Source organism: Plasmodium relictum (genome assembly GCF_900005765.1).
Source record: "Plasmodium relictum strain SGS1 genome assembly, chromosome: 11".
Taxonomy (NCBI): domain Eukaryota; phylum Apicomplexa; class Aconoidasida; order Haemosporida; family Plasmodiidae; genus Plasmodium; species Plasmodium relictum.
In genome coordinates, this window is record NC_041689.1 from 289,903 (window position 1) to 534,289 (window position 244,387).

Sequence of the window (244,387 nt, forward strand, 5' to 3'; positions counted from 1 at the left end):
TATTATTTATATGAGATATATAATAATTGTGATATAAAATAGAATAGTAATTATAACTCTGAGTAGGAGAAACATATTTTTTTAAAATTTTACTCATTAAAGCTATTAAAGAATAAAATTTTTGAAAATGCAAGACCATAATATAATTATCTTTAAGTTCATTATCTCTCAATTCTTTTGGAAAATTTAATGAATCATTATACTGAATTAAATACATAATATAATTCATAGTTGAGTAGTAGTCAGTATTTATTACATTTTTGAAATCATTATTTTTAAATATAGAAATAAAATTAAATGTATCTAATATATTTTCCATTAAATTACTCCATTTACAAGGATAATCAATCAGAAAAACGTTAAAAAAAATATCAATAAAAAATAAACATATATTGAATTTCCTCATTTCAATTATGCTATTATATTTTTTAAAATTTTTATACATATTCTTATTAATTAAGTCAATGAAATCAACTGAATTATTAATTTTCTTATCATTTATTATACAAGAATTTTTAATTAATTTTAAAATTTTTTCTTTTATATATGCCCATTCTTCTTCTTTAATATTGTTTGAATTATTATTTAAGTTTTCTAATAACATGGAGTCTTCTATAATATTTTTACTTAAAAATGTAATAAATAGAAATTCATTTTGCTTACTTTCCAAGTTATTCATTTCTACCTCTTCATTGTTATTCCACATATAATCATTTATGTCTTCATCTTTTTTACTATATATTAAATTATTAAAATCGCTTGTTTCTTTTTTATATTTATTTTTTTCATAATTTTTTATAATGTTACTTAAGTATGTATTTACATATTGAGAGATATGATTCTTTAAAAATATTAACATCATCAATCGTAATGAATGAAATTCTTCATTCTTTATATAAAAGTTATTAATAGCTTGGAAAATTTTAATGATTTCAACATTATTATTTAAGTTCATAGGATTATTATACTTTATATTTTTATCTTTTAATAAATTAACAAAAATATCTACATATCTTTTTATTTCTATTTTTTGAGAAATCTTGTCATTGAAATTATTCGATACACCATTTTCATTAATCGTTTCAAAAATGTTTAAATCTTCTGTTTCGTCTATTTTATCATGATAATTATTTAAGTCAATTATCACTTTATCATTTACTTTAATTAGTCTATCCATCATTAATATAATAGTAAAATTTTAAAATAAAAATAAAAGAAAAAAAACTAGAAAAATATATACAGTTTGATCTATATTATAATTAATTTAGTATGTGTGCGTAAATAAAAAATTTTATAAAAATTTACAAACTATTGCTAGATATCTTTAGATAAAAAATTTAATTATTATTTTATTTTATTTATTTTTTATTTTTTTTTTTTCCATTCTATTTCTTCCTTTCTTTTATTACACAATCGAAAATGTTTATTGAATGTTTTTTAATATTTAAAAGAACTTGTTATAATTTCCATACAAAAAAATTAAAAAAAATTCAAATATACATTTAATATCATAATAAAATAGATATATATATTTTTCACATGATATCTTAAAGTTAATATTTAAAAAAATGGAATGATGTTAAATCTTTTTTATTTTATTTTATTTCTGCATAATTTTCACTCTTAAGTTTCTTATAAAGAGCAGAATCAGGAAAATATGACTTGAAATTTTTTTTTTATTGTGTATATTTTTTTTTAATATAAATGTTGATATTCAGAAAATTATAAGAATAAAATTATATTTTTAAATCTTTTTTTTTTTTTTATATTCATAACTTTTTAGATATCAAAATATATATTTATTTCTATTAATATAAATGTTTAAATACTCTTCAAATGAAAATATTTAGTTTAAAATTCTTTTTAGATAAAATCATATAGATTCATTGGAAATTTTATTTTTTAATATATTAGAATTTTTTTTTTTTTTTTTCACTTTTTGTTGATAGAATATATACAACATTTTATATGCAACCTGTAATATCTAAAAAACACTATATGAAAATTACTTTTATGATATTAATAATTTTTTACTTAATATTCTCTTTAAAATATTTTAATGTATATAAGACAATATTCATTTGGATGATTTTCTATTTTTTGAAAAAATAGTACAATTTACATGAAAATAATGATGTGTGCGTATATAGTTGTAAAGACAGCAATGTGCATAAATATGTAGAAAACATAAAAAAATTAAAGAAAAAAAAAAAAAAAAAAAAATAATGACAAAGACAAAAACAAAAAACAAAAACAAAAAAAGAAATAAAAAATAAAAATAAATAAATAAATAAAATAAATAAAAATAAATAAAAACAAATAAATAAAGTAAAATAAAATGATATGAATAAATGAACATAAATGTTAACAAAAAAAAAAAAAAGTTTATGTAAAAAAAAATGTAAATATGCTATATGATTTTATGTAGTTTTTAAGGTTTTTTTTCTTTTTAAATCAATTAAAAACATTAAAGTTAACAATAGATTTAAGAATTTTTTAATAATATTCTCATTTTTTTTTTTTTATAATATGAAATTTTCAGCAGTGTGAAATTAAATTTAACTATTCAATGTTATTAGTTCTTTTTATTTTTAAAAATATGTTAAATAATTTCATTAAAACACGCATAAAAATTTTTCTTCTTTTATATTTTCCTTGATATTTCCTTTATATTTCAGAGGATTTGGTTTTTTATTTTATATCATTTTTGAATTATTGCTTTGCTTCTATCATGCCTTTTTTCTTTTTGTTTTTTTTTCTTTCATTAATGTATTTAAAAAAATATTGAATCTATATTTTATTTATTAATGTATTTGTACTCATTGTGTTCCTATTTCATTATTATTAATTTTTTTCTTATTATAGTTTTTACTTTTTTCTAAGTTTCTCTTTTTTTTTATAACAAATTTATTCCTTTTATGCATTTTTATAGTTTCAGACAATGTTTTTCTAATACTTCTTCTTATTTTTTTTATATAAATGTAATATTTGAGTTAATAAAGGTAAATTATTTATATTCCCATTAAATAAAAAAATCAAGTATTTGTAATTACCAATATTGATAAATTAAATAAAATTATTTTTAAATATAACTTCTGTTTTAAAAATTCATGTCTTTATATATTTATATAATCATTCATACTGTCTCTTTTTATTAACTTCGTTTTGTGTGGATAAATATTCTGCGTTTATTTTTTTATTACTCATATTTTTATTTGAATTGTATACAAATGGAAATTCTGAATTATTTCTAAGTAAAGGATTATTAAGTATCTTATGTTTAGATGTGCAGAATTGATCGTTCAAATCATTCGAATTATTTCTTTTATTATATTGCTCATTTATTAATTTTGAAATTCGATTATCTGGTTGATTATTTAAATGGCATATTACATGCCTATTTGATTTATAAGCTACTTGATTGTTTGCTTCATTTTTTATGAAATCATTTCTTTGTTCTGAATTTTGATACTTTTTTTTAAAAAATGATTGATTATTCATTTGATATTTACTAAGTTTTTTATTTATTGAATGATTATTATCTAAGTGTTGATCTGTTGCATTTTTTTCGTAGTATAGTGTTTTTTTATTAAAATTATAGTCAATCATTTTTTCTGTATTTTGATTATTTTTATAACTATTATTAGTATTTTTAATAAAAGTATTTAAGTGAGTATTAGAATAATCTCCTTTCTTAGAATTATCAAATTTTTTATTTGATGAAAAATTTGTATATGTGCATTTGGAATTTGAACTATTTTTTTGGAATGAAGATGCTGAAGTGTTTTGATTATTTAAACGATAACTATTAGGATAATATTTTTCTTCTTCATTATATATATTATTATATGATAGTGTTGAATTTGCTGAACTTAATATATAATTATTGTTTGTATTGTTATAAGGGTCATTTATAATATCTGTATAGTTGTTTTTAATTATTAAATTAGAATATCTGTTTTTATTTTCATTATGTAATAAGTTCCCATTTGACGAAATTGAATTATTATGAAAATTTAAACTGCTTTCATTAAATATAATAGAACTATTATTATTTTTTTCTGAAATTTCACTTATTTCATTTACAATATTATTTTCTATAATGTTACTGTTATTGTATGGGTTTAATTTATACATTTTTATTTCATCTTCAAATATTTCGTTATTATTTTTTTTTCTATTTTCTTGATCTATATATGCTTCTAATAATTTGTTATATCTATTACCAATCCATTTCTTGAATTCTTTAAAACTAAGAGAACTGGAATTTTCATCGTCATTATTTTCATCCTTGCTTTCTCTTATATGGTTCTTTATATCTTCAGAATCATTTATAATATTATTATTAGTTGTTTTCGTTATGTTATTATCGTCATCGTTTTTTATTAAATTATCTTCATTCCTCTTTGTATAATAATATTCATCATTTTCCAGATTTCCATAATTTTTTGATAAATTATTTTCACAATTCTTAATTTTGTCATCACTTATTGTTTCTATATTTTCACATAAGTTATCTTTCTCTAAAAAAAAATTATTTATTTTATATTTTTCTTTTTCATATACATAGTTTTTTGTATTAATATTAACATATTTTTTTTCATGATCATTTAAATATTCTTCATTCTGATATTCTTTTTTTTTATTTTTTTTTTTTAAAAATTTCAAGTCAGAATTATTAATTCCATTATTATCATTAATGGCGTTATTATCATTGTTAATGCTATTATTATTATAGTCATTACTAACATTATTATTTATATCATCTTTATTATTAATATCATCTTTATTTTTATTATTATCATTAGTAACATTATTGTTAATGTCATCTTTACTAATATTATTATCATTATTAACATCATCATTAATAGTATTATTATTAATATCATTATTAATATTATTAATATCATTACTATTATCACTATCATTATTACTATTAAAATTATTATTATTATTATTATTATCTTTATTAATATTATCGTATTCATTATTACTAATATCATCTTTACTATTATTTTTATCATTATTATTATTAACATTATTATTATCATCTTTATTATTATAATCATTATTATTATTATTATTTTTATTGTCTTTATTATTGCTATATATTGTAGTAGATGCAGTAGTGGTATTATGCACTTTATCAAATATCTTCTCTAAACTATTTGTACTACTTTCATATATATTTTCTAGTGTTATATCATTTAAATCATTTTTTGTATAATTATTTTCTTTTTCATAATTATTTGGCTCTTTATTATTAATTATAATATTGATAATTCCATTTTTATAATTATTGTTACTTTTGTTCTTATATGTGTATAAATCTTTTTTATTAAAACTATTATTCATAGCATCACTTTTTTTAAAATAATTGGCATCATTATTATATTTTCTTACATAACTTTCTCCATTATTATATTTTACATCTATTTTTTTTATATTAGATAATTCATTTCTATTTTTAAAATTAGTATTTCTGTAACCTCCATTTTCATCGTATTGCTCATAATTATAATTATTTTTATAAAAGTAATTATCGTTGTTATTTTTTTTATAATAATTATCTCCATTATTGTTAGTATCATTATGATTATTATTTTTATAATAATGATTATCACCATTGTTATTATAATTAATTTTAAAATTATTATTTTTGTAATTATCACTATTTTTTGAGATATTGTTATTTTTATAAATGTCATTCTTATAATTATCAATATTTTGCATATTGTCATTATTTTTTGAAATATCACTACTTTTTGAATTGTCAACAGATTTATATACACTATTAATGCTATTTCTATAATTATTCATGTTATTATTTTTAAAATTTTCTTTGATTTTGTAACTATCATTACTTTTATAATTACCATTATTACCATTTTTATAATTATTTATACCATTCATTTTATAATTTTCAGTGTCTTTAAATTTTTCATTATTTTTATAATTATTTTTTAAATTATCACAATTTTTATATTCATTTATATTGTTATACTTATAATTGTCACTATTTTTATGAATATCATCATTTTTAAAACTCTCATTCTTTTTGAATTCATTTTTTTTATTGATATCGTTATTTCTGTAATTACTGTTAATTTTATGTAAGTTTGAATTCATTTTATTATTTCTATAATCTTTTTTATAAGATAAATTTCTATTATATGTAATAAAATTTTTATAATTACCATTTTTATTTAAGATCACATTTTTATTATTCAATTTTTCACTATTATATTTATCATTTATATCTTCATTTTTTCCAAATAAATTAGTCATCGTACTACTTGTACTAACTGTGCTAATAACAACATTCGCACTATTATTGTTACTTTCATCGTTTTCATCTTTTATTTTATTATTTACTCCACACAATTTATCACTTTCTTCTTCTTTTACTTCATATTTTTTGATATCTTCATCCCTTTTTTCTATATCGTTAGTTTTAATATTTTCCTCCTTTTTTTTATTTTTTTTATAACTTTTTACACTTTTGTTACTTATTCTTTCTATATCATAATTGTTGATATTTTCTTCTTTTTTTTCTGGATCATTAATTTTTGAATTTTTTATATTATCCTCATTTTTTCCAAAATTTTCTTTTAAAATATTCCTTTTTTTTAAATCATTTTCATCTTCAACAATCTCTGATCCATTTGTTGATAATTTAGAATTATTACAAAAATAAAAACTTTTGGGAATTTCAATTGAATTATTATTTTTTGAACATAAATTTTTTTTATCATTCATATTTACATTTTTGCTCATTTCCTTCTTATTGCTATTTATGTTTATGTTTTTTGTGTAACTCAAATCATTTTTTTTTTCTATTTTATTATATGCTAATTTCCTAAAGTTCTGGAAAAATTTGTTATTATTATCATTACTATTCCTATTTTCCTTGTAATTTATTAAATTTCTATTTAAGAAAGAATTGCTGTTCTTGTTTTTAAATTCATTTTGTGATAATTTGTTAAAATTTTCAACATTTTTACTATTCCAATTTATAGTATTTTCTTTTTGATTGTTGCTGTTACTACTTTTTTCATTGTTTTTTTTTATAATTTTATCACTATGAGCATTTTCATTGAATTTTTCAAAAGAATAGCCTCTCTCATTTTTATTTTTTTTGTATTTATTAATTTTATCATCTATAATTGCTTGATTTTTTGAGTTCATTGATTGAAAGGTATTTTTATTTTCTTTTTTAACATAATCACATTTTCCTATATTTCTATTTTTCATTGCTTTTGAATTGTTCATTTTAATTTAAAATTTTTTTTTTTTTCTTTTTTTACTTTTCCTACTTTTTTCTAGGATGTTTTTCTTTTTCTTTTTTTATTGCTTAATATGAATTTATCAAAATTAAAAGAATAAAAAAATGGTACATATATATATATTAACGTCAATTTTTATAGATTTATAAAAAAGATAAATACTTAGTTCATTATAAAAATATATTTATATTAAAAATCAATTTACCTTAACTGTTAATAATATATTTATAAAATATTAATTGATATGAAATTATAAAGACATTTAATGTATTAATTTATAAAAATAAATTTTAAAAGATTTCTCAATATAAGTTTACATGCATAAATATATCGTATAAAAAATGTGCATAATTCAAATATATACTATGTAATATCACTTTTTAATCAAAAGAAAATTTCAAAAATTGAATATTACATTTAAAGAAAAATCAAGTAAAAAAAAAAAAAATAAAATAAATAAGAGATTACATCTATTAGTTAATAGGAAATTGAGTCTATATATTTAACTTTTTTTTTTCATATTTTTCCATTATTTTTCATTTTTTTTTTTTTTACAAACTATTATTTTTGTATTTTTTAAATTTTTATATTTCAACCCCTTTTTATTTTATTTTTTTTTTTTTTGTTTATATTTTTGTTGCAATGTTATTATTTTTTTTAATTCTTATTAGCATAATATTTTTCTTTTCGTACGCATATATAGCACAAATTAGTTAAATTAAATTTTTTTTCTTTTTAATGTATATTATTTTTATAAAAAATAAAGAAATCTCTTTTATCTTAATATTTAATGATTCATATTTTTTATTAAAGAATTTTTTTCTTAAATTAAAAACTATTTAAAATTTATACTTCATATATTTACCTATTGTTATTTTATTTAAATATTTATTTATTTAATTTTTTTTTTAATTAAGAATTAATTTTAATAATAAAATACTACTTATATGAGAAAAACCGAAATATAAATAATACATTTTTTTCTTTTAAATTTACATGTATTCTTATTTTTATTCTTTTTAATTTATAATTTTTTTTTTTTTTTTTTATCTATATCAAAACTTAAAAAAAAATTATATATTCTTTTAAAAAAAAATAACATTCACATGATAGTTTCTTTTTTTATCTTGTTGATTTATTTATCTTTTTATCCTCCTTTTAATTCTCATGAAATTTAATTTTATGTTAAAAATATTATGCAATTTTATATTTAAAATATATTAGACAATTATAAAAATATTAAAAAAAAATGCATATACATATATATAATTCATAAATTATTAACAACATTAAGAATAACAAAATACAAAAATGTATAGATATGAGAATATTTGTCTTAATATAATTTAACTTTTTTTGTTAATTGTTTAATATAGAATATTACAATATTATTTTTTTTTCTTTTCTTTTTTTTATACTCATATATATAAATTTAATAAGAAAATTTTCATTCCTTTATTAGCATCTAGATTAATAAATAATACGAAAGTTCATTATTATATTAGAAGTTTATTAATTTTTTTTTTTTTTTTATATATTTAAAGGGGATTTATTAAATATATTTCTAATAAAGTAAAAATGTATTTAATGAATCAAACAAAATACTATATATTTTAATTTATATTAAAAACGTAAAATAAAATAAACAATTTTTTACAGTCTATATCAATTTTTTTATATTTATATCAACTTCAATATGATTTTTTAAAATGAATAATTAAAATTTTGCAATTACTTTTTTGTTTTCTTAATTAAAATTTTAAAAGAGAATAAATCAATATTATAATTTTTTTTTTTATGAAGAATAATTTTTTTAATTTATTTTTTTAATTATAAATTATTATTAAATGTATTCACATTAATTATAATTAGAAGAATTACTATTATAAAGAGATTTCTGAATTAAGATGCTTTAATTTTGTTTAGATATATTATTTCTTCTTTAATTTATAAATTTTTTTTTTTTCTATTAAATTTATTCCGTGTATATTGGAATAAAGTAAAAAAAAATAGCAATTTATAAATTTTGTGCCCTTAATATTTCCCATTAGTTATTATAAAATTGCATATTTTTTTTAAAAATTTCTTCATAATATTATAAAATAAAATAATAAATTTAGAAAATTTCAAAATTAAAAAGATTTTAATATCAAAAAAAAAAAAAAAAAGTGAATATATGTCTATTTTATTTTATGTTATTTTTCACTTAAAAAATATAACAAAATAACGATAAATAAAAAACATAAAAAAACAAATATTTCATTTTCATATTTCATAGAATAAAATTAAAATACCTAAACTATTTTGATACTTTTATAAAATTTGAAAAAATTTTTAAACTTTTGAAAAACAAAATTTTTATTATATAAATACATATATATTTATATATATATATATGATTTATTATTCCCATTAAATTCTAAAAGAAAAAACATAGTTTTTTTTTCTTATATAAAAACTTATTTTTTTTTGAGATACATTGTAATGTTAGAAGATAATTTAGAAAATAAAAAAAAATTATAAATTAAAATTTATAAAAAGTATAATTTCCTAAACGTAAAAAATTATGATTTACAATAGTGTCAATCAAGATAAAAAGTTAATTAAAAAAAATATTAGAATTTAAATGTTATAAAAAAAAAAAAAGAATAAAAAAAAAAAAAAGATAAAAAAAAAAAAGATCTGAATAAAAAAGAATTCTACTAAGCATACTACATAGTGTTTTGACAATTAAATATAAAAAAAAGAAAGTGTTCTAATTTTTGTTGAAAACATATTTTTCATTTATTTTATGATTTCTATTTAACTTTTTTTTTTTTGTTATAGGAATATTTGACATAATCTATATATATTTATTGGCTTCTTCATTTTAACCTTTTTCTTAATTATTTATTGGTTTTCTTTTTAAAATTCTGATCTATTATATATTATAATATTATAACTATATTGTTCTCTCTCGTTAATATTCATTTTCTTAATTTTTTTTTTCTATCTAATTATTTTAAGATTGCATTCTTTTAAATATTTCCTCATGACGACATTTTATATTCGAACATTTAAAAATTAATTTAGTGTTTTCAATAGCTTCCTCAAGATATTTATGCACTAAATCTGAACTCCATTGAGCTAAATGCTTTGTTGTTTTTATATCATCATCATCCTGATTTTCTTTCTTTACTTTTGATAAACTTTCATCTTCAATATGCGAAATACTTTCAAAACCAACCTCGGAGTCTGAATAAACAGGATATACATGCATGTTTCCTTTAAAACAAAAAAAAAAAAAATGTAAAAATAAATTAAATAGAAATTGTAATGCTATTTTATTTTCTATTATTATATTTTCTTATTGATACCCTCTTCTCCTTCTAAATACAAAAATCTATTTTTTTTACTTTTTTTATTTTCTAAATCCTTCTCCTTTTCAATATTATCTAGTTTTTTAACTTTGACATGTTTTGCTGCTGTTAAATATTTTACAGAAATTCATTCATTTATTATTTTTATTTTTTTAAATTTTAGAAAAGTATATACATATATACACGTTAATATATGTTCTAAATATATTATATATATTTTTACATTCTTATAAATTTATATATATTTAATGTATATTTTATTTTATTTCTTTAATAGAATAAAAGTATTTTTACCAATTAGCCACCTCTTTTCATTAATTTTAATAACTTTTTCATTTTTCCTTTTATTTCTTAAATTAAATTTTGATGAACTTTTATTTTCACATAATTTTATATCATTAGTTTTAATAATTTTATTAGAAGTATTTTTAGATATAGGAAAAATAGCATTCACTGTCTTATTATTTTTATTGTCTTTTAGAATATATGTATTATTATTTGTTTTATTTAAATTATTTTTTACTTCATAATTATTTATATTTATTAATTCTCTTCTTTTTGTATTATTATTCACTTTAGAAAAGTATAAATTCTTATTTTTTAAAGCATAAGCATTAATAGAATTTTTCTTGAACTCATTTATTTCATTTCGTAATTTATTTATTTTCAAATGAAAATTTTCAATTTTATCATTCCATCTATAATTTATCGTTTCCATTTTTATATACTTTTAAAGAAGTTATTAGAAGCTTAATAATTTAAAAAAAAAAAAAAGAGTTTAAATTTATAAAAACAAAACAAATAAGCAATGTAACAACAAAAAAAGAAAAAAGAGTTGACAAAAAATTATTTTTTTTTTTTATATTTAAAAAATATTATTTTTATAATATATATTTTAATGGAAAAAAAAAAAAAATAAATGAATTGATAAAAAAATTTTGTCAAAATACTATAATATTCATAAATATTTAATTAAATTTTCTAATTCTTTTTAATTCAACAAAAAAATAGCATATTTTTATATAAAAAAAATATAACTGTAACCTATTTTATTAATGTGTACATACATTTTTAATTTTTTAAGATTAAAATTTTTTTTTAAATATTGAATAAAATTTAAAAATTGTTATATTAACTTTAGTATATGATATACATATTTTCTTTAATAATAGACCTTTTATAATTTTATTATGATGTTCTTACATATTTTTTTTTAGTACGTATTTAGTATAATTTCATTACCATATACAATTTTTCATTTTATATTTTTGTATAAAAATGTCGATTAAATTATTACTATTTGACAAACATACAGAAGAATAATTATATTCTGTTAATTTTTCTTCTATTTCTATGAGATTATAAGAATCAATAGATGCATAATTTATTTGATCTTCTGTTAGGGGTCTTTTACTCCAATCAGATAATTGCAATTGTTTATCTAATTTTCTTTTTAAAAATTTTTGACATAAATCATTTAGACTTTTAAAATGAAGTTTACTGATTTTGTTATGGGAAACAATTGTATCGTCATATTTATTGAAACTATTTTTTATTTCATTATTAAGATCGTAATGGTTACTATTTATTACCTTTTTAAATAATGCAATATCATTTTTTTCAATAATATCTCTATTAAATAATTCGAAATGAAAAGCATTATTATCGCATATAATATCTTTATGATTTTTTATGTTCATATATAATGGATCCTTTAAGTCTATTACATTAACAAACGTGTTTAAATGAGAAATATTTTGAAAAAAAGAAGATATTTTTTGCATATCACAAGAAAAATTGTAAAATAATTTGTATATAAATGGATTTTCTAATAGCCACTTAAAAAAAGAATATATTAATAATTTAAAATTATAATCAATATTTAATAAATCAACTATATAAATTTCTTTACTTGTTGAAACTGAAATTATACTCACTTTTTGATCTTTACACCATTCTACATCTATAGCAACAAAATATCTTTTCTTTTTTTTTTTTAAATTATTATTAATATCTTCTATAGTAATGATATTATCATATACTTCTATTTTATACGTATCTTCAATATTATAAATGTTTTCTTCCCAATATTTTTGCTGTTCATTTTTTATACATATCATTAACTTTTTAAATTCGTCAGCATCTTTCAAAAGTAATATATTTTTCATATTATCAGGTAAATAATAATATTCAGTATTTATAATATTACTATTTTCTTGATTTTTTCTTTTTAACATATCATTATTTATTTCTATTTTCTTTATATCATCTTCTTTTCTAACACCTGAATTATCTAAAAGTATATATTCCTTTGTAGCTAAATACCCCCAATAACTCAACGAAAATTCTATTAAAAAAAAAGATAAATATAATGTCAAAAAAAAGAAGAAAAAAAATATGATATAAAAAATAATAAAAAAGATAAAAAGGAGGTAATAAAATATAAAAATTAATAAACAAAAAAAAAAAAAAAAAAAAATAAATAAATAAATAAATGACTTAGAGAGTAAGATAATTAAAAATAAGGAATAATCTTATATAAACATTTTAAAGGAAATAATTATACCTGTTAATGGGTCTACATATAACAGAAAAAGGAAAACTTCTTTTTTCAAATCATTACATTTTAATGAATTTAAAAATAAAAAGAGGAGATTTTTTGATTGAATTTTTAAAATATTTTTCAGTAAAATTAAGCAATTAAATGAAGAGTTTTCCTTAAAAGGTTTTGTAATATTCATACTTTCAGAATAAAATATAGATGCTAATTCAATAGCTTTCGAAAAAAAATTTTTATCATTTAAAAACTCATAAAATAAGTAGTCTAAATTTTTTACATCTAATTTTTCTTTTAGTTGATTTTTATCGTAATTTATATAATTTAGTACATAGAAGAATTTTTTATATTTAATAATTTCACACATTAAATTAATATCTAATGAATTCATATTATTTATGTTATTTTTAAAATAAAATTCCAAACTATTTAATACTATATCTTGTATAATATTTTTTTTACTATTTTTTAATGAGGGACTAGCAGATTTTATAGTATTATCGTTAAAAATACAAAAAATAAATTCTCCATTTTCATTTTTAAAAATCCTGTGATAACATTTAATCAAATCAAGATATATTCTTTTAATATTATCTTTATATTCGTTTGGTGTTGCAACGTTTTTGGTATCTAAAAACTTTAGAACAAAAAATATTACATTTGCGCAAATAGCCCTAACTTCCTTACTTTTACATAAAGGTTGCAATATATCATATATATTCTCTTTAACATAAACTTTATTGTTTGAGGAATCATTAAAATTTTTTAAATTGTCAAAATTGTAGAGTTCATTCTTTGTTGAGTAATTTTTTTTTATCCATGTATTTTTTAATTTTTCAAAAAAAAAATTTGCATATGATTTATTTATCTTGTATCCATTAAGATTCAATAATGAGTAATGTAACTTGCCTATTAATTTATTACTTTTATTGTTCCATGAATAGTAAGATTTCCTCCCATATTTGAAGATAGAAAAATAATTTTGTTTACTACATTTTAATTTACTGTAATACTTTTGCATATTTCTTCATTTAAAAAATTTTACATTTAAAGAAATATATAATAGTATACATAATTTTATTATAATAAATATTAAGCTTTATCATATCTAAAACTATTAGGATATATTACAATTTTTTTTATGAAATAATAATTTTCTTTTTTTTTATTTCTTTCTAAACTTTTATCAATATTTATATGAATTTTTTAAATAATAATTATACACATCACAAAAAAAAAAAAAAAAGATAAATATTTAAAAAAATAATATTTAATAAAAAATAATTTTTTAAATAAATACTTTTTAATATATTGTTAAAAAAAAAATTATAAAAATAGTATTATTTATAAAAAGTGTTTCTTTCTATATAATTTTGTACAATAATTATTTTGTAATTTTTTTTTTAAGAAAATTTTCTTATTTTTTAAAAAATATTTTGGAATTTTCTATAAATTTTCTTTATATATATATATATATGTTGTTTCATTTAGATAAATTTTTTTTAATATTTACAAAAATGAGAATACATATTAAAAACATTTATTAAAAAAAAAAAAAAATAATAATAATAATAACAAATATTTAAAAATTATGAAAATCAAAATGTGAGAATCAAAATTTCATATGATAAAACAATATTAAAATTGTTCATGAAAATAAGAAAATAAACAAAAACCATATAATCTATGATATTCCTAATGTTTATTCCATGAACATAAAAGTAATAAACGAATTAAAAAATGAAAGTGTATATGTATAATTTATTAATTCATTACATAAACGTAAAAAAATTTTTAAATATATAACAAAAAAATTTTAAATTATCAAAAACGTAAATGAAGTTTCATTAACAAATTTTATATAAATATACAAATTTAGAATAATATGGAAAAAAAAAAAGTATAAATTTCAAATGATGCAGATAAAAAAAAAAAAGGAAAATAAATATATAAGTATGTGCGATTTTTTGTTTAATATATATGTTATATTTTTCTTGCAAATTAAATTCCCTTTTTTTTTATTTTAATTTTAATAGTTTAAGTTCATTTTTTGTATTCATTTTTTTTTTTAAATGAATATCTCATATCATCTTATAATTGAATTCTTCTATCTAAAATATTTTATAATTCCTTTTTTGATTAGATTTTTATGGTTTAAATTTTTTTTTTGTAAATTTATGTTTTTTTATTTGTTATATATTTTAACTATTTTTATCTTTCGAAGTAGATTGAAAAAAAAGAAAATTCACTTGCATTAATGAATAGGATAACACTTATCTATAGTAATTGCTTTATCAGAAACAAAATGAACTTCATGATTACATAGAATGTCGTCTTTTATATTTGTTGTTATAAGTAATAAATATGATGTAAGGTTATTTTCTAACTCTACTAATGATATTAAGACAGAATTAAATTTTATGTAATAATCATAAGCACATGTAGAAAGAGGAAGAATATCATTACCTGAACTACCATGTATGTTACATTTTTCTATTAGTTTGTATATCGATCCATTATATGAAATAGTAGTGTTAAAATAATTATTTTTTATAATATTTCCATTTTCACAATCATTGGTAAAAAAATCCGTTGAACTTACTATTTTATAAATATTAACTAACGGTATTCCTTTAATATCCCTATTTTGAAGAAATGTGATTCTTAATGATAATAAAGTAACTGATGTAGTATGAAATAAAATTACTGAATAATTTTTTAAAGAATATAAAGGGACAACTACATATTTAAAGAAAGAAAAGGGAGGTAAAGTATATGCATAAGGAATAAAATACAAAATCGGTTTTTGCTTAAATTTTGGATAATGTATACATATTTGGTAATTTCCTGTAGTGTTTGCTCTATATAAAGAAGGGATAAGACAGTAAACTCCACTTTTTAAGGTGCATTCGATATAACAACAACCAGCCTTATATGCTCCACTTGATATGACTTCTCCTTTTTTTAATCCTCTTGGAGAAGATGTTAAACCTTTAAAAATTCTTAAATTAACAGAATGTTCTTGGGAGCACTCCAAAAATATACAAAAAGGAGACTCTTCAGGAACATAAAATCGTATATGTGGATTTCTAAAATAAGACCACAAATTATTTGAGCATCCACCTGCACTTTTATTTGTCCATTCTCCTTTAAAATAAAGAGATTCATAGTTTTCAGGCAATAATGGAGGCAACTCATATAATGACAAATGAGTATGACTAAATACTTTTAACGTAAAATTAAATTCTTCTTTCTGAGAATATTGAGATACAATTAATACAAAATCAACATTTCTCAAAAATTCTTGTTCACTATCTAGAGAAGAATTAAAATTATTTTCATTTGAAGTATTGTTTTTTTGTTTCTTTACATCATAGTTAAAATTATCTTCTACTCCGCCAATCACTAATTTCGTAAAAGTGCATTCCCCATTAGAATAAATTCCTTGTTTAATTGGAAATAATGGGCAAATTATTCTATCCTTTCCTGCATGAATATGTAAAGCTAAATATTTTTGAGAGACATCTGTTTTTCTTTCTCTAACATGCCTTGACAAAAGAACCCAAACTTCTATGGGTTTTTTTCCGATATAATATAAACCGTCTTCTGATAAATCTTGTTTTCGTACATTCACATGTAAAGCAAATTGTGGATTATAAGCTACTAAATGAGTATCATCTAATAGTATTGAGGAATTCAAAAAAGCACTATTTTCCCATTTAGTGTGAATTTCAAATTGATAAGGAAAAATAACGCTATTCCAACATATATATATATGAGAAAAATATTTCACTACATCTTTCCAAGGTATCCAGAAGCATCCATCATCTTTACTTTTTGCTTTTTCTAAAGAATAATTTAACTTTCTTTGCAATTCTTTTGTCCATGTTGTTACATCGTAATGTGAATACTTTCCTTTCCATCTAATACATCCCCAGGGATTTTTTATATATAATAATTTATCTTCATTATGTGTTTCAATATTTAAAATTGAATAAGCATGTCTAGTTACAATTCCAGTTGACATGGATACTCCTTCAGGGTAATCTAATCCTGATGGTGCTGCATCTTTTAATTCTAAAGTACCTAAACAAACTACGCATTTTCCTTTTTTTATTCCATCATAAATATTATTCCATATAATATCCCACCTTTTATCATATTCCTCATTCTCTACCTCAGGAGTTAAACTTTCTTCTTTTTTGTTCAAATCACTATAATTATCAATAGAACCACATACATATGATGATAAATCCATGTTGCTTATCTCTTCATTTATAAATTTATTTCTATAATTCTTATATATTTCATAATCTTTACTTTCTTTGAGTAATTTTTTTTTCCTTATATTTATATCAAATAAGTCATTGTTCCTCGACATATCTGTAATTACATTGGAGTGTATTAAGTTATTAAATGAATATGTAGTTATCAAAGTAGGATTCATTAGATTCATATTTTTTAAATTAATCTCTATTGAACTATGTTCCATTAAGGTATTATTTTCTAAATTATAGTTAACTGAATTATTTATTATATGATTGCCTTCTGTTGAGTTATTCTCCTCTAATTTATATTCTATTTGAGTATTCAAGGAATTTAAACATCCATTACTATATAAACTTCTTACACATTTTTTCCCATTTTGATTCTTCTTAAAAATTTTTTTTTTTCCTTTTTTTATTTTCTTCTCTTGAGATAAATACATTTCTTTAAAAGCCCAATAAATTTTCAATTTTTTGTATTTTATAAAATCTTCTCTTAAATAAGAATAATTAGAATTTCTATGTAAACGATGCAAATTTAAGTTAACACAATTTTTTAATGTATGATAATTCGATATAATTGAGTGATTAACATTACATATCTTGTTAGTACAGTTATTTTTCTTCATAAAAGGAAATGCTAATTGTCTTCTTTTGATTGATTTCTTTTTTTTGTGTTTCATTTTCTCTTCTTTTTCTATTGCTGGTACTTTTTTTATTTTTTCTCTTTTCTGTGTTTTCGATATAAGTTTATAATGACTATTTTGCTCATCTTTACTAATTCTTTTAATATAATATTTAGATTCATTAAATTCATTTTTCTTTATTTTTGAATTTTTTTTTTGTAGTGAATGCATAGTAGACTTATCAAAGGAAGGAGGAGAACTTCTTATCTTGGATTTAAAAGAAATTGTAACAGGAATCCAACCAGTCAAATAATATAAATCAGAACCTGGATTAGAACCAAACATAGAATAAGATCCTCCCATTAATTTAACAAAAGCTTTTTCTAATAAAGTAACCCATAATTCTTTCTGGTTATTTGAATAAGCTACTAACAACGCATTATTAATTTTAACAGGTACATAATCATCTATTATTATTTTTCTTTGAATTCCATTACAGTGTAATCTACATATATACATACCACTTGGATTAAAAATAGGCCAAGTTTTATTTACATATAAATAATGAGATGTACATGGAGATATAATACTTGATAAAACTGGTATTTTGTGTTTTTTTTCATATTCTATTAACACTGTTAATGAAGATAAAAAAGAACAATCAGCAACAAATCCTTGTCTTATACAATTATTATATAAATCTGTAGACATTACAATTGGATTATCGTATAAATCTGATAATCTTTTCCATGTATGAAACTTTTTTTTTTGCCTATTACTTAATTCTAAAAATCCATCAGGATCTGTCCACTTAAAATTTAACCATCCATATAATTTAAAATGATTTAAGTAATGAAATATGCATCTTTTTTTATTACATTTCCAGCATGACATATAATTTTTTTTTATACAGTTTTCATTTAATTTATACTTATGATCACATTCTTGCAACGCCTTTTTTTCAACTTCTAATTTATTCATTTTAGTAAAATCTCTTTGTTTTATTTCATCAATTTTATTATTATTGTTTTCTCTCTTATTATTTAAATAAAAATTACTATCGCTATAATTTTCACTTTTTAGTTCTTTATTTTTCTTGTATTTATTCTTTTTTTTTGTAGAAACTTCTTCGTAAGCCATTTTATGAGAATCAGTTATTTTAATTTTTGTATTAACTTTTTTTTTATTAGAAATATTAATTTCTTTATTTTTTGAATATTTATAATAATTTGTTTTATTATTTTTTTTACTAAAAAATTTTTTATTATGATTCTCTTCTTTTAATTTTTTTTTTTCTTTTTTGTCATTTATTCCACTGATTCTACTTACCATACCAACTACCTCTTTTTTTTTATTTTCTTGATCATGTTTCTTTTTAACTTCCCGTTCTTCTTCATATTTTAATTCTTTTTCCTTTTTCATTTCACTTCTTTTTACATTTTCTTTATCTTTTTCTATTTCTTCTTTTGTAATTTTTAAATCAGAACTTTTAAATTCCAAAGTTTTTTTAATCAGCGTTACCCTCATATTATCTTCAAAAGAATAAGAAGGCTTAACTACATTTTTTTTCTTCTTTATAATTTTTATATCACTTTTATTTTTGATATTTATATTGGTTCCTCTAATGTTTCTCTTTTTTGTATGTTCTATAGAAGTAATATAGTAATCATACTTATTATCATAATTATTATTTAAATTTTTTTTTTTTGAATTGTTATTTTTGCTTTTCTTTTTTCCATTTTCTATATATGAGTAATTACTTAAATCATAACCTAAATTTTCATTATCAATTTTTTCATTTAGCTCTTTTTTCTCATTATTGTCTTTTGATTTTATTTTTGTGATTTTTTCTTTTTCACTCACTCTTTTTTCGTTTTCATTTCTTCTTTTTTTTAAATTAGAATCTTCATGATATTCCGTTTTGTTTAATGAGTATATTATATTGCTTTTTTTTTTTTGTTGAATCAAAGATTGATTTATTTTTTTTACAGTTCTATTTTTATTAAAATTGTTTTCTCTAGTGTTTCCATCTTCTAAATCCGTTTGAATAGATTTATTTAATGTTTTCGCATTTTTTATGTTAATTTTTTTCTTTTTTTTTTTTTTACTACTTTGTAACTTACATAGAGAATTTTTTCTAAGATGCAACCTATATAAATTATCTATACTGAGATTTCTACTGCTTACATATTTATTATCTTTCTTTTTTGTATTTATTCCATTGCTGTTTATGCTACGTAACTTTCTTTTCAAATTATGTTCTGATTCAAATTTATGCAAATAATTTTTATTTACTGAAGAATATCTTAATAAGTTGTTTGTTCCTGTTTGTTCATTTTTACTCTGAAAAAAACCGCAATAACTAATTTCTCCATTTTCTTCGCAGCTATTTACATTCCCTATTTCTTTTTTTTTTTGAATATAATTTAAAACATATTTCAAATATAAATTATTTTTTATATCAGGATCATTTTCTATCCATGGTAATATTATATATTTCCCAATTAAGGAACTTTCAAATAATATTTTTGAAGCATATGTATTTTCAGCGATATGACTAGGCATTAATGAAAATAGATTAAATTTATTATCATTATATTTATAAAATTCATATATATATATGAAGTAATTTTTTTTCAATTTCATATTTCTGAAATCATGATAATAAAGTAAAACTTCTTTATTTTTTTTTATGTCACTAATTATTTTTTCCTCTTTTTTTTTATAACTCATCCGTGAATTATCATTATTTTCCTCATTCTTTCTTTTATTTTCTTCTGTAAAATTTTCCTTTTTATTTTTACATAATAATTTTTTTTTTTTTTCCAAAATTAATTTTTCTATTTTACATATAGAACTTTTTTTCTTATCTCTAGAAGAAAATTTTCTTTTTATTAAATTATTATTAATTGTATTTATTATTCCTGTAAAAGAATTATTTTCGAATTTGTTTTCTTTTTCCTTTTCTTTTATATTTTCTTCGTTATTTTTTTTATTCCCTTTTCTGTTATTTTGTTTTTCTATTTTTTTTATTTCCTTAAACTTTGTTTTACATATTATTTCTTCTTTTTTTTCATTTTCTTTCTTTTTCTCTTTATGCTTTATGACTTTCATTTGTTCTATTTCTTTTAATTTTTCTTTTTTTTTCTTTTCTTCTTCTATACACATTTTATTTTTACTTTTAAATGAAGACGATTTTCCATTTTTGTTTGCTTGTTCTCTTCCTTGTTTTTTATCATTTAACCGAGTAAAATGTTTGTTACTACTTTTTATGATTTCATTATTACTGTTCGTGTTACAATTTTTAATAAAATATTTATTAGATATTTCATTAAACTTATTTTTATATGATTTCCTTTTTATTTTATTAATGGTACTATTACTACCCTCTTTTAAGGAGTCTATTTTTAGTTCATTATAAGTATCATTGTTGATTTTTATTGAATTGTTTTCATCATTTTTTTTTTTTTCTCTCACTTTACTAAATGTACACCCCATATCATTATATGAAAATTTTTCATTTAGAAATTTGAATAAAATTCAGAAAAATAAAGAATAAATTTAATAAAAATACTTTTATTAAAATTAATACAAATATAAAAAAATTAAAATATTTAAAAAAAAATTGCAATTTTACAAAATACAATTCTTTAATATTCATATACGTATATATATTTTTTTTCAAAAGAAAAATTTTTCTATATCAATATGATTACATTTTTTGTTAAAATCTATTAAATGAAAAAATATATATATTTATCAATTTTTTTTTTGTTTTTCTTAGTTAAAAAAAAAACTTTGAAAAAAAAAAAAAAATATTTTGTCACTTTAATAACATTGATCAAATAAAAGTAAAAAATGATAAAAACAAATTTAAACAATTTTCTTCATAAAAAAAAAAAATAAAAATTTTAAATAAACTAATCATTTATTTTGTTAATACAAAATAAAATTCTATTAACATCAAAATAATCAAAAACAAAATTTTAAAATAGGTATTAAATAAGAATTTAAAAAAAAAAATAAAGTAAAATAAATAAAAAATAATAAAAAATTTACAGATGAAATAATTTCTTCAGATTAAAATATGTAATTATTATAATTATACATAATATAAAAAACTATATATTTACTGTAATTTATAAAAAGACAGAAATATACCAATAATTTTTTTTTTTAATCTACTATTAAAAAAAGAGAACAAATCAAAAAGATATATAAAAATGGGAGGGAAAAAAAGAAAAAAATGTAGACACTAATAATATTATATATATTAACTAACATAATTAAATAGTTGTAAGTAAATTTCTTTTTTATCAATAAAAGTTTTAAAAATATTATTAATGAAAAAGTACTACCTCCTTTTATTACATAAAATAAAAAAGAGTTTATTATTCTATACTAAGAAAAAAATAAAATAAAAAAAAGATATTTTATAAAGTCTTTTATAAAAGAATATTTTAGGAAAAAAAAAATGATAAAGTAAAATTAAATAATAAACTAATAAAAATAATATTATATAAGTACAATTAAATATTTTATATATATATTTATAGAAGAATAGTAAATCCTTACAAATATCATTTCAAAAAAAAAAAGAATTAATTGAAAATATCTTTGTTCTTCAAAATTATATCATTTCCCTTTTCTTGTAAAAAAAAATGTATAATTAAAAAGTTGAAACAAAAACTATAAGAAAAAATAAACAGAAAAATACACATAAAAAAAAAAAAAAAATAGATAAATATGAATACTATGCATAAAAATAATTATAAGTATATAGATAAATTTTAAATGTGTTTTCACAAAATTCAAAATTTTAAATAAATACTTTCTTATTAAAAAAAACTTCGTATAGAAGATACTATATATACACATATATATAATTAAAAAAAAAAAAGGTTTGATTTATGTAATATGTCTATTTAAGAAAAATTTTTTTTTCTTGCTTTTTTTTTATTTCCACATATCAGCATTCTCATCAGGCATTTTAAAATCTCCAAACATTCCAGATGGTGGAGCGTATCCAAAAAATTTTTGAATGTTTTGTCTAGTTAACATAAGGGTTAATGTATAAATAAAAGTTGTTGAACAGTGATATATATTTTTTTCCTGAACACCTGCATGAGTTATTAAGGTGAAAGGGAAGATAGGTTTAAAAGGTAAAATAGCAATTGTTAATCCTTCAAATAAACTAAATAATATAGGCATCATTGACATAAAAATTAAACCAGTTATTACATTTGATTTTGTTTTTAATGATGCCATCATTTTTGTTTTTTGTGTGTAAATTTCTTCGGTAGAAACTTTCTTTTTCCCCTTCTTTTGATCTAGTTTACTTATTAATCCATCTTCTTTCTCCTTTTGAACTTTTTCATATAACACTTTTATTTCTTCATTTAAAGATATAAATTCATTCTTTCTATATACAAATAACCAACTTAAAAATTCAGAAAAAATTCCACATCCAATTGCTATTCCTATTATAATAAAAATATCAATCTTTTTTATACTGTCATCCATATTCCCAAAAAAGAGAAAATTCACATATATATGTGTAATTTAAATAAATACTTAAATAAAGAATACTTTAAAGAAATAATAAAATTAATATTATTGTGCTTTTACTTTTTTTTTTTTTTTTTATTTCTTATTTACCTCTTTTAAATAAAATGATAAAAAAAAATTAATACTGCAAATTTAAAATATTAGAGATTATTTTGCAAAAATACAACCCATTCAAAAATGATAATAAAAAAAGAATCCAAGAAAATTTTTATATATTATAAAAAAAATAAAAAAAATAGTAAATGCTGTAGCTAGCTAAATATTGAGCAGAGTAATATATATAATACTCAATATTAATACCTTAATTTTAAATATATTCTTTCCTTTTTTTATTTTTCTTTAATTTCTATTTTTTAAAAATTTTTTTTATATATTCAATGATTTGATTATTTTTATATAATATGAAGATATAACTTGTCTTCTGTATTACGTATAAATAAAAACTATGGAATGTTTAAATTAAATGTGAATATATATATATACTTATATTTAAAAACAAAAAGGGGAAAATATTTTTATTTATAGTATTTTTTTATTTTTATTTTTGTTCTTATTTAATTTTAATTTAATTTTTTTTTTTTTTTTTTTGTTTATACATCTTAGTAATCAATCAAAGTATTATTTAAATGCATACATAGAATTTATATATTTATATTTAGTATATTTTGTGAACAATTTTTTTTAATTTCTAATTTTATGATAAATTGGCATTGTTATTTTATAAAAATAAAACAAAAATATCATAATATACTATAAATTGATAGACTCAACTCAAATTTTATGATATTCCTTGTAGTTAAATAAAATTTCTCACTTTCTTATATCTGAATCTTTTTTACATATTTTGTTTTATTCCACTAAAAGTTTTACAAATAAATTATTAATAAAAATATAAGAAGAAAAAAAAATAATAATTATATAATTAGGAACTACAATATAAAGAAATTTTTTGTTTATATCCTTAAAATATTCTACATTGTTTTTTTATTATATTTTTAAGAAAAAAAAAAATATATTAAATAATATTATAATTAAGAAGCAATAACATAATTTTGTAAACTATAAGCAATTTTTATTAATATAAAAGAATACGAAAAATAATCTAAAAATAATTGAATTATGAGATATATTAAAAAAATTATGGAATTAAAAATTATGTTAATAAAAGAAAATAATTTTTAAAAGTATAAAAAATATATAAAGGGAATAGAAGAATAGCATAACATAGAAAAAAATAAAATAAAATAAAAAATAAAAGGAGAAACATATAAATTTTTTTAGCAAAATTGCAAACATTTTTAAATAGAGAAAAAGGCTGAATAATTCCATAAATAGCAGAATAAGCCATTTAATTATAGCAAATGTAGAATACAAATATAAAAAAAAACTTGGTATTGAAGTATTATTGCTTTAAAAAAAGATATAGGAATCAAACAATAAATAACTACTTTAAATTATTATTTTTTGAAATATTTGTTTTAAAAACAAAATTTTATTACTTATTTTTTTTTTTTTTTGTTGTTTTTTCACATATTTATCTAATAAAATATATATTTTATATATTTTCCAATATATCTGTATACTTCATATTTTAACGCTTTATTAATAAAAAAAAAAAAATTGAAATTAATAAAAAATAAATTTTTACATAAAAATTTGAAAAAAAATAAGGAAAAGGAAAATCCATATATTTTCTTTATCTTTTAATTTAATTTAAGTATCATCATTACTACTGCTCATATCAATATGAAGTTAGAAGAAGTAAAAGACATACAAAAAATTGAAAGGATTGGAGCTCATTCCCATATTAGAGGTTTAGGATTAAATGATTGCCTGGATGCTCGATATTGTTCTGAAGGTATGATTGGACAAATGAGTGCACGTAAAGCTGCAGGTATTGTCTTAAGAATGATTAAAGAGGGAAGAATAAGTGGGAGAGCAATTTTATTAGCTGGACAACCTGGCACTGGAAAAACTGCCATTGCCATGGGTATAGCTAAAGCATTAGGAGAAGATACCCCATTCACACATATTTCGGGCTCAGAAGTTTATTCTCTAGAAATGAGCAAAACAGAAGCCTTAACCCAGGCTTTTAGAAGATCTATCGGAGTTAGGGTAAAAGAAGAATCAGAAGTAATTGAAGGGGAAGTAGTAGAAATTGAAATAGAAAAATATAATGAAAATGATATTAGTAATGGTAATAAAAAAGTAGGAAAAATGATTCTTAAAACCACAGAAATGGAAACTTTATATGACTTAGGAAATAAAATGATAGATGCTTTACAAAAAGAGAATATAACTGCAGGTGATGTTATTTCTATTGATAAAAGCACAGGAAAAATTACAAAAATTGGTAAGTCTTTTGCTAGGTCTAAAGATTATGATGCCATGGATCCTAATACAAATTTTGTTCAATGCCCAGAAGGAGAATTACAAAAAAGAAAAGAAGTCGTTCACACGGTTACACTACATGACATTGATGCTATAAATAGTAGAACCCAGGGATTTTTAGCATTATTTTCAGGTGATACAGGAGAAATTAAGAATGAAATTAGAGAACATATTGATATGAAGATTAGTGAATGGCAAGAAGATGAAAAAGCTGAAATTGTTCCAGGTGTTTTGTTTATTGATGAAGTACATATGTTGGATATAGAATGTTTTTCCTATTTAAATAGAGCCTTGGAAAGTGAGCAGTCTCCTATTGTTATTATGGCAACGAATAGAGGTATTACTCATATAAGGGGAACAGACTATAAAGCTCCTCATGGAATACCTTTAGATTTATTAGATAGGACTCTTATTATACCTACATATCCCTATAAGCAGGAAGATATTCTAAAGATACTAGAACAAAGAGCTGAAGAGGAAGATGTAGAAATTGATGAATATGCTAAAGAATTATTATGCAAAATTGCATCCGAGTCATCTTTAAGATATGCTTTGCATTTAATTACTTTAGCAAATTTAGTTGCAAAAAAAAGAAAAGCTACAGAAGTTACTGTACAAGACGTTAGAAGAGTTTATAATTTATTCATTGATGTTAAAAGAAGTACACAATATTTAATTGAATATCAAAACGAATTTATGTTTTCTGAATTACCTAAAGAGGATGAATGCGCTAAAGAGGAAGATTATGAAGAAAAGAGAGAAATTCAAGAAAAACAATCAGTAAATTCTATTATTAGCAACTAAAAATAAGTATAATAAATCATTTAAAAAAATAGATTAACTAAAAGTAAAATTTAATTTTGTAGCTTTGTCAAATATATTATTTAAAAAAAAAATATATATTCCTAATATTGATTAAACATATTATTGAATAATAAATTTTTGAGTATAACATAAATTTTAACACATAATTAATGCGTGTATAAGAAAATGAACAACAATTTATAGATTATATATTCGAAATATATATCTTTATATATAAAAAATGTAACTCCACTATTTTAATGCACAAATGAATTCTGCATTTGTAATACATAATAAAATTTGTAAAAAGTTTGCTTTAATTATTTAATTATAATCTTTGTTTTATATATATATATATATTTTTTTTTTTATGTTGTAAAGTTTTTTTTTTATAATTACCAGTATTATTGATAATAACATAAAATCTATATATTTATATATATGTCTTTTTTTTTTTTTCATTTTTCCTTTTGATATTATACATATAATATTTTTAAAAATTTATAACGGAAAAAAAATAGAATACTCTTCAATGTAATTTTCTATTTTTTTATATTTTAATTATTTTTTTTTTTTTTTTTTATTTCTCATTAATCAAAATGTAATTAATATTTTTTTATATATATTTTTATATATTTAGATAAATGTTGTCTTAATATTTCTTTTATTTATTTACTTGAAATATATCTTTAAACAATAAAAAGTAAAAATATATACTGAATTAATAAAATTATTATATGAAAAAATTAATACACTCCAAAATATATATATAATTTTTTACTCATAAATATATAGAAAAAAAAAATCGTTCCAACAAATAAAATTTCCTGAATACTACATTAGTAATTACACAAATAAATTTTTTAAGAATTCAGAATATATTTTAATATAATTATTATTGATCTTTATTTTCATAAAATTTGAAATGAACAAGTCTTTAATTTTTAAAATGGAATTTTCAGATATTTGTATGATTTGCAGTATGCATATAAAATCAAAAAAACAGTTTTAAAAATAACAAAAAAAATTAATTACACGCACATGAATTTTATACTCATATCTTTTAAGAAATTTTCATTCTATTTCTTTAATATATATATATTTATATATATATTTAAATCTCTATAAATCTATTTTTTTAAAAATATTTTACAGCTTTACTGAAAAATTGTAGGAGAAAAAAAAAAAAAATGATCAACTAGCTGCAAATAAAAATTTAAAAAAAAAACACTAAAAAAAATATTAATTAGATATAACAAAAAAATATTTCAGCAAGTTAAAACATAAATGTTAATAAATGTGTAAGCAAATAAATTTGTGAACAAGTATTTTACAACATTTTTTTTGTCATTTTCGTTCATGCATGTTTCAAATTGTATTTTTTGTCAAAATATTAATACAACTGAATTATTTTAAAAAAATAATATGAGATATATATATATATGAAAAGGCTATTTATAGAGATATCAATATATAAATTTTACTCTGAATATGTATCTATAAATATATATATATATATATATGCTTACTATATTTATAATACAAAGTAAAAAGTATTTGTATATTTTTGATATATTTTTTTAAAGTACCAGAAAATAAAACTAAATTAATGTGAAAAAAAATTTACTCTATCATATTTTATTATATATTCAATTTTTCCTTATTCTACTTGAATTTTGAATTTTTTTTTTTCATAATTTTTTTAAAAATTTTTATTGTTCGTGTTTTTTTTTTTATTTGAAAAATTGTTTCTAAGCATCTCCTATTAAGAATTGTTCTCTTTTATTTAACTTTTTTTCTGAACTTTTATGTTAGTAATATTTTTTTTTTTTTCTGGTGAAAATTTTTTATTAAATAAGACAAGTGAATAATATGTATAGAAATAATGAAAAATTACCAAAAAAAATTATCTAAAAAACATGCAAATAAATATTATTCCATCAGCAAACAAAATGCAGACAAATATTAAGGGTGTTTTATTACCTAACAAGGAAGAATTTATATATTGTTTAAAAATGCTAGATAATCTTGGATTCTATGATGGTTAGAATATATGAAATATATTTTATTTAATTTTTTTTATTTATAACAAAAAATATCATGATTAACCCATTTTTTTTTTTTTTTTCTAAAATATAGAAATGGTTTCATCTATTAAATCTTCTAATGTAGAAAATTATAATTTAAACTACAAAGAATCATTATTAATGGTGCTTAATTTTCATATATTTTATATATTCTTCCTAAATATATTCAATTTCTAAGAAGAAAACTGAAAAAAAAAAAATATATATATATATATGTATCATTTTATTATATTTATAATGCATTTTATATTTCTGAACTATATAAAACAAATGAGAAGTTATAAATAAATAATATTTATTAAAAAAGCATGTATACACACATTTATATATATATATATATATTTGTTTACTTATTTTTTTTCAATATTTATGATACAAAATAAAGTAATTAACAAATAAAAAACTTTTATTACGATTACATTTTTATTAATACTACTGTAATTTCTTTTTTGTAATTAAAAGTAAATTGATATAAATAATATTGAATAAAAAATTGTGTGTTATAGAGTTCAATAATGACTTAAAAACAAAATGTAAGACTAAATATATTTAAATGAAAATTTCTTCTTAGGGATCTTCTTTTAAGAATGCTTTGAATGTTAAAAGAAAGGAAAAGACAATAGTTGAAAATATAATATCAAATGAAAAATCTAGAGAGCAAGAAAAAGCTTGTGCAGAATTGCTAAAATCCAAACTAAATAAAGATATGAGAACCATTGAAAAAACTGCATACATTATCATTAAAATAAAATGTATCCCCAGAACAACTGATGATGTAAAAATTCTTTTTTTTTTTTTTCTACATAATAGAAAAAAATAAAAATTATCATAAAAATGAAAATAAATGATTTAAATTTACTTGATTACATTTTTGTAATAAATTTTTTATATTGTAAAAAGAAGAATTTATTTATGATATTATAAATTTATACTTCCCTCAAAATATTATATATTTCTGTTTTATTATTTTAATTTAGAAAATTCTATTGTTTTACTATCATTTATTGGGAGATATTATGAGATATTCTGCAGATACATTTCATAATATAGAGAAGAAAAAATTACATGAAAAAAGCTTGCAAGCATATTCTTTCGCCTTAAGAATTGCAAACAAAATAAAGATACCCCCTTCTAGTCCAACAATGTTAGAACTTTTAGTTAGTTTATCAGGTTAATATATATAATAGCGCATATTTAAAAAAAAAAAATTTAACATTTTTTTCTTTTGAAATTTTTTATAGTTCTTCATAAAGATATGGATAAAGATACAAATTTTGCTATAGAAATGGCAGCACAAGCATTTAGAGAAGCCATTCAAAATATGCATCTTCTAGAGTAATATATGAAATTACATATTTATATAAAGATGTTTTAAAAATAATTACATTTTCAAAGATTACAATAATTTATAATAAATATTTAAGTACATATAATTTATCAATATCTAAAATATTTTGTTTATAATTTCTTATTCTACTTCATATTTATTTTATTATTGAAATAAAAATAAGATTAATAAGTGTTATAAAAATTATATTAATGATTATTTTTTTTTTTTCAGAAATGACGATGAATGCTCCAAAACAATTGGTATATTAGGTCTATTAAGGGATAACATAAATAAGTGGTGTAAAAGTAAGTTTTTCTTTTTTTTTAGTAATACAAAAAAGTTGCTATACATAATAATATTATAATTTTTTTTTTTTTTTTTTTTGAAATCTAAAATATGATTTTTTCTAAATACATTTTTATTTTATATAGTTAGCGGAAGAAAAAATGTAAATGCTTTATTTGAAATAAAAGGAGAAAATTTTGATAAATATAAAAATATTATGAACAGCATTCATACATAAATGAAGAAAAAAATTTAACAAAACAAAAACTTTACACAACTACTTTTAGAAATATTTAGATTAATTTTACTTTTTTGTTCTTTCATTTTGTCCATATTTCCTATTAAATGTATCCCATTTTTTTATTTTGATATAATTCTTAATTTTATAAATAATTAATAAAATGAATTTATTTTAATTTTTTTCACTATATCTACAAAGAAGCTAATTATAATGTTTTTTATTTATTTCTTTAATATCCTATAAAATATCTTTCTTTAATCTTAATTTAACTTTTTTTTTGTAACAAATTTTTTCAATAACTAAAAATATGTGTACATTATAATATGAATAACTCTAAATAAAACTATTCAATTATTTTGTTTCCTTTTTTTTTTTCTGAATATACTTCTATACATTTTAAAATTAAAAAAAAAAATTATCTAATTTCTCCTCTAAATGCTTTAAAGAATTTGCCACAACTTATAAAATTATATAAAAAAATATATTTTACTTCAATATATACAATATAAATTATAATTTTTTAAAATGCAATTTCAATAAAAATATATGAAATGTAAAATATATTTTTTTTTTTTTTATGCAAATTTTGTATTTCTTATAAAAAATAAAAGCATTAAATAATAATAATAATAATAATAATAAAAAGGAATTATATTTTAAACTTTACAAAAAAAAAAGAAGGTATACATGTCTATTAGTATTATAAATGGTATTTACAAATATATATTTATAAAGTCAAAGAAATGTTCTATATGATATATTTCATTAAAGAGAATATATATTTTTAAAAAACAAAAAAAATAAGATAAAATACAATACAATTATATATATATATATAAATGAAACTAAGATAAAAAAGGAGAAAGAATTATAATTCTAATTTGCATATAATATTTCTATATTTTTCTCATAAATGTATTATTAATGTAAATATATGTTAAGTATACATAAACATATTATTCCTCTTCATTTCTATATTCTGGGGGTATCCAATCAATAGGATTTACATCAGCATTTCTATATCTAACTGCTCTTCTAGCTTCAAGATACTGAGAAAAAGCATGATGATCAATTTCTCCACCATAATAATGCCAATGAAAGTGCTTGTAATATTCATCAGGATCGATTGAAACTTCTAATGGTTCAAATTTTTGTATATACATCGTAAAAGCAAAAATTGGTAAAACAGTAGCTACTATTGAACCAACTAAAAGAAATAAAAATTGGAATTGGCCTAAAGTTGCCTTTAAAATTTGTTTATATGTAAAATGTTTTAAATAATCTTTATTGTTAAAAAAAGTAACTAATTCGTCAGGTGTCATTGAATGAATAGATGGGCCTGCCCAATTACCATATTGATAACCAGTTTCTTTTATTGTTCTTGTTTTAAAAATATCTACCCATGGATAACTATGAACTTTTCTTGGATCTAGACCATTATATAATCTTGGTGCATTCCCTGCCTTGGGAATCTTAAACATTTCAGAAGTGGGATAATAAGATTGTAATGTTGCATTTGCAAACAAATATTTTATTTTACTTCTTGATATTGCCATTATTCATAATATTCTTAAATAAACTTTTTAATATTATTGAAATAAGTCTATTTTTTCAATTATTCTTAATATTTTTACTCTTTCTTTAATATTCCCTATCACTATATTTATATTTCCTATTATTTGATATATAATTATTTATCTCTTTTTATCTATGTATCTTTAATGAGCACTTTTTTGAAAATTATTTTCTACTAAATTTATTTTTAATTTACTATATACGTTATAATAAAAACCTATTATTTTTGATAAATTTCATACAATTACCTGAAAAAATGTTCATACTATTTAAATAATTTCTTATTAATTTATATTTATTGTCAGATAATATCTTCTTTTCTGTAATTTCAATTAAGTAGGATCATAAAAAATGTTTTAGCCGGTAAAAAAAAAAAAAATAAATAAAATAGTGGAAAAAAATAATTCATAAAATAATAGTGTTTAAATATACTTTTTATTGTAATTTTCTAAAGTATATTTTAACATTTTTATTTTTATTTTTACTTTTATCTTTATTTTTTTATTTAATTTGTTCTCATTTTTATTTTTATTTTGTTTTCATTTTTATTTTTATTTTTATTTTGTTTTTATTTTATTTTTTTCAATGAATATATAAAACATGCACTACTTATATTGCATAAAAATTTAATTATTTATATATATTAATAAATATATATAATTTACACCATTTTATAGAAAATAAAAATTTAAGTTCTGCTTCATTCCAAATTTAATTATTTTAAATGGTCTTTAAAAAAATTAAAAAAATTATTATAAAATGAGTTTATTTTATTATTTTAAGAAATATTAAACAAATTTTTTTTATATATTTCATTTTAAAAATTATAATTTCTAAATTATGAAAAGAAAATTTATAAAATCGAACTCTTCATATAAAAAAAAAATTGATTTATATAAAAAATTCCTTCTTTTTTATATAGCATAAATTAATAAAGAGATAAAATAAAACAGTGAAGTAAATTCTTCTCAAATTAAATTATAACTTAATGAATTCTTTATATATATTTTACTCAAAAAATAAAGAAATATTATTATTTTTTTATTATTCTTTAAAATTATAAGTCAAATTATAAAAAAGTGTCATAACCTAAGTTTTAAGAGTTATATATAAAATAAAAATGGAAAAAAAAAATCAATAAAAACTAATTCTAATTAGAATATATATTTTAAAACATATTTTATTTTGTAAGTATTTTTGTTTAATACATGGGAAAAATATAATAAAAAAGAAAAAAGCGTTACATATTATATGTATTTTGCTTTAATTTAAAGAAAAGCGCCTATAAATTATTTATAAGATAAATGTAATTATCCTATGATTAATTGTATCTATATATGTACAGTTTTAAAATATTTCCAAATTAAAAATTCATTTGTGAAATAACACAAAATTTACATTAGTTATTTTAATAATAATTTATTTTATTTATTTCATTAGCATATAGAATAAATATTAAGGGCATTCCTATAAAAAAATATTAAAAAAATAAAGTTACTTTAAATTGTTTTTTTATAGGGTATGTATATTATTTTTTATTACCTAATAAAATATTAGACCAAAATATTACATTTCCTATTGGTTTATTTTTATAAAAGTTCTCCCCTAACCATGAAAGTGGGAATTGTAAAAACATCAAAAAAAATAAATAAAATTTACATGTATGAAAACAAGCTATCTATATATATATATATATATAAAAAAAAAAAAAAGAAATATGAGAAAAATTCACATTATTCAATTTGCTTGTTATATATATATATTTATTATTATAAGATAATTTAATTATATTATTAGTATATATTTTTATTCACCATTAATAATTCGTGAAAAATTGCTGAAACCAGATAAGTTAAGATACATGCTTTAAATTTATTTAGCTGCCAAAAAAAAAAAAGAAAAGTAGAAAATGGAATATCAATGAATTGAATTATAATATATACTGAATTTTTAGTAAATATTCTATTTATAATAAAAAATTGTTTGTAAATTGTATTGTTGAAATTTTTATATCTTGTTTTATTTATATAAAATTTATCGTAATCGTTTAGTAATAAAAGTATATAAAAATTTATATAACCTTATAATTATTTTTTGCCACTAAATAAACATGCTTAAACAACCAAGCTTGAACAACGTTATTCCATTTTCTTGAAAACTCGTACCATATTGTACTATTCCACCAATCCTTATAAAATAATAAATAGATATGTAATATATTTAAATTATATAATATGTATTTGAATAAATAATCATTTATATACTTGGTAAAATTCCCTTTCTCCAAATTTCGTTATTTCAGCAAATAAATTACAAATGCACTCAAATATTAAATAAAAGGATGAGAGAAAAATTACTAAACATGGGAATATTAATCTATAAAAAACAAAAATAAACTTTTGAATTAACAATAATTACATTTTTCTTTTAAATATATATATATATATATATGTTTTTCACCTTATTACTGCTTCAAAAAATGATATATTATTTATGCGATATACAGTTGGTGCAATGAAAACAGTGTATGTCGTATATTCTATAATCTAATATAAATAAGATGTCATATTTCAAAATAAAAGAAGAATTTTAATGTGTAAAAATAAAATAATAAATATATATATATATATATATACATACCACAGTCAATAACAAACATATAATCTTTTGAGTAAAATATTTAAGTCTAAATTTTTTAATTCTATTAAAAAAAAAAGAATTAAATCATAAAAAATTCTTCATTCTTAATTTTTTTTTTTCTATAATTATTTTAAAAAAATTGGAAACCTTTTGAAATTAAATTTATATATTAAAGAAGGGCATATCATAAAATTTATATAATTCTTTATATTTAGCTATAAATAGAAAAATAATAATAAATATTATATTACAGAACAAAAATAATAGGTAAAATAAAACATCATAATTTATAAATTATAAATAATTTTTTGAAGTTACATTTTTATAATTAACAAGATTATCATTTGGATTTCTTTTAGTATATTCTAAATTTGTAAATAAATAAGAGTGCATCTACAAAAAAATAAAAATATACACATAAAATAATCATATATTAAAAAAAAAAAAGAAAAAAAAGAAAAAGTTAATATAAATTATTTTTATAGTACAATATCTCCTAAATATTATTGAATCTAATATAAATAAATATTTCAAATATATATATTTTTAAATAATAAGAAATTAAAAATTTACTTTCATAAAAAATATGTAAGATATTGAAATGACAAATCCACATGGAATAACTGTAAACCTATATATATATATATATATAAAATTCTCTATTTCATTATATATAAATATATACATATATATTTATATTTATTTAATACTTAATATATATGCAACTAAGAAAAGTAAATATTATTATCCATATTTCTGAAAAACTTTGTAAAATTAGTAGTGTTGATATAGAAATTTTTTTATTTCTATATAAATAATATATAAAATATGTTCTAAAAAAAAAAAAAGAAAAAAATATTAATAAAACTAATTGAACAAATATAATAATTTTGATGTGCAGATTTGTAATATATTTTATATATATATGTTTATATTTTTTTTTCTTTTTTTTTTTTATCTACATGAAAGAAAATAGAAATATTTTAAGACATAGAAAAATCTAAAAAAAAAATAAGAATAAATAAATAAATAAAATAGGTGATTTTATTTATATTTCACAATTTTAATTTTTATTTATTACAAATAAAGGAAATTTTATAAACATTGATTTTAAAAACTAAAAAAAAAAAAAATAAGATAATAGAATAAAAAAATGAAAAAAAGAATTTCTTGAAAAATTATTTTGTATGCTACAAATTTTTATTATATTGAAAAAAAGAAGAAATAATTTTTTTTTATTTCTATTTTTATTTTTAAAATACTGAAGTATCTAGAAAGTATCCCTTTTCCAAAAAATTAACAACTGGAATAATCAAAGAGAAAAATAAACCTACATTAACTAAAGAAAAAATTTATTATATATTTTTTTTTTATCCAACTATTTTATTTAAAAATATAATTTTTATTAATTTTAATAAATATTATTTTTTTTTAATTTTATTCATTTTTTAATTACTTATTAAATTACTAAATCCATATAAGTTCGAAGACATAATAGGGGAGTTTTTATCGCATATATCTAGTTGAGAGGGAGTATATAAATTTCCCTGATTTTTCTCATTCTCTTTATTTACTTCATTTTTTTCTTGTTCATTTAATTTTTTATTGAACTTATTATCATTTTTTATTCTAACATATAATTTACTATTACAAAATTTTGGTACTATTTCACTTATAGTATTAGGTTGCACATTTATTTTCATTTTTTCAAAAATTATATATATAAACAAGTTACACAATGTGTTATTTATTTATTATAAAAATTGCATTTTTTTTTTTTATTTTTAAGAAAATGATGAAAACAGACTCTTTAGATTATATTTTATAAAAAAAAAAAAAAAAGCAAATTTAATAATTATTATATTAAAATATGGCAAAAAAAAAAAAAAAAAAATAAAATAATTCTCAAGATTCAAACTACCTAGAGTATTTTATTCACTTACTAGCAGTATGCTTACTTTATTACATGCTTTTAAATTTGTTCTTAAAAAAAAAATTAAATAAATAAATAGAACAAAAAGTTTGAAATGTAATAAAAAAAAAAAAAAAAAAAGCCAAAAAAAAGGAAAATATTACATAGTATATAAAATATGTAGTCTCACTTTGAAAAAAAAAAAAATCTCTTAGAAACTGTTAGGCATTTTTTTCTGTATTTTCTCATTTATATTTTAATTAAAATTGAGTGAAACCTAGAGAACTTACAACTTTTGGTAGTAAACTTAAAGATAATTGTTTATAATTTTTCTCATTTTTTAATTATTGTAAGAAACCAACGAGACATATAAAAACATTAAAACAGTAATAAAAAAAAATAGAGAATTAATCAAAATTAAATATTTAAAAAAAAAAGGACTATCGGGTACAAAGAATTACTAAAATGAAATAATAAATAAAAAATCAGAGAAACGTATTTATTAATTATTTATAACACTTACTAATATTTTAAATAAATAACGTTTTTTTTTTTTTTTAAATGAAACTTACAAGACTCTAGACCTATTTTAGAATAGAAAAAATATAGTATTTTTTATTAATTTAAAATTTTAATAATTTTCCTTTATAATATAAAAATAAATAAATACATATATTTTAATAATTCATAAAATAAAATCCAATGAATTACAATTTTAATAACATAAAAAAAATTAAAATGAAAGAAAAGTTAGGAAATATCTATGAAATAATGATTAAATTTTTTATATTAAATTAAAAAATACATTTGCTGTTATTTAATATTTCATGCACAATATTAAAAATTATTTTCTTAAACAATAATATTATAAAATTTTAAATATATTATATAATAAAAAAGAATAAGTAAAACTTTGAGAATTTTTTCTAAATTTATGTTATCCTTACAATTTAAAATTTAGAGAATTTTTAGATGAAAGAATAATATTAAATTTTAATGAGAAAAATATATTATTATATAAATCTATATTTATTTTTAATACTATTTTAAATAATAATTTTTAAAAATTCTTGAATAGGATGAAATAGAATGTGATGCCATATTTTCAAGTTATTTCTATTTATTATATATATATTTGTCTTAACTCTCCATATAGTATTTTCGTAATTTTATTCTTGCCTCTTTATTTTTTCTTATTTTTATATATAAACGCAAAATAGAAAATATGTATTGTTTTTTCGTCTTTTTATACATTAGTTTAAAAATGGATTACTTAAGAAAAGGGAGAATTGCTTAAATACAGTATAGTAATTTTTATAAATAATGTATTCTAAAAATATTATGTAAATAAAGATATCTCAAAACTAATTAAATTTTAATATGTATAAAAAATAAAAAAAAAACAAAGAAAGTTATATTTGGAAAGACAAAAAAGTATTAGATAAAGTTATTTTTTTTTCATCTTATTTTATTACTATTTTTTTTTTTTGTTCAAAAGTGCTGATTAAAAATATTAAGTAATTACAAAAAAGTTATATTGAAAAGAGAAAAAAAAAAAGAATTAGATAAATTATTTACGAAAAATAATAAAGATATAAACACTTATTAAATAAATAAAATTATTTTAAGCTCAAAAAAATCTATGTGAAAAACAAACTATTATAGTTAATATTTTTTAGTATATATATATATATAATTTTATAAAATAAAATCTTTGTATAAAAATATATATTTTATAATAAATATAATAATTTAAAAAAAACCAAAAATTAAAGGCTAAAAATATATTTTCTTTTTTTTTTTTTAAATATAGTAATAATATTATAATAATTCTGACTTCAAAAACACTTTAAATTATTCTCATTCTATATCAAATATTTATTTCAAGATAAAAAAAAAAAAAACCTGAATTTTATTCTTTAAATTTTTCTAAGAAAAAATAAACAATATAAAAAAAAAAATTCTTTACACTTTTTTTTTTATAAGTAAACACCCCTTTTTTATTTCATAATTTTTTCAGTAAAATAGGAAATATGTAAGAGTAAATAATTATTTAAAAGAATACATACAATAATTATACATTTAAAAAGTATTTAACAAAAATAATTAAAATAAATGAATATATATTTCTAAAAATAACTAAAATATATAATTTTAAAATATTAAACTAAAAAAAATAGGGAACAAAAAAAAAAAAAAAATCAAAATATTAAAATTAAGATATTAATAAAAAAAAAAAAAAAAATATATATATATATATATAACTTATAAAAAAAATATAAATTGATTCAAAGAAAAGGTATAAGTATTACAAAAAGATAAAAATGTTAGAAGCAAAGTTAAATAATGCATCTATTTTAAAAAAATTATTTGAATGTATCAAAGATTTAGTAAATGATGCAAATGTTGATGCTGATGAAACTGGGTTAAAATTACAAGCATTAGATGGAAATCATGTATCCTTAGTTAGTTTACATTTATTAGATTCTGGTTTTTCACATTATAGATGTGACCGTGAAAGAGTTTTAGGTGTTAATATTGCATCATTAAATAAAGTTTTTAAATTATGTTCCGCTAATGAATCTGTTGTTATATCTAGTAAAGATGATGAAGACAATCTTAATTTTGTATTTGAAAATAACAAGGAAGACAAAGTCACAAACTTTTCTTTAAAATTAATGTCAATTGAATTAGATTCATTAAATATACCTGACTGTGAAGAAGGCTTTGATGCAGAAGTAGAGTTAAGTAGTAAAGAATTAACTAATATTTTTAGAAATTTATCTGAATTCTCAGATACTGTCTTTATTGAAATAGATTCAAATAGCATTAAATTTACAACAAAAGGATTAGTAGGGGATGCTGAAGTTGCATTAAAACCAAGAGACTCAACAAGCGAAGATGACATAGGAGTTAATATAAAATCAAAAAAAAAAATTAAACAGTCATTTGCTATTAAATATTTAAATTTATTCTCAAAATCTAACATTTTGTCAGATGTTGTTACTCTGGGATTAAGTGATAGTAGACCAATTGAATTTAGGTATGAAATAAAAGATACTTCACCTGACGCAGATACTTTAAAAATAGGTTTTGTTAAATTTTTCTTAGCACCGAAAATGGATGACGATATGGATAATAAAGATTAAAGTATATTTTTTTACATTTTTTTTTTTTTAATAATACTTCTAATATATATATTTATTAAAAATATCTTTTTAATAATCATTTAAACATATATATAGATCAATAAATAATATTAACTTTTTTTTTTATTTATAATATTTTAAGCTTTAAAAATATTTTAACCACTTTTTTTATTACATTATTAATTGAAAATAGACTACAATAAAATAAACTTATGTGAACAATAAAAATAATTTTAAATAATAAAAAAAAAAAAAAAATAAATAAATAAATAAATAAAAAATAATAGAAATATATAAAATATATAAAATATGCAAATAAACTAGTAAATGTATAAAAAAATAAAATAAATAAAATTCAGTAGCATAAACAGTACATATATAATTCTGTAATATAATTAAAACTTCTATGTTGCAGTATACTTGAAATGTAAAAAAAGTTGAAAATTACAAAATAAAGTTTAAATAACTTCATATAAATCTTAAAGTTAAAATTATTTTTATATATATAAACTATTATTATTGATATTTTTCATGAGAAAATATATATTTTTAAAATTGTTTTAAGTCTTGTTCTTCTTTTTATTTTTGAAATACAAACAACATTTTAATAATATTTCAATTTTTTTTATAATTTTTTTTAATAAATAGTTCTTATAGGATGCTCACATTCTTTTACAAATTCCTATATATGTTTAAAGAGAATACATTTTTATATATTTAATTTTTTTTTTTTTTTTTTTTTATAAATGTTCAAGAATACAAGAAAAAAAAAATAAGTCTTAAAAAGAAAAAAAAAGACATAGAAAAAAAATAAATATAATATTACGATTTAAAGAACAGAATTATATTTTTTTATTTCCTGTATGTACAAGATAAAATAATTTTTTTTTTAAAACAATTTAATAATTATAACTAGCTGCATCACGCCACAATACAATTAAATCAACGAATGCATCTCTCTCTTTTTGTGTTTTTGTTTTAATAGGTAATTCTAATCCATTTGGGAATTCCTCAGTTGGTGGGCCAAAAACGCATAAAGTTACTTTTGTAGTAACTTTTCTAGGTTCCCTTTTATTACATGCTTTTAATGTTGGATGAGATAATCCTTTAGATATATTTTTTATACGGACAATAGATATTTTAAAGATATTTTCCAAGTTTTCTCCAACTGTCCATTCAAAAGTACTTAAATCTTGACTTGCTTTCCATTTAAATGCTTGTCTTTGATCACTGTTATAAAATATTTTGCAAGAACCACCTTTTCTTAAGGTATCTTTTATATTAGATGGTAAATCATGAACACCATTTACATAAGGATCTACGTCAAATTCTGATAAGCTAAAATCAAAAATTAATAGAGTATCCTTAAATGCATCTAATGGATCTTCTGCTGAATTCATTGCATTTAATGTGAGCTGAACTTTCTGGAATATTTGCTTATCCTCTTTTTTATTGTTCATTTTTGATAATCCATTCTTAAATCCTTTTATAATATCTCTAGTGATGGTTGTATCATATACTTCTGCTGAATACATTGCAATGTTATCTATACATATAGACAATAATTGCATTATTATTGCATCTCCCCCAAAATTATTTAAATTCTCCTTAGCCAAAGCATCAAAACCTGATGCTGTCATTGAAATAATCCCTAATCGATGATACGCAAAATATGCTAATAAACCGAGAGATACCTTTTGTAGTCTTAATTGCTTTTGGTGGTGTTCTTCATTTGCACAAGTTAATACAGCTTGTATTATTGAATCTATCATTTCTTTATCCATACTAATATTATACCAACCTCCTAGTTTTGCATTATGCAATTCTTCTTCTTCTTCAGGATATTCGTTTGTTACTCCTTCTACATTTTGTGTATAATATAATACACATAATAAAACACGCAATACTTCTAGCATTACAATTGATTGATTAATAGATTTGCATATAACATTTGCCACTGATGGAACACCTCCGCTATTGCAAAATTCATAAGCCAATTCTTCTGATTGAATCAAACGCCTAACACATCTTAACGAAGCAACAACTAATTCAGTCATTTCAAATTCTCCAGTATCTGCTTCCATACAGCTAATTAAAATTCCGAATGCATTTGCTTTCACTAATAAAGGCAAACTTGATTCAATTTTACATTGATTACTTAATAAATGAATTGCCAAGGCCAATAGATTAATATCATAATCATATAATTGTATAACATTAATCGTTGTTTCTATTCCACCATTATCAGCAAACATTTTAGCATTTTCATTTAATCTGCACAAGGAACATAAAATATCTAATAACAAAAATATTACTTTCGTATCTTCTCTATTTTGCTTTAACACATTTAATACAGGTATTAATGTAACTCCAAAATTTTTCATATTTCTTTGTTCATTTTCCATAACCAAATTGGATAAAGTACGTAAACCTGTCTCTAATTGTGCATCGGGAAATGATTCATTTAATTTATTTAACCAAGATTCATAAGATACTTCAATTTTTGCATCTAAGAAGTATTGAATATTTGCCGTATATAAAGATAAGTTGGAAATGGCTTTAAATAAACTTTCAATACACCTCACTGCATTTTTATCATCACTTCCGTCATAACTTTTTAAACATTGTACTAACTCCGCAGGAGAACCATTCTTACCATAATGCTTCTTCATTTCCTCATTTTTAAACAAAATATTACAAAGTAAAACAGATGCGCCATTGGTTACATCAAAGTTAGATCTATATTCTCTTAAAATTCTAACGTTTAAATCTGGTCCTTTTAAATTACAAAAAATGGAACTATTTGCTTTATGATCTATACACATATTTGCTAATGCTAAACAACAGTTTGTTATTGTTGGCTCCATTTTTTCTACATTTAATGATCTTAACAATAAGTTTACACACGCTTCTATTCCTTTTAGTTCTCCAATTTTAGTTTTTATTTCCTTTACTACAGATAAACTACCAATTAAAAATAAAACATCTGGAAATATAATTTTATCTGTTTGTGGATTATTTATAATGCTTATTAATCGAGCTAAAACACCAGCTTTTAATAATGTCTGAACATGTGCATCTGACACAATTTTTCTCATGGAACGGAAAACATGACGTAGGAGTAAAACAGTATAGTTACCTTTATCATAGTCATTCCATATTTCTATTAAATTATGAACAGCATTTGTCTTGTCATATACATTTCTATTGTAGGCTGTTCTGTCTATCAACAAAACACGACTTTTAAGAAACTCTTCTTTATTTTCTTTATCTAATGTCTTATCCATGTTTAAATCATTTACTGATTTACTTATAATATTTGGATAATCTTTTATTTCTTTCACTATTTCTAAACCTTTTGGATTTTTAGTAAAAGCGCACATAGCACGGCATGAGTAATGTTTTACATTTTCACTACTTTGTTTAACTATTACATGAAAAGCGCTAGTATGGAATCCTTTTTTTGCAAGTTCAGAAATATTCTCTCCATCTTCACAAAATAATTCTATTGCCATATTACCGTAAGAATGATCAATTCCTGCTTCCGTGGTAGGTTTTAAGTCATCCTTATTATATATCTTTAATCGATCTAACACAAAATCCATTTCTTTTTCTAATGAAGGATCTTGTAAAATATTAATAGGTGTCCCACTGGTTGTATATTGTGATAGAATATCATATACATCTTTACAAGTTTTCTCCCTTGGTTTATCATCATTTATTGCATTACGGATATTATTAATTCTAGTTTTCATATTATCAACGTAATCATCACCTAGTTCTCCTCTTCTCTTCTCAAGAGTATTTTCTAACTCTTCAAATAATTTATATAATTCTTTATTATTAGCAAGTTGGCGACCTATTCCTTCATTCAATAACAAATTTTCCAAAGCTTGTAAAAATGCTTCTGCTGCTCCTATATCACTTAATATATTATCTCGACTATTTTCTATTACAATTGGTAATGCAGAACTTAAGATTTTTGCAGCTATAGATGTATCATAAGAAGCTATTATTCCTAATGCTTCTAAGGCAGATGCAGTTACTTCTGGGTTTTGTGCATATTCTATTAATCTTGCTAAATTATTTACCGCATTAATCTTTTCTACTGGTAAAATATGTAAAAATATTCCAGTTTCGGCGCAATCTTTTATCAATGCAGCATATGCTTTCATAATTTCTACCCTATCCTGTTCTGAATATCTAGACAAATTTTCTTCAGTTACTAAATCGCCAATTTTTTTTAATGCGTCAGTGGCTACTTTTTCATCTAATAAATTAGCCAAGATCATTTTATCCACTAAATTAATAAATTCCAATGTTCTATCTTTATTTGAACTTGAATTTAACAACAACTCGCAGTTTTGTATTATACGTTCAGTATTCATATTATTTGCATATCCAGAAGAATTCGCTGTTTCTGAAATAGCTCCCAGTAATTTCATTCCAGGTATGCATACAGAGTCACTTGATCTATTTGAATCCATAATTACTAATGTTTGGTCTATAAGATTTCCCATTGAACCATTCCATTGTTTGTACAGCAATTTAGCACCTTCTTCATCTTTTGCTACTTGTTCTAAAAACTCGAATATTCCTTGTACAACTTCTGGTTTATTTTTATGTTGTTCCAATGCTTCATAGGTACTATCTAATAGCTGCGGCAATTTATCCATTACCAATTGTTTCGTATATGGATTCAAAATACATCCAGCTAAAACACTATAAACTGGGGATACAAATTTAGCATTTGATATTCCTATTTTATTGGAAATCATATCTGTATATTGATTTAAAGTTCCTGCTGAAGCTACTACCCATGAACCCAATTGATCTTCATAATCATATTTTACGCGATCTACTAATCTTTTAGTAACTAACGCTACATTAGCTTGTAATGAAACATTATCTACTTCGGAAGCTAAATATTCATTTAATACCTGTAATGTAACTTCAGTGTATTGCAAAGCATCTTGAGGATCTTCTAAAGGAGCTCTCAAAAAAATTTCTAATTTACCAGTCAAGTTATCTATTTTTTGCACTGAATCAGGATCATCATTTTTAACATTTAATATTAATTTCATCAATTTTTTTACTTGCTCATCAGCTCCCATATACGAAAACAATACACCTCCCAATTTCGAAATTTCTTCATTTTCGCTGTGGATCATAGTAACATCAGAAACTGTATCAATAGCACCTAACTCTTTTAATTGCATTTTGTCATTGGCATTACATAGTTTAACTAAAACTCTCAATATTTCTAATGCAGTTTCTTCATTATTCTTATTTTGACTTAAACTTCCTACCATTATTTTTATCGCAGAATGCTTATCTATTTTCATTTTTTCTTCTAGAGTAACATAATCTGCTATAATTGCTAAACATTTTGAACTTTCTTGAACAATAGGAAGATAATCTTGGTATTCTTCCATAATTTTAAATAAGTTATCGATAACAGGTGTTTTACTAGATATATGTACTATAATTTCTTCTTTATGAGTTCTTAATAGTTCGTGTAACGCTTTTATAGCGTTTGCTCTAGAATTTTTATTTTTTTCTGAGTTACCTAATAATTTTACAATTAAAGAAACGAGTTCTTCATATTCTGGATGACTAATTAATTGATTCACACGCTTTCCATCTGTACACATGCAAGCTAAACATCCACAAGTACTTTTTATAACAACGTCAGATTCTGCAAAATGATTTATTCCTGTACACAGTTTTTTAACCATTCCTGAATTAAATGCAGTATCAGCGTTTGTTATATCATGCTTCATTAGTAAACTCAAGGATTCCAATATATTAGAAACAGCCTCTTCTGTGTAATCATTCCCAGGAAACTGTAATAGATCATATGCTTCTATTAATGCAGAGGTCATCTTATGTTTAGTTAGATGAACTAATCCAATTCTTGTTTGTGATATATTGATGCAGGCGTGGGCAACTTCTGATATAGTAGCATCAAATAAGCTTCTTCCTAAAATATCATAATCTTTACTAGTTATTGAATCGGCAGCTTTAGGATTACCTTTTAGCCATTTTTCAATATTAAAAAGAGATTCTCCTATATTACAACGAGCAGATATTTTACTTGCTTCAGGTGTCAATAGCAATTCATTTAAGGAAACTAAACACTCGTGCAATTTTGCAATATTTTTTTCTTTCATAGCATTATCGCATAACTTTAATAATTCCTCAATCTCTTTTGATAATGAATCTAAAGGCATCAACAACGCCAAAAGAGGAGCACATGTTATTTTTAATTTAGTGTTCTTTACATGTGTTCTCATGGCGGTTTGGAGAGGGCTTAGAGCATTTGCTTTTCTTAAAACTTCAATTGATTCAGGATTAATTTTAACTAAATTTGCTAAAACAGTAAATCCAATTATCTGCACATCAACATACATAGGAACTTTTTGAAGATAATTAACAATTTGCTTTACATATCCTTTATTAACCAAAATATCTGCACCTATCCTGTCACTACTAAGAAGTATATTATTTATGGCTGCAAGTAAATTCGTTTGAGTTAAACGAGAATCTGAGTATTTTTTCATTAATTTAAATATACTATCTAAACTTGCTTCTACAAGAGTGTCACTGCTTATTTTGTTTACTTTTGTTAAATCATTAATGCATACTGCAGAAGTTATTAAAATGTTTTCATCTGGTTCTTCAGATTCTGCAATTCTTTTTACTTGTGTAATACACATTATATCAACTATCGTTGCTATTACCTCATGTATCATAGAAGATGAATTTAATTTTAGTATCTTTATTGTCTTTAATCCAGCTTTAATTAATCTAGTTTGATCGTTAAATCTAGGTGATTCTATCCATGCCCTAATAGCATTAAAAACGGAATAATCAGCTCTTTTTGATTCTAGTATGCTTTTTAAGGGTTGTATTCTTGATAATCCTGAAATAGCTGCTAAAGTTTTATATGCATCTTCAGGATTTGATTCAGCTGAGTTAATAACTGATTCTAAATTAGATATATGTCTTTGACAATCATTTTCAGTGGCCAATTTTTCCATAATTTTGGTTCCTTCTTGGATTATAACTTCTTCATTTTCATTTTCTAACATAATAGTTAACACAGCATCAACTACATGCTGATTGCTCATGTGACTTAAAGCATCAGAGGCAGTCAACATCTTACTTATTAATTTTAGTCCAATTTCTGCTATTTTTCTATCACTAGTTACTGTTGATAAGGCATCAGCAATTCCTGTCACACCTCCATATTGATTTATTGATTCAATTGACGTTATGTAGTCAGATAACCTAAAATATGCTGTAAGACAATTTAAAAGATAATCAGTTTCTGTTAAATGATATTGAATACATGTTGATAAAATTTCTATTGCTTGATTATTCACCATATGTTCATGGAATTCATTAATCATTGAAGCAGAAGCTATACATTCCATGCTAGCCTTTGCTAATTCAACTGACTCCAATGAACCATATAATATAGGAAGTAGAGAAGCAAACAATGTATAATTATTTATTTCAGAAACATAATTGGAGCGAGAAACAAACGGGGTTAAAGCGTAACATATAGCACTTGCACATTCGGGATCATTAGGAAAATATGACAAAGCGGTACAAAGCGAGGCAATACCTCCATATTCATATACAATTGCAGCATGAGGAGGATTAGCTGAAATTCTCCCTAGCATTCTAGATGCTCCTGCTACTAATCGAGAAATTTTTTCAGGATTACTTTCATATTGTTGTAAACCACTATTAATTAATTCTATAAGTACAGGTATTCCTCCAGATTGAACAACCTTATCCGTTATTGAAGAAATATAAGAAAGAGAACTCAGTAATTCTAATGCAGCATCTTGTTCCTTTGATCCTTGCTCAGACTTTTTTAGTACATTTAAACAATCTGTTAACTGTTCTGGACCTACAGCACATTTCATAGCATCACTTCCTTTTGAAACCACTCTAGGGTAAGACTTAAATTTATCTAGAATTAGTACAGATTTTTCAATTAAAGTTGGGTCTACATATCCATTTGCGGCCATATTTTTAATTGTATCAAAAGCTCCTTCAACTATAGCTGCAACATCATCATTTAAATTTTGAAATGACAAACACTGATCAATTAACTTGTGATGTGCTCCCTCATCATTTAAGGCCTTTGCGCCAGAAGAAGATTTAGCTGCAACTGACAAAGCACAAGCTATTCCCTTTCCCAATTTAGTGTTATATGTATTAGAAGTAAAAACATTTAATAAACCAATGCCTAGTTCTCCTCCTTCAATTTGAACATTTAATTCATTCATATTTTCAATAAATGACATGCAATTTTTTACTGTTTCTTGATCTGATGGGGAACTTTTAATTATTTCTACTATGGCATCTACACCACCATCCGTTATTAATTTTTGTAAAGCTTCTTGATCTTTTTCAGTACAACAGTAATCAGACATAGCACACAATATTTTACTTGAGCAAAAAAGAATGTCATCATCATCTTTATAATTAACTACTGCATTTTTTATAGACCCTACAGCACCTCTATCCAAAGCATCATATGCATTTTCTTTGTATATTTTTGATGTTGGACTACAAAAATCAGATAAAGATCTTAATCCAAACATCAACATACGTTTAAAGTTTTGATGCTGCATAATAGATGACACAGCAGTGCTAACTCCAGGATCACTTTCTCTTTTCACTGAAAAGAAAAAAAAATAAATAAATATAATATATATATATCATAACTAAAACAAAGTGTCCACATCTTAGAATTTTAGTTCCTTCTTATATTTACATATATAAAGCACATAAAAATATATTTAAAACGTTAAATAAGAAAAAAAGCAGGTACTTCATTATAATATAACATTAAATAAAAAGATATTTCCTTCATAATAAGTTAAAATTTTTATATAAATGATGTAATAATCCTTTTTTGTTTTTACCTTGTAATCTCGGCATTTTGTTTAATACAATGTATTAATAAAAAATATAAGTTTAAAAATGATAAAATTGTAAGATAAAGAATTAGATATATTCTTAATTGCTAATGAAAATACAGATTGCTGTAAAATTCTAATTTTTTTTTTTTTCTTATGAAATCAGAGTACAAAATAAAATACATTTAATTAAAAAATATTATTCTTAAAAAAAAAACATAATTGTAAATATAAAAATTATTTTATCATAAAAAATGTGCTAATATGTTAAAATACACTTAAAGACAAAATAAAGAAGAATCAAAATGAAAATATTTAAACATGAAATCACAATGTAAATTTGTTATCAGTACTTTAACTTGTATAAAATACTTATATTTTTTTAAAAGAATTGTGAATACACTGTTGTAAATACAATTGGAACATTTTTGGAAACTAAAAAAATAATGACAAAAAAAAAAAAAGAAAATATTATAAAATGAAAAAAATGAAAAAAAGGAGAAAGAAAAGAAAAGAAGAAAAAGAAGGAAAAAAAGGGAAAAAAGGAAAAAAAAGAAATAAAAGAGAGAATAAGAAAAAATGAAAGTAAGCCCACATATATATATTATATGAAAACAATTAGAAAAATAAAATGTTTTTTTGATTAAAATTTTAACGTTTTCAAATTAAATTGTTTATTTTATATAGTGTGCATTTGCATGTTCAATGAAATTATGTAACAATAGTCTTTTTTTTTTTTTCTATGATTAATTCATGAACTAGCTATAATATATATAGCATATATTTTAATATATATGGTACATGCATTAAAAAAAAAAATTTTGTATATGATTTTTTAAAATTAAAAAAAATAAAATCTATGATTACTACACACAAATAAAAAAAAGGAGAAAATATGTTTAAAATTTTCATTCATTTTTATAAAAAAAAAAAAACTTAATTTACAATATCATATTTTATAATATTTAAACAATTTTGTAAATAATAAATATATCATTTAAAAAGTTAATTTTTTACAACTCAGACAAATTTGCAACTAAGTTTGAGGAAATGTCCAGAATAGTTTTATCATTTGAATAAAATATTTTCTTGTGTATAATAATTAATTTGTTTTTTAAAATAAAAAAATATTTCTTTTTTAGATAATTTTAATATATTTTAATTTTATATATATATATAAAATGGTATTTTGATGCAAAAAAACTGACAAAAAAAAAAAAAAAAAAAAAAAAAAAAAAGAAATATATATATATATGTAAATATTTTTACACATATAAAACTGCTTTTAAATTGCTGTAAAATCATTTACTGAAAATTAAAATAAAAATTTTAAATTGTATATGATTATGTAAGTGGTGTGTGCTATAGTATAGTGAAAAAAAAAATATATATATATATATATCTGTTAATTATTCATCATCTTCTGGTGGAGACTCTACTTCATAAATCCAATACCTTAAAAAAAAAATATAAAAAAAAATTTATGATGAAAAAAAAAAATAAATGAGTACGTATATATAAGAGCATGTAAAAAGTATTTCAAATATATTATGCAACTTAATTTTTTTAACTATATTATTAAAAAAAAAAATAGAAATAAGTACATAATGTAATGTTAAATATATATTTATGTAATGTAAAAAATAATTTAAAAAATTACATTTATTTTAAATAATGATTTTATAAAAACGTTGAATAAATAAAAAACAGAGAAATAAATAAATCAATAACCATAAAAGACTCACATTTGACATACTTTAATGAAATATTCTCATTTTTTTATTTTAAATTAAAGTAGGTATGAAGTCAGTTAAGCATAGATAACATATATTTTTTTAACATGTTATTTAATTAACGATAATAATTTTTTTCTTTTTTTTTTAATTTTACCATTGTCGTCCTATAACTTTTACTGTCATTGTTGTGTGAACTATTTCATCTAACATATACAACATTGTGAAGCATGGAACAGCTATACTCATAATTATAAGAGTTGGAATCCAAAAAAATAAAAATTCTACTTTTAAAACCATATTATAATTTCCCCATACATTTAATCTTGTTCTGGACCAAAAAGGAATATTATGTTGACTAACATTAAATAAATATTCTAATGGTTTTGTTTCTTCTCCTTTTATCATTTTTTGTCCATTTACTATTACAATATTTTGTTTTGGTGTATTTGACCAATAATCATCCCAATGATAATTATCAAAATCGTATTCATGTTTTTTTGTACCATCTTCATTTAGGTGATCATGCGGATTACCATGATGATGATCTATATGATGATATAACCCTTTTGTATGTACTCCATGATCATGAACATTTTCAACATGCATATTTTCTTTATCTTTAACTGCGTTTACATTACTAGTCACTTTTTTATTTACTGTTGAAAATTTGTTACATCTTAATGGGATTTTTTCGACAAAATATGGTTTTAAGTAATGAATTTTATGATTATTTATTAAATAATTTATATTTCTTAAACCGAAATATAATTTGGAATTCAACTTAAACATTTTATTTTTAAAGGAACAGACATTAAATATATAGAAAATAATAAAATTAAAAAAAAAAAAAATAAACTATATGTTTACACTAAAAAAACTTTAAAATGCTTTGTATTTTATTAAAGCAAAATAATAATAAAAAAATTTTGAAAATAATTTTTATAAGTTAATATAAAAATAATATATATTAAAAAGTATTTTTTTTAAAAAAAAAATGCTTTCAATTACGATGCTTTTTTCATTTAAGTTCCTCTGAACAAATTTTTAATAAAATGAAATACTATTTTTTATAACAGAATAAAAACTAAAAAATTCATTAAAACATATGGTTCATTATTTTTCTTTTATTTTCTTAAAATCTTGTTTAAAATAACCGAGTGCATGTTTATAAATTATTTCTTTTTTCAAATAAATGAAATTCTATAATGAATGTTTTTAATTTAATTTAAAAAAAAAAATAGTTACTATTTACAAAAAAAAAATTATTATAAAAAGAACATAAATGCACTATTTTTGATTTAATATATAAATTTACATTATTATTAATATAAAATAAGAATAATTAATGATTAAGCGTTTTAAAGTAAAATAATGTCCCTTTAATATTTTTTAAAAAAAAAGGATGTACACAAAATGAAGAAAAATTTCATGTGATATAAAATTAAATTTTTTTTTCTTTTTAAAATACATATTTTTTTGTTTTTATTTAGATAGAGTTTATTTTCCTGGAACTTTTATCTTTTCTTATTATATTAATTTCTTTTTATTTTTATCTTAAAATATTATAAAAGTTTAATTGAAAAGGCTATTATATTATTAAAGTACTATTTCATATATTTATATATATCTCTAAATATATACTATAAATTCATTAATATAAAAATATAAATATAAATATTATTTGTTAGTGTAAAAGGGAAAAATATAAATATGCAAATTGGTTATAAACTATTATGTATAATAGCTGATTAAAAAAGTATTCATTATTATAACATATTTTACCAAATATAAAAAATGAAAATAACAAAATAAGTAGGTAAACTAGAAAAGTAATAATCATAAGAAAAAAAAAAAAAAAAGACATTTCTAAACAGCAAAAACACATTTTAAAGATAAAAAAAAAAAAAAATTCCTGTAAAATATGTGAATAAAATGTTATATTAAAATTATCACTGAAATAGTAGAAATAAAAAAGTAATTATTGGTAAATATTTTATTGTAATTTAATAAAAGTACTTTATGATAATTTCCCCTCTATTGATTTATTATTTAAACTCATATTATTGAACAGAAATTGATCTTTTTTTTTTTTTAATAAATATAATAAAAATGACGCATAATATAAAAAAATATGCTTGTTTAGTTTTAAATAACTTGAAAAAATATAGAAAAACTAGTTATATAAGTTGTAGGAACATTACATATTGTAATAATAATTTATATATATTATCATTTAATTCATTAAATTGTAGTTTTAAAAGATTTTTTAATAACAACAAAAATGATGTAACTTTAGATTGGGAAAATTCAGATGATATAGCAGACTTACTTTTTGAAGAATATAAAAATATTGATCCTTTAACATTGAGATTTGAAGAATTAGAAAATATGATAGTAGATACAGTTGTAAACAAAAACAAAAAAAAGTTAAACGGAAGTTGTAATGAAAGTGTTTTAGAAAATATTCAAATGAACTGGCTAGAAAAATACAATGAAGAGAATGATTAAATATATTTTTTGATTTTCTGTTTTTTTTTAATATATACATCATTAATTTGTTTTAATATATTTTAAGTTTTGAATTATCATAGTTTTTAAATTATGCATATATATTCATATATAAATAGAAAAAGAAGTTATCTTCGGTTATATATGAACATTAATAAAATACACTGAATATATATTTTTTAAATGTTTTTACTATTAAGAAAAAAAATTTCATTTTTTTTGTTTTAAATTATTTATTTTACTTTATAATTATTTTTTTTTATATTTCTTTTAAAATTTAATACTTAAAATTATAAAAGTGCACCAACAATTCATGCAATATTTTTGCATAAAAGAAAATAAAATTACAAAAAAAAAAAAAATAATAAATAAATAATATAAATTGTTTGATTTAAAGATTTTTCTTTTACTTTATTCTTAATTATAGACATTCTTCTGTTTTGATCTTATTAAGTAAAGATTCTTTGTAAGATTAGGAAATATATTAATTTTTCATTAACTTTAATGTACATTAATATATTAATATGATAGCAATACTAAGCGTTGTGATATTTTTACATTTTTATAATAAAAATTTCCCTGCACTTTATTAAATTTTTCCTTTTTAAAAAGCAAAAAATTAATTACAGGATATTATAGTAAATTAAAAAGTAATATATCAATTAGATGCATAATATAACAATGTACGAAAATAAAAAGATTCTAAAAATTGAAAAAAAATAAAAGTGTTCAAAATTTTTTTTATATTGTTTTTTAAGACATATAATGTATATATTATTACATACATTGTCTAAAATATATCAATATACCTTTATTTTTTTTTTATCACTATGTTTTTCCATTCAATAGATGATAAAAGCAATAAAAGAAAACTGTGTCAATAATATAGAAAGTGATATACAAGAAAAGGTTATTTTAATTATCTTTTAATTTTTATAGAAGTTTTTTTTTCCAAATATTAATATAAATTTTTTGAATTCAGCAATGGATAGATTTTTCGGATGATTTTACTTTTTATTCAAACTACAACAAAATTTCATCAGTATTATTTAAAAAAAAAAAAAAAAAAAAAATATTATTCTGTCTATTTTTCCTATTGGTTTTTTCAGTATCATAAAGAAGGATATTTAGAAAAGAAATGCTCTAATTCATGGTGTGGTTATAAAAAAAGATGGTTTATTTTGAAGAATAAAAAATTATATTATTTTAAAGATAAAGAAAGTTTAAGGCCTTCTGGTGTTTTAGATTTAGATTTAATTCACATGAATATTAATGTAACTATGAAATATATTAATAATTTTTTATATTGAAATATTAATATTTGTAATATAAATATTTAAATAAAAAAAAGAAAAAATATATATATACATTAAATATAAAAATAAATAACAAGAATTATATTGCCTTAATGTAATAATAAAATGTTTCCATTATTATAGTTTCAAATAATATTTATATTTTTATATCTTTTTTCTATTTTTTATTATAAATGACTTACACCCTTTTAAATATATTTAACTTGAATTGTTTAGTATGTAAATGGATTAAATAGGAAGAAAAAAATGGATGATTGTTTTTTATGTAATTTTAAAATACTGATATTAACTAATTATATTAAAATTTATATATTCAAGTAATTTTCACATATATATATATATATATATATATATATATATATATATATATATATATATATATATATATATATATATATATTTCTGTAGATTGTATCGAATCAATAAAATATAAAAATGAGAATAAAAATGAATCATTTTTGATATTAAACCCAAAAAATACAGATATAGATTTTTATTTAAAAGTAAGTATGCTTATCGCAAAGTAAATATGAATAATATTTTTAAAAAGAGTTTTTTAATAAATATTATATTTAATTATGAAAATACATTTCTTACTATTCTCTTGAAGGGAGACGATGAAGAAATATTAGAGTGGTATAATTTACTAAATAGTTCAATAGACAATAAAAAAATTTTAAATCAGCCTAAATTTATTTTCTCAGAAAATAATTTTTGGAAAATTGATAGAATATCTGTCGATGTTTTTGAAGCTATAGCAGATACAGGTGATATAGTACTATTTAGGTTAAAAATTTAAGAAAACAAAATTTTCTTTTCTTTTCCTTTTCTCTTTATCTTTTAATATATATCATAATTCATTTACACTTTTTTTTTTTTCAAAGGAAAAATAAATATTTTTTCTATTTACTATTTTTCAAAAATAAGTATTTTATTTTATTTTTTTAAATTTATTATAAAATTATCTTTTGTATTTCATTTTTAAAATAAGATCAAAGGTCACTTCCGCAAAACTGCAGAGAATAATAACAGGGGGAGAATACGACCATATTGGTATGATCTTAAGAAATGATAAAAATAATCTATTCCTTTTAGAAGCTATTTCAAACATGGTTTAAAAAAAAAATTATTATAAATATTCAAGTAAACAAAAAAATTATAAGAATATTTTTTTTAATTTTTTTTTTTTTTTTCTATAGGGCATTATTTTAACACCATGGATCCTTTTTATAAAAAACAAATGGAATGAAAGTTATTCAAGGTACTTTAACTTTTTTTTTTTTTCCATTAAAGAAAATGAAATGCTTGAATATAAAAAAAAAAAAAAAAAGGAAAATACTATTTATTAAATAAATATTCAATGATTTTAATTAGAATTGCTCTAAGGCGTTTAACATGGAATAACTCTGAAGAGAACCTTCAAAATTTATTAGAGTTTTTGAAAAATACTATAGGAAAAAAATATGACTTAAAAATAGTTAATTTTCTTACTTCAAAAAATGGTAATTCAAATTAGTTTCTACTATCTCAAAAAAATTTAATATGAACCTAAATCACTCTATATACACTGTTAATTCATTATAATAATAAAAAAAAAAAAAATTAAGCATACTGATATTTTACTGTATATATATAAGCACATTTACAAAAAAATTTCTTTTTTATTTTTCTTTATATGATTCCGTATATTTATTTTTTTTTTATTCAGATGAAGAAAGTGGATATTTTTGTTCAGAGCTAATAGGAGAATGCTGGAAGGCAAGTTTATTAAAAAAATCATACATAAACTAGAATGATAAAAAAAAAGGAAATTAATAATTTTAAGTATATACATTATTTTTTTAATTTTCATATTAATCATTAAAGATAATGGGAGTTATTCCTTTAAATACTTCCTGCTCTTATATTTTGCCAAGTATTTATATACATTTACAAAAAAAATTATATATATAATCTATTATTTTATTGCTTTTTTTCTTTATATTTTGGACAGCTTTTGATTTATTTTTAATTAATATTAAATAACTTCTGTTTTGAATTTTATTACAAAGAAAATTTTATGAATTCTATTTTTTATATATAAGAAAAGTAAATATGCATATTTTCTGTTTTGAATTTTTTAATTAGGCAATTTTTCTGAAAAATTTGAAGGAAAAATTAAGCTACAATCAGGGTGTCAACTAAATAATGAACTCTGTATAGATTTTTCTCTTTAAATATTTTACTTTTTTTTTTCTTTTTTAATTTTATTTTATAATTTCTATTTTTCATTTAATTAACCCTTATTGAATATTAAAATATTTTTCTTTTTTTAAACATAATATATACAGAGAGAAAAAAAAAAGAGAATAAATTAGTTTTAATTGTATCAAAAAAATATTTTTTTTCATTATTTTATAATAATTTTTTTGTATTTTAATAGTTTACATATGCATCTATATTTTTCTTTTTTTCGTATCTACAAATTTCCATGGTATGTGTGCATTAAAATATTTTTACTAAGCTAAATTAAAATCTTAAAATACAAAAAAAAAAAGAAAAAATTATTAGACATAAATGAAAATTTTGTTAGATTTATTTCAACAGATATATATTAATATTAGTGAAAATTCCTAATAAAAAATTTTAGTTATTATTATGAAATATAATATAATACGTAAAAAAATTGTCTAATTTTCTGAAATGATAAATAATTGGATATTAATTAAATTATAGGCAATTTTTAAAATTTAAGAAAAAAGAAATAAATTTATAGTTTAAACTAAAAAAAAAAAAAAAAAAGTAAGTAAATAAATAAAAATAGTAATAAAAAGCATCCATTAAAAAAGATAAAAAAGGAAAAAATATAAAAAATAAAAAACACTACTATAGAGTTGAACTACAAAAATGGTTTCAGGGGTTAAGGTATCTGATGAATGTGTTTATGAATTTAATAAACTGAAAATTAAGCATTTGCACAAATATATAATTTTCCGAATTGAAAATTGTGAAGAAGTTATTGTTGATTTATTAGAACAAGATGTTGAATTAAAATATTATAGTGATATTATAACTCATATTAAAAATAATTTAAAAACAACAGAATGTAGATATATTATTGCTGGTAAATATATAAATTAAACTTCATTTAAAATTTTTTTTCTCTTTCTCATGTTCATAATTAATTTAACTTATTTATTTATTATTAAATATTAGATATGCCAGTGCCTACTCCTGAAGGTGTATTAAGAAATAGGATTTATTTTATCTTTTGGTCTCCAGATTCAGCAAAGTCAAAGGAGAAAATGTTATATGCAGCATCAAAAGAATATCTAGTTAGAAAAATAAATGGAATTTTTAAGAGTTTAGAAATTACTTGTGATTTAGAAGAATTTGAAGATGAGTTAAAGGGAATAATTTTAAATACCTAACTTAATAGAAAGTTGTTTCTAATATATTTACATAAAAACATATATATATATATATATATATATATATATATATATATATATATATATATACCACAATAATAATAATCATATATTAACACAACAATAATATAATAGTAAAAAAAAAAAAAAATTTTGACTTCAAAAAAAAAAAAATTATTTCATATACTTCTTTTAACTATTCGTAATTATTTATTTGCAAATAAACCTAACAAAATTATTTATCTAAATACTTTTAACATTTTTAATAATATTCTCGTCCGTTTTATTTTAATTAATTAAAAATAAATTTTCTGTTTAAAAAGAAAAGAATAAAATAAAATTTATAAGATTTATTTTTTAAAATTTGTTTAAATTTTTTTTTATATACTGAAATTACCATCTTGATGTAAGTTGTGGTCTTTAATTTTTTGTTTATGTTTTTTTTTAGATTTTTTATCTAACAAACTTTCTGTTATTTTAGATTTTATTTTCATTTCAATAGATTCTAACATCTAAATAGAAATAATTTAATATATTAAATTATAATAGTAATAAATAAATTAGTTCAGTAAGATGTAATGAGACATTTATTATTATTATTTTTCTTTTTTATTACATAAGCAAAACCAGGGAGAAAAAGAGATAAATAGTAGTTGAATTCTAAGTTTTTAATTTGATATACTCTCAGAAATATATATAAAAATTGCAAAGCAACAAATATCCTAAGGAAATTATTAGAATTAAGCGAAATTGTTATTTAGAATTTATAAAATATATATTTTTTTTTTTTACAAATTCATTGATAAACTGAAAATAATTGAGGCAATCATAGGGGCATTTGTAAATTTAAACATATTCGTTATATATGAGAATATTCCTATTAAATAAGAAATAAAAAAATTAATATAATATTTAGATATATTAAATATGGAGTACATTAATTTTACTTTTTCTCTTTTTTTTTTAATGAAAAAAATTAATTTATGTATTAATATGTTTTTAACCATAAAAGGATAATATAGATATACAACTAAATGTTAATATATTAGCTGTAAGAAGTAAAAAAAAAAAGAAAGTAAATTTAAAATAAAATAAAAATAATTTATATATATATTTATATTTATATATTTTTCTTCGAAATTTATAATTATAAATGATAATTTATTTGTATATTCTATATAAATAATAATATATATATGTTAGTCTTTTTCTATTGTCTAATTTTGTACTTAAAAAAATCCCAGTATTAAATGGGTTCCATTTATCTAATTATAAAAAAATAATATCAATATACATATATATATATATGTAATACAAACTGTTAAAAACAATAAATTTAAACAAACCTTTATTCTTTTTTGAATAATTTAAAAGCAAATGAGTTGAATCTAAAAAAGAAAAAAAAGAATATATATCTAAAAAGGTGCATAATTTATATATAAAAAAAAAAAAATTACTTTCAAAAAAATTTGAAGAAAAAAAAAAAGTTAACATTTGGATCATAATTATAATTACCCACAAGCCTAACATTAATTTTTAAAATGTTTTAACATTTTGTATATATATATATAATGGTATTGATATAATATATATTTATTTAAATACGTGAGATATATTTAATAATGAAATTTACTAAAATATAATATGTAATTATAAATAAAAAAATATATATATATTTATATATAAATTATTATAGAAAAAATAAGAATAAGACAGATAACCAGATGTGATAAAAAATAATTTTAAGGATATTGAAAACTCTACTATTCTAATATAAAAAAAGTTCTTAAAAAAAAAAAAACTAGTTAAAATAATTGCATATCATTTACTATAGAAAATTTTATAAAAATATGAGTTTTTAGATTTAATTTTTATATACCATTAAGATGTTAAAGATAATCATAACAGAACCAAATAATATGAATGTAATAGACATATTTTCTATACAATTTTGTAAAGAATTTAACTTATCTTTTTTAACTTTTTGAATTTTATTTTCATAGGTTTTTAAATTAGAATTATGGAATATATAATTTAGTATCATTTTGCTTATTCTATTTTAAAAAAGTAAATGACAAAAATAAGAATAAAAAAATAAAATTTCAATTAAAACTAATTATTTGTTATTAATTCAAATTTTATTTACAAAAGTTATAATAGAACAATACAAAAAAAAAAAAAAAATAAATCATATATATATATAGAAGCAAAATAAGATATAAAATTTTTTTATAGCACTTTTTATAAGAATATATTATATGTGTATCTACATTTGTATTTTCTTTTATACAAATAAAGTTTTATTTACATTATAATATTTATATTTCTTATAAATGAAAAAAAGAAAAAAAAATTTTTACGTTTATGGTTCAAATATAGAAAATAAAAATCAGAATTTTTTTTTAAAGTGTTATTTACATAAAAAAATATAATATATTAACATTATAATAAGATACTATGAACATAAGATAAATAAAAGAATTTGATATATGGTATAAAGCATGTATAATATAAAAATATGAGAAATTAAAAAAAAAATATATATAACAATAAAAAATTAAAGAAAATAAAAATACTATAAATTTATGCACTCTCATAGTATACATATATACCTACACAAAAATAAAAAAAAGTAAAAAATGGACAAAGTAAAATTTATTACAAATTAAAAGTTAAAAAAAAAGGAAAAAATTGTAATAAAATAGTATTTTAATAAATAATACAAGTGAACAAATATAAATGTAATAATTTTAGTAAAATTATTACTAATAGCAAAACATATAGATTGATACATCTAATTTTTTAATGAAATTTTAGGAAAATAATAATAATTTTGTAAAAAACAATGTAATTCATAATTGTTAAAAATACATATCATGTAATTATATTTAATATATATAACGAAATAAGTTTATCATCAAAGTTTAACTTTTGTTATTAAAATTTTGTTCTTCCCATGTTAAGGTTTTCACTTGAAATATTCATAATTCCAAATTTATTATTTTATTTTTTTTAATATTCCTTTTTTATGTGAACATGTTTGGATTCATAAAATCTAAGGAAGCTTGAATTACAGTATCGGGGTTTCCTTTAATAATAGTTATATCTTCACTTGATTCTTTCTTACTTTTTTTTTTCCTTTCCCTTACCTTTCTCTCTTTTTTAATTTTATTATTACTTTTTTTAATCTCTATATTATCTCCTTGTTTTTCATTTCTTACTACATTTTCATCTATATCTCTATTTTTTTTTTGTTTTATTCTTTCATATTTCTTTCTAGGTTTTTTAATTGTAGGTTCTTTTTCGGAATTTTCATTGTTTTTTGGTATTCTTCTTTTCCTTGGAGTTTTTTTTTTCTCATCAGTTTTGTTATACACATTATTATCTTTTTTATTTTTTAATTTACTTGATTTCAACTTATCCCCTGATTTTAATATCAATTCATTTTTTTCATATCCCATGTATCTAATATAAACATTTTCGAAATGTTTTTTTATATCATCTGTATCAGGAACCATATCAAAGTGCAAATGATCAATAAGCGATGCTTGTTGCTTTCTTTGAAAGTTAAAAGAAAATAACATTAAAAAATATATATGCTTTATTTAAAAATATATACATATATATCAATTTAAATTTGAAAATTTTAGTTAAAAAAATAATAAAAAAATGTTTACACAAGAAATAATACTAATTTCATTTTTTTTTTTTTTTTTTTTTTGATACCTCCAATTTACTGTAAATAATTTTTTACAAAAATCAAAATTCAAAATAACTTTGTAATCGTATGGAGTAATTTGTGTTAAAAGTCTTTTTTGATTATAACCAACCTGTATATGTTTAAACAAAAAAAACAAGCAAAAATGGATATTAAAATCAAAAATGCAGAAGTTTTATTAAAATATATATATTTTTAATTTTTACACATTTTATTTTTTCTCAATTATTATTTAATATAATGTATATATATATATATATATTTCTTTTTTAATTACAAATGCAAATTCATTGGCTTTAGCTTTCACTGTTTCTAAATCAATTATACTCTCTGTGGTATTATTAAGTGATAAAGCAGTGTTCATTGTTTTTAGGTACTAACAAATAAAAAAAAAAGAAAATATGTTAAAATAAAAGAGAAACTTTTCTATTAATTTAATGTTATCATAATTACATCAAAAGTCTTATCCTCCACGAAATTTTCTTTATTTTTATTTTTCCTTCTCCTTCTTTTTGGTTTCATTTGATTTTTCAAATACTCAACCTTTAAAAAAAAAATAAAAAATTATTTATAGAGATTTATATATTAATAGATTTAAATATATATTTAAAATTTTTATGTATATACCCATTTATCATCAATAATTCTCTGATTAAAGTAAACTATTAGTGAGTTAATGTTCTACAAAGAAGAAAATCAGAAAATATATATATATATATATATATATATATATTAAATAAAGATACATTTGTATTGCTATATAACTTTATATATATGCTTACTTGATGAACAGCTAGCTTAGTATTTTTAAACTTCGAATGTGAATGGTTTTTATTTTTTCCCAATAAATGAAAATATTGATCCAACCTATATTTGTTAGAAAATTCTATTAAAGGCCAAATTAAATTTAATCTATCCTTAAATGCTTTTTTTAACATATATACTATTTTCTCAACATTATTTATTACACATGTTACTCCAAATGTATTTTTTATATTCTCTAGACATATATGAATTCTTTTTATAATTAGAAAATCTATTTTTTGGAGTTCCAGTTTTTCCATAAAAAAAGAGAAATTTTTTTTTTTTAAATTACGTATATCTTTTTTTTTAAATAAAGACAGTAAATCTTTGTTCTTATTCACATTCTCATTTAAAGTAATTATATCATTTATATTTTTTCTATTGAAAATTTTATTTATACAAAAACTGAACCTTTTATATTTTCTTCTTAATATATCAACTGTATTTATTTGATTGCTTGGAGGTTCACTAATTGGTACAGGAGTATTTTTTAAGTAAACTGAAAAATTATTATGTGGAAAACATAATTTTTTTGCACTTTTATTTTTTTTTAAATATATATTATTATTTTGATTATTATAAAAATCGTTAGGGTAAATATTTTTAAAATCGTAATTTCTCATCATTTCAGTAATTTCCATTTTTTTTGTTTTGGTTTTATTTTTTCGTATTCCTTTCTCTTTTTTCACCATTTCTTTATTTAAATTTTCTTTTCTTGAATCATTTAATATTTTTTTTTTATTCCCTTTTTCGTAATCGTCTACTGAAAAATTTAATAGATACTTTGTTGAAGAATCCTGATTATCCATATAAATATTACTATTATTATTAATATTATTAAAATAACTTTTATCATGTAAGTTTTCGCTCATTTTTTTATTATGAGAAAAACTATCCAAATTGTTCATTACAGCTTGATAACTAGATTCTTTAATATTTTCCATGTGGAAATTTGAACATTCTTTATTTATTATCTCTTTTTTATTTTCTACTTCATCCTTGTTTATATTCATAGAATCTGTTTTATTTCTTTTATTATCTATCTTATAACTGTTATTTAATTTATAATATAATAAATTTAAATTATTTTTATCAATTTCTTTATTTTTATTATTATAAACAATTTCGTCCTCTATTTTTTTTTTTTTACTTGTCATATTATTGTTAGTTATATTTTTCTCAAATAAGTTATTGGATGATAAATTATTTTCCATAATATTAGAAGAGTAGCTTCTTTTTTTTTCTATTTCATTCAACTCTTGAACAGAAATTTTATTGAAATTTTTTTCATTCATTTGATCTATCATATTATCATATGTAGATTGTGGATATTTTTTATCTAATGAATATAAATTATTATTTCCATTTTGTATATTTTCACCTAATATTTTATTGGAACTTATATCATTCACAATATTTTTTTCATTTAAATGTTTAAATAGGCTGTTTTCATCATTATTCATGCTTTTTAAATAAACTGTATTATTATATATATATTTTTTTGTACTATTTGTAAAATCCATATGCTTATCTAACTTATTTGTGATTGAATTATTTTTATCAAATTCATTAATACTTACATTACTATTTTCTAAATTATGTGTATTTAATACATTTCTGTTCAATACGTTAAAATTAGAAATATTATTAGAAAATGCAAATTTATTATTATTATTATTTATGGTTTTATTCGCGTCTAAATGATCTTTTAATGATTTTTTTCTAATGTTATTATAATCATCAGTTACATTATTATAATTACTTATTTGTATATCAGTGCTACTATTAATAGTATTTGTACTATGATCATTATTATTAACATTAAAGTTAACTTTACTATGTGTATTATTAATATTATTTTGATTATTTTTTAATAATGGATTATTATTGTATAAATTTTCATTACAAATATTTTTATATATACTATTATTACTTTTATTTGCTAAGTTATTTAAAGGGTTTATATTTGCATTGTTTGAAATAGAAGTACTCTCTATATTGATATTATTTAGGAGGTTGTTTAAATTATTATTTATATTATTAATTAAATTATTGTCAATCTTATTATCATTATAAACGATATTATTTAAAAAACTATTGCTATTATTATCTTTACTCTCAATATTGTAATTATTATCATTATTAATAATAATACTACTATTATTATTACTACTCAAATTAATGATATCATTATTATTATTACTACTCAAATTAATGATATCATTATTATTATTACTACTCAAATTAATGATATCATTATTATTATCATTACTTATATTAATACCATTATTATTATTATAATAATTATTATCATTATTATAATTACTATCATTTTTAATATCATTATTATGGTTACTATCATTTTTAATATCATTATTATTACTACTACTTATATTAATGCTATTATTATTATCACCATCAATATCATTAATATCGTTATTAATATTGTTATTACTCATATTAGCATTATCATTATTATTATTCATGTTCATGTTATCATTAGTATTATTATTATAATTATTAATACTATTATTATTTTTATTATTATCATTATTAATATTATTATTATTACTAATAATATTATCATTATAATAATTACTATTATTATTATTACTCATATTAACATTATCATTATTAATAATAATACTACTATTATTATTACTACTCAAATTAATGATATCATTATTATTATCATTACTTATATTAATACCATTATTATTATTATTATTATTATTATTATTATTATTATTATTATTATTATTATTATTATTATTATTATTGTTATTACTATTATTACTATTATTACTATCATTATTAATATCGTTATTATTACTAATAATATTACTACTAATCGAAGTACAATCAGCGGTAATATTATTACTCATATTTATATTATTTAAATTTGTTAAAGTCAAATCTTTTTTTTCTTTAATCTTCATTTGTAGTTCAAAAGAACATTTAATAATGTAATTGAAACTTAACATAGAATGCTTTTCTAATTGATGTATTAAATCATTTAATCTGTTAGGATAAAATTTTTTTAAGTATGGTATAAAAGCTACATATTTTTTTTTATTTTCATTAAATTCTTTATTTAAAAATAGCCATATAAAATTGGAATCAACTTTTATTTGATCACTTTTAAATTTATCCTCTTTTTCTAATAATTCACTATTTGCATTTTTATTTTCTACATTAACTGATTCATCACATATATTCTTAATAGTTTCACTTTTTATATAATTGTGAGAGTTTATTTGCATAATGCCTTTTGTATTATCTTGCATATTTGCATTTCCTTTTAATTTCATAATATATAAATCATTAACATTAATTTTATTATTTGATATGTTTTTATTATAATTTAAATGATTTATTTCATTCATATTATTTACCTTATTAATATTATTTGAATTATTAACACTGTTTAAATTACTTGTAATATTTAAGTTATTTATATTCTTTAAATTATTTTTACTTTTAAAATTTCCTATAGGAGATAAGGAATTTTTTTTCTCTTGATTTATTTTATTTAAGCTAAAATTTTCATTTAAAGAAGAATGTGAATATAAATTACCTAAATAATTATCATTATTTAAATTAACCAGACTATTTAAGTTATCATTATTGTTGCCTGTTATGATTTTTGAATTATTTAGTAATATGTTTTGATTTTGAGGTGACTGATCATTGGAATTGCATAAATTATTATCTTTTAATATTGATGAATAATTGCTTATTTTATTTTCATTTAATTTGTTATTTTTTTTTTCTACACTCTTTGAACAATCATTATAAAATTTTAATTTTTTATTTAGCATTTGATTATCTAATGAATCATTACAATTTCCTCTAGCCATTGAATGTGATATGGAATTATTCATATAATTATTTTTATTATTAACGGAAATATTTTCGTTGTTAGATATATCGATATGTTGATCATTTAATGCATCATTGCTTTTCCTATTGCCATTTGCTGCAAAATTTTCCTTTTCCTTTTCTTTTTCTTTTTCTTTCTTTTTTTTTTTTATTAAACATTCAGGTAACATAGGTTGACTATGGGTAACAGTGCTATTTAAATTAGTACTATCTAGCTTTTTCTTAACATCGCATTCCATATTATTTATATCAAAATTAATACTACTTTTTTCATTATTATTTGAGATATGTGAAGATAAATTTTGTTTTACTATAGGTGAAAGTAATTTTTGGCTGTTATCTTGAATGGATGAATTATTTATGTAATTAGAATTTTTTACTAAATTAAAATTATGTTCATTTATATACATGTTTTGATTCGAATAATGCTTATTATTTATATTATATAGAGATGTTATATTCTTATCGTTTATATTTATATTACTATTTAATATGTCATTTTCTAAATAACTACTTGTATCAGAATTATAACTCTTTTTTATTTCAGAATTTAAATTACTACTTAAATTTGATTTCGCTTTGTCCACCTTAAATTCATCTTTATTCATGTTATTTTTTAAATTCTCATTCATGAACACCTTATCATTTAATGATAAATTTAAATATATATCATTGTTCAAATTACTATTCATATTTTTCATTGAATTATTATTTAAAGTACTACTTTTATTTTTGTTATTATCCAAATCATTTAAATTGTTTATATTTTTATTATATATTTTTACATTAGGAATAGCAATGTTTATATTATTTACATTAGTATTTAATTTATTCAAACTATCATTCTTATCTTTCAAATTATTAATTTTAATATTCGTATTATTTAAATAGCTAATATTATTTATGTTAGAGTTTAAGTTAATATTACTCATATTATTACTATTGTTATTATTTAAGTTATTAATCTTATCATTTAAATTTTTCATATTATATTTTATATTATTTAGATTGCTCATTTTATTACCCAATATATTTATGTTATTCATATTATTATTTAAATTATTCATGTTATTAACGTTATTATTTAAATTACTTATATTCTTATTTAAGTTATTCATGTTATTAACGTTATTATTTAAATTACTTATATTATTATTTAAGTTATTCACATTATTATTAATAGAATTATTTAAATTATTTACGTTATTATTTGTATTTTTGTCGTTCAAATTACTATTTACATTGTTTCCATTATTCATATTTAAATTTTTAAGATTGCTATTGCTACAACTATCATTTATATTAATTATATTACTCAAGTTATTAGTTTTATTAATTCTATCAATAAAATCTTTTGTGTTAATTCTATTCAAATTATTTATATTATTTAAGTTATTATGCATACTATTAATATCAGAACTTTTTAAAGTATTATTTTTATTAAGAAAAAGATTTCTATAATTGATTTGAGGATTATTGATATTTTCATCAATTGATCCAGTCATGTTATTATTCACATTTTTATGAAAATTATTATAATTCACAATATTAACTGGCTTATTTAAATTTTCATTTGCATTTTTAATCGAATTTTCATTCATCTTTTGTATTGTGTTTCCTATTTTTAAATTATTTAGTAAATATTGATTATTAGCATAACTATTATTATTTAAATCATTATTACTATAAATTAAATTATTATTATGAAAGTTAAAATTTTCCATTGAATTATTGCCAGGAGTATTATTTGATATCTCATTGACGGAATCGATAAAATTACTATTTTCATTTAAAGTATTATTATGATGATCAATTTTTTTTTGCATGTTCATATTTAAAGTATTAGAATTATTGACATTATGGTAATTTGATATACTTTCTTTATTTCTATTATTATCAATTGCATTATTTCCATAAGAAGAATTACTTTGAATTGTGTAAAAATTGTTATTAGATTTCATATTGCAATTTTTTATAAAATTTAAATTGTTATTAATGCTTAGTGAATTATTTTTTTTTGAGCTATCATTTAATATATTATTTATATTATAGCTATTTAAATCGTTGTGGTTAATTACATGATCATTAGTAATATTTAATAAATTCAAATTTTCGTTTATATTACAATCCTCATTTAATGAATCATATAAAACTTTGTTATTTTGATATTTTATGAAATTTAATTCATTAATCTCATCATTATAATCATTACTACTATTATATATAAAAGAATTATTTTTATTTATAATATTTTTACTGTTCTCATTCATTATTTTTAATACCAAAAAAAATATTTTTTTATGAGGAGAAATTTTTATAACGCATGACAAATAACACGTAAAAAAATAAAATAAAATAAAATAAATAAAAAATTTTTGATTAACCTAATACTTCTAAATATTGAAAAATTAAAAAAAAATAACAAAAATGACAAAATGTAAAGATAAAAAAGAATGGAATATCAATTATGAAGAAGAAAGATATTTAAAAGGTTATTATCTTTTTTTTTTTTTATATAAAAATGATTCAAGAATAAAAAAAAAAAAAAAAAACTAAACATATAAAATGCTTAATGCAGTTTTTATGTCTTAAAATGAATCAAAGGATATAATAAAACAAATTTTCTTAAATTTTTTCAGTTTTAAAAAATAGATAAAAATAAGAATTTATTTTCGTTAGGAAATAAAAATTAATTTGGCCTTTATAAATATAAAAAAAAAGTATATGTATATATATATATATGATTGTTCGTATATATGAATAAATAAATGTATATAGAACTTATTATTTTCTTTAAACGATATTGTTACAAGTTTTAAAAAGATTGATTATATTAAATATATAAATATGCATATATAATGAATTAAATGATATAAAAAAAAATTTTTTTTAAAAATGTTCAATGAAGTAATTACTGTTTGAAATAAAAAAAAAACTTACAATTTTTAATGAAAACAATATACATTAAATTTTTTATCCTGTTTTACATATATATATTATTTGTACGTGTATATATATATATTAATTTATCTCATTAAAAAATTAAAAAAAAAAAAAATTAACGACCATGTGTTGTAGTATGTGGATTATTTAAAGCAGGGGCAAATTGAGGAAATTTTGGGCCTAAAAAAAAAAAAAAAAATTATATATATATACATATAAAAATGTTTGGAGATAAAATGAAAGTCAAATTAAAGTCTGCATATAAAGGAATAGAAGAAAATGGTATTAATAAATAATAAAAAAAAAAAATAATAAACAAATAAATTATAGAAATTATGAATAAAAAGCAAAAAGGGTATATATAAATATTTAAATTAAAAATTTAAAAAAAGAAAATTTCATCTAAGGAAAAATAAAAGATAAAATAATAATGTATATAAATACACAATACTATAACATCGCTACATCACATTACACATACTTTCTATTAATGAAAAAAAAAGTGTATAATAAAAAGACATTAATATATGATTTATTTAAAAGTTTAAAAATTGAAAAAAAAAAAAAAAATACATCTTAAAATATTGAAATGGACTTTATTTAAAATATAATTTCATATAAATATATTTAAAAATTAGTATTTATTTTTTTATTTTACAAATTTTTGCTAAGAATTCTTTTAGAGACATCATCATATGTTGAGACCTATCTTCAACTAAACTTGAAAAAAATCTGCAAAATTGTTTAAAAAAATAAAATGAAGCATAAAAATATAAAAAATAAAATATTCAAAAATAAAATGATATATATATATATACATTATATGTGTTTATTAATAATGTATTATTACTTATATTCTAATGGATCTCCTTGTTTTACAACTATTAATCTCATATATGGTGGAGTTCTAATTTTTCTTAAAGCATTAACTATATTTAAAATTTGTATTCCATAAGGATTACCTGTTGATCCTATTAAAAATTTATAATAAAAAAAAAAAGTATATACATATTTATCTTTAAGTATAACTCAATAATGAATATTTCTTCATTTTTAAATTACCTATATGATTTTCAGCATAATCTGAATTTAATTGATCTAGAGATTGAACCCCAAAAACTGCATAAACCCATTGTGGATTAATACCCCTAAAAAATATATATATATATATATTTAATAGAAATATAATATTATAAATTATCATATATATATATATATTTTGAGATAATACCTTCCTATCCACATGATAATAGTTTCTCCGTCTTCAATTATATAACAGCCATCTTGAGTCATGTTTTCACAAGTTAAATTCAAAGTATCAGGTAACATAATAGAGTTATTTTCATCATAATTTCCATGATGCTTTTCTAAGTTATGTAAACTAAACATTCTAGGATAAAAATATGCTTCTCTTGATTCGACTGGTATGTTTTCTATTCTTGACCAATGATATATTCTCAAGTCAGAGGGAACATCTCCACTGTCTCTAAAAGATACTGACTTTAACATACCTAAAATGTATATGGATAATAATTTGGCACTTTCTGATGGTAACAATTGAGAAGATAGCACTTGTGAGCAAAGTGTTTGAATTAAATTTCTTCCATCTGCTATTTTTCCTTTTTTACTTATATCAATTGCCTGATGAGATAATAATGATACGACTACTTGAGGGTTAATAGAATCTGTTATAGTTTTAATATTTTGAGTAACTGGTAAAGCATAAGTATGAAGACGAATTCTTCTTTCTCCATTAGAGTTGGTATATAGTAAAGCTGATTGAACATAGACGACAGAATCTTGAACTACATTTTCTTCTAAGTCAACAATAATAGAAAAGCTTTGACTAGAATGACAATTAGGTAAAGCTAATAAATCAACTCCTCTAAATTGAAAATTTCCATACCAGTTTGTAATTTTCCATCCTCTACTAATTCTTATTCTCATTACTGATTCCCATGCAGTTTCTGTTGTTAATGCAAATAATAATTCTTCTCTTAATTTTTCATTATATTGATGAACATTGAATTGCGGGTAATAGTATAAAGAACCTCCTGAATTTTTTATCAATGGATAAATTGTAGCTAAATCTAGATTATATAATGGACATGCAAATAAATCTACCGCTATTTGATACTGTGTTATATTTTGGGCTAATTCTGCATATAAATTATTGTATGGAGTTAATAATTCTACTTCTCGTAATTTTGCATCGACAATATTATTTCCTGAGCTATTTGAACTATATATATTCTTATATTTGCTTTTTTCTTTAGTTTCCCTATTTAAATTAACTGTTAAATCTCCAATATTAGGCACTGATGACAAAAAAAATAAAAGTTTACCTCCTATTTTTTTCAGAACCATAAATGCTGCTTTTAATGCATTACCTGCACAACAATCAGTAATTTTATTATTCCTCCACATATTAGGTAAGTTATCTAATAAATTGTCTATAATATTTTGACATTCATGAGCATTCACTAATATATCTTCTGGTAATGGAATAAAAATATCTTGTATATCTGGAACTATCATCATTTGTGTTTGTTTTAAATTAGAATTTAAATTATAAAAATGAATAGTAGAATCAAAAGTTATAATTCCAATTAAAGTGCGAGAATCAAACGATTTTTTATTATTAATATCATTATTCTTTGGTAATAACTTTTTTATAGTATTACAAATAACATCTAATAATCCTGAATTAACAGAAGTTACTGTTACATCAATTAAAAACAAATAAACAGGGGGTTGAGGAGGTCTTATCATGTAATCACTTGGAGCAATAAATTCTACACTACCTGTACATAATTCTGGTCTTTGAAAAAGATCTTTCCTTTTTCCTTTTTCATCTAATGGAACAAAGTAAAATTGAGGAGTATCATTAATATGATAACACATATTACAATTCCACTTTTTTCCTCCTGATTCAAATCTCACAAAAGGATTAATATATGTTCGACATTTCTTACATCGTACAACTGTTGAATTACCAAAATTTACTGATGACAATTCAGGATATCCATCAGGTATTGGAGCTAATGGTTGTATAACAAAACCTAGTGGTACATAAGATTTTTGTTTTAACGTTGTGTTAGCAGGCATATAACTTACTGAACTTTTAATAAAATGCGAAAAAGCATTAAATTGTAAAAGTTCTTGATAAGATTCATTTATAATTGGTTGTGCATTATTTACATTATTTGTATTATCAAAACCTAAAACATTTGCTGGCTGTTTTAAATTATTATTGTTTACATTGGGAATAAATTGATTTGCTACACCTCTATATTGTTGTTGATTTAAATAGGCATTTTGATTTGTTCCATCTCCGTAAATATTTTCATTTAAATTATTTGATTGTATATTTGTTTGATTTTGTACATATATTCCTTGTTGTAATTGTTGTGGATGATAGTAATTTTGTGCGTAAATATTTTCATTTCCTTGTATATTATTATTTGTAATCTCAGTATTACTATTATAAGAAAATGGATTATTTATTGGTTTATTTACATTATTTTGATTATTATAATTTGTATCATTATTATTATTATTATAATAATTGTTAATCCCTCTATAATCATAAGGCTGCATTTTAACTTATTTAAAGAATTTTTAATAATATAGATAGATAATATAAAAAAATTAATAATTTACAATCTTTTTAAAAGAAAAAAAAATGTTTACGTATTTAATAAAAGTAAAACTAAAAATCAATTACATAGGGTACTACTTAATATAGTAAATAATTATATATATATATATATATCTTTTCCTTTCTATTTTTTTATTTTTTATTATCTTTTTTTTTTTTTTTTTTTTTGGATATTTATTAACTTAGTTTCTACGTGAATTCATAATTTTTTTTTAATCTTTATTAACATACTCATGATTTTGTAAAAAAATTAAAGTATTATTTTTATTATTTCAAAATTATATATATATATATACATATTTTTTTTCTTTATTTAAAAAGGTAATAAATAAAAATACAAATGGTACAACTTATTTTTTTCTTTATATATATATATAATATTTTTTCTTAAACCTTTATTTATTATTTTATGTATTTTTTTTTTTTTTTTTTGGTTTTTTTAGATATTTTATTTCTTAATTTAAAGTTTTATAAATACATTCTTTTATTAAAAATTATTACACTGAAAAAAATTTACAAAAAAAAAAAATAAGATACAATAAAATTATTCTGTATTATGTTTTAATTTAAAAAATGTACATATATATATATATATATATATTTTAACGGATTAATATTACTTTGTTAAAGTGTTTTCATTTTATCTTTTTTTAAAAAAAATACACTATTACATAAATATATATTTTAATATATGTATATATATTATTATATTATTATTTCAAATTATCATTAATTTTTTTTTTTTTGTCCATTTTATATACATTCATGCATACTTATAAAATAAAAAAGGGAAAATTTTAATGGAAAAAATAATAAAATAAACATAGTTTAATTAAATAAATAACTAGTACATTTACTAATAAAGTAAAATTAACAATCAAATGTTAAACATAAAATAAACTAAAAATTAAAAAAAAAAAAGAATTTTTTAATATTATTTATTCTCTTAATTATTTTGGAATTTACTTTTAATTTTTTTTTTATTTCAATTTTTTTAAATACATTAAACATTTACTTGTACAATAAAAAAAAATGATATGAATTATTATGAAATTAAATAGCAGTGAAAAAAAAATATATAATTAATAATATGGTTAAAAAGGCAAAGAAAAAAAAAATTATAAAATCAATTTTATTAATATAGATTAAAAATATATATACTTATAATTCATACATAAAGTAATAAAATTATTTAAAAATACTTAGTATAATTGTGTTATAAAGTTCTTTTTCATTTCCAATTAAATAAAATAATACTTATATATATATGTTATTATTTATATATATAATAATAATCACATTATTTATAAAATTAATTTCCCAAATATATAAATATATAACTAGTTAAATATAAGTCTTAATTTATAACAATAATATTTATTATTCTAATAAGTAAAAAGAAAAATTAAGATATTTTTTATTTTTATTTTGCAATATTTTGTATTGAAAAAATAATTATGTAACGTAAATTTTCATATAAAGAAAAGTAAGACTCTATATTATGCATCTATGCAATTTTGGTTAATCGTTTAATATTATATTTTTTTTTTTTTATAAACAGTACTTATATATATATCAGAGTATGTAGTACTTTATACTTATTAGGTAAATATGTTTTCTAATATAATATCTTGTTTTTAAGATTTTGTGCATTATTATGATTCCTATATTTTAGATTTTTTCAGGAATCAATAATTTTTAATTTTCTTTATTAAAATAAATTTAAAGTCGCATTACTATTACAGTTTATATGGTTTAATAGTTTTCAAATATTAAAAAATTTTATCATCTATAATAATATCCAATTTTTTTTTTTTTATAAAATTTATACATTTTGTTCTTTGGATATAAAACAAAGTTGTATTTATTAAAATAAAAATAATTAAATTTAAGATGTAAAGACTTTTTTAAAATAAAATAAATCTTCATATATTGACAGTATCTGATCTTAAAATTGTAACATTCAATTAAGTTCATAATTGTTTTTCTTTTTAATTTTTAAATGAATACTATAAGTAGTCTAAGAACACAAAAATATAAGAAATATATTTAGCTAAAAAGAAAAAAGGTATTATAAGGTATTTTACTCTATAGCATTTATTTTATATTTTCCTATATTTTCATAAAGCAACTTTCTATATTATTTTCTTTATGAAAGCACAAATATTTATGCTTTTTAGGTTTATACATATATTTATAAATTTTTTAATTTATTTTTACTACTTTTTAATTAATATGGTTCTATTTTATTTTTATTTTATTTCATTTTTTTTTTTTTTATTACTTCCTATTTTATTTTATTTAACTTTATTGTATATTTTGTTAAATTCGTTAATATAACGTCATTTATTTAAAAAAAAAATATATACTTTTGCAAATGTTTGAGTTTTAAATGCATATATTTTAAACCAAACAAATTTATGATCATAATTATTATTCACTTAAATATAAAAATAATGTAATTTTTTTTTTTTTTTAAATCTTAAAAAAGATATTTATTAATAAAAATTTTATGAAAATTTTAAATTATATTTATTCATAAAAAAAAATTTAATATATATAGATTTAATCAAAATTTATACATAAGAAAAACAATGTATATTTAAAAAAAAATTAAAAAAAATGCCTATAAAAAATAAATACGGAACACTAAAGATAGGAATAGAATGTGATTATAATGAAATAGAAAATTCTGATATAAATGAATTAAATCCTGATTTTGTGGTTAGTAAATTATTTAAAGAGAATCAAATAAATAATAAATTTAATAATAATGATTTGTTTTTATCCAAAAATTCTTTAAATAAGTATAAAGTGATTCCTTTATTTGGAAATAAATTTGAAGATAAGGACATATGGAAAAAAAATATTTATGGATTAATATCAGAATGGATTGATACAGATAGCAGAAATGTAGAATATAGTAATTATTGTACAGATGCCTTAAATAAGGAACTGCAATGGTCTAGTTATATATCTATATCTAATTTAATCATTAATATGCCACATAAAATATGTGATAATTATGCAAGATGTATTAACTCATATATTCACAGTTACAACGGGGTATCAATAATAGTAAAAATACCTATAGCAAAAAAGAATTATGATACTAATAATAATAATTCTTATGAAATATTAAATGGATGGAATTTATGGGCAAAATTTATTTCCTACTGTAATTTTAACTTGTCTAATTTGAGCGTAGGTATAGAATTAGTTAATTTAAAAAATATTGAAATAAATAGTCTAAATTTAGATATATGGAAATCAGAATCAGTTAAATTAATAATTATTCCACTAGATGCATTTATAAGTGACTCAAAAAATGGATATCCACATTTACCAAAAAAATTAAAAGACTTGTTAATATTTTTTTTTAGAAAAAATATGGATATTTTATTGATTGATAAAAAAAATAGAGATTTTGATAATATAGAGAAAAAAGAAGTATGTGCTATTAATACAAAATTTAACTCAAATTTCAATTTTTTGAAATGCTGCATTTATTATTTAAAAAGATTGTTTTTATCTATTGAAAATTTTGATAAAGACCATTTGTTTGATAGCACTTATTGGGATTATTTACAAATACCTTTGCAGCCCTTAAAAGACAATTTGCCATCACAAACTTATGAAATATTTGAGAAAGATAAGACAAAATATGAGCAGTATGAAGTAGCCATAAGCAAGTATTTATCGGATGAATTAAAGAAAAATAATAATAATAATAAAGGTAGCAATAAAAAGTTCATCATCTTTGTGGTAGGAGCAGGTAGAGGACCCCTTGTAGATTCTGCTTTGTTAGCCCTTGAAAAAAATAAAATAACTAATTTCCAGATTTATGCAATAGAAAAAAATTATAGTGCTTTTTTAGTGTTAGAAAATCGCTCTTTAAATGATAAATGGAAAAATGTTAAGGTTATTCATAGTGATATGAGATATTTAAATATAAACGAGAAAGCTGATCTAATTGTTAGTGAATTATTGGGATCTTTTGGTGACAATGAATTATTTCCTGAATGCTTAGATGGCGTACAAAAATATCTAAAAGATGACGGGATAAGTATACCAAAAAATTGTTTATCATACATTGAACCTATTTCTTGTTCTCATTTATATCATAAAATAACTCAGAACAGTTTTACAGGGAATAATGAAATTTTTTATGTTGTAAATCTATATTCATATTGTAAAATTTCAGAAGGATCAAAAGAATGTTTCTATTTTGAAGTACCTACTATTAATATTAAAGAAGACAACACTCACAATAATCGTTATAAAAATATTAATTTTAAAATAAAAATGGATTCATACTTGCATGGATTTTTATGCTATTTTAAAAGTCAATTATATGATGACATTTATATATCAATTGAGCCAGATTCTCATACTATAAATTTGCATAGCTGGTATCCACTTTTTATTCCCTTAAATAAAATTATATTTTTAAAAAAAAATCAAAACTTATCTTTAAGTATTTGGAGATTAACTGATAATCACAAAATCTGGTATGAATGGTGTATTAATGAACCTACTACTACACATATTCATAATTTCAATGCCCGATATTTTTCTATAGGAAGATAATATTAAAATATATATATGTATATTGTAATTGTTTACCAAATAAATATTTTTAACCATTTTATTTTAATGTATCATTTATTTCACAAATTAAAAATTTTTTTTTATGTTTTATTAATAAAGATAGAGGAATTTTTGCTTTTTTCATAAGTAACATTATATTTTCAAATATTTAATTAATATTTTTAAAATTAATCATTTTCATTACTCAAAAACTAGTGAAATATAATATTTAAAAGAAATTACTAATTTTTTTTTTTGTTAATCTAAAATACATTAGATCAGGAAACTATCATATTTTATGAGAAGATACCTTTTTTTTTTTTTTCTTATAAAATTGTATATGAAGTTTATATCTTTTTACTTATAATTTTCAATCCTATATAAAAAATATTAATTGAATTTATTTCAAGTTGTTTTAATTATTTATTATTAAGTATTATGCTTTTTATATACATATTACTATTTCTTCATTTTTTTTCTTTTCAAAATGAAAAATTATTTTACGATAAATGTTAGTATTCCTTTTTAAAAATATAACACAAATTTTTTTTTTTTAAATATTTACAAATTTTGTTAAATTATTCTAAATAATTTATATAAACAGCTTGATTCAGAAAAAAAAATATATTTATTTATGACTCGACAGATATATGAAGATAATTTATATTAAATAGATAAAAAAAAAGTTAAATACATTAATATACATTTATTATATATATTCTTTGTTATTATCTTATATTTTTTTATGTGTCTGTTAATAACACTTAAATTTTTTAAGATATATTAAATTAATAAAATATATAATGATATATAAAATAAAAATACTAAACTTGTTAGTTTACTTTAAAAATAATTCTACATATATATATAATACGATTTTCGTTTTTAAATCGAAAGTACTTACATATTATAAAATATCAATATACATAAAAATTATCGTGGATATTTTTTTATTTAATAGTATATTTATAAAGCATGTACTAATTTTTTTTCAATACATTTTTTTTTCTTCCTAAATTTCTTTTAGATTATTTTCTATCTCTTTTATGGTATCATCTTTGTTTTCATATAAATTTCCTTAACGCATTTAAGTAGTAATTTAACTAAATTTTTCTTTTTTTTTTTCATAGTAGAATTTTATATTATGTTATAATTTACATAATATTTTGAAATATATCAACACAAAATTAAGGAAAAGAAACTAAAAAAAAAAAAAATAAAATAAAATAATAAAAAATTGTTCTACGTTTTAAAATAATTAAAAGAACATAAATTTCTAGTTTTGTAGACTTAATAATCTAACACTTTTTCAACTAAATATTTCACTTTTTTTTTTTTCTTAAAATAATACATTTAAAACTACTTTTTTTTCAAAATACAAGTATTCTACTAAATTTCTATTTAGTTCTTTTTTTTTTTAAATTGAGACATAATATTGTTATTCTTTTTTTTTTTTTTTGAAATTAATATTATTAATCTATAAATAAAAAGATAGTCAACATTAGCAGTATTTTACTGTATTTTTTGTTTATTTTATTTTATTTTATTTTTTTTTTTGGTATATGTTTTTGTTGTTTAATATTTCATACATGCTAATATAACAAAAAGAATGGTTTATTATAATTTTTTATTAAATTATATCAGTTAAATATGATAAAGTATTTATAACATTAAAAATTTCTTATTTCATATATTTTCCTACATTATTAAAATATAAAAAAATTTTGTTAAGTAATATAAATCTGAATTTACCATGTATAAAAAAATATTATATAAAATACAATAATTATATTTAATAAATTTCAAAATGTATAACAAAAAAATTAATTTTGGTTTTTTATGTGTTTTTTATTTTAGGGAATTTTTTTTTTTTTTGCTAAATAAAAATAATATTTACATATAAAAAAGTGCATTTTTATAATATTTTATTTTAATTTTTTTTATTTCATTTTATTTTATTTTTGTTTTTTTAATACCAGAACTTTTGTTTTTATATACATAATTTTTTTCTTTTTTAAAAAATATTTCATAAAATTGTATAATGTAATAAAAAAAAAAAATGAGAATATGAAATATTGATATTTAGATAAAATAAGCGAGAAAAAAAAAAATTAAGAAAAAAAATTTTGTTACATATAAACAAAAAAATAAGAGAATATATATGTATATATTCGTATATATTTATGTATTTTTAAAAATTATTATATATTTTTTAATGATCAGTAATTTATCTATATATTTCTTTTTATAATTTTAAAGCTCAATTTTCCATATATATAAAAATAAAAAATATATATTAATGGATCTGGTAGGAAAAAAAATAAAATAAAATAAAAATTGTATTGCATACGTATAAAATTTATCTAAGAGAATTAATACATTATATATATATATAATTTTATATTAAAAATTAAAAAAAAAAAAGAGTATAAAGGATATGTTTCTAATAAGTATAAATTTTAACCTTAATTTTTTAATGAAATAAATTTTTTATATTTATAAAATATCGTATCTCTAAGTTTTATTCTAATATATTTAGTTTTTTTTTTTTTTTTTATTCATGTCTTTTATAGGAAAACAAGATGGAATGGAATAAAAATTTTCAATCAAATAGTATATTTGTTTATAATTTTCCGAATGAATGGATGGAAAATGATATAAAAAAAGTAAAAAAATAAAATAAGACAAAAGAAAAAAAATACATAAAAAAAAAAAAAATTAATGTATATATTTGCATCAACAGGGAAATTTTCTTAATATAATCTTTTTATTTTTATTTTTTTTATTTTTTATCTATAAAGAACTTTATGATATTTGGAACTATAAATAATATAATAATAGATAAAGATATTAGTGTTTATGCTTTTATTCAATTTAATGAGCCCGAATCACCTCAAAAGGCTATTGAAGTTATGAATGGTAAAGAAATAAATGGAAAATTTTTGAAAGTTACCTCAAGAAAAATAGTAGACGAGTGCCTAGATATAAATACAACAAAAATAGATTCACAACAAAAATCACAAGTAAAAAAAAAAAAATATATTAAAATTAATAATAATAAAAATATACACTAATTTTATTGTATTTCATTTTCTATTTATTTCACTTTCTTTTTTTTTTTTTTATTTAAATATTCATATATTTTATATGATAATTTTACATAAACTTTTCTTTTTTATATTTAGTCAAGTAATGATAATAAAAAAACAACATTGTTTGTTTTTTACCTACCTCCCCATTGGAATGATCAAGATTTATATGATGTAAATTATTGAAAATTTTTTTTAAAAAATTAATTGAAAAAAAAAAAATTTATAAATATTTATTTTTTTTTTTTTTTTTAAGAAATTTAAAACATTTGGTAATTTAGAAAGTGCCACCGTGGCAAAAAAAAATGATAAAACAAGTAAAGGATATGGTTTTGTTGTATATACCGATCCACATAGTGCTGCACTAGCAATATCTAATATGAATAAAGTGGAAGTATATACAGGTAAAAGGCTCAAGGTAAGAATTTCAAAAAAAATAAAATAAAATAAAATAGATAATAATAATATATATATATTTTATATTTTAATGTTTTATTTTATGATACTATATTTTACTGTTTTTAGGTTTTATTAAAATCTAACTCAAATGAAAATAATAAGAAAAAAATAAAGCCAGGATGCACGATTTTTGTATTTTATTTACCAAATGACTGGAGTGACAAAGACTTAAAAAGAGTAAAATGAAAAGAGACATTAAATAAAAAATAAATTAACACATAACAAATAAAACAGAATAAACAAAAAAATAAAAATATAATAAAGATTAAAGAAATGAAAATTAACTAACATTTATATTGCTATTAATTTTAATATTTTTCTTTTTTTTTTTTTAGCACTTCTCACATTATGGTAATATAATTGGGGCTACAATAAAAAGAGAAACCAATGGAAAAAGTAGAGGGTATGGATTTATAAATTTTGAAAATCAGCAAAGTGCAATTAATGCTGTAGCAGGGATGAATGGTTTTAATGCAGGAAATAAATATTTAAAAGTTTCTATAAAAAAGGGAGAAGAACAGTATGTATTAAATAAATGAATGAAATTAAAATATATTTTTATAATATTTATTATTTGTGGGAATTCTTTTAATTTTATTTGTTTTTTATGTACCTTTAATAATTTCAACTTTTTTTTTTTTATGAAATTTTTAGATATTTAGCTCCTCAGTACTTAAATATAGATCGAATTCCTAACAATGTAATATAAGATGAAAAATAAAATATAAATATATTATTTTTATTAATATTTTAATAATTTATAATAATAATTTTATTTACTTTTATCTTACTTTTTTCATATTTATAATTATTTTCTTATGTATTTTTATATATTTTTATATATTTTTATTTCTTTATAGTCTTATACATCTCCACCACCACCCCCTCCTCCTATATCGTGTCATGGAAATGATTCATCAAATTTTGGGAATAATGAAATGTATCCTATTCAAAATAGTATACCAAATAATAGGTTTAATTCTCGTGTTTCAACAAACGATATTCATCAATCCTTTATTAATACTCAATATGGTCATTTTCCTTATAATTTTTTTAAAAATAATGAACAAGGGCCATATATTCAGAGAACTTATAACAAGACATATAACAACATGGGGAAAACATAAATTATTTATTTAAATATATTCGAAAATAAAAAAATAAATTAAAACTTCTAAAGTTATATATGTGATAACATATATACACTTTTACTTTATTAAAAAAAAATTTTTTAAAAGAAATGTAACATATATATATATATATATATATATATACATGTCTACATTTTATATTGTTCAATTTTTCTTACAACACATTTCCATATGATAATAGTATAAAGATTTTAGAAATGTTTTATAATTTTCTTTTTTTTTTTTTTTTTTTTTTTTAAATATATTTTGTATTACTTTTTAAATTAACTTAATGAAATATACATTTATTTCAATTTTTTATGTTTTAAGAAAAAGCTTTTAAATTATGAATAATTTTTTTTAAAAAATATATATATATATGTGCATATTTATTTTTTTTTTTTTTAAAGAAAAAAAATAAAATATAGATAAAGTAATAATGAAAATAAATATTTTATTTGGGTTTATTTTTAATGAAATTTCTTTCCTTTTTATGTTTTGTATATATGCAATATATAAAAATACCCTGTATGCATTTTCATTTTTTTAAAAATTAATATTTTATAAAGTAGATGGCTAATTTTAAATCTAAAAATATTACATTGGCAATTTTATTAACTTAATTTAGGTATTGTTTATATTAAAATTAATTAAAGAAATAATTCGTATACACGTTGTAACTTCTAAACCTACTTTAAAGTAGTAATAAAAAGGAATATTTATCCAAATAATATGCACTTGTTAATTATAAATATACCACTTTTTAATAAATTTAAATTTATAAATAAAAGCTGTTAGTATATATATTGTTAATTTATACATTTAAGCGAAAGCTCCGTCTCTCATAGCAAAATTTTGGATTTATTTTTTTTATAGAGCAGCATTTTAAAGAAAAAACTTTAAATCTTATTCTTTTTCATTTTTAAAAGATATATAAATTCTTGTTATTTCATATTACTTAAAATAAATATGATTTACTTTAAAAAAAAGCTTCTATAAGCATATAACTTAAATTGATTTTTTATATTATGGATATTTTTTTTTTGAAATCTTAGATTTACAGGTTTAAATTCACTTTTTTGGTTGTTTATTTATGACATAATTTTTTCTTTTACATACATAGAAAATAAAAATATATATGAAAAAAATATAATGAATAGCTCATAATGGCAGAATATCATTAAAAAATATTTTTTCTTTTATAGAAAGTCAATCTAATTATATGTATATATATTTTTACTAAAAACTATGTTATGAAAAAATGTAATAAGTAATTTAAAATATATATATATATATATATTCATATAAATTAATGCAAATAATAAGCTTTTAAATTTAAGATATAATTTTTATATAAAAAAAAAACTATTCAATAAAAATTTTTTTAAAACTTGGATCAATATTAATTGTGTAATCATTTGCTTTTTCTTTGCTAGTTATAATAATAATATTTTTTTCAAATTCAGAAACTTTTTTTTCTATCAAATCTGCAAATTTATAGAAATCTTCCTTTTTAGTGTTCATAATACGATTTCTAAATTCAATTCTGTCTTCTTTTGTTTCATTTGTTATAATCCTTAAAAAGGATAGTTTGCTAAGTTCAATACCTCTTCGTGGTTTATCAATAGTTCCTATAGCATTAATTATATATCTGAGTAGATCATTTTCAGTCATACTATCAGCCATTTTTCTTAAGCCTTGTGCTGATTCTCTAAATGTATTTAAAGTCTTTTCTAAATTAGGATCTCTTGCAGATAAAAATACTAAAATTCCATCATAATCAATGTCAGCAAAAACTCCATATGCACCATTTAACCCTCTTACAGTTTCCCATAAATAAGAATTTTTTAAAGCTGCCACAATCACAGTATAAGCTGGATCAAGATATTCTCCTTCGTTGAATAAAACACCTGACATTGAAACAGAATTTACAAAAGTTGGCAAAACAAAAAATTCTTTTTTAACTTGTTCTTTATCTAATAGTTTATTTTGTTTAATATAATCATTCCATCTAATATCATTTTCAATATTAACCTCATTCTCTTCGAAGTATGATAATAATTTTTTTAAGGAATATTTTGATTCATTAAACAAATCATTTAATGATGCTGAATTAGATGTTACATTTATTATTAAATTATTTTTATTGAATATTTTATTTCTAATTCTATTTAATATTTTTTCAAAAGTTGAGAAATCATTTTCTGCTAATTTGATTTGTTCTTGTAACTTTAAATAGTTCCCATAACCATATATCAAATTATGAATAAAATTCTTAGAATTTAAATGTGATTTTACATACTTCATTAATATAGAATACCCTCTCTCATTAAATTTAGTTTTCATTTCATTAACTTTTCTTTTTAAAATTTCTATTATTTTTTTCTTATTTGAAAAATCCGATTCTTTTAAAGCTTCCAAAGCAATGTCTAACGCTTCATTGCATTTATGACTTAAAACATGTAGCTCCAAATTAAATAACGCATGTGCGTTATATTTACCAGTTACTTTTAAATGGTCATCTGTTGAATATATAGCAACATTTGCTAACATATTTCCTATGTTTTTTTCTCTTAAAATTACAAATTCTTCAGATGATCTCTTATTTGTTCTATTTTCTAGAATCAATGTTTTAAATAAATTCAAATAACTCAACTCTTCAAGAGTTAAATCATCTAAGGAAAATGCAAATTGAAGATATACTATTCCATTAGTAGGCATTTCGTGTATTAGCACAGGCACGTCCCCTTCATTATACATGACTCTATCTTTTATATCTAATTCATCTTTTGATTTTTTTAAAATATACCTATTTTTGAAATAATCCATATTTTGTTTTAATACCTCTTCATTTCCTTTAGCTTTTGTATACTCTTCCAAATCATTTTCTTTTTGTATGTTAGTAAAATATATATTCGCAGGTATTTCTAAAGTTTCTTTATTTAAATCTGATATACTTATTATGGGAAATTTGTCTAAATGTTCTGGTGTTTCTTCTGCCTTTTTGTATTCACTTAATTCTTCAAAATTTTTAATAATAGATTCTTTTTCTTCTTCAGTAAAATTATTAATTCTTTTTTTCAATGATTCCTTCTCCAAAGTTTCTTGTTCCAAACCGTAATTTTCATCTCCTTTGAGCAAAATAACTGAACGATGATTATTATTTATAAAATATTTTTCTACATATTTTTCTAAAAATTTTGGTTCATCCTTTATTTTTTGTTTAATATTATCTATATATTTTCCAAATTCAAATAACCTCAAAGGATCCCTGTTATAATTTAATTGTGCTACCATTTCAAAAATGAAATCAATACTTTTTGATGTTTTTAGATTAGCTTCCTTTAAGACATATTCCATGTTATTTATTGCTGCTTCTACAGCTGATTCATTAAAACCTTCTTGAACAACTTTTTTTAAAGCTTTTAAAATAATATTTTCAACTTCATAATGAACTTTATCTAAGCTAACATTCTTTAAATTATTTTTTCTTATTCCTTTTAATCCTATACTAAAAACATATTGAACTAAACTATCATTCAACCCTCTATCAATAACATTATTTCCCAAGCCGCTCTCAGTTAATGCTTTATATAAAACACTTTCAGGAGTATGAACTAATAAATTATTTATTATTAACAGAGCATAGTAATCAATAGGGGACTCTAAACTAAAATCTTCATCGGTATCTTTGCTCTTTTTGGGATTTAAAAGCCAAGAAACTGAAACCAAATTTTCTTTATCTTCAGAATGATCTCCAAACTTTTTTTCAACATAAAAAGGACCTTTTTTATATTCTTGATAATTTACATTATCTACTGCATCATCTCTGTAATTACTTAAATCAAGTTTATTCAAATAATTGTCTACAAAATTCAATAATTCAGTGGGATTATTTTTACTAAAAAATAAAACTTTGATTTTTTTAGGATTATAGTTTTTGTAATAAAATTCTTTAAATTCTTCAAATGTTAAGTCTGGAATTTCCTTTGGATCACCACCACTATTATTAGAATGTACATTATCAGGAAATAAATGTTTCATTTCTTCATAATATAAATCTGCTAAAGGACTACTGAGTGCTCCTTTCATTTCATTGTAAACAATACCATTATATGATACTTTATAATCTTTAATTTTGGGAATATCTTCATTTTTTTCTTCTTCTTTTAATTTTTCTACTTCATATGTCCAACCTTCTGTTTGAAAAATAAATTTATTATTAATAACATTTGGTTGAAATACACTATCCATATAAACACCCATGATATTATAAAAATCCCGATTGTTCATAGACCCAGCCATATATACAGTTCTATCATTAAATGTGTAAGCATTTAAATGAGTGTGTAAAGTGCCTTTTTCTAATAATCCCATAGAATCCTTATAATTATAATTTTTTGAACCTGATAAAACAGAATGTTCTAATATATGTGGAATACCTTTACCAGTATATGTTAATGTTTTAACATAAAAGGCAAAAGCTTGCTCAACATCTAATGGATCATTTGTTCCAAGTGCTATCACTTGAGTTTTTAATTTTTTATGTTCATAAACAGTATAGGTCATTTTAAATTTGCTATTATACCTTTTTTCAACAATATCATAACTATTGTGATCTGGGGATTTTTCAAGTACCCATTCTGGATTTTTATTCATCATTGCTTTAAATGAATGTAAATTAGTATTGAATGAATGAATAAAACTATTTGTAAAAACATTATATCTTTTTTTATCTCCTTTGCACAGAATGCTATGAACGCAATTTGTTATTATATTTATATATCCTAATACTTTCATTAATTTCATCTATGTAATTTGTTTTTATTTTTATTTTTTTTTAAAAAAAGAAACAAAATATATGTAAGAAATGTTTTTAACATAACACTTCTCAGAAAATTTTAAGTGCATAATAGTATGTGGGATTATGGCGCATATATACTATGATGCATATTTTTTAACATTTTTTTGTCGTAAAAAAATTACTTTTTTTTTTTTTTCGGAGTTCAAAATCTTCAATTTACATATACACTAATATATTCTTTTTACATATTATTTTTTTTTTTTTTTTTTTTTTCGTCGCATGTTAATTTTTTTTCCTAGAATAATAAATTTTTTTTTTTTTTAATGCATGCCCATTTTTTTTTCTATTTCAAGTACTGCATCATACATATATATATATAAGTAAATTTTTTTTAGAAATTATTAGAAATTAAAAAATAAAAAGGGTATATCCTACTTTTTATATTTTATAGTATTTTAAAAAAACAAAACCATAACACAATTGAAGAAAAATTAGTTATTAAGTCTTGAATAAAAATATGCACTCATAATAAAATTTTACATTTACTTTAAAGAAATGAGATTATTTTTAATATATAAAGTTTTATTTAAAGGAATATAATCAAGAAACAATATCACATTTTTTGAAAACTTACCTATATTGACTTTTTTTTATTTTTCTATATATAAATATTAATTCTATTGAAAAATCAAAAATATATGATATAAACACTTATTTAAAATTTAAGCATTATATATTTTATTAAAAAGATATAATAAATAGTATTATCTTAAAATAATGAAAATTAATGATGAAAAGCATCTAACAGTAATTATAAATCTGAAATTTTTTCAAATTTGATTTATGCACATCAAAAATATAGTTTTATAAAATGAACATTTACGGATATGTGTTACATTTTAGATAAGATCAAATCAAAAAAATTTGAAATTTTTTTTATATTTTTTTTTTCTTTAGTTTATTCATTATTTTATATTTTATAACTTTAATAAATATTACAATTTAATTATAGTGTTATTATACCATTTAAATTTAATATAAAACATGCAACTTAGTAGAAATTTTTTTTTTTTATTATTTTTTTAAATATACTTCTCATTTCATGAAATCTTTAATCTCGAATACATAAATGTAATATATTATATTATTTTTTGAATTAATTCCATTAAGACTATAAATTATATATATTTATTAAAATATTTTTATTACTAACTTGTACTTAATTATTATTGATTTTTAATGTTCTCTTGATTTCATGTTTCCTATATATAGTACAATTTCCTTTTTGAAATAATATAAACGAAAAATGTACTATTATATTTTTATGCTAATAATTTTTTTTTTTGTACATTAAGAAAATTTTTATTAAAAAAAAATATTTAAAAATTGGGAATATGAAAAATCTTAAGGTGTGTGAAGAAATAAAATTATACAGGAATATATATGATTCAATAAAAAATATGAAATTGTATATTTTATTTCAATCAGTAATATTTAAATATTAATAAATATATCAAAAATTAAAATAAATACATAACTACCTATGAATATAAAAATGGAAAAATCAAAATAAAAAATTGTTAAGATAAAAAAAAAAGTCTATAGTTTTTGTAAAAAAATGTATCTAATAAACTATTACGTCTCCATTAACATGTATTAATAAAGAATTTCTTTAAAAAATTAGTAATTTTCTTTTTTTTTTCTCTTTATTTTGCATAATTAAAGCCAAACATTATTTATTCTATATTCATATTCATCATAATAAATAAATTAGACAAAATCTTAATCTTTGCATATAAAGGATTAAAAAAAAAAAAAAAATAAATAACAAGATATTAAAATACTAATGAAAACTATATGTATAAATATTTATATTATACTAACAAAAAATTATAATGCCAATTATAGTATGATAGCGTTTTAAATTCTTATACAGAATCTAATTAATATACGTTTTGTTTTTATTGACTTTTGCTTCTTATAATTTATTTTGTTTTCCTATAATTGAACAATTTTAATATAAAATATATACTTGTATTTCTATTTTGCATACTTTTAAAATAAAATAAAATTTGCTTGTAATTTTTTCTACATTTATGAATTACAACTTAACAAAAAAATTTTTTTCTATAAAAACTCATAAAGTATATTTTTTTTAATTTTATTATAATATTTTTCAAAATTTTAAGCTATAACAGAATATAAAATTAAATGTAATAAAATATCTTTAAAAAGGAAGAAAATTCCAATATGTAAAGGAGGTTCTAGTATTTAAAATTTTAAGAAGGCTTTATTTCAATAAAGGAATATTTATTGAATGATAAAAGAAAAAAAAATTTACATTTTATAATGTTGTCTCCTGGTTATAAAAAAGTATAAAATACTTCAATTTTTAAAAATACTTTTGTACTATGTAAACCCTATATATGGATAAATATTTATATAAAATATTGTACTCCATTTTCTTATTTAAATACATATATATAAATATATAACTGCCTCTTCATACCCATAATTTTTTTTTTTTCTAAAATATCGAAGGTATGTATGCATACATATATTTCTTTTGTATTATGTCTTTACATAAAAATATCATTCTGAAAAAGATAGTTTCATGTAGAAGAAACAAATATATTTAATAATATATAGAAGATTAAAGAAGAAATAACTAAATAAAGGTTAATTTATGTGTGTTTATATTTTTTATATATATTAAAATGCCACTTAATAATATAACTTATATGAGCAAATTAATATATAATTCTTATAATTAGACATGATATAAAAGTAAACATAGAAAAAAAGATAAAACAAAGAAAAATTAATATACTTAAACTAAGTAGCGGTCATTCTGCTTTTAAATTCTCATTTTTTATATATACTTAATCATATTTAAATATAAATATTAATTTTAAGAAAAAAAAATATATTTTTTTTTTTTTTATCTTACAGTTTTGTTATATAAGTTAAAATATTAAAAAAAGTATACAAAAAATGAAAAAAAAAAAAAATATATATTTTTTATATTTCAGTAAAATATTGTTAAAAGTGTGGCAATTTATTTACTATATATATTATTTATTTAATATTTAAAAATTTTAACGTTTTTTTTATTACATTATAAAAATTTCTTTTTTTAAAGCAATGCACAAATGATATAAAAATAGAAGCAAAAAAAAAAGAAAATTTGTAGTATGTTAATTTTTAAAGCCTAAAGGCTATTAAACATATATATATTTTTTTTTTATGAATATTAATATTTAAAGTAATATTTAATGGGAAAAACAGATAATCTTAATTAAATTTTTTTTGTTGTTTCAGTGGGAAGGGTTTATTATTAAAAATACTTAATTTTTATTGTTAATTTGTGAGCTATTTTTCGTTTTCTTTTTTTTTGCTTTTTCCTTTATTTTTTTTAAATATTAATATTATAAAAATTTTTGGAATTTGTATATTTTATATATATGAAAATTTTATAATTTTTATCATATATATAAAACAGTAACATTATAATTTTTTTTTTTTATATTAAAAATAAATTACACTACTTTTTAACTTAATAAAAAATTACTGAATATCACACTAGTGAAAATATTGTTTTATTTATTTTTATAAATTTTTAAAAAATAAAAAATTTGTCTTTTTTATTATCTATTTTTTTTTTAAGAAATAATAATGTTTTTTAAATCATATTACATATAAAGAAATAAAATATTTCAATATATATATATACATATATTTTTTTATCTTTAATTATGTTATCTTTTTTAATTTATTTTTTTTTTGTGGAAACAGCTATTGATGAAAATATTCTGTACATAATTAAATGAACATATTTTTTGAATCAAAAATATTTCAAAAAAATAGGTAAAGTAATAAAAAAAAAAAAATATACAATTAATCGTTTGGAGGAAAGTAAATATTCAGAAAAATATATAGTAACAATGTCTTACAATGTTTACAATACTAATATGGCCGATTGGTAATAATAATTTTTCTTTTTTTTATTATTCCATATATATATATATATATAATTAAAACAAAATTAAAATAAAAAAATAGATTTAGATATATATATTTATTTTATTATTATTTTTTTTTTTATAGCTTAAATAAATTAAGAGTATATGACCTTAATCAATTATGTAGAAAATTTTTATTACCTCAGCATGGAAAAAAAGTTGCTATAGTTGAACGAATTTTAGAGTATATAACAGATGTTGAAAGAGAAGAACAAATATATGAATTTATTTTAGAAACAAGGCCCTCTATATTTGAATTAATAAATGGAAAAAGAACTAATAATAATAATAAAATTAATAATAATAATAATATTGATAATAATATCAATAATAATAATAATAATAATGATAATAATAATTTTAATAATAGTAATAATAATAATAATAATAGTAATTATTATTCCTACTCAAACAATGAAACTCTTTCATTAAAAAAAAACACTTCATCAAATATGAGAAAAGGAAAAGGTAATTTACATTATTTTGAAAAAATAGAGAAAAATTTTGTTTTATTTTATACGTAAAATGTTTAAATATTTGTTTTTTGGTTTTTTTTTTTTTTTTTTATTATTATATATATTTAGCACATAGGTATTTTTCTTTTTTTTTTTTTTAAATATAATTTACAATTATTCTTTTATATATATATATATATGTTTTTTCTATATTTTAGCAAAGATATATCAAGAAGATAATGATTTTTCTTCGTGTGTATGTGGTGGAATGATAAGAAATATTAGTAACAAAAACTGTGTGGTAAAATGTATTGAATGCAACAAATTACAGCATGTTAGTTGCTATTTACAAAATTCTTATATAAATAAAGATCTAGAAAATTACAAAATATTATGTGTGGTTTGCCGTTTAAGGGATATTGACCCTTTTTATCCTTTGAAAAAAGTGTTATGGATGAAAAATTTGAATGTAAATTCAGAAAAATTAATAGTTAATGCAGGTGATATTAAGCATTGGAAAAATGAAAACAAAGAAGTTATAATATTTTGTATAAATATTGATAAACATAATTTAAGTAACGTACCATTAAAACAAGAGTGGCCTAAAACTTTTATTTTAAAAGTTAATGGTAATATAATAGAAAAGATTTATGAGCCATCATGGGAACATAAGAGAAGAGATAATCCTTTAAAAATTACTCATACGTTAAAATCAGGAAATAATAATATAGATATAAATATTACTAATTATGATATACCTAAATTATATGTAGTTGCATTTTTATTATGCAAAATTGAAACAGAAAAAAATATAATTGAAAGTGTTATATTAAAAAGTTCTTTGAACTTTAAGGATGCTAAACAAAGAATAGTAAATATTTTATCTACAAAGCATGATGATGACGAAGTTATGTGTATGGAGATTAATAGAAAAGTTAGCTTAAATTGTCCTTTTTCTTTAGATAGAATTTTAATCCCTTGTCGGGGTATTAAATGTGGTCATATACAATGTTTTGATTTAAAATCATTCATTGATGTAACCAAAAAAACAAAAGCCTTTAATAATAGATGGAAATGTCCTATTTGCTCTTTATTTTTACGCCCTAAGGATCTAGTTATTGATACATTTATTACATATGTTTTATCTCAAGTTCCTAAAGATATTAAAGAAATTGAATTAAGCAAAAATGGAGAAATAATTTTAAATCAGGGAAATTATATTGAAGAAAAAAATATTAAACAACTAGATGATGTTGAATCATTTAATATTAATAAAAACAATGTAGAAGTAAAAACAGAATATAATATAGGTAACAGAAAGCATGCATATATATACATTATTTTTAATTATTCACATTTTTACATATGGAATTTTTATTTACATATTTTATATAAATTTTTTTAATTATTTTTATTTAATTTTAAAGTAGATAAATGTTCAATGTACAAAGGAAATAAAGATAATATGTATACTACTAATGAAGTTATTATTTTAGATTCTGACCAAGAGGATAATAATAATTACAATGTATATGAAAAATATGCCACAGAAAAAAATCATAATATGATACAAGGTATTATATATATAACCTAAATAAATAGTTTAAACAAAAAAAAAAATAGATTAAATAAAATATATATATATATTACTAAAAGACAAAATTAGAATTATAAGCTAATATAAATATATGTGTAAATAATTATATTCATTTAATATAATATTTTTTTAGAATTTAAAAATTTATAAATTTATTTTAAATAAAAAGACAATTATATAAAATATGAAAAAAAAAATAATAAAAAAAAAGAAAGAAAGGATATATAAATAAATAAATAAATATATATATATATATATATATATATATATATATATGGGAGAGAACAAGAAGAAAAAAAAGAGGTTTTTGTTTTTTATTTCATTGAAAAATTTATTATATTCACTACAATTTTTACTATTGTATGATATATATATAGTTTAAATGAAATTATATATTATTTAAAATATAGATTCAAATACTGATTTTATTATTATATTTATTATTATCCCTTTTATATATTTATTTTACTTTTTAAATTATTTCATCATATTATGTTATATTTAATTATATATTCGTTTTTATATGATGGTGCATATTATATATTCATAAAAAATAAAGAATAAATGAATGTTTGAAAAGTATTTATAACATAAAATTATATATACACTTATGTATTTTTTAATTTAGTTTTTATTACTGATATATATTAGTTTGTATATGTTATGTCATATTAAATGATTTTTAATTTATATAGATGAAATTATTAAAATTTTTAGCTTATATAATTTTTTTTTCTGCTTATTTAACACAATTTTATTCTTGCATTCATATTACATTCTTTTTTTTTTATGTTATTTTTTATATTTATACATATTATTTTTTAATCTTACTGTAAATACATAATTTATATATATAGTTTATGTTATTATAGATGTTTAATCTAGTTAACAAATCATTTAAGTTGAAATTATTTTTAATTGTATATAAATATTATTTTATTTTTTTTTTTTTAAAATATAATTGTGTAATTATTGTTATATTTTATTAATTGATGTAACCTTTTTTTCTTTTTCTTTCTATATATATATATATATATATAAAATGATTTTTTTACACTTTTTTATCAGGAGACCAAGAAGTTATATGCATATCAGATAGTGATGAAGATGATAACTGTGAATGTGATACTTATAATAATGATAATAAAATAAATAAAAAGAACTCTTCATTTTTAATTGAAATGAAGGATTGTGAAAATAATAAAAATGTAAATGAATTTATAATAAGAAATATGAATGATATAGATAAGAAGAATACTATTTCTAATTCTCAAATATTTTTTAATGATATGGTATCAGACGTTTTAAATGATTTTAATGAAATTCATATAAAGACAAGCTCATCTGTTATTAATAATTATCCAAACTTAAAAAAAAAAAGAATGATGGAAATAAATAATAATAATAGTAATATTTCAAATGATTCTGTTATTAGCTTCTATGATAAAATGCATAATTTATCTAAAGATCTTCTATATTATCTGAACTCGGACGCTGATTCATTGGAGGTTAAATCAATTAGTGATTATATAGAGTATTGTAAAGTATTGGATGAAAATAAAATCCTTTTATTTGATAATGTTAAAAAAAAAAACTCTGGCATATATATCACTGAAGAGAACAGCAATTCAGTTTCAATTAATAAAGGTGACGATCAATCATTTCCACTTGATTTTTTTAAAAAAAATGAAAGAAAAAATTCCATAATTGAAGATACTAAAGATTCATATAATAAAGAAGAAAATTTAATTAACAATAAAAATATTATTAATGATAAAAAGAATTTTTGTTTAAAATTTGAAGAACATTCCTTTTTAAATGAAGATAACAAAGACAAATTATCAAATCCAGAAACAATAAATTATAACAATTGTGAAGTAAACAATGAAATAAATAATGAAATTAAAGATTTATTTTATGATAAAAATAGCTACAAAAATAATAAGAAAGCTACTAATTCTTCAAATAAAAAGAGGAAATATGATTCTATACATAATAATTTTAACTACTCTATGATAAAATACAAAAATAAGCATTCAGTCGAAAATAGTAAAAATAAATATGAAAAAAATAGCAATATTAAAGGAAAAATTCACAATAATAGTAATAGTGAGAAATGCCATAAGAACATTTATGACAAAAATAATAATAAAAATAATATTAATAATATTGGCAATTATTATATGAATGATATAGAGGATGATATTGGAAGAGATGACATCTATTTTAATAATAATAATAATACACATAATATTAAAGATATTAATAATAATAATAATGATAATAAAGATCATATTAATAATGATATTAATAATATTAACAATATTAATAATAATAATAACGGCCATAAAGATGATGATAATGATGATGATAATAATAATAATGATAATAATAATAATAATGATAATAGTAGTAGTAGTAATAATAATAAAGATCATATTAATAATGATAATATTAACAATATTAATAATAATAATAACAGTTATAAGGATGATGATACTAACAATGATAAGGATGATAATAATGATATTAGTAATATTAACAATATTAATAATAATAATGACGATGATAAGGATGATGATAATAATAATAGTAATATTAATAATAAAGATCATATTAATAATGATATTAATAATAATAATAACGGTAATAAGGATGATGATAATAACAGTGATAAAGATGATAATAACAATGATAACAATAATGATAATAATAATAATAATGATAATAATAATAATAATGATAATAATAATAATAATGATAATAGTAATAATGATAATAATGATAACAATAATAATGATAATAGTAATAATGATAATAATGGTAACAATAATAATGATAATAGTAATAATGATAATAATGGTAACAATAATAATGATAATAATGATAATAATAATAATAATGATAATAGTAATAATAATAATAATGATGATAATAGTAATAATGATAATAATGATAATAATGATAACAATAATAACAATAATAATAATGATAATAATGATAACAATAATAATAATAGTAATAATAATAATGAAAATTTCACTAAAGAACCAACAAAACAAATACATAAATCACTGAGTGTATACAAAAAAAAAAATAATCAGTTAAATATAACACAAAAAGACATTTATGTAAATTTAAATCAAATAAACTTTGGGGATTATATACAAGAAAAAAAAAATAAAGATATAGAGGAAAAAGTTGAGCAAGCAGAGAATGAATATAATGAACAAATAAAAGGAATTAATGAAAATGCTCAAAATAAAAATAATGAACAAACGGAGAATGAAATAAGTAAAATAATAAATAAAAGAATAAAGGAAAAAATTAAAGAAGAAAATAAATATAACTCAACAAAAATTTTTAAAAATCACAAGAATTTGCCAATTGGCATATTAGAAAATATAAAAAATGTACATAACAAAGTAGAATTACGAAGTAATGCAAACAATTCAATTAGTTCAAAAAATTGCGATATAAATGATAAATTTTATTATGATTTATTTAATTTAAAAAAAAAAGTGAAATCTTATGATTCTCAATTAAGTAATTTAAAGTTAAATGAGTTAGAATTAAATAAAAAAAATTCCTATTTTTTATCTTGCAACGATCTATTTCATAATAGCAAAATGAATAAGGAATATAAAAATAACATATTTAAACCAAAAGATATTATAAATGATAATCAGAAAAATTTAAATAAAATTGATGATTTTATAAATAGTGTAAAGGGATTGTATAATTTTAATAATCATAATATATTTTCTAATCAAAATTATAATTTTCTTCCTTCATCTGTTTATATGAGTGTGAATACTAACATTTTAAATGGATGTAATAAGGAAAATGCAATTACTGCCAACAAAAATAATGAGAGCACTAATTCTAATATATACACAAATAATGCTTATAAAAATGAGAATTCTAATAGTATGAAAGAAGAAAAACAAGAGTTTATGCACAATGCTAACCTACGAAATGGTGAACCCTTATTATTAGAGAAAGATGAAAACTATAATAATTTTTTAATAGAAAAAAAAAATGTGATTAATAGAAGTATGTATCAAAATGATGAAATGTTGTTAAGTGATATCAACAACACTAATGATAATTTGTGTGAGCAAAGAAACATTTCTGATTTATATGATTTTAATATGTTAGGAAATTATTATTCTAATACTTCAACAGACACAAGTTTTTTTGATTGCAAAAGTTCATATTCAGAAAATAATAATGTTTTAGTTAACAGTTCATTAAAAAAATCAAGTGTATTTAATAAGAACGTGGATAATTTTAAAAATAATTCAAATTTAGTTAATTGTGATTACATAAATCAAAATTCACAATTCATTAAATTTAAGAATATTGAAAATATATTACCAGAAGAGTTATTTAACGATAAATTTTTTACTGACTCCGTCATTAAATTTTCTGTTAATGAGAAGGTTTGACTCCTAATTTGTTATTAAGAAAGTCTATGCTTATGCTAAAAATTAAAAAAAAAAGGTACTATACTTTTCTTTCACTTTTAAAGATTAAAACAACGTTTATTATAAGAATATGCGAGAGTTCAATTTTTTTTTTTTTTTTTTACTATAAAATAATGTTTTACAAGAAAAAATAAGATAAAATAATTTTAATTTATGTAATTTTAAATGTGATACCTAAAAATATACTTTATGAATTCATAAATGTATGAAGTGGACAAATTTTCTAAAAGAATATTTTTAAATTTCAAATAACAATTGATTCTTTTATTATTTCTTGAAAACTTAAGGAAATGTATTTTTTATAGCCATATAAATCTATACATATATAGAGAGAGAGCTAAAGAGTGTAAAGAGTGAGAATGAGAAATAAAGAAAAAGAGATAAATATAATCAAAAAATATTTTTTTTTTATTAGTTTCTTGTGCAAATATTTTTATTTTTTTATGGGATTTTTAAACTTTTATTTGTAATTTTTAAAATAATTAAATTTTTGTATATATGCATAAAACTTTTTCTTTTTTTTGTAAGTTGTATATATAAATAAAAAAGTATTGTAAAGAAATTTTGAATATTTTTAATAAGTATTTTTATTTATATCAAACATTTTTTATATAGATAAACAAAAAAGAAATGAATTATTTCACATATATTTATGAAATTAAAATTTAAATTTATTAGAAAATGTACTATTATATCCGCAAGTTTTTATTTTCGTGTTTTTATAATATTGTCTATGCACCATTTAAGTTTACTTATTTTTATATTTTTAATTTTCTTTGTAAGTAATTTATCAAGTTTTATTTTTCCTCATTTTATTATTTTCTAATTTTTTATTTCATTGTTAATATTCTACTAAATTCCGTTATATTTCGTTTTATTATCATATACATTCTATTATATATCTTATTTTGTTATATGTATTTTTTTTTTTTTTAATTAACGCTGATAGTATAATAAAACAATGAATACATAAGAATATTCAGTAAAAATTAAATAATGTAAGTTTTTTAATCAAACATAACCTTTTTTTTTTTTTTAATATAAATAGTCTATATTATTTTCGAATTTTTTTCTAATAAAAAAAAAAAGTGAATTTGCAAAAAAATTTGCTTCAGTGTACTTTTTGAAAAGGTTTTATAAAATCATTTATAAAAAGAATGTTAAGTTAAATGAATAATAATATTTATATTTAAAAAAAGTGTATAATATTTTTTTTAGTGTTTATATTTTATCAATAATACAAATATATGGTTTATTATAAGAAATGATATAATTTTTTTAGTTTTTTTTAAAGTATAATATATTCTTTTATTTTCTTTTATTTTTTTTTACATTGAAAATATTGTCTTTTTTTTTTTTTTTTTATTGAAAATAAATAATACTTGTATTTTTTTAGTTATCAAAAGATGTTAGATCATGTCTCTCTTTTTCTTTACGCAATTTTAATAAAGTTTCATAATCTATAACTTTTTGATCATAATCTTCTTCATAATTTTTGTCTTCAATAACATACAATTTTATATCTTTATCACTTATATATATTGTTTTATAATACCAAAAATTTAATTTACTAAAAAAAAAAAAAAATATATTTAAAATGAAATAATTTATTAAGTTTATATTATTAAGTTTAAAAACTATTTTTTATATGAATACATATTATGTAAATATGTTAATAACATATTTAAATGAAATATTTATACATGTAAATCTTCCTTAATTTTATAATATGATATATAAATATATATATACTACATATATGTATATTATATAAACTTACGCTTGTGGCTCATTTTCTAAGAAAAATGCTTTAAATTGTTCAGAGCAAATAATTTCTCCTGGTATTCCATTAGATTCAATTTTATTAGCTATTAACACATCTAACCCCCACATGTCATATCTTAATCGAACAGATCCAATTATTCCACCAACACAAGAACCATAATGTAATCCTATTCTCATATTAAAATCATGCTTATTAAATTGGATTTTAATAGTATTAATATTATGTAAAATAAGTTTTGCTAGCTTAAAAATATTTAATATTCCTTCAACAGCTTCACTTTCATCAGTTATAGATGAATTTGGCTGACTAGTTGCTACATAGGCATCCCCAATTGTAAACAATTTGTATAAGCCTAGTTTAATTGTGTCTTTATCTATTTTAGAAATTAGTTTTTGTAACAATTTTAAAACATCTTTAGGAGCAACAGTCTTGCTCCATTTTGTGAAACCAACAATATCAGCAAATAAAAAAGCAATTTTTTCATGCCTATATGTTAATTGTAAATTATCATTTTGATATTCTTCTAAAACTTGTCTTGGCAATATTCTTGTTAGAAAATCTTGAGACGTCTTTTCCATTCTATTTCTTTTTCTTTTTACTAAAAATTGTATTCTATCTAGATATTCTGAATACCAAAAATATAGTATATTAATAAAAAGAATTAAAATTATACTAAAACAGACTCGTGTTTCATGCATTGTTACACTAAATAATTTACTAAATGAATAAACAAGGAAAATAAAAAAAAATACTAAAAAAAAGAATTTATGCTTAAATAACATATTTTTAATAAATATTAGCTGTATACAAATAACTAATTCAGTTGCATCTTTCATAAGGAATAATGATCTCTCATTTGAATTACCAACCAAATTACTAAAATGTATACAAGACAAATCTATTATCATAATACACCAGGAAGATAAAAATATATTTAAAATAAATGTAGTCCACATCATCTTACTAGAATTATTTTTATATTCTTTTAGCTTTACTTTTAATAACAGCCATATGTATGTTATTATAAATAAATATATAGATCGTATTAACCAAATAATTACTATGAAATCATTTTTTCTAGAACTCTTATCGTAATAGGATAACTCTATCACATTACACAATCCTAAAATTAATTCTGAAACAACAAATATAATAATTAACTTTTTTGTTAAATCAATATTTATTCTTTCTCTATAATAATTTCTTGAGTACTCTTCTTCTAATTCTTCATCATTAAATTTATAATAAAAAGTATTGAAATTTTTTACTTTCTTTTTATTTAATTGTAATGTTGAAGTTAATTTCTTTAATAATTTCTTATTATAGTTATCAAACTTATTTGCAAAATCTAAATTCTTGTTATTAACATTTATATGTGAATTAATAATTTTCTCATTATTTTTTGATTTATTTTGTCTTGTTGGAATATTTTTAAGTGTATTTTTAATAGAGTTTGATTTTTCAGTTAAATCCATACTCTTAAAATAATTTGCAAATATATTATTAATTTTAGTAAAAATGTTTTTTTTTTTTTTAATTGATGGACTCAAGATAAAATATTCTTTTTTTACATTTTCTTTTATTCTAATATTTGTTTCATTAGATTTTATTGCAAAAGAGCTATCACCAAAAGTATCAGTTAAATAACTTTTTTCTTTCAAACTATAAAAACTTAATTTTTTTGATACCTTTTTTTTAATTTTTTTGTATTCTTCATTTTCTTTGTCTTTTTCATCTTCTTGATCTTCTTTGTTAACATTTTTCTTTTCTTCATTTTCATCTTCTTTCTTAATATTATTTTGTGTATTAGTTCTTTCACTATCATTAGGTAAATTATTATTATCTTCAATATTTGCAGAATTTTCATTATTAAAATTAACTTCTTTTTTTTTAAAAAAATTTTCTACATTTAATTTAAATTGGTCCCTATCTTTATTTTTAGAACTTTTTTTATTAATCTTATTAGATTTATCATTTTCTTTTTTTTGTTTAATCCCAGATGATACTCTATTTATAGTTGATCCAAATTTCGCATTATCTTCAATAAAAAATTTTTTATTACTTTTTTTTATTTCCTCTATACTATGATTGAGATTTATACTATTTTTTGTGATTGTATAGGTATCGCTTAATGCCATATCACTCAAGTTGTAATCTTTAGGAATTTTTTTATATTCCATTTTGATTATATTTTCTATTTTATTTCTTTCTATTTTTTTTTTATTCTTATTTATTAACTTATGGTTCATATTACCCTTAATAATTGTGCTTTTTTTATGCCAATCTTTATAAAATTTTTTATAATTTGGATAATTATTTTTTTTTAGTTTGTTATCTACCATATTATTAAACTTATTATAAACTATTATATAATCACTTTCTATAGTATTACTATTCACATTAGAGTTTCTAAATATATATCTAATACTTAAATTATTATTTGAACATTTATTTCTACTATTTTTTAAGTTGTTACTTAAGAAATTATGTTGTAAACTAATTTTTTTTGATTCTTTATTATTTTTATTAATACTTTTATTTCTAAAATTATTTGTAATGAATTTCTTTTCTTTGTATTTTTTTTTTTTATTACTATTAATAATTAAATTTCCTGTACTATAATTATTGCCAATGAAATATGTTTTATGGTTATCATTTAAAACATACTTACATTTTTTTTTTTTTTTTCTAATATGTTTACTTATTTTTTTTTTTCTTTTATTTTTTTCCAGTATAATATTATTTTTATGTTGTGAACATTTCTCTTTCTGAAAGAGATAATTGTTTAAATATTCCTTATTTTCATTTATACTATATTTGTTATCCAAAGAAATAGAACGTTTAGTTCTATTTTTAGTATTTTGATAAAACATATTATTATAATATTCAATAGATTCATCATCTATTACTCTTTGTGTTTGATGCTCAGAAAAATAAAAAAATTTTTTATCCTTCATTTTTGAATTATCATATTCTTCATTATCATTTTTTCTTCTCCTAAAAAAATTTTTTTTTTTTTTTTCCCCTTCTATACTAATTTCTGTTTTTAATAAGTGTTTTTTTTTTCTATGTATTTTAGTGAACAAATCATCAAAATTAATAAATTTCTTATTCTGATTTAAATGTTCTCTATAATTTTCAGACTCAGTAGCATATTCATAATTCGACGTAAAGCTATCATTTAAAAAATTATAGGAAATTTCTTCATAACTATAAGTATACTCCTGATTTTTGCTTTTGTCCTTTTTGATGTCATTGGAAGTTTTCAAGTACCTGTTAAAATTAAAATTAGGTGGATAAAAATTCTTTTGATAATCTTTTCTTTCCTTTATATATTTTTTTATGGCATTTTTCATTTCAATTTTCCCATTAAAACTAGATGAATACTCTTTTAAGTAACGTAATTTTTTTTTTGTTTTTTTTTTCTTCTTTTTTCTCTTTTTTGCATTTTGCCTTTTCATATAGTCTAAATCTCCGTCTTCCCTATATGGGGAAGTAAAAAAATCGCATTCTTTATTTTTTCTTTTAAGTGCTTCATTATTTAAAATCACTCGAGATTCAAATTTATATGGTGGTTTTTTTTTTAAACTTTTTATTTCTTCTAAATTGTCAGAACTTATATAATTTGCATTTTCATCATCAATTTTTGAATACGAAAAGAAACTTTTTCTTTCTATACTACTAGTATCATTAAAATTTTCTTTATCATACATATAAAGGTTATCTTCAGTTAATTTACTTTCTGTTTTTATTTTTCCTTCTTTATCTTCTTTTATATTTTCTTTATTTTCCTTTTTTTTTTTTTTTTTTATTTCTACTTTTTCATCCTTTTCTTCTCTCTTTTCTTTTTTCTTTATTTTTTCTTCCTCATTATCTTTATTTATTTCTAAATTTTTTTTAGTGTTCTCTGATAGTATCGAGCTGGAAGGCTCTAATTCTGAATCTTCTCTTTTACTTTTATAATCATCGAGAATATCTACCAATAAGTAGGTCTTCATTTCTCCTTTTCCTTTGATAAAAATTTTTCTTTCTTTCCATAATAATGTCTTATCTTCTTCTAAATATTTGTAAGTGTCTTGAGAAACATGAATATGATCAGGTAATGAAGTAGATTTCATTCTTGATGCAGTATTAACAGTATCACCAAAAAGTGAATACTGAGGTTTAACTGATCCAATAACTCCACTTATAGCTTTTCCGGTATGTATACCTATCCTCAAACTAATACTTTTATACACATATTTATCAACTGGAAAGGTGTTATCTAATGAATTTGATTGAACATCTAATACTTTATAAGATATATAATATTTAGCACTTAACTGAGCTATAGCTAATCTTATAGCACATTTTGTATCATATTTTATTTTGTATATACAGTCATTTTGCTTTTCATTTAAGCCTGAAGCAGCTAAATATGATTCAAACACAGTTTCTATTTTTATGCAATTAAAGTATTTTATACATTTGTCAAAATACAAATATAAATTATCTAATGTTTCTACTAGAGCTTGTGGTTGTAATGTTGTAACCATATTCTGAAAATCATCTATATCACAAAAAATTACTGATATAATACCTCTATCTTCACCTGATATATTTTTACCTACCATAATCCCATCCGCCTTTGGATCACTTATTAATAAATATTCAACTAAAAAGCTGGGTAACATTGTATGCAAGATTTCTATTTGTTTAGCTAAATTTACCTTCTGTTTATATCTAAATAAAAACTTTTTTTTTACGTAATAAATTTCATAATATTTCATCGATAGACAAATTAAAGTAAAACTAAATATACATATAAAAAAGATAATCACTTGTTGCTTACATAAACAAGATACATTTACATCTTCAAAATTCTTTCTAGTTAAATAAGGATTGTCACAAAATTTATAACAACCAAGACTAATATTCATACTTTCATTATAATATACCCATATTGACATAGATAGTATTATTGTGCAAATGATTAATCCTTCTAAAATTTTAAAAGAAAAAAAAAATATATAAGAGACTGTAAATGAATAGACAACTAGCAAATTTATTAAATTATTATTAACATTTTCATATAATTCTAAAAAAAATCCAAGTATTAATAACAACCTTGCCATAAAAAAAAAAAGAGTTGAATTAGATTTATTTTTCTTTCTTATATAAATTAAAATTATTGTTGCTAAAGTATAATTGACCAAAGTAATAAGAGTAGCATATTTTAATGAAAATTTTATTGCCTTAAATGTTATTGCTTGAGAAAAAAAAATCAAGAAATAAATAAAAAACAACAATATTACAATTATTCTTAATTTTAATTTATTCCTTTTTTCATATGTTTTATATTCCAAATTTAGTTGTTGATTTCTGTATTTTACATTTATATCTATAATTTTTCTAAAGGCGCTATAAATGAATTTATTTTTTTTTGATTTACTATAATATGTATTGTCATCTTTTATGTGATAAATGTTTGGTTTAGGTATTAATTTTTGTAACTTTTTATTTTTATTGAAATCCGAGAATTCCTTTTTTTTATTACTTATGATGTCTGAATCTTTCAGTTTTTTTTTAATATTCAGATTTACAAAACCCTTACGTAAATAATCAGATATATCAGGATAAATTCTACAAAGGAAAACGAAAAAAATTATCAAGAAAAAATATAATAAATATTAAATTTAAATAATACAAATTATATATATATATAAATATTCAATAAAAATTAGATGTTCCATAAAAAATTCTCAGAAAAAAAGAACAAAAAAAAAATATATATATAATTAATAATTTTATATGTTCATAATTTACTTATTATTTATAAATTTTCCAATTTTATCAATCAAAAAGTTAATATATAAAATTGGTAATAAGGATAACCAAAAATATAAGTCCTCAGTTTGAAAAAGACCTAATTCACACTTCCCTAATTTTATACAATCAATTAATGTATATACATTTACATATATAAACAAAAAGCAAATAATTAAAACTGTCATAATAAAAAAATACAAATGCCATGTTTTTGAAAGTAGAACAATCTTTTCAGAAGTTAAAAAAAATATAAGGATAAATATATGAAATGTAAACGTTCTATGAGAAATTAAATGAAAAACGCTATTTTTTAATATATAATAAGAAATTAAAGAAGTAAGAAAAGCCTCTAATATAGTTAAAAATATAATTGTATTATTTAGAAAATATTTCCTTCTAGACTAAAATAAAAAAGAAAAAAAAATATGTATATATGTATTTGTATAATAAAATTGAAATAAATTTATTATTTTTTTCCTTTTTAGTTATGTTACTAATTGGTAAATATAAGGAATAAGTCTAATAAATTTATAAGGCAAATCTATCTCATATGCTGAAAATGCTATAATTAAAAAATAGTGAAATATGGAGAAAGTTGTTTGTGAATATAATATTGATGAAATGGAAGATCCGGAAAAGGAATTATCAAAATTATGAAAAAAATAGAAAGAAGCCATCATGACTTTTAAGTATATTATCCACAAAAACGTTCTACTAAAAAAAAAAAAAAAATTAAAATAATTAAATTTATTAATTTAAAACAAATTGTTTATTACAATTATAAAATTTGAATTTTATTATGTACATCTATATAATTGTAAACATTGATGTAAGTATTAAATTTTATTAATTTGAGACAATTTTATACTTTTATTATTACCATAATGAAAATCTATTTAATCTACCTAATATTAGTAAGTCACTAATAAATTTAAATTCATGCAATACATAATCAGAAATATTATAAAGAACATTAACTTGCTCATTTAAACTTAAACATACACTTATAGTTGTGTTTTTTAATAAATAGGCATCATTTAAAGTGGAACCAACACCTAATATTGTTAGCCGTGGGTTTGTTAAAGAAAGTAATTTTTTTATTATTTTTCCTTTAGTTTCATTTTTCAACTTACAAAATAAAACAACCGTTGCTCTCATGGCTATATATAAAAATATTTTCTGCATAATATATATAAAAAAAAAAAATTATAAGTAAATTATAAAAAATATATCAAATGGAATATATAATAAAATGAATTTTAAACTCATAAAAAAAATAAAATAAAAATATAAAAATTTTAAAGGGAAAATTTAATTTAAATATTATATATATAACCATTGTCTCAACATTACTCATAATATTTTTTATACTTGAATCATTTATTGCAATAGCATAAGAGCTAGATTTTAATTTATCTAAAGATTCAGTGAAATTATTAAATAAAACATTTGCCATATATTCTGGATCTTGAATATTATAAAAATTAATTAAGAATAAATTTGATTTAGAAGTAATTAAATTACATTCAAGTGCTGTTAAATAAGTATTCTTTGCACACTCATTTGTAAAAATCCATGATCTAATATCAAAATTTATTATATCAGTAAATGTTTCTTTTACACCTTCTTTTAAAGAACTTTTTAAACCAATTATTCCTACTACTTCCAAATCATATAAAAAAAACAATTTAATTAAATCGTATAATTTAAAAGACATTTTCTTTCTAACACTTTTTAGAAAAATATACTTTGCTATTTCTTCGTTTCTAATCTCTTTTTTACAAATTAATATAACTTTTAAATAATTCAAAGTATATAGTTTTATAATCTTTTTAATTTTTTTTATATTATTTTTTTCTTGTGATAAACAAGGAATAATGTTAAAATCATAACCACGAACATATATTGTGCCTTTATCTAATTCATTTGCATTTTTTAAAATGCACATAGAAAAATCATTGCTTCTTAAAAAATCATTAAAACAAATTAAAAAATATTCTTTACATTCATTTCTTAAATTATAAAGAAATAAGTTATTCTTATAGCAATAAATTTTAAATCCTATATTTTTTACAGCATTGTATAAACATATATCTTCGTGCTCAATACAGTTAAAATTTTCTTCATCTGATTCATCTACATAATTATATCCATCATTATCGTTTTCATTTTCATATTTATTATAGTGATCACTAAAATTTTCGCTTTTATATTCTTTTAATATCATATCTAGGCATTTTTCATTATAAATTACTATTCTATTACAAGCACACATTCCTAATATAAACTCTTCTATTCTCATTGATTGATCATTACATTCTTGTGCATCATCAATTACTTCTTTACAGTTATAACTGCTTGTATTATTCTCATAAAATTCTATAAGAATTTAAAAAAGACAAATAAAGTGTTGCAATTTATATTAATATATATATATACAATAAGTAAAAAAAAAAAAAAACTAAAATGGAACTTTTCATTTTCACAATTATTTGAAAGTATAATATAATATGTCTACTTTGTATATATATGGTATTGACCAAAATTTTAAAAATAATTTTATATATATTTTTAAATATATAAATTTTTACGATTGTATCCAACATTTAATTTGGATTTTATAAAGCTTGTAATTCTAGCATTCTTATTGAAAATTTCTTCGTTTAAATAATTTTTATATTTCTCTTTCAATAATGTAGATAAGTCATCAACAAATGGATCATATATTGAATTTATTTTTTTTTCAAATAATTTTAAAAATAAAACAAAATCCCTTGAAGGAAAGAATAAATTTTCGGGATCTTTAAAAATTCTCTCGTCTAAGTTTAAAAGCTCTACAACATCTTTTCTATGTGAAATAATATAAAAAAAAAGTTTTATTAAGATTATAGAGAAATATATTATTATTAATGTAAATTCAATTATTAATTCTTAAATGTTTTGTTTAAAAAAAACTAATTTTCTTCAATAATTTTATTAACTTTTAAATATTTTAATAATATATATATATATATTTTTGTTTGAATACGTTTTTTATTTAAACCTTTCTGCATCTAGTATGTTTAGAGTAGGTAATTTAAAATCTTTACGAGAATAAACAAAATCGTTTTTTGCATATATTACATTATTAATTACGCATGATGAAAATAATTCTTTTTTTTTTACAAGAATTCCATTTCTTGCTGTTGCTAATAAGTCAACAGTACCCAATGCATCATTTTTATTTTTATTAAAAACTTTAGGTTTTTCATTTTTTATATCTTCTCTCATTCTTATGTCATTTTCTAGAATTAAAGAATACCATTTATTAATTTTTTGCATATCATTATTAAGAGTATAAATAATAATAAATATCTGCATTTATTTTTATGGGATTAAATTTTTCTTTAATTTGTTTTTATTTCTTTTTAAATACCTATTCTTAAACTTTGGATAATGTATATAAGACTTTTTTCCGAGTACATCATAATAGGTAAGACTAGTATATAAAGACCAATAAAATCTTCTAGAATAGTAAAGAAACCTTCTTTTTTATTTTGATATGAAAATGTTCTTTCAAAAAATGCAAATTTTATTATTATACTTGACAGAACAAAAAAAAAATACATAAATATCAAGTAATATACAACATTGTTCATTTTTATGCAAAATGTTCTATTATCTTCTATTTTCTGAGGTATATTCAAATTTTTTTTTGTATCAGCACCAGTATATACAACTACTGCATCTATATATTCTGCTCCTTTTAAAATAGAAGCTTTTAAAAAAAAAAAAAATTATAATAAAAAGTAGATAATGATAAAATAAATAATTTATAAATTCTAAATATAATCAATAATTTTATGAATACAAAAAGAGTTTAAGAATATTATTTGATAATAATATTTTTTTTCTTTTTTTTTACACTGTAGAGCAAAATTATCGTAATTTAAAAGTAATGATCTTGGGTGCTTATCTAATTTGAAACTTCCTTGAAAACAGAAAATATTTTTGTTAGGCAATTCACATTTAATAACGCCATTTATTTCTGATAACATTTTTAAATAATCTCTATCAACTATAAACAGAAAAAAAAAAAAAAAGTATAATAATATATATATAATATTTCTAATACAAAAAAAAAAAAAAAAAAAAGAATATATATATATATATATATATATCTTTACTTTTATATTTATCTACAGGATATTTAATGCTTTTTCTAAATAGCCCATCTATTTTAAATGAATCTACAACTGCATTTAAATTATTTTTTACATAAAGTATAACAACATCAGCTGGGAACTCATCACCTTCAAAAACCCTAATTATATTTCCTACTTTTATATCTTTAGTCATAACCTAAAGAATATTTCAAAAAGTTCTCTTTGCATATTTTTATATCTACTAAATAATTTTTCATTTATTATTTCCTTTTTCTTTTTTTTATTATTTAAAATTTACTTTCTCAAAATAAGACATTTTTGGTACTATTCTAAGATAAAATTGTGAATTTGCATCTTTGATATCTTTGAATTGTTTTAGCTCAAAAAGAGATTCTATAATAACTAAAATTGCAAAATTTAAAATAAGAGAAATTGCTGTATCTATAATTACATATTTATTGGTTATTCCTTGACTAATTTCTGAAATTATATAAACAATTAAAAATAATAGATATACAACTACAGCGTCAAAAGAAATCAATCTTCTAATAAAGTTATATAACTATGAAAAAAAAAAAAATTAATATTAAAAAAATATTTAAGAATATAATATTCCTTGTTAAAAAAAGAAAAAAATAACTAATATATAAATTTTTTATGAAATTCTTTACAGAGAAGGTATATATTCTAAAATAATTTTTACAAAATTTTTGTAAATCATCTTCTAAAGTTGGATTTATAATAACTTTTCTATAAAAATTTTTATTGGTCCCTATATATTTTCTCTTCCCGCCTAGATGCTGATTTTTTTTTTTTTTTTTTTTAAATAAAAAAAAAAAGAAATATATTTTTGTTAAAATGCTTTTATAGAAGTATTTAGACTTAAAAAAAAAAAAGTCTTCGATATCCGAAACGTTGCCTATTTTTTTTTTTTATTTATTACCATTAAGCTTAATGTTTTGGATTTCATCGTATGGTTACTTTTCATTTTTATGTTTTATATAAATAAAGAAAAATTAAACTAATATATATATATATATAGAAGTTTTATTGTATTTTTTTCAAGAAGGCATATTGAATAGACATAAAAAAATATAAGTTATATATGTTTATCTTATTTTTTTTTTTTTTTCATAATTATAAAAATATTAAAGAAACAACAAAAAGAAAAGAATGAATTTCTTTTTCCTTAATTAAATTCTTATTTTCCATTTTAGATCTCTAATAATTTTATATCATCATTTTTTTCACAAAAACAATACACAATTTGATAGATTGAAATTTTCTTTTATATCCTTTAATTTTTTTTTTTTCTTTTATTTATATATTTTCTTTTTTCTTCATTTTATCTGTTTCTGTTATTTTTTTTAATTTTTTTTTTTTAATCTATGATCATATTTATGGGTAAAGAAAATTGAAAAAAATAAATCGGTCAGGAAAATATAACACCGCATTCTTTTATATAGAATGTAAATAGAAGAACATTATGTAAAGAAATTAATCATATTTTATAATATAATATATATTATTAATAATAATAAAAAAATCAAATTAGAGAAGTAGCAATTTTAATTTTAATGTTATTATTAAATATTTTATTTTTTATAAAAAGTAAAATTGAGTTATATATATATATATTTTAAGAAAAAGGTAAAATTAAAGCACAAAAGTTAATACATAATTACATTATATAAAAAAAAATTTAATTAAAAAAGTTATTGCAGACAATTTATTATATAGACTTATAAGTAATATTACAACAAAAATTCTAATTCATTTAAAGAAAAAAAAGCATTATCTATTTGTGTAAATTTTTTTTTTTTTTTTCCCCACTTTAATCTATATTAATAATACAACTTATAAAAACAGAAATTTTTTATAAAATAAAAATTAAGAACATACGCTTACTCAAGTAGATGATGAACTGAAAAAAAGTTATGAAATAATTAACTTTTTAGATGTATTTCAAATAATATTAATTTTATCAAAAAAAAATCCCTTTTTATTTTATTTTATTTTTTTTCCTTTGTCCTTAAAAGAAGGATTTATATTTAGCATATAAAAAGCTTTTATAAAAATATTTAATTATATATTTTAAAAGAAATCACATTAAATTATATTAATATATTTAAAAATATGCATATATGCATAAATATTTTTCACTATAATGTTATATACATATATAACTTTCTGTCTAAATAATTATTTTAGAACACTCATTTTTCCTGAATAAAAACCTGAGAAATACCATGACATGAGATACTTTAATAGTTCCTGTAAATCTTTATTTTGATTAATAATATTTTCATCAGATGAATTTGCAATATTTAATTTTTTCATTATAAAGTTATCAAAGTATTCATTTATAAAATAGTTTGCATTTACAAAAGTATTTTCTTCTTTTAAGCATAAAAGTTGAGAAGCTAAATATATATTTAATGTTTCATCACTATTTTTTGACTTTGTATATAAATCACTTATTTCTTTATTATATTTTCGAAATTTTTCATTAAATGGTATTGGTGGTGGCTCAATTAGCTCCCTAATTATTTTATTTTCCATATTAATATAATTATTATTTATATTTTCGTTCTGATGTTTAATTGTTATTATCTCATCATTTGAAGTAGAAGCAAAATCTTCTTTTTCAAAATCAAAATTCAATTTATTAATATTAATATAATTTCTTTTTCTTTTTTTATTTTTTTTTTCTTTTACAAATAATTTAATATGGGGATTAGTAGAGCTATTTTTTTCACCTAATATTTCTATATTTGGACAATTTTTATTCTGATAATTTAAAAAACATTCACTATTTATATTATTAAATTCAAAATCATCACAAACAATATATTTTTCATTTTCTTTATCATTATAAATATTTATATGAATGTTATTTTCAATAAAATTATTTAATTCTTTATTTTTCTCAGTTAAAAAATCTTCATTATGTATATTTTCTTCAAGTGTAGACTCTAAAATATTTTTAATACAAAAGGGTATTATGTTTGAATCGTTTACTTCATTTATATCTTTTTCTTTTTCTTTTTCTTCTAATTTTCTATTTTCATTATCACCATACATTTTAGGTATCTTATATAAAATGCTTATTTTATTTTATTTTGTGTTTAATTTATTATTTTTTTTTTATTTTTATGTTATCTTCTAACATTTTATATTCTATAGTGTGCAAACATAAGTTAATTTATATAATATATATTGTTGGTATTATCTAATCCTGAGAATTATTTTTTTATTTTTAATTATTTTACTAATACATAATAAAGATTATAAGCTTAATTTTCTCTTTATAATAATTACATTATATCTTAATTTAAAAAAAAAAAAAAAAAAAAATGGAACTTTGAAATGATATAATTTTATATTAAAAAATTAATAATACTTTTTTATAATTAAGTCTGAAATATATAATTAAATCGTTTATGCTTGAATAATTTATATTTCATATGTATATATATAATAAGGGAATTAAACATAATAATCACAAAAAAAAGTCAACTTTTTTCTTAAGGTTTTTTTTAAAAATAAAAAAATAATTATTTGTTTAAATAATAATATGTATTTAAAAAAAAAAAAAAAAAAGATTATAAAAGAAAAAATATTCTATTTTTATTCTTCATGCTAAACAATTGAGGTTGAAAGTATATTATTATTTTATTTTATTAATTTATAGTTCTTTTCTTTTTTTATTTCTCTAGTTCTAAGTATTTAAAGAATATGCTTTGTTTACGTAGAATTATTTTTTTAAATTTTCTATTTATAACAGCAACACATGAATTAAATAATTTTAAGCCTTTAAATAACCTTTTAACTCTAATTACTAATGAAATATTTTCACATGAACATATCACAAAATTAAAAGATAGATATATGGTTGTGTTTAACTGCCCATTTAATAGCAAAAAAAAAAAGACTACATTTCCATGCGTCAAAAGAATCTTGTTAAAGGACAGTAAGAAATTATTTAATATATGGAGTAATAACTTACCTAAAATTCATAGAAACAAAAAATTAGAAAAAGAAAAAGTTTACACTGAAGCAGAACATATAATGATAAAATATGGAATGAATAAAAAACTAAATTATTTTGATTTATCTTCTTTCAACACATATTGTTCTTTTTATAAATTATATGTAAATGACATATTTTTTAATATAAATAAAAGAATATTTAACTATTTGAAAACAAAAGAAAAAAGATATTTTATAAAGACCGATCACTTAAACAGTGATCCTTTAGAAGAAGAAAGTTATATATATATAATAGGAGATAAAAAAGAAAAATTTCAGAGAGAAAAATATAAAATTCATAATATTGTTAGCAAAATAAATTATTTTTATGTTATTTTTATGAACAAAATATTATATCATACTTTTTATTCTGTGTTTACTAATAATAAGCATTACATCCTTTATAAAAATGAAATTATTTATCCATTTAAAATTCCTAAAGATGATAATCTTTTAAAAAGTACTGATATAAATTATGAATTATATGACTTCTATTTGATAGAAATTTGTCATTCATTAAATGGAATAACATATAGACAAAATATAAATGGGGTGTTAAAAAAATTATCTAATATATATTTTAATATGGAATTAGTTCCTTACAATTTTCAGTTAGCCCCTGTATTCTATCACATAGTATTTATAATAACTTTTTCACTAATTATTACTTATTTCTTTTATAAGATTTTTTTGAAATATAAAAATTATATTTGATTTATAAAATATATACAAGGAACCTTTGAAGAGAAAAAATATTTTTTCAATTATAAAAGCATGATTAAAATGTAGTATTTTTTTTTTTAAGAGCAAAAATATAATTTTATTTATTTTCCTTTTCATTAGTATAAGGACTCATTTTAGTACAAAAAATTATAAATTTTTATTTCAATATTAATTAATTTTTTTTTTGTAATAAATATTTACTACACTTCTGAGATGGAGCAAAAAAAAAATAAATAAATAAATAAATAAATAAATAAAAATCAAATCAAATAAAAAAATGCGTATTTTCTTTTTTTTTTTTTTTACACTGAACTATCCTTTATGAAATGTATGCATATTTTGTAATTCATTAAAAATTTTCATTAATTTTATTTTTATTTTTATTTAATTTCTTTTTTTTTTTTGTTTCTTTTTTTTATTTCTCTTATTTCTCCTTTTTCTTCTTTTTTTTCTTTTTTCTTTTCTCTTTTCTTTTACTTTTTATTCTTTTTTTTTTTTTAATTCTTGTACTCTTTAAAAAAAATATATAATAAAGGTAAACTTATAAAATCAGGTTACTACCCGCTGTTGGTATTTAAAGAGTTAAGATAAATGTATAAATAAACATTATTTCAAAGTTTTTGCATTTGAGAAAGAAAAAATCAAAGAAAAAAAATAAACTAAGAAATATATATATATATTGAAGCATTATAAGTGACTGTTATTTTCGGGAGTTTTATAAATAAAACACAAAAAGATAATAACAAAAGATGGAGCCATTAATACTAGATGAAAAGATAAGAATATATGCATTACTACCAATTTTTATAATTGTCGTTTTAGTGTGTATAATAAAAAGTAATTTAGGGCAAATGCTTTGCCCTGAAGCTAAAACAGATGTTGAAAAATTAAGACAAAAGTAAAATAAATAAGAATATACATATACATATATATATATATATATATATATATATATATATATATATATATATATATATATATAATAAATAGAAGAAAAAAAGCATTGTTTAAACTATAGAAATATTTTATTTGCTTTTTTTTTTTTTTTTTTTTAATTTAAGTAACTTCTTAACAAGATTCAATTTACTAAAATGTAACAATGGTTTTATAAGTCCGGTAGCTTTTTTAAGTCGTAAACAATTTTATAACAAACCTCATGTTGGTTTTTTCAATGACATACCTGAACAAATTAATCCCTTTGACGCTATGTTAAAACAAGATCCTTCTGATTTATTTGGAATGATGAAAAATCAAATTCCCTTTTTTATTTTACAATTGGGTTTAGGGTTTTTAATAAACCTTTTCTTTTCAGGATATTTAGTGGGTATATTTGTTAATAAATATATATCTATTTATATATATATAATATATTCACATTAATAAAAAAAAAAAAAAATAAAATAATAAATCAATAAATATTAAAATTCATTTTTTTTATTTCATTATATATGTAATTTTTTGTTCTAATATTTAAAATACAATAAAAAGAACAAAATATATTTTTTTTTTTTTATAGCTAAGATACCATTTCCATTAACTTATAAATTTAAATCAACATTGCAAATGGGAATGGATATAGATTTATTAGATATGAAATTTGTATCTTCATTATCATGGTTCTTTTTTTTTTTTTTTTTTTATTTACTAAATTTCATTGATCTATTATTGCATTTATTTTAATATAAATAAATTCTTTTTTTATAATTATCTATCTATTAGGTATTTTCTTGTTATGTTTGGATCAAGTGGATTAATTAGTATTATTGATTATTTCGTTCTTCAAGGTATTTATAAAATAATAAAAAAAAAAAAATTGAAGTATTTAAATTTATCATTTAATTATATTTTTTTTTTTTTAAAATAAATATAGAAAAAGATAGGTCTCAGAATAGTGCTTTTGAAAATTTGATGGCTGTCCAAAACCCTTTAGCTAGGCGTAATATAAATATATAAAAAAAAATTACATTGAATTAAATTGTTTAGAACTAAAAATAAATATACTTATAAAAAAGTTAAATAGGAAAAATAAAATCTTAATAAAAATTTGTATACTCTTTTATTTCAATTATTAGAACCAATAAATATGAATAGTGTACCTGATTTAAAAAAGTTTTATCAACAAAAAAAAGAAGAATTAGAGAATGTGGTAATATAAAAAAATATTTTGTGCTAATTTTTTTTTTTTTTTTTAAATTTTTTGTAATATTTACAAGACATCTAGTTTATCCCATTTCCCTTTTATTTTTTCGTCTTTTTTAGAAATATGAATTTTTACTGGAAGATATAGAATATAATCTCATAAAAAGTTGGAAATAAAAATTAAGGCAATTCTTCCATTTTAAATATTCATTGCATAAATTTTTAAATATTATGTTATTTTTTTTTTTTAATTAATTTTTACATAATTTGAAATTTTATAAATAAGGATATTTTCATATAAAAAAATTTTTTTTTCATTTTTTTTTTTGTAAACCATTTTTAAAATTATAAAAGATTATTCCTTAAATTATTAGAAGAAAATATTTTTTTAATAACTAATTTTCATATATGTATTTATGAAGTTTTCTTTAAAATTAGAAAAGAAAAGAAATGTATTTTAAATAAACTTATTGCATGATTTATACAAAAACCTTTAACGATAACATAAAAAAAAAAAAAAAAAAAAAACCTAAATATAAAAAATTCTTTAAGTTACAATACTGAAAAAACTTAGAATTTTCGTATTTCAAATATCTTTAATGAAAAAAAAAAAAAAAATATAAATTAAAATAATATAAAATTGCAAAGCTCGTTTAGAAAAAATAATAATTTAAATAATTTTATTTTGTTACTAAATATCATATATTTATTTATTATATTTTAAAAAAAAAAAATTTTTCATTTAATATTTAAAGGATTAAAAAAAAAAAAAAATATATATTTTCCCTTAAAAAAAAAAATTTAGTGTATAGATTTGCTAGAAATAAAAATAAAAACATGGTATTAATAAATTCTAGTAAAGTATAATATTATTTCATTTTTTTTTAATTTCATTTTTTTTTAATATAAATAATAAAATAAAAAATGAAAGCAAATGAACGAACGGTGAATCAAATGGATATTAGTCCATCTAAAGATGATAAATCAACTAAAAAAAAAGTAAATACATAGATGTATATATTTTTAAAATATTAAATCTTTGAATTTTTGTTTCATCCTTTTTTGTCAAATGCCATATAAATATATAAAATATATGTATATTTTTTTTTATATACTTTGATTAGCCACATTTAAGGAAGGCAGCTGGAATTGTTTGGAAAGATCCGACATTAGATGAATGGCCTGAAAATGATTTTCGAATTTTTTGTGGAAATTTGGGAAATGAAGTATCCAATGATATTTTGGCAAATGCATTTAGAAAATATAAATCATTTAATATGGCTAAAGTAAATGGAAACACTTTTTTTAATTTTATATATATGTACTTTCACGCTATATTTTTTCATATAAAATATAATTATTTTTCTAAATTTATATGATTTCCAAAAATATTTTTAAAAAAAAATACATAGGTAATAAGAGACAAAAGAAATAATAAAACAAAAGGATATGGGTTTGTATCATTATCAGATCCTCAAGATATGTTAGATGCTTTAAAAACTATGAATAATAAATTTATTGGAAATAGACCAATTACTGTTAAAAGAAGTAAATGGAAAGATAGAGAAATTGATTCAAAAAAAAATAAAGATTTTGACAATTTTTTGAAAGACGCTCATTTACCAGCGAAAAAATATAGGAAATTCAAAAAGCATGTAAAAAAAGATAATAATAAAGGTTAGAAAAAATATAAAAATACTTATGTATTATACTTTGTAATAATCTTCATTTTTATTGTTGATGTTACACATTTATTATTGAATTATAGCATATACATATAAACATATATAAACTTTATATATTTTTTTTTTTTATAGAAGTTCATGATAAACTAATAAATAAAAATTCAGTAAACTAGTTATTAGTTTTTGTTATTTTGACTTATAAAAATATTACCATTTACGAATATTAATCCCTTATTTTTAAGTTTATTTTTACCTTTTTTGAAATAAAAAATAGGTTAAATTATAATCTATCACTTCTTAATGTTTGTTTTGCTTTTTTACTTTTTTTTTTTTTTTATTCCTTAAAATCATTTCTTATTGGTTGTTTTTGTTTGCAATATTAATTAATTTTAATCAAGTTTGTTTTAAATAATTGTATAAAAAAAAAATATATTTAATTTTAATTTATAATATTCCTTTTTTATTTAAAATAAAAAAATTTTTATTTTCAATTCTTTCAAGGAATAATAACTACATATTTATAAGAAAGTTATATTTTTGAGAATATATAAGCATTCCCCATAAATATTCATTTATTTTATTTTATTTTACTTTTTTTTTTTTTTTTTAATTCCGATATACCTTTTTTTTTTGTATTCTCTTTTTTATTATAATTTTTTAAATATGTTCTTTATTTTTGTATGTACTAGAAACGGCACGTTTTAGTAATTGGTAATATTCATTTATTTTTTTATTAACATTCCAAATATTAATATTTTTTTTTTCAATGTGCTAATAATAATATAGAAGATAATAAAATATAAATATTAAAAAAAACATTTAATTTTAATTTTTCTTAATATTTTACATGAACTTTTAGTACAATTATATATTATTTATTTAGTTTCTCTTTTTTTTTATTTATGTATTGAAACATTTATAAAAATAGGAACTTTTTTTTACGACTATTCCTTTAATTCTTTTTTTTTAATGCTTAAGTTTTATTTCTAGATTTCACAAAATAATGCATACATAAATGTATAAAAAAAAAAAAATTTTTTTTTTATTTACAATTAATAAAAAATAGAAAAAATTACTATAAAGAAAAATAATAAGTAGAATTAAAAATATTTTTTTTTAAGAAAAATAAAAATATTCTACTGCATTAATTTTTAAGTTGAATAAATAAAAGAAAATTTTCTTTTTTCATAAAGTAAAAAAAAAAGATGTAAATTTTTTTATAGTATAAAAAAATATAAGCCTGTAAGCCTGTAAAATATAAAAAAAATTTATGTAAGGTGAATTTATAAAAATTGAATAGAATTATCTTAAAAATTAAAGAATTGTATAGCCTTATTATATATATAATTTAAATATATAAAAAATAAAAATGAATGTAACAAGAATTTTAAGTAATTCGAAAATCTTGAAGAGAAATATAGAATTTAAAGAAGTTTTCACACCAAGATGGTTCTTAGAATCACCAAATTATAGTCGTATGCCATTATGGAGAAGATTTTTTGAAGGTCAATATACAAATGGATCATTTTTATTTTTTGGTAATACTTGGACATCAATGTTTGCCTTTGCTTTTATTTTATGGTTTTCAAGAATTTTTGATCCACCTCCTCTAGAAAGAATTGATAAATATTGGTTAAATTCCCCCAAATTTCGAATTTTATCAGCCTTTTATAATGAAGGCAAAAGGCCAGGTGTTAAAATTTCTTTAATGACTTATGAAGCAAGATATTTTTATAGAGGCATTGATCATCCATTTACGATAAATGAAGTTAAAGATCTATGGTTCAAACTAAAAGAGAATTATTTGATTGAAAGTATACCAGCTATTCAATATCCTTATGTTTTTAGGCAATATAACAAAGTTTCTACACCTTCAGATTTACATGTACATCTTCATTAACTTTATTCTTTTTTTTTTCTTATTTTATTTTAAATTTTAAATTATTAGATGTTATATATAATAAAAATGAAACAGAAACAATTTATATATTCACAGTATGGATTATTGTCAATATATATTTTTCTACTATTTAAAAACCTGTTTCATATAATTTTTTTCTCAGAATTGTATAATTGTTACATACTTTTTAATTTTTTTCGTATCATATATATAAAACATATATCTTTTAAGATTTTTATTTTTTTTTTTTAATCCTTATTCAAAACAATTAAGAAATTTAAATATAAAAAAAAAAACTTTATCAACGCTGTTAATGTAAAAAAAAATATTATATATTCATATTTACAATAATATGTTTTTTTTTTAAACTGTTCATATTAAAAATAAATTTCTTTACACTTTTCATTCCTAATATTAATAAGACAATTTTTGTTTATTAGAAAAAACAAAAGTAAAAACGATTACAACAAAAAGATATCTTAATTTGTATAAATATTTATGTAACATAAAACCCAAATAAATGTACAAAAAAAAGTTATAATAGTGATATAATATTTTCATAAAAAAATAGTAAAAAAAATTTAAATATATGGAATAATAATATATATATATACTTTTTAAAAGGTAATGAATATATTAAAAATATGCAAAAAAAATAATTTAAAAAAAAAAAAACTATGAAGTTCATTAAATTTAAAAATATTAAACTTAACATCTTTTGAATATTTAGAAAAACATTATACAATAAAAAATTATATATATATACATACATATATGCATTTATAATAACTACAAAAATGAAAACTGTAATAATAATACAATGGTAATTAAAAATAATAAGGAAAATAAAAAAAAATAAAAAAAAAAATTTAGGTTAATCATATTTATTTAAAATATTTGCATAAAATTTTAAAAAAATGGAAAATAGTTTTATACATACGAGTAAAGAAATTCAAACTTTTTGTGAAAAATCTATTTGCAATATATAAAATGTATGAACTTAACAAAAAAAACAAAAAAATAACATTTTTTTCTTTTTTTTTTATTTATTAGGAAAATGAAAAGAAAAATTATTATTATATACAATCGATTCATTATAGTTCATTAAAATTTTAGTCTTTTTTTTCCTTTTTTTTATCTTCTATTATCTATGCAAGCTTCCAACACCGGCTGGAGCAACTCTCAATACAAAAACATTACCTCTTCTCCTATCTAATCTACTTACACGTTCATGAGCTCTTATGTTAGATATCAAAACTTCTCTAATATCATCAATAATTTCTCTTTTTACTTGATAAAAAGAATGTTTTAAAAAGTCCACATTTGTTTCAACAAATGTTGTATCAATAACATCCATGTCTAGCCAAGCATATTTATCAAAAGATATATAAACTGTATCAGTTTTCATAAATATTTGATTTGGTATTTTAGAAGGCCTTTTTTTCATTTTCAATGAATAAGGCCTATTTGATGTATTTTCATTAAAATATATATTTGTTTTTTTTTTTTTAAACAACCACTTTCTTTTTATTTGCTTAAAAGCATTGGATAATTTAAATTTTTTTTTTGACTTAAAAGCTTTTAAGCTGGTATCGCTAAATTCTACTGTTTTCAAAAAAGTTTCATTCAAATAATTGTGAGAAATCTCTTCAGAAATAAATGATACGTCTTCATTATAATCATAAGTGGATGAATTTAAATTTGTTTTATTAATCTGCAACATTTTATTCGATGCATTTAATTTTTCTTCCTCTCCACTTTCTTTTTGTTCATCATTATTATTCTCCTTTTCCTCTTCTTCTCCCTCTTTTTGTTTTTGTTTTTCTTTAATTTTTGCTTCTGTATAAGTAGAATGAGGAAATAAAACACTATCACACATCATATATTTTTCTTCATAATTTTCGGTCAATAGTTTATTTCTTGCTGTATTTAAATTTAAATAATCTTCATAATTGTGAATTTTATATAAAGGTAACTTTAATTTAAAGATCCTTTTTCCAAGGCATTTTTCTCTATTCCATGTTTCTGAATAAGTTAAGGCTTGATCTCGTGTATCACCATACATAACAATGTGATTGCAATGAGTTCTTAACAGAAAAAAATCTTTTTCCAAAAATTTATCTAAAGGATAATCTGGATTTAATAAAATAATAGTTTTTACTATAATTTGTTTTTTTTTTTTACTATTTTTTGTATTATGGATAAAAGTATTTGTATCGGAATGCTCATCGTTAGAAATATTACTATTATCATCATAATCATTGTTTTCAATTCCCCATCTTTTTTTTTGATTATCATCTTTTTTTATTTTTGATTGTTCATTTTTTAAAACATTATAGAATAAATTATCTTCTACACAATAAGAAAATCCATTAAAAAAAAGTCTTGATCCACAAGAATGGCTTATCAAATGGACATTTTTAATACCTAAGTTGATAAGGTCTTCTATAAATTTTTTAAAGGATCTTCCTAAGATAGACATTTCTGATCTTTTCCTAGCAACAGGATAAGAAAGAGCAGAAAAAGGTCCCCACATAGCACCTTCCCAATGAAAAACAAAAGGTTGAATATATGAAGGTAACTTAGAAAATGAAATTAAATGAGCTAATTGAGAACATCCATGGTGTAATTTAACATTATAACCATGTATATATATAACAATTTCGTCAGGCATAAAATTTAAATTTCGTTTTAAAGATAAGGATTGCCACCCATCTATTACAATTTTTTCTTTATGCTGATGCCTGTAATTTTCCCATTCATCTTCTTCTGCAAATACTTGAGCTATAGTCTTATTTCTATTTAAATTAGGAGATAAATTAGGACCATTAAAATTATCAAAGGGCTCATTTAAACTTTTCATTTTTTTTCCTAAAGAACTTAATATTCTCTCATTTTTATTTTTTTTTGAATATTTGAGGCGAAGAATTTTATCAAATTTTTTATGATTTGATGTTATATATATTGAATTTTTTTTTGTTTGTTTTACATTTTTTTTTACAAGACCTTTTTGTTTAAAGTTTTTTATTCTATTCATATTCACTTTTTTTGTTGTTTTATTAAAAGAATCTCTTCTATTTTTTTTCACATCAGACAAAAATTTATAAGATCTTAATGTTTTTTTTTTTTGTTTATTACTTTTCTGTATACCTTCCATTTCACATGAATTTACAGAAGCTCTTTTCTTGGAATTCCTTTGAATACTTGAATTAATGAAAGATTTAAATATATCAGAAAAAAACAAATTTTTGTTTTCTGACAATTTTTCATCCTTAGTTGTTTCTTTATGAAATTTACCTTCATTATCTAATGCAAGTTCTTCATTTTTGAAAAAGTATAACTCTATATTTTCATTATTTATTTTTTCTTTATTTGAATCTATTTCATATTCTGGATATTTTTCCCTATATGATATATTTTCTTTACTTCTATTTTTTGTCCTACTTTGAGATTTTTCTTTATTTTTATGATTATCATCTATTTTAAAAAAATATTTATTCCTTCTTTCTTTTTTTGATTTACCACAATAATCAGATTCAATTTTTTGTTGAAAAAAAGTTTTCATTTCTTTATGTTCCTCTTCCTCTGTTTTTATTTCCTTGTTACTTTTTTTTTTATCGATATTTCCATGTTTTTTTGTTCCTAACAAATCTTGTGTCTGAAACTTTGAACATAATAAATCATCATAAAAGAATTCTTTGTCATTTGACATGAAAGTATTATATTCGCTATGACTAAAAAAAACACTTTTTTCTTTCTTCTCTACTGGACCCTTTTGAGATATACTTACATTTTTATAATCAGAAAAAAAATTATTTTTTATTTTTACTTTTTCATCTAAATTATTGTTTTTGTTCATTTTATCAAAACCTTTTATATTAATAACAAATCCCTCTCTTTCTGAAGCAGACGATATGTTTTTTATTTTATTTTCATATACGTGTGATGAGAACAAGGAAGAATCCTTTTTTAGAAAAAATTCTTTTATATTACTATTTTCTTTAATTTTATAATTTTGATCTTTTTTATAATCATTATATATAGAATGCCTTTCCTTTTCATTATATTTATTCTTATTATTTATACATATTTTAATATCATACTTATTTTTATCACAACTATTATTATTAGCACAAATTTTTTTCAAATGGTTAGAATCATTTAGTTTCCTTTTTCCAAAATTATTACAGTTAATTTTTTTTTTTTTATAACTAGAAGTATCACTACATTTTATCATGTCACAAAAATTAATATTCCATTCACTGCTATAATAACTAAGAAAATTTTTATTTTCCTTTTTTTTTAAATTTCTATCCTCATGACTACTTTTTTCATTGTAATCATAAAAATATGGAGATTTATGCATTTCTGTAGAATTTAATTGTTTGTTTACTTTATATAGGTATATTTCATCATCTATCGAATCTAATAATTTTTCGGAGCATTTTTTTGTGTAATAAGAATGAATGCTCCCTTGAAGTGAATCATTTATTTCAGGAAAATTGGTAGAACTTAATCTTCGGATATTTTTATGTAATTTATTTTGATTAATGTAAAAGAATTCATCATTTTCTTGTTTTTTTAATATATGATCATATTTGTTTGTTTTGTCTCTTTTATGAATTTTTTTATTTTTTTTCACTTTAGGAACATGAACTAATTTTACATTAATTTCATCAAGAATATTATTTCTTCTCTTGATGGAACTTAATCTTTTGTAATTGTGAACTTTTAAGCTCATAGTAACGTGATCTAGAGATATCATACAATTATTAGAACAGTATTCAGTTGTACTACCACTATTAACTTTTAGCATATTAAAACACCACTTTAAATCATAGCTTAAAATATCTTCATAATTTTCCTTTAATATATCTTTTACAATGAGATCATATCTATTAGTTGGTAATCTTCCATTTGCTTCTTTTTCTATTTTGGGATTAAAAAAATAAGTAAGAGGGAAATCATTAAAAAAGTGACCACTAATGGAACACTCCGTGCAAGAAACTCCGTATCTTACATCTGACCAATCCTTACCTACACATGCAGCAAATCCAACTCTTGTATTTACAAATAATGATCCACTTCCCACTTCTTGAGAAATAAACGGGCCAACAGGATATCCATGAAACCAAAACCCTCTTAATTTTTCACCGTAAGAATGATCTTCTATCCATTCACCATATCCATGAGGTCTACCGTAAATATCCGTTTTTCCTTTATACCTTAACTGATGACTAAAAGGTGCTTCTTTAATTTTATCTTTTGTCATTTTAAAACGTAAATTGGAGCATTTTTTGTAAAAACAATTTATAATACGATAAAAAGAACGATATATACACAAACAAAAGCAACAAAAATTATTTCCACACATCCCTGCAAAATCATTATAGCGACTTACGGTTATATTTAATTTATTAGTTGACATTTTTTTTTTTAATATTCTACAATGTTCTGTACATGGACAAAAAAATCCATATATAGCTAAAAGTGGGCCAATAAAAATTATAATTTTAACAATTATTATTAATGACAATTGAACAATTCCATATACTATCAAAATATGCTCACCCCTAGAATTTTTCGCAGGTTTATCTTTTTCAAAAAATATTAATATAACTGAAGCACAAATAATAAATATATAAGAAGCATATATAGGCCAATGTAAACTAAGACGAGTCTGAAATTTTGCAAAAATAATTATTCCAATTACCGCTGCAATAGCTTCTACAAAAAATAAGAATGTCGTTTGAAATTCAACACTAATTGTAAATTTATTATTTTCATATGAAGTTTTAAAATATTTCCATGATATTAATATTAAACAAAATATGGTTATTATAAAAACTATTTTTTTTGAAATAGGTTTCCTTATACCATTAAACCTCCTTCTCAATCTCCTGTAATCCATATACCTAATAGTGTATATCAACCAGTCAATATTTTTTAATTCATTACCCCCATTCTCCTTTTTATTTTCTGCACTATCAATATTATTATTATAATAATTGTTAATATCATCATCATTATTATATTGTTTTCCTTTTCTGCAATAACAAAAACAATCATTTTTAAATCCTAATTTAGTTTTATTCATTTTTTCTAAATAAGAACATTCACTTTCAGTATAAAATGATTTATTTATCTTTGAAATATTTTTTACTCTTTTTTCAACTTCTATGTCTTCTGCTTTTCCATTTTCATCTTCCTTTTCATTTTTGCATTTATCAACTTCATTATTTATATAATCGCTAAGATTTATAGCACTATTTTCGTTTATACATTCTTTATTATTTAGGCTATTAGTAGTAACATTTTTATAATTCATGTCAGTTTCGGGGAATATTTCAATAATTTTATCATTCACATTTAAGCAACCTTCATCATTCTTGTCTTTCATTTCTTTTTTTTTATTTATTTTTTTTTTTTTTTCATTTTCAATATTTAAAGTTTTATTTATCATAATATCATTACTCCCAACAAATTTCTTTTCTTCTTCATGATTCTCCTTAGCATTTCTTATGACATTATCTATGAAGGATTCTAGACATGTTTCTTCATTTTTAATTATTCCCTTTTCCATTTTCTCGTTTAAATCTTTGCTTTCCGAGATTAAATTTTTTTTTTTTTTTCTTTTGATACTTTTGTTTCTCAATTCCATTTTATTAGGTTGAATATTTATTATTTTTAATTTATTATTTATAACTTTATTTTTTGGAATTTCTCTTTCATTATTAAAAATATTTTTAAATGTATTCATTCTTTCACTATACTCATTTTTTTTCTTTCCTTCATTATTAAAAATTTTTCTTTTTTTTAAACTTTCAGAATTTTCATCTAAAGAAATGTTTGTTTTAGAATCACTAAAACTTGAATTTAAATTTTTTTTTTTATTTATTTTTGTAATATTTTTTTTATTTATCAAGTTATTAATTTTTTCTTTTTTTTTATTTTCTTGAGAATAATTCATTCCTCTTCTCTTTATCATATACTGGATTTTTTTTCTCTTTATATTTTGTATTTATTTTATTTTTTAATTTATTTCTTTTTGCTTTCATTCCTTAAGTCAAAATTTTTATATCAAATAAAAAAAAAAAAAATGAAAATTAAAATATTTGTGAATAATTTAGAATTATGATTAGAAAAAAAAAAAAAATATATATATATATATTCTTTAAAAATTAAAAGAAAATAATGGGCATTTTTGAAAATAAAATTAAATATAAGTTTTTTACTTAACTTTTAGTAATACAAATACTTTCACATACATAAATTACTATTTATCTTAAAAAATATAAGTGTGTACCTTTTAAAGAACAAAAAAAAAATTGTTCCTTAATTGGTGTGAACAAGTATTTAAAAAAAAAAAAAAAATAAGAATTGTTTCCTTTTTAATTTATTATTTTAACACAAAGCTTCTACAGTTTGTAAATTCTTTTCTTATTTTTTATTTTATAATGCCAAAACATATAATTTCATAAAATTATTTTTTTTAATTACCAAATTTTTTTTTATGATTTTATAGGTTAAGTTATATTTTGTTCGTGCAAAAAATATCACATGAAAATTCTACCTTTTTCTATTTTTTTTCGAAAATTATTTTAAAAAGAAATTAAAATATTAACATATAATATATTTTATATATTTTATTTTACTTTTTTATTTTTTTTCCTCTATAAATTCCTGTCTTTTTTTATTATATACAAACGAATAAGAAAGTTTTTCATTTCTAAATTTCTTCTTTCGTATTTTGGATTTAGTAAATTTTTTGAGTAAAAAAAAAAATAAATAAAATAAAATAGTTTTTAATTATATATTATATAAATTCTTGTTTACAGACATATGTAAATGAATTTATATCAGGTTAATTTATGTAGAATTAAAAGATATTTTGGTTTTGTTTAATGTTATTTTCCAATATTTATCCTATAATACTCTAATATATTTTATTTTTAAAATCCTATTTAGTCTATTTTTCTAAGTTTCATTTAATGTTTTTTTTTTTCAAAAATAATATGAAATCTGTTTTATTAAATCCATCCATTTTGCGTCTAAGTTACAATTTTTGCAATCAACAAAAATATAATGAATCCTGTTTCCATAATCATTAATTAAATCTTTAATTTTATATTTAATTAATAATTCATTTTTAAAAGTATCTTCTATGTTTTTCACATCATTAAAAGTATTAAAAACTAAAACAACACAAGATGCTTGTAAACATTCGTCATTCAATAAAAGACTTATTAACATGTTATTTTCTGTAATAATTTCATCCGATATATCCATTATATTAATAACATATAAGATTGCATTTACTTTTACGTTTCTATATATTAATTGCCAAATATTTCTCATCTAAAGAAATAAAAAAAAAATTATCTAATAAAAAAGTTGAAATAAAAAGAAATTTTTATTTAATAATAAAAAAAAAAAGTTTAACTATTGGATTCCCTGAAATATCCCAAAAACCAATTGTTCCATTTATCCATTTGACTTCTTCATAATGATAAGAAATTGTTGGTTCCATATGAGAAGTAATATTTGTCCATTCTTTAAAAAAAAAAAGAATAAGAAAAAGAAAAAGAAAAGTTGTATTATTTAAACTTTAAAAAATGTATATATATGTTTATTATATAAAGTATTTTTTTATTTTTATAGCTTTATTTGATAGTATTATCAGAATTTTTGTTTAATATGACCTTTTTAATTTTGTAAGTTATTTACCTGGAATAAAATTATGATATAATAGTGTTGTTTTACCTGACCCATTAAGGCCTAAAATTAAAATATTATACTTTTTTCCAGAGTTATTTTTTCTTTTTGTCGTAGTTTCTTCATTTATGGAATTTATTTTTTTATTAACAGTATTTCCCATTTAAAAAAAAAAAAAAATGAGTATATTAGGTATTAAAAAAAAAATCAAGAAATTATTTTTATGAAACAATTTCTGCATTTTTATGCTCTTTAAAATTATGAGTTTTTTCTTTTATTTAGTAATAAAGACATTATTATTTAAAATTTTTAATATTTAAAATTATATTTTTTTTTTTTGTTAACTATTTTTAATTTTGATGTATATTTTAGATGAGTCTTAAAAAAAAAAAATGTTTATAATATATATATATTTAAAAAAAATTATTTTTTAAATTTAAAAAAATTTTTATAAGAATAAAAGTTTATACTTACCTATATATTTTAAATGCATACAACTAAAAAATTTTGTCATGTATTTTGTAACGGAAAGTTTGTATATGCACAATTTTTCTTTTTTATTAATAGAATGAAAAAGAAACATACATAATGCAATAACACAGATAAAAATAATAATTGAAGTTACGATAAATTTGAAATAGACATAGTAAAAAATATATGCATATGTAATGCATATATATTTAATTATTTTGCATGTTACTTATTATTTCTCTTATGAATAATTTTTCATTTAAATTGCATATTTCATTTATTTTTAATGTATTGTCTACGTTTATGTGATCATTTATATTTTTAATTTGTTCTTTATAATTAAAATTAAAATTATTATTTTTTTTATCAATTTTGAATAAGTCTAAATGAGATATATCAGTTGATATATATGCACCTAAATCAATAATATATTTTTTTTTTAAAATATGTGTATTACCAATTTTATTTTTATTTTCCTTTCCCTCTCTTATATTTTCATGATTCCTTTCTATAAAATATCCGGAATTACTTTCTAATAATTCAACAGGATTTTTTTTTTCTATTTGACGTAATTTTTGTTTGTATTGAATATTTATATTATGATCTTTATCATTACTTTTTTTTAATATTTTTTTAGTTATTTTTCCTTTTTCTACTTCTTTTAATATTAAATTATTTTCTTCGTTCCAATTATTTTTCTTTTTTACAAAAATTTCATTAAAATAATTTTCTTTTACCTCTATAAAATTTTTATAATTGTAGCTACTTTCATCTTCAGTATATAAAGTATCATCTTCTTTAAAGAAAATTAAATTTGTTAAGGGTTTTTTTTTTATTAAAGATGAATTTTCAGTGTAACAAATCTCATTTTTGTCTTCTTCTATTTTTTCTTTGATATTACTTTTTTTTTCCTCTTCTAATAAATTACAATTTAATAATATTGTACTTTTATCTTTTTTTATATCTTTATATATTTTTTCATATTTATCATAATTCTTAACGTTGCATTTATATTTTCTTTTTTTTTTTAATTCATCTCTTTTCATATTTTCATAGAAATCGCTTTTATTACTGTTTTTGTCTCTTAATATGCTCTTTCCAAAATTACTTCTTTCACTTTTCTCAGATGTATTATTCTCTTCATTTTCGTCTTTGTCTTTGTTTTTTACTATACATTCATCTTCATTTATAGGATATCCTTTATGATCTTGCTTCTGTTTTTGTTCTTCCTCTTGTAACTTTTTTTTTTTTAGTACTTCATATATTTCCACTTCCTCTTCATTGTCTACTTCCTCTTCATTGTCTACTTCCTCTTCGTTGTCTACTTCTTCGTTGTCTACTTCCTCTTCTTTTTCTTCTTCTTCATCTTCTTCTTCATCTTCTTCATCTTCTTTATCTTCTTCTTTTTCTTCTTCTTCCTTTATTGCCAATTTTTCACCGTTGTTTTTATTTCTATTTTTATGCATTTTCTTCAAATAAAGGTTTTGTTTATTCTTTTTTAAACTATCAACGGTATAAATTTTTAAAATCTTAGCATAAACAAATTGAAAATTTGAAAATTTTATTTTATCATTAAACATAGAATTTTTACAAATATTAAAATTATAGTTCTTCAAGTAGGCAACAAACTCACCTTGATAAAATTCAGAAAATATATTTACACTAATGTAATTCAAATTATTTACACTCTTTCCTATTGAATACATATTTTTACTTTGACTATTTTTACAAAAAAAATCACATAAATAGTATAAATTTTGAATATCCATAATTTTCTGTAAAATAGAAAGAAATTTTTTTGGTATCTTAAAAATCTTCCTAATACATAGAGCTATTTCATATTTAATATTATCATTCCCCAAAAATGAATTATGTAAAATATAAAGACAATAAAAATTATTTTCCTTTACATAATAAGAATATTTATAGTACTTTTGTTTTGTCTCTGTAATTTCGTTATATTTCACAATTTCTAAAGTTTCTGAACAAACTAATTTCAAGTTTTTTATTTTATTAATTATTATATCAATTTTATGATTCTTTTTTTTTTTGCACAATTTTGTAAATTCGTATATAGCTTTTAAAAATTCTTTTGAACAAAACAGTAGCTTTAAATTTTTCATTAATTCACAATTACTATTACATGTATTTTTTTTGCTTACGTATAATATTTCAGTGTATGTTTTCGTTTTTTTGCTTGTTATATGATGTGATCTAAATCCATTATTTGCTAATTTTGATTCATTTTTATTATTTAATATTTCTTTTAAAAAATTATCTGAATTTATATCTTTCTTTATAGAATCAATATTTGCTTCTTGTTTTACCTCGTAATTTTCCATATTGTAATTTTTCTCAAAATTTTTTGAATTTTCCATAGTTCTTTTTTCTTCCGAAGGAAAATAAGGAGACTTATTTTTTAAGAAAAATTTGTCTTCTTTAGATGCCTGATTTATAAATGTATCGTTTTTTAATGTGCTAATATATTTTTCTTTTAACTCAAAATTTCTTGTTTTGCATTTCTTTTTTTCATTTAATATTTTTTGTAAATCTTTTAGCATGCTTATCCTTTCTAAATTTGTTTCTTTCTTATTTTTTTTTGCATTTCGACTACTATAAGAATCGTTTTCTGAGTTGCATGTGTTTTTGTAAAAATTATCTAAATCATAGAGAATGCATTTATTTTTACTTGGAACATTTGCTCTACCTCTGCAGAAATTTTGGTGAGAACAATAAAAATTGGAGAAAATGTTTTTATTTAAATTTTTTTTTTTAGAATAATAATCTAATGAATCATTTTCTATTGTTTTCATATTTAGTTCATTATCGCTCCAGGAGTAATAAGTATCTTTAGCTAATTTTTTTTTAGTATTATAAAGAATGTCGTATTCGTCAATCTGAATGTTTTCATTGCATATATTTTTTTGTTTATTTTGATAATGTGCATTATTATATTTATATACCAAATTCGTTTCCTCATTTTTTTTTTCATATTCTTTAGCTTTATATTTACTATGTTGAAATTCTTTTTTATATTTATCACTTTCGTCATCTTCATTTTCATTACTCCTTCTTTCATCATTTTCATTTTCATTGTTATCGTTTTCATCATTTACACTTTTAACATCGCTTTCATTATCCTCACTGTCACTTGATGTTGTTCCATTAATTTTATTTTTGATCCTTTTTTTAAAATATCCCTCTTTTTCTTTAATATTCTCATTGTAATAATTTACAATAATTTTATAATTCCTTACTTTTTTTCTAAACCTTTTTTTATTCATTAAAAGATCTATAAGATAATCTACTAAATAAAAAAAATGTTTATCTTTCTTTTTAAGTAAAAACTGGAAGTTATTATTAATATATTTTAAAACACAATCAATTTTATTATTTAAATGCTCTTTATCAAAATTTGTATTATACATACTATAATCTAAATTTATTTCATTAAATATTATTTCTATAAATCCTTTATCTAACTTATAATAGTTTTTCGTTTTTAAAATATTTACTAAAATTGAAAGAAAATTACTTAATTCTATTATGCTGGGAATTAAGTGAAAATTTAAACTTTCTAAAAAAATATGTTCATATGGAAAATTGCATAGATATAAAAATTTAAATAAATAGTTATTATTTATAAACTCTTTAAATAAATTGCAATTTATATTATAAAGTTGAGAAATTTTAAAATTTTCTTTGAACTTCAAAGGTATTTCTCTTAATTCATTTATAATATCTATTAAAAACCAATTGTTAGAATTTTTTGAATTACTCAAATTATTTATATTATTTTCTTTTAGTTGTTTTTGAAAGATAATTTCTTCTAAGTATTGTTTAAATTCCTCATATATAAAAAGTATAATTTTATGAAATATAAATTCGTTAGAGCAATTTTTTAAAATCTCCAAGAAAAAGTGTTTAATGATATCATAGCTATACCAGTAATCTAAATTAATATGTTTCCAACAGTTTTTACTAATATTAGAATCATATAAAAATATATAATTTATGTTCAAACTCGATTCATTGTTGTTCTTAATATTTATCATATTTCCTGCATTTTCACTAATTAAATTACTATTTATATTTTTATCTGTCTCATTATCATCATTCTTAATTAATTCTATATTATTTTCTACATTTATTTCTTTTGCTTTATCATCTTTGTAATTCTTAGAAGTAATGAGAGGATTGGATATGTTTGTGCTTTTGTTTTTAAAATCATTATCATCATTATTTATATTATTATTATTATTATTATTATTATTATTATTACCATTTATATTATCTTCACTATATGTATTAATAAAATTATTATTTACATTATCACTACTTTTTATATAAATAATGTTATTATTTACAATATTATCATTACTTATATAATTAATGTTATTATTGTTTATACTATTATTATTAGGCACATTATTATTATCATTATTTATATTTATATAATCTTTGCATAAATGATTTTCGTTGTTATGATCATTAAAGTTGACAATTTTAGACAAAATATTTCCCTTTTTATGAATACCTGATAATTTTAATTCTACCGATATTATATAAATAAATAAATCAAGAAAATTTGTTCGAACTATCACATATTTTTTATCAGCATTTAATAGATTAATAAACTTAGAATCATTTAAAGAATAAAAAATTGGAAGAGCTTTAAGATAATAGGTATTATTATTGGTAAACTGAATATTTGATAAAAATTTAGATAACAAAAAATTTTTCTCATCATTATTTAAAATGTTCCAATTTAAAAGTTTTCTATTTCTGTACAATGAAAACATTACATCTTCATAATTTTTTATAAGAAATTGTTCAAAAATTGTATTTTTTGATACATCATTATGAATTTTTTTGAATCCTATTGTAAATAGAATTTTTTCCATTTTACAATCATTAAAATCCAAACCAATGATATCATTTATATCATTTATATTATGAATATAAATATATTTATGTGACTGATCGTCTAGTAATACGTCAGATGTTATTAATAAGCGAAAATTTTTTAAAATATTTAAAATATTTACATTTTTGCTCTCATGTAATTCATTAATCATATCTAAAATGAGTCTATTATAAATGATAATTTTAATATCATATGGAATTTCTATAAAATCGTATATGGAATTATGTATATATTTTTTTTTTTCATTTTTTTTGTAATTATCATATTCTATATTTAACATTTCATTAGAATTGTATACTAAAATATTCATTTTCCTCTTAAAATTATCACTGCTAGTTATATAATTATCATCAGAAAAAGATCCATTCTTTTTAATATTATCTATTTCAGAAGAATCACAATAATGAAATATATGAGGATATAAATTAAAATGCAATATATTAGGTAAATGTATTAATGATAATTTTAGTATAATTTTTGCTTCTAATAAAAGAGATAAAATATACGAAGAATAAAAATGAATATTAATAAAAAATACGTTGTTTAAATCAAATAAATAGAAATATTTGGAAGAATAAATTTTAATATGTTCGTCATATTTAATCAAATGTATATAATCAAAATTTAAGAATTCTTCAACATCAAAATTATTTTTTTTACTTTTATCAAAGCTATCAGAACAAATAGATAAACTTTTATTTTTTGTGCCACTAAGACTATTTTGAAAGGAAGATATAGAACTATTTTTAAGATGTAAATTTTTAATATCATTATTATACTTGTTATTAAAAATTTGAACATTTTTATTGCTATTTGATTCATTTTCCCATTTATTTAATTCATCTTTTTCTTTCTGAGCATTTATATAATTCTTCATTTTCATTTTCAAATATGATACATCATAATTTAATATCACTAAAAGAGGAGTGGTTTTTAAATATTCTATGAGAGAATCATATGAATCTTTTTTTTTAAAATCTGAAAAAATATAATCGTATAAATATAGAATTGAAGAAAAATTTTTTTCTTTTAAGCAATCTTTTATAAAACAAATATAAGTAGAAATGTGTTTTTTTATTATATTTCTTAAATAACAAGATGTTATATTTAATACACTTTCATTAATTGTTTCGTTATTTGAATTATTTTTTAATGTATAAGATGAATTATTCATTGAATTATCAGTTGAACTAAGTTTATCATAATTTCTATTAGTTATTATTTCATCTTGTTTCATACCAGATGGAACTATTTCTACCTTTTTAGTATTTACACTATTTATCTTACAATTTGAATTTATTACTTTATGAATATGAATAATGTTATCAATTTCATAATAAGGCAATAAGATTGTTAAACCCAAATCTAGCAAAAAAAAAGTAATTTGATTTAAATATTTACAAAATGGATATATATTGATAGAATTATGTATATTACTCCAGAACAAAAAATACATTTGATCTTTTTTTTGAAGACAAGGTAAAATTTTAAGTTCTTCGCAATTCAGAAAAATATTTTTAACAACAGGGCTGAATATATCATCCTTATCATATTTTCTAGGAATAAAATTAAGATATTTTTTCTTAAAAATCTGATATATTTCGTTAAAGGATTTTATTTCATTCTTATCAATTTTATATACATAATCAAAGGTTAGATTAATATCAGTTTTTAAATTATTATTAAATTGCGAATTTTTAGTATTATTAGTAATAATAGTAGTGCTGCTATTATGCTTATTTTTTATTTTTTTTTTAACCCACTTTCCTTTATTTTTGTATAATATTTTGTTTGCATCAAACTTTAATATTTTTTTTACTGTATTTCTATGAGCTAATTTTAAAAAATGAATATATAAAGTAGATATTTTACTTATCATACATGATAAATTTTCATTATTTTTAATTTTTTTTAAGTTAGAATCGTTTTTTTCAAACAAATTGCAATTAATATGCATAGGTAAACTATCAATATTAAAAATAATATTGAAATTTTGAAATAAATAATATTTTCGAAAAATTTGATAATGTTCTAAACATATAGATATACTAACATCTCGTAATAAACCTATTATCCATTTGCTTGCTTTATTTCCATTATATATTTGACACTGTAAAAAAAATTCTAAATTTTGTTCATCTAAATTTAATAATGAATTTTTGTTTTCCTCTGCGCCAACATTATTTTTTTCTTTTTTTTCTTCTAATAATTCTAATTTTCTAACAGAGTCATAAAATTTTTTTCTTAAATGAAAATGATTTTCAGGCATAGATAAGCCTAAATTCATTACAATTTCTGCTTTTCCATCCTTTTGATTTATTTTTATAAAATCTATTTTAATCAGATTTTTTGAAAACAAAAAAAAATTTTCATTAAATTTTTTACATTCTAAAAAGGCTTTTTGAATATGTTTTAATAAGGATAACGTGTTTTCATTATAAAGACGTATACATATAGTTTTTTCATTATTACTCCTTATAATATTTTCATTTATATCATTCTCTTTTAGTTGTACTTTATTAATTATATTTTTATTTTTCGATTTTTTACTGGCATTATTATCTTCATCTTTTTCTTTTATTTTGCTTTCAAAGTAATAATAAAAAAACATATTTTTTATGGCTTCTTTGTCATATTTACTGGAGGACCATTTATTTTTATACACATACTTTTTCTTACTGTTCGTTTTTGTATTTGTATCCTCATAGATATATTTTAAATTATTATTTTCATTAAAAGAAATATTTAGATCATATCCATTATTTTCTATAATTTCATTATTTACATTTTCGTTATTGCTACATAAAATATTTTTATTTTCTTCATTTATTACAGAACGCCATTCCCAAATATTATTATCATTGAATATTAACAAATTTTCTAAGATATTTGAAAAATTTGTAAATAGGTATAGGCAAATTAAATCATCACAAAAATTCAATGTTTGTGAACTATTTTCTTCTGTATTTGCGCATTCTCCATCATATATGATATTTTGAGAAGAGATGTACTCATCTAATTTATTTTTATGAATTAAAAAGTTATAATAACTTTCTTTTTTAAATTTTATATACAAACACAAACTTGCATTTTTTAAAAAATATTCTGGAAAACTATTTTGATTAAAAGTTCTTTTGTCTATAATAAATTTTATATCAAAACACCCTATATTGTCTAAAAATGAAATCAAATTTTTCATTTCTTTAAATAAAATGCTTTCATTTATTTGGTTTCCTTTTTTTAATATTTTATTTTTAGATGTATTCATAGAATTTTTTTTTTCATAATTTACACTTTTATGGATAATACTTTTTGGTAGTAATATTATTCTTTCCCTATTTGATGCCATCATATTTTTTTTTTTTTTTATCATTAATTCATAATTTTTTTCTAATTTAGCATTTAATTTATTTAATTTTTCACTAATATGATTAGTGGCATCCGCTTTAGTTATTTTCTCTTTTTTCAACTTAAGAGAAACACTTTTTATTTTATTTTTGTTTATTTTAGGTAGTATTTTGCTTTTATTACCGATTGACATATCATTGATATCATTTACTTTTTGCTTCTTTGGTATATTTAATAAATCAATTATATTCTCTTTAATGTCCTTGTGAATAATATTGTTTTTCTGTAAATTAAGATTGTACTGTAAACAATTTTTAATATAAATGGATTCTTCTTTTTTTATTAAAATGTATTTATTATTTGGTAAATAAATATTTTGAAAACAGTTACATCTTAATTTATTCATTGTTTCACCATATTTTTTTTTTTTATCCTGTACGTTTTCTTCACTTTTTAAAGGAATTTCATTATCATTGTAACTATTGCATCCAAATGTTTCACTTATACTAGGATCTATATCACAAATAGAGTTATCTATTATATTTAAAATGTTTATGTAAGAAATTTTTAGTAGGCCACTTAATTGTATTTTTTCTTCTGTAGTTTCATTTTTTTTATTTTTTTCGTTCATTTTTTTTCTTATAATTACTTTACTTTTTATATCACCTAGTATTCTAACTAAATTAGAATGCTTTAATTTTGTTTGTATCGAACTCAATTCCCACAAGTTCGGGTACTTAATTTTATATAACTTTGGTAGTTCACACAAAAAAATGTTAAATGGTATATTTTTTATTAAAAATACATTTTTTGATTTCCATAGTTGATTTTTAATATAAATAAAATTCTTTTTTTGTATAAAATTTAAGAAATTTTGATACTCTCTAATTTTAGTTTTATCTGATATTTCATTATGATAGGTGTTATTTACAGAAGTACTTAATTTTTCTTTTAATTCATTTTCAACTATATAATTTTCAAAAAATTCATATATATCTTCATATGCTTTTGATATATTTGGTAAACATATACTTTTATGATTCTTAATTAATAATTCAAGATTATCTAACACATGAGTTAAAGGAGGCTTCTTGTATAAATTCAATAGGTTAATTAAATTTGAAGAAATATTAATGTTTTCTAAATTATAAGTTTTTTTTTTTAAAAAAATTATATTAAAATATTTTTTGTCATAGCCTTCATTGATTCTAATAAAATCCTTTGAACTATTAACATCTCTTTTTTCTTTTTTATTTTCCACTTCTAGATTATCGATATTATTAATAGTTTTACTTGTAGTATCTGCATGATTTTCAGAACTATTACTATTTATATCATTTAGTAAATTTATATTATTATTACTATGAATTCTTTCTTTATTACTTATATCTTTTGCAACACTTTTATTTTTAATGCATTTATTAATACATTTGGTTGATATTTTATGACTTATCAATGAACTATTGGCCATATTTTCATAATTAAAAGTTTTACTTTTAAATACAGGCAAAAAAAAGGTATCTTTAATTGTTTGTAACATTTTAGGATCTTCAAAACATTTCAAATTCTTTTCTAATTGGTAAATTATTTTGTTTAAAATTTTTAATTTATTTTCACAAACATTTGTACTATGAAATAATTTATTTAAATCAAATAAAATATCATTTATGTTATCATTTAATTTATATAATTCATCAATAATAGTTAGTCCTAGTGATTTTAATTTTTCTATATCTTTCTTTCCTAGTTTTTTGATAAAATCCATTGATATTAGATTTTCATTATTAATGAAATCATTTAATTTTCCATTAGAATTCTTATTTTTTTCTTCTAGACTTTCTTCAGGATTTTCATTATTCTCACTACACTGATCTAGATTTTCTCTATTTTTATGTAAAAAGGAGAAGCATTCACATATTTTTTCATCTGTGCATTTTTCATAGTGTTCCCTATCTGCTAAAAATATTAATTCTCCAATTTTTTTTAGCTTTTTTGCTTCATTCGGGAAGCAAGAATAATTTTTTAAAAATCTGTTTAAAGAATTTTCATTTAATTTTAGTAAATGAACTAAAATATTTATATAATTTTCATACTTCATACACTTCAAATTGCCTATAACTATTTCACATAAAAATTTGTTATATTTATTTTCAAACTGCTTGTGTAATACATCTAAATTATTATTATGAATATCTATGCTTTTAATATTGTGAGGAATATTATCAATATATTTTAAATTGTATCGTGAAATTTTTATAATTAAATTATAATTTTTTTCTTCATTTAATTCATTTAAATAATAATATAAAGCATTTTTCACCTTTTTGTCTAAAAAAAGCAAATTTTTTACATCTGAATATTTTATAATATCCGATATACAATTATCGAATACTTTGAAATTATTTGAAATAAATATGCATTCACTAAAACTTAACCAGTTATATCCATTAAAAAATAATTTTAATTTTTTTTTCTCATCAAATAATTGTTTGAATAAAAAATATACAAACTGATTCAGGGTATTTTTTTTTTCTATATCTAACAGAGGTAAATAATAGGAATAATCATAATTGCTAGATGAATAATTTATTTCGCGTAATAATAGTAGAAATTCAATATATGTATCACATAAAAAATAAGAATAATTTAAAAATATATCATTTATTAATGTAGTTTTATCATCTTTTGTTCTTATAAATATTGGAATGTTTTCTAGAAAATTTATGAAAATTATATCATTAAAGTGTAAGCTTTTTTCTTTTCTATTATCTTTTTCTATTTCATATAATTCTGGAGTGTAGAAAAATATTATTTCTTTGTCAATATTAGATGAACTATTGTTTGTAATTACTTTTTCATATATTATGTAATAAGTAACGAATTCATTAGATTTATATTCAATATGGAAATATTTTATATCCTTTTTTGACTTTGTTTCATTTTCCAAATTGGAAATACTTATGATTTTCTTTTTCTTTTTCCAACTAAAAAAAGAGAAATTATTTATCTCTATATCGATATACTCTATATTTTTTGAAAACAACACTACATCAGTTGTAGCTTTTCTGATTTTTTTTAAAATTTCGTTTTTATTTAAATCTGTTTCCATTGGCAGTTTTATAAGTGTTCCTGAAAAGGAACTAACACATTTTGTATTTAAACATGATAAAATTTTTTTTATTTTAGAATGTTCGAAATTAAAAAATATTTCATTTTCTGATTGAATATCGTAATCGAACTCATCATTTGGTAATCTACTTAGTATTAATTTTTCTTTAGAAAATTCTAAATCATTAACATTAAATGAGGTTTCATATATATCTAACCCTAATGTATCATATATCAAATTAGAGTCAAATTTATCGTTATAAAAGATGTACATTTCATAATACCATATTTTTTTATTCGATTTATTTTTAATTTTGACTGTATCAAAAGATTTATTGCAGTCTAATTTTTTATTGATTAATATTTTGTTTTCCTTATCTATTGATGGGGTACTTGTTTCATTACTTTTATTTTTATAAAATGTTTCATTAATATATGTAATTCCTTCTTTTTTTTTGTTATCTTCTATTGAATAAAATTCATCAAAAATAAATATCTTTAACGTATTTATATTTTCCTTACTTGAGCAACCTAAATACTTTAATATACTTAGGTATTCGTTAATCTCTTTATTTTTGACATACAAGTTAGCTAAATTTTTACATTTATATAGCTTAAGATTATTCATATTTTAAAAAAATTATTACTTCTATATCATTTAATTGAATTTCATTTATAAATCAAGTGAAACAAATTATAATAGAATATTAAAAAAGAAGAAAAAAATAAAAATAAAAAAAATAATAGATAAAGAAGAACAAAATTAGGAATAATTAATTATAATAGGATCAAGTTATTCAAAAATGAAAAGATGAAACATAATAGAGCATAGTTTAAAGAAATACAATAAAGCAATACTAAAATAAACAAAATATTAGAATTTTTTACAATTGAAAAAAAAGGAAATTGATGATTAATCTATTATATATATCTTCATATGAAGTCTAATTTTACTAAATAAGAATATAAGATATAAACAAAAAAAATGAATTAAAATAAATAATAGAAATATAAACAATTTTTTTTTTTTATAAGAATTAAAAACTAATCATGCTTAAACTTCTTTTTGTATTTCTTTTATAACTATGTTTAGGGTTGAAATGGTAACAATTTACCATATGAAAAAGTAAAAAAAAAAAATTATTTATGTAACATAATTTGTATTTTTTTAAAAAAAAATTATAAACACAGATATTTTATATAATTACTTTTAAAAAGGTAAACAGCACAAATAAAGTTAAAAAAAAGTTTAAGAAAAATCTATAAATTTTGCATTTTTTAATTAATTTTTTTTTTTTCCTTCCATAATTAATTGTAGTTACGTTTAGTATTATTATATAATTTTTTAAGAAAAGCTTGAACTTTTTATCATTCTAATATGCACACAAATAATAAACATCATTTGGTTAATGTAAGAAAAAAAATTGTACATTAAAATATGTTTTTTTGCGTTATATTTTTTTTAAGGATTTATTCTAATATAATATATATATATATATATATATATATATATATATATATATATATGTGTACATATATGTGATTGAATTTTCCAAAAGTTGTATGTACATGCTTTAATATATATTTTTTTTTTAAGGATTTTTATTTAATAATATTAATTTGTTGATATGCAAATATAAAAAATTTTGAAGTATTACATTGAAATTTTTTTTTCAAGTACAATTATATAAACAAGTAGAATTTTGTTGGAAACTTTTTTAAGGCATTTATATATTTACATGCGTGTTATTTTATTAGACAAAATTTGTTTTATATATTTATAGTTTAATATTTTATTATAAAAGAAAAATAAATACAAACAATAAAAGTAAAAATTCATGAACTTTTTAAAAATTATTTTAACTTATATTTTATGTGAAAAATAGAAAGGTTATACAAAAAAAAAAAAATATTTATTCTGTAAATTTTCATTAAACAATCTTAAATTGTAATATATACAAAAAGATTAAGTAACATACTTTTATATTTTATTAAAAAAAATTAAATTTCTTTTTTAATTTTTACAATTGTAAAAACAAGTTTTTAAAAATTGAGCATTAAATATGCTAAAGTAGACATATCTATGTTATTTAACATTGAAAAAAAAATATTTATATAAAATGATATTTATACTATTACTTGAAAAAAAAAAATTAGTAGATATTTATAAATACTAATTATATAAATATTCAAGTAAATAAGTAATAAAATGCTATGAAATTATGCTTGTGAAGGCTTAGACAATAAGAAAAAAAAGATTATATAACAAAACAATTCAATAGAAAAAATACAAAAAAATTCATTAAACTAAACAATTTAAAGTATATACAAAAAAAAAAAAAAAAAAAAAAAAAAAAGAAATATATTTTTTTTAGACAAAAAAATACATTAACAATTAATGTATACATATGCATATGTATATATATATATATGAATGTATTATTTTTATATATAGAAAAAAAAATGTCCTAGACAAAATATTAAAATATAAAAAAAAAATAATTGTGTAAAATAATTTTCTTTTACATTTCTATATTGTTCAGTATACATTTATTTAAAAGAGAGAAAATAATAATAAAAATAGTAATAATTAAAAAATTTTAGGATGTAAATATATACAATATGTTTTAAAAATTATATAAACTTTAAAAAAAAAGTTCATTAATGTAAATAATTTTTTTTTTTTATTGTAAATTTAATACTGAGCGACATGGATATTTTAACAGTTCATAATCATATGACTGTACAGAAAAACATGATTGCATAAAAATAACTAGTTTTTCCAAAGCACAATCAACACTAACTTCGTTTCCTCTTATTTCCATTAATCTTTCAGTAAAACCTTCATGAACTTGTACATATAAATTTCCTAATCTTACATCAGCTCCACATTCTTCTTTTATAATAGCCATTCTCTTACAACCATCAGCTAATAATTTTTGCACGCATTCAAATGGAGCAACTAGGTAAATGCAGCATTTCGAAGAAGACATTTTCGATTTTACATAATGATATAATAACTGGCATGCTCTTAAAATTCCAAATATATTTCCTTTTAATAAAAAAACATGACTATCAGCAAATCCAGGAAACCATACATCTTTTGCACTTTTATAAACAGAAATATGTAAAGAAGATTTTATTGTTTTTACATGTATTCCTTTAGGTCCCATAAAAGATCCACTAATATCTCTTTGCGCTGCTATTTTTAATTTTCCAATTGAATTATTAGTATAAGCTAAATGAAATTTTTGAATAGATATTTTTGTATCATAATTATACTTCTCTTTATCATTTAAAAAATTCTGTATATATTTACTTGATTGAACTGCACTTTCACAGTCAGAATTATTGGTATCGTCCTTAAAAGTTGAATAACTGTTAATATCATCATTTTTATTACTTAGACTATTTAATATTAAACACTGCTTCTTTTTTAAATACATATTCTTTATATCAGTTAATTCCTTTTCCAATTGTCTATTTTTAAATTTTAAACTATTTATAATGTTTTGAAGTTCATTTATTTTATCATTATTCACGTTTCCTTTTGATTCTTTTTCCACTTCCTCATTTTCACCTAATATAAAATCCATATTGTTTTCAATACTATTCATGTTACATGCATTGCCATGTTCTCCGATATTACCACACACATCTGAATTATTTTCTATGTTATTTCTATTATCACATATATTTTCATTACTTTGTAAGTTATTCATATCATTGTATATATCATTATCTATGTTATTATACATATAATCATTTTCCATAAGATATAAATTCTTATTATTTTTTTCTAAGTTATTAAGTTTATTATACGCACAGTTATTTTCTGTAGGGTGCATATTTTCTATATTGTCATACATGTTTTGTTCATTATCCATATCATATATATCATTTTCATCATTCAAGTTATACATATTATCTTCATTATCTATATGGTATATATTATTTTCATTATTTATGTTATACATATTGTATTTGTTATTAATATTAAACATTATTTCATCATTCTTTATATCATTCAAATTATTATGAATGCTGCTACATTTTTCTGTATTCATAGAATAATTATTTTTAAAACTTTTTTTACTTAAACAAAAAACTGGATCAATGATTTCTTTTTCTTTTTCATTTGTTATTAAATTTATGTTTTTATTAAGTTCTAATATATTATTTGTTATTGGCAAACAATAAGTTTCCTTTTTTTCGTTATTTGAATAATAAGAATTATTATTAATGCTACTTTTTAAAAATCTAGAAGACTTCAAATTAATTTTATCATTATTATTTCCATTAAGCACACTAGAACATATATTTAAATTATTTTCTTCCTTTGAGTTATCACAGTATCTACTAATTGAATTATTATCTTTATTCATTAGTTTCGAATAATTAACATAATTGTTATTTTCCTTATCCTTAATATTAAATACATCATTTCCAAAAGCATTTTTCTCACAATCATTATAATCATTGTTAAATAAATTACTAGAAGAAAATTTTAAATAGTTGTTTGGAGATTTTTCATTACTTATAAGATCACCCTTATATGAAAAATTGTCAAATTTAATATTTTTATAACTCAGTAGATCAATATTAAAGTCATTCATATATAAATTATTTTCAATTTCTACATTTTTTTTTCTACTATTATTATTAATGCTATTATCATTATTATTATTATTATTTATATTAATGTTATTGTTACTATTATCATTGTTATTACTATTACTCATATTAATATTATTATTATTACTCATATTAACGTTATCATTATTATTATTGTTATTATCGTTATTATTACTATTATCATTATTACTGCTATTATTATTGTTGTTATTGTTATTATTAACATTTTTATTATTATTATTATCATTACTATTATTGTTATTATCGTTATTATTACTATTATTATTATTATTGCTATTATTATTATTATTGTTATTGTTAATATTATTATTATTTTGGTTGTTATTGTTATTATTAATATTCTTATTATTATCATTGATGTTATTGTTACTACTATTATTATTCATATTACAATAATTTAAATTATGTTTATTTTTCTTCTTTTTATCATCAAACTTTTCCTCACAATCATTTGGAAAATCACTTCTATTAGTATCATAACATATCCCTTTATTATTTAAAATCAAATAATAATTATTACAATCTCCACTATTAACATTGGAAATAACTTCATTGTTTATTTCATTTTTATTATTAGGTGATAAATTACTATTAATCCATTTCATATCATAATTATTCTTTTTCATTTTTTCACAACCCTTTTTCTTATCTTTTATATCGAAAGTGTCAAATTCATTGTGAAACATTAAATTATTTTCATCTATATATTTTTTGGTATATTCATTTTTATATTTTAAATATGGAAAATCATTTTCTTTCATAAAAAAGGAATTACGATCATTTCCATTTGAATTTATGTTATCTGTATTATTATTTAAATTATTATTACTGTTAGCATTACTTGAATTATTTTTAATTGAATTTTCGTTATTTGAGATATTTACATCGTTATCATGATTATAATTATTGTTATTATTATTATATTCATGGTTATTCAAATAATTATTATCAACATATTTATTTATATTTTTATCACATAAACTATTATCATTATTGCTGGCATTTATATTATCATTGCTTATATTATTAGCATTTCTACAAAAATCACTAACATCAAAATTTATATTCCTATTGAGGTTATTCTTATGCATAATAATATTATGCATGTTTTTCTTCATACGATCATCGCATTGATCACTGTTTTCAATAGTGCATTTAAAACAATTTTTTTCATTTATATTTTCTTGCATATCATACATTGAAATAGAAACATTATTTTCTCTTCCATTTTCCAAGCTTTCATTTTCATTTAAAGTTAATTTCTCAAAAAATGAACATGTGTTCATGTTATTATTTTCCTTTTTCAAAAAATTATCATTATTTTGCTTACGCCTCCATTCATTAAGTGTATCATCAAAATTTAAAAATGATAAATTTTTGTTCATATTTAAATTATCAGAAAAATTTAAATGCTTGTACATATGTGAATTTTCTTCAAAATCATAATTTTTCTCAAAACTATTTACATTTAAAATACTCTCCCTACTACCTATATTTATTTTTTTATTTAAACTTTCCTCATCAATTTCTTTTTGCATTATATTAATATTATCATTTTCATAATAATTATAATTCTGATAGATTTCATCATTCTCTTCTTCTATATTTTTATGTAGATTAAGAATATTATTCGTATATATAGTACTATCAGTTGTCATACAATCTGTCTTCATTTCTTTTGCATTACTTTCACCTGATGCATTATAATTTTTAAAATTTTTATTCAGTAAAACATAATCGTTGATATCATAATTAAAAGAATTTTCATTATTTTTAAATAATAAATAGTCATTTGAAAAATCTTTTAATTCTTCCTTATTTTCAATTTTAGTTTCGTCATTCTTTTTTATATTCTTCATTTCACATATATCAAATGAATTATCATTATAATCGCTTTCCATATAATTTAAATATCTATCGTTCAAAAAATTATTATTCATATACTTTTTTTCATAACTTAAATTATTATGTAGTTTTTCATTTTTTTCATGTGGAGAAGTAAAAATGTTACTATTACAATTATTATAATAGTCATTTCCATATATATCATTATTATGAAAGTTATTGCTATTTACCTTACTAAAACAATTTTCTTTTTTTTCTGATTTATTGCAATTTTCTTTTATAGTAATATAAGTTTTACCTACATCATTATTTAAATCATTATTTTTTGAATTTTTCGATGATTTAAAGCAATCTTCATTGCTAATATTCAGTTGTAATATATTTTCTTCATTATAATTATTAACTTTGTTCATACATGTGTTTAAAATTACATTCGTACTATTCTTATTTTCTAAAATAGAATTATTATTTTCTTTATCATTATATCTTATGCTATTTGTTACACTTTTCTTATTTTCTTTAATATAATTAAAATTCTCAATATCAGTTCTACCTTTTATATTACCTTCTAGATTTAGATAATTTTTTATATAGCAATTTTTTTTAATAATGGAAGAATTTTTTTCTGAATTTGCATTTACATCAATATTTAAAAAATTATTTATATTTTTCGTCTTTTTTTTTGGATTATAAGTTTTAAAAGAGTTATTATTTGAATTACTTACAATATTTGCATTATTATAAATACTATTATTATTATTATTATAATTGTTATTGTTATTATTTGTGCTACAAAACTTATTAATGTTTTTATTTGAAACATTAACATTAATTGATTTATTTAAGTTATCATATATATTATTTCTATTTTTATTCATATTATTTATGTTACAACTCATATTATTGCTGTTATCGTTATTAATATAATTATAGTTACAATTATTTACATCATTATTAGAATCATTATTATAAGTATCACTTAAGAAGTTCGTATTTGAATAAATATTATTTAAATTTTTATTTTCATCAGAACTAATTTTATTATTTGTGTTATGATTAAGTTTATTAAATAACATACATTCCATATTATCCTTTGAATTAGTTTTAATTTCTTCATCAAAATTATTTGTATCTGTTTTTTCCTCAAGATAATTAGATTCTGAATTGAAAAAATTATTTTTATTCTTTCTAAAATCATTAAACAAACCATTAATGTTATTATTATTTTTACTTAATGTATTTTTACTACCAATAGTAGCAGAATTCATATTATAGTTACTTTCTATATTAATATCATTTAACTTTTTAATTTGCACATTCTGCTCGTTTTTTATATCCCTTTTTTCATTATTTATTGTTTTATAATTAATATTCAGTACATTTTGATAATAAGAATTATACATACTTAAATTTTCATTCACATTTAATTGCTTTTCTGATTTGCTTTCTATGTCATTTTTATTTTTTAAAACAAAATTATTCACATCATTTTCTTCCAAATTATTAGTATTACTTTCTCCATCTTTATATCTGTTATCCATTTTTAAAATTTTATGAATTGATTTTTTTTTTTATAAAATTCCAATTTTTTATATAATTAAAGTTATGTTCATAATATAAAAAATTATGCAACTAATCTTTTTTTTTGCTTTAATTTTTCTACTTATCATATACATATATACATACAAACATGTGTATATGTATAAGTATATATTCCTATAAAAGACTATTTCACAATTTATATTAAAAATATAATTATTTTACATGATATATATTAAATAACGATAAAATAAAAACATGAAAAATCATTAATGAAATATATAATATATTGCTTTTATAAAGCATTCATGAAATTTTCATAGTTAAAATAATTATTATACATATATATATATGTGCTTTTATGTATATATTATATATATTAATGTTATTAAAAAAAGAATTTAATGAGTATTAAAAAGAAAAAAAAAAAATAATACATATAATTAACCTTTATCCTACATAATTCTACATAAATTTAAAATTATTAAAAAAACATATAAAAAGAGGATAAAGCATATACAAGTATATTCTTGTTGTATGTTATACACACATTGCAAAACAAAATTCCCAAAATAAAAAATGTTATTAAGTTTATGCAAAAAGGTAAATAAAAAAAAAAAAAAAAATCATAAACTTCTTACGAAAAGACGTAAGTGGTATTTTGTTCATTACGTATTAAAATAAGGATAAATAAATTATTAATATTTTATTAATTTAGGAAATCATAACGTATGCATATTCTGATATTTAAAAGAAGTCATAAAAAACAAAATGAAAGAAAAAAAAATAAAACAAAAGTCAATACGGGATAAATATATATATATATATATATATATATATATATATATATATATATATACAACACACACGTAGATATAATATATATATCTTTTAATATATTAATTGTGCCTAATTTCCTCAAATCATAAAAAAATGTTAATAAACATGATGAAATAATATTCATAAATTACTCATAAAATTTAAAACAAAAGAAAAAAAACTTAAAAATAAATAGAATTTAAATTAAGTACTGTTTGTAATAAATTAAAAATAAAAAATATATTTATATAAAAAAATAATATAAAATAAAAATTTAATAAAAGGGGATTCAGTTTACTTTTTATGATGAAATTTTTATATATATTTTTTTTTTCTTATAAAATTATTTTGTTGTAGTTAAATATATGCTTAAAATAAAAAAGATTTACATTACTCTTAGAATATAGATAGAGTTTAATAATTGCCTTATCATTTTTTTCAATTAATTAAGAATTGTAAGATTCTACTTTTTAATTGCCATAATTTGTATAATGTTAAAACAATTATACAATAAAAAAATTAATAAAAAAAAAAATTTTTTTTTTAATATTTAAAATGTTTTAACATAAAAAAAAAGTTCACAAAATATTAAATATCTATATATGAAAAATTTTGAACAAAGTATTTTAAAATTACAACAAAATGAATAGATTAAAAAAATTTAAAATGAAATTAAAAAGAAAATAAAAGTAAATTTTTATGAAAAATAATAATTCTTAATATACATATTTTTTTATTTTATAAAATGATCATTAAAAAAAAAAAAAAATGCAAAATTAGAATATATAACATATAATTTAAAGTATTAAAACAATAGATTTGTGTATTTATTAAAACTTTTTTGTACTTATACATATTGTTTTAATCTTTTATAAAACAAAAAAAAAGAAAAAATCAGCATACATCTTCCTTTGATAATATTATGTAACTTGTCTATTTTATTTCCTTGATCTATTCTGTTTATTTTTTTTTAAATATATTTATGTGTATGCATATTTTATATTATAAATCACTATTTGTTAACTTTAAAAAAAAATATATAATATTTTTAATTTAAAATATTTTTTAGCATTCTGCTATAAATTTCTTATGAATATATAAAATAAAATGAAAAAAGAGAAAAAAAAAATTATTTAAAGCATGAATTAAAGTATTTTTTACAATTATTTCTATGTTAGAATAATACATGAGTATTTATTAAACAAAAAAAAAAGAGAAAAAAAAAAATTACATAAAAATATTAAATATATTTTAATTCATTTTATAAAATATAATTGTATCAGAACTAAATAAAAGGACCTAAAAACAAAAAGACAAGAAAAAAAAAAATTAAAAAAAAAGCATTTGTTTTATTTAACCTATTTTTTTATTGATATTATTAATTATATTTATACATAAATATTATATATATATATATATATATATATATATTTGAAATACATTTTTTCTTTTTTCAAAAAAAAAATATACATGTATATAAAACATAAATATTCGTATATAAAGTGGAGTTTTGCTTAATCAAATTGAAAATTTGAACAATTATATATAAAATATTGAAAATACATATGCACATTTATATATTAAATGTAATAAAATTATAAATAATGAATATATATATATATGAAAATAAAAACAAAAACGTCATAAAATTTTTTTTTATATCTACTGATAATGCCAAGAAAATATTAAATTTAGTATAGTATATATTTTTTACTTAATTAAAAATATATATCTATATTAAAAAAAATTTAATACTATAATTATTTTAAAAAATTAATAGTTATATAAAATATTATTCACAATATGTATTATACATTAAAGTCTTAAAAAAAAAAAAAATAATCAAAAGCATGTATTTTTAATGGATTTTCTGTTAACTTTTTTTAGGTATTAAATTATTATATGAAAAAAAAAAATAAGTTAAAATATTAACAAAAAAAAAAAAAAAAAAAAATTAAATATTAAATTAGTGTAATATTATTCCTTTTATTATATAACATAAATGAATAATTATAAATATAAAATATATATATTACATTAAATAATTTTTAATTGTGCAAAAATTATTTATATATTAACAACAATTAAATGTATTTTATAAATAAAAAAAAAAAAATGTATTTTATTAAATTTCAATTATAGCACTTCACATATTTTGACATCTAAAATATTAAATAAAAAAAACATTTCATTAAATTTTCTTATTTAATTTATGCTATTAGGTACACATATATAAACGCACATGTACATATACATATTCATATATTATATATATATATATATATATGTATTATTTTTTTTAAATGAAAAAAAAGATATATAATAAAATAATATAAGCTTTATTAAAATAATTTTTTTTCTGTTTTTTTCAGATACACTCTTATATAAATTTATGTTATAAAAATCAAATTTTTTTTAAATAAGAAATATATCTTTATAAAATTTTCAAAATTTTTTTACATTTGTATTTTTATTTTTTACATCTTTTTTTCAATTTTTCTATTATTATAAAATAAATACACTTATAGATTAAGTATGCATACATGAACACTAATAAAATAAATGTTTGCTTTTTTTTTTTTTTAATATTAAATATTTATTAATGTATAATTAAAAAAATAAAAATAATTTTATTTATATATTTAAATATTTTTCTTATTTTTTTTTTATTTATTATTAGTTGACCATCTAAAAATGGAAAATTTTTCCTTTACTATAAAGGAATATATATATGATCATAAAATGAGCTTTGTAATTTATTATTTTTTTTTTATATTTCTGCATGCGAATCGAAAATTCTTTTATTATAAATATTTTTTATATAATTTTTTTTTTCAACACTTACGAATTTATGATACTTTAAGAAAAAAATATATTTTTTTAATTACAACACATTAGAAGAATTATATAAAATATATTGTATTTTTTTTAGTTATAATGACTTTATTACTATTTTATAAATGCATGCATTTTTTTTACACATCTATATGGACATAAAAATAAAATTTATACTAATAAACTTCTCATAAAATTAAAATTAGGTAAAGTGTAAAATTAGTATAAATAGTATTCCATTTTTTTTCTTCTTTTCCTCTATATGTATTTTGTCATATTTAATTAATTTTTAAAATAAATTTTATTTTTTCTAATATTATAATTTTTCCTTCTAAGATTTTTTTTCAAAATTATTTTAGAATTTAATAAAAATATAATAATTTATTGTAAAATATTGTCCTAAATTATTGTATTAATAATTCACATTTTTACACAATACACAAAAATGTACAAAAGCAAATATAATAGGATAAAAAAAGACAACTTTTATAAATTAAACTTTTTTTTTAAAACTTATAGAAATTATAATTTATATATATTTTTAAATAATATTTATTGAATGTTTTTAAAGTATTAAAATGTTTTAATGAAAGATAATAACGAGTTCTTATAATTAAAATATAGTATACTTCTGTGTATAGAAAAGTAAAATAAAACAAAAATGAGAAAATAAATAGAGTGAGCTATCTATCTTTATATCTCTTTTTAATTTTTTTTTTTTTTTGCTACATTATAATGTGCACTAAAATTTTAAAGGTTTTCCAAAAATTTGTTCGTTAAATGGAAAAATATATTTATAGAAATAAAAGACAAAAAAAAAAAAAAAATACTAAAAATATTACAATAAACTTATGTATTTTAACAAAAATATTAATTATTAAATTTTTTCACGAATATAATTTTACTTTGATTTTTATTTATTTTTTACTTTTCATATATGCAGTAATATAGATTATTTTTTTTAATATTTATATTTTTTTCTTACATAAATGAGAAAAAAGTATATAAATAGATGAGGTGCATTAAATAAATAAGAGAAAAAAAATTTTTTGATCATTTTATACATACTGCTATATTTTTTTATATTTGTTGAGTGCATTAAATTATTTTAACGTTTTTTTTTTTTTTAATTCGTAAATTTTATAACAAAAAATAGCAAGACATGATTGTAAAATGTAAAGACACGCGAATAAAATAAAAAAAAGAAAAACACTTTAGAAAAAAAAAAAAAATAAAATACTACATTAAATTATTTTTTAATATATGAAACATGTACATTTTAAAAATGTTCAATCAAAATATTTAAAAATTTAACAATAATAAATTATGTAAAATTTATTTAAATTATTATATGCTGGATTTAAATAGAGAAAATAATTGAGTCGTTTTATTATTTTATTTTTTAATAAATGTTTATGTATTATTTTTCATATTTATTTTCTCTTTGAAGATAAAATATTTTTTAATATTTTCTATTTCTTCCATTTTTAACTGAAAAACATTTTAATAAATTACATAAATACATGCATTTTTTTATAATTTTTGTAAATTATATAAAAATGACATTTATAATTAATTATTTCTACATATATTTCATCTAATTTCTTTATAATTATAAAGAAAAATATATATAATAAAAATCCTTTAAAAAAAAAGCAAAGTTATGCTGCATTTTATTCAAAGACACTTTAATTTTTGTTAAAAAATTGTAATATTCTTTTCAAACTTTTTTTTTTTTTTACTAAAAAGATATCTCATATATATTAATAATTTAATCAATATAATAAAATTTCTTGAAACTTAATTTTAAGTATTTATTTTAAAGTTTGATAAGACTTTTCGAGAAAATAAAAAAGAAAAATAAAAAAAATAAAAACAGGGAAATAAATAAATATTAATAGCATCTCTAAACATTTTACTGGTAAATAAGATGAAAGATAAAAAGAAATTTTTTTTATATATCTTTATGTAAAGTGTTGACGTATTATTTATTTTTTTAAATTATAAATATCCTTAAATATAAAAGATATATTTAATTATAAATAATGAAAATAAAATATAAATTTTTTTATTTCATCTGTTTTAATTGTGGATTCTTCAGAAATGAAGATAAAAAAGCAATTATTTAATCTAAACTTAATCTATTTTAAATTATACTAGTTTCATAAAGGAATTCCTTCTTCCCATTATCTAATTAAAGATACCTACTCATGTAATAGTAAAATATTTATTTTTTTGTATTTAAGGAGTTGATTTTATTAAATATATTCTCATATGGTATTCAAATATCTCTAATTTTTCTTTTCTTTTAAAAGTATGAATGTATAGTCTAAAAGGTAAAAATAATTAAAATCAAATTAAATTCAATAAGTGATATTTTAATTTTTTTTTAATCATTCTTTTATATATATATAAGATATAATTTGTAATATATATATTCTCTTTAATAAAGCTCTTTGTAAAGGTTCAAATTTATTAAAAATATAATGAATATTTTATATTAGTCATTAAAAAAATTAATAAATTTGAAATATGCCATATTCAGAAAATTTTTATATATTCTAGAAACTATTTTATTTAATATAATTTTTTTTTTATGATTATTTTATGTCTATATTAATAAAATCCTTATACTTCATAAATAAATTTAGATAATTTTTAAAAAAGCATATATAGAAAATTTTTATTTTCAACCGATTTAGAAAACTCACCCTTAAATTCATTTGATTATTAAAAAAAAAAAAAAAAGATACATATTATTATATTTAGTTTTGCTTAAATTTATATGATAATACAAGTATATAAAAATATATTTATTAGATGTATTCATTTTAGTTTAAGTGAATTTTACAAGATTTCTCTTTTATGTATATAAAAAAAAAAAAAATTTAAAAAGAGAGTAAACAATTTGTGAAGCTTTTTTTTTATTTTTCTTCATGCATTCATATAAATACAAAACTTCATGAAATCTTTGATAAATTTATTTTGGGTATATTTATTTTAGATGTTTTCATAATATTTCTATTTATTTTATGTAATTCATAAATGTCTTTATCAGAACTGTTTTCCTTACTATCATTTATTCTATTTATTTTTTTTATTTCTTTATTTAGTAAGTTTATTTCTTTTTTTTCCTTTTCTTCTTTTCCAGCTTTTAATTTTTCATATTTTATATTTTTTCTTATAAAATAGTTTTTCTCAATACCTTCTATATTTTTTTCTTTTTTTTTTTTTGATGAATTTTTTTTTTTAATATCAAAAGGTTTATTTTGAATATTACCTTTTTTAGGTATTACTGAATCAAAAGTATTTTCTATTAAAATACATTCTTCTTTATTAATATGACTACTATTAGATTTATTATTATTATTATTATTACTGTTTTCGATGTTAAAAAAAAAATTATCTAAAATTTTTATTTTATCCAAGTTCTTAAAATTTTTTTTTTTCTTTTTTAGCCTTGTACTTATATCATCATTTATCATAGTTTTTAAGCTTTTTAAGTGATTATCTTTTACATTAAAGTCACTTCCTGTATTATAATATATATCAAATAACCTAAAACTCAAATTAGTTTTTGCAGTCTCTGGTATTTCTATCTCATTTTGATCTATTACATATTTTTCTGGATAACATGCATGTAGGCAATTAGAATAATAATCTTTTATTGAATTCATAATAAAAAAAAAAATTTATAATTTTATCTCATTTATTTATTATTTTTTTTTTTCTCTTTGTTATGCTTTGTTTTCATTATTATTATATATAATCTTATCAATTTTTCTTTCTCTTATTATTTATTCTTTTTTAATTCCTATATTAAAAAAGAAAAAGGTTTCTCCATATGATTTATACTGAATTCAAGTGAAATTAAGGTAACTTTGCATTATTTATTGATTCATACAGCAATTTTTAATCTTATTACAAAAAAAAAAAAAAAAAAGGAAAATCAGTTCAAAAGTTGATTTACTATTTTTACTACTAGTTTTAATTCTGAAAATTAATTTATTGTAGACAGATTTTTTAGACAACTTTTGCTCGAAAAAATTAAAATAATGATTAAATTATCATGTGATTCTTTTTTTTTTAATTTCAAATAATCATTTTTACAAAAAAAAAAAAAAGTTAAATGATGATAAGATACATAATAAAAAATGTTAAGATGAATTCATCAAAGATAATATAATGCTAATTCTTAAAAAGAAGTAAAATTTTTTATGATTCATTTTATTTTTATGTTTTTATAGAATCCTAAAAATTTTCTTCTAATTCAAGAACTTTCAATAGAGCCTTAATTTTTTCTTTTAAATAAAGTATGATAAAGCAAATATATTTATTCTATTATCAAGCATATAAATATTAAAAAGAAAAATTTTTTTTATTTTGATTATTTCCTATTTAAATAATGATGTAATCATTATTTCTGGATATTTAAATTTAAGAAATAGAAATGTTTTTGTTTTTTGTTTATAAATAATAAAAATATGTTAATTGTTGTAGGATATTTTAAATGGATTAAACCAAAAAAAAGAAAAAAACAAATAAATAAAATAAAAAAGAATAATAACTTTTATATTTAAGTATATATATTTTGCTTTTTTTTTCTTTTATTACAAACATTTAATTACTTAATCTAATAGTATACATATTTGTTATTGTACTCAAATATTCCTATGAAAAAGGCGTGCAAAAAAATAAGAGCAAAGAATTTTTAACCATTCTTTTTTTTCTTTTTTTTTTTTTTTTGTATATATGTGTGTGATTTGAAATAATAAGGTATTTTTTTTTTTTTTTTTTTATATTCTTACAATTTTTTTTTTAAAAATTTATAATTTTAATTAATAAAAAGATATTTACCTAAACAAAATTTACTCTTACTTCAAAGGATATTTATTTTATTTATTATAATGATCAGTAAATTCATGTTATATTTTAAGACATAAAAATTGATATAAAAAAAAAAAAATATATGTAGACTCGTAATAACTATTGTTATATGTTAATGTTAATAATCTCATACAATTATAATTTATCTATAAAATAAAAATGAAGCTTATGCTTTTTACAAATTTTATTTTATACATTTTTAGTCTTTTTATTTCTACATGTTTAAAAATATAATATATATACTTGTAATGACCCTATATGCTTTTAGAAGTATATTTTATAAAAGTTTTGGTGTTTTAAAATAAAATGAAATCAAATTAAAGAATAAGAAAGAATTAGGAATAATATTTGTTTATTGTTTTTTTTTTCTTTTCTATAAAATTAATGAATAAATACAAAAAAAATTTATATTTTCTAAATTTTCATAAGTATTTAAGAATCAATATACCATTATATAAATGATCTTTGCTTTCTTTTTTCTAATTTGTTATGGCTTAATAGATATAAAATAATTAAAAATTTCAAAAAAAAATTTTACAATTTGAAATGTCATGTTTAGTAAAAAAAGCAGAAAAAAGAAAAAATGCGTAGAATTTAAGAAGTAAACATACTTTTTTTCTTTTTTTTATTATTTAAAAATATTTATATTATAGAACTTACCTTTAAATTTGTTCATTTTTTGTGAAAATTTTTAATTATGAAATAACAGTTATATATTTGCTTGCTAACTATTTGAATTATTTAAAATGAAGTACATTATTTTTTTCCAAATCACATAAAAATTTATTTTCCACATACACATACATCATTATTTTTATTGCTAATGAGCTATCACCACTAAAATATATATAGAAAAAAAAAAAAAAGATTAAGGAAAAAAATTCATAAAAATGTAATTCATTCTTCTTTAAAATATCTACAATTAAATAAATTATATTGAATTTATAAACAACTTTTATATATTTTATATGTGCATTATTATCATCATTTTAAATTATTATTCTGTATGCTTTTTTATTGCTAAAAGGATAAAATTTCTAATTCTTATATATTACTTTTTTTAATAAAAAGATTTAAATTTTTTGACAAAATTTATCTTACAACTTTATATACAATATTGTTTTTTCTATTATATAATAGTATAAAAAAATATTTTCTTATTTTTAAAGCATTTGGATGTAATTACTATATTTTAATACTATTAAAAAAATGTTCTTTTTTTTTTTTTTACAAGCTAGAGCTATTATAGATAAGCATCATACAAATATGTGATGTGTAAATAAATTTTTCTTATTAAAATTTGAAATATAGAAACGATACAAAAAAAAAAAAAAAAGTGCTTAAGACATATACAAGATAAAAGTATATTTTTTAAAAAAATTTTTTTTTATATTTAATAGGAATTAAAGAAAAATAAATAACATTATAAGAACAAAATATTTCTTAATATTTTACAAAAATTATTTTTAATTCTAAAGACTTTAAATATATAAAATATTCCATTTTTAATTAAATAAATAAATAGAATTTTTTATTATAACACCTAAATAACCCTTTTAGAAATTCTTATATATAGGTAATAAATTGTTTACATGTATAATTTCTTGATCTTTATAATGAAAACGAAAATGAGAAAAAATCTATATATTATTTACAATACTAAAAATTAATAAAAAAAAAAAAAACTTTCATAAAAATAAAATAAGATAATAATAAAAAATTTTCTACTAAATAATTATAAATTTAAGAATTTACTATTGATAATCGTGGGATTTTCGTAAATCCTTTTAGTGTTTAAGCTTAAAAGAGTTTGCAGCTATAAGAAATTATACTAGAAAAAAAAAAAATAAAAATAATAGCAGAAAATAATTTTTAATTTTACTTTTTTAATAAAAAAACATAATAAAATATATAGAAAGTTATAGGATTTAATTATGTAGTATGTTCAAGGATAATTATTTGATAATTATAAAACTACATTTTTTTAAAAAAATGTATATCTTTTTAATTATTAATATTTAGAAGAGCTTATAGATTGAAATGATTTTAAAATTTATATAGGTTAACATAATTTAAAAAGTTTTTACCAATAAAAAAAATTAATATTTTCATTGTAATAAGTGTATTTTATGATTAAAAAAAATTTTCAACTTTATAATAGTGAAGAAACGGAAAGGTAATAATTTTACAAGCTTAATGTTTAACTGGTAATGTACCTGTTTTTTCTATATTTATAATTCTAAGTGAACATTAAGATATACAATACATTTATAAAATAATTCTAGTTACTATTTTATAAAACCCTTAATTTTATTTATATATCTTAAATTATTTTAATTTTTTTATATATAAAAAAAAAAAAAGGCAAATGCATATATATATTTATATATATGTATTGTATATTTTTTTTTTAAATATCACATGCACTTTTAGTTTTTAATGTAAACAGTACAATAAAAAAAAAAAAAAAGAAATAGAAAAATAAGAATAAGAATAATTAAAAAAGAAAAAGAAAATAAGAAAAAAAAGAAAAAAAACTTAACTATATTAGTATAAATAGGAAAAAAAAATAAAAAGAAAAAGAAAAAGAAAAAGAAATGAAATGAAGTAAAATGAAAAGAAAATAAATGAAAAGAAATGAAATGAAATGATAAAAAAGTAAAAAAAGAAAATAAAAAAAAAAAAAAAAAAGAAAAGAAAAGAAAAAAGAAAAGAAAAGAAAAGAAAAGAAAAGAAAAAAAAAGAAAAGAAAAGAAAAGAAATGAAAAAAAAAGGTACTATAATAAAATACAACTTATAATTTTAATTTAATTTATCTCATTAATAGAATTAATTTTTAATGAAGTATATTATGAAAAAAAAAAAAAAAAAAATTTAAAGTAAAATTAGCATTTCATTTAAGTCCTTTTAATAATTGTATTATCCTCTTTTTCTTTTTTTTTTTATTATTACATATGTATTTATATACATATATATATATATAAATATATATATATATATTAAATATTTATATGTTCATTTAATAAGTATATAAAAATAATAGGAAAACAAATTGATAAGTTCACAAAAAAAAAAAAAAAAAAATTACGTAAATTTTTATGAATTTTTTTTTTAATTTTTAAATATAAAACGGACTATTTTTTTTTTTTTTTAATTTAAATTAATAATTTGCAATTTAAGTGAATAATATGGATAACAATGAGAATATAGATTCCAATGATAATTCTTCTGACAGCAATACAGCAAATTATAATAATGGGAAAAATGAGAATTTATCTGAAGGGAATGATTATTCAAAAGAAGATAATAATTTAAATGGAAATACAAAAAATTCGAAAACAAAGCAAGAAAACATAAATAAAACAAAAAATTCATCAGATAAAGATGATAGCAATGATTTTAATAATCATAAATATCCATGCCATCCTGCACCACCTGTTCCTATAAAACTTTTCATAGGAAGAGTACCCAAGAATGTTGAAGAAGATCAGTTAAGACCAATATTTGAAGAATATGGTATAGTTAACGAAGTAGTTATAATAAGAGATAAAATTACGAATGTTCATAAATCAAGTGCATTCGTGAAGATGGCTTGTATCGCAGAAGCAGATAATGCAATAAGATCATTAAATAATCAAAAAACCTTAGACCCGCAATTGGGATCTTTACAAGTTAAATACGCATCAGGAGAAGTTATAAAGTTAGGATTTCCTCAAAATATTGAATCTGGTGTAGATCAAGCAAAATTATTTATTGGATCTTTACCAAAAAATATTACAGAAGACAATATAAAAGAAATGTTTTCTCCATATGGTTCAGTAGAGGAAGTTTTTATTATGAAAGATAATTCAACCGGATTAGGAAAAGGATGCTCTTTTGTAAAATTCTCATACAAGGAACAAGCATTATATGCTATTAATTCATTAAATGGGAAAAAAACACTAGAAGGATGTTCAAGACCTATAGAAGTTAGATTTGCTGAACCCAAATCAGCCAAACAGCCACAAATTCCTTTAACATTGCAGCCTATGCAAAATTCAACTCATGGTATTTCTCCACAGTCACATGTTAATAATCCTAATAATATTAATTATGCTAATAACTTTAGTATAAATAATAACTATCCTCGCCAAGTTGGTCCATGGAAAGAGTATTTTTCAGGAGAAGGAAGACCATATTATTATAATGAACAAACTAATACAACTCAATGGGAAATGCCAAAAGAGTTTGAAACATTTTTTATGAACAATTCACCAAATATGCATAATCTTTCAGATTCATCAGGTTATTATAAAAAAAAAAAAATAAAAAATATACAACTTTAAAATGTTTTAATTTACTTTATTTTTATTATCATATTATTTTATTTTCAATAGGCCCACCAGGTGCTAATTTGTTTATTTTTCATGTCCCCAATGAATGGCAACAGGCTGACTTAATTCAAGCATTTTCACCTTTTGGTGAGTTGTTATCAGCAAGGATAGCAACTGAAAAAAATACCGGAAGAAATAGGGGATTTGCTTTTGTATCATATGATAATATTGAAAGTGCTGCTGCTGCAATATCACAAATGAATGGATTTATGGCCCTAAATAAAAAATTGAAAGTAACTGTAAAAAAAGGAGAAGAAGAAGAAATGAAAAAGTTTGTAAATCAAAATGGAATTAATTCATTTCAGCAATTATCTCATCCTCAAAAAAATATTCCATCACAACCAAGTGCAGCAGCACAACCAAATGCTGCTTCTCATCAAAATGCACAGCCACAAAACTGTTTTTATACAAATAATAATTGCTATAGATGTGGCCCGTATTAATTTTTTATAATTTCTTAAGATTTATTTTCATTATATATTAGAAAAAATAAAAAAAAATTAAAATTATTCAAAAAAAAAAAAAAAAAATAATAATAATAATAATAATAATAATAAATTTTAAATAATAAAATATCATGTAATAAAATTAAATTAAAAAAAAAAAAATAATAAAATAATATAAAAAAAAAAAAAATGAAGATAAAAATGATATATACATATGAACAAATGAATTATTCATATAGTAATAATGATTCCTTAATATTTAGATATGTAAAAATATATATATATTTGCTTAATAATATATTAATTTTATTAAACACGAAGCATATGATGAAATAAACAGAAGAAGAATTCAAATTTAATTTTAAATTCAATAGAGATGAAAACGAAAAACAAGTATAAAAGGAATATGCGAGGTGATACGTTGAAATTATAATAAAGTAGTGAAGTGGTATATGCATATACAAGAAATATCAGCAAGAAATGTTCTAAGGAAAATAAATTATACTTTAAAAATAATTGAGAATTTCATTTCATTAAAATATATATGAATAAATTTATATATATAATATGAATATATCTCATTAAAAACTTTAAGAAATTAATAAGACGGTAAAATTTTTTACTTTTTTTTTTTTTTTTTTTTTATGTAATATAGAAATATTTAATATATAATTCCCTTTTTTTTTTTTTCTTCATAATTTTTTATTGAAAACATGGTAAAATGAATTACACATTTGCTCAATGGCTTTATTTTATCATTTTTTTTTTTCTTTGACACAATTTTGTTTATTTTTTATTTTTTTTATTTTAAAAAGTTAAATGATTGATATTATTGATATGGGTTTGGTATTTTTTCTAAATTTAATCTTTAGTATTTTAAACTAAATTCGTTTATTATATAAATACATAGTATGTGTTTTTGTATATACTATTTCATTACCTTACTACACCTATTTGATTACAAATTGCTATTTTTTCCTTTTCAATCAAAATCTTTACAATTTATTGCGCTAAAATTAATGAAATATGTAATTTATTTTTTTTATATTATTTTTTTAATTTTTTTTTTTTCATATAAGAAATATTTGAGCTTTTTATAATTTGTTATTCAATTTATTTTTTTAAAAGATTCCCAATTTCATTTTCTTCGATTTTTTATTTTTGAAAATTTTTTTTTAATTATCCTCGTATAAGTTTTCAATCATTTATTTTTCTAATTTGTTTTATCATGTATTTCTTATTTTTTATGTAAAGATTCTTCTTTCTTCGTTCTTTATTGTTTAAATAAAAAAAAAAAAAAAAAAAGAAGAAATAACACAATGATTACGACAAATATTTATTTTTTTATTAAGTTTTATAAATCAAAATTTATTTAATTCTTTTTTTTTTGCTGTTGACTTATACTTTATTAAGACAACTATTATTTATTCTTTTTTATTTTTTCTTTTAATCTTTTATTTAAAAAAAATATATCTTTAATTTAATTTTTGCTTTTATATAATACAGTATTCCTATTAATTATCTAACTTTTTTATTTATTTAAATTATCACAGTTTATTTTAATTATTTTTAATTTTTAAAAAATTTTTTATTAAAATAAGAATTTTTTTTTTTTCTCATTATACTTTTTTAAACAATGGATTTTATACAGTATTTATTTTGACTAATTTATTTTTAATTTTTATGTTTATTTCGCTATAGACTATTACTATTTAATTATGCATAGACAATTTATTTTAAATTAAAATTATTTAGAACAATTGATATTTTTTCAGTAAAATATTAATAAGAAGGAAATTTTTTTAGTCTGTTCATGAATTAATAGGAAACGTATATTTTTTTTTTTTAATTATATTATTTATATGTTTTATCAAATTTTTATTAATTTCTAATTAACTTGTTATTTATATATTTTTTTTTTTCTTTTGTTTTTTTAAATAAATACTCAGGGATTCAGGGAAAAACTATATAATTATGAAAAAAACAAAACACATTAAAATTTTTTATTATTTATAATATATAGAATGAATACATTTGAAAATAACACGATTTTAAAACTAAATTATAAAAAAATATATAATAACAAAATATATATGATAATATATATAAACAAATATAATAAAAATATATTTCACTATAAAAAAAAATTACTAATAAAAATACTAATTTTTTATTTAATATGAATCGTTAATATTAAAAAGGATTTATAAAAATAGTTAAGTATTTTATAGTGTTAATTATGTTTTGAAAAAAAAATTTACACATATCTAATAAAAATTATGCACAATTCATAATATATTATTCATAAATAACAATTTTTTTGCATTATCTGTCTATATATATATATATATATATATATATATATATATATATATATATATATATATATATATATATATTATTTTTATGATGTATTTACAGCTTTTTAATAAAGATAAATTGATTTTGGCACTTAATATCATAACTATCTACTTGCATATGAACTTGTACATGGTCATAAAAATTAAGATAGAAAATTTCTTTTGAATTTTCATCCACTTTTTTGAATCTTTTTTTTTTTTCTTCAAATATAAAACCATCTTTTTTTTTCAAATAACAAATTCCCTCAGTAGAATAGGTTGGTACATAAATTTGTATGCCATTTTTTTTTAAATTTGTAATAATAGCATTAGTTATTTGATTTCCAATTTTTTTAATATATAGATAAGAAAAAAAATCTACAGAAGCCCTTGACGCAAATCTTGCATTTCTATGTTTTTCATTTAATAAAGTTATTTGCTTATTTAAATAAATAATGTCTAAATATTTACTGTGTAATGGTTCAATATTGTAAATATGATTCAGTATTCTATGAACCATTATGTCAGCATATCTTCTAATGGGGGAAGTAAAAAAAGTATAAATTTCTGCAGCTAATCCATAATGCTTCAACATTTCATTATTATGAACATTATAACCAGATATAAAAACCGCTTCATTCATACATTTTGTAACTAAAACTTTTAAGATATTTGACAAATTTTGATCATTTTTTAAATTAATGTTATTAAGAGAGTGAGATAATTCTTTTGAAGTATCATACTTGAAATCATACACATCAATAGATTGTAGATATTCACTTAGTTCTTTTAAATGTTCTTTTTTAGGTGGAGGATGTCTTCTCAATATGCTTGCAGCTTTAAAATTCTGAAATATAATCTTTGCAATTGATTTATTAGCTAAAAGCATAAAGGTTTCAATTAATTTATTTGTATCATAGGAAACATAAGGTTTTAGGTTTTTTGTTTTAGAAAAATCGTTCGCTTCAAATTCAAACATAACTTCTGTACTTCCTCTTAATTCTAATGCACCTTGATCTATCCACTGTTTTTTTAAATGTTTTGCAATACTATTTAATAATCTTAGCGCTTCTGCAATTTTGCTATTATCATTTTTGTCATTGATCACATTTTGTGCTTCTTCATAGGTAAAAGATTTATTACTTTTTATAATGCACTTAGAAACACTAACATCAACTATATTATAATTATCATCAAAGCAAAAAATGCAGCTATAAGTTAATCTATCTTGATTTTCAACTAATGAGCATAGATTCGTTGTTAATAATTTTGGCAACATATCAACTCTTTGATTAATTAAATAGACAGTTGTACATCTTTTTGATGCTTCAATATCAAGCGGACTATTTTGTTTAACAAAGTATGAGACATCTGCTATGTGAATACCAACTTTAATAAATGTTTTATCATCTGAAATTTCAAGTGATAAAGCATCATCTATATCTTGACAACCAGGGGGATCAATACTAAAAGTTAATACATTTCTAAAATCTTTCCTTTTATGAAATTCTTCTTCAGGTATTTGCCATTGGCTTGGTGGCAAACATTTATATGCACTTTCACTAAATTCTTTATTCGAAATGTTGTATTCATTATAAATTAATTGTGTCTCTGTTTCGATATCGTCACAATTACCCAAAACACTTAGACATCTTCCTATTGGGTACTTCGAGTAAATATCCCATTTATCAATAACAGCAATTACTCTTTTGTTGCGTAATTCTTCTGTTAAACTTGTTTTTATTATTATAAATGGTATTTTATTATTAAAAGCTTTAAAAAATCTTAATTTTTTTATATGAATATTTTTATCCTTAGAATACTCTTTGACAATACCTCCATATTCTTTTCTACCTCTACTAATTATCCCAACAACTTTTCCATATAGTTTTTTTTTATCATTTAATTCTTTTATTTCTTTTTTTTCTTCATTTATTTGTTCATCCTTTTTGCTTTCGTTATTTTTTTTATTTTTTTTATTTTCTTTATTTGATAATTTTTTCTTTTTTTCATTCATTAATGTATCATTTTCCTCTTCTTCCTCCTCTTCTTCAGGACTAATTAACTCCTCAAAATAATCCTCTTCTTCTGTTTCTTCATTTTCTTCATGTACAATTTCAACGGCAACAATATCATTTTGTATAGCTCTATTCATGTTTTTAGCTCCTCTTATAACAATTTCATCTAAATCTGAATATTTTACTACTGCTAATTTATTAACGCAAATAACATTAAAAATACCTTTAATTATTTTTTTCTCTCTTAATTTTTGAATAATTTCTGTTTTATTTAAGTAAGGATCAAATAAAGGTTTTTTATTAGATGGTATATTATCTTTATTTACACTTTCATATTCTTCTATAATGTTTTCCTTATTATTTTCATTTATCATATCCTCTTCAAAATACATTTTTAATATATCCATTTTAAAATAATCCTCTTTTATATTTCTTTTTAACTGTCTTACATATTTAAATAATGTAAAACAAGAAATATCATTTTTCATACAGTCTTCTTTTAAAAACTTATTATTAGTTATAACTATAATATTTAAATTTGAATTATGATGCTTTAGCCATATAACTATCTTAATTATTCCTTGAATTTGTTCTATACTTTCATCTTTGTTATCTACATAAGTGAATTTACAAAATTTATTTACAAAAACACTATATCTCTTATTACAGTTAGGAGAACATTCATCAATTTCATAACATAATTCATGTAATTTGTTATATAATATTTTATTAAATGCTCTTATATGTTCATATATTGTTATTGGTATTAATATGTTGTCAATATTGCAATCGTATAAAAAATCCATATATTTTATTATTGTATTCATATCTAATATTAATATATCTCTTTCTCCATCTAATAACTTTTTTTTTTTATTCTCGCAAATATTACATTTTTCTATACCGCAACTTATATCGTTCCTTAAATAAACTTCTCTTATTATTTTTGTTATTCTATGATTTAAGTTACATTTATAAAAATACTTTTGAACTCGCTGATCATTTTTTTTATTTATAAATTTAAATGTATTCATATTTTATACTAATTCATAAGGTGATATTAAAAAAAAAAAAAGTAAAAAACATTGAAAAAAAATTCAGTAGAAAATAAATGAAAAAAAAATTAATAAAATTGAAAAAATTATTAGTAAAAATAATTTATAATAACAAAAAAAAAAAAAAAAAAATAAATAATTAAAGAAACAGAAGTCAATATTACACAATGCAAAGAAAATCAAGAGAAAAAAAAAAAATCTAATGAGAATATTTTTTAAAATAAAATATATATATATATATATATATATACAAGAATAAATATTTTATTATCATTATACTGTTTTTCTTATTTTTTTTATTGATTAAATTTATATTCCCTATTTTATATATATTATGCTTTTTAATTTCTTTTTTTTTTTTTTTTTTTTTAATATATGCATTAGTAATTAATGGAAATTTCATTAATTCCTTTTAAAAAAGTATTATGTACTATTACATAAATATTTTTCCAAATATATCTTTTCTTGATTTTCCTTCATTTTAAAAAAGAAAATGGACAAGTATCATTTTAAGAATATCATAAAAAAAAAAAATAATAATAAATTTTTAATTTTCATATATTTAATATAAAAAACATTCTTTAAAATATAGATAAACAAATATTTTGATGTTATTTTATTATTTTCCTTTTTTTTCTCTTTTTTTTTTGTATGCAATCTTAAAGAAAAAAACCTAAAGTACCTCCATCTTCCTATTTAATTTTTTGTAATTATGAAAGAGACAATGTTAAAAACAGTTTGTTAGAAAAATCTGATAAAGCAACAGTAAAAAGCAAAAAAAAAAATTATAAAAATAAAACTATATTGTTTTATAAATGTTATAATGTAGTGTAATTTTATTATATTTTTAATTAATAATAATATTATTACAATATTTTTTATTCACTTTTTTTATCAAAGATAAAAATAACTGATATTCAAAAAGAATTAAGTAATAAATGGAAAGCCTTATCTGAAGAAGAAAAAAATGTTAATCATTTTTATAAAAAATAATAAAAAATTAAATTACAAAAAAAACAAAGTATTTTTTTATAATTCAAAAATTATTTTATATAATTATTTTACTCATTAGAAATATGAAGAACAAGCTCAACTTTTAAAGTTAAAATACAATGAAGAATTATTAGAATGGGTAAATACAGAGTATTGAAAAATTAAAAAAATATATATATAATTTTATGAATTGATTAATGAAGTTTTTTTCTATTAATTTTCTTTTAATAAATTAGCAAAATTATCACAAAGAAGATGCATCAGATTTTATGTATGTTATAAGAAAAAAAAAAAAAAATTCAATATAAAAATTGTAATTATAATAATAATAATAATGAGGATTATATATCTATCTTTTTTATTTTTAATAGGAATATGAATAACACTACTAAATTCCCTATTATGAAAATTCAGAAAATTATGCATTTGAATAATAATGTCAAAAAAGTATAAAAATTAGACTACATTTTCTTTTTAAATAAAATATAATTTATTTTTTTTTTTTATGTTTAACAACGATATAACATTTCTATTCCTTTTTTATCAGATTAATCATGAGGCTATTAATATTTTTCAAAAAGCAATAGTTAGATAGAATTACATATAAAATAAAATATAGAATACTCTTATAATCTCATCTATCTAATTTCATAATTTTTATTTTAATAGATTATGTTTTTAATTGAATTAGTTAATAAAACCATTGAATTTAAAAATGAAAAAAATTCTTCTCGATATATAACATCTCTTGATATAAGTTAAAAATAAAATAATACTTATAAGACTTATTTAAAAAAACTATAAAATTTTATTAATTTTATATATATATTCTTTTTAATATTTATTTAGTATCATGCATAAAAAGAGAAGGAATAAAATATAAATTTCTGGAAGGTTTTTCAAAAATATGAATATCAATTACTTTTTAAAATATTACAACTAAATATTTATGATGAAATTAGTTTTTTCAAATAATTATATATTAATGAAATATAAAATTCATTATTTTCCTTTTTTTTTATAATATATGTAGATTGCTTGTACTTATTAAAAGATGAAGGCATGAATACATTTTTTCTTGAAGAAGATGATAATGAAGGTATAACATACATATCTATTTAATAAAAAAAAAAAAAATAGCATTAATTTCAAAAAAGTCAAAATTTTTATTTTCCTTTTTTTTCTTAAATAATTTAATATTTGACATTATTTTTTATTTTTTTTTTTAAAGAATCAATATTTGATTTATGTGAAGAAGATAAAAAAGAATATGATTATGATATAGAAGAAAAGAAAATAAATAAAATGAAGAAAAAAGAAAATAAAACAAAAGAAAAAAGTGCAAAAAAAAATGTATATGCGGATATAACAACTTTTTTTAAAAGAATGTAATATATTTTTTTTTTTTTTTTGTAATATAGAATTAAAATTTTTAATTTAAAAAAAAAAAAGGGGAATTTTTTTTTTTTTTTAAATAACCCAAAAGTCTCCTTTTTATCTTGCTTTACAATAAAAATATAAATTTTACGTTTTTATCATATGTAAATTTTTTTTGCAATATATGTAAATAACAATTACATGTATTAAGTATTTTTTTAAAGAAATTTTATATATTTTTTCGTTTTTTATTTACACTAAGAAATAAAAAAAATTTAAGATTCTTTTTATTTTATTTAAAAAAAAAAAAAAGAGAAAAGTTATAATTTTCAAATTTTTATTTTCAACCCTTTTTAATTTAACTTTAATATTTTGTTTTTTATTTAATTATAATATTATTAAAATGGATATGAATGAATTTAAGAATATAGCTATTATAGATGCTGACTATTATATAATTAACTACAGTAGTACTATTACTACTTATATACAAAATATATTTACCAATTTATTAAGGGATAAGAATAAACCAGAAACAAAGAATGAGGCGGATGTGAATATCGACAAGAGAAAAAAAATAATTTGCATTTTCATGTTAAAAATATTTTTAAACAACATCGAAAAAAATTTGAATTTATTTGATTATTTACACAATGTAATAAAAAAATATCACGATCTCATAATAAGTAAAAAATTAAATTACAGTACTACTAAAATAAAGAAAAATAATGAATATAAAAATTATATAACAAAAAATTGTAATAAAAAGGTTTCGGATATTAAAATAAATGAACAAAATGAGAATAAAAATGAGAATGAGAATTATGAAATAAATAATTCTTTAAATGAAGAAATGAATAAAAGTGAATCTAATGAAATATTAGAAAACAATAAAATAAATAACTTTATGCATAATTTAATAAAAAATAATAATTATAATAACATAAAAAATATCAATCAATCAAAAATTTGTTTTGTAAGAATAACAAACAAAGATACTAAAAAAAATTCATGTTCAGTTGAAAATTCTATTTTAGATACATACTGCGAAACTGATTTAAGTAATAATTCTAAAAATAAAGAAACGGATTATTATGAAAACAGTTGCAGTTACGATAATGAAGAAAAAGTGAAAGATGACTCCTTTTATAGCACATATAAATTAAATAATACTTTCCCAAATATTAATAAGAAAAGATTTTTAATAAATTATAATAATGTTAATTTAAAATTAAAATGTTTTAATGAATTTTTAAATTGGGGATTTATTAAAAAATTACATAAGGAAAATGATGAATACATTCAAGAAATAGAAAATTTATATAGGATAATAATATTATCTAAATTGCACATAGGAGTATATAATTTTTTATCTTTCTTAAAAAAAAAAAATTTTTTTTTTTTATTTTATACTTCTAACAAAAATTTAACTAACCTATTATTTAAATGGTTTAAAATTTCTAGGAAATTTAAAAATTGCTATAGAGTAATAGATTCACTTCAAGGATTAAATTCCAAAAATTACAATAATTTTCTTGTGTTTAGTAATCGTGAATGTTTCATAAATTATTCAAAAAAAAATGGATTTTTTAATATAGCTGTTGGGAAGAATTCTTTAAAAACATCTAACTGTGATGATATCAATTGGAATATTATGCATAAAGAAAATTTTATATCAGAAGATTCTGATTCTATTTCTAATAAATATAATGATGTTGTTTATCCATTTTTAAGAAACTGTAATTTAACAGAAGATATATTATCATGGAGAATATTTTATATATTTAAAAAATATATTTATATATATGGTGAAGTAGTAAAAGGATTCGGAAGAGGAAGTAAATATTTAAACCTGCCAACAGCTAATATATCTAATTCTAATCTAACTTCAGCTGATATAATGCCAGGAATATACTTTGGTTTATCTAAATTAAAAAATAAAATTTATAAAACTGTTATATCTATTGGTTATAATCCTTATTTTAAAAATAAACATATGACTATTGAGGCCTTTCTTTATTTTAAAACAAATGGTTTTTTTTATCAAGAAAATATTCATTTAATGATTATGGGAATTATTAGAAGTGAAAGTAATTTTTCTTACTTTTCACATTTGGTACATGCTATACAATTTGATTGTGAACTTGCAAGAATTATTCTAAACAAAATTCAAAATGATAAAAATTTTATAAAATGTAAAAATTTTCTTAATTCATTATAACTTTAAAAAAAAAGAAGAAAAAAGGCAATGTAATTAATATAAAACCTTTTTTTATAAAACAGTTGTATTATTAAGATTATTTTAATGTATCTTAATATGATATTTTTTTTTTTTTTTTCTTTGGAATTACATAAAATACTAATATTTTCCAAAAAAATAATAAATTCAATAAATAAAAACATTATATTATATCTCCTATTATATGGTTTTTTTTGTCCTTTTTTATAAATATTTTTCTTTCATATACCATTTTTGTTGTAATTTTTTTTTTTATACTTTTGAATAACTATTAAAATATTTTGTTATATTGTTTTATTTTTTGACTTTATAATCATAAAATCACGTGGGCAACTATTAATAAATTTTTTATTATATACTTTTTATATTTTGAAAATACTAAAAATACTAAAAATGTAGGTATTAAAATATCTTCAGCATTGAAGTTTAAAAAAATAAAAGAATATTAAATATTTTTTATTAAATAAGAAAATAAATACATAAAAGGAATAAAAAATATCAATTTGTAAAAAATTAAAATATATAAAATAATAAAATTTTCTTCATCAATCAATTATTTTTTCATTTATTTATTTTTTTTTTTTTCTTTATAATTAATGTTTTTAAAAACTTATAGAATACTTCTTTTCAGTACTTTTAATATATAATATTTATTTTGATAATAAATTATAAATTTTTTTTTATAAATATATGTAATCTCTTTGTTAAAAAAAAAAAAATTCTCTTCTTATAATTATATATATATATATATATATATATATATATATATATATATATATATATATATATGCAAAAAAATAAAAAAAACAGTATTTTTTATACATATTTTACTCTAGTACAATTTTTTAAAAATTAATATATACAACTTAATACATTATACTTGAAATAAATGGTTCTCTCCATTTTACAAAAAACCTTTATATCTAAATCATGGATACAAATTTTTTTAATTTTTTTTTTTCTTTTTTTTTATTAAAAATATAAATCAAAAATAACATGTTTCTATATGAAAAAAAAAAAAAAAAAAAAATTTTATACATTTATATAATTGTATTTTTTATTGTTTCATTATTTAATATATATATATATATTTTTTTATTAAATATACTATTAAATTGTTGTTCTCTTTTTAACGTCAATTTATATTTTTATTTTATATATGCATAACTTACCATTCATCTGTTATATAAATTCATTATTATACTTTTTTTTTTTTTTTATTCGTATTATATTTTATCATGTAATGAGCTTATTTCATGTTTTATGTTTTTATTTTACTGTTTTTTTTATTTATTCATATTATATTTTATTTACTAAATCTCTTTAGAATTTTTTATTAATTATTTCATATTTTATTTTTTTCTCAAAAAATATTATATATATATTTTAATTGTTAAAATTTAGAACAAAAAAAAAAAAAAAATAAAATAAGATAAAATAAAATAATAAATAAATAAAATTTAAAATTAAAAATATATAGTAATTATTAATATTAATCAATAAAAAAATAATTATTATAGTCAACAATAAAGATTACTTAAAGAAATTAATTAAAAAATTATGAGAACTGTTTTATTTAATAGATATAGATAGCTTTATTTTTTTTTTTAATTTTTACAAAATGTTAAGTAAACAGTTAAAAGACTTAAAAGTGCAAAAGAATGTAAACATATTTGAAGATAAAAATATAGATAAATTAACGAGAAGTAGATATAGCTTATTTAAGAATTATTACAAAAATTTTATTTTAACATCATTACATATAGAATCTATAAGGAAGTGTTTAAATAACTTGGAAAATCTAAATAAATCTTTTAATGAGTTCGATAATCTATTTTTGCTTGAAGAAGGAGATGTTTTGAATTGTTTTTATGATGAAAAAGAAAAAGGAGAAAAAGAACTTTATTTAAAGCATCGTGAATTTTTAACTGAGGAAGAAGAAAAAATTATATTTAAAAAAATAAAATTATTTTTAAAACTATGCTCTGTATACGCTAATAAGAAAGAAATAAAAATATTGATTGAATTTTTGATATATAAATATGAAATTAACATAAAATGTAGCCAAGATATTATTTTGTTTATATTACCTAATATTTATTTACAAGAATTGAAGAATATTTTGGAAATTATATACATAGAAAAACAATCTCCATTTTTTTTTATCAATAACTACAAACATGATGATTTAAAAAAATTGGACAAATATATTTTCATTCAAAATATAAAAAAGAATATTAGTATATATAAAATATTATTTGAATATGCAATAGATTTAATTAATTGTACTACCGTTATTCAGAATATAAAAACTCGTATTCCTTTTATAGATTTTTTTATTTCAATTACAAATGAAATCGTTAATAGTTACATTGATATGCCACTTCATATGATTGAATTTTATTGCAACATCTTTTTAGTATTAATAAAAATAGGAAAGTGTTCTTTTAATAAATTAAATCATTCATATGTTTTAAAAAATGTGAATACAATGGATGCTTTCAAAGAAATTGAAGACATTCATATCCTACAAATACTTAATTGCTCTCAACTGTTTAAAAATTTTTTGGAAATATTTGAAATTTCTATACTTAAATGCAAAAAGGATATTAATTTAGATTTTTTAAAAAGTAGGATCTTTATATTTGAAAAAGATTTCTTGTTATTACACGAACATATAATAGAACATTCTTGTTGCTCTGAATTTTTAAAATGCTTAATTATTTTATTAAACATAATATATAAATATGCATCTAAAATATCTTTTAAAAAGTATGTTAATGAAGAAGAAAAAAAAATATATGACGAAGAAGATAATAATGATGAAAAAAGTATTAAAACAAAAAAAAAAGAAAAGAATGTTTTTAGTATTATAAATTTTGTAAAAGAGAACAAACAAAGTTTTTTCAGTAATAATATAAACTTTATAATAAAAGAAAAAAAATTAATAATAAAACTTCTTCATTTATTTCATGAAGTAAATGCTTATGAAATTACTGATAATTTAATTAAACATATATTGATTAAAAGTTATTCGACGGAGTTAAATTTTTTCGATATTGAGTGTATATTTACTAATTTACTAAATATGAATAATTATATATTTAATATTATTATTATGATTAACTTAATATCATTTTATATATTTTTAATTAAAAAAGCAGAAGAGGAAGATGAAGAAGAAGAAGAAAAAGAAAAAAATAAAGCAAAAATTCAAGTTATACAATTTTTATTAAAGAAAAATAATGATAATAAATACAAAGAAGATTTTTACCAAATAATTAAATATTTTATCAATGAAAATAATACGTCATTTAAAGAGAAAATGATTTTATTTGAAATATATAGTAAAATAGACGAAAAGTTATTAGAATTGATTAATATATATAATAATAAGTTAAATAATATAAAAATATTTAATTCAATAAATTTTAACAATGATGATTTTAATGATGATGAGATTATTGAAGAAGCTCTTAAAAATATTAAATTCATTTATGAATATAAAAAAAAATTAGAAATTACAAATGATGATAATAAGAAAGAGATTTTTGATGGAACTTTCAATTTGGATATGATAAAAAAAGGAACAAATTATTTAAAATCGAAAAAGTATATAGAGTGCTTATATTCGAAAGTTATTCTTTTATTAAAAAAAAACAAAATTCAGTTTACTGATTATTTAAAAACATACGAAAAAGAATTATTATATTTTTTTCCTTCAAAAAAATACTTATATCAAATAATGCTTAATTCATTTAAAGAGTTGAAATTTAATAAATTTTGTGAAATGGACAAAGAAAGAAATAAAATATTTTTAAAATTCTATATACAGTTATTTATGATTAAATTGAAAAAAATGGAAATGAAAAATAATAAAAAATTAAAGGATGATAAATTTTTTAAAAAATTTATTAATTTTAATTTCTCCTTTTTTTTCATTATATATGATTGTGTAACTAACAAGCATATTTATCCTGACCATTTCTATTTTTCACGAAATATTGAAGCAGAAAATTTTAAGTTAGTAACAAATTTTTTTTTTTATCTATCAAAATTAAAAAATATAGAATACAATAATTTTGAAGAATTTTTGGAAAATGAAATAAAATATCGTCGATTTAAAAATATAAAAATTATAATAAAATATAGTACTCCTTTTAAAGAACTTATCTTATATAGAATAATGCATTATTTTTCCAAATTAGACATCAGCTATTTAATGAATATAAAAGGAATGAACAGCTTAAGAAATAAAGATGATTATACAAAATGTCCAAATTCTTTAAATAACATTGAAGACAAAAAGACAGAGCATGTTGAAAAAAAGGAATTAAGAGTTTTCCTACTAAAATTTTTTAATAATTTATTAAAAAATTTAGAAGATATCAACTATATTAAATCAGATTTAAAAAATGATATATATATGAGTACATCAGAAGAATTTCAAAGCAGTGTATTACTATTCTTTAAGTTTGATGTTTCACTAGCTTCCTTTTTGTATTATAAATATCTTAATACATTCTATATGAATGATATATATATAAAATTTGTACTAGATACAGTATATTACTTCTTTTATTTATATAAAATTGATAATTTTAAAAAGTATATAAAAGATAATAATATGTTTATTGGTATTGTTATAGAATTGTATAAAAAAGTATTAAAAAATTCTAATAAACTAGATATAAAGTATCTTTATAAGTTTTTTGTTATATCGATAATGCTTCTTACTATACCAGATGTAGATAGCTCTAATCGTATTACGTATATGTGGAAAATGTTAAAAAAAATGAGTTTTAATAAAACATTTCTTATAGATTATTACGTAATAAATAAATTGTTCGAAGAGAATAATATTAATTGCTTAAATAATTTAAATTTTTTTAACAGTAACAATGAAGATAATCACAACAATATAATTGATGAGGATAGAGATGATTGTAGTAATAATTTAGTTCATGATTACAATAATCATGATATCAATATAAATGTTGAGAATGAAGATAATAACAATAAACATAAAATAGAAAGCTATGAAGGAAATAATCAATTAAATAAGGAAAAGAATATTAACAAAGAAGAAGATGAAGCATCAATATTTCCATTAAGTGATGACTATTCTTTTGATTATAGATGCTTTCTACCTTTTTCAAAATATTTATCACTACGTAAAAATGTATATAAGGAGGCATTAAAGTATTATTTATTTACATTTGCATATCTTAATAAGCATTTCTTTGACATATTTTTGTCTCATCTCCATACAAATTTGTTTTACGTTTGTATTACTGAAGAGTTCTTAAATAAAGATTTGATATTAATATTTTTAAAAAGAGTTATGCAAAAAAATTCATATCCCTATAAAATTACTCAATTATATAAATTAATATTAACAAAGAATTGTGAATCTCTAATTAAAATAGAACATATATCTCTTTTTATATATTTAATTGATTTTTATGTTAATGTTTTGGATCATAAATTTCTAAAAAAAAAAAAAAATTCCAAGAAGGATGATAGCAATATTATAGAAAATAACAGTATCATTAATAGTTCAGCAAATAAAAAAGAGAATTATATAAATAAAAAGCTACTTAAAGAAATTAATGCACAAAATATAAACTCAGAAGAATTAAAAAATAAATTATCTAATAAAAAAATTAAAAAAATTAAATATTCAAATATTCTAAATGAAGGAGATGAAGATACAGAAACAAATTATTTTAAAAATTTGAATGGATTTTTTAAATATCATGAAAACCTCTTTAAAAATTATCATTTTGATAAAGAAAAAGAACTTAAAATTATTTGTGAATCTGTCATAAGTTTCATAATAAATAATAAAAATCAATTATTAACAGTTCAGTTGTTGTCCATCAAAAACTTTTCTACTAGTTCTTTATTTAAAAATGATTTACGTTCGTCTTTAGAAAAATTGGAAGTAAGTAATTTAATGATATTTAAGAGATTATTTTTAAATAGAAAAAGCCAAGATTACAATTTGTTATTATTAATGTGCAGAAATGTAAAAAGTGCTAAAGAAAAAAATAAAATATTGTTATTTATAGAAAAAGAAATTATCAAAAATAAGCATATAAATTATTTTAAAATTATGAAATATCTTAGTGTATTATCGGAAGGAGAAGCAGAAAATGATTTCTCTTACGTTGAATTTGTAAATAGCCATATTAGAATTTTTAAAAAATTATCTAATTATCTAGAACCAAACGACAGCATTTTTTTAAAATTAATAAAATATGTAACAAATATATGTACTCTCTTATATAATATTCCAGATTTAATTACATATAATTTTTCATTAATTAAAAATAACTTCTTAACATATATTGTCTCCTTTTTTTGTAAAAATATATATTATTTTTACGAAAATATAACTTCTCATCTAAAACCTTTTTCATATATTTTTGATAAAATTATACAAAAAAAGATAGCGTTATTTATTAATTTTCAGAAAAAACAGGAACTAGATAAAATTTCGGAACAAAAACATGATGAAAATAAAAAAAGAATAAATAAGGAATTATTTAATAACAATAATGATTATCATGATTTAAATTGTTCAAAAAAAAGAAAAGTGTTGAATACATATTCTTCTATTCACAAAGATCCTTTAATAGATAATGAAAAAAAAAATGAAGATAGTCCCATCACTGATGAGAGTTATGCTTTGTATGATTGTGAACAAGAAAATGATAGTAAATATAGTATTAAAAAGGATAATAAAAGAATGATTGAAAATTTCGTAGAAAACGAGGAAGAAACTACTAAATATTATCATTTGCATATATTCGGATTTATGTGCAAACTTATTAACAAGATGTTTAAAAAAGAAATTGATTTAAAGAATTTTACTGTTTTAACTAATAATTTAATTTTTCTCTTCAATAAAAATTATAGCTCTTATGTTATATCAATTTGCCTTATAAATTTAATTATAAAAATTAAATTAGAGAAATTACATTCTTGTAAAAATTATATTGTAGAAATTTTTAATGTATATTATTTCAATGATATCGATTACTGTATTAATAATCATTTACTTTTATTATTATCATTGTATTTGTGCCCATTTGATTATAAAAAGAACAATTTACTTGAAATTGACAGTAGTAAAGATAAATATAAAGAGAAAGAAAATTACGATGAATCCAATAGAATTGTATATCCTGATTATATTGAAATGAAGTTAAAATATATTAAACCACATTTAAAGAAAGTGAAAAATATTCATAATTTATGTTTAAAAATCATTACATTAATTTCAATGATTAACATCCTAAATAAAAGACATATTCAATCAATTTCTTATTTTTTATATTTCTCTATTTTTCAGAATTTTATTCTTTGTTTCTGTTTTACACAAAACAAAATAATTAACAGAAAACTTAATATATTATTCAAGAAATTCTCCTTTCATAATACAGATACTTTTATACTATATTATATTTTAAATAATTTTAAAATAAATAGAAATATATTAGAAAATAAAAATATAGAAGAAGAAAAAGAAATATTAGCTCCCATGGAAGGAAATACTAAAGTAATAAATAATAAACGTAAAAATATACTTTATTTTGAAAATTTATTCTTATATAAATTTTTATTTTATTTGAACAAATTAAAAGATTATATGATATTCAATGAAAGTAGTAAGAAATATTTGAAATTTAAAGGGAATTTAAAAAGTGTAAATAAGGATGATTGTGCTCAAAATAATAAACATTTTCTTTATGATATTTTTAATAATTTTATAGAACAAGATGATAATATAAATAATATTATCAGACAGAATGTTTTCAATTTTTATGAGTTCATAGTTGATAAATTAGTACACTTAAATTATACTCATAACAAAAATTTATTTAAACAAATAATAATGTTTATTAATCAAAAATTAAATTATGAAATAGATGCAAAAAATATATTTGATGTTATAATTCATTTCTTATATAACAAAAAGAAAGAAAAAATTTCACCATTAAATGAAATATATATAAATAATATATTCAATAAATCACTATTCAAAATAAAATTGGATAATTCTATGAAAATTTTAATAGTATCTAAAATAAATGAAATATTAAAAAGGTTATTTGAGCAATATTATGTAGTTTATAATAATGAAAAAAAAAGAAAAAATTATGAAGATGATAATAAAAAGGATGAGGAAAGTGGTGTTAACAATAGTATAGAGCATAATAAGATGAAAAAAAAAGCTGGAGTTTTTGATTTAGAAATTGATATTATAAATAATGAATACAATAGATGCGGTGAAATATTTAAAGAAAATGATGAAGGAAATGAGAAGAATAGTAGCAATAATATTTATGATAATATTGATTTATTATATTTATCTGATGTAAGTTCAGTTGATTCTAATTATAGTTTTGATAAGGAAGACCATACTAATGATGGTGAGGATAACAAGATAAATGAAATAGAATATGATTCAAAAGAAATAAATTATATTAAATGTATGAATAAATCAAAAGATTTTAAACAAATTTTTCTCTTAGATAATTATTATATAAACACAATTTTAAAATGTCTATCTTCCTTATTAATTCATTTCCCTCAATTCACTATGAAAAAAATGATTGAATTACTCAAAGTTTTATTTTTTACTAACAACAAATTTATTTTAATAAATGAAAAAAATGTGTTTAATAATAATTTTTATAATTTAAGCAAAGAAAAAAAAATTAAATATATCAGTAAAATTATAGCAAGCCCTTTAAAAAAGTTAAATATGTATCATCTATTTTTTATATTTTCTAATAATAATATTAAAATTTGCTTTAAATATTTGATTAAATATTACAGAAAAAATTATAATTATTTTAAAAATTCTAGTAGAATGTATGATTATAATGGATCAGTTATTCTTAATAATTCATTATTTATTTATCAAAATCTTATAATTTTTCAAAATTTATTTGATAGCAACATAATTAATGGGATAGGTTTAAAATTATTATTTTCACTAATAAAGAATTACATAAAAAATTGTTGCAAATATATTACGTTTCTTTATGAAAAACACAAGATGAATATGATGTATTTAAGCAATAAAGATTTTTATTGTTATAACAATAATTACAATTCTTTAAAAAATTCAGAAAAATCACAAAATCAATTATTAGTTGATATGAGAATTGAAGAACAAAATATAGTAACATCATTAGTGTATACTTCATCTAAATTAAAATTTTCATCATTAGAAAATTTATTTGAGAAACTAGTTTCAAATTTTGAGAATAAGCATTTTGAATCGAATTCTTCAAATATATTTGATCAATATAAAACAGTGTATGAAAAAAGATTATATTTTCTATATTTTTATAAATTATATCAAAATTTTGGTTCTGTTTTAAGTGAAAATAATAAATATTTATTTGATTTGTTAAACAATATAAAATTTAGTTTAATTTTGTGTCAAAAAAATTATGAATACTTTTTCGAAAATTCAAAAAATGGACTATTTAAACAAAATGGAAAGCATAAAGAAACAGTAGAAAGCCAAATTAGTAATAGTTATGAAAATAAACAAGAAAATGATGAAGAAAATAAAGATGAAAATGAAAAAAATATATATGTTAAAAAAAATAATTCAAAAAGTAAATGGTATTGGTTTGAACTTGGATATTGCACATTACTTTGTTTACATGAAATTTTAAAAAATGAAAAAAAAAATCAAAAAAACTTTAGTCCTATATTTTATCAAACATGCTTGGATCATGTTATAAATTGCTTTGATTTTTTTGTTCATTTACCAAGAATTCATATAAATGATGATTTCAAAAATTCTACTAATGAAGAAGTTATAAGAAACAGTGAATTTTTCGATATGAAACAGATATCTATTATTCTGTTAGATATATTAAAATTAATTTTATTGGAATTCTATTCCTTATATTTAAATGACCCTGAAAAAATACAGATAATGACAATGAGAATATCACTCAAAAATAATAACAACAATAATATGATTATATGCATAATTTTAACTTTGAAATATATATATGAAACTATTGGTTATAAAGAATTACTGTTTTCTGTAAAAGATTTATACCAAATTTTTTCTGAATTAAATGATCATCCAGATGATGAAATCGAATTTGTAACTAAGCAGTGGCTTAACTCAATAAGCAAACATACAGAAACATAAAATATTTTCGTTTAAAAATAAATGTTTATTTAATTTCTAAAATGTCATATGATTTATTTAAAAAATATGATTTAAAAAAAATATATATATATTTTACATATTTTAATAAAAAATACCAATGTCTTATTAAGAAATGTTACAAATTTTAATTAAAGGTACCACTAAAAAGAATATCCTTTTAAAAAACTTTTTTTATAATATGTTTTATATATATTTGTTTTTATACTAAGTAATATTAAACTACTACACAAATAAATTATCATTATAATATATAAAATTTGAAATTTTTATATTTTTTTTTTTTTTTAATTTCACATTTAAAAAAAAAAAAATTAATTTTATGTTTTCTTAAAATTAAATAATATTTGTTTTTTTATTTTTAAAATAAAATTTCAACTTTCTAAAATAAAAATATAATTTTGTATTAAAAAATAAAATTAAAATCGTGAACTTTTTTCTTTAATTATTTTTTTCTAAGAACATGTTTTGAATTTATAAAAAAAATTGCTCATTTAAAAAAAATTTTAAATGTTTAGAAATGAAAAAAAAATTTAATAATTTACAACATCGTTTTAAAAAAAGTACATAAAAGCAAGTTTTTTTTTTAATTTGTTATTCAATATATTTTAAAAAATAGTAAATTTTTTTTTTTTTTTTAAGAAATACTAATTTTTTTTTAAGAAATTTGTTCTATATTAAAATGGGAGTCTTAGAAGTAAAGAGAAATACTTTTTTAATTGCAATTATTTGTGATATTTTTATATATTTTTAATTTTTTTTTTTTTTAAGAAAATCAAAGAAATAGAGGCTGAAATGGCCCGAACCCAAAAAAACAAAGCAACGGAGGTATGTAAAAAATGTATATTTTATTTTGTTTTTTTGTCTGAATTATAAATATAGTTTTCTTTTTTTATAGTATCATTTGGGTCAGCTAAAAGCCAAATTAGCCAAGTATAGGTATTGTCCATTTTATTATAAGATTTGCTTTTGTATTTATCTTTATATTTTTCACTACCTCTTCAATTTTTTTTTATTTATATATTTATGCATACAAATTATGATAATTATTTTTTTTTATATTTCCGTTAATTTATCAGATCACAATTACTCGAAGCCCCCAAAACTGGTAAAAAAGGAGAGGGATTCGATGTACAAAGGTTTATAAAAAAAAATAAAAAAGAAAATAATTTAGAATTACATGAAATATTAAATGAAAAACAAAAAGCAAAACATTAAAAATTAAAAACTCATTATATAAAATTTTGTTAATACATAGACAAGGTGATGCAAGAATATGCTTAATCGGATTTCCATCTGTTGGTAAATCAACACTTTTATCGAAAATAACTAGCACAACATCTGAAGTAGCAGATTACGAATTTACTACGTTAACTTGTAAACCTGGTAATTTATGTAAAATATTATATTAATTTTATTATATACTTAAAATTATAATTTCCTCTTTTTTTTTCTTATTTATATAGGAATAGTAAATTATAAAGATTCTAAAATTCAACTACTTGATTTACCAGGGATTATTCAAGGCGCTTCAGAGGGTCGTGGTAGAGGAAGACAAGTAAAAAATTAAAAAAAGAAAAAAAGTTATTTTTCTAAAAAATAAAAAATAATAAAAGGAATATAAACTATTCTTAAATTAATTCACAATATACAAATTTTTTCCCCTCCCCCCAGGTAATAGCTGTAGCAAAGTCATGTGATATGATTCTGATGATATTAGACGCAACCAGAGACAACAGCCAAAAATTAAAATTAGAAAAGTAAAATTTTCTTATATATTCTTTCAAATAATTTTTATCTTATAAATCATAATAATATTTATTCTTTTAGTGAGCTAAAATCAGTGGGAATAAGAATAAATCAAGAACCTCACAGAGTGAATAACATTAAAATGATTATTAATAATATTATTTTATTAAAATTCCTGTTTTTATATCAATATAAAATAAAAAAATTATAAAATTAAATATTATTTTTTTATTTTTATAATTTTTAGATTACATTAACTCGAAAAAAAGTTGGTGGTGTTGTTATAAATAGTACTGTTCCATTAACTAAAGTAATAATTTAAATTATTAATTTTTTTTTATAGATTCATCTTTTGATTATTTTTGTTTTTATATTTTTTTTATTTTTTTTTTTTTTTTATTCTATTCTTAGATGGATAACAAGCTTATAATGACAATACTTCATCAATATAAAATACACAATTGTAACTTACTGTTTAATGAAGATGCCAGTGTAATTAATCTTAATTATTAAAACATATATAATGTAAAATACATGTTCATAAATTTTTTGTTTCTTTTTTTTTTATTTTTTAGGTAGATGATCTTATCGATGTTATAGAAGGAAACAGAAAATTTATAAAATGCATTTATGTTTATAATAAAATAGACATGTTACCTCTAGAGGAAATTAATACTATAGCATCCTAGTTAGTGAAATTTCATTTTTTTATTTTTTTTTTATTTTATTTTATTTTTTTTCTTTAATTTATTTTATATTACATGTAAAAATAAAAAAAATAGATAGTTTCTATCTATATTTTATTATTATACATTTATATTTAAAAAAACTTATATTTTTTAATTTCATTATAGTGATAATTCAATTGTTATAAGTAGTAGCAAATCATGGAATTTAGACGTATTAAAAGAATATATATTTCAAAAATTAGAAATTATTAGAGTATATACAAAACTTCGTAAAGAAAAACCTGATTTTAGCAACCCTATTACATTAACTAGACAAAGAGGTAATAAACAAAATAAATGAAAAAAATTCATTATTTGAGCATATATTTTTACTCTTTTTTTCTTTGATTACACTTAATTTATTTTTAAATTGGAAACTTTTAAAAGTTTTTTCTTTTCATATTATTTAATATAAAATAATATTTTTTTTTTTTTTCATTCAGGAAGTCAAACTGTAGAAGCCGTTCTTAACCAAATTCATAAAGTAATAACATATATATTTATTTTTTATTTGAGACATATGAATTTTAATAATAAATTAATAAATAAAAATAAAATTTTTTTTTTTTAGGATATGATTAAAGATTTTAAATTTGCATTAGTATGGGGTAGAAGTACTAAGCATAATCCCCAGAGAGTTGATTTACGTAAGTTTAAAATAAAATACATAAATTTTTGAATACAGAAAAAAATATGCTAATTTTACATTTACTTTTTATTTATATCAGATCACAAACTAGCTGATGAAGATGTTATTCAAGTAGCAAAAAATAGCTAAGTACAAAAAGGAAAATTATGTTTAATGAAGATTTCATATTACTTTGTTATTTTTATTATAATTATTTTAATCATCGGAACTACATCATTACAATAAAAAATGATATTAATAATGTTGTTTACTAATATATTTATTCTTTTTTTTATTGTTACAATTTTTCTTACCCTTTTTCCCCCTCCTTTTTTTGCCATTATGTAAAAACAGTAAAAGTTCAATGATTTCAACATTCCTTTTTTATATCCATTTTTTTTTAAATTCATTTTTTTTTTTTATTTTATTTATTTACTATTTTTTTTTATTTGTATATCCAACTTTTTTTTTTTTTTTAATTTCTTATATTATTTTGAATGCTTTTCACTTTTTTAATTTTAGTAAAAAGCAAAAAGCAAAAAAAAAAATAATATATTTCATATTCTTAATTTATACAGGAGTTTGATTAAAGTTTCAAATACACATTAAAAATAAAAAATGAATGAATAATATTTTAAAATTTATTGCTATTTTTTTTTTTTTTCTATTTTTTTTTTTTATCTAAGCAATAAGTGCGCTAGCAGTATTTGATTGGTACTTCCAGTTTGATGGTAATAATTTTTTTCTTTTATAATATCTTGATATTCTATGTATCTTTGATTCGGTTAAAATTAATCTGAATTTGCAATCTTTATCTTTCTTATTTTTTTCAAGATGCTTTCTCATAGAAACGGCCTTTTTTATTAAAAAATACAAATCTTCTGGAATAGTAGTAGCAACTCCATGTGCTCTTAATATTCTTAATATTTTATTACCAGTTACTGATTTTACTTGTGGTATTCCATAATTGTCTCTTAATGTTGCACCTATTTGAGATGGAGTTTGTCCCTTCTTAGCTAACTTAATTATTGTATCTTCAATTTCTGATGGTTTTTGTTTTAACCAACTTGGATGTTTTCTCCTGTATGGGACAGTTGAACTTGATATACCTTTTCCTTTACCGTACATACGACCCATTTTTTTTTCTGAACATACATAAAAAAATTTATATATAAAGATAAATGATATTCATATATATAAATATGTAAATATAAGTACTTGCAATAATTTATTCAATTTTTTGTAGAAAACTTCGATTATATTTACTTAAAGTATTAAAAATTATCTTTCTATTTAAAAATTAAATTTACTTTTTTTTTATTTTAATATTCAAATAAAATAAATGTTTTAATTATTCAGTATATTTTTATATAAATATTTAGTCGTATAAATTTTTTATTAATTTCTATATATTTTTTATAAATATATATATTATTTTTTGTTTACCTTAATTTTAAAAAAATATCTGAAATGAATGGAAAGATCTCTTTTAAAATTTTAAGAAAATTATAAAAAAAATAGTTCTTTTTATGTTAATAATATTTTATTATAATATAAAAAAAAAAAATTCTTATTTTTTAATTATTTTATCTCTTATTCTGTTATATGAATTTTAAGTTTTTTTTTTTTTGAACATCATCTTCATGTTAAAAAAGTGAAAATTTTTTTTTTTTTGATGCAAAATTATTGCTTATCTCTTTATTATTAATCAAAAGAATATAAATATTAAAATATATAAATATTAATAGGCATATATGCATATATATATTTTTTTGTATGTATATAAATATATATATGTATATAATTCAATAAAGCAAGGTGACTTAAGGGTACATCTTTTAAAAAAAATAATACCCGTGTTTTTGCATTTCCTACCTTTATTATATATTTCGAATGATAGTATGCTATAAAAATTTTATCTTTTTTATCTTTACATTTTGTATCATAAAAATTTTAAATTAAATTATAATTTTTTTTTTTTATTATTATCCTTTTTTAAATTCATCTATTAAATTCTAACATTTTCTTCTTTGAACTAAAAATTAACAAAAAAGTAACGGTTTTTATAAATATAAAAAAAATACTTTTTTAAAATAGAAATATAATATGCATTTGCACCAAAGAAAATGTATAAATTTTTTTTTTCATTTTTTACCTTTACCAATTCTTTTTTTTTTATAGTGTAATTTTTGAAATTTCATTTTGTAATAAAAAAAAAATATTTAATTAAAAATTTATAATTAATTTTTGTTATAAATTTTAGTAATGTTCTGTATAGATTTTTTTATTTTTTTTTTTGTTTACATATAATTGAAGTATTTTAGATCATATATCACTTTACGGTAATAATAATTTTATTGTTATAAAATATTTAATTTTTCTGAAAGAAAATTAAATAAAAACCAAATTAATATTAATTAGTATATTTATGAAATATAATAAAATTTTATGATTTTATGTACTAAATAGAAACAAAAATGTGTAAATGTATAATTGAAGGAACATATTAAATATGTTGTTTCAAAAAAAATTCTGTGTAAAAAAAACATATATATATGTTTATTAATAGTAAATTATATATTAAAATTTTAAAAGAATAAAAATTGAATATTTTTTTTAGTTTATGAAAAGCAGTATATAGATTCACTAAAAATAAATTTTAATATAGTAACTAATTTGATAATTATATATATATGAAGTTTTAATATTCTTAAATTTAAACAATGTGGAATGTTAAATAGAATATAAAAAATATGATCTTAAGTAAACAAAAAAAAACTTAGACATAATTTTATATTTTCAAAAAGTGAAAATTTTTTTTTCCTTTTTTTTTTTTTTGTTTTAAATACATAATTAAAAATTTTAATTGGATAAAGAGCATTTATACAATAAAAATTAGGAGTATACATAAAAAATAGAAAGATAAAATCATTTAAATAGAATAAAGGTAAAGGTCTCTAATTAATAGATAAATTCTTATTTCTCTTATAAAAATATTAAAAATAGCTACTTTTATATTATATTATTATTTTATTTATTTATTTTTTTTGTATCTTTATATATTTATCAAAATTTTAAGTATAAATTGAAAAAAATTAAATTAATTTAATAAAATATATTAGAAGAATGTTATACAAATTTTAAAATAATTTAAGTTTGCATTTTAAAATAAAGTTATTACCTGATTATGTTAAGCATACAAAATTCTAAAAAGGATCTAGAAAATGAAAAAGAATTAATACCATGTTTATTTTCGTTAGGATATAAAATAAAATAAAACAAAGCAAATGGATATATTTGTTTTATGTATATGTATTTATATCTTTTTTATACAGTTGGTGTGAAGGCGGGAGAGATGTATATTTAATTGGATCTTTTATAAATTGGGATATGAATAAAAAATTAAAAATGGATAAATGTAATGGAGAGTTTCTATTAACTTTATTATTAGAAAAAGAGATATATACTTATAAATTTTTAGGTAAAGAATTAATATCAATTCTATTTTAAAAATTTTTTATGTTAATTTTTTTTTTTACCGTTGTCTTATTTTTAGTTCTTTTAGAAATATATAATTTCAAAATATATATTTACACATAAAATTTTTGAAATTTTTTTTTTGTATTAGTTGATGGTCAATTAAAATGTAGTTCATCAGTAGCAACAATAAGAAGCCCTGAAGGTGTTATAAATAACGTTATTGATATGAAAAATTATATCCCTTTTAACTTTGAGTTAAAAAAAGAGCATGCAATTCAAGTAATTATATAAAGTTAATTAATTATTTATGTAGATAATAATAAAAAAAAGAAAAAAAAAATTTTTTTTTTTCTCTAAAGTGTTATGAAAAATTATGGAAATATTCCAAATTAAATAACTTTGATATCGTTTCTAGAATTACACCCATTCCATTATATTTAGAAAATAGGTATATAACTATTGTTGTATATTATTAAATAAATATGTTTACATGTGTAAATAAAATATTTATTTGTTTTATTGTTTACAGTCGTGATATAATAAAGCTAAATTTAAGCAATCCCAGCTATCTTAGTGAATCATTATGCAATCACATGTATTTTGATACGGATACATATAAAAATTATAGGTTTTTTTCTTAATATCAAAAAGAATTATAATAAATTATACTTAAAAATTAACATTCTATATATTCAACTCAAAATTCTAACATTATATTGCTGTTAAAATATATATAAATTTATATATTTTGTATTTTATATAGTTCAAGAATCATAGAAGTTTGTCTTGTTATGAAATCAGAGTATAGAAATAGAAAAGGAGAGAAAAGAAAAATGTATAAATGAAAAAAATATATAAAAAAAAAAAATTCTAAGAATTTATTCTTTATTTTTTAATTTTTTGTTTTCATATTTTTAGATTAACAAAATATAACATTTTAGCATATTTACCTACTTCAGAAAATGAGGATTTTTCTCAATCACATGCATACAATCCATTAAAACAATTGATATCATTTAAACAATAGAATATTTAATTTTCTATTTTATTATTTTATTTTATTTTTATGTTTATTTATTAAAATTTTGATATATATAGTAATCACAATTATTTTTAAAAAATGAAGTATTAATGATAATACTGTTTTCTTTTTTATAAATGTAAAAAATTAATTTGTTCAATCTTAATGCTATAATTTATTATTTTTATTTTTTTGTTTATATATACCTATTTTCTTTTGCATAAAGATAAAAATAGAAAAAAAAGAAAAAGTTTAGATATATTTTTTCTTTTTTTAAAATAAAAAATAAAAGAGAAAATTATTTCATTAATTTCATGTTATAAATTGAAATTTTTTTATAACTTTATCTATTCCCGAAAAAAAAATAAATAATAATTTTCCTAATTTGAAAAAGAAACAAATTTTCAGCATAATGATATTGTAATAAAAATATAATGTAACAATTCTAGATCTAAAACTATTATTTAAAAAAAAAAAAAGGAATGTAAGCAATTAAAAATCTTAATATAGTGTAAAAAGAAAAATAATTCTTGTTTGTTTACAATTTTAAAAACATTAGGAAGAAAAACAAAAATATAAAATTATAAATTTTTTTTTAAGTAGAAAATAAAGCTCACTTAAATAAAATACTTAGTAAATAAGTTTCAGAGTTTTATATATATGATTCACTTAAGATTTTTACAAAAGTATACAGAAAAAAAAAAAAAAAAAAATTACATTCATATACAAATATGTAAGAATAATTATGTGTGAAATAAAAATCTATAAATATTATTTGTACATACATATGTACGGAAAAATTTAAAACTACTATTAGATATTTTTAAAATAAACTTTATAAATTCTAAAAATTTTAAAAAAAAAAAAAAAAGAAAAAAAAATTTACATGAAAACGCATATATAAGTACATATATATATGTATATATATATGCGTAAATTCATATATATATTTATAATTTATATTAATTTTTTAATAATAATTGTTTTTTAATTAATCTAAATTTAATATGTGCATATTTCTCTAATAAAAAAATGCTTAAAAGAATAATTTTTTTTCCATTATTTTTTTTTTAAATAAAACTGTTTTGTATTTTTTTTTTTTTCAGTTTTAAAAATATATTAAGATACACTTCACTAAATAATAAGTACATTTATTTTTGAAAAATAGAGAATTTTTTTTTAATTATTTAAATCAAAATGGGGCTTTATATTATTCCTAAAAAGATTATCCATTTAATAAATATAATAATATGCATTATATGCCCAGCAGTAAAAACTCATAATTTACTTTTAAATAAAAAAGAGAAAATAAATGAGGAGAATGTTCAATATATTCACTTTTTAACGTATTGGATATTATATTCATTTTATTCATATATTGAAAGTGTATTTTTGATACATTTTATGAATTATATTCCTTTTTATTATGAAATTAAATTGGTACTTTTTTTCTGGTTATATAGTGACACCTTTCAAGGAGCAGGATATTTATATTTTAAATTTATAGAAAAGAACTATATAATTTTGGATAAAAAAATTAGTGATTTAATTCAAAATAAATTAAATAAAAATATAACAAATTTTTTTAATTTTGACAAATCCAATAATAATATTCACAACAAAATAAAAAATACAGTTTCCAAAAAAGATTTATATTCAGAATAATATATTATATATATGTGTTAATTTACAAAGATAAATTTTTAAGAGATAAAAGAGACAAGAATAAAATTTAATTAGAACTAATAGATTTATATCAAAAAGAATAAAAACACATATGATAAAACTAAAAAGGTATTAATAAACCCATTTAAATTAAAATATATATTTTGCAATAATATAAAAAAAGAAAAAATATATAAACTATTCAGAATGTTTTATTTCTTTATTATTTTTTTTTTTCTTTATTTTAAATTTTTATATATCTTTTACTTGATATATATATATTTTTTTTCTTTTTTTTTTTTTTTATTATTTAAAAATAAAGTAGTAGTTGCTTGAAAAAAAGGGAAAATAAATTATTATTATTATTATGCACATTTTATCATATATAAAATTTTATATCACAAAAAATATTTATTTTATATATATTTTCATTATATAATCGTATTTGTTTTTAATTTTTAATTCATTCATAATATAAATAGTATCAATTTATTTTTAATTTTTTTTTTAAATCATTAACTAAAAGATTTGTGCAAATATAAAATATTTAATTTTTCTTTTAAACAATTTTACGAAGCAGAAAGAGAAGCATCTTTCTATATTGTTAAAAAAAAAAAAATTATATTTTAGTTTTATAATTTAGAATAAAAAATGAAACAGACAAATAAAATTTAAAATTATTTCTTTAATCATTAAATTAAAAAAATAAAAAAATATTCATATAGGACATATTTTAATTTATAAATTTGAAAAAAAAAAACTAACATATAAAGACAACTCTTTAAAGTAAAATATATATGTTTTTTTTTTTTTTTTTTTAATTTTTCTTTTGCTATAATATCACCTATATTTATACTCCTTTTTTAATACGTATGTATACTTACATACATATATAATTTACTAATTTTCCCATATTAAAAGAAATATTAATTTAAATAAACTTCATCATTAAACGTGGAAGGAGGATAAGCACAATAATAATAACCATAATTTCTATTATTTAAATTATAAATCATAGGATCATTAGGCAACGGATTGATAGGATATTGCTTGTTAATATATAATTCCATATCATTAGATAATGGCTTCATTATGTTTTTTTCATAATTTATATTTTGTGCATTTACATTTGCATTTACAATATAACTATATACTGAAGAAGGGTTTACGTGAACTTTTGGTTCTTGCGTATTTTCAATATTTATATTTCTATTATTTCTTTGATGATCAGTAAATTCCTGATTATTCATGTATGTTTCTTTCTTATAATGTTTTTTTTTATTATTTAATGTTACTAATTTTGACATTTTTTTTTTGTTTTGTTTATTTTCCCTTTTATTATATATATTCATTTGTTTTTTATTCTCTTCATTTTTTATAGGATCATTTTCATTTAAAAAATTCGAATTTTTTTTTTTATTTTCATCATTTTTATTTTCATTAATATTTGTATTTACTCCATTTTCTATATCCGAGGTGTTATTTACATTTCTATTTATAATTTTTCTTATACATGCACATTTATTTCCTTTGATATTTTCTTTTTTTTCTTTTAGTTCCTTACTATTATATTCATAGTTATTACCCCTTATATTTTCTTCATAATTTATTTCATTTTCATATATTTGTTCTCTATTATTTTGCTCACTATATACGTCTCCTTCTCCATTTACATACTCTTCACTTATTTCATCATCTTCATTTATATCCTCTTCACTTATTTCATCCTTTATTTTTTCGTTATTTATTTCTTTACGGTTCATCTCTTCATCACTTTCTTCTTCTTCATTTATTTCTTCATCATTTTCATCATATTCATTTAAATTTTCGTCATCTTCAATTTCCTCGTTTGTTTCTTCGTCATTAATGTCCTCATCGTTTACCTCTACACTGTTCATCTGCTCAGAATTTACCTCTTCGTCAATAATTTCTTCATATTCTTTTTTTTTATTCTTCATTTCTTCTATATCTTCATCTACTTTTATTTCATGGTTAGATTTATTTATTACACTTTTGTCTATGCTCCTATTGTAATTTATATTTTCACAGCCAATATTATTATTTATTTTATCAACCATTGCAAATTGGCTATAGTTGCATGGGTTTTGATAATAATATAAATAATTGGAGTAATAATTAGGTGGTATATATGGCATATTGTTCTGATGATCATACATAACAAATTCATTTGGCTTTATAAATTGAGAATACTGATTAGATATGTTAGCATCATTTTTACATATTTTACCATTTAGCTGATTATAATTAAAATATGGATTAAATGTGTTAAATTTAATTGGCATTTTATTATATAATAGAGGATTAGGAAAATTATTTGCATAATTATAATTATAATCTATATAGTTTACTTGATTTTCTACACTATTTGTATATTCGCTATTATTTATGTAATTCATATTATTTGGAATCTCAGAGTTTTTTCTATTTTTTCCTTCACTACGGTCTTTGTCTTTATTATTTTTTTTTTTATTTCTACCTTTATTTCCTTTTGTTTTGATATCATTTATATGATGTTCTGAGAAGTTACTAATGTTTTCTTCCGTTTTTCCATAGCACTGATTTAAATCAACTTTTTCATATGTATTACTTATGTTTGCTTCATTAATTTTGTTTTTTTCTTCATCCATATAATTTAAGCTTGAAGATATTGTTGTATTGCTATCAATAGATCTTTCCCTCTGATCATTGTTTTTATGAGATATCTTGTTATTTACAATTGCATCCCTACTGGTGTTGTTCTCATTTTTATTATAATTAAAATTTTTTAATTTTAATTGCTTATCCTTATTTTTATTTCTAATTTTTTCTTTTCTTTTCTTTTCTCCTTTATAATTTACTCCATTATTTTTGTTTATAAAATTATTATGGATATCTTTCATTATATTTGTATTATTGCAATTATATTCATTCATTAAATTCATTGCATTAAAATTATTTATCATCGTATCAAGCTTTTTATTAAAGTTGTCAGTATTATTATTATTATAAGTACTGCTATTATTTAGGTGTATTCCATTGTTATTTACTTTTTTTGTATTATTACCTATGCAAACTAAATTATTTTGCATATCTATTGGGGTATTCTTTTCTAATAAAATATCTGGAATTCTTGGAATTCTTAATTCATCAATTGAATGAGCAAAACGACATGTAGATCCATTTAAACATGCGTTATTTGCTACAAATTTGCACATAGAAGACTTATATGCAAATAAATTTTGTGCTGATTTTAATTCATCCTGGTTATGAGCATAATTACATTTTTTATTAAAGCACTTTTCTCCTTTTAACAATTTGTAACACAGTTTAGTCCTTTTTAAATCTGGAATAGATCTTAAATCTTCAATTGAATGAGCATAATCACAATTATTTCCTTCTTTACATCTATTTTCCATATGTAAGGGACATAATTTAGTTTTCCAAAAATGTTGACGAAGAGTTACTGACATTTTCATTTTTTTTAAGTACAAACAGAACTATATTTAATTATAAAAAGTATAAAATATATATAGATGACAAAAAAAAAAAATTATGAATTAATTATTATAACCTTATTAGGTTAATGAAAAAAATAACTATTTAAATGATTATTAATTACTATTTTTGTCAATTTTCCATAAAAAAATTATAAAAAGAAAAATATAAATTTAACAAATTAATCAAATAAAAGAAAAAAAAAATTGGACAAATTATATAAACAAAAAAGAAAAGAAAAACTCGAAGAGTTTAATAAACAAATAAAAAAGAAAAAATTGGGAAAATTAATGAAACAAAACAAAAAAAAAAAATTTACTTCAATTACATAAACAAATAAATAAAAAAAAATTATGAAGAAACAATATGAAATTGGCAAATTCTTTTCATTATAAGTAATAAAAAGTTTTATTTGCTACATGTTTTGACAAATTATGTATTTTATAATATTCTATCAAAACAATTAGATTGTTTCTAATTGTCTTTATATAAAATTTAATATAAATAATTATTTATTACCAACAATTTCATAGATTTAGGAAGTTTATTTAATTTCAGTTAACAAAAAAAAAAAAAAAGAATATTTTGTAATTTTCTTTAAAAATTTTAACTACGAAATAAGTAAAAAATGTAAAAAAAAAAAAAAAAAAATACATACTTATAGGTATATATATTTATTTATTTTCCATAAATAAATTGATAAATAAAATTTCTTTTTAAAAAAAAAAAATTGTGTAAGACATAAGATCCATTTTTTACTGTCTCATTATTTTATTGTAATTTATAATAATATTTTCTATTTATTTTTTTGTGTAGTTATAAAAATAACAGAATATATACATACACACACACACAAAAAAAAAAAAAAAAAAAAATAGTGCCTACATAAATTATTTCTGTGTTTGTTCAGAATTTTTTTTTTTTAATTATTTTGCATACACAACCAAAATTTTATGAAGAATATATCCCAAATGTGTGAATGATAAATGAATAATACTAAGCTATATACATTTTGTGATTATATATATAAATATGACATACAAAAATATAAATTGTTCATTTTCAAAATATAAAAGTGCAAATATCTACGTATTAATTAAAAAAATGAAAAAATACAACAATTGTAATGGAAACTACTACTAAAAAAAAGTATTAAGAAAGCTAATGAAAGATGGATGGAATAATAAAATTAAAATAAATTTCCCATTTTATAATATCTTAAAATTTAAATTTATTTATTTTTCTTATAATGCCAAATAAAATAATTTTTTTCTTATAGCTGTATTCACTATAATTATATGTGCATTGTATGCTTACGACTTTAATTTTTTTCCCTTACTATAAAAATACTTTGGAAATATATGAATTAACATGATAGTATCTAAATAATTAATTCTTTTCTATGTTTATTAAATAGGCTATTTTTTTATATATAAATTTTCATTTTTTATGTTTAAAAAAATTTTTTATTTCTCTTATTAACATAAGTAAACGTTTAATAGAACTATTATAATTTACAGTAAAATAAGTAAAATTATAAAAAATTATTTTATTTAAATAAAATATTAAGTAATAATCATTTTCATAGTTGTAAACACTTTTAATTAATAAAGGATATTCCTCATATTTAAACTAATGAAAAAAAAATGTTTTAATATATGATTTTATAACATGCAGGGTTTATTTAAAAAGTTCATTAAGATACAATGAAAATCATAAATTGTGCTATAAAATTAAAATATATTTTTTATTGAAGTAATCCTATATATATAAGGATGCACTTACCATTTTTTGTGAGACAACTATGAAAAAAAAAAAACATGGATAACAAAAAAAAAAAATATATATTTTTTAAATTGTAATTAATTTCTTGAAATGAACAAATATTAGAATTTTTATTTTAACAAACACAAAATAAAAAAATATGGAATAAAATGGAATCCTTAAAATTCTTCTTTTTATTTTTTAATTTTAATATTTTTTAAATTATACTACATCATATCTATATATCATTTTTTAATTATACACAGTAGTTTCTACTTTTGTTTATATAATTAGCAATAATTTTTAATTTATAGTAATAATATTACTTTGTACTATTCATTTTCTATATTCATATAAATCATATGTTTGTACTTATATTTTTCTTTAGTCTTAACTTTTATTTTTTCATTTCCTAAGTTTTAAATATTTTATTTTTTTAATATTTTTTTTTAAGGTTATTTTCATTAAAAATAATGCTATAACTCTAGTGAATTTATATAATTATAAAATAAAAATTTTTAATAATCTTCTGTGTTCATAGAAGTAAGACCTAGCATATCATTTTGTTCAAATGTTCTTTCGTATTCTTCTTCTTTTAAATTTTCATCTCTATCAATTTGATCACTAGAAATGTAACTATTAGATGCAATATCATCAATTATTAAATCAAAAGGAAATAGTTCTTCTGATTTGCATAACTTATATAAGTTAGCAATTAAATCTTTAATTTTTTTAGATGTGGAATCATCATTGTTAATTGTATTAATTGTATTTTCATTTTCGTTATTATGATTATATATGTTAGAATCCCCAAGCAAAAATTTGAATTTATCTTCTAAAGATTCGATAATTTTCATTATTAACCCTTCAACAGTAGTTAATGAACCACCGAGTGTACCATAATCTGAAGTTAAATCTACAACTGGAATATGAATGGATGCTGTTTCCGATTTAATGACAAATCTATCTAAATCACTTTTATTTTTGACTGTGAGAATAATTTTTTTCCCTTTAGGATTAATTTCTCCACTACTCTTAATTTCGCTTGTTTTAAAATTACAATTTGCACAAACATATGATAAGATTAAACATTTTTTAAAACCTGGAATAACAATTTCACAAAAATTATTAGAGCCTAAATAATTACAACATGGGCAATTTGATGTAAATGATTCAATTAATTTTTCTTCATCATCATCACTCATAGTTTTATAATTCATAGAAGTATTTTTATTATCCATATTAATATATTTTTTTATGAAGTCAAAATTTTCTTTCTTTATATTTTTTTCTTTATTTAATTTAATTTCATTATCATTCGAATAACTTTCTTTGTTATCTTCATTTTTCTTTCCAAAATCTTCTTCATAAAAACCCAATTCATGTAACTGTTCTTTATTCCTTTCATAATGCTCTATAGTAATTATATTGTTCTTTATATCTTCATCATAGTGTTCAAGAGAACTTAGCCCAGAAGGATCATCTATTACAACGGTGAATGGAAATTCTTTTGATATAACATATTTAGATAAATTATCAATTGTTGACTCGATCATTTTTATATAAGTTTCTACTGTTATTTGTTGACATGCTTCATTTCCGTTAGAAATTTCGTTTTTGTTTACTTTATCGCAGCTTTTTTCTTCGTTCTCTGCAATTTTTTCATCTCTTTCTTTATTTTTTATGTCCTTTTTTTCTTTTTCTCCCCCATGAATACTTTCTTCATTTACGTTATTTGCTTCATCATACATATTTTTTATATTTTCTAAATAAACAGTGAGATTATTTAATGCCGTTTGTATAAAACCTTCAATTGTATTAATGGATCCTTTTTGGGTTTCCTTTGGAATTTCAAAATCAATCTCTGGAATTTTCAAAATTCCGTACTCTGATTTTATTAATTGTCTATCTAAGTATTCTTCTTTCGTTATTTTAAAAATTATTCTTATACCTTTATCTTTTATAGCATTCAAATCTTGAATGACATTATTTTTGTAATTACAAAATTCGCATTCAAATGAATGTATTAAAACATTTTTAAAATAAGGTATCTTAACTTTAACAATTTTATTTATTCCTTCTTTCTCACAATTTATGCACATTGATCTCACTTCAATAGTTTCATCCAACATGTTTCTTTCCTGATCATTATTGTTCATTTGTATACTTTTTGATATATTTTCCATTTGAAAAAAAAAAAAAGAAGAAAAAAGAAAAAAGAAAAAAGAAAAAAAATAGACTACAAATTAAAGTAATATCAATTTACTTCCGCTAATACTAAAATTTAAAAATTTTTCTTTTATTTATTCAAATTTTTTAAAAAAGCAAATAATAAAAATATGTATATGTATATATACATATATATAATAAAAAATTTTATATTTTTAAAATTTTAAAAAATATATAACATGACTCAAACTATAATATTAATATAAAAAAAAATGTTTATGTTATAAACAAGTAAAAAAAAATAACTGATTCATCTATTCATAAAAAGAATTATGTCATCATATAATTTTTATTAACAAAAAAAGAAAAAAAAATATAAGGAACTTAAAGTTCGTTGTATTCTTAAATATTGTTTTTTTTTTTTTTTTTTCAATTATAAAAAGTTATACATTATTTGTTTCACAATATTGATAATTCTGTAGAAGTGGAATGTCGTTATTGTTATAATAATAAACAATATATTTAAAAATAATGAAGCATATGGAAAAAATTACGAAGTAAAATAAAATATAATTTACAAACAAATAAGAAAAAACCATAAATGCCATATATATGCCTAATGCTATTAATACCCATTTCTAAAAATAATCAAAAAATAAAATTTATATAAATAGTAATGCTTATGTAAATTAAAAAGCGTTTTACTGATAGTAATGTTAATTATAAATTTACATAAAATATATATATATATATATATATATATAAACAAAAAGAAGAAAAAAAAATATTTTTATTATTTATAAGTTATGTTCTCATATTTACTATTATTTTATTTCTGTTTAAATTCATTTCACTAGATAAAAGCTCATTGTAGTTGCCATTAATGTTTTGCATATTATCACTTGTATATAATATATTATAAATAGTTGAATTTCTGAAAAAAAAATTCGATATAGCAATAATAAAATAAATATGATAATGGTTTTTTATAGAGTTTTATAGACACTGTTCTAATATGCATGCATTTCTTCCAAATATATATTTCTATATTTTTACTTAATAAAAAAATATATTGATGCATTTAATAGTAAACTTTTTTTAATTTTTATTTTATTTTATTTTTTAGTAATAATTAGAAATATGTAACTAAATAATAAAAAAATGTAATTTTATGAACCTTTGAGCTAAACCTTGCATCGCATTTTTCATTAAACTTAAGGTATTCTTTAAAATTTCTCCTAATCTATCTAAATCTATATTTCTACTCATCTCTAACAAAAAAAACGAAATATATAGAAAAAAAAAATGAAATCTTATTTTGTATGTATTTATTTTCATATCAGTAGTTTAACTTATTTTTATTCAAATATTATTCTAAATTTTGTATTACTCTGATTTAAAGATAAATTTTTTTTTCTTTTTTTAAATAAAATAAGTAGTATTTAATATTTATGAAATTTTAAATTTAATTTTCCCTTTTAATTAGACATTAAAATAAATTTATATAATTTAAAAAAAGATGAAAATAAAATTTCAGCATATTTAATAAATTTTTCAAAGAAAAAATTGGACAAATTTTTTTTTTAAATAATATATCATAATTTTTTTTTATGTATTAAAAAAAAGAAAAAAATTACATAATTTATTCTTTACCATAATAAATATATCGTACTAATTAAATATACATATAAATATATATATAATATTTTTTTTAAATACATATTTATATATATATATATATAAGATTTTTTAATAAATTTCCTATTTTTTTTTTTTTTTTTAATCGGATTTGAAAATTTTTTATTTAAATTTTTAATTTACTTAACTATGCACATTTTTATTTTTTTATTATAAAAATTTGAAATTAGTACATTACATATAAATATAAATCTGAGTCTGTGTATTTTTAATATTTTTATGTGGTTGAACATCTCTTTTTTTTAGTAGAAATAATGCATATAATTGAAGTATTTATTTAATAAAAATAATCAAATAAATAGTTAAAATTGAAGTTAAATATATGTAAATATTGAAAAAAAATTAAATATACTCAAAAATTTTCAAAATTATAAGCCATCAAATAAAGAGTAAATATTGAAAATTAACCTTTTAATTAGTAAATTATTAAAAAAAAAACATATGAATTAATAAAATAAATGAATAAATCAAAAAAGTAATCAAATAATAACCTAAGAAAATTGAAGTGTAAGAATGAATGGAGAAAATACTTTATTCTTTAAAATAGAGTAAAATAAATGGAATAGTAATATATTACATATATATATATATTTTTTCGCTTAGTTATATGATGTTTCAACAACTTAGAGAATATTTTTTTTTAATAAATATAGAATATACTTTAAAAAATGTATGATGATTATTAAAGGATGAATATTATAATTTTATTTTTATTTTTTTTATATATTTTAAGAGGAAGTTCATTTCTTCATAACAAAATAAGTTATAAAAAAATAAGCACATCTGTAAGTAATAAAAGCATTATATTTAAAAATGAATATAAATTTTATTATTTAAAAAAGGAAAAAAATATAAACCAATTACATTCTTTAAGGAGTTCTGTATCAAATTTGCTGAATACTCTAAAACCAATAAAAGTAAGAAAACTAATAGAAATAGTTACATTTAATAAAATCAAGAATTTTCTTCAAGAAAATTTTCTATATTACAATAATTTATTTAATAAATGCAAGTTAGACAGAGTAATTATAGTATTAAATGTATTATTATACTTATATTTAAATCAAATAGACAAAAATAAAGAAAAGAAAATTTTTTTTCATAAAGGAAGCTTATTAGAAGTAAAGGATGAACAAAAATGTGAAAAGTACAAATGCAATTACAGTGACATTTATAAAAATAAAAATTATAAAACCTTTTTTACGTCCATTTTTATTCATAAAAATATTTTACATTTATATTTTAATATGAGTTCTTTGATATCTATATACAGAGTAATTTCATTTATATATACTAATAATCAAATATTAACTGTATTCTTATTATCTGGTATTTTATCTAACGTATTTTCTTACATTTACGATATGAAATACAAAAATAAAAATGTGTTTTTAAATGATTTAATTGATCAAAATTATTCAAATAAAATTTTTTATATAAATAGAAATAATAAAATCACATGTGGTAGCAGCTCCTCTATTTATTCTTTATATGGAATGCATATTACTCATATAATATTTTTTTATTTTAAAAATAGATATATCATAAATACTAATTTTCTATATAATTTTTTTTATTCATTTATAACTTCATTACTTTTGGAAAATGTAAGTCATTTTAATCATATTTTAGGCTTTTTATTTGGGTCGCTGTTTTCCTTTTTTATTATTTTATTTGATAAAAATTAGATTTTTTCTAAAAGAACATATATATGCCAAATTAATTTGTATATATATAAATAAAATATATATATTTATTCAAGTATTTTTATAAATTTTTTTTTTTTAATAAAATTTTATGAACAAATGCATATAATGCTATAAAAATTTATATTACGTAAATGGATAAAGCTTAATTCATTTTATATTTTTATCTAAAATGTTAAAAATAAGTTTAAAAAAAAAAGAAGCAAATAAAGCAAATATTTTAAGCTTTTCAAAATTCTTATAACAAAAAAAAAAGAAAAAAGAAAAAGAAAATAAAAAAAGAATACAAAATGTTACATAATATAAAAATATTATTGAAAAAAATAAAAGTTTATATTCTTAAAATATTTTTTTGCGTAAAACTATATACAAAAAATTACAAGAAAAATTTATTAAAATACTGTTGTAGAATGTAAACATATATATATATTATAAAAAATATATTAATATATTTTTATAAAAGTTATTATTTACTAAATGTGAAAAACAAAAGAATACCATTTATTTAAATTCATTCAATATAGCATCCAAATTTTCATCATCATGAGCATGAGGATTATTTAATAAAAATATTTCAATATTTTTATTTTCAAAAAACTCTAAAATTGTCTTCTTTGAGTTTAGTATATATTTGACCTTGCAAAATAGTAATAAAAATAAGATTTTATTTTTTTTCAAGTTAGTCAAATTCAAAAACATTTCATCAACATTTTTTAAAAAATAATTTTCTTCATATGGAAACGTATTTTTCTCTTCAAGTTTGTATTCTGTTAAAAAAAAAAAAAAAATTATTCACATGAATAAATATATATATATATATATATATATATATATATAATAAAAAAAAAAAAAAGACTCAAAATGGGAAACAAAAAAGGTGAAATTATTCACATATTTATTATACCTTTGTAATTTTTCAAAATAAAAAATAGACTATTTGGAATTAAAACAAATTTTTCATACAAATAAATTCTTTCATTTTCATCAATATTTATTTTTTGAAAAACAAAATTGTAAATTTGCTCATTTATTAGATAAAAGAAATAATCTATCATAGATAAAACAATTTCTTTATGAGTAGATTTAGATAAATCCTGAATTTGAAAAAATTCAAAAATTATATTAACTATTTTAGATGCATTAATTAAAAAATTTTCTTCTATAAAAATAATATCTTTTTTTAAAAGAACAGAAAAGTTTTGTTTATAATTTTTTAGAAGTATTTTTTTGAAACTATTCAAATTTATGTGGAATTTATCAATAAACAAATGCACTTTCTTTAATATACTTATTTTATTTATAAGTAAGAAAAATTTGTTCTTTGAAATTTTGAAATGTTCTTTATTATGTCTTTTTATTATTTTATGTTCCTTTTTATCGTATGAAGAGTATTTTAAATGATCATTTTTTAATTCGATTTCATCTGATTTATTATATAGGGAAATATCTTTGTCATTTATATCACTATCATCAGTATATGTGCCCTTATTTTCATTAATAAATTTATAATTTCTTTGTAAATCAAAATTTTCGAAAATAATATCTTTTTCATTTATATGAAAATGAAATAAATCTTTATAATTCAAATAAACATTATTTATATTTTCTAAAACTTTCTTTAAAAAGATATTATCATTAATTACACTTAACAAAAATTTTTGTTCATCATTTTTCATGTTCATGAAACATGTAAACCGAAAAATAAAAAATGAATAACTTAAAAATATATTATAAATATATTTAATAACTTTATAAGAGAATAATATCATGTTAATATTAATAATATATTTCAATTTTTCTTTATCAAGTTTTTTATCTTTAAAATTTAGTTTTGCATTTTTTTTATCTTCATCGTTTTGGAAATTTTTTTCTTCTTTATTTTTTTTAATTTCAAATAAAATTTTATATGATAAAAAAACTATACTATATATATTAAATACTATATATATTAAATTTTTATGAATTCGTATCAAGTCTAAGTTACTATGTTTAATAATTATATTTATATTATTTATGTTAGAATAGAAGTTTATATCTTTTTTTTCCTGTTCATGTGAAGAAGATTTTTCTGTGTTAATTGATGGCTCATTATTAATATTGCCTTCATTAATTTTAAATATAATTTTATTTTCATTTACTTTATTTTCTTTTTTTTTTTCAATATTACTTTTAAAAGTATTTCTTTCTACAATATTTTTTTCTATTTGTTCCTTTATATTTTTTTGAAATACTTCTTGTTTTTCTTCAATATAATTCAAGATTATATTATAATTTATTTCTTTTATATTTTTTAAATCATAATTATATAAATCAAAAAAATAATTAAATATATAATCATCTATATTTTCATCTATTAAAATGTATTCATTTTTTTTATTCATAAATATATCATTTAATATAAAATACGTGTGATTAAGATAATAAAAAAAATTATTCTTAAAAATATTCTTTATTAAAAGTAGAAACTTGTTCTCTTCTTTCTTCCACTTATATATATGATATATATTGTGAATATTTCTTAAGTTATTTCTTTTTAAATTCATTTTATGAAGAGATGAAAATATATTTTCATTTAATTCTTTATTTAATATATAAAAAGAAAAAAATTTATTACTTTTTAATTGATTCTCTTCATTCTCCTCTTCGTTATCTTCCTCTATACATTGATATTTTTTCTTTAATTTTTCTTTTATATTGCTTAATTTTTCTTCATCATTCACATGAAATTCATATTTATTAAAATATATAAAATTACTTTTTGTTTCATTCTTACTATCATCAAAATAAAAATTAAATATATTTATGAATTCATCACTATAGAAATTTTGCTTCATATTCACATCGAAAATATTTTTTTCATCTTTATTAATAACAAATAATAATTCTACAAAATTATAAAAATCAAGGAGGGATCTTGAAAAAATGGAAAAGAAATCTGAGCTTTCATTACATTTTTCAGAATCATTATTATTATTATGATCAATATTATCTGTATTATTATCGTTTGTATTACTATTTTCGTAATCATTCTCAATTTTATAGTAATTATTATTATTATTGTCATTATAATTTTTACAATGTTTATTTTTATAGGATACTCTGTCTTGGTAAATACTTTTCCCCTTATTTTTCTCACTTATGTACGCATCATCAACTAAAATAATATCATTTTTCACTTTTAAATCTTCTCTTTTTAAATATCCGTTTTCTGAATACTCTTCCTTATAGGAATATTTTCTCTTCTCATGTATTTTTTTAATATTTTTCATTAATAAAAAAATATTACTAAAAAAACTTTCCATATCAATAAAAATATGATCTTCATTATCCACTATATAATCAATTAAGTTAATATTGGTAAAACAAAAATCTTTTACTTTTTCTTTCTGTTCATTTGTTAAATTATCATTACTTATTTTACCATCATCTATATAAAATAAATAATTTTTGTACTTTTCAAAAAAATTAAAAGAATTATTTAAAAACGAATTCGAGTTATTTCTTCTGATTGCATATTTAACAAAATTTTTTATATTTTCATATTTTAAAGAATGTATATTTTTTACTTCGTAAAAGTTATTTAATATTTCCTTTGCATTCAGATTCTTTATAATGCAATATATTAAAACTAAAAATTTAAAGAAATGAAAAAAAATATGATTTTTTATTTTTTCTAAATAAGTAACATGCTCTTTTAAAATATATGCAATGTGCCAAAACATACTATATGAAAATTTTTGTTTCTTGTTGTTTCCGTCTTTTAAAACATCACCTGAATTTAAATATATATATTTATATATCATAATATTCCCATTAAAGATAAACATTTTCTCAAAAATTATTTGAACTAAACTCTTTAGATTATTTAATATATTATCATACTTAATTTTAATATCTTTCAAAAAAATTATTTTTTTATTTACAATCATAGAATTCGAATTAATATGAAATAATTTTTTTAAATCATCCATCAATCTAAAATCGTTATTTTTTTCTTTAATATTAAAATATTTTATGTCATTTTTATTGGAATTTTCTGAGTTCATAAAATATGATATTTCTTCGTTTATGTTATCTGATAAAATAGTGTCATTTTTAGAACTACCTTTAAAAATATTTTTATTAACATTTTTTCTTATTTCTTCGTCAATAATTTTCCTGTTTTCATTGTCATTTAAACTACTATTGTTATTATACGTTTTTTTTAAATATTTAAAGATAACTTTTATTAATAAAATATGTTCTTTGCAATTTCTTAAATAAATTAATGATTTAAAAATTTTTAATTTTTCATAGTTCTTTTCAGATTTATCTAAAAAATAAATAAAATTTTTCAAACAATTAAAGAAGTTTTTAAAAAATACTAAAGAGTCATAATTCTTTTTTTTTTTTTTTCTAATTAAATATAATCTATGTAGATTGTCATTTCCTTCTAAATTTTTTTCAAAATTCTTTATTTCTGCATTAAATTTTTCTAACATTAAAAATTGATCACTATAATCATTTTTAATTTTATTTTTGTTTATTAAGTTTTCAAGATTTGTACTCCTCTTTTCTATTTCTTCATTAAAACTATCAATTAATTTATTGAAATCTTTAAATTCAATATTTTTTTTATTTTGTAATACTTTTCTAATATCTATATGGTCTATATTATTATTTTCCAATATGCCACTTTCTAGACTCTCTTTGCTTTTCTTTGTTTTTTCTATATGTAATTTCAAATCTATTTGTGTATCTTCTTGAGCAAAATTTACGGATTCAAAATTATTTTCGTTTCTTATACATGTTTTATTTATACTTAAATTTTCATTATCCACATTCTTCTTAATTTCATCTTTTATATTTTCATTACTTTTCTCATTAGAATTTGCCTTATTTAAAAAACAACTTATATAATTTATTGAATTATTGCTGAATAAATTCTCAAATAAATTTTTTATTTCTGCTTCATTTTTTTTTTCTTCTTTTTTTAAAGTTGTATTTTCTTTTATTTTTTTACTTAATTCTTTTAATTCATTCATAATTTTATTTATTTTAAGTATTTTTTGTTACTTTCTCAATAGCATTTTCACATCAAGGCTTACATAAAAATATGACAATATTTATTGATTGTAATTATTTACTAATGTTGAAATAAAAGAAAAAAATAACAAAAAAAAATTATTAATTGAAGTATTTTTTTATAAACTTGTTTAAAACTATTTCTATATTTAAAAAAAAAAAACATGCATATTAGTAATAAAAATATTTACATTCAATTATTTTTCATACGAAATTTTATTCATATATATAGAAAAATTTTATCAACATATTGTCATTAATATGTTCATGCTTTTATTTTTATTTTTATTTTTTTACTTTTTTTTTTAACGGGAACTCCAAAAATTATAAAATGTAATAAAATAAATAAATATAAATAATTTTAATTTTTAAAAAAAAAATTATTTAAAATATTCAAATAATAAAATATTTTGTTTTACTTTTTTTAAAACAATTTAATCAAAACTTAAAAAAATGTAAGCACAATCTGTTTTATAATATTTAGAAAAATATTAAAAAAAAAAAAAAGATAAAAGAAGAAAAAGAAAAATAATATGCTTAACAATTATAAAAAAAAATAAAATAAAATAAAATAAAATATAAAATAAAAAAACTAATTTGTTTTATTTTTTTTAAATACATTATACGTAAAAGATACAGTATTTGTTATATTTTTATTTATTATATTTTTAATTATTCTATGAACTACATATTTTTCTACAAATATTTACTTAAAAATTAATGATTTTTTATTGAATTTATCTTTAAAAAAATGGCAAAAAAAAAAAATTATTTATCAGTTGATACAAGTAAAATAAAATTCGTTGAAAATTCTGAATCTGAAGATTTTGAAATTGAGGATGATAGTAATATTGAAAATGGTTCTTCTGATGAAGAAACTTTAAGCTATGGAAATGAAAAAAATAGTGACAATGATTCCATGATAAATTTAGAAGAATCTTCATTAAATAAAAAAAAAAAAAAAAATATATATGATGACGATGAGGATGAAGATGAGGATGAGAATGAAGATGAAGATGAAGATGATGAAAAGGAAGAAGAGGAGGAAGAAGCAGATAAAGACAAAAAAGATGATTTTATCAAAATATCGTGGAATAAGAATAAAAGAAATTACTATCAAAAGGAAAGTGAAGATTCCTCAAGTGAGGATGAAGAAGATAAAAATGAAAGAATAAAAGAAGCTATTTACTTAAGTAAAAAAGAAAAAGAAAATTTAAATGAAAATGATTTTGATTTATATAATATTTATATGAATGAAGAAGATAACAAGCAAACCAAAGATAAAGAGGTAAATGATTTCAATAAAAAAAAGGATACTATTAAACAATTAATCAGTGATATAAATGATGATTTAAAAGAAAAAAAAAAAGAAATAAAAATAGAAAATAAAGATAAAAAAGAAGTTGAAGAATTAATTATAAGCGAACAACAAGAATATAAAATTCTTTTAAAAGAATTATCACATAATATTCAAAAAGTATTCAATGAAATAAAAGAAAATAAAAAACTATTTGAATTTAAAGATATCAATGAAAATAATGTTAATCCATCAGATATTAATAAAAATACTTTACTATATCTTAAGAAAAAAAATGAAACACTATTGACATATATTATATACATTATATATTATGTTTTCCTAAAAATTATGAATTGTTATAGTCATAATCATCCTGTCTTAGATAAATTGATTTATATGAATACTATTATATCTAAAACAAATGAATTAGATAATAAAATAAAATTCAAAATTCAACAATTAAATAAATCATCGGAAAATGAACTAGAAGAATCAGATTCATCAAAAGGAAATGAAAAAAAGGCTTCTAAAAAAGAAAAAGAAGACAAAGTGATCCAAAGAAAAGTTGATGCACAACATGTAGAAGAGTCAATTGATGGTGAAGAAAGAGATAACGAAGAGGATACATATGATGAAAATGAAATAGATAACGACGATGAAGAAGATGAAGAAATAGATGATGAAAATGAAATAGATAACGAAGATGATGATGAAGAAATAGATGATGAAAATGAAATAGATAATGAAGATGAAGAAGATGATGAAGAAATAGATGATGAAAATGAAATAGATAATGAAGATGAAGAAGATAAAGAAGAATATGATGAAAGTGAAATAGATAGTGAAGTTAATGAAAATGAAAAAAATAAAAACAAAAAATATAAAATTAGTAAAAGTATTATAACAGAATACACAGATAGTCATATTAGAGAAAGGGAAAAGGAAGAAAAAAAAAAAAAAAGAGAAAAAATTAAAAATGAGAAAAATGCATTTTTAAAGGAAATCAAGGAAATGATTTCAAAGAGACCAGAAAAAGTAGAAGAAGAAAATTATATAAAGAAAATGGAAGAAAAATTGATGGATTTTGATGAAAAAATTTTAAAAAACAAAATGAAAAAGTTAAGCAAAAAGAAATATAAAATAAATAATTTAAGTAACGTTGGAATGACTACAAATGATTTATTAAAGTTTGTTGAATTACCTGAAATGAACCAAGAAAATAATAAAAGCGTAGAAGAAAAAAAAATATTTCGAAACAATATTAATAAATTAAAGCAAATGAAGAAAAATAAATTAGTAAATAATGCTAATGATGACTTTGTTTCTTTTAAAAAGTTTGATAGAAATAAAAATATAAATTATTCTTATAAAAATCAAAACAAAGATTCAAATAATGTTATGTTTGGAAAAGTACATGCAATAGAAGACGAAAAAATTAAAAGCATGTTAAATTTTAAAAAAAATAAAAAAGAAAAAAGAAAAATTCTTATGGAAAATAAAAATAAAGAGATAAGAAAAAAATTAGTTGATGAAGAAAATGAAATAAATGATCATAGAAGAATCCCAAATAAGAAAATTATACAAAATAAGGGATTAGTAAGAAAAAGGAAATCAACTGATGGAAATGCGAGAGTACATAACAGATTTAAATTTATGAAGAAAATGAAGGTTTACAATAGTCAACATGCTAAATTAAAAGTTCATGATAATAATTATTCAGGAGAAAAAAGAGGAATAAATCCATTCATAAAAAAATCAATAGATATCAAATAAAAATTAAACTAATAAAAAAGAAAAAAAAAACACAAAATATAAAAACATTTGTTCTTAATATATCAGTTTTTCATTTTTATTTTTTTTTATTCATATGTACCTAAAATGTATAGTTAAATTTGTTTCATTTTAAAAAATTTTGTTATTATCAGAATTTCAAATCTTTATATTTTTTTACTATTTGTAATATTTCAAATTCTATTGTATTATGCTATTTTTTTTTTTTTTTACTTTTAATTTACACTTATGTGTGTATATATATATTTTAAATTAATCTTTTCATACAAAAAAATTAAATGAAATAAGTTAAAAAATCTTGATTTCATATATTTTATAAGATTCAATTTGTATTCTTATTAAACTTATACAAGAAAAAAATAAAATAAAATAAAATAATATTTTTTATTAATAATACTATTATAATTTAAAGTAATGAATAGTTTCTACGTATAATATTTCCCATTTAAACATGAAGTTATTTTTTTTTAAAAAAATTCGAATAAATCAGAAAAAAAAAAAAAAAGAAAAAAATATAAATATAAATTTACTAATTTTAGTAATACTATAAAGTATCTACGTAATAAATGATAAATTAAAAAATTTAAATATGAAAATAAAAAAAGAGGAAAATAAAAAATGATTAATATAAGAAATATTAAAAATGAGAAAAAAGTGATTAAAAAAATAGGGAGTGTAATGAAATTATTACGTGATTTATTTATTTTTTAATTTTTATAATATAAAATATGAAACGTTAAAAATATATTTTATATTTTTTATTTATTCATTTATATTATTTTAATAAAATGGTTAAAAATGTTTATTTTTTTTTGGTTTACTTAATGTATTTTTTTCATATGTTTTCAGTATCAATAAGAATGCAAAAAAATTTATTTAAGTATATAAAACCTATTTCAAATAAATTTAATTTAATAAAAATTAGAAAAATTAATATATTCAGAAAAGAAAAACAGATAAAAGAAGTGAATATTTTTAATGATGTTGTAAATAAATATATAGGTATAACATTTCTAAGTTATATATAGACACCGAATTTTATTTCCTTATATTATATATATTATAATTATTTATATATATACATTATTTATTTATTTATTTTATTTTTTTATAGGTCTTGAATTATTCTTCACGAAACTAAACAATGTAACCAATAACAAGGATAAATTAAATTATATAAGATTTTTACATAAAATAATTGAAGACAAAACATGTGAGCGTTTGATTTTTAGTAATAATAATTATATGAGGATAATTATTTATGTTTTAAATGAAAGATTTTTGTTAATTAAAAAAAATGAAGAAAAAAGTGAGGATCTTGATTACGAAATAATATATAAAATATTATTAATATTTAAAAATTTAACAAAATATAAAAATTTTTATCACATAATTTTAAACAATTATACCCATAAAAATACCAAAATTTCCTTGTTATACATTATTATGAATATTTTAAGTGGAAAGAATAACAATGAAAAATATAAAGAAGCTAATTCTATTTTTAATTATTTTACGTCTTATTTCAAAAATAATGACGATGTAAAAAATTATATTTCTGATGATGCATCCGTAATTGATTCAAATATAAAAAGAGAAAACATTAAAAAAAGTGATATTGATGAAATGAAAAATAAAATATTTAATATAGGAAGAAGTATACTGTTAAAATTAAAAGATGAAAAACTAAATGTTGAAAGTAGAAAAAATGAACAAAAATTAAAAAAAGAAGATATTATTAAGGATGATAAAGAAAAAAAAAATATATTAACAGACAAGATAACACTAAAACAAAAAAAAGAAAATATAGAAATGAGTAAAGAAGAAAATATTAGTAAACTTAAAACTACTAATAATGATCAAAACAATTTTGGTGAAAAAAAATACAACGAAAATTTTAATAAAAAAGAACAAATTTTAACAAGTAAAAATAAAGAAGAACAACAAAACAACATAGAAAAAGTAAATAATTTATCAGGAAAAAATTCAGATGAAGTTAATGTTGATTCTGATAACTTAATTAATAATGAAAAAAAAGAAAATTATAATGAAAATTTGAAGAATTTTGAAAAAAATAATGATTTAAGTAAGGAAACAAGTAATCAATTAAAATATATAAAAAATTATGAAGAAAATTTTGATGAACGAATGAATAACAAGATAAATGAAATAATTGATAGTTCAGAAGGAAATGTATTATTTCTTCCTTTTTATATTAACAAAAATTCCAAAGATAATATTTTAACTAGTGTAATAGTTAATTTTCAAAATAAAAAAAATATAATAATTTATAAAAAAGAAACAAATGGTAAAAAAAAAAAAAATGAATTAAGAAGAGATAATATATTAGAATGTATAGGGGATGAATATAATTGTAATAACTATTATGACATATACGAGAATTATGCAGAAGACGATTTAGATATACTAAGATATGAAAAAAAAAAAATTAACAAAAAAATACAAACAAAGGATGAAAAGGAAGATAAAAAGAAAGGGGGAAAGGAAGATGAAAAAGAAAAAAATGAAAATAAAATAAAAGAGGAAGAAGAAGAAGAGGAAGAACTAGAGGAGGAACTAGAGGATAATGAAGAAAAAAAAGGGAACCATGAAAGTAAATATGATAAGAACAATATTAATATTGTATTTAATGATGTCAATGATATAAAAGACAAAGAAAATGAAATAGAAACGAAAACAAATACAGAAAATGAAAACAAAAGTAGCACAATAAAAATGGGTTTATTAGTATTAATTAGAAAAGGTTTTAATTCAAAAGATGAAAATACAATTTTAAATAAAAGTAAAAATCAAATGACTGAAGAAATAAATAACTTAAAAGAAGAGTTAAATAATGATAATAGTAGAAATGTAAAGAATGATACTATTAGCTCTTTAGAAAAAGAAAAAAATATATATAGTTATTTAAATATTTATAAATATTTAAGTAATATAAATTTCAAACTATTTTTATTCAAAAGGAATAATAAAAAAGATCAATATTCCAATGGATATGAAGAAATATATTTAAAGAATAATAATAAAAAAGGGAAAAATAAAATTGATACTTTTGTTCTTACTGGTTATGTGAAATTTAATTTAGAATTGTTAAAATATTTTAAAATTAATGATGAAGATAATAAAATAAAAAGTAATAACATTAGTATAATGAATCCATATTTAAATTTAGTATTACTTAAAAATTATATTGAATCCTTATTTGGTTATATAAATATAAATGATTATTTAACGAATAAATTGCTAAAATTATTATATGAAATGTTAATAGAGAACAAAAATTCTGTGATATATAATTTATATTATTACACAATTTTAAAAAAAGAAAATTTTGAAAAAATTATTAAAATATTATCGAAAAATGTAAAAAATAATTTAAATAAAGCTAATACAACACTTATGTTAAGAATATTGTATATACTATGTTTTCAACACTCTTTATACAAGAATATAACAAAAAATGATAATAAAAAAGAAAAAATTGATCTTCTTTATAAGAATATAATAAAATACATAGGAGATTTGGAAAATGAAAGTTTCATAAAAGAGTTACAAAAAAGAGAAAAGTTAATTGAGTGTTTAAAATTATTATCTCTATTTTTTGAAAATAAATATAGAAATCAAAATTCTTTTTATATATCTGATGAAAAAAAGGAACAATTCTTGTATGATAATAAAATATTTAAAAAAAAATTAAATAATATTTATAATAGGCATTTTATATGCGAATATAAGGATTTAATTATAATTAGAAAAACGAATATTATTTTGAAAGCATTGGGGGTAAATATGTTCGATTTATATAACGATATTATTTTTACAGATAGAGAAAAAAAAACACATGAATATTTAATGAAGGAAAATGATATAAAAAAAAATTTTATCCTTTATTTTAATGACATGATAAGAATATGTTTTTCCAAAATTAAAAAATTTGTTATTTATCAAAATAAGGAAAGTAATATGTATAAAGAGGTAGATAATGATACTGTGAAAGATTATCAAAATCAAGATATAACAAAAGGAATATTTCCTAACAAAAAAGAAGAAAAAGATTATTTAAAAAGTATGAATAAAGAAAAAAGTGATATTTCAAATGAAAAAGAGAAAGCCAATTCAATAATTATAGAACAAACAAAAAACAATCAAATGAGAACAAATATTGACAATAATATCAATAAAAAAAATGATGATATTGTAAATATCAATGAAGAAGAAAAAGAAAATAAAAAAAAATACATATATAATTTGAATAACAAAGAGTATATAAGTTTTGATAAATTTAGAAATATAATAAAAAACTTAAAAAAAAAAAAAAAAAGAAAATTAAGAATTTTATGTCTCGATGGAGGAGGAATTAGAGGACTACTATCAATCGAAATATTAAAATGTATTAATAGTCACTTAAAAAAAAATATATTTGAATACTTTGATATTATTTGTGGAACAAGTACAGGAGCAATAATCTCTATTTTAATGGGTTTAGAAAAAGCACATTTAAATGAAATTGAATTTTTATATAATATATTGATTAATAAAATATTTCAAAAAGACATGTATGCAGTAAGAAATACTAGATATTTATTGAAACATTCTTATTATGATTCAAATATTTTAAATAATATTTTAAATTCCTTCTTTAAAAATATTAAAATGTTTCATTATAATTCTGATTTTTATACTCCATATGTATTTACAGTATCAACACAAATGAATATCAATCCTTTACAACCAATTATATTAAAAAATTACAACATCAATTTAAATAAAATAGAAAATGATAAAGATAAGGTAGAAGAAGACAAAGAAAATTCTTACCATTATAATGATATTAATCATAATAGTATTAATGATGATAGTTATAGTAATAAAACTTATGATTACATAAATGAGGAGGAAAAAAGTAATAATAACATTCATATAAATAAAAATATAAATAATTTAAGTATATATAAGAGTTTTTATAATATATTTGTTAAATACGTTTTAAGATGCACTACTGCTGCACCTGGATTTTTTAATTTTTTTTCTTTTGATAACAATATATATGCTGATGGAGCTATTTGTTTTAATAACCCCACATTGTTAAGCCTAAATGAACTAAAATTAATTTTTTATAATTATGTAAATAAAAAAAAAATAGGATTTTTTGATAAAATAAAATGTCTTTTAAGAAATAAAAGAAAGAAAGAAGAAAACGTAATAAATTTAAATGATTATATTGATTGTATTGTAAGCGTTGGTACTGGTAAATATAAACCTCAAATAATAAATGAATTAAATGAAAATAAAAGTTACGATACATTCTTACGTTGGGATGTTCTATTAAAACAAATTGTGTATTCCATCACTAACACTGAGCTTACACATGATATATGTAATAATTTTCTTGATAATGATAAATATTTCAGATTTAATTGTTTCATTAATAATATTAAATTAGATGAAACTTCTCCAGAAATTATTATGAAATTAAAGCAAATAGGAAGAAGATATTTTGAAGATCATAAATATAATCAAGAAAAATTAATCAAATTGGTAAATATACTAGAAGACAAAAATGATATAAAAGAATACTCCCAATTACAAAAAAAAATGTGGAAGCATTCTTATATAGATTCATTAAAATATAAAATTTCCAATTTGTTTTTTCCGAATGAAAAAAAAAATTATGAAGTATATCCTTTTCATAATAATGTAACGAAAAATGGCTATAACGAAAAATTGCAGCATTCTCGAAAAAATGAGGAATATAATTTACATACTAGTAACAAAAATATGAATGAAATTAAAAATAATTTAAACAAGAAAGAAAAAAATACGAATTCTTCATATTCTAATTTTAATTTTAACTTCATTAATGACAATGATAAATTTGACTTAAATAATATTGAAGAAATATTAGATATAATAAATAAAAACAACAGTTCACTTAAAAAAAACAATTCTTCTAATGGTTTTTTTCATTTTTTTAAAAATTTGTTTTATAATAACAATAAATTTCTTAAAAAGTTAGAACATATGCATAAAAGCAATATTTTCATTAAATTAAAAAAGGAAAAAAATAATTATGTTAATGTTGTTCCTAATACTGGTATAAGAGTATTATTAAATGAAATTTATTTTATCTTATTAAAAAAAAATTTGTATTTTCATACGGATGAAAATTATTCGATTACTGACATTAATCAAAAGGAATATGACATAAATATTGATAAGATTATTCCATCAAAAAAAAAAAATGTTCAAACAACTGATAAAAATGAACAAGAAACAAATAATCAAATAGATAGAGAAAATATAGCTGATAATGAAAATCAAAAGTTGTTAGAAGATATAAAAGAAGAAAATATAAATAAAGATGTCAGTTTAAACAAAAGTGATAATATAAACAAAGATTATATTGTAAATGAATTGTACACTGATAGTTTAAATCAAAACAAAAAAAGTGAGAATAAATATAAAATAAATAAAAGTGAAAACGAAGAAAAAAAATTTAATATTAAAGATCCATCAAATAGCATTAATGAAGAATTATTAGATATAAAAAAAATTTCTAATGCTGTAGATAATGAAGACATAAATAAGAAAACAAACTTAAAAAATAATAAGAATTACTATCAAATAGATCATGACTTTTTTAAAAAGATAAATGAATATTCGTCTAATGATAAAAAAAGTAATATAATACAATCATTAAAAAATTATTTTTTTAGAAAGTATATATAAAATTGAAAGAAAAAAAATATCATTAAACTGTTATATTTAACTATATAATAATATTTTACATATAACAACATTTATTTTATTTTTTTGTTTTGCAAATATGTAAATACACATTTTTGAATGTGCAAATAAAATTAGTAATTTTTTTTTTATTATTTTCTTTTTTAATTGTTTAAAAAAAATTTATATTAAAGTAGTATGATATCATTATTTTTTTTTTTTTTTTTTTTTGACATTTTTAAATATACTATAGATTCATAAGTTATTTTACTTTTAAATAACTTTTTTTCTTTTGAATTGTTTTTTTTGTTGAGTTAAACTATGAATTAAAAAAATTTTTTTTTTTAAATTATGAAAAAATAACAAATAATAAAAACATATAAAAATGTATTTTACACTTTATTGAAAAAACTGATTATATTTTCCTTGATTTTTCATTTACTCATTAACTTTGATTTTTCACATGCTGCATCTACAGCATCAATAACTACATAAAAAAGCATAATACATTATATATATATATATATATATATATTTATGTATATATAAAGTTATATATATTTACTTGCATATTTGAAATTATTTTTTTCTAAAGTGAATAAGCCTACAGACGTAGTACCACCGGGTGAACAAACATTGTCTTTTAATTGTTGGACTGATAAATCAGATAAATTAATCATGTGAACGGAACCACGTATAGTTTGCAATACTAATTTTTTTGATAAATCTCTTGATAATCCATTTTTGACACCTGCATCAATCAAACTTTCTATGAATAAGTAAACATAAGCAGGTCCTGAACCAATTAGAGCTGTTGCAATATCCATATCTTTTTCTTTTATTTCATATATAATTCCGCAAGAACTGAAAATATCTATTATATACTTTTTGTCAATATCACTCACATTTTTATTTACACAGAAAGTAGAAGCACTTTTACCAACTAAACAGGGAGTGTTAGGCATAACCCTTGCTACTTTATTATTCTGTCCTACTAACTATATATAAAAGTAAAATACTTATATATTTCGTTTTTATATCTCAAAAAAATATTCATTTTTCTTTTTTTTTTACTTGTTCTAATTTTTCAATTTTTATCCCGGCACAAATGGAAATTAATAATTTAGAAGACAAATAAGGCTTAAAAATATATATATATATATTTATATATTATTATAATTTATATCTGCATATTTTTATATTTTTCATTATAAAATACCCCAATATCTTTTAATATATTGGAAACGATATCCGGTTTAACGGCACAAATAATTATATCACAAACACATATAACCTAATTAAAATTTTATTTTTTTAATTTTTTATATTTTACACTTATTAAAATAAATTTTTTTTACCTCTTTATTTGAATTTAAATAGTTGAATGTATCATTTTTTTTTGTTGGTTCATGATAATAAATATTTTTTTTATTAATTATATTATACTTCATTATTCCATTTGCTAATGCAGAACCCATTTGCCCAAATCCTATAAAACCTTTTTAAAAAAAAAAAATGCCATAATAATAAGGTTAATTTAAAATGTAATATTCTTTAAGAATTTATAATCTAATAAATTAACAATGATGTATTATATGTGAATAAATTAAAAAAAAAATTTAATAACAAAATTATTAGTGATGTTAAAATAGAAAAATTTGAAAAGCTGAAAAAATTCACCTAGTTTAATGTTTTCCATTTTTATTTTTTATTTTCTTTTTTTCACTTTTTATAAATTTCCCAGTATCCAGAGATCAAAAAGATGTATATTGTTAATTCTTCAATATAATTAAAAGATAATTATTGTTAATATTTCCTGTAATTTAAACAGAAATTTTTATAATTTAAGAAGAATATATATCTTCGTATCAGTTTATATATTCTTTAACCTTGAATTATATATTTTTTTTTTTTGTCTGACAGGATTAATTTTTTTATTTTAGAATTTTATATATTTTGTATATATATATTTTTTTTTTATAAAAAAAGTGCGATACAATTGTTTAGTGTACTGAAAAAATGTAGTACATATTAGTCTTATATTTAAAAAAAAAAAAATTATAGTTTTATTTATATGAAATAAATGGATATTTATTTATAATTTTTCTTTTAATAAAAAAAATTTAAGGAAAATTAATATTAATTTTTTGACTTATTATATTAATTACAAAAGCATAATACTAATAAAATTAATATAGGCAACATTTAGTAAAAGAAATATATAAAAATGAAAACAATAAAATATATAAAAGAAAACTTTTATGAAATAATCTATAGTATTTCAATAAAGTATAAACAAATACTTTTTGTTTTGTGAATATCTCGTGATAACTAATGAATATTGTAATTTTATGTTTTCGGATATTTCTTGATTATGCACTATAAATATACTTTTTCTAACATTTATTATTTATAATACTATACCTTTATTATATATATATATATTTTGATAACAAAATCCTTATTCTTTAAAGTAAAAATTTGTCTTTTAATTATTAAAAAATTAATTTTATCTAATTGATATAAAGTCTTGATTTATTAATTTTTTTTTTTAAATAATATATATATTTAAAATTATTTTGTTTTAAAGGGATATTTTTATAAATTTTGATTTGAGCTAAATTAAGTACTTTTTATGCTTAAATATAACAAAAAAACATTTTTATTAATTTTAATTACTCATTTGAACATTGTTTTTGATTTTTCACAACCAGCGGTTATAGCATCAACAACTATAAAGAAAAATACATAATATATATATATATATATATATATATATATATATATACAAATACGAATGTTACATTTTTACATATATATATATATATATATATATATATATATATATATATACTTGCAAATTTAAATTGGTTTTTTTCTAAAGTAAATAATGCTTCTGCTGTAATACCACCAGGTGAACAAACATTGTCTTTTAATTGTTGAACTGGTAGATTGGATTCTTCAACTAATTTAACAGAACCATATATGGATTTTAAAATAAGTTTTTTTGATAATTCTCTTGATAATCCATTTTTGACACCGGCATCAATTAAACTTTCAATGAATAAACATACGTAAGCAGGACATGCACCAATTAATGATGATGCAATGTCCATGTCTTTTTCTTTTATTTCCTGTATAATCCCACAAGAGCTAAAAATACTTATCACATAGTTTTTATCAATATCATTCACATTTTTATTTACACAGAAAGTAGAAGAACCTTCACCTACCAAACATGGGGTATTGGGCATAACCCTTACTATTTTAACATTCTCTCCAACTATCTATATAAAAAGAATTTAAAATAAAAATATTAAAAGAATATTTCTTTTTATTTTATTTTATTTTTTTTTTTTTTTGGTACTTGCTCTAATCGTTCGATTTTTATTCCAGCACAAATAGAAATTATCAATTTCTCTGATAAGCAAGTCTTAAAAATATATATATATATATATATATATGTATATTAATGTATGATACAAGATTATTTTTCTTAAATACCTTAATATCTTTTAATACAGAACAAGCAACATCTGGTTTAACAGCACATATAATTATATTGCATTCACGAGCAATCTAATTAAGAAAAAAAAAAAATTTTTTTTTTGTTTTAATTTAATAAATATTGAAATAAATATTTTTACCTCTTGATTAGAATTCAAATATTTGAATGTGTTGCATTTCTTTGAAGGCCCATAATAATAAATATTTTCTTTTTTAACGATATTAGCATTAGCTATTCCATTTGCTAATGCAGAACCCATTTTTCCTAGACCAATAAATCCTTTAAAAAAAAGAAAAAAAAAAAATTATAATTGCAAAATTAAATAAAATATTGAAGTATTTGAATAATTGAGAATATTATAAATTTATAAAGGTGATGATTAAGTGGATGCATTAAAATTTTTTTTCAATAAAAACATTTTTATAAAGTAAATGAACATTTAGAAAAAATACCTAATTTAATATTTTCCATTTTTGTATAATGTTTTATATTAATTTATGTTATTGTAATATTTTTTTCAATTAGCTATATTTTGGATATTTAATAATAAATATATTTTATTTAGGTTAACTAAAAATATATATTTTTATATTTTAATTATCAAAAGAGCTGCTTCTAATATTTTATATTTAAGGGATGTTTTTTTTGGTGTAAAACATAAAAATGTACATTTATTTAATACACTTTTTTCATTTTCACAAGTTTGGATATTTAGAAGAAATTATTTTTTTTAATTTTAAATTACAATTTTTTTTTTTTTTAAGGGCACGCTATTATTTAAAGAGTTAGAAGAATTCATATGGAATCTTCTTATATTTAAATATATGAACTACTATTTTTATATTAATAAACCTCATGAGTTAACATTCATATATATTTTTTTAAGTTAAAAAAAATTTTTTTTGATTGAAATATATGAAATTAATTTTTTAATTTATTTTGTTCATCATAAAAAATATTCTGAAAAAAATATATATATGTAATAATGAAGAATAAAAATATAAATAGAAATAAAAATAAAGGAAAATAACTTTATAAAATTAATGAAAAGTATAAAAGCAAATTTTTTACAAAATTATTTATAGCATTTCAACTAAATATATATGAACAATTCTTATTTTCAAAATATTCAGGGTCAATGATAAAATAAGAAGAATTATACTTTATAGAATTTCCTTTATAATTATTATTTATATTATATTAATAATATATATATATATATATATATATATATATATGCATTGAACAATATATATTTCCTTTTTTTTTTTTTAAAAAAGAGATATTAAAAAATATTTTATAGAGAATTAGTTTCTTTTAGATGAGTTATTTCACAAGAATTTGTATTTTAATGAAAATTATAAAAATTTTTTTTTGTTTCATTTTACATACACATTTTATCAATATTTACCAACTTTATATTTATATATATATATACTATAAATTATTTATTTATATATTACTTCTTCATTTTTCTTAATGTTTATCTGCAAATGACTGTATCATCAATTTTAAGAATCATCATAACTGTTTCAGTGGCCAATTTAATTGCTGTTGATGTAACTAATAAAGGCTGTATGACATGTTCATCAATCATATTAGAAATAGTACCTGTTCTAATATTTATTCCATAATATTTATGGCCTTCTGCATGCTTGTTTCTTAATTCTGTAACAATATGAAGTGGCGATAATCCTGCATTTTCAGCTAAGGTATATGGGATTAATTCTAAAGCATCTGAAAAAGCTTTAACACATATCTGTTTGGAACCTTTTAATGTATTAGCCCATTGATATAATTTTTGAGATAATTCCATTTCAGCTGCTGCTCCACCAGGTAATATGGCTTTTTCTTTAATTAAACTTCTAACTACACATAATGCGTCATGTAGTGATCTTTCTGCTTCATCTAGCATTAAATTATTAGACGCTCTTAATAAAACAGAAATGGTATTTTTTGATTGTACTCCTGTTATTTTAACTATTTCTCCATATCCTATAGATTCTGTTACTACACTTTCTGCATAACCCAATTTATCAGGAGTAAAATAATCTAAGCTGGCTACAGGAATACAATTACAAGTTTTTGATATAAATTCTATATCTTCTCTTTCTATATCCTTTATAACCATTATTTTTGCTTTTGCTAAAAAGTCTAATGCTAAATCATTTACAGAATCACGTAATATACTTTTTTGTATTAATAATAAGTTACATCCTGTGCTTGCTATTTTTTTTATCATTTTGCCAATTATTAATCTTTCTTCTCTCAACAATCTATCCATACTATTATAATCTTTTACTACAACTGTATTATCCATATCAGTTTTCGGTAAAGATAAACAAAATTGAATCAAACCAATTTTTGCCTGGGATAAATTTTTTATTCCATGTGCTCTTTTGCTAATTTTATTACTTGTAAAAATTAAACCATCTACTATTTCTGTATCTTCAATTGTTCCACCTAATTTTTTTACAATTCTTATATTATTGAGATCAACATTTGTATCTTTGTTGATATCAGTAATTTTTAATATCACATCAACAGCTATTGGTGCTAATAATGAAGAATTGTGTGAAACTACTTTTGAATTTAATGATGTGATGGCACTTTTTATTAACATATTTTTATCATTTAAATCAACAGGTATAGCCATGTCTCTTAGTATTTCTTCACTTTTCACAGATGCCTCAAAAAAGCTTTCAGATATTTTTTGACAATGAATATTTCTATCTAAAAGAGATTTACACACATTTAAAAATGATCCACACATAACAACAACTGAAGTAGTGCCATCTCCTGCTTCTACATCTTGAGCTTTACTAAGCTCAACTATCATTTTCGCTGTTGGATGTGCAACTGCCATTTCTTTCAGAATGGTTGCCCCATCGTTTGTGATTATAACGCCTCCTTTTCCATCTTCAATCTATTCAAAAATAAAAATTAAATTACATTTTATTATATATTATATTTATATATATTAAATTTATATGATAAAATTGTTTGTTAACCATTTTATCCATTCCTTTAGGACCCAAACTAGTTCTTGTTACATCAGCAACAGCCTTTGCTGCTAAAATATTCATTTGCCTTACATCACTTTGCTTTTCATTCCTATTCAAATTTTCAGTGTTTTTATGTTCTGAAAAAAAAAATTTTTATTTTTTTTTATTTATTAAAAATATTCTTAAAATGCATACAATATTATATATAAGAATACTCATAAGATATTAATCAAATTATATAAAAAATAGCATACAACTTTTATAAAGATATATATTAAAAAATGGATAGAATAAAAAAATATATAGAATATATCAAATTGCATAAAGATAATAAATATAATTTATAAAATTATATATCTAGAAGTTATTCAAAGCATTAACATTTTTTTAAAATTATATATATAGAATAATTAAAATCTAGTAATACATCAAAATTCATTTTAATTTAAATATATAGAAAAATAAAATTTATTATAAAAAAACGATTGAAAATCATGTAAATTTTTTTTTATAAATTTTTTTTATTTTTAATATGCTGTTTTTACTTGCTACTTCTGCCATTCTCAGTATTATATAGGATTTATGTTTTTTATATAAATAAAAAAAAAAAAAAGAAAAAAAGGGGAAATTATTTAAAATATTTTAAGACTAATTATAGAGTTTTTTTTCATACAAAAAAAAATTATGCAGAAGAAAAAAATAAAAAATTTCTAATTATTTTCCTTATTAATTCAAAACAAAATTTAAAAAAAATAAAAAAAGTTATATATATATATATATATATATATATATATATAAATGTATAAATTAGAAATAAAATATGTAAGTAAATGTATTTTCTCTAGCTTCACTTATTTATTTTATTTACATGTATATATACATATGTATTCAAAACTATACAAACAATTTTTTTTCATTATGCTTTTTTTTTTAGCTTTGAATATATAATTTTAATTTTCGGTTCTTTTTTTTTTTTAAATTATATTAAATTTTCTTATAAATTAAAACAACAAAAAAAAAATAAAACAAAATAAAATAAAAATAAAATAACAAAATAGTTTAGTAAAAATGTTAAAACATCTAAAAAATAATATATATATATATATATAAAAAAAAAAAAAAAAAGGTAAGAGCATTAAATAAAGCAATTATATAAAATTAAAATCTTAGCATATTTCAATTAAAAAAAAGTTACTTGTTAAAACACAAATATTCACATTTGTAGAAACATTTTTAATGGCATTAAACATTCATTTAAATTTTCTTTTTTAATAATCTTTTATATATTTGTATGTAACTTCTTTTTGCCTCATTTTCAATAGTTACAATGGTTTGTAATTATTTTTAAAAATTGTAATTTACTTTCTCATATAAATTTATTTATTTATTTTGTTTTTTTAACCTTTCTTTTTCTTAAAAAAAAAAAATAAAAATAAAAATAAAAATAAAATGGGAGTTGAAAAAAATATTTGTATGCCTTTAAAACTTAGTGATGTTTTTCATGAAGAAAAAATTAAAAATGGAGATTGTAATGATAAAAATTTAGATAAAGTAAAAAAGGAGGAAAATAAAAAAAACAGTAAAAGCATATTAAACAAATATAAAATTACTGAATTTAATAAAAATGGAATTCAAAAAATACAAAAGAAAAAAAAATTTCATAATGAAAATATGAAAAATGAAAACTTAAATTTAAGTGATAAAGAACCAAAATTAGAGATTGAAAATGATAGTGATAATAATAATACAGAAACAAATAATGAATATCATTTATCAGATTTAAATAAAATAAAAAAAAGAAAATCACATAATCAAAGTAATTTATTAATTGCTAATGGAACTACTGGTTTAGTTGTACATAATGGAATAATGTGCTTATCTATAAAAGGAATTCAACCATTTATTATCACAAGTATTAAAAAATCTTTTTGTGTTTATGATCCTCATAAATTAAGAAAAGCATATGCATCTGAATATTTTTCAGAGGATATTAAAAATTTATACTGCGATAATGGTTATGTTTACGTAATTTTTAATAAAAAAGTTTACAGAATTAATGAATATGGTAAAAAAAAGATTTTTTATAATTATCATAAATATAATATTGTTAACATTTTAACTGTTTCTAACTATTTATTAACATATAGTAAAAAGGAAATAATAATATGGAATGACAGATATAATGAAAACGACTCTCTTGTAAGTGATTCAAATGATGAATTATCAGATGAAAATGAAAAAAAAAATCAAAAAGAAAAAGGAGATGAAGATAACATTTCTGATGATTTTAATGATAATTATGATAGTAGTGGTGACGGTGATAATACATATAGTCAAAACGAAACAGATAATGGAAATGTAGTTTATACGGATGAAGAAAAAAAATTAAGAAAAAAAAAATATAATTTGAAAAATAACGAAAAATACTACAAAGATATTTTGGTAAAATCAATTGAATTATTTGATAATAATTCAGATATTGAAATAAAAAGTATTATTCATCCAGTGGGATATATAAATAAAGTTATTATATGTACTAACGAAAATAAATTATATTTATATAATATTAATAAAGAAAAGATAATTCACGAATTTAGTTCGATAAAAAAATTAAATTTAAGTGAACAGAAACACATAAAAATACTATCAAAAACATTAGTAAACGAGGAAATTTCTATAATTACATCTACTAATGAATTATATATAATTAACATTGAAAAAGATGAAATAGTTTATTCTAAAAATATTTATATGGATAATGATTTTGTTAGTTGTGTAAATTTTTATAATTATAAATACAATGATGAAACAAATTTAGCCATTTTAATAGGAACAGAAAGTGGAAAAATATTAATGATCAATTCAAAAAATAGTCAATATTTTATTAAAAGGGATGTTCATGATTATATAAAAAATATTTTGATATCTCCACAAGGTTATATATATACAAGTGGATATGATAATAAGATTAATTTGTTAAACTTAAATAAAAGCTCATTTACCTTAGAAATCATAAAAAAGAGGAATAGTTGCATTGGGGCTATTAATAACATCAAATATTTAGATGATGAAAATTATAAATTAATAGTATCAGCAAATATGCCTAATAAAAAAGAAGGGAATTTATTTATCATAAGTCCACATAATCCTGAACAAAATAAAGATTTTTCATGGAATAAGAAAATAAATATATTAAATAAAAAAATAATTGATTTCGATATAAATATAAACAGACATTATGATTGGAATAATATATTAATTTGTTTAGAAAATTCTGATCGTGTATATTTAGCATCTTCTTACAAGAAGACTGTATCAAATGAATATTTGTTATTACCTTTTGATATAATGAATAAAGAAGAAAAGGAAATAGAAGAAAATATGATTAAAAAAGAAAATGAAAAAAATAATTTAGGAGAAGTAGACACTTCTCTAAATGAGGATTATAGGATATATGATGATTATAAAACTTACGAAAATTTTCATATAAAAAAAAAAAAACATGCAACAAGTGTACTAATATCTTCATGTGGCCATGTAGGTGTTGTTGGTTACAGTGATGGAGAAATTCATTCATTTAATATTCAATCAACAACATATAGAAATGAATATAAATTAAATAAATATTCATTAAAATCAAAAGCACATAAAGATGGTGATATATTAAAGTTATATTTATATGGAGTTAATTATTTTGTATCTGCTTCTAACTCAAAAGAAGACACTTTTTTAAGGGTATGGGATATGTATACATGTGATTTAATATATTCTTATAATATTAAAAATGAATATAATAATATAACTGAAGATATAAGCATTATTTCATATTATCATCATAATATACTTACTGCTGTTTGTTTATCAAATAATTATACCCTAATTTTAGATATTGAACAGAAATGTATAACTAGAAAATTTCATTTTTCTTTTCCAGTTACAAATATTATATTTAGTAAAGATAATAGACTTATTTTTTTTGCATTAAGTAATAATACTTTACTAATATATGAAATAATTTCACATACCTTTATAGACTATTTATTATTCAAAAATGATATTGTTGCCATGGAATACAATGATATTTATTTATATACTGCACATAAAAATAGTTTTAATTTTTTATATTGTTTTACAAATAAAAATTTATTTAACAACTGTAACTACTTGATTAATGATTACAAAATGTTTAATGCAATACCAATTGAAGAGTTCTCTGATTCAAATGAAGAATTTCATTACAACACTACTAATATAAAAGAATTAATTAACATGAATGATGATATTAACGATATGGATGATACCTTACTCTTAAATGAAAAAGGAAATAATGATCTGTTAAATAAAAATGAAAAAAGTGATTATAAAGATTTAATGAAATCATATACTTCTAAAGAAAACCAAATTAATAAAAATTTATTAACTATGTCAGGCTTTAATATATCAAAAATAGCTTACTTGATATTTTTAGATAAAATAAAAGAAAACTGTAGAGTAGAAGAAAATATTAAGAAAAATGAGGAAATTCCATTTTTTCTTAGCGCTAAGTTAAATAATGATATAGAATATACAGATAATGATGAAAAAAAATTTTTAGAAAATATCACTAACAATGATTTTGATAATAATGAAGAAAAAAAAGAAAATAATAACGAACAAATTGTAAAAAGTAAACATATAACTAAGAGTAATGGTATTCAAGTACACTCCTCAAAATTGCAAGAAATTTTAGCAAAGAATGAAGATTCTTATATTAGTAAATAATAACAAAAAAAAAAAAAAAAAAAATTATTCACAATAAAATATTTAACTAAAATATATATATATTTATTTTTTCTTTATATTTTTTTAGATGTTTTGAAATACTTAAAAAGTTTATCTCCATCAGGAGTACATTATAACATATTATGTTTAAGCACAAAAAAAGAGGTTACCTTTTTTTTTTTCTCTTAATTTTATATATAAATTGAAATTTTTACATATGTATATCAATTATTATATTATTATGTAAATATATATACATTAAATATTGGCATATATATATTTTTCTATCTTTTTAGTTGGAAAATATGATGAATTTTTTTATTTATCATGTTAAGTCAAATGACAATATAGATTTAATTCAAGCATATATATTAATTTTTTTAAAGGTAAGAAATATATATTTTTATTATTTATAAGACTTAGAAATATACGTTACATATATATATATATATTTTATTTTTTTAATGGACTTAGTTTTATTTTAAAATATATGCATTAATATGAATATACACAGTACAAAAATAATTCATGCTTTAACTTTTTTCTCTGTAGGTGCATGGTAAAAAATTAATGAAAACAAAAGAACAAACACTAAGAAATACTATAAGTGCTCTGCTTCAAGAAACACAAAGAAGTTGGTCAAATATTAATTTTTTATTTGAAAATATTATTTTTTTTATTAAGTTTTTGACAAATATACAATTAGAATAATTTAAGAAAAAAAACAATATCATTTCTCTATGCATAAATATATATGTGAAATATAGTTTTTTATTCTTTTCTTTATCTTAAATTAGTTTTTAAGCAAATATATTATTTTCATAATTCTAGTTAATTTTAATCATTGAGAATTTAATAGTTAAATCTAAAAAAAAATTAGAAAAAAAAAAATTTTAATTTATAGGCTTAACAATGTGTATTTTTTTTATTAAGATTTGATTTTTCATATGAATGTTATTCATAAGTACAAAAATTTTTTATGAAAAAAACAGTTTGTTATAATTCTCACAAGGATAATGTGTCTATATTTTCTTTTTTTTTTATTTTTTTCTCCTTTTTTTGTTTTGTAGAAATATTATTTTTTATTAATACTAAAAATTTTCTTTTATAATTTTCATTTGATTTTATATTATTTTTCTAAAAACATTATTTTTAATTAAAAGAGATATTTGAAAAAAGAAAAAACTCATTCTATCTTTTAATTTTTTTGATATCTTTAATTAATATTTTCTAATAATTCTTCTTTTTTATTTTATGATATATATATAGATTATTTTATTTTTATTTTTCATTAGATAATTACGTTAGTTGAAATTCTCTTTATACATCATTTTATATTTTCTTGGACATAAAAATAAATTAAGGATAAAATAATTAACAAACCATGAGTCAACTCTGTTTATATTACAAAATTTCGCGATTTTTCTTTTGTATTTATTATGTTATAATTTTTATAAAAACATACTTGATAATTTTCCTAAGCTAATATATTATTTTAAAGATCTATATATTTCCTATAACAATACTAGGTTTTTTAAGCTCAGTTTTTTAATAACTTTTAATATTTTTATCATTATAGATTTATTTTTTTACAAAATATCTTACATCAAATGCATATATTTTAAGGTCTATAAGTAATAATTTAATTTTATATAATTATTATGCTTATAATTATGTGTAATAGCGGTAATAAAGTCGTATAAAGACTTTATATATCATTGAAAGAAAATGAACTTTTAGTTCATAATTTATTAAAGATACTAAATATAAATGTTTTTTTTTTTTATTATTTTTTACCCTTTTTATATTCTACTAATGTTTTTATTTCAAAATACTATGATGCTTACTCTTTAACATAAAAATTGAATATTACTGTTAGTTTCATATTGTCTTTTTTTATGTTTTTTATTTATTTTCTTCTTTCATAATTTCTAGAATTGTGAAATTTTTTGAACTATTTTAATCCTTTCTTCTTAATGAGAATTTTATGCTAAATGGTAATTTTTATTTGAATTGTGAATTTTTTGTTTTTGATATATTTATTAAAATAAATAATGAGAAAAATATTATATATAAAAATAAGAGCTATATCTAGAAATATTAAAAGTCTCCCTAATTAATTTATATCTATAAATATAATAATAGAAATAAAAAATGAAATATATATTTTTATTTTTTTATTATTAATTCTAGTAAAGAATTACTAACAAGAATACATAAAAAAATAATATCAGCAATAAAATAAAACCTTTACACAAAAATTCTTATGTTTTTGAAACAGAAGTTACAAGAATAATATAAATGGTGAAGTATATCATATATTTAATGAAAAATTAACAAGAATAGGACAGACACATAGTGAGAATACTTTATTTTTTATTAGCAAATCTAATAATTAGTAATTAAAAACAAGTGTAAAATATTTTTAATGGTATGATAATACATTAATTTAAAAAAGGAGCATATTCATAAGAATAAAATGGAATAAAAATGTTATATAATAACAAAAATTGATACAAATAATATATGAAATAAATAAGTGAATTATTTAAAGATTGAAAAAAAGAAAATAATATATATTTAAAAAAAAATATGAAAAAAATGGTAAATAAAAACAATATTAAAAAAAAAAAAAAATGATAATAAAACTCGTAGAAAGAGTGAAAAATGAATTAAATGAAAAGAGAATTTTTTTGCTATATGAAATTGCAAGAAATAATTATAACAATGATAAAATGGCATAGACAAATAATAAGTATATGATAATGGTAAAAATAATGTTATATTAAAATAAAATAATTAAATATAAGGAGATTTATTAATAATAAAAGTATTTCTGCTATAATTTATATGTGTATAATATAATTAATAAAATAATACTTATTTTATTTTTCTTCAAAAATGTTAACTGTGAGAGTAAAAAAAAAAAAAAAAAGGTAAATATACATTTTTATATATATTATATTAGATAATTGAGAAAAATAAAAATATAATTTGAAGAAGTATGATAAAGGAAAATTATATATTCATTTTTAAATAATTATAATTTGTATAAATTATACATATTTAAATGATTTTTATAATTTACATATATCCTCTACATAAATACATTTCAGTCACTTAGGGATATTTCCTATTCATTTTTTAAATGTATCCTTATTTATCCAATATTCATATCTTTAGAAATTTATATCTAAATATATATACATAAATGATCTCTATAATTTAATAACATATTCTAACTATATAACGACAATGTCTTTTATAAATGTTTGTACATAAGTAAAAAGTGTTATAAAATAAAAATATATATCTTATTCCTTTTCTTTTCATTTCTTTCTTTTTTATTTTTTTATTTTTAAAAAGAATCTTCGTGATTTTCTAATAAATTTGTTCTCATGAAATTTTGATGAACTAAAAAAAGAAAAATTGTTTTTTTTTTAAAATAGTAAATGCAAAGGTTATTTATTTAAAAAAATGTATATTAATAGAAAATACTATTTTTTTTTTTTTTCTTTTGTTTTACGTTGTTGTTGATCATTGTCGATTACTCTTTGCATTTCTAATAAATTATAGTACTCTGGGTTAAACCTAAAATTATCAAAATTATTTTATTATATCAAAAAGAAAGAAAAGAAAAAAAAATATAGAGTAAAAAATAATAAAATAACAATAGCAAATAAGACGTTATCAAAAAAAGAGTAACGATAAATAGATATTTAAAAAAAAAAAAAGAGTAAAAAAATAGAATAAAAACAGAATATCATATACTTAAAAACTTTGGAATTTTGCATTTCTATTTCAATTAATGGCTCTTCATTATAACTGTATACAAAAATAAAAGAAAACAAAATAAAAATTTTTTTTTAAATATTGTAAATTATTATTATATTTTTTTTTAAATTTTATTTAAAATAAATTTTTTATTTTTAACTCTATTAATTCCAATGTGTATTCTAAATTAAGAAATTTATCTTTTTTTTGTTTCGCTTCAATATGATGAATCAATTTTCTACAATTATCATTATAAGTAGAACAAGGATTATACTTTATTTTAATTTTTTTTACGTAAGCTAAAAAATTTACTTTAGGAAAAAAATTAAATTTAGGCATTATTAAAAGATTAAAAAAATAATAAAAATAAAAAATAATAAGTTATAATAATTATGAAGTATGGAAAAAAAATAAAACTAAAACAAATACAAATAAAAATTAAAAAAAAAATGTATATTATTTACAATGATTTTAAAAAGAAAAAAAAAAAAACTTAATAATGATACACAATCACACTTTACACTAAAAAAAAAAGTAATAAAATAATTCATGAAGTAAATAAAAATATTTTAAAAATAAATTTATGCAATTTATGTAAAAAAATTTTTTTTTAAAAATATTAGTATGTAAATATCATATTTAAGAAAAAAAAAAAATTTACGTATATATTTACGCATTTAAAAAGTTATTTTATTATTTTTTTTAAAGAATATTTATTTAAAAAAAAATTATTCTTTTCATATAAATAATCTTAAATTATTTTATAAACCTATAGTTTACATAAATTTGGAATTTAATTACTATGAATATCACCAAAATAAACATAAGATATTTTACGTACATATATATATGTGCATTAATAAATGGTGATAAATTTATATTGACACATATATATATATATTATATATGTGTACTTTAAATTATTTCATTTTTAAATTTTTTGTTGAAAATATTTGGTGAAGTGCTTGAAGAAGAATCTTTAATAGGAGAGTTATAAGATCTTTTTTTTTTTGAATTAATGTTGGATTTCTCAACAGATTTATTAAGAGGCTTGAAGAAGTCCCTTATATCTTTATGTTTTTTATTATTATTACCATTACTATCAAATGATCGAAATTCGGAAGATCTTCTCCTGACTTTTGGTGTATTAACTAAAGAAGACGGATATGATTTATTATGATCATTTGTTAAATCAACCATGAACTCATCAAATTTATTTACCTCTTTTACATTTAATGAATCTTCCATTCCATTTAATGCAGTGGTTAAGGTATTCCATTTTCTATTAATAATTTTCCATACTATTTCATCAATAGTATTTTGTGCAATCAAATAATGGATATTTACATTTTCATGAGTAGTTCCTATTCTGTGAGCACGATCTTCTGCTTGTATTATTTGTCCTGGAACCCAATACAGTTCACCGAATACTACTGTATTAGCTGCAGTTAAATTTAAACCAATACCACAAGCGGTTAAAGACAACAATGCAATTTTTATGTCTTCATTTTGTTGAAAGCTTTTAATATACAATTCTCTCTTATCCATTGAAGTTAATCCATCAACACGTATAAATAAAGTCTTTTTTTCTTTTAGAAATTCTTCTATTTCATCCATCACTAGTTTGTGGTGACAAAATAATAGAAATTTGATATCGGCGTCAATCAAATATGAAATATAATCTTTTATAGCCTTCACTTTGGCATATCCTGTCATTTTAAATAAGTGAGAAATTGATACATTTTCTTCTTCACCATCCTCTGATTTTGAATTATTCATTTGTGAAAAATGAACTTCATCAAATTCATCTATACTAGTATTTTTTTTCATTTCTAATTTTTTATAATAAGTTAAAATTTCACTTAATTCCTTTGGTGGTATTTCTACAGGTATTTTAGATCTCAATTTTTCAGGTAATTCTTTCAGTACATCTTTTTTTAATCTTCTTATCATTATTGTGTTTGTTAAAAATAAATGTAATTCTTCTGTATGTTTACATCCAACATACTCTATTTTTCTTGTATATATATTTTTATCTTTAAAGCAGTATCTATCACAAAACTCATGATAATTAAATAAATTTGGTATTATACTAGAAACTTGTTCATACAATTCAGAAGGCTTGTTTAATGCAGGAGTTCCAGATAACAAAACACATCTCTTCGCACCTTTTATAATTGGTGTAATAGCTTTAGTTCTTTTAGAAAACGAATTTTTTAAGTAATGAGATTCATCACATATAATACTCTTGTATTTGTTTTGATATTTATCATTTTTCGTTATTAATTCATAAGAAATTATAATCATTTTACAATTAGGAGGTATGTCCGTTTTACCACTTTTAACAACGCATATATGATCTTCACTTATTAAATGAGATAACCATCTGAGAGCTTGATCTTTCCATTGAAATCTAATTGAAGAAGGACAAACAACAATAAAAGGCCAATCATTATGATAAAATGCCATTAAAGCTAAGGCCTGTAATGTTTTTCCTAATCCCATTTCATCTCCTATTAATACTCTTCCATTTTTTTTTAACCCAAAATAAACTCCTTCTCTTTGAAATTTTTTTAATTCGGTACTTAATTTTTCACCTAATAATACATCTAATTTATCGTAATGCTCTTTGGTATAACTACACATAGTATTTGTCAATATATTTGCAGTCATTTCACATATTTTTTTAGGTTCTGAAAATTTGGCATAATTTTTAAAACATTTTAACAAAAAATTAGGTATTGTATGCACACCACCTAATATAGTACATTTTTCTTTTAAATTATTCAAAATATATTCATATTGATCTGCTTCAAATGTAATGCAAGAGTAGTTATTAATTTTCTTTATGGTAGGATTAAATTCAGATATTATTTTAAAAAGTTCCTTAGATATAAAATTTTTAAAACCTACAAATTTTCTTGTATTATTATCTTTTTGTACTATTTTAAAATAGTCCTCATTAAATATTTCAAATGCAACTATTATATCTAATTCTATTTTTTCTTCTTTTTGGTTGTTACTATTACTTATTTGATTCATAATACTTTGTTCAAAATTTTTATATTCACTACTGCTCATTTTATCTATAATTTTTTTTTCATCATTATTTATATTTTTATTTTTACCGTACGAATCGTATATATTTCCTTTATCGCATAAGTTATTATTTTCATTTGTTTTTTTTTTTTCAAACATAGTACATATATTTTCATTATTTGATTTCTGACTTTTTATATTGTTGTCATTTTTTTCACCTTCTTTTTGTAAAATATAATTTTTAAATAATATTAATGATCCTGTAGGGTTATCTAGCTTTTTAACCCATGATACATATGACTTATGTTTTTCATAAACTTCTTCAAAACTCTTTCCATTATATTTCCCAAAATTAAATATTTCCATATTTTAATATTCTTAATTTTTTTTTTTTTTTTTTATATAAAGTATTTTTATTTAAGAGCACATTTAAAAAAAATTTGAAGATAATATTTCTATTTTTTTTTTTTTTTTTTCAAAATATTTATAACCATAAATACATTTTTTTTTTAAATTTTTACATTAGTATTTAATATAATTTCAATGTTACTTTTTCTTTAATTTCATCTATAAGTTTTAAGACATATATAACTCATATAATAATTTATAATATATATATATATATATATATATATATATATATATGTATATATATATACATGGAAAATAAATAAGTAGAAAAATTAACTTTATATTTTAAATAAAATTTATAATAATCTTTTTTTGAACCATTTATATGAAAGCATTTCATATTTATTATTTTATCTTATTTTAATTCATTTTTATTTTATGCTATAAAAAAAATTGTTACTTAAATCTTCTAATATTAAACGAATCCATATAAAAAAATATTCAATTTTTTTTTTTAAATAAATTTTTATGTAAAATATATTATCAAAGTTAAAATTACTAAAAATATTTTTATGTTAAAAAAATACAAAGAAGACAAAAAATAAAAAAAAAAAAAAATCAGATATATTTCAAAGTAAAAATTTATAAAAACATATTTGTTATAAATATTTAAAAAATACATTTTTATAAAAAATAATATAATAAAAAAAATTTTTAAAACTAGGAATATAAAAAACTACAAAAAAAAAAAAAAAAGAAAAAAAGTTAAATGTTACGTTTCTTCTCAAATAGAATAATATGAATACAAATAATATATAAGAAAGTGCCTATTTGGATTTTTTTCTGAGGGAATAAAGAATACTAACCAAATAATAAATTCTTTTTTTTTTTTTTTTTTACAAACTTTTAAAAAGTATAATTTTATAATTTTATTTTATGAATAAATCACATTCATTTAATTTATTTTTAATTTGTGAAATGTCTATATTCATAAGAATTTTAAAATCTTGATATAATTTCTTATGCAATTTTTTAGATAGTACATAAGCTAATAATAGTGGTTCTTTAAATAAATCCCTATTTTTCTTATATAAATCTAATAATCTGATATAAATAATTTTAGTAAAAAAAAACTTATAATGGTGAAATACATGCCAGTAGTATACAGTAGATACACAGTAAGAACCCAATTGTAAAACTAAAATATCCTTTTCAATATAATTTTCTGATAAATCACAAAAATGTTCACAAATATCCTTCATGACTAAATTTATACTATTTTCTTCACACTCACCTTTAAAATAAAAATTATAATTATAATTCAGATTTCTTCTTTTTCTTTTTAAACGTCTTTCTTCTATCCTATTAATATATCTGTGTGCGTTAAATTCTTCATATTCTTTTAAATGATTAAGAATATATTTTTCATTGCGTAAAACTGCGGTGTTGTCACAATTAGAATTAATAATTTGTAAAAAACTTTTTCTTCCTTTTTCATTTTGATTTTTTACAAACAATTTGTTTGAATCTTTAATTTTCTTCATTTTTAATTCATCATTTTTTTCATTTTTTAATATATCCATTGGATTCGAGAAGTTGTTGAAGTATAATTTCCCTAACCATTCAAACTTATTTACTCTCATAAAATTAAAAAAACAATTATTCCACAAATCAGTTGAGTTATAAAAAGGTTTAATAAAAAAAACCGGACAAGCATAATTTAGCTTTCTGCTACAACAGGAACAACATATTTTATTATATTCTAAATAAAATATAAATATATTTGCATAATTTTTTAAAATATTTTTGAAACTAATTTGAAAAGGATGAGACTCGAACTGATCCCTTTTTGATAAAATTTTATTTTCAATTTTTTGTATACAACGATCATAATAATTTTCTGATTTATTTTTACTTATTTTACATATCATCTTTAAAAAATCATAATTACTAAAATTTTCTTCTTTCTTTAAGAACTCATAAATTTTTAACATATCATCATTTAAAATCTTATACATAAAACTATCATTAATATCTTTCATTATTTTTTTTTTAAAGCTCTCACTATAATTGAATGCATACTCTTTTTCTTCTTTAGAGCTTCCAAATATATCAGATTCACATTCTTCATATTCATCATTATCTTCATCCTCATAATCACTTTCATCATCATATTCATCGTTATTTTCATCGTCATAATAGTATTCTTCCTCCTGTCTTCGTTGTTCCTTTTCTTCTTTTTGTTCTCCTTTTTCATTTTCATTTATTTCTGATTTATTAACTTCAAATTTTCCATTGTGACTTTCTTTTACAAATTTCTCGGTATTACTTATATTTGCATAGCTTTCATTTTTTTTGTTAATTTCTTTATCAGATAAAAAACTACTGTCACTTAAGATATACTTTTTTTTTTTTTTGTTCATTTTATTACTCTTAATTATAAAATTACTAGAATAATTTCGATTATATGTCTCTTCTTTATTTTTTTCACTATCAGAATCATATTCAAACAATTTTTTTAAATTCTTTTTTTTTTTTTTAATCTTTTTTAGATTTTCTATTGAACTATTTGATTTGTCATAATATTCATCGAGAAACTTTTTTTTTTCAAATTCCTTGTGAATATTTGAATAATTTAATTTTAATAAGTCTGCTATTTTTTTAGTATTTTCAGAAACCTTAAAATAATTTATATTATATTTAAAGTTAGGGGATAATAGAGATAAAGCAATAAATTCAATATATAATCTAATAGATTTTTTTATACTTAAGGAATTAAAGTTAAAATAATCGTTATCTAAATTTTGTTCATTAAATATTTTTAAGTGTAATGCATATTCATCAATTCTTTTTTTTTTTTCACCCATATCATCATAAGACAAATCTGTCCCATGTGAACTTTCATATAAATTTGGATAATCAGAAACAGAATTAGAATCTTCATTACTTGATATTATTTTTTTTTTTTTTTTCATTTTCCCATTAAAGCTAAAATATGGATCACTTTTATTTGACTCATTTTCACTAAAAATATTTGCATTTGAATCCTTTTTATAACTATTTTTGTTTAAATGATTTTTATCAAAACTATTTCTGTTTGAATAATTTTCATTACATTTATCTATTCCTGTATCATTTATGTCAATACTGCTCTTACACAAATTAATGTCTGTTATATCATTTTTAGTATTACTTGAAATAAAATTGAATAATAAATTACTTTCTTTTTCATTATATATTTCTGTGCTACTATTTTCATTTACAAAATCTTTATTTAAATATTTTTTTGAACATAAATGTTCGTTAGTTTGTAAATCATTATTTTTTTTATCTGTAATAGTTGCATTATTAACCTTGTTTACTTCAATAAAGTCATCTTGTGCATCATTAGATAAAAGTATATTTTTATCATTATAAAAATCATTTTCATAATTCATTTTTTCTACGAAATTTTCCTTTTTTAAAGTATTATCTTCACTGAAACTGCTATCACTAATTATTTTTTTTTTTAATTTTTTTTTTGAATTTGTTACTTTTTCATTAAACTCAATATAATTTGGCTTATTAGAGTTTTTTATATTTAATACTTTTAATAACTCTGATAATTTTTTTTTTCTGTGATTATTTACACATTTTCCCATGTTTTTATTAGCTTCATTATATGCATTTAATATTGTTGGAACTTCAACATAATCTTTATTATAACAAGCTTTTAATTGCGTATTTTTACTATTTATATTTCTCTTTTTTAATACCATCTTTAAAAAATATTTCTTTGAAATATATCAACTTGATCATCCTCTTAAAAACTGTATAATTTTTTTTTTTTTAACTTAAAATTTATCTATGGTCAATTAAATTTTTTAGGAATGCAATAAAAATCTTCAAAAAAACATTTTAATATTATAATTTCACGGCTAATATTTCAAAAGAAATTTTAAATAGTTTTATTAGTTAGTGTAAAATAAATAATACTAGAATACATTAAATCAGAAAAAGATATATTTATACATATATTACTCAACAAAAAAAAAAAAAAAAAAAAAATATAGGCAATATTCATAGCATTATAATAATATGCTATTTGATTATAATACTATTTTATAAGCCGTTTGAAAAAGAACAAAATGAATCCTGTAAAAGATCAATTAAAATTTCATATAATTATAGATAATTTTATTTTTTAAAATTATTTTGAATATTAATATTTTTATTTGAATGTATGCAAAATATATTTAAAAACTTCATGTAAAGAAAGTTATGTTTATGTAATTTTTTTTATATTCTATAAAAATATTTTTATTCTTTGAAAATAACACATCTTATTATTCCTATATTACTTGGAGAAGTTTTATAAAAAGTATATATATGAAATTATTATTTTTTAAAGAAAAAATATGGAATTATTTATTTTCCCATTTTACATAGTAAGATATATTTGTTATAAAAATAAAAGATGCATTACAATTGAATTATATCGAAAAAAAAAAAAAAAAAAATTACTTTTTATTGTTTATGGGCTATTTATAAATAGTTCATAAAATAATTTTAAAAATTGTATATATATATATATCATAATGATTTATATATTAAAATAGTTAATTTTGTTAATTTATGTTGAAAATAAATCATACAATTAAATTGATAGTTTATAGAAAAGGCAAAATTTTTTCCAACAATGCATTGCCATGAACCTATATTTTGATTTTTTAAATTATATATGTCATTTGAGCAATTTTCATGATTTAAATTATCTTTATTTAATATCTCGTCATTTTCACACTTCATTTTTATTTGACTTGCTATATCCTTTTCGAATTTATTCTCTTTAATAGCTTTTAAAGTTATTCTAGATATTTTTTCACAATTTTCGTTATTCATACATATTCCTTTTATCTCAAATTTTGATGAATATTTTTTCACATCTACTAATTCCATCATTTATAAAGAAAAAAAAAAAGAAAAGAAAAAGAAAAGAAAATTTGTTATAGAATTTTAAATAAAACATATATAAACAATATTTCAATACAATAAAAGTATATGTAAAATATTTTTATATTTAATGATATAATAAAAAAAACTTAAAATTTCTTTTCTAAAAATAAAAAAAAAAATAATAATAATAATATTTCAAATAATGAATAAAATGTTGTAGAAAAGAAACAGTACTAATGTTATATAAACAAAAATAATAATAATAATAATAATATTTTTAGAAATAAAAGTAAATTAAAAATATAGAAACGATATCATTAGAAATAATAATAATAATAGTAATAATTAAGGATATAAAAATAAGAATGCTAACAATATATATATACTTAATATGTCTATAAACTCTTATAAAAAAAAAAATACTTTTTTAAAGTTCATATGAAAACTATTAAAATTATAAATATATATATATATATATATATATATATATATATGGATGTCTAAAAAGCATATTTGATTTATATAATAGTATTATAACTTTATAAAACATAAATGTAAAAATAATTAATATATAATAAAATAAACATAAAAAAAAAGTTATAAATGTGTATTTTAAACATAATATATCTAGTAAATAAATAAAAAAATTTTTTTTTTAAATATTATATATTTCTTTTATATATAGAATTCTTCTTTTTAGAGAGAAATAATTTTGGATATTATTTTTTTTTGCTGATATCCAAATTTTTGTTAAAAATATAAATGGAATTCCTCTATTTTGAAATGTTAAAAGAAAACGAATTTTTAATAAAATTTCTTTCTTTTTTAATTTAGTATTTTTTATCATATCTCTAATTAATAAATCAAAATCTTTTTCAAAAATATATTCTAAATTATCATCATTCTCGTACTTTTCAAACCAATAATATAATAAAACACTGATATTTTTTAATATTGTGTCATTTTTATCTATGCAATTTTCGGAATAATTATATAATATAACATTTAAAATATTTTCTTGTAATTCTGCATAAGTATGTACATCATTTTTAAAGATATTTATACATAATTCAACAAATTCTTTATTTCCATTTTTTAATATTTTATCATTAATTAAATATTCTTCTGCTTCATTTATATATGTTTCAATGTCTTGCTCTAACAAATATTTTTTATTCATCCATTTTAATTTTTTTATATCAAATACAACTGAAGATTTATTTAATAAGTGTATATTGAAATTCTCTATTAATTCATCCATGGTATAAAATTCTCTAAAAATTAAATATAAGATTCCAATTTCAGAAATGCACATATATACATACATATATATATATAATTTTCAAATTAGTATAAATATCTATATAAATTAAATATTTTATTATTCAAATAAACTCTAACTTTTTAGAAATGCTTCCCCACCCCAATGTAGCCATATAATTAATTACGCATTCTTGTTTAAATCCTCCTTTCCTAAAAATATAATATGTATGTGTATTTTTATAGTAATACATATTTGTAATATCATATATGAATTAAACAAAAAAAAAGATAATCAAACCTTAAACTTCTAATTAAGCATTCATTATTCCTTTTGCTGATCTTTTTTTTTTCTGGAGTTGTTATAACCGGTATATGAGCATAAAATGGAATATTAGAATTTAATGATTCTAATATTAAAATTTGCCTAAATTATTCAAATAGTATTTAAAATAATATATTAGCAGAAAAATTAAAAAAACAAAAGAATTCCATATATGTATAATATAAGAAATGCCTTACTTGAACGTATTTGAAATGTGTTCAACACCCCTTATAACATGAGTTATTTTCATTAGATGGTCATCAACAGAAGCTGAAAAATTATATGTTGGCAACTTATTACTTCTCAGTATAATAAAGTCTTCATTAACAACATCCGTAATATTATTTCTTAAAATATCCTTTAATATAATTCTTCTGTTGATTGGTGATTTAAATCGTATGGTGTATAATTTATTTTGTTCTAAATATTTTTTAATTATTTCATCACTTAAATATCGACATTTTCTATCATAAGTATACTTTTTTTTCATCATTTTTGCCTAAGAGAAAATTATAGAAGCTTTCATTATTTCTTTATTAATAAGATTACAATAATTTATTTTTACCTTTTCTTTTTTTTCATTTAATTCATTTTTTGAACAAAAGCAGAAATAAGCTTTTCCTTGTTTGACAAATTCATGAGCTATTTTTCTATAAAATAATTTTAAAAAAGCATTTATAAATTTCAACATAAAATTAATTTTTCCTATATACATGTATCATTTTTTTTTTTTTCTTTTCTGTTACCTATAAACTTCTACTTTTTCAGATTGCTTATATGGTCCAAATAACCCTCCCTTATCTGGTCCTTCATCCCAGTTTAGTCTTAACCATCTTTCAGTATAAGCAAAATAAAAAGTTAAAATTATTAAAAAATAACTTCGCATTATTATGGTTATTCTTTTTTTTTTTTTAATTTATATGAATTTATTAATTTTAGTTTTAAATGTTATGCATATCTTATATATTAAATATCTAAAAAAAAATTTAAATACTTTAAGTCATTAATTATTTCACTTAGTGATTCTCTGGTATTTCTTTTTATGTCTGTATCTTCAAATCTTAATATTAAAACTCCTTTCATTTGTTTTGATAGAATATAATTATATAAAAAGGTTCTACATCCTCCAATATGTAAATAGCCAGTAGGACTTGGAGCAAATCTTAGCCTTGGTTCAATTTTAGGAACTTCATCTTTTGTATCAAAATTTTTTAAATTATGTTTTTTGTTATATTTAAGTATGCTCTTTTTATTATTTTTTAAAATAAAACATAATTCATATTTTTTATTATCAAATATATTTAAGCAATAATCTTTTTGTTTTATATACAAAGAATGGAAAAAACTATTTGCTTCAATTACAATTGTATTTATTATAATAAAGATAGTTAAACAAAAATAAAATTTCATATTTTTACATGATAGCCTTTTATCTCATAAAAAAATTTACTAAAAACTTCACTAGTAAATTTAAATCATACAATTTATTTTTGCTATATAAATTTTCAAAGTTTTAAATCTTTATCAAATGAAATAATTTTTTTTTAATATTATTATACATATTATTATATGTAAATCTTTTTTTCTTTTTTTTATTCATTCTTATCACAATTTCTTTCAACATTGCTCTTTTTATAATAACTTATTTTTTCTTAAAGGAAAAATAAAATGAATGAACTTATTAAGCATTAAAAATTAAATGATATTATTTTTTTTTCTTTTATTCTTTCAATTTTTTAATGTAATTAATAAAAAAATAATACACTGTAATAAAAATAAAATAAAATTATTCATTTACAGCAGCGAAAAATTAAGATTATTATAAATATTTTATTTTATTTTTTCAATATTCCATTTAAAAGTATTTGAATATAAGGCTAATTGTCTTGTTTTACGTAAAATAAGGTTCGTACTATTTAGCGTAGCATTTATGAAAAAGGAAAGAAAAAATTGTGTTTTTTAAATAACTGTTTTTTTTTTTAATCTCTTTTTTTCTATTTAATGTCATAATTAAAAATAGAGTTGTATATATTTTTTATTATATAAAAAATAAAATAGTTTTTATAACCTTAGTTTTTTATTTTATTCTACTTTATACTTTTATTTAAAAATAAAATAATATAAAAACTTCCAAAATTTTGTTATTACAATTAGTTTTTAATATAACATTATTATAGTTTTAATATTTAATCTATTTTTTTTTAATATAAAAATAAAAAAATTAAAAACATATTATATATATATATATATATAATATAAATAATAAAAAATATAAACTTTATTTTTTAGCTGGAGTTTTAGCAGGTTTGTTTGAAGATACAGCTCCTGGTTCTTTCTTTTCTACTGATTTAATAATACCTACAGCAATAGTTTGT

At 18.6% G+C, this 244,387-nt stretch overlaps 59 protein-coding genes across 59 annotated transcripts in view; 24 read left to right on the forward strand and 35 right to left on the reverse strand.

The window, feature by feature from the left end:
* Window positions 1–1,177, reverse strand: part of PRELSG_1107800 (conserved Plasmodium protein, unknown function) — a gene marked incomplete at both ends in the record, with an annotated part of 6,036 nt that extends 4,859 nt beyond the window's left edge. Inside the window, one exon of the mRNA XM_028677335.1 lies at window positions 1–1,177. This exon is cut by the window's left edge and continues 863 nt beyond it. Within this exon, the coding sequence (XP_028533734.1) occupies window positions 1–1,177 (1,177 nt within the window).
* A 1,955-nt stretch (window positions 1,178–3,132) lies between these two features.
* PRELSG_1107900 (conserved Plasmodium protein, unknown function) lies at window positions 3,133–7,272 on the reverse strand (the record flags this gene model as incomplete). Its single annotated transcript, XM_028677336.1, has 1 exon — window positions 3,133–7,272. The coding sequence occupies one exon, from the start codon at window positions 7,270–7,272 to the stop codon at window positions 3,133–3,135; it is 4,140 nt and encodes a 1,379-aa protein (XP_028533735.1).
* Window positions 7,273–10,287: 3,015 nt separating this feature from the next.
* Window positions 10,288–11,363, reverse strand: PRELSG_1108000 (conserved Plasmodium protein, unknown function; the record flags this gene model as incomplete). The annotated part of the gene is made up of 3 exons (XM_028677337.1): window positions 10,288–10,550; window positions 10,643–10,750; window positions 10,940–11,363. 3 exons carry the CDS (start codon window positions 11,361–11,363, stop codon window positions 10,288–10,290), a joined length of 795 nt encoding a protein of 264 aa, XP_028533736.1.
* Window positions 11,364–11,883: 520 nt separating this feature from the next.
* On the reverse strand, window positions 11,884–14,223 carry PRELSG_1108100 (exonuclease, putative; the record flags this gene model as incomplete). Its single annotated transcript, XM_028677338.1, has 2 exons — window positions 11,884–12,992; window positions 13,212–14,223. The coding sequence occupies 2 exons, from the start codon at window positions 14,221–14,223 to the stop codon at window positions 11,884–11,886; spliced, it is 2,121 nt and encodes a 706-aa protein (XP_028533737.1).
* Window positions 14,224–15,456: 1,233 nt separating this feature from the next.
* On the reverse strand, window positions 15,457–21,591 carry PRELSG_1108200 (calpain, putative; the record flags this gene model as incomplete). Its single annotated transcript, XM_028677339.1, has 1 exon — window positions 15,457–21,591. One exon carries the CDS (start codon window positions 21,589–21,591, stop codon window positions 15,457–15,459), a length of 6,135 nt encoding a protein of 2,044 aa, XP_028533738.1.
* Window positions 21,592–23,049: 1,458 nt separating this feature from the next.
* PRELSG_1108300 (conserved protein, unknown function) lies at window positions 23,050–23,616 on the reverse strand (the record flags this gene model as incomplete). Its single annotated transcript, XM_028677340.1, has 1 exon — window positions 23,050–23,616. One exon carries the CDS (start codon window positions 23,614–23,616, stop codon window positions 23,050–23,052), a length of 567 nt encoding a protein of 188 aa, XP_028533739.1.
* Window positions 23,617–25,407: 1,791 nt separating this feature from the next.
* RUVB3 (RuvB-like helicase 3, putative) lies at window positions 25,408–26,856 on the forward strand (the record flags this gene model as incomplete). Its single annotated transcript, XM_028677341.1, has 1 exon — window positions 25,408–26,856. One exon carries the CDS (start codon window positions 25,408–25,410, stop codon window positions 26,854–26,856), a length of 1,449 nt encoding a protein of 482 aa, XP_028533740.1.
* A 1,952-nt stretch (window positions 26,857–28,808) lies between these two features.
* On the forward strand, window positions 28,809–30,796 carry PRELSG_1108500 (14-3-3 protein, putative; the record flags this gene model as incomplete). Its single annotated transcript, XM_028677342.1, has 7 exons — window positions 28,809–28,899; window positions 28,996–29,066; window positions 29,515–29,718; window positions 29,921–30,113; window positions 30,185–30,278; window positions 30,505–30,578; window positions 30,705–30,796. The coding sequence occupies 7 exons, from the start codon at window positions 28,809–28,811 to the stop codon at window positions 30,794–30,796; spliced, it is 819 nt and encodes a 272-aa protein (XP_028533741.1).
* Window positions 30,797–31,755: 959 nt separating this feature from the next.
* On the reverse strand, window positions 31,756–32,355 carry PRELSG_1108600 (conserved Plasmodium protein, unknown function; the record flags this gene model as incomplete). The annotated part of the gene is made up of 1 exon (XM_028677343.1): window positions 31,756–32,355. The coding sequence occupies one exon, from the start codon at window positions 32,353–32,355 to the stop codon at window positions 31,756–31,758; it is 600 nt and encodes a 199-aa protein (XP_028533742.1).
* Window positions 32,356–33,782: 1,427 nt separating this feature from the next.
* Window positions 33,783–36,717, reverse strand: PRELSG_1108700 (acyl CoA:diacylglycerol acyltransferase, putative; the record flags this gene model as incomplete). Its single annotated transcript, XM_028677344.1, has 10 exons — window positions 33,783–33,841; window positions 33,917–34,052; window positions 34,455–34,562; window positions 34,639–34,750; window positions 34,835–34,920; window positions 35,015–35,075; window positions 35,162–35,229; window positions 35,333–35,407; window positions 36,277–36,353; window positions 36,471–36,717. 10 exons carry the CDS (start codon window positions 36,715–36,717, stop codon window positions 33,783–33,785), a joined length of 1,029 nt encoding a protein of 342 aa, XP_028533743.1.
* Window positions 36,718–39,250: 2,533 nt separating this feature from the next.
* Window positions 39,251–40,075, forward strand: PCNA (proliferating cell nuclear antigen, putative; the record flags this gene model as incomplete). The annotated part of the gene is made up of 1 exon (XM_028677346.1): window positions 39,251–40,075. The coding sequence occupies one exon, from the start codon at window positions 39,251–39,253 to the stop codon at window positions 40,073–40,075; it is 825 nt and encodes a 274-aa protein (XP_028533744.1).
* An 899-nt stretch (window positions 40,076–40,974) lies between these two features.
* PRELSG_1108900 (conserved Plasmodium protein, unknown function) lies at window positions 40,975–49,039 on the reverse strand (the record flags this gene model as incomplete). The annotated part of the gene is made up of 2 exons (XM_028677347.1): window positions 40,975–48,776; window positions 49,024–49,039. The coding sequence occupies 2 exons, from the start codon at window positions 49,037–49,039 to the stop codon at window positions 40,975–40,977; spliced, it is 7,818 nt and encodes a 2,605-aa protein (XP_028533745.1).
* Window positions 49,040–50,426: 1,387 nt separating this feature from the next.
* Window positions 50,427–51,542, reverse strand: PRELSG_1109000 (cytochrome c oxidase subunit 2, putative; the record flags this gene model as incomplete). Its single annotated transcript, XM_028677348.1, has 2 exons — window positions 50,427–50,472; window positions 50,908–51,542. 2 exons carry the CDS (start codon window positions 51,540–51,542, stop codon window positions 50,427–50,429), a joined length of 681 nt encoding a protein of 226 aa, XP_028533746.1.
* A 1,320-nt stretch (window positions 51,543–52,862) lies between these two features.
* PRELSG_1109100 (iron-sulfur assembly protein, putative) lies at window positions 52,863–53,261 on the forward strand (the record flags this gene model as incomplete). Its single annotated transcript, XM_028677349.1, has 1 exon — window positions 52,863–53,261. One exon carries the CDS (start codon window positions 52,863–52,865, stop codon window positions 53,259–53,261), a length of 399 nt encoding a protein of 132 aa, XP_028533747.1.
* An 849-nt stretch (window positions 53,262–54,110) lies between these two features.
* PRELSG_1109200 (conserved Plasmodium protein, unknown function) lies at window positions 54,111–56,793 on the forward strand (the record flags this gene model as incomplete). The annotated part of the gene is made up of 12 exons (XM_028677350.1): window positions 54,111–54,170; window positions 54,244–54,303; window positions 54,371–54,535; window positions 54,794–54,842; window positions 54,986–55,080; window positions 55,188–55,363; window positions 55,569–55,689; window positions 55,777–55,838; window positions 55,952–56,079; window positions 56,286–56,335; window positions 56,444–56,492; window positions 56,705–56,793. The coding sequence occupies 12 exons, from the start codon at window positions 54,111–54,113 to the stop codon at window positions 56,791–56,793; spliced, it is 1,104 nt and encodes a 367-aa protein (XP_028533748.1).
* Window positions 56,794–57,463: 670 nt separating this feature from the next.
* On the forward strand, window positions 57,464–57,987 carry ADF2 (actin-depolymerizing factor 2, putative; the record flags this gene model as incomplete). Its single annotated transcript, XM_028677351.1, has 2 exons — window positions 57,464–57,680; window positions 57,773–57,987. The coding sequence occupies 2 exons, from the start codon at window positions 57,464–57,466 to the stop codon at window positions 57,985–57,987; spliced, it is 432 nt and encodes a 143-aa protein (XP_028533749.1).
* Window positions 57,988–58,275: 288 nt separating this feature from the next.
* PRELSG_1109400 (conserved Plasmodium protein, unknown function) lies at window positions 58,276–60,031 on the reverse strand (the record flags this gene model as incomplete). The annotated part of the gene is made up of 10 exons (XM_028677352.1): window positions 58,276–58,298; window positions 58,385–58,499; window positions 58,604–58,709; window positions 58,780–58,864; window positions 58,992–59,036; window positions 59,217–59,252; window positions 59,334–59,375; window positions 59,445–59,510; window positions 59,709–59,772; window positions 59,867–60,031. 10 exons carry the CDS (start codon window positions 60,029–60,031, stop codon window positions 58,276–58,278), a joined length of 747 nt encoding a protein of 248 aa, XP_028533750.1.
* Window positions 60,032–61,013: 982 nt separating this feature from the next.
* PRELSG_1109500 (conserved Plasmodium protein, unknown function) lies at window positions 61,014–68,352 on the reverse strand (the record flags this gene model as incomplete). The annotated part of the gene is made up of 6 exons (XM_028677353.1): window positions 61,014–61,545; window positions 61,714–61,817; window positions 61,983–62,081; window positions 62,159–62,248; window positions 62,333–62,386; window positions 62,488–68,352. The coding sequence occupies 6 exons, from the start codon at window positions 68,350–68,352 to the stop codon at window positions 61,014–61,016; spliced, it is 6,744 nt and encodes a 2,247-aa protein (XP_028533751.1).
* A 1,097-nt stretch (window positions 68,353–69,449) lies between these two features.
* Window positions 69,450–72,934, reverse strand: SEC24A (protein transport protein Sec24A, putative; the record flags this gene model as incomplete). The annotated part of the gene is made up of 5 exons (XM_028677354.1): window positions 69,450–69,514; window positions 69,993–70,066; window positions 70,185–70,305; window positions 70,397–70,482; window positions 70,566–72,934. The coding sequence occupies 5 exons, from the start codon at window positions 72,932–72,934 to the stop codon at window positions 69,450–69,452; spliced, it is 2,715 nt and encodes a 904-aa protein (XP_028533752.1).
* Window positions 72,935–75,617: 2,683 nt separating this feature from the next.
* On the forward strand, window positions 75,618–77,585 carry PRMT5 (protein arginine N-methyltransferase 5, putative; the record flags this gene model as incomplete). The annotated part of the gene is made up of 1 exon (XM_028677355.1): window positions 75,618–77,585. The coding sequence occupies one exon, from the start codon at window positions 75,618–75,620 to the stop codon at window positions 77,583–77,585; it is 1,968 nt and encodes a 655-aa protein (XP_028533753.1).
* Window positions 77,586–79,884: 2,299 nt separating this feature from the next.
* On the forward strand, window positions 79,885–82,260 carry PRELSG_1109800 (polyadenylate-binding protein, putative; the record flags this gene model as incomplete). Its single annotated transcript, XM_028677357.1, has 9 exons — window positions 79,885–79,893; window positions 80,159–80,251; window positions 80,387–80,608; window positions 80,771–80,848; window positions 80,931–81,092; window positions 81,200–81,310; window positions 81,469–81,653; window positions 81,788–81,833; window positions 81,994–82,260. 9 exons carry the CDS (start codon window positions 79,885–79,887, stop codon window positions 82,258–82,260), a joined length of 1,173 nt encoding a protein of 390 aa, XP_028533754.1.
* A 1,368-nt stretch (window positions 82,261–83,628) lies between these two features.
* FLN (falcilysin, putative) lies at window positions 83,629–87,072 on the reverse strand (the record flags this gene model as incomplete). The annotated part of the gene is made up of 1 exon (XM_028677358.1): window positions 83,629–87,072. One exon carries the CDS (start codon window positions 87,070–87,072, stop codon window positions 83,629–83,631), a length of 3,444 nt encoding a protein of 1,147 aa, XP_028533755.1.
* Window positions 87,073–91,011: 3,939 nt separating this feature from the next.
* On the forward strand, window positions 91,012–97,592 carry PIAS (E3 SUMO-protein ligase PIAS, putative; the record flags this gene model as incomplete). The annotated part of the gene is made up of 5 exons (XM_028677359.1): window positions 91,012–91,049; window positions 91,175–91,557; window positions 91,763–92,854; window positions 93,005–93,118; window positions 94,210–97,592. The coding sequence occupies 5 exons, from the start codon at window positions 91,012–91,014 to the stop codon at window positions 97,590–97,592; spliced, it is 5,010 nt and encodes a 1,669-aa protein (XP_028533756.1).
* Window positions 97,593–99,023: 1,431 nt separating this feature from the next.
* On the reverse strand, window positions 99,024–110,358 carry GCbeta (guanylyl cyclase beta, putative; the record flags this gene model as incomplete). Its single annotated transcript, XM_028677360.1, has 14 exons — window positions 99,024–99,201; window positions 99,412–105,039; window positions 105,223–105,626; window positions 105,720–105,939; window positions 106,106–106,404; window positions 106,562–107,604; window positions 107,817–108,073; window positions 108,269–108,509; window positions 108,641–108,982; window positions 109,130–109,282; window positions 109,392–109,566; window positions 109,669–109,932; window positions 110,042–110,155; window positions 110,314–110,358. 14 exons carry the CDS (start codon window positions 110,356–110,358, stop codon window positions 99,024–99,026), a joined length of 9,363 nt encoding a protein of 3,120 aa, XP_028533757.1.
* A 1,214-nt stretch (window positions 110,359–111,572) lies between these two features.
* On the reverse strand, window positions 111,573–112,454 carry PRELSG_1110200 (conserved Plasmodium protein, unknown function; the record flags this gene model as incomplete). Its single annotated transcript, XM_028677361.1, has 1 exon — window positions 111,573–112,454. The coding sequence occupies one exon, from the start codon at window positions 112,452–112,454 to the stop codon at window positions 111,573–111,575; it is 882 nt and encodes a 293-aa protein (XP_028533758.1).
* Window positions 112,455–113,108: 654 nt separating this feature from the next.
* Window positions 113,109–114,116, forward strand: PRELSG_1110300 (conserved Plasmodium protein, unknown function; the record flags this gene model as incomplete). Its single annotated transcript, XM_028677362.1, has 1 exon — window positions 113,109–114,116. One exon carries the CDS (start codon window positions 113,109–113,111, stop codon window positions 114,114–114,116), a length of 1,008 nt encoding a protein of 335 aa, XP_028533759.1.
* Window positions 114,117–114,874: 758 nt separating this feature from the next.
* Window positions 114,875–116,441, forward strand: EMC3 (ER membrane protein complex subunit 3, putative; the record flags this gene model as incomplete). The annotated part of the gene is made up of 7 exons (XM_028677363.1): window positions 114,875–115,023; window positions 115,187–115,449; window positions 115,642–115,741; window positions 115,845–115,909; window positions 115,996–116,061; window positions 116,198–116,271; window positions 116,385–116,441. 7 exons carry the CDS (start codon window positions 114,875–114,877, stop codon window positions 116,439–116,441), a joined length of 774 nt encoding a protein of 257 aa, XP_028533760.1.
* A 747-nt stretch (window positions 116,442–117,188) lies between these two features.
* On the forward strand, window positions 117,189–118,122 carry PRELSG_1110500 (RNA-binding protein, putative; the record flags this gene model as incomplete). Its single annotated transcript, XM_028677364.1, has 4 exons — window positions 117,189–117,263; window positions 117,389–117,550; window positions 117,677–117,941; window positions 118,082–118,122. The coding sequence occupies 4 exons, from the start codon at window positions 117,189–117,191 to the stop codon at window positions 118,120–118,122; spliced, it is 543 nt and encodes a 180-aa protein (XP_028533761.1).
* A 1,196-nt stretch (window positions 118,123–119,318) lies between these two features.
* On the forward strand, window positions 119,319–119,849 carry PRELSG_1110600 (conserved Plasmodium protein, unknown function; the record flags this gene model as incomplete). The annotated part of the gene is made up of 1 exon (XM_028677365.1): window positions 119,319–119,849. The coding sequence occupies one exon, from the start codon at window positions 119,319–119,321 to the stop codon at window positions 119,847–119,849; it is 531 nt and encodes a 176-aa protein (XP_028533762.1).
* Window positions 119,850–120,993: 1,144 nt separating this feature from the next.
* On the reverse strand, window positions 120,994–126,819 carry PRELSG_1110700 (conserved Plasmodium protein, unknown function; the record flags this gene model as incomplete). Its single annotated transcript, XM_028677366.1, has 1 exon — window positions 120,994–126,819. The coding sequence occupies one exon, from the start codon at window positions 126,817–126,819 to the stop codon at window positions 120,994–120,996; it is 5,826 nt and encodes a 1,941-aa protein (XP_028533763.1).
* Window positions 126,820–127,853: 1,034 nt separating this feature from the next.
* PRELSG_1110800 (ADP-ribosylation factor, putative) lies at window positions 127,854–128,727 on the reverse strand (the record flags this gene model as incomplete). The annotated part of the gene is made up of 3 exons (XM_028677368.1): window positions 127,854–128,207; window positions 128,293–128,402; window positions 128,577–128,727. 3 exons carry the CDS (start codon window positions 128,725–128,727, stop codon window positions 127,854–127,856), a joined length of 615 nt encoding a protein of 204 aa, XP_028533764.1.
* A 517-nt stretch (window positions 128,728–129,244) lies between these two features.
* PRELSG_1110900 (conserved Plasmodium protein, unknown function) lies at window positions 129,245–141,046 on the reverse strand (the record flags this gene model as incomplete). The annotated part of the gene is made up of 1 exon (XM_028677369.1): window positions 129,245–141,046. The coding sequence occupies one exon, from the start codon at window positions 141,044–141,046 to the stop codon at window positions 129,245–129,247; it is 11,802 nt and encodes a 3,933-aa protein (XP_028533765.1).
* Window positions 141,047–143,102: 2,056 nt separating this feature from the next.
* PRELSG_1111000 (conserved Plasmodium protein, unknown function) lies at window positions 143,103–148,460 on the reverse strand (the record flags this gene model as incomplete). Its single annotated transcript, XM_028677370.1, has 1 exon — window positions 143,103–148,460. One exon carries the CDS (start codon window positions 148,458–148,460, stop codon window positions 143,103–143,105), a length of 5,358 nt encoding a protein of 1,785 aa, XP_028533766.1.
* Window positions 148,461–155,072: 6,612 nt separating this feature from the next.
* PRELSG_1111100 (conserved Plasmodium protein, unknown function) lies at window positions 155,073–155,789 on the reverse strand (the record flags this gene model as incomplete). Its single annotated transcript, XM_028677371.1, has 1 exon — window positions 155,073–155,789. The coding sequence occupies one exon, from the start codon at window positions 155,787–155,789 to the stop codon at window positions 155,073–155,075; it is 717 nt and encodes a 238-aa protein (XP_028533767.1).
* A 4,398-nt stretch (window positions 155,790–160,187) lies between these two features.
* CELF1 (CUGBP Elav-like family member 1, putative) lies at window positions 160,188–161,815 on the forward strand (the record flags this gene model as incomplete). The annotated part of the gene is made up of 2 exons (XM_028677372.1): window positions 160,188–161,283; window positions 161,376–161,815. The coding sequence occupies 2 exons, from the start codon at window positions 160,188–160,190 to the stop codon at window positions 161,813–161,815; spliced, it is 1,536 nt and encodes a 511-aa protein (XP_028533768.1).
* A 2,418-nt stretch (window positions 161,816–164,233) lies between these two features.
* Window positions 164,234–167,209, reverse strand: DIS3 (exosome complex exonuclease RRP44, putative; the record flags this gene model as incomplete). Its single annotated transcript, XM_028677373.1, has 1 exon — window positions 164,234–167,209. The coding sequence occupies one exon, from the start codon at window positions 167,207–167,209 to the stop codon at window positions 164,234–164,236; it is 2,976 nt and encodes a 991-aa protein (XP_028533769.1).
* A 514-nt stretch (window positions 167,210–167,723) lies between these two features.
* HMGB4 (high mobility group protein B4, putative) lies at window positions 167,724–169,615 on the forward strand (the record flags this gene model as incomplete). The annotated part of the gene is made up of 11 exons (XM_028677374.1): window positions 167,724–167,731; window positions 167,896–167,995; window positions 168,131–168,199; window positions 168,303–168,362; window positions 168,460–168,494; window positions 168,595–168,670; window positions 168,771–168,809; window positions 168,893–168,980; window positions 169,073–169,117; window positions 169,257–169,322; window positions 169,455–169,615. 11 exons carry the CDS (start codon window positions 167,724–167,726, stop codon window positions 169,613–169,615), a joined length of 747 nt encoding a protein of 248 aa, XP_028533770.1.
* Window positions 169,616–170,003: 388 nt separating this feature from the next.
* On the forward strand, window positions 170,004–171,821 carry PRELSG_1111500 (riboflavin kinase / FAD synthase family protein, putative; the record flags this gene model as incomplete). The annotated part of the gene is made up of 1 exon (XM_028677375.1): window positions 170,004–171,821. The coding sequence occupies one exon, from the start codon at window positions 170,004–170,006 to the stop codon at window positions 171,819–171,821; it is 1,818 nt and encodes a 605-aa protein (XP_028533771.1).
* Window positions 171,822–173,460: 1,639 nt separating this feature from the next.
* Window positions 173,461–182,034, forward strand: PRELSG_1111600 (conserved Plasmodium protein, unknown function; the record flags this gene model as incomplete). Its single annotated transcript, XM_028677376.1, has 1 exon — window positions 173,461–182,034. One exon carries the CDS (start codon window positions 173,461–173,463, stop codon window positions 182,032–182,034), a length of 8,574 nt encoding a protein of 2,857 aa, XP_028533772.1.
* Window positions 182,035–182,734: 700 nt separating this feature from the next.
* PRELSG_1111700 (GTP-binding protein, putative) lies at window positions 182,735–185,307 on the forward strand (the record flags this gene model as incomplete). The annotated part of the gene is made up of 15 exons (XM_028677377.1): window positions 182,735–182,749; window positions 182,824–182,880; window positions 182,951–182,991; window positions 183,132–183,191; window positions 183,311–183,438; window positions 183,519–183,610; window positions 183,727–183,812; window positions 183,883–183,928; window positions 184,049–184,111; window positions 184,213–184,293; window positions 184,377–184,489; window positions 184,656–184,810; window positions 184,973–185,013; window positions 185,101–185,176; window positions 185,258–185,307. The coding sequence occupies 15 exons, from the start codon at window positions 182,735–182,737 to the stop codon at window positions 185,305–185,307; spliced, it is 1,104 nt and encodes a 367-aa protein (XP_028533773.1).
* Window positions 185,308–185,838: 531 nt separating this feature from the next.
* RPS15 (40S ribosomal protein S15, putative) lies at window positions 185,839–186,294 on the reverse strand (the record flags this gene model as incomplete). Its single annotated transcript, XM_028677379.1, has 1 exon — window positions 185,839–186,294. The coding sequence occupies one exon, from the start codon at window positions 186,292–186,294 to the stop codon at window positions 185,839–185,841; it is 456 nt and encodes a 151-aa protein (XP_028533774.1).
* A 2,050-nt stretch (window positions 186,295–188,344) lies between these two features.
* Window positions 188,345–189,664, forward strand: PRELSG_1111850 (5'-AMP-activated protein kinase subunit beta-1, putative; the record flags this gene model as incomplete). The annotated part of the gene is made up of 7 exons (XM_028677380.1): window positions 188,345–188,412; window positions 188,493–188,638; window positions 188,786–188,916; window positions 188,997–189,085; window positions 189,167–189,265; window positions 189,401–189,472; window positions 189,556–189,664. 7 exons carry the CDS (start codon window positions 188,345–188,347, stop codon window positions 189,662–189,664), a joined length of 714 nt encoding a protein of 237 aa, XP_028533775.1.
* A 1,191-nt stretch (window positions 189,665–190,855) lies between these two features.
* On the forward strand, window positions 190,856–191,323 carry PRELSG_1111900 (HVA22-like protein, putative; the record flags this gene model as incomplete). The annotated part of the gene is made up of 1 exon (XM_028677381.1): window positions 190,856–191,323. The coding sequence occupies one exon, from the start codon at window positions 190,856–190,858 to the stop codon at window positions 191,321–191,323; it is 468 nt and encodes a 155-aa protein (XP_028533776.1).
* A 926-nt stretch (window positions 191,324–192,249) lies between these two features.
* On the reverse strand, window positions 192,250–194,793 carry PRELSG_1112000 (zinc finger protein, putative; the record flags this gene model as incomplete). Its single annotated transcript, XM_028677382.1, has 1 exon — window positions 192,250–194,793. The coding sequence occupies one exon, from the start codon at window positions 194,791–194,793 to the stop codon at window positions 192,250–192,252; it is 2,544 nt and encodes an 847-aa protein (XP_028533777.1).
* A 2,307-nt stretch (window positions 194,794–197,100) lies between these two features.
* Window positions 197,101–198,768, reverse strand: PRELSG_1112100 (zinc finger protein, putative; the record flags this gene model as incomplete). The annotated part of the gene is made up of 1 exon (XM_028677383.1): window positions 197,101–198,768. The coding sequence occupies one exon, from the start codon at window positions 198,766–198,768 to the stop codon at window positions 197,101–197,103; it is 1,668 nt and encodes a 555-aa protein (XP_028533778.1).
* Window positions 198,769–199,194: 426 nt separating this feature from the next.
* On the reverse strand, window positions 199,195–200,020 carry PRELSG_1112200 (conserved Plasmodium protein, unknown function; the record flags this gene model as incomplete). Its single annotated transcript, XM_028677384.1, has 3 exons — window positions 199,195–199,389; window positions 199,574–199,685; window positions 199,929–200,020. The coding sequence occupies 3 exons, from the start codon at window positions 200,018–200,020 to the stop codon at window positions 199,195–199,197; spliced, it is 399 nt and encodes a 132-aa protein (XP_028533779.1).
* A 1,118-nt stretch (window positions 200,021–201,138) lies between these two features.
* Window positions 201,139–202,137, forward strand: ROM7 (rhomboid protease ROM7, putative; the record flags this gene model as incomplete). The annotated part of the gene is made up of 1 exon (XM_028677385.1): window positions 201,139–202,137. The coding sequence occupies one exon, from the start codon at window positions 201,139–201,141 to the stop codon at window positions 202,135–202,137; it is 999 nt and encodes a 332-aa protein (XP_028533780.1).
* Window positions 202,138–202,656: 519 nt separating this feature from the next.
* PRELSG_1112400 (conserved Plasmodium protein, unknown function) lies at window positions 202,657–207,179 on the reverse strand (the record flags this gene model as incomplete). Its single annotated transcript, XM_028677386.1, has 2 exons — window positions 202,657–202,922; window positions 203,060–207,179. The coding sequence occupies 2 exons, from the start codon at window positions 207,177–207,179 to the stop codon at window positions 202,657–202,659; spliced, it is 4,386 nt and encodes a 1,461-aa protein (XP_028533781.1).
* A 791-nt stretch (window positions 207,180–207,970) lies between these two features.
* Window positions 207,971–210,292, forward strand: PRELSG_1112500 (small subunit rRNA processing factor, putative; the record flags this gene model as incomplete). The annotated part of the gene is made up of 1 exon (XM_028677387.1): window positions 207,971–210,292. The coding sequence occupies one exon, from the start codon at window positions 207,971–207,973 to the stop codon at window positions 210,290–210,292; it is 2,322 nt and encodes a 773-aa protein (XP_028533782.1).
* Window positions 210,293–211,098: 806 nt separating this feature from the next.
* Window positions 211,099–217,057, forward strand: PRELSG_1112600 (patatin-like phospholipase, putative; the record flags this gene model as incomplete). Its single annotated transcript, XM_028677388.1, has 2 exons — window positions 211,099–211,312; window positions 211,425–217,057. 2 exons carry the CDS (start codon window positions 211,099–211,101, stop codon window positions 217,055–217,057), a joined length of 5,847 nt encoding a protein of 1,948 aa, XP_028533783.1.
* A 431-nt stretch (window positions 217,058–217,488) lies between these two features.
* On the reverse strand, window positions 217,489–218,753 carry PRELSG_1112700 (pyrroline-5-carboxylate reductase, putative; the record flags this gene model as incomplete). The annotated part of the gene is made up of 6 exons (XM_028677390.1): window positions 217,489–217,541; window positions 217,620–218,052; window positions 218,129–218,194; window positions 218,274–218,348; window positions 218,413–218,543; window positions 218,735–218,753. The coding sequence occupies 6 exons, from the start codon at window positions 218,751–218,753 to the stop codon at window positions 217,489–217,491; spliced, it is 777 nt and encodes a 258-aa protein (XP_028533784.1).
* A 980-nt stretch (window positions 218,754–219,733) lies between these two features.
* PRELSG_1112800 (pyrroline-5-carboxylate reductase, putative) lies at window positions 219,734–221,033 on the reverse strand (the record flags this gene model as incomplete). The annotated part of the gene is made up of 6 exons (XM_028677391.1): window positions 219,734–219,786; window positions 219,909–220,341; window positions 220,422–220,487; window positions 220,559–220,633; window positions 220,702–220,841; window positions 221,015–221,033. The coding sequence occupies 6 exons, from the start codon at window positions 221,031–221,033 to the stop codon at window positions 219,734–219,736; spliced, it is 786 nt and encodes a 261-aa protein (XP_028533785.1).
* A 1,012-nt stretch (window positions 221,034–222,045) lies between these two features.
* Window positions 222,046–224,128, reverse strand: CCT4 (T-complex protein 1 subunit delta, putative; the record flags this gene model as incomplete). The annotated part of the gene is made up of 3 exons (XM_028677392.1): window positions 222,046–223,488; window positions 223,574–223,704; window positions 224,113–224,128. The coding sequence occupies 3 exons, from the start codon at window positions 224,126–224,128 to the stop codon at window positions 222,046–222,048; spliced, it is 1,590 nt and encodes a 529-aa protein (XP_028533786.1).
* Window positions 224,129–225,016: 888 nt separating this feature from the next.
* On the forward strand, window positions 225,017–229,039 carry PRELSG_1113000 (U3 snoRNA-associated small subunit rRNA processing protein, putative; the record flags this gene model as incomplete). Its single annotated transcript, XM_028677393.1, has 4 exons — window positions 225,017–228,320; window positions 228,417–228,493; window positions 228,625–228,714; window positions 228,881–229,039. The coding sequence occupies 4 exons, from the start codon at window positions 225,017–225,019 to the stop codon at window positions 229,037–229,039; spliced, it is 3,630 nt and encodes a 1,209-aa protein (XP_028533787.1).
* A 2,647-nt stretch (window positions 229,040–231,686) lies between these two features.
* PRELSG_1113100 (conserved Plasmodium protein, unknown function) lies at window positions 231,687–232,441 on the reverse strand (the record flags this gene model as incomplete). The annotated part of the gene is made up of 4 exons (XM_028677394.1): window positions 231,687–231,742; window positions 231,855–231,919; window positions 232,100–232,153; window positions 232,263–232,441. 4 exons carry the CDS (start codon window positions 232,439–232,441, stop codon window positions 231,687–231,689), a joined length of 354 nt encoding a protein of 117 aa, XP_028533788.1.
* A 576-nt stretch (window positions 232,442–233,017) lies between these two features.
* Window positions 233,018–235,507, reverse strand: PRELSG_1113200 (DNA helicase, putative; the record flags this gene model as incomplete). The annotated part of the gene is made up of 1 exon (XM_028677395.1): window positions 233,018–235,507. The coding sequence occupies one exon, from the start codon at window positions 235,505–235,507 to the stop codon at window positions 233,018–233,020; it is 2,490 nt and encodes an 829-aa protein (XP_028533789.1).
* A 914-nt stretch (window positions 235,508–236,421) lies between these two features.
* Window positions 236,422–239,250, reverse strand: PRELSG_1113300 (conserved Plasmodium protein, unknown function; the record flags this gene model as incomplete). The annotated part of the gene is made up of 1 exon (XM_028677396.1): window positions 236,422–239,250. The coding sequence occupies one exon, from the start codon at window positions 239,248–239,250 to the stop codon at window positions 236,422–236,424; it is 2,829 nt and encodes a 942-aa protein (XP_028533790.1).
* Window positions 239,251–240,064: 814 nt separating this feature from the next.
* Window positions 240,065–240,433, reverse strand: PRELSG_1113400 (dynein light chain, putative; the record flags this gene model as incomplete). The annotated part of the gene is made up of 1 exon (XM_028677397.1): window positions 240,065–240,433. One exon carries the CDS (start codon window positions 240,431–240,433, stop codon window positions 240,065–240,067), a length of 369 nt encoding a protein of 122 aa, XP_028533791.1.
* A 649-nt stretch (window positions 240,434–241,082) lies between these two features.
* On the reverse strand, window positions 241,083–243,422 carry PRELSG_1113500 (glutamate--tRNA ligase, putative; the record flags this gene model as incomplete). Its single annotated transcript, XM_028677398.1, has 7 exons — window positions 241,083–241,701; window positions 241,829–241,900; window positions 241,989–242,114; window positions 242,210–242,511; window positions 242,578–242,662; window positions 242,759–242,845; window positions 243,007–243,422. The coding sequence occupies 7 exons, from the start codon at window positions 243,420–243,422 to the stop codon at window positions 241,083–241,085; spliced, it is 1,707 nt and encodes a 568-aa protein (XP_028533792.1).
* Window positions 243,423–244,387: the final 965 nt, after the last annotated feature.